General features: G+C 33.7%; 37 protein-coding genes, 1 long non-coding RNA gene, 2 other non-coding genes and 4 pseudogenes across 47 annotated transcripts; 32 read left to right on the plus strand and 12 right to left on the minus strand.

Annotated features, from left to right (window-relative positions):
* Window positions 1–1,594: 1,594 nt before the first annotated feature.
* Window positions 1,595–3,239, plus strand: LOC111215315 (glucan endo-1,3-beta-glucosidase-like). Its single transcript, XM_048777922.1, has one exon. It carries the CDS (start codon window positions 1,891–1,893, stop codon window positions 2,857–2,859), a length of 969 nt encoding a protein of 322 aa, XP_048633879.1. The 5' UTR covers window positions 1,595–1,890; the 3' UTR covers window positions 2,860–3,239.
* A 2,384-nt stretch (window positions 3,240–5,623) lies between these two features.
* Window positions 5,624–12,000, plus strand: LOC125608078 (annotated as a pseudogene).
* A 171-nt stretch (window positions 12,001–12,171) lies between these two features.
* On the plus strand, window positions 12,172–15,730 carry LOC106447865 (glucan endo-1,3-beta-glucosidase-like). The gene is made up of 2 exons (XM_013889820.3): window positions 12,172–14,344; window positions 14,425–15,730. The coding sequence occupies exons 1-2, from the start codon at window positions 14,254–14,256 to the stop codon at window positions 15,303–15,305; spliced, it is 972 nt and encodes a 323-aa protein (XP_013745274.3). The 5' UTR covers window positions 12,172–14,253; the 3' UTR covers window positions 15,306–15,730.
* A 5,067-nt stretch (window positions 15,731–20,797) lies between these two features.
* Window positions 20,798–24,334, plus strand: LOC106445210 (probable glucan endo-1,3-beta-glucosidase BG3). Its single transcript, XM_048777923.1, is given in 5 exon segments — window positions 20,798–21,270; window positions 21,347–21,534; window positions 23,234–23,324; window positions 23,411–23,942; window positions 23,944–24,334. Coding segments are annotated over 3 exon segments (993 nt in total). The 5' UTR covers window positions 20,798–21,270; window positions 21,347–21,534; the 3' UTR covers window positions 24,314–24,334.
* A 331-nt stretch (window positions 24,335–24,665) lies between these two features.
* On the minus strand, window positions 24,666–27,767 carry LOC106445211 (UDP-N-acetylglucosamine--dolichyl-phosphate N-acetylglucosaminephosphotransferase). Its single transcript, XM_013886728.3, has 11 exons — window positions 27,321–27,767; window positions 26,542–26,629; window positions 26,297–26,388; window positions 26,096–26,214; window positions 25,914–26,029; window positions 25,706–25,833; window positions 25,547–25,633; window positions 25,378–25,438; window positions 25,259–25,299; window positions 25,055–25,175; window positions 24,666–24,969 (listed from the first exon to the last, which is right to left on the minus strand). The coding sequence occupies exons 1-11, from the start codon at window positions 27,665–27,667 to the stop codon at window positions 24,910–24,912; spliced, it is 1,260 nt and encodes a 419-aa protein (XP_013742182.1). The 5' UTR covers window positions 27,668–27,767; the 3' UTR covers window positions 24,666–24,909.
* Window positions 27,768–42,545: 14,778 nt separating this feature from the next.
* LOC106449148 (regulatory protein NPR6-like) lies at window positions 42,546–45,007 on the minus strand. The gene is made up of 2 exons (XM_013890950.3): window positions 44,384–45,007; window positions 42,546–43,663 (listed from the first exon to the last, which is right to left on the minus strand). The coding sequence occupies exons 1-2, from the start codon at window positions 44,852–44,854 to the stop codon at window positions 42,773–42,775; spliced, it is 1,362 nt and encodes a 453-aa protein (XP_013746404.1). The 5' UTR covers window positions 44,855–45,007; the 3' UTR covers window positions 42,546–42,772.
* Window positions 45,008–54,662: 9,655 nt separating this feature from the next.
* LOC106445212 (uncharacterized protein At5g39865-like) lies at window positions 54,663–56,209 on the minus strand. The gene has a single exon (XM_013886729.3). The coding sequence runs from the start codon at window positions 55,996–55,998 to the stop codon at window positions 54,817–54,819; it is 1,182 nt and encodes a 393-aa protein (XP_013742183.1). The 5' UTR covers window positions 55,999–56,209; the 3' UTR covers window positions 54,663–54,816.
* An 894-nt stretch (window positions 56,210–57,103) lies between these two features.
* On the plus strand, window positions 57,104–63,557 carry LOC106445214 (condensin-1 complex subunit CAP-D2). The gene is made up of 16 exons (XM_048777925.1): window positions 57,104–57,400; window positions 58,052–58,374; window positions 58,443–58,603; window positions 58,698–59,886; window positions 60,006–60,197; window positions 60,306–60,959; window positions 61,059–61,235; window positions 61,363–61,430; window positions 61,522–61,744; window positions 61,830–61,929; window positions 62,023–62,138; window positions 62,210–62,267; window positions 62,354–62,505; window positions 62,598–62,802; window positions 62,906–63,124; window positions 63,224–63,557. The coding sequence occupies exons 1-16, from the start codon at window positions 57,265–57,267 to the stop codon at window positions 63,322–63,324; spliced, it is 4,074 nt and encodes a 1,357-aa protein (XP_048633882.1). The 5' UTR covers window positions 57,104–57,264; the 3' UTR covers window positions 63,325–63,557.
* A 181-nt stretch (window positions 63,558–63,738) lies between these two features.
* On the plus strand, window positions 63,739–66,746 carry LOC106445215 (cystathionine beta-lyase, chloroplastic). Its single transcript, XM_013886733.3, has 13 exons — window positions 63,739–63,998; window positions 64,075–64,246; window positions 64,332–64,447; window positions 64,518–64,588; window positions 64,900–64,991; window positions 65,075–65,162; window positions 65,235–65,346; window positions 65,433–65,529; window positions 65,614–65,695; window positions 65,792–65,909; window positions 65,984–66,091; window positions 66,166–66,268; window positions 66,379–66,746. The coding sequence occupies exons 1-13, from the start codon at window positions 63,936–63,938 to the stop codon at window positions 66,552–66,554; spliced, it is 1,398 nt and encodes a 465-aa protein (XP_013742187.1). The 5' UTR covers window positions 63,739–63,935; the 3' UTR covers window positions 66,555–66,746.
* A 295-nt stretch (window positions 66,747–67,041) lies between these two features.
* Window positions 67,042–68,717, minus strand: LOC106449149 (two-component response regulator ARR9-like). The gene is made up of 5 exons (XM_013890951.3): window positions 68,232–68,717; window positions 68,046–68,131; window positions 67,869–67,946; window positions 67,698–67,768; window positions 67,042–67,615 (listed from the first exon to the last, which is right to left on the minus strand). Exons 1-5 carry the CDS (start codon window positions 68,335–68,337, stop codon window positions 67,255–67,257), a joined length of 702 nt encoding a protein of 233 aa, XP_013746405.1. The 5' UTR covers window positions 68,338–68,717; the 3' UTR covers window positions 67,042–67,254.
* Window positions 68,718–71,112: 2,395 nt separating this feature from the next.
* LOC125608419 lies at window positions 71,113–71,574 on the plus strand. Its single transcript, XM_048778895.1, has one exon. It carries the CDS (start codon window positions 71,113–71,115, stop codon window positions 71,572–71,574), a length of 462 nt encoding a protein of 153 aa, XP_048634852.1.
* A 12,046-nt stretch (window positions 71,575–83,620) lies between these two features.
* On the minus strand, window positions 83,621–85,695 carry LOC125608079. The gene is made up of 2 exons (XR_007339155.1): window positions 84,464–85,695; window positions 83,621–84,194 (listed from the first exon to the last, which is right to left on the minus strand). It is a non-coding gene; the product is annotated as an uncharacterized LOC125608079 (long non-coding RNA).
* Window positions 85,696–89,076: 3,381 nt separating this feature from the next.
* LOC111214979 (protein STRICTOSIDINE SYNTHASE-LIKE 8) lies at window positions 89,077–90,945 on the plus strand. Its single transcript, XM_022717915.2, has 3 exons — window positions 89,077–89,469; window positions 89,732–89,986; window positions 90,229–90,945. The coding sequence occupies exons 1-3, from the start codon at window positions 89,183–89,185 to the stop codon at window positions 90,815–90,817; spliced, it is 1,131 nt and encodes a 376-aa protein (XP_022573636.1). The 5' UTR covers window positions 89,077–89,182; the 3' UTR covers window positions 90,818–90,945.
* Window positions 90,946–91,182: 237 nt separating this feature from the next.
* On the plus strand, window positions 91,183–95,456 carry LOC111202437 (glutathione S-transferase T3-like). Of its 3 annotated transcripts, XM_048777928.1 has the most exons (5): window positions 91,183–92,958; window positions 93,150–93,344; window positions 93,426–93,563; window positions 93,669–93,737; window positions 95,198–95,456. In XM_048777928.1, exons 2-4 carry the CDS (start codon window positions 93,150–93,152, stop codon window positions 93,726–93,728), a joined length of 393 nt encoding a protein of 130 aa, XP_048633885.1. In that variant the 5' UTR covers window positions 91,183–92,958; the 3' UTR covers window positions 93,729–93,737; window positions 95,198–95,456. The 3 variants fall into 3 exon arrangements, with proteins under 3 accessions (XP_048633885.1, XP_048633884.1, XP_048633883.1); XM_048777927.1 differs by lacking the exons at window positions 91,183–92,958; window positions 93,150–93,344; window positions 93,426–93,563; window positions 93,669–93,737 and adding an exon at window positions 93,756–95,004 and having other exon boundaries at window positions 95,203–95,456; XM_048777926.1 differs by lacking the exons at window positions 91,183–92,958; window positions 93,150–93,344; window positions 93,426–93,563; window positions 93,669–93,737 and adding an exon at window positions 93,763–95,004.
* A 639-nt stretch (window positions 95,457–96,095) lies between these two features.
* On the plus strand, window positions 96,096–98,085 carry LOC125608080 (putative nuclease HARBI1). The gene has a single exon (XM_048777929.1). The coding sequence runs from the start codon at window positions 96,227–96,229 to the stop codon at window positions 97,493–97,495; it is 1,269 nt and encodes a 422-aa protein (XP_048633886.1). The 5' UTR covers window positions 96,096–96,226; the 3' UTR covers window positions 97,496–98,085.
* Window positions 98,086–98,311: 226 nt separating this feature from the next.
* On the plus strand, window positions 98,312–101,747 carry LOC111214980 (protein STRICTOSIDINE SYNTHASE-LIKE 9-like). Its single transcript, XM_022717916.2, has 3 exons — window positions 98,312–98,733; window positions 100,439–100,693; window positions 100,998–101,747. The coding sequence occupies exons 1-3, from the start codon at window positions 98,450–98,452 to the stop codon at window positions 101,569–101,571; spliced, it is 1,113 nt and encodes a 370-aa protein (XP_022573637.1). The 5' UTR covers window positions 98,312–98,449; the 3' UTR covers window positions 101,572–101,747.
* Window positions 101,748–102,959: 1,212 nt separating this feature from the next.
* LOC111214981 lies at window positions 102,960–106,574 on the plus strand (annotated as a pseudogene).
* A 1,091-nt stretch (window positions 106,575–107,665) lies between these two features.
* On the plus strand, window positions 107,666–109,467 carry LOC111215317 (transcription factor ORG2-like). The gene is made up of 2 exons (XM_022718779.2): window positions 107,666–108,460; window positions 108,548–109,467. Exons 1-2 carry the CDS (start codon window positions 108,155–108,157, stop codon window positions 108,995–108,997), a joined length of 756 nt encoding a protein of 251 aa, XP_022574500.1. The 5' UTR covers window positions 107,666–108,154; the 3' UTR covers window positions 108,998–109,467.
* Window positions 109,468–111,367: 1,900 nt separating this feature from the next.
* LOC111214982 (protein STRICTOSIDINE SYNTHASE-LIKE 8-like) lies at window positions 111,368–113,213 on the plus strand. The gene is made up of 3 exons (XM_022717917.2): window positions 111,368–111,698; window positions 111,984–112,238; window positions 112,488–113,213. Exons 1-3 carry the CDS (start codon window positions 111,412–111,414, stop codon window positions 113,074–113,076), a joined length of 1,131 nt encoding a protein of 376 aa, XP_022573638.1. The 5' UTR covers window positions 111,368–111,411; the 3' UTR covers window positions 113,077–113,213.
* Window positions 113,214–126,906: 13,693 nt separating this feature from the next.
* Window positions 126,907–150,973, plus strand: LOC111215211 (annotated as a pseudogene).
* On the plus strand, window positions 129,084–132,471 carry LOC106443790. Its single transcript, XM_048777931.1, has 9 exons — window positions 129,084–129,723; window positions 130,216–130,489; window positions 130,657–130,771; window positions 130,853–130,977; window positions 131,104–131,185; window positions 131,278–131,389; window positions 131,467–131,630; window positions 131,713–131,833; window positions 131,898–132,471. The coding sequence occupies exons 1-9, from the start codon at window positions 129,535–129,537 to the stop codon at window positions 132,237–132,239; spliced, it is 1,524 nt and encodes a 507-aa protein (XP_048633888.1). The 5' UTR covers window positions 129,084–129,534; the 3' UTR covers window positions 132,240–132,471.
* LOC125608482 lies at window positions 145,248–145,354 on the minus strand. Its single transcript, XR_007339372.1, has one exon. It is a non-coding gene; the product is annotated as a small nucleolar RNA R71 (small nucleolar RNA).
* Window positions 150,974–151,960: 987 nt separating the features above from the next.
* On the plus strand, window positions 151,961–153,373 carry LOC111215318 (transcription factor ORG2-like). The gene is made up of 2 exons (XM_022718780.2): window positions 151,961–152,563; window positions 152,753–153,373. Exons 1-2 carry the CDS (start codon window positions 152,258–152,260, stop codon window positions 153,200–153,202), a joined length of 756 nt encoding a protein of 251 aa, XP_022574501.1. The 5' UTR covers window positions 151,961–152,257; the 3' UTR covers window positions 153,203–153,373.
* Window positions 153,374–161,159: 7,786 nt separating this feature from the next.
* On the plus strand, window positions 161,160–162,631 carry LOC111215319 (transcription factor ORG3-like). The gene is made up of 2 exons (XM_022718781.2): window positions 161,160–161,960; window positions 162,050–162,631. The coding sequence occupies exons 1-2, from the start codon at window positions 161,649–161,651 to the stop codon at window positions 162,482–162,484; spliced, it is 747 nt and encodes a 248-aa protein (XP_022574502.1). The 5' UTR covers window positions 161,160–161,648; the 3' UTR covers window positions 162,485–162,631.
* Window positions 162,632–162,933: 302 nt separating this feature from the next.
* On the plus strand, window positions 162,934–165,461 carry LOC111214984 (transcription factor ORG2-like). Its single transcript, XM_022717919.2, has 2 exons — window positions 162,934–164,521; window positions 164,910–165,461. Exons 1-2 carry the CDS (start codon window positions 164,204–164,206, stop codon window positions 165,360–165,362), a joined length of 771 nt encoding a protein of 256 aa, XP_022573640.1. The 5' UTR covers window positions 162,934–164,203; the 3' UTR covers window positions 165,363–165,461.
* Window positions 165,462–165,523: 62 nt separating this feature from the next.
* On the minus strand, window positions 165,524–170,442 carry LOC111214983 (phosphatidylinositol 4-phosphate 5-kinase 4-like). Its single transcript, XM_022717918.2, has 7 exons — window positions 167,800–170,442; window positions 167,371–167,538; window positions 167,138–167,303; window positions 166,740–167,050; window positions 166,338–166,468; window positions 165,919–165,991; window positions 165,524–165,823 (listed from the first exon to the last, which is right to left on the minus strand). Exons 1-7 carry the CDS (start codon window positions 169,008–169,010, stop codon window positions 165,535–165,537), a joined length of 2,349 nt encoding a protein of 782 aa, XP_022573639.1. The 5' UTR covers window positions 169,011–170,442; the 3' UTR covers window positions 165,524–165,534.
* Window positions 170,443–174,222: 3,780 nt separating this feature from the next.
* On the plus strand, window positions 174,223–176,313 carry LOC111214985 (probable aquaporin SIP2-1). 2 transcript variants are annotated; one of them, XM_048777932.1, is made up of 4 exons: window positions 174,251–174,786; window positions 175,636–175,896; window positions 175,980–176,140; window positions 176,191–176,313. In XM_048777932.1, the coding sequence occupies exons 1-4, from the start codon at window positions 174,499–174,501 to the stop codon at window positions 176,279–176,281; spliced, it is 801 nt and encodes a 266-aa protein (XP_048633889.1). In that variant the 5' UTR covers window positions 174,251–174,498; the 3' UTR covers window positions 176,282–176,313. The 2 variants fall into 2 exon arrangements, with proteins under 2 accessions (XP_022573641.1, XP_048633889.1); XM_022717920.2 differs by having other exon boundaries at window positions 174,223–174,786; window positions 175,980–176,264.
* Window positions 176,313–176,719, minus strand: LOC125608081 (magnesium-protoporphyrin IX monomethyl ester [oxidative] cyclase, chloroplastic-like). The gene is made up of 2 exons (XM_048777934.1): window positions 176,684–176,719; window positions 176,313–176,613 (listed from the first exon to the last, which is right to left on the minus strand). Exons 1-2 carry the CDS (start codon window positions 176,699–176,701, stop codon window positions 176,350–176,352), a joined length of 282 nt encoding a protein of 93 aa, XP_048633891.1. The 5' UTR covers window positions 176,702–176,719; the 3' UTR covers window positions 176,313–176,349.
* A 641-nt stretch (window positions 176,720–177,360) lies between these two features.
* Window positions 177,361–178,270, plus strand: LOC111214986 (50S ribosomal protein 5, chloroplastic). Its single transcript, XM_022717921.2, has 2 exons — window positions 177,361–177,568; window positions 177,798–178,270. Exons 1-2 carry the CDS (start codon window positions 177,493–177,495, stop codon window positions 178,133–178,135), a joined length of 414 nt encoding a protein of 137 aa, XP_022573642.1. The 5' UTR covers window positions 177,361–177,492; the 3' UTR covers window positions 178,136–178,270.
* Window positions 178,271–178,653: 383 nt separating this feature from the next.
* On the plus strand, window positions 178,654–182,219 carry LOC111215320 (heavy metal-associated isoprenylated plant protein 45-like). Of its 2 annotated transcripts, XM_022718782.2 has the most exons (3): window positions 178,654–179,838; window positions 179,935–180,010; window positions 180,100–182,219. In XM_022718782.2, exons 1-3 carry the CDS (start codon window positions 179,791–179,793, stop codon window positions 180,450–180,452), a joined length of 477 nt encoding a protein of 158 aa, XP_022574503.1. In that variant the 5' UTR covers window positions 178,654–179,790; the 3' UTR covers window positions 180,453–182,219. The 2 variants fall into 2 exon arrangements, with proteins under 2 accessions (XP_022574503.1, XP_048633890.1); XM_048777933.1 differs by lacking the exon at window positions 178,654–179,838 and having other exon boundaries at window positions 179,866–180,010.
* A 138-nt stretch (window positions 182,220–182,357) lies between these two features.
* Window positions 182,358–183,353, minus strand: LOC111214987 (calmodulin-binding protein 25-like). Its single transcript, XM_022717922.2, has one exon. It carries the CDS (start codon window positions 183,219–183,221, stop codon window positions 182,520–182,522), a length of 702 nt encoding a protein of 233 aa, XP_022573643.1. The 5' UTR covers window positions 183,222–183,353; the 3' UTR covers window positions 182,358–182,519.
* Window positions 183,354–193,878: 10,525 nt separating this feature from the next.
* Window positions 193,879–196,437, plus strand: LOC111215321 (annotated as a pseudogene).
* A 533-nt stretch (window positions 196,438–196,970) lies between these two features.
* On the plus strand, window positions 196,971–200,332 carry LOC111215322 (ABSCISIC ACID-INSENSITIVE 5-like protein 2). Its single transcript, XM_022718783.2, has 3 exons — window positions 196,971–198,009; window positions 198,094–198,165; window positions 198,557–200,332. The coding sequence occupies exons 1-3, from the start codon at window positions 197,353–197,355 to the stop codon at window positions 198,635–198,637; spliced, it is 810 nt and encodes a 269-aa protein (XP_022574504.1). The 5' UTR covers window positions 196,971–197,352; the 3' UTR covers window positions 198,638–200,332.
* LOC125608474 lies at window positions 200,273–200,467 on the plus strand. Its single transcript, XR_007339366.1, has one exon. It is a non-coding gene; the product is annotated as a U2 spliceosomal RNA (small nuclear RNA).
* A 1,912-nt stretch (window positions 200,468–202,379) lies between these two features.
* On the minus strand, window positions 202,380–204,222 carry LOC106449154. The gene is made up of 3 exons (XM_022718576.1): window positions 204,048–204,222; window positions 203,588–203,664; window positions 202,380–202,745 (listed from the first exon to the last, which is right to left on the minus strand). Exons 1-3 carry the CDS (start codon window positions 204,220–204,222, stop codon window positions 202,380–202,382), a joined length of 618 nt encoding a protein of 205 aa, XP_022574297.1.
* A 2,945-nt stretch (window positions 204,223–207,167) lies between these two features.
* On the plus strand, window positions 207,168–209,403 carry BNAC04G24850D. The gene is made up of 2 exons (XM_013886756.3): window positions 207,168–207,740; window positions 208,704–209,403. The coding sequence occupies exons 1-2, from the start codon at window positions 207,278–207,280 to the stop codon at window positions 209,225–209,227; spliced, it is 987 nt and encodes a 328-aa protein (XP_013742210.2). The 5' UTR covers window positions 207,168–207,277; the 3' UTR covers window positions 209,228–209,403.
* A 1,711-nt stretch (window positions 209,404–211,114) lies between these two features.
* On the plus strand, window positions 211,115–212,741 carry LOC111214990 (calmodulin-2). The gene is made up of 2 exons (XM_022717924.2): window positions 211,115–211,414; window positions 212,127–212,741. The coding sequence occupies exons 1-2, from the start codon at window positions 211,339–211,341 to the stop codon at window positions 212,498–212,500; spliced, it is 450 nt and encodes a 149-aa protein (XP_022573645.1). The 5' UTR covers window positions 211,115–211,338; the 3' UTR covers window positions 212,501–212,741.
* A 231-nt stretch (window positions 212,742–212,972) lies between these two features.
* Window positions 212,973–214,837, plus strand: LOC111214988 (putative transcription factor bHLH107). The gene is made up of 2 exons (XM_022717923.2): window positions 212,973–213,512; window positions 214,250–214,837. The coding sequence occupies exons 1-2, from the start codon at window positions 213,270–213,272 to the stop codon at window positions 214,703–214,705; spliced, it is 699 nt and encodes a 232-aa protein (XP_022573644.1). The 5' UTR covers window positions 212,973–213,269; the 3' UTR covers window positions 214,706–214,837.
* A 6,934-nt stretch (window positions 214,838–221,771) lies between these two features.
* On the plus strand, window positions 221,772–225,806 carry LOC106445216 (CDPK-related kinase 7). The gene is made up of 11 exons (XM_013886734.3): window positions 221,772–222,549; window positions 222,630–222,760; window positions 222,857–222,898; window positions 223,000–223,108; window positions 223,207–223,285; window positions 223,758–224,054; window positions 224,133–224,245; window positions 224,334–224,441; window positions 224,863–224,925; window positions 225,009–225,176; window positions 225,251–225,806. Exons 1-11 carry the CDS (start codon window positions 222,085–222,087, stop codon window positions 225,386–225,388), a joined length of 1,713 nt encoding a protein of 570 aa, XP_013742188.1. The 5' UTR covers window positions 221,772–222,084; the 3' UTR covers window positions 225,389–225,806.
* A 2,232-nt stretch (window positions 225,807–228,038) lies between these two features.
* On the minus strand, window positions 228,039–231,625 carry LOC106447866. The gene is made up of 2 exons (XM_013889821.1): window positions 230,304–231,625; window positions 228,039–230,223 (listed from the first exon to the last, which is right to left on the minus strand). Exons 1-2 carry the CDS (start codon window positions 231,623–231,625, stop codon window positions 228,039–228,041), a joined length of 3,507 nt encoding a protein of 1,168 aa, XP_013745275.1.
* A 3,561-nt stretch (window positions 231,626–235,186) lies between these two features.
* Window positions 235,187–235,952, plus strand: LOC111214991 (sigma factor binding protein 1, chloroplastic-like). The gene has a single exon (XM_022717925.2). The coding sequence runs from the start codon at window positions 235,303–235,305 to the stop codon at window positions 235,765–235,767; it is 465 nt and encodes a 154-aa protein (XP_022573646.1). The 5' UTR covers window positions 235,187–235,302; the 3' UTR covers window positions 235,768–235,952.
* A 2,540-nt stretch (window positions 235,953–238,492) lies between these two features.
* LOC111215323 (sigma factor binding protein 1, chloroplastic-like) lies at window positions 238,493–239,729 on the plus strand. Its single transcript, XM_022718784.2, has one exon. The coding sequence runs from the start codon at window positions 239,133–239,135 to the stop codon at window positions 239,616–239,618; it is 486 nt and encodes a 161-aa protein (XP_022574505.1). The 5' UTR covers window positions 238,493–239,132; the 3' UTR covers window positions 239,619–239,729.
* A 7,336-nt stretch (window positions 239,730–247,065) lies between these two features.
* Window positions 247,066–249,731, plus strand: LOC106445237 (fatty acyl-CoA reductase 6, chloroplastic-like). Of its 4 annotated transcripts, none has more exons than XM_048777935.1 (9): window positions 247,066–247,370; window positions 247,485–247,588; window positions 247,739–247,938; window positions 247,999–248,099; window positions 248,167–248,338; window positions 248,452–248,490; window positions 248,567–248,728; window positions 248,815–249,291; window positions 249,367–249,731. In XM_048777935.1, exons 1-9 carry the CDS (start codon window positions 247,106–247,108, stop codon window positions 249,524–249,526), a joined length of 1,680 nt encoding a protein of 559 aa, XP_048633892.1. In that variant the 5' UTR covers window positions 247,066–247,105; the 3' UTR covers window positions 249,527–249,731. The 4 variants fall into 4 exon arrangements, with proteins under 4 accessions (XP_048633892.1, XP_048633893.1, XP_048633894.1 ...); XM_048777936.1 differs by having other exon boundaries at window positions 247,066–247,346; XM_048777937.1 differs by having other exon boundaries at window positions 247,066–247,217.
* A 9,559-nt stretch (window positions 249,732–259,290) lies between these two features.
* Window positions 259,291–261,273, minus strand: LOC111214992 (protein encore). The gene is made up of 4 exons (XM_048777938.1): window positions 260,909–261,273; window positions 259,944–260,544; window positions 259,615–259,873; window positions 259,291–259,519 (listed from the first exon to the last, which is right to left on the minus strand). The coding sequence occupies exons 1-4, from the start codon at window positions 261,003–261,005 to the stop codon at window positions 259,469–259,471; spliced, it is 1,008 nt and encodes a 335-aa protein (XP_048633895.1). The 5' UTR covers window positions 261,006–261,273; the 3' UTR covers window positions 259,291–259,468.
* Between the last annotated feature and the right edge of the window lie 4,775 nt (window positions 261,274–266,048).

Genomic DNA, 266,048 nt, shown 5'->3' on the forward strand with positions numbered 1-266,048 from the left:
GTATGGATGAACACTTTAGTCTTCTCAATTTCTTATGGGTTTAATTAAATAAAGTATAACTTTTGTCAAACATCTTTTGCATCTAAAATAATACCAAGTATGTTCATTTAAAATACAAAAATCGATGAAATATTCATGCCAGTAATTCTGTAAGATAAGCCACAAAATCTATATGTAAATATATTGCTGATAAAAGAACTGACTATACTGTATTAATTACCCCACAGTTACGGATGATTTTTTATTTCTCATTTTAATTTTGAAGATGTAAGCTTTGATTCAAGTGTTATCTTCAATCTGAAATATTCAAAACAATATCAGAGAGTATTTGTTATAGAATAAGAGATAACTCAATGTAAATGAAGAATACTTATCAAGTTGTATAGTTTTTGTTGTTACAGCCAAATATATCGAAAAAATGATGAATATTTGAAAATGAAAAAGAAAGAGTCAAAAAACAAATAAAGAATCATTTAATAGATACAAAATTATCTAGGAGAAAAATACTTCAAAATATGGAACCAAAAACTTTTAAACTTGGGATAATATATCTGGAGGAAAAAAAGGAATACAATTGTTTGAAGTCGTATAACATTTAGAGATGGAGTGCTATGGTTTCCAATAATTTTTTTTGTTTTATTTTTGTAAAAATATGTCATGTGTCATAAATTGATAAGTAAGGTGACTTGTGTTTTAGTATATAAGAGATATATGTAAGAATATGCCATGTGTCATAAACCGCATGAAGGAAACATTTGCCCGTAAAATCTACGGTTTAATTAAAATACATGAAGCATGTTCACTTATAATGATAGATGTTAGCCTTCATCCAAAAAATGATTAGGTAAAAAATTGATGGTAACAGATTTATTTGGGCCACTAAAACTTTTTAACGTAAATGTAACCTCCTTTTAACAAATATGTTAAAAGCCGTTAAAAAAAAAAAAAAAAATACGTAAATGTAATTTGTGCCTTGTAAATATGAATACATTATCGGTGTTATGATAAATTAATCGCTATTTTAGGCAAAATTTTCCATTTTATCACCAGTTCCTAATATTTTTAACTATATGTTTGTGTAAAAATGTTATATAACATTAGTTGAATCTTTTTTTAGAATTTGGTTAAAAAATCAAGACATTTAGAAACTAACACTTATTGTGAGACAGAAAATCAATGGGATTTATTCGTTCTTGTGGATCTTTACTTCACCAAACTTTTTTTTTTTTTTGAAAAAGTATTTTACCAAACTTTCATAGGGAAATATTTTTATTATTTAGTATAAAGTATGGATTGTAAGACTTTGGTGTCTAATGTGTATGAAGGTACCAGTGATGGCTCCAAGAATAGTCTAACCTTAGTGGTCCTTTTTTTTTTATCAACTAACCTTAGTTGTCTAAAATCTATAATTAATAACGTAGAACAGTTAATATTAGCTCACACGAGATTGACGTATGATTAACGGCTCATAATACCATAATACCATGATCAAACCTATTACTAGAAAAACACAACCACTTAAATTTAAGTATTAAAAAAAAAACGAATCATGCCATCTCATAATCGTAGACTTTATATGTGATTGTATTTTTTAATGGTATTACATGCATTGTCTGACTTGAACCCCCTGACTCGGACTATAAATAGGCGCAAAATGGTACACGATTCAAACATAAAAAATAAACTCAAAGTATAATAGAAAAAAACATATTATAACGTCTTCTTTATTGTTTCATGAAAATGTCTGGGGTTAGGGCACCAACGTTGATGTTTCTTCGCAGCCTTATAATGGCTTCATACTTCGACACCACAGGTTTAGTCATCTTTTAAGCTTATGTAGCATCCATTAATTAATCATCTTCTATAACCCCGTTGATTATATTTTACTTAATGACAATTTTATTACTAGCTGGACAAATTGGAGTATGCTTTGGGCAGTTGGGAAATAACCTACCAAATCCATCGGACGTTGTGGCTATGTACAAGCAGTACGACATCCAGCGAATGCGGATGTACGCTCCCAAGACGGAAGCTCTCGAAGCTCTCCGTGGCTCCAACATCGAGTTCATCCTCGACGTTCCCAATGGCGAACTAGAAGGTATCGCAAATAGCCAAGCGAGTGCCAACACATGGGTCCGAGACAACGTCCAAAAGTACAACGATGTCAGATTCAAGTACATCTCGGTAGGAAACGAGGTGAAACCAGCGGACACTGCTGGGAAGGGGACGACTCTCATCCAGGCGATCCAGAACATTGATAAAGCGCTTTCCGAAGCAGGCCTCAGTATCCCGGTCTCCACGACAACATATATGGGAGCCTTCATGGACACGTATCCTCCGTCGCGCGGAAGATTCAGTGATGAGTATTTGAACTTTCTCAAACCGGTGATAGGTTTCTTGGTCAGCAAGCGATATCCTTTGCTCGTGAATATCTACACTTACTTCGGCTTCAAGAACGGCGACGTGTCTCTAGAATTCTCTCTGTTCAAACCGAGCAGTAATGAATTCAAGGACGACAACAACCAGCTCGATTACAAAAACCTCTTTGACGCCAATCTCGACTCAGTTTACGCGGCATTGGATAAACTGGGCGGGGGATCGTTGGAAGTCGTGGTGTCGGAGAGCGGTTGGCCCACGCAGGGAGGGCTCGGGGCAAGTTTGGAGAATGCGAAGGATTATATTAATAATTTGATACAACATGTGAAGAATGGATCTCCGAGAAGGCCAGGGAAGGCTATAGAGACTTACATATTCGCCATGTTCGATGAGAATCAGAAGCCGAATGATGAGACTGAGAGGTACTTTGGGCTGTTTCTTCCTACTACTAAACAGCTTAAATATAGTGTTAATTTCAACTAATCTCCCTGGAGAGACTTCTTGAAGAAGCAAGGGCTAGTAAAGCAGTGATGCCGTAACTGGTATTTGTCTATTTGAGTGTTAAAAATGTGTGAACTTGTTGTAATAATAAGGACTAATGAGCCTTAACCGTTGTTTTTACTTAATCTGTTTCAGTAATGTAATGAGAGTTGTTTACAATTCTTCAATATATATATGTTGTTCGTTCATCAACACTGCCTCTATTTCTGTCGTCCAAAACTGAAATCGACACCAAGAAGAAAATTCTTCGGCTATTAACTAGGATAACTACACAATGCTTATACTGTTCTAAGTAAGACAAGTCACATGTCCCTTCATGGTTGCAATCTTTAGTACCAAACTCAATCATGGTCTGAGTTTTAAACGATTTTTAAAATTTTGTTTTTCATCATCTTTTAATTTGCACTGATTTTCTTGACTGCTATATGGTAGCTACGAGCCTATGACTTGATATTAAGAACATAATCTATATTTCACACATGCATGTATAAGAATATTCATTAATATTTTCATAACAAAAAGGAATATTCATTAATACGATGAGGTTATTAATTATATATGTATAGGAGTGTTCCCTTAAACGCTTGGTTATCCAGTATCCACTACATTTTTATTTGCCAATTCATTATATTATTTACAGTATTGTACTTTTCTGAGTATCAAATGTTAAATCTATATTATTATATTTTTTTGGTATTGTTTGAAAACATAGATAACAGTATAAATGAGAATTATTTGGAAACATGGATAACGATATACAAAAGAAGTATAGTATCTTTTTACTAATTTCATTAATATAATTACAATAATTTTCTTTATATATTTAACTTAGTTTAACAATTTCACTAGTTATATTACCATAACAATACATCACATCATTAATTATATTACCATAATAATAATATTGCATGTTTTTATTTATTAGTTAATCAACATTAACTTTGTGCCAATTATAAAATCAAAAATGTAAAATAACTGGGTTTTGCATATTATTAAATGTTCGGTTTAGTTTGTTTTACTAATTTTTTAGAAAAAAATAGTTTCGATCGGTGAAAAGTTACGTAGCCAAAAACATATATCAAAGACATATTTTTGTGAATAAATAATAAATTAAATCAAAATATTAAAAATGTATTACATTTATTGTCACTTAATTTTTTACTCCAAATAATTATTTTACTAAATAAAAAGTTCTTTCTATTTCACTTAATTTAGCCAAACACATAAAAAGAGTATTTTTATTAGATTATAAAATCAATTATGTATGAATATTGGCTATCTATTTAGGTACAGATTGTTCTTTTCGGATATTATTATTTTTGTTTTGAAATTAGTCCTCGCTTGAATATTATAAATTTATGTATGGGTTTTGAGTTGGGTCCTTTTGAATTTGGATGAATTCGGTTATGATGTATAGGAACCTAAAAATATCTAAATAGCAAATGTATCTGAAACGAGTTCGGATATATATACCAAAAATAATCATATTACTCGATTCGGTTCAAGTTTTTTGAATACAATTAGTTATATTACGACGAATTTAAAATATATAGTACTAATTATGAAAAACAAATATCAATGTATAAAGAGATGTAAGAACCAATATATGTGTTGGTGCGCGGATCAATCTCTAGTTTAACCATTACAGAAATACACATAATTGATGATGGCTATAATGTTTCCTCTATAGAAAAACTTCAGAACTTTCGGAAATTATTGTCTAAGGAGACATAACTAAAGTGCCATTGGTGATTTCAAGAACTATTAGTAACAAAACCTATCTTACCATAATTGATGATGGCTAGTTTGTCTTACGACGTTTGGATAAATTCAATGGTCTGCAATAGATGTGTGATTGCCGGCTTTTACCATGATTCCAAAATGCAAGTCATCAGCGCATTTATTCTTAGGTTATATGCAGTGGGTGTGTAGGGAAAGATCTATTATTCAGAGAAAGTTAAATACTTTATGTCTACGGTATAACCTCTTTAAATTAGTATTTTATAAGTTAATATACACTAAAAATCTCTATAAAATAATATAATTTTATAATTTCAAATTAATTTTTGGTTCAATTAGTATATCGATAAATTAATATTTGTATAAATTAATAAATAGTTTTGGTGTAGTCACAACATTATTAATTTATAGAGGTTTCACTGTACTTGTTTTTTATGTTTAACATATTTTTTTTTGATCAAACATGTTTAACATAATTTATTACCACATTTTATCTAGAAGATTACGGATTCAAAATTCTTCTGATTAGCAATTTGATTCCCCTTATTGTGTTCTTAAAAAAAAAACTTATAAAATTTGAGATTGAGTATTTGACTTTGAGAAGATGGATGATGCGTTCCATTTAACAGTAAGATTTTTTTTTTTGTCAAGCTGGTTAGGCCCTATTGAAAGCTACATCCAGGACCGCTTCGTAGGGAGACATGGAGTGCGACGGTCCAGCTCAATGTATGTATGTATATGCCTTTTTCATATATGTACATATATATGTACAGCATATGTTATTTTGGTTCCATAACAGAATATTTTCTACCAAGAGAAAACTATACAAAAAGGAATAAATTTTTATTTATGAAAACGCAAAAATATATTAAAAACATCAAGGGAAATTAGGTCAGATGACGCTAAAAAAAACATAATTTATTGAGTAGCTAGTTGCCCTAATTTTTCACTGTTCTACTTGTCTTTTATATAATATTGCTGTATTGTCCCTGCTTGAAACTGGAGAAACCTGCTAGAAAAAAATGAAATTAATAATTATTGTTTTCCAAAAATATGTAGTGTCCCTTTTAGATTCATATCTATTTGAATAGTTTCACCTCTGATTGTCTCCACATCCCAATTTGCTCTGATCCTTGCCGACAAGATTTGTGCAGTGGTGATCACCTCCATCTTACAAACGGCACCATCATCACGATCGATTATTTCATCGCCACCACCGTATGTTCTTCTCTTCTATTTACTGTATCAACAACAAAATCCGTCTCTCTGATGCGGTTATATGTACTGTCTCCATTGATGTCGTCAGATAAACTTATATTTTGTCTCTGTGAATGACCTAAATTGATCGGAGAAGATGAACAGTTTTGTATATTTTGTTATATTCTATTCGCATATAGAACAGAAAATGTAAAATAATATGTATTATGTTTTTTCTATTCCTATTGTGTAATGCGATATATTATGCTAATGTTCTATTTTATTATGTTCCATTTCATTTGATGATTACTAAAGAGTGTTTTATTTTGTTTAGAAATATAGTTTTTGAACAAGTAAATATTATACTAGTTTAATATTACATAATATAATATAATTTTACATAATATATGTAATTTTTTAGACTTTGATATTTGGGATTAGGGTTTATATTTGGGTTTAGGATTTAGTGAAAATGGTTTAGGGTTTAATATTTAGAATGTGAGAGGATATGGTTGGGGTCATCATTAACTTCTTCCATAAAATCATAGACATTTCATTATTTCACCAATATGTATCATGCTATTTATTTTGTTCCATTCTATTTGGGTTTAGGATTTATATTTGGGTTTAGGGTTTAGTGAATATGGTTTAGGGTTTAGTATTAGAAGGTGAGAGGATATGGTTAGGGTCGGCATTAACTTCTTCTATGAAATCATAAATATTTTATTATTTCACCAATACATACTATGCTATTTATTTTTTTCTATTCTATTTGGGTTTATGGTTTATATTTGATTTTAGGGTTTAGTGAATATGGTTTAGTATTTAGAAGGTGAGAAGATATGGTTGGGATCAACAGTAACCTCTTCCTTGAAATCATAGACATTTCATTATTTTACCAATATATATCATGATATTTATTTTGTTTCATTATATTTGGGTTTAAGGTTTAAATTTGGGTTTAGAGTTTAGTGAATATGGTTTAGGGTTTAGTATTTAGAAGGTGAGGGGATACAGTTGGGTCACATTAACTTTTTCCATGAAATCATAGATATTTCATAATTTCACCAATATATACCATGCTATTTTTTTTTGTTCCATTCTATTCGGGTTTATGGTTTATATTTGAGTTTAGAGTTTAGTGAATATGGTTTAGGGTTATAGTATTTAGAAGATGAGGAGGTATAGTTGGGATCAACATCAACTTCTTCTACGAAATTATAGACATTTCATAGTTTTATCAATATATACCATGTTATTTATTTTGTTTCATTCTATTTGGGTTTAGAATTTATATTTGGGTTTAGAGTTATGTATTTGAGTTTAGGGTTTATTGATTAAGGTTTAGGGTTTAGTATTAAGGGGTTGGGGTGGGATTTGGATAATATTTAGTATATAGGGGTTAGAGTTAGGATAATGTTTAGTATTAGAGTATGTGAGTGAGGTTAGAAATCTATTTTATTTCGGTGATGTGGAATAGAACACCGAAACATATGTATGTGGTCATAAATATGTGACATGGTTCTTTATATTCACTCAGATGTGATTTAAATATTAGCCATACCTCAATTTGTTTACGTCATCTAACTTTTTATCTTTCACCGGTTACTTGCACCAACCAAGGGTATTACCGGATCAAATGGACCGTAAATGTTACTTACCCAATTACGTCAAAATCAATGTCATTCTCTTAATTTCACTTCAAATTTTAGCTATTTGGCTAATTGACCCAAACATCAAACTTAAAAGACTAAAAATATTTTGCCGTAGGGTCCAAAATAATTTGGCCAGTCATGGCTACTGCTACATATATAGAAAAGTTCACACTTTCAAACTTTTCAAAGCATGCATTTAGTTGACTTCACCCATTTACTCTTTATTATGGAATAAAACAAAATCGGCTTATCTTAACATCATCTTTTCATTGTTATTTCTTGAAGATGTCTCATCATCGATCGAGTTGCTTAGCCTCCATACCACTGTTACTGCTTATTCTCAGCTTCCTACCGGCTTCCTTCTTTGACACGGTAGGTCCAGTTCTCTTTCTTAACCTATTGATGATATCATCTTAAATAATCTATTTATTTTCATAATTTGATTAAATGTATTTTTTTGTTTATTGCCGATCTTATCCTGGAAATGAAGCTGCGCAAATCGGAGTGTGCTACGGGAAAATTGGAAACAACCTGCCACGTCCCGCAGATGTGGCTGCGATTTACCGGCAGCGTAAATGGCTCCAACTTCGAGCTTCTACTCGATCTTCCCAACTCGGATCTCCAGCGTATCGCCTCCAACCAATCGGAAGCCGACACATGGATCCGTAACAACGTCCGCAACTACACAAAGGGTGTCAGATTCCGCTACATATCGGTAGGGAACGAGGTGCAACCCTCGGACCCAAACGCGATGTTTCTCCTCCCCGCAATGCAAAACATCGAGAGAGCTGCATCAGACCTCGGGATCAAGGTCTCCACAGCAATAGACACGAGAAGCCTTAGTGCGTTTCCGCCCTCGAGCGGATCGTTCACACCTAATTTTGCGGATCTTTATTGCCACGGTGATAGAATTCTTGGTGAGCAAGAAATCTCCTCTGCTAGTGAATATCGACACTTACTTCATCTACGCTAACAACATGAGAGACGTCAGTTTGGAGTACGCTCTGTTAACTTCGTATAAGAATGTAGTCAATGACGGTCAAACATATATAGAAACCTCTTCGTCGCACTCCTGGATACTATCTACGCGGCATTGGAGGAATTAAGTGGCGGAGCAGTGAAGATCGTGGTGTCTGAGAGCACTTGACCAACATCGGAGGAACCGCTGCGAGTGTGGACAACGCAAGAGCTTATGTGAACAGTTTGATACAAATTGTGAAGACGGGATCTCCAAGGAGGCCAGAGAGAGCTATCGAGACTTATATATTGTTCGATTTTGATATCAAATTAGTGAATAATATATTGTTAAATCTGATTTGCTGTTAGTGTCACACAAAAGGCCCTTTTTGGCTCCGTTATATATGTGTAGTATTCGCTTCAACACTTGGGCTATCCATTCCCTTTATTTATTTATTTGCCAATACATTATATATTTTCTACAATATTGTAACTTTTTGTAAGTATCAAATGTTAAATTCATCCATTACAGAAACACAGATCATCAATGAAATCTAGAATGTTTCATATAAAAAATAATTTAGATTTTTCGGAATTTATCGGCTAATTAACTAACGAGCATTATGGTGAACATTGATGATGTCAGAAACTAGTAGTAACGCAAGGATACAACTCTATAGTCCACAAATTACCAGCTTGTGCAATGATTCGCCATTCGCATTTAATCATAGACCGTGTATTGGGTGTGTCTAGGGAAGGATACAGTGTTCGGAGAATTTTAGATAATAGATGTCAACATAATTTATTTCGACATGCAAGCTAGTGCCTAGATCGATAACGATGACAACAAGATAAATACTATATACATTATCAAACTAGCATATTATTAGTGACTACACATACATACTATATATAAGTTTATGCAATGATAAATATTCCAAGACACATGGTTTTGATTCACTCATTGGCTGCAAAACAAAAAAAAATGCTACAAAATATTTGATTATATTTGATTATACTGATATTTTCGAGATTTTTTCTCGCCTTGGTCTCGTTTAAGGATTCAAACTATCTTTGTAAATGAACTAAAACGATGATGCCATTAGATATCAAAACAAAATATATGTGTGATTTGTGAAGACAGAGATTAAACAGAGGAACCGTTTAATGATTCTTCATGTTGCAGAGAATTTATTTGTACCAACCAGCAAGAAAATGACTAAGTAAGAAACATAAATGAGTTGTCTTAGACCGCTACTCAAATGAAGGAAAATAAATGTTTCTAGTTACAAATAAAAAAAAAATTGTCACAAAGTTATAAATCAAGTTAAAAAATTAATTTGGTGTCATAAAACTGAAAAATATGTAAAACTTTAAAATGCTAAATTTGATATTACTTTTTTTATCGTTGTTGTTTTTTTATTTTATTTTTTTATTGTGGTAGTTTCATGTGTATGGCAGCTATGTATGTATACTTATTCTTCTCAATTTTTTATGAGTTTAATTAATTAGAGAATAATCTTGGTCAAACATCTTGTGCATTTAACATAATACCAAATATGTTCGTTTGAAATACTAAAATTGATGCAAAAGTCATGCAAGTAATGCTGTAAGATATGCCACAAGACATATATGCAAATATGTTGCTCATAAAAGAATTGACTATATTTTATTAATTACCTCATAGTTGCCGATGATTTTTTTTATTTCTCATTCTGATATTAAAAACGTAAGCTTTGAATATCTAAAAATTAAATTATTAGCAATCAAATCAACCAATTATTATGATTAAGTTATTTTATAGATATTCATATATGTACATGAATTTTCAAACTATTACAACTTATGTTTATTAATGCAACTCTTATTAAATATTTTGTTTCTTATTTTGTCTTCAAAAACCAATATATATATCAAACTATACAAGTTTTACAAAATAAATTTACAAATATAAGAGGATGAACTGAATTACCTGAAGTTAAGAAAATAATAAGATAATTTTAAATTAATTAAAAAAAACGTTTTTCAATTAAAAAAAGATGCAACTCAAAACACAAAATGAATATTTGAACTAATCCAAAATATTATACTTGAAATCACATCTATCTTATTAAAACTGAAGTACAAAATGAGATTGTTTGGAAACATGTATATGAGTTTAAAAAATAAGAGTGTTTGGTAACATGGATTGTAGTCTTTTAAAAAAAATATTACTTTTGTTTGGAAATGAAGATAGTAGTATTAAGCAAAAAAGCAATGGGCTTATGTTATTAAGAAAAATTGAAAGTCCATCATATTATAAGAAACTATCTATTTGGGTCAGTTTTAAAATGAGTCAAATCATTTAAACTTTTTTTTTAAACTAACCATAAAACAAAATTTAAACTTTATATACATATTTCAAATCAAAATAATAATTTAAAATTGATTTATATCATAAATTAATTGAAAAATATACATATATTCAAAAATAAATTTTTACTAAACTATTTTTCAATAACCATTACTTTTGTTTGAAAATAAGGATAGTATTATTAAGCAAAAAAGTAATGGGCTTATGTTATTAAGAAAAATTGAAAGTCCATCATATTATAAGAAACTATCTATTTGAGCCAGTTTTAAAATGAGTCAATCTAATTGCCTAAAACTTTTTTCTCTAAATTAACCATAAAACAAAATTTAAACTTTATATACATATTTCAAATCAAAATAATAATTCAAAATTGATTTATATCATAAATTGATTGAAAAATATACATATATTCAAAAATGAATTTTTACTAAACTATTTTTCAATAACCATTATAAAAAATGTTGTCAACATATATATAAGAAAAATACAATACAAAGTCCAATTTGAAATACCAACTCAAATTATGGTTTTTATATTTCATATTAAGTTTTAAAAATATAATATATGTAATTATTTATATGATGGTACATATAAAATACGATTAATTATATGATGACAATATACGATACATAATAATGACTAGGGATGGGCTTTCGGTTACCCATACGAGTTTGGTTCTGATCGATTTGCGTTTCGGATTTCCGGGGTCAAAGATTTCAATCCTATTAGGATGTTTCTAGATTTTGGTTTGAGTGTGATTCAGACCTTTGCGGGTTTGGTTCGAGTTTGGATCCATTTAAATTATTTTTAAAGTTTTAAATCATTATATATTTTAAATTTATCAAAATCTATAAATAAAATAATATATTTCCTATAAATTTAAATAACATATGTCAGAATACCTAAGCTTAACATATCAATTGGCTTGATTTAAAATTTTTGGATACAAAATCAATAATTATTTTAAGTATTTGTGGTGATTTGAGTATACCTTAACTATTTCAGATATTTACTTTTGACTATCTATATATATTTTCAAGTATTTAAACCAATTTAAAAGTATCATTCTTGATGTTTTATATACGTTAAATCTAAAAATAATTAATATATATAAGTATATAAATATATTTTTAGATAAATTCGGGTATCCGAATACTTCGGTTCAGATCAGATTTGGATCTCTAAATAACAAAACTTTGAATAATTTGAATATTTAATCAATTTATGTTCGGGTTTGGTACTATATTTTCGGATCGGTATCGGTTCTGTTCCTCGGATTCATTTTGCCAAACCCTAATAATTACATGAAAAACAAATATCAACATATTTTTCAAAATATACATCCGCGCAAGCGCGCAGATTAAATATTAACATATTTTTTAAAATATTTTGCTATCAATTTTGGTTCGGGTTTGGTATTACACTTTCAGATCAAGATCGGTTTCGTTCTTCAGATTTTGTTTTTTTTTCAAGCACTAATATTAACATAAAAAACAAGTAGCAAAATATTTTTGAAAAATACATCCGCGCGGGTGCGCGGGTCAAAATCTAGTATCTAATTAAGATGGGAACATAACCATACTTAATACAATTTTAATTTATTTTTCATTCATATAAATTATAAAATATTTTTTTATAAACAAGTGAAAATGAAAGGAAATATTTACCAATTATATAATTAATTATTTTATAACTATTTATATTCATGAATGAGTATGGGAGAATCACCTAGTATAAGACAATTCTGAATTAGCGCGTCGTCAAAAAGACTCTTTATTTTGAAATTTGTAAAACTCTATATTTAAAATCTTAAGATGTTCTTCTCCAAAACAAAATCTTCAAACTTAACTTTAAAATAATTTGTATTTTACAATATGGATAATATATTTGTCATAATTAATATAAATCCATAAAATAGCACATTAATAAAAAAAATTCCCTACTTCTCTACTTTTTTTTCTTACTAAGTTTTTCTGCATTTGATAATTTTTTCTGAATTGACCTGGAATTATTGTGTCCTAAACTCCTAATGCTCTTTCATATAGTTGAAAAAATTTGAAACTCAAGGGTTTAATAAAAACATTTAAGGAACTTGGCTTTAAGTGAATTAGTAGTTGATGCCTTATGTTTTATATGTTCTCTCGAGCTCGTCTTTCATAAAGATATATTTATTTCTGTTTAAAAGATTTTTTTAAAAATGTAGTAAAAATATAAATCAATCAAATGGAACTTAAAATACAAAGAACAAAACACAAGACTGATTGGTAAAATTTCAAATTAATGACTTTTTAATTATCTGATAAAAGTTCTGACAGTGATTAAATAATTATACCTAAGATGAATGGGTAAAATTAAGAACTTCATGACACTCTTGTTAATTATGTTTATCTACATTATTTTTTGACAACACATTAAGTTTCTGTTTTTTGTAACAAACGAATTGAGTTTCTATAGTACGTTAAAGTTGTGATAATTTTTTTTTTGTTACAACTAAGGGCCATTATTTTTCGATTTATTTAGGCGCTGTTGAACTCTGGACCGACACTAATTTATGAACACATTTTTTTAATTATAATTATATATTTAATCGATCCGAGAATTCTGGAATCAGATACGGTTACAAGTTCGCGAATGAATAGGAATACTTTTTCGGTGTACTGATAAATTTATCACCAGTTTTAGGCAACATTTTCCATTTTATCACCAGTCCCTAATATTTTTAACTGTATGTTTCTGTAAAGATGTTATATAACATTAGTTGAATCTTTTGAGAATTTGGATATGAACTCAAGACATTTAGAACCTAACACTTATTTTGTGAGACAGAAAATCAATGGTTTTATTCGTTCTTGTGGATCTTTACTTCACCAAAGTTTTTTTTTTTTGTGAAAAGGGACTTCACCAAATTTTCATAGGGAAATGCCGTAGTTTAGTTTTTATTATTTAGTATGTAAGACTTTAGTGTCTTCGTGCGTGTATGAAGGTGTCAGTGATGGCCAGCTCCAAGAATAGTCTAATCTTTAGTGGTCGAAAATCTATAATTAATAACGTAAAGGAACAGTTAATATTAGCTCACACGAGATTGACGTATGATTAACGACGGCTCATAATACCATAATACCATGATCCAACCTATTACTAGAAAAACACAACCACTTAATTTGAGTATTTTAAAAAAACCGATTCATGCCATCTCATTTGACTCTTCAATCTCTGGGTATATTGACCTAGCTATTGAAAGCTACTTGTGTGGAGAACTCATAATCGTAGACTTTATATGTGATTGTATTTGTTAATGGTTTACATGCATTGACTGACATGAACCCCCGGGCTCGCATTATAAATAGGCGCAAAATGGTACGATTCAAACATATCAAAAAACTCAAGTATAACAGAAAGCCTTTAGTCAAAAAAAAAAAAAACTCAAAGTATAACACAAAGAAAACCACATTATAACGTCTTCTTTATTATTTCATGAAAATGTCTGAGGTTAGGATGTTAGCATTATCACCAATGTTGATGTTACTTCTCAGCCTTCTAATGGCGTCCTTCTTCGACACCACAGGTTTAGTCATCTTTTAAGCTTATGTAGCATCCATTAACCTTTATTGATTATATTTTATTGAATGACAATTTTATTAATAGCTGGACAAATCGGAGTATGCTACGGGGAGTATGGAAATAACCTACCAAGTAATTCGGAAGCTGTGGCTATGTACAAGCAGTACAACATCCGGCCAATGCGGATGTACGGTCCCAACCCTAACGCTCTCGACGCTCTCCGTGGCTCCAGCATCGAGCTCATCCTCGACGTTCCCAATGGCGACTTACAACGTATCGCAGATAGCAAAACGGAGGCCAGCACATGGGTCCGAGACAACGTCCAGAAGTACAACGATGTCAGTTTCAAGTACATCTCGGTCGGAAACGAGGTGATGCCCAGGGGCCCAGGTGGGGCTGGGACGGTTCTCTTCCAGGCTATGCAAAACATTGATAAAGCGCTTTCCGAAGCAGGCCTTAGTATCCCGGTCTCCACGACTACATACATGGGAGCCTTCACGGACACGTATCCTCCGTCGCGCGGAAGATTCAGCGACGAGTATAGGAACTTTCTCCAACCGGTGATAGGTTTCTTGGTAAGCAAGCGATCTCCTCTGCTCGTGAATATCTACACTTACTTCGGCTACAAGAACGGCGACGTCTCTCTAGAGTTCGCTCTATTTAAACCGAGCAATAATGAATTCAATGACCCCAACAACCAGCACCATTACCAAAACCTCTTCGACGCCAATCTCGACTCAGTTTACGCGGCATTGGAGAAATTGGGCGGGGGATCGTTGGAAGTCGTGGTGTCGGAGAGCGGTTGGCCCACGCAGGGAGGGCCCGGGGCAAGCGTGGGGAATGCGGAGGCTTATATTAACAATTTGATACAACTATTGAATCACAAACAAACCTTAATAAGAAGTCCTTCTCTTATTAAACACTCAAAGCTCAAATCACAAGATCACTTCACACACAAATCGTGAGTAGTGAAAACACATATGCATCTCTATATATAAGACCAACTAGATCCTAATCCTACTCAAAACAATACTTTCAATATTTCCTAATTTCTTTTAGATAAACATAACTCAAATAGGAAACTTGTAACCTAAGATATCTTCAAGCTTATCCAACATTCTCCCCCTTAAGCTTGAATTCATCTTCACTTACATTTCGAACTCCGACAAGTCTTCTCATCTCCAAGAACTTAACTCGGCCAAGTGATTTTGTCAAGATATCTGCTCTTTGCTCATTTCCCGGAACATAATCTACTTGCTCATTCTCAACACACTCATGTATAAAGTGAAACCTTCGATGTATATGTTTGCTTCGCCCATGGAAAACCGGATTTTTCGTCAGTGCAATGGCTTATTTATTATCCACTCGTATTGTTACCTTCTTGCTTGACTTCCCGACCACTTCTCCTAACAAGTCTTGAAGCCATATCGCTTGTTTAGCTGCTTCGGTTGCAGCCATAAACTCTGCCTCGCATGATGACAACGCGACGATCTCTTGTTTCTGTGAACACCATGATATTGGACTTTGATCTAGGTAAAACACATGTCCTGTAGTGCTTTTTCCATCATCGTCATCTACGTTGTGAGAACTGTCACTGAAACCTAATAACTCATGCTTTCTTGTCCGAGTAAACACAAGTCCGAGTGCGGTAGTTCCCCGTAAGTATCGTAGAACCTGTTTTAGTGCAGCACCATGAGACTCCTTGGGCTCTTGCATGTATCTACTCAACACCCCAACCGCGAAAGACAAATCTGGCCGGGTATGAAGTAAGTACCGTAGACACCCTATGCTCCTTCTATACTCTGTTTCATTTACGCTTCTTTCTTCAGAGGATTTTGATAATTTTACATTCATATCCATTGGTATGTGCGTAGGATTGCACATGCTCATGCCGGTTTCTTCTAAAATTTTCAGAGCATACCTTTCTTGTTTTAGTATAATGCCTTCACCATATTGATGCACCTCAATTCCCAAATAATAGGTTAGCTTCCCAAGGTCGCTCATCTCAAACTTCATAGACATCTTGTGTTTGAACTCGATAATGGACCGTTGTGACGTACCTGTCACCAGTAGATCATCCACGTACACTGCTACAATAAGAACTTCATTCTTTTCTCTCTTTCTGTATAAAGAAGGCTCCTTCGAGCATCGTTGAAACTTTAGTTCCAAGAGAATTTTATTTAGTTTCGTGTTCCAAGTCCTGGGTGCTTGCTTTAAGCCATAGAGAGCCTTCTTTAGTTTGTAGACTTTGTTTTGTTTTCCTGCGACTTGAAAACCCTCTGGCTGTAATACATACACTTCCTCTTTAAGTTCTCCGTGTAAGAATGCTGTCTTCACATCTAAGTGGTGAATTTCCCATCCTTCACATGCTGCTAAGGCTATGATCAATCGAATAGTCTCAATGCGAGCTACAGGAGCGAACACTTCGTCGTAGTCGACACCATGTCGTTGAACATAGCCTTTTGCTACTAACCGAGCTTTATATTTGCTAATTGTTTCATCTGCGTTTCTTTTTATCTTAAAGACCCATTTTAAACCGATAGGTTTAACTCCTAAAGGAATATCTACAAGCTCCCAAGTGTCATTCTTCTCAATAGAAAAGATTTCTTCTCTACATGCATCAAGCCATACTTTCATTGTTTTGGCTTCTTCAAAATCCCATGGTTCGTCATTTACTATCATAAGGAGTCGTTCGCACTCTAGCTCTGCAACAAGGATGTAATCATCGAGATATGCTGGTTTACTAACGGCTCTGGATGATCTTCGTAGTTCAGGTTCTCCGTTTTGAGAGTCGTCGACGTTATCATCTCCTTCATCGCTTAGCTCATCTTCCTCGTTAGTTTGGTTAACGTTTTGATCAACGTTATTATCGTCAGAAGCTCTTACTCCTGCTCCTTCTTTTACTGGATTGTAACCAACCAGGAACGTGTCGCTTTCAAGAGTACTTGTAGTTGGTTTGTTCCAGTTCCATTCTCGGTTTTCTTCGAAAACGACATCACGGCTTACTACAACTCTCTTGCTGGCCGGATCGAACAGACGGTATGCTTTCGAACCAGGTTCAGTTCCCAGATGAACTAATCTTCTCGACCTATCATCAAGTTTTCTTCGCCCCACTGTATCGGTTCGAGCATGACAGACACAGCCAAACACACGAATATGAGAGAGATTTGGCTTCTTACTTCGTAAGGCTTCATATGGCGTCATTCCTTGCAGGGCTTTTGTTGTGATCCTATTTATCAGATAGGTAGCATGTCTCACTGCTTCTCCCCACATATTGTTTGGTACGTTCATATGTTTTAGAATGCTTCTAGTCATCTCAAAGAGTGTTCTGTTCCGTCTCTCTACAACCCCGTTCTGTTGAGGAGAATATGGTGCTGTCATATGTCGTTGGATTCCATTCTTGTTGCAATATTCTTGAAATTCTCGTGACATAAACTCACCACCACGGTCTGCTCTGAACATCCTTAGCTCTCTTTTTGTTTCTTGTTCTGCTACCGCCTTGAAGCTTTTGAATTTATCAAATGCTTCTCTTTTATCTGACAATAAGATTGTCCACATGTAACGAGTCTGATCGTCGATTAGAACAAAAACATATTTCTTTCCTGATGGCGTTGATGGCGTGATAGGTCCACATAGGTCTCCGTGGATGAGGTCAAGAGGATGTGATGCTCGGAAAGTAGTTGTTTTCGGAAAAGGTTGTCTTACTTGCTTTCCAAGTAAACATGCCGTACATGTCTCTTTCTCTACTTCGATGTTTGGGACTCCATCGACCAATTTGTTTCTGATCATTGTCTTCATCGTTTCTGTGTTGACATGGCCGAGCCGGGCATGCCACCTATTTGACTCGGTCATGACTATCTTCAAACATTCAGCTCCTCCATGGACCTCTAACTTCACTTTGTACAGTCTATTCTTAGTTCTAGTTGTTTTCACCATTAGTCCACCGAATCTGTCGTACAACATCAGAGTGTCACCTTTCATGTTTACTTCACAGCCAGCTTCAGTGGCCTGTCCTAGACTAACAATATTGCTTTTTAGTCCCGGTATGAAGTATACATCGTGCAGTACTCTCTTCTCGCCTCCTTTGAAGATGAATTGAATAGCTCCTTTTCCTTGTATATCGATTCTAGAATCGTCACCAAATCTTACCTTTCCTGTGATTGTCTCATCTAGATTCACAAAGAAGGAACGATTTCCACTCATATGGTTGCTAGCTCCATTGTCAAGGTACCACATGTTTCTCATATCAAGTTCAGTTTCGAAGATGCTTGGATTTACCTTCTTTTCATTAAGATAGACAACTTCATGCATCATTAGTTCGCCGGCTTCTTCTGTATTATTAGTCTTGTTTTCAGCGGTTTCTTGTAGTTTAAGCAACTTATCGGGACAGTCGCTTGCATAGTGGCCACGTTTATCACAACTAAAGCAAGTGATATGAGATAGATCTCTTTCTTGTCCCTGGTTCTGTCCGTTGCTCTGTTTGTAAGCGTCTCGTTGCGTATAAAAACTTCCACGACCTCGACCTCTTCCACGCCAGTTAGAGCGACCCCCACGTCCTCTTGCACCACGGCCACCGTAGCTGTTATAGCTACCTTGCTGTGATTCTGCATTCACATACATTAATTTTTCTTGGTCGTCTGCCTGACTTTCTTCTTCAGATACTCTTTCTTCGTATGCTTTTAAACGACCAACAATATCTTCGAAGCTTGTTTCGTTTAGATTAAGAACTTGTTCAAGGGAAGCAACAATGTGTATGTACTTTTTCCTTGGTAAGCTCTTTAAAAATTTCTTCACAAGCTTTGATTCTTCGATGGTTTCTCCTAAAGACGCAGTTTTTGAAGATATCTCGGATAACTTGCCCACGAAGGCATCGATTGTATCTTCATCCTTCATCTTAAGTCTGTCAAATTCTGCCATCAAGGTTTGGAGCCTTGCTTCTCGCACTCTATCTGCACCGACATGTCTTGCCTTAATTGCCTCCCACACAGCTTTTGTCGTGTCGTGATCTCCAATCTGAAGCGTTAAAGCTTCAGGGATGGATTGAAACAGCAAGGCAATGGCCATGTTATTTTTTTCTTCAGTTTTGTTTCCCGGGTCGATGGCTTCCCACACTTTGTTCACCTTGAGAGCAATCCTCATACGCATTGCCCAAACTGTATAATTTGTAGAGTTTAGCATAGGAAATCGTATAGAGGAAGGTCTAGTTTCTGCGCCATTCATCTCATGTTCGTCCTTGATATCACTCATGGTAATAGTTTTAATATGCGTTCGTCGTTGATCGGAGTCGAAAAATTTGTGAATATGTCTGGCTCTGATACCAAATATTGAATCACAAACAAACCTTAATAAGAAGTCCTTCTCTTATTAAACACTCAAAGCTCAAATCACAAGATCACTTCACACACAAATCGTGAGTAGTGAAAACACATATGCATCTCTATATATAAGACCAACTAGATCCTAATCCTACTCAAAACAATACTTTCAATATTTCCTAATTTCTTTTAGATAAACATAACTCAAATAGGAAACTTGTAACCTAAGATATCTTCAAGCTTATCCAACAACAACATGTGAAGCGTGGATCTCTGAGAAGGCCAGGGAAAGCTATAGAGACTTACATATTCGCCATGTTCGATGAGAATGAGAAGCCGAATGATGAGACTGAGAGGTACTTTGGGCTGTTTCTTCCTACTAGTAGACAGCTTAAATATGGTGTTAATTTCAACTAATCTCCTTGGAGAGACTTCTTGAAGAAGCAAGGGCTAGTATCTGGTATTTGTCTATTTGAGGGTTTTTTAAGTGTATTAAAAATGTGTGAATTTGTTGTAATAATAAGGACTAATGAGCCTTAACCATTGTTTTTACTTCAGATGTTTCAATAATATTAATGGAAGTTGTTTAAAGTTCTTCAATAATATATATATGAAGTTGTTCGTTCACAGCAAACAAACACTTTTAAATATTTAGCTGAAACATTTAGACATGACACAAGCCTAAGCAAAGCCATCATCAACACGGCGTCTATTTTTGTCGTCCAAAACTGAAATCGACACCAAGAAGAAAGTTCTCTGGCTATTAACAAGGATAACTACACAATGCCTATACTGTTCTAAGTAAGACATGTCACATGTCCCTTTATGGTTGCAATCTTTAGTACCAAACTCAATCTTAACTTGTGGTCTGAGTTTTAAACTATTTTAAATTTTTTTGTTTGTATTTCATCATCTTTTGTACTGATTTTCTAGACTGCTATGAGGTAGCTACGAGCCTACGACTTGATATTGAGAACATAATGTATATTTCACACATGTATAAGAATATTCATTAATATTTTCATAACAAAAAAAGAATCTATATATATATATATATATATCCCTTATATACTAAAGCACAAGTCACTCATCCAATTAAATTTTGACACTTAGATCTTTTTTTCTATTTTAAAAATTAAATTTTTTGTTTAAAATAATAAAAGCAAAAATACAAATAGAAAAGATGAATGGCGGCAACACACGATACATGTTGTTTATAACCTTATTACGTGCTAATTTGATGTTTACTTTAAAATATATGTAGTAAATCCAAATATTTGTTCCGTTAATCTTTCCAACGGTTATCCTTTCCCACAATTCCACGATCACCTCAATCTCTGATAACTGCCTTCATTCAATTATTTATATTTGATGCGATATCATTCTATGTCTGTATGTTGATCCACGTGCAAAAGGAAAAAACACACACATCTTCTCTCTTAAATAGACACAACGTTTCTTCTTCGAGATAAATGGTATTTGATGAATTATTTCATTCTTTTTGTTGTTGTTGCTGATATACTCTTTTGATCTCACTCCTTCCTCTACTTTTCCACTACTGCATTTGTATATAAAGCTTTGCTCGCAAGCAACATTTTTCTTAAAAGAATTTCAGGTATGTATCTCCTTTTATCCAGATTTGAAAACTTGAAATAGAGAGGAGAAATAAAATGTTTTTTTTGTATATCCAGTGTATATCTCTGCGTCCAACAAAAACATGAGGGAAGAAGACAAGACAAACTAGCCTTGAGAAAAATGAAGGATTGATGGACCATCATACAATCCAGCGAAAGAAAAACCGAAACAAAACAAAACAAATCAAAGGAGTTCTCTAGAACAAACGGGATGCAAGTAACCGTACATAATCTGGAAAGAAGTGGTATTTAGTTGTTCTTTGATCTATTTCTTATGCTTTTCTCTAAATTTTTTTATTTCATTGTTGTAGCCTTTACATGGTTATTTTTTCCATAAGTAAATAAATAATGATATGCAGCTTTCAAAAGATGGAAAGAAAAAAAAACACTTTACCGAAGAAAAAGAGTTTCAACACCTTTAATGTGATACAACTGGGCATCAACAAATATCTGTGTTATGGTTCAAGTGTTTTTTTAACTACAAAAGAGCTTTGAGTCTATTATAAACAAAATGAATATTATAAATATATGTTTGTTTTCATTTTTTTTGTTTTTCATTATATCAAATCTAAGAAGATTTATATTTTAAAGTAGACTTATTTACAAAAATATAAATAAAACTGAATAGATCAAATATAATATTTTAATCACATTTTTACATTTTCATATATATATATATATATATATTAACTTTCTATAAAATTTTCTTCCAGATATGTATATTCTCTTTCTGAAAAAATCATACTAATTCTTTGAAGGCTTCCTACACTCTGTTTGAATGCAGCCACTTCTACTTTTAGAAACCGGTGTGTGATATAATGTTTAATTTTGATTTTAAAAAAACAAAACTGAGACATCAACACTACAATTTTATAAGAAACATATCATTTAAATTTTAAGCAAAATTGATCTGTGCGTGAGGTATTCGCATTCAAACTAATTTTATATGTGTTGGTGTATATCTCAATTTTAAAACATAAAATGCTTGCAAACATATATCTATATATCCATTTTAAAACATACCAGAAATATTGTTTTACCGTTTTCAAATTTTTAGTTTGAATGCAACTATATCACATGCCATTCATATCAATATTTATATAGTATAAGATAATAATTTATAACAATAAAATAATTATAAATTTACAGCTTTTTTATCAAATAATTAATAATACAGTTATTTTAACCCATGCGTAGCATGGGAATAACACTAGTCTTATTATAAAGTAGACAATTTTCGTCGAAGAGCCAAAAAGAACAGATTCTGGTTACCATAACTGATTAGTTGATCTGAGCTTCTGGTTATATGTATACCTGACGAAAAGTAAGAAGTCAGTCTTCATTAACCCAGAAAAGATTAACACGGATGGGACTTGCTTTCTGTTCTTTAGCCTGGTTGTATTGTTAATATATCTCTTAGTGATCTATTTGTTGATGTATGCATTTTTCCAGCTTGCTACTTATCTTTTGTCTAATATACTAATAGGAACATGAGTTTGGTATTCTATTCTGGCCTCTGATATGAACTTCCAAGTTCTAAAAATGATTTGTGGGCATTAGTAAATCTCATCATTATCACCCGCTATTTAAACTTCTTCAATTATTTATTTCAAGTGCAATTATCCCCAGAACTTGATCTGCAAAACAAGCTGTTAATTTATTTTGTACATGATCTTACGCATTTGGAACGTGTGCAAGTTTTAGCATTTATATGCCTTAACGTGCAAAAGCAAGTTTTAGCAATTCACACTTCTGACTTTTCAAAGCATAGATTTAGGGAGACATTCATCAACGGTGGATTTAATGGATAATATTCCAAAACTAGTGAATGATATGACTCGATGACTTTGTTTCATTTCATTGACTTACAAGTCACCCATTTACTCTTGGAATAAAACAAATCGGTGTATTTTAACATCATCTTTTCATTGTTATTTCTTGAAGATGTCTCATCATCGATCGAGTTGCTTAGCCTCCATACCACTGTTACTGCTTATTCTCAGCTTCCTACTTGCTTCCTTCTTCGACACGGCAGGTCCAGTTCTTAACCTATTGATGATATCAGAATTTGATTTAAAAATGTTATTTTCATTACGGATGATCTTTAATTTGGAAATGAAGCGGGGCAAATCGGGGTGTGCTACGGGAGAATCGGAAACAACCTGCCACATCCGGCAGATGTGGTTGCGTTTTACGGGCAGCGTAACATCCGACATATGCGGCTTTACGATCCCGACCAAGAAGTTCTCACCGCTCTAAGAGGCTCAAACTTCGAGCTTCTACTCGATGTTCCCAACTCGGATCTCCAGCGTATCGCCACCGACTACCAGGAAGCCGACACATGGGTCCGCAACAACGTCCGCAAGTACACAAAGGGTGTCAGATTCCGCTACATATCGGTAGGGAACGAGGTGCAACCCTCGGACCCAAACGCGATGTTTCTCCTCCAAGCAATGCAAAACATCGAGGACGCTGTTTCAGACCTCGGGATTAAGGTCTCCACAGCCATAGACACGAGAAGCCTTAGGGGGGTTCCGCCCTCTATCGGATCGTTCACAGAGAATTTTCAGATCTTTATTGCCCCGGTGATAGATTTCTTGGTAAGCAAGAAATCTCCTCTGCTTGTGAATATTGACACTTACTTCATCTACGCTAAAAACATGAGACATCAGTTTGGAGTACGCTCTGTTAACTTCATATAAAAATGTAGTCACTGACGGGTCAAACATATACCGAAACCTCTTCGTCGCACTCCTGGACACTATCTACGCGGCATTGGAGGAATTAAGTGGCGAAGCAGTGAAGATCGTGGTGTCGGAGAGCGGTTGGCCAACAGCGGGAGGACCCGCTGCGAGTGTGTATAATGCAAGAACTTATGTGAACAATTTGATCCAAATTGTGAAGACTGGATCTCCAAAGAGGCCAGAGAGAGCTACCGAGACGTATTTATTGTTGGATTTTGATATTAAATTAGTGAATAATTGTTCTGTTATTTCAGGATCAAGGCTTGATAATAGGAGATGATTTTGTTTGTTTGGCTTTTAAGTTTGGTTCTGTTTTATTTCTTTGCGTTTTCAAACGTTGTTCAGAACCAACGAGAGATAAGTACGTAGGCCGACCACGCCACCTGACTACATGTAGAAGTAGAACTAGCAATTTTCGAGAATCGATCCTTGACATAAACCAACAAGCAACTTCTCATCCAATAGATACCACTAGACCATCACAATATGGTCATCCATCCTTTTTATTTGCCAATCCTTATATTTTTCGTAATTTATTATATCCAATGTCAAATTCATCCATTATAGAACACACATCGTTGATGATAAGTATCAAATGTCAAATTCACCCATTATAAAATACTACATATGAGTTTATGCAATGGTAGACGTTCCTCTTTAAATTAGATGCGAAAAATGCTACAAAATATTTGATTATATTTGATATTTTTGAGATTCACTCGCCTTGGTCTCGTTTAAGGATTGAAACTATCTTTGTAAATGAACTAAAACGATGATGCTATTGGATATAAAGAACAAAACGTCTGTGTGATTTGTGAAGGCAGAGAGATGATAAAACGGAGGAACCGTATAAAGATTCTTCATGTTGCAAAGATTTTATTTGTACCAACCAGCGAGAAAATGCCTAAGCAGGAAACAGAAGGCGCAAGCTAGTGCCTGCATCAGAAACACAAAAACCAAAGGTGTAATCTCTATCTTGCAAGTAACAACAAGCCAACATAAATGTGCATTCGAAGCTTACCTGGAAAACAAGAAGATGAATACAAAGAGACTTTTCTGATTTTCTACCAAAAATCCTCAGGTACACGTTGACAAGCGTCCCATCTTTTGTTCCCGTTAATAAACCCGTAGCAGGATCAAACCTGGTTCAAAAGAGAGAGAGAGAGTGTGTCATGTGTTGTCGGCTCTGCTTTTATGTAACAGCGGGAAAAAAAAAATGGCTTACTTGGGGAGACGATGCCGTGGACATTTCACAATGCCAGCAAGCTAAAGAGTTACACAATATCAAGTTTGATGCTTAATAACAAACTGAAAAGTAGAAGAAAAGTGTGAGAGGGATCAAACCTGTGGAAGAGACAACAGAAAGTTCAGCACTTGAGGAAGAAAAAAGATTAGGAGGGTTTCACTGCAAAGGAGAATTAAGTTAGTTAGTTGAAGGATTCAACACTTTAGTTAGATGCAAAACAGCAAATGATGAAACTGAGAAGAGGGGAAACAAGGTCTGTAAATACACCTGAAGTGACCCAAAATGCCAGCAACTGCCATAGTCATTCCCGCAAAGACTGTGTAAGTGTCTCCAACAAAAACTGCAGAAGGGTACCTAACAACATGAAAGAAAGGTTAGAGAAAGCATTAGTTTCAGCTAAAGAAAAGTCAAAGTACTAAGTATTACCAATTGTAAGCAAGCATTGCCAAGGATGTTGCCATCAACGGCTGAGTAAGATATATAGAGAAGGCATGAGCTTGACGTAACTCAGTATCCACAGATGCTCCGATTTGCATAACGTTGTGTATCAAAATCTACAAGTAACTGAGATGCATCATACATAAAGGAAAATGGTACTAAGGTGTTTCAACGCATTTTTTATTGCAGAACTTACAGCAGCTGCAATAACAACGGTTTGACCGATCTCAAGGCCATTCAGACCAGCGTGAATGTTTATAGAATTAGTGCAGAAGACAGCCAATAGCGCCATATATAACTTATATATCCTTCCTGCCATGAGAACAATACAAATAAGCAAAATCAATTTGAAAATAGTAGCAAAAAGAAGAATTGTACCTAGATCAAGTATCTCAAAGCCAAGATAAGAAACAAGAGGTTTTGGTATAACGATAGTTGTATGTCCAGCATAAGCCATTAGCAGTGGAAGAGTTGCAAAAGATGGTAAGAGAAGTTTCCTGCGTATCTGACAAGAATTAATATGCAGATAGAAGTTTCACATATGAACTTAAATCAAACAATTATAAGAAGTGCACCTACACTCTCCAAGGCACATCAAGGACGTCATCTACAAATCCAAGTAAAATCATGAAGCAAATAGATGCCAATGCTGCATTGTACTCCACAAGCCACTGCACAGCCAGATTGATGAAATGATAAGCCTAGAGCTACTAAAATGTTACATTTCACATAACAACAACATGGCTTACACATAAACAATGACCCATTGAGGCCAAAAGAAATGAATAATCAAGCTTGTAGATCAGAGTACATCACACACTTACCAAGGAATCTTCAGTGAAGTTAAAGAACTGAAATATTATCGCCACAATCAAGAAGACGATACCCACAACTATTCCCAATGACTCAGGCCTACAAAGAAACAAGACGAGCAAAAAGTGAGAAATGGTGAAACTCAGCACACCAAAGACTCTTCAATCTTAACACACAAGCGGAAGTAAGATGTCACAGAGATCAAATCAAGCCTAGACTTCAATATAAACATTCATTTCGAGAAAGACAGTGAACACTAATACAAATCTGAAACCAAAACAACTAAGGGAGACAAATCCAAACTCAAAAGAGGTAAAGACTTAGACTTTAGCATAAGTAAACTAATCCAACCACAAAAACAGAAGTAAGATGTCAAAGAGATCAAATCAAGCCTAGACTTCCACAGAAACATCCATTTCAAGTGAACACTAGTACTAAGCTGAAACCAAAACAAGCAAAGGAGACAAATCTAAAAACGTAAAGACTTACACTTTAACATAAATATACTAATCCGACCAAACAAGCAGAAGTCAGAGGTCAGTTCAGGTCACAGGGATCAAAATAAGCCTAGACTTCAACGGAAACATCCATTGAAACAAAAACAACTAAAAGAAACAAATCTAAAGAGGTAAAGACTTAAACTTTAACATAAATAAACTAATCCGACCACACGAAGCAGAAGTCAGATGTGACAAGAGACCAAATCAAGCCTAGACTTCGAGAGAACATCCATTTCAAACACTAAAGCTGAAACAAAAAACAACTAAAGGAGACAAAAGTAAAGACTTACACTTTAACATCACCTTGAGGAGTGCCACGTTTATTGATATCGAAACCAAACATGTTACGCCTCAGAACATATCTAGCAGCCACGGGGATCAGCTTGAGTGTAACGAAGAAACCCACCAAGCTAAGCCCCGCGTTGATGAGGATCGGACGCTTGAGCTCGCTATCGACATTGTAGTGGAAACAGAGTAGGTAGAGGTAGAGCGAGCAGAGGAGCGAAGAGATCACGAAGATCACTCTCAGTTTCGGCGGTGAGAGATGGAAATCTTCAGAGGAAGCAATGGTGGGCTTCTGCTCCGTCGGTGGTTTCTCGGATTTAGTGACTGGAGAAGTTCTCTGGCGAGCAGTCATGGCGGATCCGTTGGCTCTCCCCCGCCTCTCTCTGGATTTTGCTTTCTCGAGTTTTTGCTTAAGTTGAAAGTCTCTGTAGAATCAAATCACCGCACGCGTCACGAGCCGAAGGTGGACTTAGCAAATACGACACCGTATATTATATAGCATATAAAAAATACTGATTTTGAACCGGGCCGAATCCGTCCAACCAAACCAAACTAAACATTTTCGGTTAGATGATGTTTTGGAAAGTTCAAAATGTTAAGAGAATTCGGCCAAAAAAAACCTCAACTTTACACGAATTGCCAAAACAAACATGAACTTTGGGGCTGACCAAAAAAACACCAAACTTTCATTGACTTTAAGAATTAATTAACAATATTTTCGCTGACTTGCCAATTTAGCACGCCGTCAACAAATTTAACAGAAATATTTGACGTCGTTTATTGTTGACGTTAAGTGAAACGACGTCGTTTTCAAATGAGAAGAAACGACGTCGTTTTACACGATTGAAATTAAAAATATGTAAACCCCTGGATTCGAACCCAGGTTGGTTGGTCAAATGGGAAGGTATTTTACCACTGGGCTACTGGCATTTTTAATGTACTCACTAACATGTTTACTTTTATTTGGTACATATTAAATATAAAAAATTCTCTAAAAACTTAATAAGATCTTTAAAATTCCAAAAAAATTAAAACAATAAAGAAGATTTTTATAAAATTATTTTTTGAAATTAAAATTGAAAATAAATTTTATTTTTCTTTTTAAAAAATAAAAATTCTTCCAAAATTTTCTAAAAAATTAAAAAGAACTTTAAATTCCAAAAAATTGAAAAAAATAAAGAAAATTTTTATAACATAAATTTTGAAATTAAAATTGAAAATAAAATTTTATTTTTCTTTAAAAAAAATAAAAAATTATTTTTCTTTAAAAAAAATAAAAAAAATCTTCCAAAAATTTCATAAAATTAATTTTGAATTAAAATTAAATATTTGTTTTTCTTTAAAAAATCAAAAAAAAATCCAAAATTTTCATTTTTAAAAAAAAAAACCAAATTTTTAAAAATTATAATAAAATGCAAAAAATTAAAGTTAGAATTATCAACTTTTTATGTGTGTATAATTAATTTCAACTTTTAGCAAATGTATTAAAAAATTGAAAATTTTGGAAGATTTTTTATTTTTTTGAAAAGAAAAAATAAAATTTTATTTTCTATTTTAATTTCAAAATTAATTTTATAAAAAATTTCTTTATTTTTTCAATTTTTTGGAATTTTAAAGATCTTTTTAAGTTTTTAGAAAATTTTGGAAGAGTTTTTATTTTTTAAAAAGAAAAATAAAATTTTATTTTAATTTTAATTTCTAAATTAATTTTATAAAAATCTTCTTTATTTTTTAATTTTTTGGAATTTTAAAGATCTTATTAAGTTTTTAGAGAATTTTTTATATTCAATATGTACCAAATAAAAGTTAACATGTTAGTAAATACATTGAAAGTGCCAGTAGCCCAGTGGTAAAATATCTTTCCATTTGACCAACCAGCCTGGGTTCAAATCCAGGTGTTTACATATTTTTAATTTCAAATCGTGTAAAACGACGTCGTTTCATCTCATTTGAAAACGACGTCGTTTCACTTAACGTCAACAATAAACGACGTCAAATATTTTTGTTAAATTTGTTGACGGCGTGCTAAATTGGCAAGTCAGCGAAAACATTGTTAATTAATTCTAAAGTCAATGAAAGTTTGGTATTTTTTTGGCCAGCCCCAAAGTTCAGGTTTGTTTTGGCAATTCGTGTAAAGTTGAGGTTTTTTTTGGCCGAATTCCCATTTTAAAATACTTGATGTTTTGATATTTTTATATTAGTTTTAGTTTTTTAGAAAACTGTGTCACCAATGATGTTTTATAGTGGTTTTTATGATTGGTTGAATTAGTTTTACTTTATATTTTTAGTGTTACTTTTTTAAAAAAATAGTATGTCTTAATTCTTGTGCATTCACCTAAAACACCAAGTATTTTGAAACAGAGAGAGTATTGTTTTTGGTTTGGTAATCTGTTTTTTTTTTTGTTCTTTTATTTATTTTTAATAATAATATTCCCAATTTATACCAAAAACTCAGATCGGATTAACCAAATATCGAACCGAATTAACAAAACTAAATCATAATTAAAAATCGGTAAGATTTTTATTTTCTTAACGTCTAAACTTATTTTTTTGATATACCAAAATACAAATAGAGTTATAGAATCGTATACAAAGCAACGACATACAATTTATTACATAAGCATAAATATGCGACATATGATGAAGACAAATTATTTGTAGAAGTGAAGATTGACGTTGCTTTCTTTTTCAGTAAGCTTTACACGCTAACAGAATATGTGATCTGTTATTTTCCTTCTCGAGAATTCGTCTCACTCTGATACGATAGGTATGCCATTTTGGCATTTTATTCTTTTTCCATATCGAACAGTAAAAACCCATTGTATCCGGAACATGCTTTGTAACGTCAACACGGTACCAATTGGTCTGTATCCATGTTATTTGTATTAAAGTAGACTCTATAGAGCTCCGTTTTTGACTCCGATAGAATGACCATATAGTCTTTTGTTTACCCCATCCACTCATAGACACTGATACTCTCTGTTGCCCTGATGGCTTCCGCATCATCCAACACCCAAACGATCGTATTAACCATTAAGGTGAGAGATTAACATCAATACCTTTATATCCTTGATACACCATCTTTGAAAGTTTAGAATCGCCAAACAAACCCATTAACAAAGACGTCTGTTCATGCACACTCTATACACAAGCGGCCGTGATGGATTTTAACAACAATAGATTCAGGACGGAAGCAATCTTGTAGTCTCCAGGCCAAGGTGGCTTAAGGAATGACTGCATCTCTCCAGAATTGACCGGATGAGGAAGATAACCATCGTGCAACAAGTGCTAGGATAAGACACCGACGAAACCACGAAGACTTGCCGGAAGAAAACGCTCCGAAGTGGAGAAAAACAGATCTTCCATTCGACGAGAACGATCTGAAACTCTGACCCATGATTCCAAAATTGAACAAAGGGGACCCAAGCCTATGCCAATAACGATCGTACAAGGCAGTGATCGGGGAATTTGAAGAGACTAACATCGCTGAATGGGAGAATAAAATTGTCGATTGGAGATGAATCCAATCGTAAATAGAAGTATCATACAATTCATTAGATTATTGTGGAAGCAAAATGAAAAACATGAAGAAACCGACGGCCGGAACCGCCGGTGGTGCTCGCAAAAGTGAAAAGGTGTTTGTATACGATCGCCTTTTTATCGCTCAGAGAAGTTTTTTTATTTAGATTCCAAAAATTTAATCGGTAAGATTTTTAAAAAAACTCAAATAACCTTAATACGAGCTGAACCAAACTTTATTTCAGACAAGATATGAGTCTGTTGCAACGCAGCAACAGTTTTTTTTCTTTAATGTTTTAATTTAATAAAAATCACAAAATAATAATTCATTTTATTAAAGTTTTATGATTGTTTTTTGCATATGTTTTTGAGATTTATTTTATAACTAAAACTCATTTTCACACATAAGTTCAAGTTAATATTTATATTTTATAATCATGGTGCATAAATGAATTGTTTTTTTTTTTTTTAACGCTGATTAATCATTCAAATAAAAGGGTTTGGGGGGGACTCAAACGAGTGCACCATCGTACAAAAAGGGGTGAGAATCACCCCCGAGCATAAGAAGTAGAAAAAATCAAATACCAATAGGCATCGAAACATATAAAGTAGAGAGGAAGGCCCTAAGGGAACCAGTAGGTGTAGAGCCCGATGTTAGAAAGGACCTCATGATATAGCTTCTGCTGACAAAAGGGAGTGGAGCCACGCCGGGCCATTAGAGGCAACATACGATTGGTATCGTCTACCCGTCGTTACAGAAGTAGCTATTGCGCCTGCAACCGAGTTGCATTCCAAGTTCGCGTGGTGCACACTCCACCCCCTCAATGGCCTGCAAATTATACGTAATAGCAGAGACGAGGTGGTGGAAGTGATGAAAGTTTTGCGGATTAAGCAGGATGTCTCTCATCTCAGTGGACGAGGATTCGAAAGAGACATGATGCTTACGGAGGTCTCGCATACTCTCAACTGCCCAGAGTAACGAATAAAGATCCGCTTCCTCTTTGGAGCGAAGTGCAAAGTAAGCTCTTCTACTATGCATGATAGTGGAACCATTGTGATCTCTCAAAATCCATGCGGCTCCACTGGGGTGACCAGATTTATTCCATGAAGAGCCTACGTTGCATTTGATAGATCCCTGAGAAGGTTTACACCATTTGGAAGTAGCCCTCACCTCCTCTCACTCTAATACCACGCTTTGAGCTTGTTGCCATAACTCTGCCTCCTCATAGGCCTTAGCCACCATATTATGTGGGTTAACGTGAAGCTTATTGAAGACCAAAGAGTTCCTTGCCTTCCAAATTTGCCACAAAAGCCATGGGAACACCTGGCGTATACGATCATAGGCATTGTGGTTCTTGGAGACAGAGATAACATGGACCAGATTAAGAAAGACCGAGTTCCGTGAGAATCCTGCTTGTGGCATTGGTATGTTGGCCAACTCCCAAGCCTGATGAGCCATATTGCATGTGAACAACACGTGACATATTGTTTCGCTGGCCAGTCCACATCTCAGACAAGTGTTGTCAATCGGAATTCCTCTGGTCTGTAAGCGTTCCTTTACCGCTAATGCTCCGGAAAGGGCCCTCCATAAGAAATGCTTCAGTTTTGGTGGAGCCTTGACCTTCCATAGGTCACTCCAAAGCTTCTTTTCAATTGGTGAAAGGGTGTGGTTTCCTTGTGTGTTTAGTTCCAAGATTGCTTCAGTCAATCTATAACCACTTTGTGTAGAATAACCACCATGTTCAGTAAAACCCCAACGGTATGTATCTTCCTGAGCAATTTTTGGTTTCAAACAGAGTACTCGGGCTGCATCTTCATCGGTGAAAGTTTGAAGCACCAAGTTCCTGTTCCATCTATCTGATCCAGGAACAAGTAGATCAGACACCTTCAAAGTGAGATCAATAACACTGTCTGCTCTGTACATTGGTGGCCGAGGCACAGTGTCGATGATCCAGTTTTCGACCCAGACATTGGATTGTTCTCCATTCCCAATATGGCGAATAAGACCTTGTTTCAGAAGTTCTCTCCCCTGTAGAATGCTGCGCCAAGCAAAAGAGGGGCGTGTGCCAGTACCACATTCAAGAAAGGAGCTTCGATTGAAATACCTTCCTCGCAACACCCTGGCCACCAGCGATTCTGGTTGACTCCATATCCTCCAAGCCTGTTTACAAAGCAGCGCCTGGTTGAACCTCCCAATGTCGTGGAAACCCATACCTCCCATATTTTTCGGTTTGCACAGTTTTTGCCATGCAACCCACGGAATATTCCGCTTCTTATCACCACTGCTCCACCAATACTCTGCAATGGCGCTTGTGATTCTGGCACATAAGTCCTTGGGAAGCAAGAAAACGGACATAGCGTAGATGGGGAGGGCTAGAGCTACTGATTTGATTAAGACTTCTTTGGCTCCCATCGAAAGCGTTTTTGAGTACCACCCTTGCAATCTACCTTCAAGTTTTTCCTTTATGAAATTCAATAGATCACGTTTGGAGCCTTTGAAAACTTCGGGTAGACCCAAATAATTACCATCACCACCTTCCTTGTGAATCCCAAGCAAATTTTTGATCTCTTCCTTTCTTGTCTCAGGGATTTTAGAACCAAATATGATCGAAGACTTCGACGTATTAATCACCTGACCAGAAGCAAGACCGTAGTTCCGGAGACACTTCAAAATCTCTTCACTTTCCAGTAGATCTGCCCTACACATGAGTAAGCTGTCGTCTGCAAAAAGAAGGTGGTGCACTGGCGGAGATTTTTCAGTGAGCTTTATCCCATGAAGTCGACCCTGACTTTCAGCATGGTTGAGGATGCTAACCAACGCTTCAGCGCATAATATGAAGAGAAAGGGGGACAAAGGGTCCCCTTGTCTCAATCCACGCTCTGGTTTGATGAAACCGTGGGAACGACCATTGAGAAGTACTGCGAATGTCACCGAATTGATACACGACATTAGCCATCTCACCCAAATGCGATCGAAGCCCATCTTTTCGAGTAGTGTTTCGACAAAGTTCCACTCAACTCTATCGTATGCTTTCGACATATCTGTCTTAATGGCCATGTAGTTCTCTCCCACCTTCTGGTTTGTTCTAAGCCCATGCACCAGTTCATGAGCTATGATTATGTTGTCCGTGATCAACCTCCCAGCCACAAAAGCGCCTTGAGTTTCAGAGACCAAGTCAGGAAGAACTACTTTTAGTCGATTGTTATAAACTTTGTAACCTCAAATAGAATAAATATAGGGTGGAGGATATATTACATGAGGTCTCTGCGCAAATACAATGCCTGCAGCCAAGCATGAAAAGAGGAGAAGATTCCTATGTCTAGCAACCAATCCTATCTGGCATCTATTCTACTAAGTCTGGTTATTTCTCGGTTGGGTACCTTCTCACCAAAGATGAAAACCTTCATGTGGTCCATTATCCAACAGGCGCTTCCCTTACCAAGTGGCCAAGATGTTAGGAATCAGAAACTTCAATCCATATTTTTTTGAGATTCCCTTTCGCTCAGAAGGTTTGGCAGCTCATACCTCTTCACCAAGCAGTTCACGTAGCTGCAAACACTGACCTTAAAGAATCAATGTTTCTCTTTCGCAAGGCAGCATATTTTCCCTGTACGGGAATCACAACTAACGATCTCCGCAGGGTGTATTGGGCGCGAAAGGAATGCAAACAAATAGTTTCAAGCTCAATGAATAACGAAACATAAATGGACAGCTATACATTTTCCCATAAGCAATCAGCGACAAATAAGCTCCAATAATTCTCCAGATAACAGATCCATCACATACAAATAAGCTCCAAAAAATCACCGATTCACTCTCCTCAGAATCCAAACAAGGCTATTTGTTTCATGATCTTGCTAGCTCACCTTTAAACGCAGAAGCCGTAGCAGTTCGATAGGCGCTCTACATGGCAGCGTCTCTCGACTTTCCCACCCTTCCCTGATAACTAAACACTCAACAGAGCAATCAACATCAAGCATCAAATGAAGGGAATCAATGGAGCGTCAAGCATATACATGAAATCTCTTCGGTGTTTGTAAAAATCTCTTTGACGTTTGTAAAAAGGAAAAATTTCATAACAATGCCCACAGCTAAATTTTCTTAAGCTTTTTAATACCCAAACTTTTTCACCACCCAGTTTAATACTCCAAATAATTTTTTTGCTCATTTTAATACACAGACTTTGAAAATTGTGCACTATTTAATTCACAAACTTTGTTTGTTTTAATGAAAATATTAATAAATTACAAACAAAATTTTAAAAAAAAATCTCTAAAATTTACAAAAAAAAGCTAAGAAAATTCAATTTTTTTGGTGTTTGAGAAATAAAAGTTACTAAATTGTGTATGATATTAAATTTTGTATTAAAAGTTTTAAGTTTTAAATATTGAATTTAGTTTGTTTTCTGAAATAAAAAACAAATTTATTTTTTTTCCTTCAAAATTAGTTTTTTTTTAAAATTATTTTTTCCATAGTTTATTTACCTTCTTTCTTAAATATTAAAATAAATTAGAAATTTTTAATATTTTTTCTTACATTTTTGAGATTTTTAAATTTTGTTTGAAAATTATTAATATTTTTAATTAAAATAAACAAAGTTTGAATATTAAAAAGGGCACATTTTTAAGAGTTTGTGTACTAAAGTGAGAAAAATAATTAGTTGGGGTAGCGAAACAATTTAAATATTATGTTTTAAAATTTTAGTTGGGGTATTTTTATATAACTTTTCCTTATAAAAAGCTATTTCTCTAACTTCTCTCACTGTGAAAACAAAGATACTGACTTTCTGGCAAAAGGGATTATGAAATCCTCTAACTTTGTAATGGACCTGTTAGCCAACTAGCCTTTGGTTCTGGTCTTTAATGAATTACTAGACTTTGATATATTTTTTAAAAATATGTTTCTATTTGTTTTTCATGTCAATAATATAAGTGCTAGGCAAAATACCCGAATCTGTAGAACCCAACCGATCTTGATCCGAAAAAGTAGTACCAAACCCAAACTGAAATTGAGTAAATATCCGAATTATTCAAAATTTTGGTTTTTAGAGAACCAAAACCGAATCCGATCCGAACCAAAGTATTTCGGGTACCCGAATGTATACAAAATAGATTTATATACTTATATGAATTTATTATTTTTAGATTTAATATATATAAAACATCTAGAATATATATGATACTTTTAAGTTGGTTTAAATACTTGAAAATATATACAAATAATCAATAGTAAATATATAAAATAGTAAAAGTATACTTAAAACTCCTGTTCGGGATTGCGCTAGGCGCTGTACGTGCGGCCAGATGGAGCCTAGCGCCGAATCAATTATGCGGGGATTATACGGGGATCAATCGGGCCTAGTTTTAGGGTGTTTATATTAGTTATCGGATAGACATTATATATGGTATACGAGTACAAGAGATGTTGAGTTGGTTCAGTGGCTTAGACGCTTAGTTTGAGTTGTAGGTGAAGAGTTCAAACCCCTAGCTGTGGAAATTTTAGGTTTTTTCGGCAATAACCTTAATGAAGGGTATTCTGACATATGTTATTTAAATTTATATTTAATATATTATTTTGTTTATACTTTTTGATAAATTTAAAGTATATAAATATATAATGAATTTTAAAATTTTAAAAGTAATTTAAATGGGTTATCTGAACTCGAACCGAACCCGCAAAAATCCTAAATGAACCCAAACAGAAATTTAGAAATATTAGAATGAGGCTGAAATTTTTGACCCCGGAAACCTGAAATTCAAACAGACTTGAACGGAACCCGATTATGTACCAGATATATTATAGATAGTTTCTCATAATATAATGGACTTCCAAATTTTCTTAAAAGTATAAGCCCATTACTTTTTTTTTCTTAATATACTGCTATCCATGTTTCCAAATAAACATGTTTTTTAAAACTACAATCTATGTTTCCAAACAAACCTCATTTTTAAAACTGTAATCCATGTTTCTAAACAAACTTTTTTTTAAAACTACAATCTATCTCTCCAAACAATTTTTTTTAAAAAATTACTATACATGTTTCCAAACAAACATAATTTGTACTTGAGTTTTAATAAGATAGATATGCACACACAAAATGTGTAACTATTGTTTCACAAAAAGGTTAATGTCACAAAAGTTTTGAAAGATCGATTTTTTTTTTGCCAGCCCAAACTAGAGAATCCACTATGAACACAAAATTGTGAAAATTAAATAATTGAGATTTGATGAGTGAACTATATCTTAAATCTATTATATTATTCAGGTTAAAAATAATTTTATGCATTTTTTAATTAAATACATATTTTAATAAATGTATTTTAACATACGTATTTAATGTGGTTTTATAAATTTATAAAAAAGTATCTTTAAATACATATTTTAAATTTAAGATGGATTTTATATCTCTTTTTCTTTTCTTTTTACTGAAAATACAAATCTGAATATGAATAAAGTAACCAAGATCATCTGCAATGAAAAATATCTTAAGTATCATGTAAAGAAATTAAAAAATGTAGCAAAAAAATAATAATTAGAAATTAAAAATTAGAAAAATGAAAAATCAGGAGAGAAAGTAGAAAGAATATTTCGTGAGTTGAAAAAATTATTGAGAAACCCACTTAAAACATGTCACATTTTAATTGGTCAATATATATAATTATTAAAATAAATAGTTGAGAAAGTTTTTATGGATGCTCTAACACATCGCTTTTTTCCAACTGATTATATTGATCTAAGATAGAACTAGATTTTGACCCGCGCAACCGCACGGATGTTTGTTTTTACTTTTTTTATACATAAATTATTATTTTTAAACATTAGTGATATTTTTTTTAACATTAATCATATACTTAAATATTTATATAACTATTTCAAATATAATAATTTTATAATTTACATGTTATAATTAATCATTTGGTTAAAACCGTATGTATTTTCACTTCTTATTATATATTTATCTTATTGTATTTGCATTTACTTATTAAGCAAATTATTATATTCATGAGAAAACATATTTGAAAATTATTTTGTATTTAATTTATGCTAAATTCTGACCCGTGTTTCAAAGCTGTATCTCTTTTTACTAATATTTTTTATACTTATTCATTTTAGATAATATATTATTGTATATACAAAAGTCTAAGATATGTTAATTTTTAGACATGTATTATAAGGTTTGTTAATTTTAAGCCGTTCTATCATCATATTATATTTTTAAAATAAATAATTTATATTTATGAAAATAAAATTTATAAATTTATCAATTGAATATACTTTAATCATATTTATTTAAGTATAATAATTATATTTTAACATGATCATGACTATAAAGTGGGTAAAATAGAATATAATTTATTTATTTTTCATTTTATAAACGATAACTTAAAATATATTAAATTATTGTTAAAATACTTTTACATAGATTTATTAGAATTTTTAAATATAATATATAAATATATATTATATTTAAAATGAAAATATATTATGATTAAAGTAGTTACAAAGATTTTATATTATAAGCTTTAAAGAAATACATGTTCATTTTTATACATGTATTATATATTTTGCTTAATCCATCTTACCAACATATTAGATTTTATTTTTGAACATAAATATTTTATACTTATGAAAATAAAATTTATAAATTTAATACAATTTTATTATACTTAGCTCAATATAATAATTTTCTTTTAATATGACTGATTATGATTATATAATATATAAATATTACAGAATTTTTTATTTTTTATTTTATAAATGATTACTGAATTTATTAATGTATAATAATATTTCAAACTAATTTCAAAATTAATGAAAAATATTTAAATATAATTTCGAAAATGAAGATCTTGTAAATATCTTTTAAAACAGATTTGTTAGATTTTTAAAATAAATATATTTATATTTTAAATAAAAAGATATCAAAAGATATTATGATTAAAGTATTTTAAAGATTCTATGTATTATTATTCTTAATAAAATACATTTAATAAGATTTCAAAGTGATGGTCCAAATAAAAAAAAAATCACACATGAAAGAAGTCATGACTTCTGTTTTAATATATAAGATACAAGAGATAGAATATAATTTCTCCAGAAACTAGAGCTTAAAAGACAGCGCAACTATGGAGAATAGTTCAATTCCCTGATTCTCTGGTGGCCCGTGTACTACGGGGGAGATATTATAGGCTGAGTTCTCCACTGAGAGTAAACGCTCCTACTGGCCCATCTTATGTGTGGACGAGCATTTCTGCTGCGAGGAATCTGCTATTATTGGGCATTCGACAGAAGATACACTCTGGATATGAGGTTAAGGTTTGGGAGGATCCATGGATTCCAACGAATCCCGCGAGGCCAGCTGCCCCAATGGCACCAGTGATGCATCCTAATATGCGAGTAAGCGATCTTATTAATCAAGAATCGAAGGATTGGGATGTGGGCTTACTGGAGAACTATGTTCATCCTGATGACATACCACTCATTAGGAGTTTGGCCATAAGCTCAACTCATCGTCGTGACTCTTACTGCTGGAACTTCACAAGGAATGGTCAGTACACGGTCAAGTCTGGATATTGGGTGGCTCAGAATTTGTTGAATAAAACAGAGCAAAGGGAAGTTTTGGACCCAAGTATTACCAAGCTCCAAGCGTTTGCGTGGAAACTGAAGGCTCCTACGAAAATATGTCACCTTATATGGCAATTGTTAACTGGTCATGTGGCAGTAACAAGGAACCTGGTAAGACGCAATATGAGATGTGATAACTACTGCCCACGATGTGGAGAAGCAGAGGAGACTGTCACACATGCAATTTTTGAATGCCCGCCAGCTCTTCAAGTTTGGTCTTTAGCTTCGACTCCGACAAGCCCGAACATCTTTCCAGTATCAAGCATCTACACGAATATGGACTATCTCTTTTGGAGGAAAAATAGCATTCTTGAGCCTGATCGTGATAGAGACCCTTATCCCTGGATAATATGGTACATTTGGAAGGCTAGGAATGAGAAACTCTTCAGGGGCATAGATCGAGATCCTTTGGAGTTAGTCCGACATGCGGAGAGCGAATGTCAAGCCTGGTTTGATGCTAAGGAAGTGGTACAACCTGTAACACAAGCTAATACAGATGAGGAGCCCCAAGCCATAAGCTTGGGAAATATTTGCTTGCTAGATGGATCTTGGACATCTTCTGCTAACTTTAGTGGATGCGGATGGGTGTGGATGGATGGGTCTGGGAATGTGCAGCTTATGGGGACAAGGAATTTCACTCGGCGGGAATCAGCTTTGCACTCGGAAGTAGAGGCCCTGCGATGGGCGATGGAGAATATGCTGCAACATTCGAACTGCCAGAGCTTCGGGACAGATTGTAAGGAACTGATAGCAATGGTGAAGGAACCTCAGGCGTGGCCAAGCTTTGCGACGGAATTGGAGAGGATAGAGACGCTACAGATATGCTTTCCGGATTTTAAAATCGCTCACGTCCCACGGGCACGTAACCAGACGGCTGATTTTTTGGCTAAGACTGCTAGATCCTTCCATAGGGAGTTATGTTTTATTGGTTGTTCTATTCCGGTTTGGTTACCCAGACCACCTCAAGTTTGAGTAATAGAATAGCCTTTCGACGTCAAAAAAAAAAAAAAAAAAAAAAAAAAAAAAGACAGCGCAACTAAACCCACGACTGGGGCAACTAGAAATAAACAATTAGCCATGATATGAAAACTCAAAGAAAAGCATTTGAAACCCAAACACGGGTAACTAGAGAAAAACACCACACCAAACCCGAAAAAACTTACATATAAAAGTAATAAAGCTTATAAAGCTGCAAAATATTCGTAACTACTGGTAGCCTATTTTATCAAAAAAAAAAAAAAAACTACTGGTAGCCTATGGTCGAGACTTATCGCTGCTGCTCTCAGCCCCCAAAACAATAACATCAGCCTCTTGTTACAACGAGAGACTATCTCTCAGAGCGTATCTAGCTAGATAGAAGCTGCCAAGACACTCCAAATATCAACAAATTTGAACAAGAGCGAGACCTTATCAAACGAGAGTATCCAGCAGCTAAACAAACTGAAACTCTTGAAAGGGAAGCGACCAAAGTTAAGACTGTCCGAAATTTTGCAAGTTTTAAAGCTAAACACCAAGCTTCGGACTGAGCCACACCATTGCCTATGCAACGGAAGATAAGAACTTGCCATCACTTATTTCTTTAAACGCGTCTTGCAAGGTCTCTATCCTTCTTCAGTAGTGATACATGTGCAGCACTTCATCGTTCCCTTACCATCTTCCTCTTCAAATCAGATAACGCTAGGTTCCTTTCCACTGGTTACTCATCAATTAGAAACGCATAACCCAAAAATCTAGAAAACGTTGCCATTTCTTCAGATTAAACTCCAAGGAAAAAAATGGGTGGTAGGCGGATTTTGTAGGTCTTCATGTCCCCTATTGATTAGATAGTAAATAATCCATTTCGAATAAATTATGTGTCTTCTTTATATACAAACCAGTTTGAACAATGATGTTACTTCAGGTTCTAACCAAGATTGGTCTTTGGGTAAGGGACTCCCAAAAGAATCTCAATCATCATCTTATAGGATTTGGTCAGACTTCTTAGCTAAATCTTTTCAGGTACCATATCTTGTTAATCTATTACCAAAGCTGTTTTCATATGTATAACAACATTCAACTGTAAATAAATGATGGAAGAATGAAGCATAGAATCGAAATCCCAAACTCAACACACATTGTTATGCCTTGTTGGTGGGTTGAAACAAACTGATCTTCTTTTAGGCCAACTCCAGACACCAAAACACCAAATTTGGTGTTATTTCATCTCCAATGGACCACTAAAAATTATACCAATCCACCAAATTTGGCGTAGAGTGAATAGTATTACACCAAGTATTTAATATACATATTTTTATTATGTTTCATATAATAATATAGTTCAATTATTATTATTAATTAATTCAAAATTTTAATTAAACATAAATATACTGTATTATTTGAATTTTTAAATTATTTTACATAATAAAAATATATTTATTTTATATTCAAGTAAAAATCACTAAATAATTATTATCATTTACTTTATATTGAAAAAAATAAAATATCATAGAACTTTCATATTTTATTTCAATAATATAAAATTTTAGTTAGTATTTTATACAATATAAAATTTAATAATATTAGCTGATTAAGATTAGAATGAATATAAAATTTGAAATAAACACTCAAAACATAAAATAATATATTATTTTGTTATGTGCTTTTCATAATTAATAGTTTGTATTTTATAATATAATATTTTATATAAAACAAATACATAAAAGTATAATATTGTTAACCCAAAAAATATAAATGTAAATAAATTTATAAACAGAAAATTACAAAAAAATAACAAACATAATATCTAAGTGTGATAAAATAATTATTTATCAATTACAAATAACAAAAATATAAAAGTTATTAAAACCGAAACATCAAATAATATATAATATTACTTTTGGTGCTATGATTGGAGATGACAAAAAATTATGACACCAAAACACCAAATTTGATGTAATTTCAATATCAAATTTGGTATTATTGTTGGAGATGCCCTATGATCACAGACAAAAAAAGCATGATATTCGTTTTTGGATCCTCACTTCTGGTTATGTTTAAAACTCCTTCATCACAGGCATGAAACCCCCAAGAGAAAGAAATTATAATGTAAAAAAATAGAGAATTTGAATGATGTTGATCTAATAAACTTTGTTTTTATCATTGTTATGCTCACAACTAAACTTTGAGCAGATCGATATGGATGCAGCGAGCGAGGCCTTACCGCTAGTATTTGTTTGCATATCCACGTAGACAGAGATAAAACCTCATATACCAACAAATTAATTAGGTATTGAATATGTCGTATCATAATTAGAAGATGATCGGCTCTAAAACCTAGAAGTGGCGGTGGTGGTGGTAATGATACATCGTTGATGGGTCATGATGATGATGCAGGCTCATTCCTTCCATTTGATGTCCATGTCCATCTCCAAGATCCCGATTAGTAGCTCCAAGATTAAGATAAACCAATCTTGAATCCAAACTACTTCCGCTCGTGTGTTCTTCTTTCATGTTATTATCATTATTGTTCCCTTCTTCTCGTGAAATCACCAATGCTGCGGACTGGACCAGCTCAAGACAAAGCCTAAGCTTATTAGGTTCAGTGTGAGTCAATCCATGAATTGTCCCCTTAAACAAGAAATTTGACGTTAGGGTTCTAAGGATGTCAAGTGGAGTGATACCATCAACTGTCTGGACGTTTGGGTCGGCATGGTGGTCTAGTAAGACGGCCACCATGTCCGGAGAGACCATCTCGGCCGCGATGTGGAGTGCGGTTTTCCTGGTTGGACCCACTTGAAAGTTCACATCAGTTGCACCAATCTCAAGAAGTGCCTTCACAACCTCTCTACTACAATTCTCCACTGCGTAAACCAAAGCTAGTGACTCGTCTAGATTGAGTCCTTCTCCCATAACCATTAGCTTCACGAGCTCGACATCTGAGGAGTCCAGTGCTCGTCTCATCCTCCTGATCTTCTGGTCGTCTAGGTCTAGAGCCGAGGTTAGGTCATGTTGGTGAGGCATGGAAGATTTGAGACGAAGATCTTCAACCTTGGCTACGAGTTCTATTGGGAGGTGTTTGGCTAGAATCTCTGTTGGAAGACCTGATTTGGTGAGTAGGTAAGAGCAAGTGGTCGACAATTGATGCATGTCATGCTTTCTTGAAGCTATTAGCACTTTCATCACGTCTTCAATGGAGGCTTTCTCCACCATGCTTGTCAAATGTTTCTGTGATTAAAAAACAAAAGAAGAAAGTTAAGACAAAATGCTGAATTAATTTAAAGACACCATCCACCACTTATTTTTCATTTAATGTGCATGTTCATTGTCAAAAATAACTATTTCTCACAAAATGTTTTTATTATATTCAAACCCAAATGAAGAAAGGGGGATAAGACCATTATAGAAAAAATCTATTGATAATAAAACGACCATATCATTTCTCATTTTAGGGGTTACAAATAAGATCCAGGTTATTAGTAAACTTACTATTTATAAATATTTTTTTTTATAATTAAAGAGTTTGGATACTGGAAAAAGAAAACTACAAAACAAAATCTTAACTTAAATTTCTCGGTAATCTTCAAGCTTAGTTACGCATACATGAAATCGTGGCAATAATAACTCTTATGTATATTCACATACGCGTTTTATCAATACGGTTTCAAATCCCAACTCAACCGAACCTAACCATATCGGACAGTACATTGCCAAGATTAAAGAACAAGAATCATTAAGACATTAACCCAATGAGATGATGAGTCAGCAAATAAAGCAAACTATGGAAGACTCATGCACATGAAAATCAAAGTGAAGTTCAACTGCTAAGTCGTGAGACTTAATCTTCTCTTTTATTTTATTTTTTATGCAAATAATTAGATCACTACTTCACTTCTGCAACAAAGGTTTATCATGAGACTTTCTTAATTAATATTAATTAAATAGAACCTGAGTAAGCAACGCGAGCTGCTCGACGCCAAAGTAATGAGCGGCGGCTAAGATATCTAAAGAGAGATCTACAGCTGCAGTGCAGTGCGTATGCCAACATCCACTATCTCCACAGTTCGATCTTGGCTCGTGCTTATGCGGTACGAGTGAGACTTGACCACTGTATAAGAACTGAAGTAGAAGCAAGAAAACTTCGTAGCCGACCGAGTTGACCGGTATGACTCCTCCCATTACGGCGGCTCTGATTCCTGACCCGGTTAGGTTAGCCGATTCGACTCCGGTTTGTGAAGGGTCATATCCGCAAAAGAATTTGCGGAAGAAGAGGCTGCGTGCGGCGAGGATGCAACGGTGAGCATGGACTAAACGGCCCTCGACCCTGAAGGTGACGTCGGAGAAAGCTTGACCGTTGATTAAAAGGTTCAGAGAATCCAACGATAGAGTTTTCAGAGATTCTTCGACACTACTGCTCATCTCTTCGTGTTAATTCTTTTAGGTAATAAACTTAGGGTTTTCAGAGGAACTATATCAAAAGGGTCCTCTCCTTATAAGCTACAGTTGTTTTCATCTCAAGCCTTTATCTTTAGAAGATCAAGAAGAGAGTATAGTGTTTGAAAGATTGGTTTTGTGTATAGATAGATATAGAAAGAGACAGATATCTGAATGGGCGGACAGGGGGGTCTCGAATTAATTTGTAATGAATAAATGACGATAAAAATGATTAATGTTGACATGAGTGATCTTCTTTATTGGCTGGGAGCAATTGGAATTTTGGATGTGGAGTACTTTTTTTTTCTGTCACTCGAACCATATCAGCAATAATTACGTGCCAAATCCATTTGTTGTTGTTGGGGTGGTGGTGGGGGGGGGGGGGGGGGGGGGGGGGGGCAAGCGAATACGGAGAGCAGATGAATAATGTAAAAATGACAAAAATTAATACTTATATAACTTGCTAACTACCCGCCCTGATCAATCCATATTTTAGTCGCATTAATAGTCACGTATATAATTAGTTGCAAGAAAAATAGAACTAAGACAAGATCTTTGGCAACTGTATTTTTGGCTTGGTATACGATAATACGAATATATATCTGTGAAACTCAATCAATACCATGATGCAGAAACATACATGCATGTGGTTTTAAAAATGCCAAATAATCTAGTGTCCTTCAAAAATGGATATATCACAGCGATATCAAATATTTGAAAAGTCAACATTAACATTTTTAGTTAGAGAATGTAATACAGTATTAAAAGAATTTACATATGAAGATCTATTCCAGAGAAAATCATCATTTTTCCTTCAAAGTAAATTTCAGCCGTATATATATATATATATACCATATATACAGTTTTTCATTTCAAAGCGTTGACCGATTGATAACAAAAATATACATTAATTTGATAGATTCTGAATGTTGGCATGGCAGAGACAAACTTGCAAAAAAAAAAAAGGTTGGTTGGTTCCATTTAGTATATACGGTGATATGCAGTCAAGCGATTTAAATGGTAGATGAACTTAGCAAATTGATTTATATAACTTTCTTCGACACTAGTAGTGATAAAATTAATCAACAATGTTTGTATCGTAAATGCACCTGTGCCGCGTCACTTTATACGACACGTCTATGAAACTTGATTTAAAAAAATGCATTTACCATATTTATCGCAGAGAAAAAAACAGACCAACCACGATCATTATTGGAAGCCATCTGCATGCGTGTTAATATGGAACTGGTAAATTGGCAAGGACGGTGATGGATAAGAACATTGGCCTAATTCGTTAACGCAGAGACCACCAAAAGTCTCGAACTGTTCTCGGTTAAAATTTGATTTGATGGTTTGGCCTTTGACCGTTGGTCCATTTTTGACTATCTCTCTTCCATTGTTTCCCATTTTTTACCCCACATTAAATAAAAAAATCTCTTATCTTTCCACATGATCCATAATACATTAGGATGGAAAAACACCAATGATGATGTTCTATTCCGGAAGTACTTAAAATTTTAAATGATTAATTATGAAAAACAAATATAAAGTTAATGTCTGATGATGATAAACTACACTAGAACCTCTATAATTAAATTAAAAATGTTGGAACTTTAAAATTTTATTAATTTATAGATATATTAATTTACAAAAGATTTTTTATTTAGATTTCTTATTTTAAGATATATTTATTCTAAGATAAGAAAAATGTTTGATTTTAGTGTATAAACATTAATTGTTATTTTTTTGAAATTTGACATTTATATTAATTTTATTATACTATTTGGTGTATATAATATATATTGCATATAACTTAAATGTGGTTTTAGATATAATATTACTAAATCTCATCAAAAATATATTAAATATTAAGAAAATAAAAGATAATTTCATTGTTAATAAAAAAATATAATAATAAGTTCTTACTTTTGTAAAATATGTATACATATAAATTATTAATTTATAAATTTAATGGGACCACATATTTACATATAATTTTCTAAAAATTTATTATCTTATTATTTTATCGATTTGTGTCAAATTTTGAACCGGTCCAAGTTGGGACTGGCGAAAATTATTAATTTATAGAGATTATTAATTTATCGAGTATTAATTTATAGAGATTCTACAGTATTGTGGAAGTTTGTTATTTGATTAAAGATTCACTAATGTTTTTAAGATATGTGGTTTGAGTCACAGAAAAACAATTTATTAAGAATTATTCCCTCGGTTTGATTGTAGTTGATGTTTAAAGTTTTTGCACAACGATTAAAAAAATATAAATTTTTATACAATTTATTTTGGTTACATAAAAATAATATTAAATAAAATAATTCAACTAATAAAAATGCAGTATTTTGTAATTGGTCAAAATTTTCAAATCACATTAAATTTTATCTAAAATATTGAGAACTTCGCTTATTATGAAGCAAAACAAAAATAGTATTAATAACAAACGATTAAGATGGGTTTTCATAAAACAAATTATAATGGTGTAATAGAATCTTCATATGTAATTTTTTTTAAACAAATTCACATATATTAAAACGATGGAAGTGACAATGACAAATTATTTTTCGAAAAACCCACAAAATTCCGAAAAGCCCTATAGCCCTTACTATAAGAGCCGGACCGGGCTTTGAATTCTAGGCCCAAAATAAATTCGGGTCGGCCAAGACCGGACTCAAATATTTACGGGTTTAGCGGTTTTGGACCAGGTCGAGCCAGCCTGAATTGACACTCCTAGTTGTACAATCGTCTAGTAATAATTTTGCATAATTTGTAGCAAAATAATAAATCAGTAGTAACAAGATAGAGTGATTATGTCAACAAAAATTAATCTAAATATTATTACTGAAGTTTCTTAAAACATAACAATTTCATACTATTATATGTTTCTCATTGATTTCCTAAATCTACAATATTAATGGCATATACGAAAAACGAATTACTATGTAGATTTTTAGTTCAATTAAATTTTAGCCGATTATTTGCCACTTTGCTATTCTTTTTTCGTCTATGAATTTCATTGATGAAACACAGAGATACAATAAGTACAAGAGACAATGATAAATACCGCTTTGCTATTCTAGTTCACATAATTCTTTTTTCTTCTCTTTTCTGTTTGTAACAGTAATATTTTTCCATGACTTTTTTTGGACTGAATTTTCCATGACTTCCTTAACTCAGAAGTCATTTTTTGTCATCAATATAAACATTCATTGAAACTCTGCAAACCAAACATGTAATTCAAAATCCATATGAACAGCAAAAGACTATTGTTTTCTAGCACTGCATACAAGACTATCCGTCCTTAAATTCATTGTTTGTGGTATTTGAAAGAGCTCTGAAATGTGAAAACTTCTTTAGATTTTGATATCTTCTAAACAATCTGTAATTCTTGGTCATTCTTCTGACACCGAAACCATTTTCACCAATTGAAAATATTTTATCGCAAATGTGGCATGAAACTGGTGTAGATAGCCAATAGATGGTGTTTCAGAATAGATATTCATCGGGCTAATATAAAACCTGAAAAGATAAAGTAAAGATCTGTCTAGTTAGACTACTTTCGTTTGCAGCGTGTTTACTTCAGCTAATAAACGAAGTATGATTTAAATAATCAATGTATTCTATAAAAATAATGCAGATAAACAAAAAATAACTAGTACTAACAAATAATGTAAATCCGTGTCGAATTGAAGGTCATGAGAATCCGTGTCGTCCGGGTCGATCGGCTCCTTCTGTCGGACCACTATCCAAGAATTTCTTGAAATCATTATCCAAAAATTACAACATATCCTAGTTCAGAAAAAAAAAAAAGAATTACAACACATCTAATCTAACTCCAATTTATATAAACTTCAATTAAAATACTAGTTCAAGTTAGATGATGAAAACTATTAAGCCTGTTTCCATGTTACGACATGCTGATGTCTTATCACTTAACCTTCTTGATTTTTTCTCTTGTTGAAACCTAATTTTCTAGTCCTCGAATGAATTTTCTTCAAATGGTACATAGACATTGAGGTCAGCCAAGAAAACACGCGCGGGTGTCCATTTTTTCCTTTTGTTTTCTATATTTGGTTTTGATAGGAAGAAAGAAACTCTTCTCCTTTCCAAATATATCTAGCTTTTTATATTTGTAATATACATCGATTAAATTTGTGCAGAGAAGAAAATTGAAAATATTAGTGAAACAAGTCTGGCAACACATGAAGGCAGTCGTATGATAAGATAGATATCCGATTTGATGTTGTCTTGTCTTTTCACTTTCTTTCTCTAAACTAAATGATAATTTTCCTTCTTTTCTTAATTTTATTGTAATTTCTTGAAATCATCATCGCATCTTACGGTTTGTTCCACCCTTTAATGCATTTATGTTTCGTTGTCTTTTGTTAATTTCTTAACCGTTGAACTCACTTTCGATTGTAAGTGTTTAAACCCACGTAACTCTTAGGTTATGAATGGGAGGTGGAGAAAATAGCGGTTCTTCCATTCAAGTGTATCGTACACACATCAATTGCCGTTCATGCAAATTATTTGATTTTAATAAGTGGTTCAGTTTAATTAATAAAGTAATCAAAACAGTAGTTATGGTTCAAGCAATCCAAATTTTAAAAACACAAGGGTTTTGATGTGTATATGGTGTATCCTCCTACTTTTATTTTAGTATTCATTTTTTGTTATTCTTTTGTTTAATAAAAGTTTGAATATTGTAAGACTATTATGTTACATAACTATAAAGCTTAATAAACTAGTCTCTTAAAAAACAAAAATATTTTAAATCATCTAATTTTTTTTACAACAAAATATCACCTAATTTAAAACTGTAAAAAATAATACTTTTTATATTCAAGCATAATATACATAGAATACATGTAATATAACATATATTTGCTTATAAACTGTTTTTAAAACTCTCTTAATATACAAAAGATTATTTTTTTAATTTTTTTTGTATATAAAGATTGATGTTTTACTTTTAGTTAATGCTGTTTTCTAAGACATAATATATTAACAATATTATATGATAATAAATTATAAATAAATATTTTTAAGTTAAATTATGAAATATACTGAAAATATATTATTTTAAGTGAATATAATAATCATAAATATTTTAAACCGCTTGATCTGGTTAATCCGCTTGATCCACTTTTGTTCCACTAGATCTGCAACGTAAATTAACATAAGAAATGGTTGCACAAGAAAAGAAATTCGACAAACAGTTGCTTATAAATGATTTTTCATGTGCTGGCAAAAGAAATATACTCTGCATGCTTTTAATTAACTTAAATATATAAGTAGGTCCTTGCATACAAAGTATAGTTTAATTTTTTTTTTATGATAAAGATTTTTCTTTTAGTAGGTCCTCGCTTGTTGACAAAAAAAAAAAAAGTAGGTCCTCGCTTAATCAGATCCCAGGGTTCTGCTTTTTGATGCATTACTTTGAGGATTTTGTGCCTATCCAACTTCATCTCGAAGTGTACTGTCACTCGTAAGAAAATAGCTTACAGCTGTATGATCTTCAGATACTATATAAGTGAGGTGTCCTTTTAATCAGTCAATTTCAGATTACTTTTGTCAGTTTAGATCAATTTGTATGGAAATTTGAACTATTATTTGAAAAGTTATTTTATTGCTTTGAACTCTCAAGTAAAAATTAGAATGATTAAATTTGTCGCTATTTCTAATAAATATTTAAATTTGCTTATATATTATTTAAAATAATTAATGAATTATTTTTGAAAAACGTGAATGTATTGTTAAGTCTTATCTTTGATTGACATCTTCTAATTTACGTCTCTTGAAGCAGAATGTTAGAAAAAGGCTAACAAAAAAAAACGAACAAGGATCACGAGGACTCTCCTATTACATAAGTTGAGACAATGCCCCTTTAGATATCTCGAATTCCTACATGTAAAATTAATGTTTTATCAATCGATAATGACAATGTCAGTAGCCTAAGGTAGAATCTAAAGAATCAAATAGTACTGAATCTTTCGGATTACGGGCACGCAACAAAAGCCTCTCAGTCTTAAGTCATGACCCATGGATGTGGATTCTTTTTACAGTATCAGTAATTATATCCAATACACATGATAGACTACGTACTCTTTTTTTTTTTTTTTTTTTTTGTAACAAGACTATGTACTCATATTTACAAAAATATATAGGTGAAAAGAAAGAGACGAGAAAAGCTGGAGTTTCCACTTACACTCCTAAAAGTATTGTGGCAAAGACAGAAGAAGTGTTTGGTAAGGTTTGCAAATGGGTAAATAAAGAATAAAAACAAGAAGACAGGTGGTGAAACAGTAATTCTCAGCTACTCTTTATTTGGTGAAAGAAGTTTTACTTCAACAGTTGTAAGTTATAACATGGAACAAGATTTTATAGTGTGGTCATGTAATAATGATCTTGTTTCCAGTTATTACCCTGTCTGCAACCCAAGGCACCTAATCAATTGCATGCAAAAACAAAATGTGAGCATGCATTTTTAATATACTATATATCTATAGTATATGATAGTCTAGTCCTTTTTTTGTCACGAATATGATAGTCTAGTCTGTTCTCCAGGGCCGTCTCAAATTAATTTTAGGCCATGTTCAAAAAAAATTTTAAACGTACATTTTATCAAGTAATTTTAAAATTTAATAACTTTGTCTATTTTTTTTTAATTATAAATTCTAAATTTAGCATTATATCTAAAATTTTAAAGTTTTTTACCATAATTTATCTATATATTTTGAAAAATCCTTAAATTTTTTATTTTTATAATTCGGAGCCCTGTTCGACCGTCCCACTTGCGCTTGCTGCTAGACGGCCCTGCTGTTCTCTATATATAGTTGATTTTTAAAATTTCCATGGATCGCTGTTCAAAGTCTTACATCATTTATGAAGAGAAGATAACTCATAAAACGGTTATTTTAGACATTAATAACGTACCCTGTAGTCGTATTGACCGAGCAAAGCTTAGTTTGTCCAATGTCCATAAAATTGCAACACCATCCAACTGTTATTCAAATGGTTTAATTATTTAAAAGAAACTACTTCAGCAAAAAATACTGATTCGACTTTTGTGGTTAGACGTGGTTTATATCTAAAACAGTAAAACGATTGATTTTTCATTGCATGAGTAAGACTACCGATCAACCTTGTATATTTTAGATGAATACCCAAAAATTTGTTTTTAGTTCATTATAAAAAAAATACCTTAGAATAATACTAGAACACATTTTTTCTGAATATATTTTGATCTGAATATATCACTTTCTTCTTTAAATGCGTCTTGCAAGGTCTCCATGATCCTTCTTAATTCGGTGGTGATTTATGTGTACAACTTCATCGTTCCTTTACCATCTTCCACTTCAAATCAGATAAAGTTAGGTTCCTTTCCACTTCTTCTTTACTGGTTACCCATCAACTTAAACACACATTCCTCCCCAAACCCACAAAACGTTGTCATTTCTTCAGATCAAACGGGTATGTGTAAAGACACAAGTTAGATATGTTAATTTCATAGTATAATTTTAGTTGCATATACGTGTGGTAAAGGATCACTATGTGCATATATATGTTTGTTTCTCAGTGTATGTATTGGAATAAGATTTTGTCTAGATACAAATTGATTTGACAAGACAAGACACTGGTATGATTTTGCGTGTGTGAAGATGTGATGTGGACTTATGTTGACTTGACCCCCTCATTCTCTCCTCATTTTATAGTCAATCATTTTTTTTACATATCCAATACGTTTATTTAGAATCTGCTTAATTGCTATTTATTATTTGACCACTATTCTAAAAATCCCTTATGATTATACTTCTCTATCCAAAAACTTCATAGTTTTAGTTTCTTCCTCTAAAAACATTTTGGATTTCACATATGATTTTCTGTACAAGTACTTAGAAAATGGAAAGCTGAGGCTTCTGGCAACCTATACACCAAATCAAAGGACAAAAAGAAACACATACAGTGTATCAGTGTTATCTTCGCATCACTAAATTCTATTTGAGTCAAATAGTTGCAAACAAAGTGTGTTACCCCTTTCAGAGTCACATCTTCAGACACCATGGGAACGGTATCAAATAGAACCTTGTAATAGGCAGCTTCTACTTTTGATTATCAAGTTTGCATCATAAAGACTCGGCTCTTGAAGCAGAATATCAGACATCGTGTTGTTATAGAGACAATGCACTGGAATATCGCCAATAGTCTCTCCAGTGGAAAGCTTCAAGGCCCTTTTCCTTCTTTTCTATTGATTTTTAAGAGGCCCTGAGAAGGAAACATCATCAAGAAAAGAAATCAGATTCTATCAAATGCACCATGAGAAGAACATGTCGAGTTGGAATGGAGGCGGCAATCTCCAAGAAGGCTTGACAAACGACGACATCGTCGCTTGGTGGTTCTCTCTCGTGCCGTCGGAAGTTTAGCTGTCGGGTGAATTGAGTTTTGTTTGTGTTTGGATTCTTCTTTTGGGTCTTGGTTTCGGCGGAGCGGTCGGAAGCTGTAGGAACCATAGCATTAAGGTTTGAGGGCGCCTTTTTCTCGGTAGCTAGCGGTGCGCGGCTCTCGATCTCGACCGGTCTCGGTTTGCAAGGTTCGAGCTTGACTCTTAACGAATCAGGTTCTTAGACTTTGTCTGGCTATCATCTAGTTTGTCTCATTCCTCTTAGGTTTCTTTGTTTAGTTTCGTTTTCGCATTCTGCTACCTGTTTACTGTGTAACGTCTGTCTCAAATTCGAAAATTGGTATAATAATTTAATATTTTACCAAAAAAAAAGAAAAAAAGAACACACCACCATTACCATTACGTACACTTGTTATCCAACTCAGTAGTTAAATCATTATCAATTAAGCAATATTCCAAAAGATAAACAAACAATGGAACTGTTTTCTATAACTTACTTAGACCATCTCCAATGGTACTCTATAATTTTCTCTATATTTCACTCTAAAATAGAGTAACTCTATTATAGAGTTGGATTTGCTCCAATGGTTCACTCTATAATAGAGTTACTCTATAATAGAGTGAAATATAGAGTATTCTTATTTTTTCACTCTATATTTGGAGTAAAAAAATAAGATTACTCTATATTTCACTCTATTATAGAGTAACTCTATTATAGAGTGAACCATTGGAGCAAATTTAACTCTATAATAGAATTACTCTATTTTAGTGTAAATTATAGAGGAAAAAATAGAGTGCCCTTGGAGATGCTCTTACATCTACTGTTGCTGAAGTAGGCATATGGAAGTCCAACACATTTTAATCTCTTCACCTTTTTCAGAACAGTAGCTGGCTTTCTGCCTTCTCTAGCCTCTGGTGTTACCATCATGAGCGAGACCTGAGACCCTGAATATATATATATATATATATATATATCATTTAAACAGGAACCAAAAGCGGTTTGAGACCCTATACAGCCTTCTCTTCAGCTCTTTATTGGGTGAAATAGCTAAACCATCAAGCGGTTCACCAATACTTTCTTAAAAATGATGAGACTTTAGTGGAAAGTTATTCAACTCGTCTGGTAGCCCAACAAAAAGGATAGAAGAGCAAGTAACAAAAAGGATAGAAGAGCAACTCTCCTGTCATGATAAGACCAAAATTTACAGCAATCAAGCAAGACAGCAGACAATTATATTCTATACATTGTTCAGAGAGTAACAACACCCACTAAGACATGAAAGAGAAAATTCCTCTGTACAAAGATAAATTTACTTCAATTCAAATTCGTTACGTTATAACACGACCGATGAGTGGGGTTGTCCTGAATAAGAGGTAGACTAATTGGGAAACCAATAACATCTTAGTAATAATTAGCTTGCCTTGAAGCCATTTCTTATTGTAATATACAAATACTAAACCCAATACCAATAAGACTTGTTCACCTCTCACAATTCATACAATCACTCTAAACCCCCTTACACCCACACTTTACTTAGATACAACACTCAAGACAACGCACCAATCCATTCTCATTGCACTTCGAACACCGCTTGAACATTTCGTCTTCCTCCTCAAACACTTTAGTACTACCATCACAGTTGTTACAAGGCACAAACCTTGCATCACCACAGCTCCTGCATGTCCCCAAGCATTCACAAACAGAGAAGCCTTTCAACATCTCAGCTAACTCGCCGCTATCGTTTAGCTTCATAACCTCCTCGACTCCACCAATGTGGGTATCCCCGATAAACACCTGAGGCAAACAAACCGGTTTCTCCGCATCCCCGAGCGTGCTTTGAAGCTCTTTCCTGTATTTAGAATCCATTGAGATGTCACGCTCGTCTACAGTCACTTGAAACCCTTTTAATATCGTTCTAACGCAACAGCAGTCCTCGTAAGTCTTTCGAATCCCTCTGAGGGTTGTGAAGTAGAGTACAATCTTGTCTTCTGCTTTGGCCTGTGTAGTACTCAGTGCACTAGCGGGCAAAGCTTTCTTGTAAGAAGAGACAATGATAGGATCTAAACCAGACAAGAAAGATTCTTCAGACAAATGCTTCCAAAGAGGTTGCTTTGGTTTATAAGATAGTGGGACCCAACCATCTTCTACTTCTTGTTCGACTCTCACGACTTCGTAAGACTCGTCTAGTTTCAAAGCCGACACATTCGGATCCGGGTCGGGTTTAGGGAAAAGATCCGAATCTAAACTTGAGATAGGCTTACAAAGCTTAGGGCTTTCGAATGCGAACTCGTAAGACTCGTCTAATTTCAAAGCCGACACAATCCGATCCGGGTCGGGTTTAGGGTAAAGATCCGAATCTAGGCTGGAGATAGGCTTACCGAGTTTAGGGCTTTCGAACTCGAACTCCTCGTCGTCGTCTAAGCCGTCCATAAGCTCCCACGTGTTGATGACTGAGTCAGGAGAGAACGAGTCGAGTGAGACCGGGTCTGGACCGGAGATTGAGATACGATCGGAGGCGGTTTTGGGTTCGTGGAGGTCGATGAGGAGGAGAGAACCGTAGGAGGTGGAGGTGAGGGAGACGAGGTGGTGAGTGTCGCCTTTTCTTGCCGGAGGGTGGTGAACCAGCGGCGTCGGGAAAGAGAAAGCTCTGTGGATCGCCGGAGAAGGTGAACTCATTGTCGTAGAAGAAGCGGTTTTGGAAGGAGAAGAACCCATTTTTGAGTCGCTGAGGTTTGAAAGTTTGTTTCTTTACTCTTTCTGGGAAGAGAAGAGAAGAAGGAGAGAGGTGGAGAATAGCTGTCAATGGCAGTTGGAGATGGTAGAAGATATTTAATATGGCGGAAGAACGATATGGTGGTGATGTTGATTTTCCTACAACCAATTCTCGATTTGATTTTGACTCTGTAAGAAGAAGAAGTTGTCTATAAGTTGGGCGCAATATTTATAGTCTTATTAATTTAGATTAGAGGCGAGAAACAGAAAATATAAATTAAATTAAAATGTCATTATCTATGTAACCGCAATCTTTACCAAAAAAAAATATTGACATTTCATTTTCCAGAGATTTTACAGTATATATGCTCAAAAAGTATATAATAAAATATTTTAATTTAATGAAAATGTATTTTAAAAAAACAACTTTTCTTTTGATAAAGTATGAAACTAAATGATTGAATACCTCTCTATACAGGATATTTTTTTTTAAAAAAAAATATATATATAGTACTATATAAAATTAGTGATTATAATAAATTTCGAGATATGACTTGGACAGAGTATTAATGTAAATAATTTAATCAATGACTTTAGGGGAAAGTTTCTGTACCTGACCTGTTATGGATATCTTGCTTAATTTCTTAATCTTGCTTGATTAATTTTGTCATCTTTTTATGTGCACATTACTTTTTAGTTTATTGACATGATGTAGTGTTATGCTGTCTGGTACAATTAAATGACTTATTTGTAGATACAAATCCGCACGAGAAAGTTATATGGTGCTTTGCTGTTCTTTTATAGGGTCAAATGCTTTTGCTGGTACATACTTACATGTAATTTTATGATTTAATAATATGTTGTCTAGTTTAAACCGTTTTGGAAAAAAAAAACTAGGAAAAACTTCAATTCAAAATAATTGAGTTTACTTTCTTGTAAATAAAATAGATTAAACTATAAAATAAAATAAAAATAACTCATGCGCCAAAATAATTTGATTAATAATCATAATTGCTTCCCCATTTGGGCCAGTCAAGCCACGGAGATACGCATCGTCGTCATCAATGCTCGGATAATTTAATTTCGACACTTTATTAATAAAAAAAAAATTAATCACGGAAACTCATACCCGGACCCGACCCAATACTGTGGGTCCAAGTCTTCCCGCTCCGTCGCTATTTTCAATTTTGATTTCGAAATTACAACTCGCCAAAATCTCTCTCTCTCCCCTCCCACCAACAACGTCTCTCAGTTTCTCTCTCTAAGAAAATGGCTCCTCCCTTCGTCTTCCCCCAAATTCTACGAGCCCTAGAAGAAGATCCCGAAGACAATCACCGCTTGTTCGCTCAGAATCCCGTCGACGTCACCTCCCTTCGTCCTTCGGATCTCGAAGAATTCGTCAAAGGTAAAACTCTTCTTCACTCTATTAGATGCAACTGTCGAACTTACAGTAATAGGTTCACTCCAAAATGGTTTAGGCTTCATTTGCGTTGCATTGATTCTGAGATTCACGGAGCTAAGGTTATATGCTTAATACATATATGTTTCTTATCCAATTTGGGAACATAATAAGTGCTGTTCGTTTGGTTGACGCAGCTACCTGCGGCTGCGTCGGCATCAATTTTTTTAATAAACTCTTGCTCGTTTCATTGACGGCGGTACTGCGTCTAAACGCTGCGTCCTCGCGTCGATCGCCGAAAAAATCTGCGTCTGCGATTAAAACTGCATTGGCGTTGGCGTCTACAAAACGAACAATAACTATTTTCATTGACGCAGACGCCGACGCTCACGCCTACGCCGAAAACTGCGGCAACTAAACGAACATAACTATACTATATACATATTATATTAACCAGTGATTTTTAAAAAAATAGACTTACGCGGCTTCTACGCATCCGCCTAGTCAGCAAATCGGACCTAAACGAAACGATTTTTAGATCGATAATCTTCGTCTTAAACATTGATATTAACCATTAGAATTTTTATGGACCCGAGGCTAATGTTTCATCTGGCTATGTTGATATGTGAGCCTTTTTTTTTGATATGTGGAACGCAGGTGTATCATTTGATCTATCTGATAGAGAACTCTTCTGTATCGAAGACCAAGACGTTTTCGACCGTGTCTACTCTTTAGTTAGGGACTTCTATACCCTTCCTCCATCTTGCAAGTGTAACCTTGTGGAAAGCCTCCGTTCCAATCTAAGTGTCCTTCTTCCCAATGTGGATTCCATCTCACGGTCTGTACAGGACCAGGAGGATGAAGTTCCAATCATTGATAGGATCACATCTCATCGCAATGCCTTGAAGATGTACACTTTCTTTCTCTTCACTATTATCATGACTGAAGAGGCACATGTTAGCTCAGTGGACAGCACAAAGGTGAGTTCTTTTTTTTCAAGGTTACAGAGTAGATTGCATTTTGATATATTGTTGTTGTGGATGAACAGGTTGCGGCACGAGGGAGGAAGAAGCAGGCTGTTCAGTCATGGAGCTGGGAGCCTCAGAGGGGTAGGATGCTCAATTTGATTGCAAACTCTCTTGAGATCAACTTGTCCTTGCTCTTTGGATCATCAGAGCTTGATGAAAACTACCTGTCTTTCATTGTCAAGTAATTTTCTTTGAACTGATGAATCCTTTGTTTATCTTGCTTACTCCATGTTAAAGATACAGTTTTTTAGCTTTTTCATTTTGTTTCCTTGTAGAAACGCGTTCTCTCTTTTTGAGAATGCTGCGATCTTGAAAGATCCTGAGGCAAAAGATGCACTGTGTCGCATCATAGGGGCATCTGCTACAAAGTACCGTTACATTGTGCAGTCATGTGCATCAGTCATGCATTTGATACACAAGTATGATTTTGCTGTTGTACACGTTGCTGATGCAGTTGCTAGAGCTGAAAGTAAGTACTCAGATGGTACCTTGGCCGTGACAATCATTAGAGATATTGGGAGGACTGATCCAAAAGCCTATGTTAAAGATACAGCTGGGGCTGATAATGTGGGACGTTTCTTGGTTGAGCTTGCTGATCGTTTGCCAAAAGTAATGTCGACAAATGTTGGAGTCTTGGTCCCTCATTTTGGTGGTGAATCATACAAGATAAGGAACGCGCTAGTCGGTGTTCTTGGAAAGCTGGTTGCTAAAGCTTTTAATGATGCCGAGGGAGATGTGAGTTCCAAGTCCGTTCGTCTGCGAACTAAGCAAGCAATGTTGGAAATTTTGCTGGAACGGTGTAGAGATGTCTCTGCCTATACAAGGAGCAGAGTTCTACAGGTTTGGGCTGAACTGTGTGAAGAGCATTCTGTTTCGATTGGCCTATGGAACGAGGTTGCATCAATATCTGCTGGAAGACTGGAAGATAAGAGTGCAATTGTTAGAAAGTCCGCATTGAATTTACTGATCACGATGTTGCAACATAACCCTTTTGGTCCACAGCTTCGGATAGCGTCATTTGAAGCAACCCTGGAGCAGTATAAAAGAAAACTGAACGAACTTGAACCAAACCGAACTACTGAGGACTCATCAAAAGAGCCAACTTCAGATGGTGACTCATGTAATGGAGATGGTGAAATCGATGACTTGCAACCTGAAGTTACAAATAATACGCATCAAGATAGTCTACCTGATAGCTGTCAGCCAGAGAATGGGGAAGAGATCACTGAGAAGGATGTTTCTGTTCCAGATATTGGTAACATCGAGCAGACCAAGGCCTTGATTGCTTCCCTTGAGGCTGGACTGAGTTTCTCCAGGTGCATGTCAGCTAGTATGCCGATCCTTGTTCAGTTGATGGCTTCATCTTCTGCCAGTGATGTTGAGAATGCTATTCTATTGATGATGAGGTGTAAGCAGTTCCAAATTGATGGTGCGGAAGCTTGTCTCCGTAAAATTCTGCCTCTGGTATGGTCTCTTTTCATATATTGTAACTCACAAAAAGAGCCATTCTTCTGACATTTTATGAGTTAAACATCCCCTTCGTACATTGTCCTAGAATACCTTGTTTTATGTTGTCTCTGCAGGCCTTTTCACAGGATAAGTCCATCTATGAGGCAGTGGAGAATGCCTTCGTTTCAATCTACATAAAGAAAAATCCAGTTGAAACGGCGAGACAGCTGTTGAATCTTGCCATAGATTCGAATATAGGAGATCAAGCAGCATTAGAGTATATTGTTAATGCTTTAGTGTCCAAAGGTGAAATTTCTAGCAGCACGGTAGGTCCCTTCTTTGACTCTAGCGTATGTGTATGCTTTGTAATTATGCTCAATCAATACATGTAGTCAAGAGGCTAATAGTGCTTCTATCGTTTTTTGTCTCTGCAGACTTCGGCTCTGTGGGACTTCTTTTGCTTTAACATCAATGGGACAACTGCGGAGCAAAGTCGTGGGGCTCTGTCTATCCTTTGCATGGCTGCAAAGTCGTCATCTAGGATTCTTGGATCACACATACAGGATATTATTGATATTGGGTTTGGCCGCTGGGCAAAAGTGGAACCTCTACTTGCCAGAACTGCTTGCACTGCTATTCAGCGGCTTTCCGAGGAAGATAGGAAGAAGTTATTGCTCAGCAGTGGCAGCCGACTGTTTGGTATTCTTGAGAGCTTGATCACTGGGAACTGGCTTCCAGAAAACATATATTACACTACAGCTGATAAAGCCATAAGTGCCATATACATGATCCACCCTACTCCGGAAACCTTAGCTGCTACTATTATTAAAAAGTCCCTGAGCACTGTGTTTGACGTAGTTGGACAAGATCAACCACAGAATGATACTGACGATAGTATTGTCGATTTTCTGACCACAGTTCAAGTATCAAAACTCAGTAGATTCTTGTTCGTTGTCAGTCATATTGCCATGAATCAGTTGGTGTATATAGAATCCTGCACCCAGAAGATCCGGAGACAGAAGACTAAAAAGGATAAAGCAGCTGCTGAAAGTCAGAATACAGAAGAAAACCTTGGGGCCGCGCAAGAGGTACAGACAGATTCCGTGAAGTGCAGCTGGTGGTACAAATGTATTGGTTACTTTTTACGTAGTAGTGCTATCTCATGCGATGTTTTCTTTGTTTTACAGAACAATAGCATAAATGCTGAGCTAGGACTGGCTGCCTCTGATGACGCACTGCTTGACACACTCGCTGAAAGAGCAGAGAGAGAAATTGTTTCTGGTGGTTCTGGCGAGAAGAATCTGATTGGGGATTGTGCAACTTTCCTCTCAAAGCTTTGCAGAAATTTTTCTGTGCTGCAAAAGGTAGTTAGTTTTTAAGTTTTTTTTTCTTGTTTCGTTGTTTCTGATGAAGCTGTAAGCTTGTGTTTTAGATCCCTATTCTTTCGCTCCAAATTTATTTTCTTATATATTTGAATTTCCATTCTCACAGCATCCAGAACTACAAGCTTCCGCAATGCTTGCATTATGCAGATGTATGATAATTGATGCAAGTTTCTGGTAAGTTCAAATCTTTATTTCGTTTTCTCTTTATCCTTTACAAAAACTGAACTTATAGTTAAATTAATGTCTAAACCTCACTGTATGCCAGCGAATCAAATCTCCAGCTTCTCTTCACAGTTGTTGAAAACGCACCTTCTGAAGTTGTCCGGTCAAACTGCACCCTTTCCCTTGGAGACTTGGCAGTTCGTTTTCCAAATCTTTTGGAGCCTTGGACAGAAAACATGTATGCCAGGTTACGGGATACTTCTGTTTCGGTCAGGAAAAATGCTGTCCTGGTCCTTTCACATCTTATATTGAACGATATGATGAAGGTATGGCTCATTACCACTCTCCATCCTCCCTTAAAGCACCTATAATAACAGTTTGAGGTTTCATTTTGTGAATCCTGATTTTCAGGTGAAAGGGCATATTAATGAAATGGCTATTTGCATCGAAGATGATGTGGAGAGGATCTCTAGTCTCGCAAAATTGTTTTTCCATGAACTGTCTAAGAAAGGTCAGGCGTGCAATATCTACTTTACATGACATAACCAGTTCAACTTTTGAATCAAATTCAATACTTGACCTCTTTTCTGCTAATAAAATCCAGGATCCAATCCTATATACAATCTACTTCCTGACATACTTGGGCAGTTATCCAACCGGAATTTGAAGAGGGAGTCATTCTGTAATGTCATGCAATTCTTGATTGGCTCCATCAAAAAGGTATATAGCTTTTGGATATTGAAGTTAGAATGACTATCTAATCACACATCTGTATGCTCAACAATCTCCAGGACAAACAGATGGAGGCTCTGGTTGAGAAGCTTTGCAATAGGTTTAGCGGAGTCACAGGTATGCATGTATTGATGATATATTCTTACACCTGTTGTGGTTTGATAGAAAGTACATCCCTCACAAATCTACACCTACAATTTCAGAAACAAAACAGTGGGAATACATTTCGTATTCTCTTTCGTTGCTGACATTCACTGAGAAGGGAATCAAAAAGCTTATCGAGTCATTCAAGTCCTACGAGCACGCTTTAGCAGAGGATCTAGTGACAGAAAATTTTAGAAGCATAATCAACAAGGTAACGTTTCTCTGGTTTTCCTCACCCATGTCATCATCTTCATTATTCTCGTGCTATATGTGAGTTTGGGATCTGGTTGTGAATCTGAACAGGGGAAAAAGTTTGCAAAACCAGAACTTAAAGCGTGCATTGAAGAGTTTGAGGAGAAGCTCAACAAGTTCCATTTGGAAAAGAAAGAACAAGAAGAAACCGCAAGAAACGCTCAGCTTCATGTAGAGAAAACCAAGAACATGGAATCTCTTGTTGTCCCCAGCAAAGTGAAAGAAGAACCTGTAGAAGAATATGACGAAGGTGAAGGTTAGTGGACTCTCTTGGCTAAAGCAAAGTTCACTGTACAAGACGGATACTCTCTCTCTATCTCTATCTCTCTTTCTAAAGCACACTTCTATGTGTTTCCCAGGTGCTTCAGACAGTGAAATTGTGGATCCAACAATGGAAGAAGCAGGAGATAGTTTAAAAGCATCCGACTCTGAGGAAGAGCCAGCAATGGAAGAAGCTGGAGATAGTTCGAACGCATCCGACTCCGAGGAAGAGCCATCTGACTCGGAGGAAGAAGAACCAGATTATGAGAAAAGTGGTATCAATAGTCCTCATTCCTTAAACCAAAACACCAGTGGCGGTATGCAAAAACTTTCATATATATCTTAAACAATCTCCCACAACTTTAGTTACATGAATCCCTTAAAGAAACAGTTGAGTAAAATTCTTTGGTTTTCAGGGGATGAAAGCGAATCCGAAAGCAGCAACGTCAAGAGAGGAAACCGTAAAGAGACATCGAGCAAACTCAGGAGAAGCCTGAGGTCAGCAAGTAGAACGTAGAGAAACCGTGTCAGGGGCAGAGAGAGAGTGTGGTTAAGTTGCTCAACATCTCGAGAGCTATCTTATAACTAGGTCTGTTTTATTCACTGCTTTGGTTTTCATTTTGATAATGCCTAGACGTTGAAGGATCAATCACATCTATTTGTCTATGGTGATATGATGAATGTTTAGCTGTGACAACTTGTAGCCAATACGTCCTGAATTGATTTTGTAGTAAATTCTTTTTGTGTATTCTTGGTAATGGCAACAACTATGTTAAAGCTGTTTAGTGGTATGGCCTCTATGGAGAGCTTTAGAGTAGGTGCTTACCTACTTTCTCCACGTTTTATTTTATCAAGTGTATGCAAATTGCACTGACGCATTTAAAGTGGATTAAACATCTGGACCAGGTAATATTCGGTTCAGACTTTTAGTATCTAAGTAAACCGAAACAAAATCCAAATAGACCGAACCAGATACTTAAAAGCAATACCTTTCGGCTTCTCTCTTCTTGTCTTAACTCTTCCACTTCAGAAACAGAATTACCTCCGTCGCCGCCATTATCTCGCCGGCTGATAAAGAGTATCTCAGACAAGAGAGAAGCAAATAATCTCTCTTGTTCATCGAACAAAATGTCATCTTCTCTGTCACTTCATTCCTCCTTCATACCTTCATTCGCTGATCTTCCCGACCGTGTAAGCCCTTTCTATGTCTTCACCAATCTTAGTGATGATTTGTGCTCTCTGACTCTTGTGTTGTTTCTCTCTGAAGGGATTGGTCAGTAAAAACTCTCCGACGACTGTTTCCATTACCAAGTTTCCAACTTGGGAGAAGAAGAAGCAGATCTCGAATCGAAGCCTGTTCAAGCTAAGCTGCGTGATGGAGAAGAGTATCGATGGAAACACCCATTCTGTAGTTAACACCTCCCAAGATTGCTTAAATGGTTCGTAAAAGCTTCTCTCTTTTTCTTTAATTGATATGAGTTTGTAGCTTTTGTGTTGATGGTTTGCTCCATGTTCTTTTTGCAGCTATTGATGTCAGAGAAGAGGCTAGCGTCGCTACGTTGCTGATGAACTTGGATAATAAATTTGATCCCTTTGATGCAATGAGCACTCCTCTTTACCAGACAGCTACGTTTAAGCAGGTATTGAACTTTGATAAGGTTTTGTTGTTACTTCATGCTTAGTTTTTTTTTTGTTTGATTACTTGTGCAGCCTTCTGCTATAGAAAATGGTCCATATGATTACACAAGAAGTGGGAATCCTACTCGGGATGCACTTGAAAGGTACTCCCTCCGTTTCACTAAGATAGAAGTTTTAGAAAAAAAAATTTGTTTCAAAAAAATAGTCTTTTTATGTTTTCTATACAAAAATTGCAAATTTCAATAAAATTAATTGGATTTATTGAAAGACTATTAGTTAAAAAGCATTGAAATTTGATAATTTCAAAAAATGATGCATGATTAATGTGAAAACACCAAAACATCTATCTTTAAGAAACGGAGGGAGTAATTGTTACTTAGTTTCTTCTCCATTCATAAAAGTTTTCATCTTTTTCTTTATGCTTTTGTGTGTGTGTGTGTGTGTGTGTGTTTAGTCTCCTTGCGAAGCTTGACAAGGCGGATAGAGCATTTTGCTTTACTAGTGGAATGGCTGCTCTTGCTGCGGTTACGCACCTTCTCAAAGCTGGTAATTTTCCGATATTGACCACTCTCTTGAAGATTCCATTAGGTTGGTGTCTCATTGTTGTATATTTAACTTTGTTTCCATAGGCGACGAGATTGTTGCTGGAGATGATCTATATGGTGGCTCAGACAGATTACTATCCAACGTAGTTCCAAGATCTGGCGTTGTGGTTAAGTTAGTATTTACTACATATACGTGATCCGGAAGTTTAATAGTACTATAAACTAATGATTGATGATATTGTAGACGAGTAAACACAACTTGTTTAGAGGAGGTTGCTTCTGCTATTGGTCCCCCGACAAAACTTGTGTGGCTTGAGTCTCCAACCAACCCCAGACAACAAATCTCTGATATACGAGTAAACTCTCTTTAACCGAAACCACATTGAACAAATCTACTTTTATGTAATGTTTAAGTGAGATCTTGACTTTGCTTTGTTTGTAGAAAATAGCTGAGATGGCTCATGCTCAAGGTGCACTTTTGTTAGTTGACAACAGTATTATGTCACCGGTTCTCGCTCGGCCATTAGAACTTGGAGCTGGTGTGTTAAAAAGATTTATACTTTGTTTATTTGGTTAGAACTACTTCTTAGTACACTCGTATTTGAACTTGTCTGGTTTTCTAGATATCGTGATGCACTCGGCTACTAAGTTTATAGCCGGACACAGTGATTTGATGGGGGGTGTGCTTACTGTAAAAGGCGAAAAGTATGTTTCTTCTACTTCTTCTTTCCTGCTTTCAAGTGTTTTTGGATATTGTTTCTCTGTTACATTCTCATTTCTCATTTGTTAAAAAATTTTAAGATTGGCAAAGGAGTTGTATTTCCTCCAAAACTCTGAAGGTTCTGGATTAGCTCCTTTCGACTGTTGGCTTTGCCTACGAGGAATCAAGACAATGGCTTTACGCATAGAGAAGCAGCAGGTCTTGTCTTTTACCCTTATAATTATGTATAAACTATGGATTCACTACTCACATAAGATGGGAAAAATATACAGGAAAACGCACGGAAAATCGCAATGTACTTGTCTACTCATCCAAGAGTGAAGAAAGTGTACTATGCTGGTCTACCAGATCATCCTGGTCACCATCTTCACTTCTCTCAGGTACTAAAAACCATTTAACTAATGTACTGAATGAAAAGAGAAGAGTTAATCAAGTTTTCATCACAAAACTGCAGGCAAAGGGTGCAGGATCAGTTTTTAGCTTCATTACAGGATCTGTCGCCCTATCCAAGCATCTTGTAGAAACCACCAAGTACTTCAGCATTGCTGTCAGTTTTGGTGAGAGCCAGATACATTATTTTTCTTCTTCTTCTATTGTTTCTGCTGAAGAAGCTGTTGGTAATATTTGGGATAATATTGATTTAATCCACTTTCTTTCTCTTTGGCAGGGAGTGTTAAGTCACTTATAAGCATGCCATGCTTCATGTCACATGCAAGCATACCTGCTGAAGTTCGCGAGGCTAGAGGCTTGACGGAAGATCTTGTCCGTATATCTGCAGGCATTGAGGACGCTGATGATTTGATCTCTGATCTTGATATCGCCTTCAAGACCGGTCCCATCTAATACTCCACTCTGAGAAAGAAAAAAAAACTGTTTTTCTAGTCTCAGTTTTTTGTGTGTTTCATAGGTTCTTGAAAGAGGAATCTGTGTTAAGTAACCACAAAACATGATTTGGTGTTTGATAACACATCTGCTAAACCTGTATTCTAAGTTTGTAATAAGACTCCAAATCCAAATAAACTTGTTATGCAAGTACAGAGATCTTCCTTCAAATAAGTATCTTGATATGTGAAGAAAGAACAGAGAGGACCCAGAGAGCAACTTGTCCTTAAATTCTGTTTCAGGTTAGGTTACATGGAACAAACCATGACACATCTGCACCGGAATATACCAGATCACTAGGACAGCTACTTTTTTGTTGATACATGACATGTAACACTGAATTGAACTGAAAACTACAGTTTGCAAATAAAGTGACAGATCTACAGATCCTTTATTTACCATTTTCAGATAGGTAAGTTGAGTTTCTTTAAAGCAAACCTAGAAAGAGTGAAACAAAATTGGTAACTGGGTTATCACCAAAGATTTACTGATGTACATATAAACATTATCCCCATACATCATCATCATCATCATCATCATCATTTATTCATTATCATCCATCTATATTCCCTACTGGAACCATGTATTGTACTAGCAGCAGAAGCATTCCTACAAAACTCTAAAATTAGAAACTGAAGAAAGAAGCATCAAGGTGGTAGAATCAGACAGCGGTTGTGATACACTCGAATCTAGGACGTGATCTATCTGTTGAGAGCCCTTCTTCCATGGACTTCCTCTTGTTGTTGTTACCCAATGTTTGCTCCTCTTGTTGTGCTACTTGCAGATGTACTTGTTTCGGTTCTAGTTCAGACTGAAGAGTCAAGATTTTGCTCCCAACTTCTGCTGAATCTTTAATCTCTGGTTCAACTGCTGCGGCGGCTGCTGCTACATTTAGAGGCTTATCAATCTCTTCAAGCTTCTGGTTGTTCAACTTTGTTTTCATCATATGAGGTTTCAACTTGTTGAGATCAGCCATTCTTACTGGTTTCAAGAAAAACTCCTCAGCTCCTTCTTCTAAACACCTGTTAATGATTAAGAAACATAAGAGTCTTTCATTAGTATCCGCAAGGAGCACAAAGCTCATCAGACTTTAAAGTTCTTTACCTGCTGATCCTTGCAGGAACATTCTCTGAGGACATTATTACTACCGGTATGTTCTTAAAAGCTGATGATTCCTACAAAATTTGAAAACAAGTTTACTAAATTCCAGAATAAATCAAAAGATGTTATCAATACATAAACAAATCACAAGTTAAAGATATTACAAACAAGTACCTTAACTTTCTTGAGCAAATCATAACCAGTCATGCCTGGCATACAATAATCTGTAATGATAAGATTCACTTCAACCTCCTGTCCAAAGCCACAACCAAGCAGAATGAACAAAGTTCTATTAAGACAAAAGACTTGTTAACACTGGAAGTGATTTAAAAAGGAGCAAACTTTTCGAACCTGAGGAGATGTAGAAAGAGCATTTGGGTCGTTACTCTCAATACCAAGAAACTCTAAAGCCTTATAGCCTGAATCAACAGTTGTTACTGCAAACACCAACAAAAACATTAACAAAGGTGAGATCTTTCTTCAGTTCTTACAAGCTACAAAGACTTATTATTCATGTTCTTTGAAACACGTTTTCACCTTGACACGAAGACTTTTGAAGCAGTTTCTCTATGAGTTTCCTATCGAATGAACTATCATCAACGGCTAAAACATGAAAATGCGATTCCACTGCTGCCATGCCCATTACAGAAAACTTGAAGATCTAAGGTCAAAGCTACAAACCCAGATGTAAAGTCTCCGACTTTTTATTTTCTTTCGTCGGGATCGTTGCTATTTTTAAATCTCAATTAGCTTTGCAGTGTGGAGAAAGCAAGTTCTGATAGGAAAAAAAAAATGTTTTGTTTTTTTTTAAGAATACAGCGCAGAGGGGGAGAAAGAAACAAAGCTTACAAATGAAAAAATAATCAAAACAAATCTTTGTGGGGATTTTTAAGGATTAGATAAAGAGGGAGGAGAAGTTTGCTTTATATATACTAAACCACAAGGTCCACAACCGCTTTGCTTCTGCACCAGATTTAAAAAGATGAACAGACAAAAGGATTTGGTTTGTGAATGAAAACCATAACTTAAAAGAACTTTTGAGTATTTTGGATTTAAATGGTCATCAGTTTTTGAATAAAAACTTAATCGGTAGGTTTTATAAGAGGGACAAAATAATGGGTTTTAAAATGATTTTTGTGACTATTACTTATTACATAAAATGATAAATTAGTTTTGTTTACCTAAATGATTCACTATACTTTTTTATTATTTGATTATTAATGTTTTTTATTCATCAAAAATTCAAAATCATTTTTTTATATACTCCTTCCGTTTCAGAAAAATCTACATCCTAAAAAAAAATTGTTTTAAAAAGATACATTTTATTTTTTCAATCTATTATTTGATGAAAAATTGTAAATTTCAAAAAAAATAATGGTGTTTACTGGATTTCTATTGGTTAAAACTTATGGAAAATTGTTTTTTACAAAAAAACAATATATTTACAATTAAATTTTAATGTGTTTTCTTAATATGTGTGAAAATTTTAAAATATGTATTTTTTTGGTACGGATGGAATATGTATCTTGATAATTCATGGAGTATTATGCTAGTATTTTCTCCTAGTTTTCCTCAATGTATGTAACCTTTCCTGACCTTCAAGTCTTCCTATATAAAATTCATCAGAAGAAATAAATACAAAAAATGGGACCCGCCAAAATCTTCAGAGATTTAGGTGACGTTGTCAAAGATGCCCCCTTTTATTTAGAGTAACACTCTTTAATTTATCATCATTAAATTATTACTTGTGTTTTTTAGTTATTATAAGAAAAATACATATATTATATTATGATATATATATAAAAGATGATTTATAAAGCAAAACGTGAATAATGGTGGCGTTTACCGCATATTGAGTAGCTGGGGCTTTGTGATGGTGTTGGTGGCAATGACTAGACATTTTTTTTGGTGAGGATTCTCTTCCAAAGATTTGTTTTGGCCATGGTCATTCCATGCCCCATTATCATCATCATGATTGCATTTATCAACAGACTGTATCAGCTACGTATCGAACTCTTGGGGTCACACGTTAAAACTTAAAAGGCCCTCCAATGAAACGTAACCTCTCATTCGTCTAGTGGGTTCCAGTTTGTCACTCTGTTTTCATTTTCGACATTTCGTTTGTAAAATAACGAAAGTTAGAGAAATAAAATACACAACAAATAATAAATCCTGGATAAATCAGCGGCCTCACCCATGCCAACTTTTGTGATGTCCTGCTACAGGCTTCCCAAAGGGGTTACCAGAAAAATTACGAGTACTTTAGCTCATTTCTGGTGGAGCAGTGGGAATAATAAAAAAGGTATTCATTGGTTCTCCTGGGATAAAGTCTGCATCCATAAAGACAATGGGGGCTTGAGCTTTAGGGATTTGCATGATTTTAATACGGCTTTGTTGGCTAAGCAATTATGGCGACTGATAGATAAACCGGAATGTTTATTCTCGAAGGTTTTTAAAGGTCGTTATTTTCGGAATACTCATCCTTTGGATGATCACAGATCTTACTCCTCTTCTTATGGATGGAGAAGCATCTGCTCAGCTCGACCTCTGGTTAAAAAAGGGCTAATCAAAAGAGTAGGGACAGGGCAATCGATATCCGTATGGAATGACCCCTGGATCCCTGCTCCTCGCCCGAGGTCAGCAATACCAAAAACTCAATCTCAAATTTTAAATCGGTCGCTTATGGTGGGAGATTTGATAAATCCCATTGATTCTTCCTGGAATGAGGATCTACTGAATGTATATTTTCATCCAGATGATGTGAAGATCATTCGAGGTATAGCAGTTAGTAGAACGCAAAAGCCAGATTCATACGGCTGGATGTTTACGGACTCCGGTAAATACTCGGTTAAATCAGGGTTTAGGACAGAATCATTATACCCGGATCGAGGCACAAGAGTGTTAAATTATGGACCTAATGTTAAACCCCTTTTGGCGCATTCATGGAAACTCAAATGCCCACCGAAACTAAGACATTTTATTTGGCAAACTTTATCTGGAACACTGCCTGTTTCAAAAAAATCTGAAGGCTCGTGGTATAGAGTGTGATCTCCGGTGTGGTATTTGTGGGGCAGAAGAGGAATCCATCTATCACGTTATGTTTGAATGCCCACCAGCACTTCAAACATGGGCTTTATCTCGAATCCCTTCTCCTCCCGGAATTTTTCCATCTTCTTCTGTTTTTACTAGTTTGGATCATCTTTTTTGGAGACTTCCAAAAGATGTTGATTCGGAGTATTTTCCATGGATTATGTGGTATATATGGAAGAATAGGAATGACAAAATTCATAATAATAGGACTGCAAGTCCTCAAGAAATTCTGCGTAGAGCAGAAGTGGAAGGATCACTTTGGGCTGAGGCCCAAATATTAGTACAAGAGAATCACGGGTTTACTCCGCCAGATATGAGCTGGCAGACAATGGGGTCCTCTCGCGTTTGCTATATTGATGGGGTGTGGAGAGAACAAGATGCTTTTACAGGCCAGGGCTGGTATTGCCAGAAGATGAACTCGGAGGACGTAATGATGGACGCAATGAACCTTCGACGTAGCCTTTCACCTTTACATGCTGAATGTGAAGCACTGATTTGGGCGATGGAGTGCATGAAGACCCTGCGTTTCTCAGACGTAGTATTTGTGACGGATTGTTCTCAGCTGGTGAAGATGGTGTCCTCACCCGATGAATGGCCGGCGTTTGCTACACACGTGGAAGAATTCTGCCGCAGTAAGACTTTCTTTCCCAACTTCATGATCAGACATATCTCAAAGGCACAAAATACAATGGCAGACAAGCTTGCACATGGTGCGAGGAGTTCTCCTTCAGCTATGCTATATGTCGACTCTCTACCTCCGGTTTGGCTATCTGAACCGGCGGTCTTATAGGCTCTTGCCTTTTATGTTGTCAAAAAAAAAAAAATTATTTAATCTGTACAATTTGCTGGTAAATTAATAAATATATACATTTATTTAACGACCCTGATTGTTTTATTCTGTAAGTTATTTTAAAGACCCTGATCATTTTATATTGTTGATGTTATGCATTTTATTAACGTCATTTTATATTTAAAGATTCAAATAATCAGTTTCAAATGCATTTTAAAATTAATGAGTTTCATGAAAAGATTTGAATGCATATTAAAAAATGACCATACCCCCAAAGTCAAACTAGTGAGTTTCATGCAAGCTGCGACAAATGAAAATTTATGTTAATACAAAAATAGGCCAGTCCAAATCAGTCGTGAATTCAATTGTTCAACATGATGATTCCACACAAGTGGACCAAATAATAGACATGAAAGAGTAAGGCACTCAAGTAATTCAAAGAAGGTGTAAGTGAAGAATTGAGAAAAAAAAATCAAAAGGATGGAGGATTTGACCAAAAAGATATGGGTTGATCGAGCTGTCTATTAATCCACAATGTCGGGAAGACATGCTTTTAACCCACATCAGTTTAATAGATCTTCGTTTAATCACATATCCTCTCTTTCTCTATGAGGACCCCTCCTCTTCTTTTATCTAATCTACAAACACTTCATCATAACAGATTTTGACACTAAAACGTTATTTAGATCTGATCAACAATGCTATTAAGTTGAATCAATGATGTATTATCATTTACTGGCACAAAGAAGAACCAAAGTTATTAGCATTTTTTTTTTATAAACCCATGCATTATGGATACATTTACACGACCAGTGTTCTTTTTTTGTAAATAAATTATATATTTTCGCTTTAATTTTCTTCATAATTTCAAATATATCTGTCAAGGTAACTTTAAATATTAGTATATATGAAGGTTGAATATTATATACTACAATATCTATCGTTCAGTTATTTGTAAACAATTAATTTGACTCAAGTACTATATATGGGATAGGAATGGGCGTTATAGTTTTTAGTTAATTAGCTTAGTACGGATTTATCATATTCAAGTTTGAATACTTTTTAATTCAAGTTTGAATACGATGCTATGTATAAATAATTGAAAAAACCACCGCTATGGATAGAACCAGACTGGATAGAACTAACTTTTGTTGCTTACAATGCGTTATGAACGACTGTTTTGGATAAATAACTTTTGATGACAAATAAAAAGACAAATATTTTTCTTTGGAACACGGATGAAGACTAATATACTACGTGTGTATGATATTTAAAAATCATAAGAGAAAATAGACTAATAAAGATAAAATGCAAAATCATGCAAAAATAAATTGTGAAATAGAAATGATGTGAAGGGGGCACTCTTTGCCTTCTAAACTTGCACAAATGGCCCCGCTTTCTCTCTTTTCCTTGTCTTCAGGCTTTTCTCCATAATGCATGCTTCTTTTCTTCTCTTACTTTTCCCCATTCAATAGTAAAAACCAAAAAAAGTACTTATTTTAACGTAATTAATTTGATGAGAGACAAAACGATTTAAATGGATAGTTAAAACCGTTTATTTAGATGAGGATCTATATCATTAAACAAATTTCAGTATGGCTCTCTTAAACCAAACAGAACTTGCCGAGACTCTCACACTGATTCTTGAGGCTTGAGAGCATTTTATGTAATCTTGCTAGATGAAAAGCCATGGCACTTTAATCATCAATATACCAACTATAAACGTTAATCAGTTAGGATGTAGTCATGAATATTTTTGTGGTGAATATGAAGTAGAGCGCAGGGTCTGATCTAACTAGGAGGTGGGATTATCTACCCTTCACCATTACAAGCATCTTAACTCTGGTAGTGGCTGGGAGCCAAAGGTCCATGGGTCCGTCTTGACCTATAATATCTTGATTAGAGGACCAAAAAGAAGAGTTAGGGTATCAGAAATTCCTCTGTGAATTCGTTACCAGTAGAGCATCTAATAAAATTTTCTAAGTAAATATCTCAAGTACTGAATTAATGATTTCTAATTTCATGAATGCCGGTTTGATTCAGCTAGTTCACAAAGGCTCAATTTTCTTAAGTGGTGTATAGATATATAATGAAGAACGAGCTGATTATGTGCAACTTTTGGTTGTTTTCAGGACTCCAAACGGTAAGATCTCAAACCCTAATTTTTTACTCTCTTTTGGCAACGAACCCGAGATCTCTCAAAACTTGGTTTTTATAATGATAAAAAATGAATAAGTCTATGCTTGCTCATAAGTTCCAAATGACTTCTGTTAACTTGTTTGTTTCAATTTTAAATTCTGTTGGTTTAATTAGTGTTACTACAATAATTAAAAAGAACTTCTTAATAACTAAATTAAATTTGGTTGCAAAATTCTATTTGTATATATATCCCTCCAAAATAACACTTCGTTAAGGTTAACTTATACGGTTACAGTACACCAGAAACTCTTAAATTTATAAATAGAATGTTGCAACCAAATTTTATAAATAGAATATTGCAACCAAAGTTGATGTATATATGTTTTATATTGGACCTAATTTGGTTAAGAAGACGAGCAATTTTCATTGTTTTATTAACTCAAATCAACCCAACTCTTTTATCTATATAGTATGAACTAGACCAAATGGTGAGGATTGAGTGGTTGCACCATAGTTGACAAATGTAGATGTGCTTGCATTATAGCACCGTCGGTATGTTAGAGTATATGTCAAACCACACGATTACATTTGGTCAACATTACTACTAATGATAAACAACACATAACTAAGCTAAATGAGAGTTATGGGCTTAATACGGTGAACCAAACCTCAGCCATTATTTTAAACGATACGATACATAACTTCACATGGTTTGAGAATATCGATATATATATTCGGATTTTGTACTGTTTAATTAACAGCTATGAATTTTCATTACAAAAAAGATGTATTGAATTAATGAACAAAAGACACGAGTGGTTAGAGATTCTAAAAATAACAATCGAGTTCGGTCCTTATCGTTCACCTTTGAAATTCCATTATTGGTATCAATAAGCGAAAAAAAAAATTCCATTATTGATTTTGCATTTTTTATTTGGAAAAGGCTACGCTTCTAGCGATAACTTTTCCTGATAATACCAGGCGATAGGTTCCCTATATGATTATTCTTCCTCTTGTCATTCTTGTCGTCGGTGACCAAACCTGTGTATATGTCGTGTTACCAATGGTTAATACGCGTATTAACTGACCGAGTGTTTTTACGATCAACGTTGCATGTTTTAATGTTTCACAAAGCAACTAACGTTCCTAATTTCCGATCTGTATAAAATAATTGGAAGAAAATCTTGTTTAAGTTACTGTGTATGAGGACTGAAGCCAGAATCGTGTACAAAACTCATTTTAATTCGTTAACTTGAAAATGTAGCGATGGTTCTTTCACTTTCTGCTTCCGAGGTTGTGCCAACAATTTAGAGATTGTTTATTCGATATAGAAAATGATAGTGTAAGCTCAAAACTTAGAATGCCCTTACAATAGCTGCTGGGGCACATTCAAGAATATGGGAAGTGTCCCTCCGATGAGCACAGAGCCACATTATTATACACCAAATCCCTTTTGCCTTTTTTTTTCTTCTCTTTGTTGGCCAAATTGCCACATTGTCAGCAGCTCTTATAATATTTTATTTATCGCGTGCGTTTATATTTCATATTACGTACATTTAATATGTGAAGTTTGTATGGATGATTATTTTTTCAAAAAAAAAGAAAAGTTTGTATGGATGATTGTGTTCCTATAAGTTCGTTTAATTATAAAGCTAGTAAACTCATTTCAACCCCTTTGTGACATATCTCTCACCGTTTATAAACATCAATTGTGATATATCAAATGTAGTGTGTTCACAAAAATTACTATGTAGTAATTAAACGAAAATAGTAAAAATTTACTATAGTAAAAATTTACTATAGTAAAAATTGTAAATTGTATTTACTATAGTAAAATATTATATAAATGAAAATTTTATATAGGTGAACACACTATCAGTTGTAAATTTTATTTACTATAGTACTAAATTACTATGTAGTGTGTTCACAAAAATTACTCATTTTCATTTATATAAATGAAAATAACTTATTTACTATGTAGTGTGTTCACAAAAGAATTTACGTAAATACTATTGGACTTATTAGTTTTTTTTCTCTCCAAAATTCCACTTTACAAACTAAACCAACTACGTTGATTTTTTGTTGTTGTTTCTTTATTTCACAAAATAAGTTGTTTGCAACATCGTAAAACTTAAGAATGTATAAATTTTCACATTTTACCTAAAAAGTGAATTTGTCAATTTTTAACATCTTGGCAATAACATTAATGGCGCAATATAAAATAAAAATGTTAGTCTTTCTTAAATCATTTTGTTTTTAAGCGCACTGTATTCAGGAGTCCACGGGTATTCTCGAATCCTGAGTAAGATTCTTCAAGTGCATAATAAAAATACCATCAAAGCCCAAAACTACAGAAGAATATAAGTGAAGTACTCTAGCTACAAACTACAGAAAATTGTCTATAACTTCTCCACCAGGACACTTCTCATAAATGGGCTGGTTGTTACATTGTATATTCTACGTTGGGGGAAACTAGTCTACAAGTAATGAGTTTACCTAAAATTTATAGACAAGTAGCTTCATGTTCATCATTTCAATTTTGGGGGAGAGAACTAATTAGTAAAAAACAAAGATTAAATACACGAATTAAAGCATAATTACGAGGAAGGTTCTTTATTTTTTATGAACCTTTAAATATCTCATAAAGCGAAAATTTGATAATGTAGTTATATAGCACTCTCAATGGAGATTCTCTTTCAAAGTTTCTTAATATACATAGTATGAATACGTATATTAAAATTTTTTGGAAGAAAACTCTCCATTGAAGGTGCTTTTAAAACCAGTTCTGAAGAAAGATGACTTCATTCAAAACCAATAGAATATTATAATTTTTTTACTGATTTTCTTTAAACAAAATGTTAGTGCAGATGAAGCGACGAAAAACAAGTGCAGAAGGTAAATGACACACAAAGTTTGTTAACGGGGTTCGTTTCCTACATCTCCGGGACCTTGTCCAGATTTCATTGACTTAGAACAATAAGCAACCTACAATTGCTATATGGTATAACACACACACTAGTGATTACCACTCTTTTCTAAGTAGCAATCTACAAAGATTAAGAATCAAGCACGCATGCATAGATCACTATCCGACGCATCAGAACACACTGTCTTCTACAGCTGCAATCTTCACAGACCTCTTCAATGAAACCTCTTTTGCTAAACTCTCCCGGAGTCTAGGCTTCAATCTTCCACCTCCACGGAAGTACTTCACCAAATACGTCAGCACCCAGCGCACACCAGTGACACCAAAACGCTTGATCACCCAAGCACACATAAAGCTCACAAGAGCTATACATGATGGCTAACTCCACAACACAAAGCGCCAACTCAAACACCACCAAACTAAGTCCACATCGGACTCCATCAGATAATGCTTTAGAATGTTCTTCGACATTAAGCAATACCACACACCAAGGAAACCTCTCTCTCTCGCTTCTCTGAGGTCTAGATTTCTCATAAGGCATGTCCCTCCTTATATAGTAGACCAGATCTTGCTCTCCACATCTTCAACTTGCTCTCCAAGTCTTTCAAATACACATATGACAACTTCCATTTCCATTTAAGAAAATTTCCTTTTCTTGTAAAGGTAAACCTCTTCTCCAAGCAAAACCTTTTTGCTTAATGAAAAACGTCAATATGTCTTCAAGCATATATCATCTTTCCTTTTCCAAGCATAGCAAGCTGACGCACATCACAAAACTTGAACTCATATTCAGCTCCATCTTCATGACACCCACATGTACTATCTCCTGTAGTACTTCACGAACTGATACAGATCACCTCAGCAGACTGCATCTTCAAAAAATGTTTAAATTATTTGTTATTTTTAACAAACATTAGGTTATTAGATTCAATGACATTATGGAAATAGTATTTATTGATTATTAAATTTATTCATCATAATAATAACACAAAATATATTTTCTATTTTTATTCTAATTACATTTTATATATTAATATATTACTATATGTATATGAGTATATATTTTTAAAATAAAATAGGGATCCCACAAAATAAGACCCCATTTAAATGTATCAAATCTATGTTCTTAAATATGACTCTGAGTGCAGTATCCAAATCCCACTAACCACCACAATGACGATGCTCACCGTTGTGTTTCACAACAGTGATCATAACGATCATCGCAATTCTCGTCTCGAGTAGCCAATGCAGTTATGGCATCTTCACACTGCCTGAAATCCCCCGTTCGCTTGACGTTTTCCTGTCCGTGAATGTGGTTAACTTCACTGGAGACACTGGTTCGGAGAGTAGCTTTCGATCCAGCTGGGGAAGGTCTGTACGTCGGTGTCTCCGATGGTCGGATCCTGAAATAGCGAGGTGAATCGCTTGGATGGACAGACTTTGCGTACACTGCAGTTACAGGTATATCAACCATCTCGATCGAGATTTTAGCGTTGTTAACTTAGCTTCATGATTCAGTGAGCTTTTATCATGTCTTGTGGTGGTAGCCTTAGAGGTTTCTTGTATCATTATCTTGAACCTAAACATTAGGGACGGGCACATAGTAAATATCATGAATTTTGAAGATATTTGTATAATTAGCTCATTTTCATTCCTATTAGTAATTTATGATTTATTTAGTTCGGAGTCAATATGTATTTTTAACCAGATATTTGTAACCAGATATTTAATCGTTTCATAGCTTTGTGTGCAAGTCAACAGGTAACATTGGTGATATACTGTCGCAGATTAGGTTATTCATGTTTTTTCGGGTTATCAAGTTCGTTTAAAAATACTTCGAATTCGAATATGTTTAAAACCACTCTATATGTACTAGGCGTTAACCCGCGCTATACACGGGCCAATATAATTTTTTTAATATTAACTATATAGCTATTTTTTGGACGTTATATTCTAAACAATAACAAAATTCTGAATTGTATATTTGTGTTAATACATATTTCCTTAGAAAAAACAAGATGTTTGATATAATTTTCCATTTCTTATATTGTATATTTACTTGTTGTCTAATTTTTCTAATATTATAGGGCAATTCTCTCAAATAGATCATTTTAAGTTTTTGTCACAAAAATAACATTTAATAAAGAAATGACCAAAATAGCTCCTTTTTATTTTGAAAATTCTGATATTTATTTATTCTAATTTTCTTGCTTTTATATCAAATGATAATATTACGATAAATGTTTAACGTTATATTTATATTTCTTATATTTTATATTTGCTTATTATTTATTTAACAATACATTTTTCCATCTAACTACACATTTTTCAGATAGATGTTGAATTTAGTTTTAATTTTTTTTTATATTTTATATTTACTTACTCATTATCTTTTCTTATTTTATATATTTACTTATTCTAAATTTCTTGCATTTATATCAATGATAATATTACGATATATATTTAATATAATATTTTGTTTCTTATATATTATATTTACTTATTATTTATTTTTTCTTATATTTTATATTTACTTATTATAATATGTAACATTTCTATATGTTATATTGTATACTTACTTATTATTTATTTATTCCTATATTGTATACATAGTTACTTATAAAATATTTGTAAATAATAAAAATATAAAACAATACATTTTTAGATAGATGCTTAATGTAGTTTTTCCATTTCTTATATTATATATATTTATTTATTTTTTATTTTTTCTGATATTGTATATTTACGTATTCTATTTTTTTTTGCTTTTATATCAAATGGTAATGTTATTTATTGATGTTTAATGTAATATTTATTTTTCTCATATTGTATATTTACTTATTATTTATTTTACTGTACATTTTTCAGATGTTTAATATTGTTTTTATATTTCTTATATTGTATATTTACTTGTTATTTATTTATATTCTAATATTATGATAGATGTTTAATGTAATATGTTTATTTTTTATACTCTATATTTACTTATTATTTATTTTACTATACATTTTTGAGATAGATGTCTAGTTTGATTTTTCAGTTCTGATATTGTATATTTACTTATTGTGTATATTTTTTTTATTGTATATTTACTTATATTAATATTACGATAGATGCTTACTATAATATTTCAATTTCTTATATTGTATATTTACTTATTATTTATTTTACTATAAATTTTTCATAGAGATGTTTAATTTAGTTTTTTTTCAATTCTTAATTTTATTTTTTCAATTGTTTATTCTTTCTTATATTGTATATTTAATTATTATATTTTTCTTGCTTTTATGTCAAATGATAATATTATTGTAGATATTTAATGTAATATATATCTCTTATATTGTATGCTTGTTTTTAATATATTGTATATTTACTTATAAAAATATTTCAAAATTATAAAAATGTAAAACTATGCAATTTTTCAGATACATGTTTAATGTAGTTTTCCAATTTTTTATATTGTATATTTATTTTATATTGTATATTTACTTATCTAATTGCTTTGCTTCTATATTAAAGTTTAATATTTATGTTTCTTTTATTATATATTTACTTATTATTTATTTTATTACATATTTTTCAGATAGATGTTTAATGTATTTTTGTATTTATATTGTGTATTTATTTATTATTTATTTTTCTTATATTTTATATTTGATTATTCTAATATTATAATAGATATTTAATGTAATATTTTTTATTGTATATTTACTTATTATTTATTTAACTATAATATTATGATAGATGTTTAATGTAATATTTCTATTTCTTATATTATTTACTTGTTATTGTTTAATCTAATATTTATATTTCTTATATGTATATTTACTTTTGTTATGATAGATGTGTAATGTACTATTTCTATTTCTTATATTATATATTTACTTATTATTTATTTTTCTTTATATTGTATATTTACTTATTATTGTTTAGTGTAATATTTTTATTTTTATATTGTATATTTACTTATTATTTATTTTTCTTTATATGTATATTTATATTTATATTGGGGGAATTTTACTTATACACTTTTTATGATATCACTTTTCAACTTTACCATCAATCAAAAGGCATTTTCAAAAATACCACATTCATTAATGTGTAAAAGAAAATATTGCCCTTAACTTATCTTCAACTCATTTCTCTCTCTCTCGTGAATCTCCGTCTATCGTCTCTGTTCAGATCTGCTGTTTTCCGTTCAGATCCGCCGTCTCCGTTCAGATTCGCCGTCTCTGTCCTCCAGATCCACCGTCTCTGTCCTGAACCGACGTCTTCGTCCAGATTCGTCGTCTTCGTCCAGATCCACGAAGCAATCGAGATCGAGACTCAAAACTTCAAATGTTGAATCCTCAGCAAGAATCACAACCTGTAAGTATTTTTTCGGATTTTGTTGTTTTGATCTAAGAGAAAGAGTTATCTATTAATAGTCTGATCTAAGAGAAAGATTTCTAATACTGAACATTGAGTTTTTGAAAATTTATAACTCTTTATAAATCGAAGTTATTTAGTAATGTAATTGACATGTTCAGTTCCCGACACTCATAAAAGAAGCATGTGTTCAAGCTTATATGAGAGCCACAACTCTGCCATCACACATTTTCTTTGATCTACAATGTTAATCATCAAATTCATCATTGTCTCTTTTTTTTTTTCTAAAGTCTTATTGACCAACCATTGACATTTTTTAGTTTCTTCTTGTGTCTTAGATTGCAGAGTCTGTTTATTTTAGCAGCGATAAAAAGTATGATATAACGCAAGTGAAGGCTCCACCTCAGCTGCAGAAAATGATGTGTTAAGTAACTCAATCAACTAAAAGACAATTTAGAAAGGCTTATAAGACAGTTTATAAAGTTTGTTAAATAATTTATAAGGTTTATAAATTCTGCACAAGTTTGAAGTTAACTACGAGGTATTGTGATACTTCAACAGAGCTACCAGACAAGCCAAAACTGATCATCCAACGTTCAAATATGAATTATGTTGAAAATGATTTTTTGTATTTTAGGTAAGGAGGAATTTAGTGAAATTGAGAATTCACACCTTGCGGAAGTGTTGTAGAACTAGCTAGAAAGAATAACATTCAATTTTCAGGAGAACCTTATGCAAATAAGATTATTGATGAATGGGGGTAGATCTATGGTTCACTTTCTCATATCAACCAATGGGGTTAGATCTATGATTATTGATGAATGTAAATAATTTATAAAAGTTTATAAAAAACGTTATGAAAGCATACATTCAATTTATAAGGGTATTATATGAGTTCCATAGGTTTATAAATCAACTAAAAGAGTCTATAACAATTTAGAAAGCCTTATAAACAATTTATAATGGTTTGTATAATAATTTATAAGGGTTTATAAGGGTACGTAAATAATGTATATGGGTTTATAAAAATAATTTATTAAGTTTATACACCATTATAAATATTATAAAATGATTTATATGGGAATTTAAAATTTCTGAAGCGGTGGAGTCTTGATTGCTGTCCACATGTACCTCAGAATCTGCCATGTATCATCATCTCTTTACAAAGCCTTATAAGGATATGTAAAATTATTTGTAAGAGTTTATAAACTATTAATAAATGCATATAAAACAAGTTATAAAATCTATAAACCATTTATAAATGTTTGTAAGAAAGTTATGAAAGTTTATAAATAATTTATAAGGGGTATGTATACTATTAATAAGAGTTTATAAAAGCTGTATGAAAGATTATATTCAATTTATAAGAGGTATTATAAGAGTTGTATAGGTTTATAAATCAACTAAAAGAGTCTAAAACCATTTAGAAAGCCTTATAAAACAATTTATAATGGTTTGTATAATAATTTATAAGGGTATGTAAATAATGTATACGGGTTTATAAAAATAATTTATTAAGTTTATACACCATTATAAAATGATTTATAAGGGAATTTAAAATTTCTGAAGCGGTGGAGTCTTGATTGCTGTCCACATGTACCTCAGAATCTGCCACGTATCATCATCTCCTTACAAATCCTTATAAAGATATGTAAAATTATTTGTAAGAGTTTATAAACTATTAATAAATGCATATAAAACAAGTTATAAAATCTATAAACCATTTATAAATGTTTATAAGAAAGTTATGAAAGTTTATAAATAATTTATAAGGGGTATGTATACTATTAATAAGAGTTTATAAAAACTTTATGAAAGATTATATTCAATTTATAAGGGGTATTATAAGAGTTGTATAGGTTTATAAATCAACTAAAAGAGTCTATAACCATTTAGAAAGCCTTATAAAATAATTTATAATGGTTTGTATAATAATGTATACGGGTTTATAAAAATAATTTATAAAGTTTATACACCATTATAAAGGATTATAATAAAACAATTTATAAGGATATGTAAAATTTCTAAAGCGGTGGAACCGTGCTTGCTGTCCACATGTGCCTTAGAATCTGTCACGTATCATCATCTCTTTACAAAGCCTTATAAGGGTATGTAAAATTATTTGTAAGAGTATATAAACCATTAATAAAAACATATAAAACAAGTTATAAGATCTATAAATCATTTATAAATGTTTATAAGAAAGTTATGAAAGTTTATAAATAATTTATAAGAGGTATGTATACTATTAATAAGGGTTTATAAAAACTTTATGAAAGCCTTATAAAACAATTTATAATGGTGTGTATAATAATATATAAGGGTTTACAAGAGTATGTAAATATTTTATAAGGGTTTATAAAAATAATTATAAAGTTTATACACCATAATAAAGGATTATAAAATAATTTATAAAAGTATGTAAAATTTCTGAAGCGGTGGAGTCTTGCTTGCTGTCCTCATGTGCCTCACAATCTGCCACGTATCGTCATCTCTTTACAAAAGTATATAACTATTTATACAGGTTTATAAAACTATTTAAAAGGGTGTATTAAACTATTTACAAGAACATATAAGCTATTTATAAGTCTATTGTTAAAAGTACAACTCGACGATTTATAAGTTTTTATTAAGAAGTTTTTAAACAAGAGTTGATTGTATATGTCTATACAAAACACATAAATGTTTGAACTTGAGAAGTCTTGTGAGGAATGCTAGGCAGAATGAGTGTAAGAAACTCAAAGCGATTTATAAGCGTTTATAAATTTATTTACAATGGCTTATAAGGTAATTTTTCTAAAATCCCTCCAAAAGACAATCAACACAAAAAAGACATATCTGGTGAAAGAGCCACGTCCTTCAACAAGGGGTATATTGCTTTAACATAGTCTGAGAACATCAAGGCTTCTCCATATCTCACTCTTCTATAAAAGAAACAATTGAAACCAAACTCACTTACATGTCCAACTAATATCTTCAACTATGCAACTACTAAAAGAGAGATACAATTGTTTTAGTATAAGAGATGTCTAAATAAGATGAGAGAGAAGAATGTACTAAGAAGCCAACTCTGCAATTTTTATAAAGCGTTATAAATACGTAATTCTTTGATAGCACAAACCACATTCTTCTTCAGAGTCTCTCTTGCCTCTTCAAACAGCTCACCAACCTCGTAAATTTTCAAAATCTGAACAAAAGCCAGTCACATATTATTTCTACGCATCAGCATTCACTTCCAAAAATAAGATTCAAAAATAGTATGCTTTCGTAACTCAACAAACTCTTCATTCATCTCCACTGCTTCTGTAGATAATATTATACACAAAACAAGACATAAAAAATAAACTCACAAAGTATAAATAGAACGTTACACTACCAAAACACCAACGTTCCACCTCATATACTGCACATACTAAAACATTGCTAGTCAAACTACAAATAGTAGCATTGTATTACCTTAAAGAAGTGAGATACTTAGATATGCATATCACCACACATATTCTCCACAACATCCTTTAAATCCAAAAGCTGACAACACACATTTGTAATTCTCTGCAACATCACCAAATCAACCAAGAGAAGAAGTAATCATAGAATAATTATACTCTTAGGTTAGTACCTTCTCATGAATTAAATAATTATATAAATCTGAAAACTATGACAATAAATCAACCAAATCAATAATTGTACTCTTACGTTAAGCTTTGTGTCTTTTGATTGCTAACAGATCAACAGTAAGATTTGAAAAGACCCAATTTATAAGATCTTATAAATTTGAGATCTGAAAACTTCACTTGAAAAACTTCGTCTTCTTTCTTAGAAACATATCGATTTTGATAAATCAAGCTAAAATTACAGAAAGAGGCAAAAATCACCATATACTATCATCTTACCTTTGTTAGTGTTTCTTAGGCGTTGGGAGAGAGATCGTCTCGTTCGTCTTAGCTTGTCGAGTCTGTCAGCTTTGCCGGAGAACTTCTCGGCATGCGATTCGTGACGAACGTGACCGATTTAGCATCGGAGGATTACTACGACTACATAATGCCGGCGGAGGAACGGCGGGATGTCCACTCGCCGCCACGCTCTCCCAATCCGGTCGAGTTCGTCGGAGATCGTCGAGTTCGCCGGAGATCGCCAAGTTCGCCGGAGATCGCCGAATTTGCCGGAGCTCGCCGAGTTTGCCGGAGATCGCCGAGTTTGCCGGAGATCTCGTTGGAGCTCGTCTCAATTTGATCTCATTTTCATCTCGTGACAGACATTTGGAGAAGAATAGATCTAGGTTAAATTAATGAAATGAGGGGTATAATGGTACTTTAGTCATTAAAATTTTAATGGTAAATTTGAAAAGTGTAAAGTTGAAAAGTGGTATTAGGAAAGTGGTATTAGTGACAATTCCCCTTTTATTTTTTATAAATTAGTAATAACGCCACATGTGATCTTTCGGAAAAAATATTTTTCGATGATATGAATGCTCCATGGAGCCTCAAAAAGTCTCTTTTATTAGTATAGATAGATAGACAGATTCGGGTATTTTTTACATCTTCGGTCGGATACCAATTCTGATTTGGGTTTAGTTTATTTTCCCTATTATATAAAACTAGGATAAGACCCGCGCCTTGCGCGGGATTAAGTTATTATTTTTATTATATTTTGGAGAATGAAACAATAGTTTGGCTTCATTTGGATTACGGGTGTTCAATCCGAATATCGGGTTGGTTTCGGTTCGGTTCGGGTTTTTTCGGTATTTGGTTAGTAAAATATAACTACTATTCTAAATCCATATTTACTTTGACTTTAGTCTTTCACATACTTTTGAAAGATTTCAACTGGACGACTAAATTGATCAACCAATCTTATTGCTTTAAATCATTAGTGTTTATATATATATATATATATTATTTAGTTTGAATATTTATTAAATAAAAATTCATATGCGTTATATTTTATGATCATTTGTAACTTATTATAACAAAAAAATAATCTATTGATCACAAAATCAGAGTGGGAATATTCAAATTTATAATAATATATAGACGTTTTGAAAAATTCAAATATAACATATAAGAAAAAATATAAATGTTTTTATTATATATTTAATGTGATTTTTAATATCTTTCAATAATATAAAATTGAAAAAAAAGAACTAAGATACCAAAATTGTTATCAAATATTTATTATTCATAATAATTAATTTCATATATACGTTAATCATATTAGGTAATTTCGTAGCTTCTAATTAAGGAAAGTGCAAAAAAAATTTTGGTAGATTATTTATCAATTCGATAGTTAGTTTAATAAAAAATATAATGTAAGTCAAGATGGACCAACCTATTTTTCTAAGAATAGTATATTTTATATAGTCATTTATTAAATGAGAATTTATAATCATACAGTTCTATGATCATTCATATCATTTTATAACTGAATATTTAAATCATCGATAACAAAATTTTCAATGTGAAATCTTTAATAAGTTTATAATTTATAAATGTTTTTGAAAATTCATTGAAAGTTTTAATATTAAAATATTTATGTAATCTTATGGTGTATAGTATAATCTATATATATATATAAATATATATGTTTTATTATTAAATGATATTTTTTACTCATATGGTTTTAAAATAATGTGTATCTTCTTATAATATTAAATAAAAGTTCATATTAATACAATTTTATGATCATTTGTAACTTATTATGACAAAAAAAATAATCTATTGATCACAAAATTTTCAGAGTGGGGATCTTCAAATTTTTAATAATTTATAGACGTTTTGAAAAATTTAAAATATAACATATAAGAAAAATTATAAATGTTTTTATTATATATATAATGTGATTTTTAAATATATTTTAATAATATAAAATTAAAAAAAGAACTAAGATACAAAAATTGTTATCAAATATTTATTATTCATTATAATTAATTTTTACATATACGTTAATCATATTAGGTAATTTCGTAGCTTTTATTTAAGGAAAGTGCAAAACATTTTTTGGTACGTTATTTATCAATTCGATAGTTAGTTTAATAAAAAGTGTAATATAAGTTAAGATGGACCAACCTATTTTTCTAGGAATAGTATATTTTGTATAGTTATTTATTAAATATGAATTTATAATCATACGGTTCTATGATCGTTCATATCGTTTTATAAAAAAATATTTAAATCATCGATAACAAAATTTTCAATCTGAAATCTTTAATAAGTTTATAATTTATAAATGTTTTTGAAAATTCATTGAAAGTTTTAATATTAAAATATTTATGTAATCTTATGGTATATAGTGTTTAATATATATATATATATATATATATTTATTTTATTATTAAATGATATTTTTTACTCATATGGTTTTAAAATCATGTGTATCTTCTTATAATAAAAATGTTAAACCATTGATCATTAATTTTTAACATAATAATTTTAATAGTTTTAGTCATTTATTGTCGTTTTTAAAAATTCAAAATATAACATATACGAAAAAATCTAAATTTTATTTTTATAGCTAATTTGATTGTTTAATTTATTTTAATAATATAAAATTAAACAAAAAATGATGGAGGAGATATACATTGTTATCAAATCTTTATTATTAAACTCATTAATTGTCATATATATATTAGTCATTTATGGTAATTCCGTAGGTTTTATTTAAGGAAAGAAAATATCATATCATATCATTATATCATATAGTTTGACCAACTTATATATCTAACAACATATAAAAATCGAATGTGGACATACTTATTTTTCAATTAAATGTAATTGACTACCTAATTGAGTGCCACCTATGCATTGGGGCCTCTTTTAATTAATACAAAATTGAGGTTACATTTTTTCAAATGTTCCTCAATTAATATATAAGGGATTTCTATATTTCATTCTTTTGTTTTACAAATGTTTTACCATTTTGGTGAATATGGTTTAGGCAGATGTGCGTTCGTCCTTCTGCGCCAGAGTTGGAGCATGTGTGTGGAAGGCCATTAGGTTTGCGTTTCGATAAAAAAACCAGTGATCTTTACATAGCGGATGCCTATTTTGGCCTTCTTGTTGTGGACCTGCGGGTGGTTTAGCCAAACCCTTGGTTACAGAAGCTGAGGAGAAACCGTTTCTTTTCACTAATGGGACATTGATGAGCATGAAGACGTGATATACTTCACAGGTACAAGCACTAGAAACAAGGCAATTCTTGGCTGCTGTTTTGGACGTGGACAAGACAGGAAGGTTAATCAAGTAAAGAAGTGACGGTTTTACTTCAAGGCATTGCATTTGCCAACGGCGTGGCACTAAGTAAAGACCGGTAGCGGAAACAACCACTTGCAAGATCCTTAGGCTTTGGCTCCCTGGTCCAAACGCAGGAGCCCAAGCAGTGTTTGCTCCGCTTCCGGGTTTCCCAGACAACATCAGAAGAAACTCAAATGGAGAATTCTGGGTCGCTTAAGAAATGCCTTTTCGCGAAACTCTCACTCACTCAAGACTTGGTTCAGAGATTCGGTGCTGAGACTTCCAATCAGTGGAGGAAGACCTCATGCAACAGCTTTGAAGCTGAGTGAATCAGGAGAAGTTTTAGAGGTCTTTGAGGATAAAGAAGGAAAGAGATTGAGTTGAGAAAGATGGTAAAGCTTTGGATTGGTTCTGTTCTTATGCCTTTTTTTGGTGTTTATGATTTGAACTTTCTACATTGTCCAAACTTAATTGTATTTCCGTCGTTACAATTTTAATACATGTGAAACACGTTGTCTTACGATGCCTATGTGACATTGTTGTGCTGTGCAGGTTAACTCTGTTTTTATTAAAAGTTAGTGTCGGTAGTGTTTCCTATTTGGACAGTAACAAAAATGAGTCACTGGTCCCGTGTTCTGAGTAGTTTAGCATTATCGAGACTAGTGGCCTAGAAAAGATTGTAGGGTCAAAGATCAAGAAAGTTTTGTACAGAACAAGAAACAGTACAAAAGACACTTGGCACGTAAAGACAAAAGGTAGAACACTGATTGATACATATAAGCTTTTTTGGTTAGAGAGAATACTGATATGTATATGTGCAACGTGTGTAACGTGTGTTGTGTCCCAAACACTTGAAAAAATAATATCTGTTTTATCTATTTAACAGAGTAATCAAGTGCAGTATCATCATTCACATAACAACTTCTCCTAATTAAGAGACATAGAGATGCCGATTAGCCAGAGAGTTCTGAAGCAGGTTGCTGCCTTTCCGGTTGTCTTAGCCATCGTTTGCTATTTCTTCTGGCCATCAATCATCGCGCCGGACCACCTAAAGGGCTCGAAGGACATCCTCCAAGCGGCTAAGACCATTCCTCTCCCTGGTGATGGACCAGAGAGCTTAGAATTTGATTCACAAGGTGAAGGCCCTTACGTTGGCGTCACTGACGGTCGCATCCTCAAATGGCGCGGTGAAGAGCTAGGCTGGGTTGAGTTCGCCCACTCTTCTCCTCACAGGTTCAATGCCAACCTTCCTATGTTTTCATTGTTCTATGTTTAGTCGTTTAATAGATTTTGATCAATGTTCAAAAAATCATTTAGTAATTAAAGTTTTATAGGGGATTAGTGTATAGGTGGACGCTTATAGGCTGTCTAAACCGATTTTGAAAAAATCGTTTCGCTTTAAGACTAACTTATTTATGACCGATTTATTAGAACATTAATTTTCATTAACCTTGCTAATGAATCTGACCTCCTCCCCTTTTTTTGTTGAGTGAAGAGATAACTGTTCGAGGCATAAAGTAGTTCCAAGTTGTGGGAGACCATTGGGACTTAGCTTCCATAAGAAAACAGGAGATTTGTACTTCTGTGATGGTTACTTTGGGGTCATGAAGGTCGGACCAGAGGGAGGCTTGGCCGAGTTAGTTGTTGATGAAGCCGAAGGTCGCAAAGTCATGTTTGCGAACCAAATGGATATAGACCAAGAGGAAGACGTCTTCTACTTCAATGATAGCAGCGATAAATACCACTTCGAGTAATTAAAATACACCTTCGTTAATTTAAAGAGATTCACGGTCTTAATATTTTTTTATCGGGTTGGTAACATTCGCAAAACGTGAAAAATGAAAACATAAATAAAATGAATGATAAATAAGCTATAGAATAGATTAATAGAATGTGACATAGCTAATAAATCTAAAATGTTATCGTCAAAGAAAACATATATACATGTAACCAACTTGTGTATGTGTTTTGTTATGCTGTTTTGTTGGACAGGCAAGTGTTCTACGTGTATATGTCCGGGGAGAAGACGGGAAGAGTAATTAGATACGATATGAAGAAGAAAGAGGCCACAGTTGTAATGGACAAACTTCATTTACCTAATGGTTTAGCTCTAAGCAAGGACGGGTCGTTTGTACTCACCTGCGAAAGTGGTACAAATACTATCCACAGAATATGGGTCAAGGGTCCTAAAGCCGGGACCAACGAGGTTTTTGCAAAGATCCCGGGTCCTATGGACAATATCAGACGCACGCCTACGGGAGATTTTTGGGTCGCGTTGCACTCCAAGGACAGTTTGTTCACTCGTGTGTTTCTGAGTCACTCTTTGGTCGGAAAGTTTTTCATCAAGACGCTGAAGGTGGAGACTGTGGTTCATCTCATTAATGGAGGAAAACCTCATGGAATTGTTGTGAAACTCTCTGGAGAGACAGGAGAGATTCTTGAGACACTTGAGGACAGTGAAGGGAAGACGATGAAGTATGTTAGTGAAGCTTACGAGAGAGAAGATGGCAACTTATGGTTTGGGTCTGTGTATTGGCCGGCCGTTTGGGTGCTTGATAATTCTGTTTACGGTCTCAAATGAGTTAGCAAATGCAAACAAAAAGTAATAATTTGGTGGTATGATCTTCTTTTTTCTAACTTGTTAGAAGACATGCATCTTCCTTTGTACCTTCTTGTTGTTGTGTGAGTGGACTTTGATTTGTTGGTTTAGTTGAGTAGTTTAATGTAGTTTTGTGAGATTTTATAATTTTTGACATAAAACGAAAATTGTGTTGTGTTCGGCGTGACTATGTCTTCTAGAAATTTTGACAAAGTACTCGACGACAAGGGGAACATGATGCCCAAGAGTTGCTCGTCTTGATAAGAATCGCTAGTTCTCACGAGGCCCGAGTTGGTTTATTTGATTTGACTTTACATGATTTAATTTATATATTCGTTAAATAATATTCTAATTATTAATTTGTTTTTAAAAAATTTCATATAACGATTTACGATCATTTATGATGTACATCTTTTTTTTCTCAACCATTTATGATGTACATGAGTACATCTAGTTAGGGTTCTAGGTTGATTTTTTCTTTTTGCTAACATCCTAAGCACTACGTCTACTCTACTTGAACTGGCTTCTGATCTGAAGTTTGGTTTGATTATCCTGCTAAATGTGAATTAGTACTCAAGTTCAAAATGTAACTTATACTCTTGCCACTTTTTAAATTTAATGTACCAAAAGTTAACAAAAAAATTCTTTTAAATGTTAAAGCCTATCTTGAATTTTTTTTTAAACATTATTTAATCAGTGGCAGAAAACAATACATTCAAAATAATTAGTTATTAATCTTTTTCATAAGATGTGGACTTATTCAGCTCTTATCTATTTTTAAAAGATGTATGCTTAATTTATTTTCCACATATTTAAAATAGAATAAATTTTAATAACACATATACTATTTATGTAAGTATTAATTTTAAATAATTGCAAATTAATATATTTAATAAGTATAGTTAATATTTTTGAAGTTCGTAACTTATCATTATTAACTAATAAAAATGTATAAAATAAGACCTGTTCTGAAAAAAATATCTTTCTAATATAGAAGGATTAATATATATCAAAAATTAAACAAATTGTAATTAACAATGGAAATGGCCATTCGTCTAATTGTAAACTTGTAGTGGAGAAAGATTTATTCTTACTTTAATGTGATTCGTGTCGGTAAAAGATGTCCGAGGGTCCGGTGATGTGATCATGTGGAACAAGATGGAGCACCAGGCCTTTCCCTTTCCAAGCTTTAATTATTTTGCATGATTACTTCTCAAAATACTATAGTAGCTACGAAATTACAGTATTCCGACTAACCATACGTGTAGGTTGTCAAAAAGATATCATACTTTGTCTGCTCTTGGGTGTGTATCATATTGCATATGGAATTTGATATGCGCGAGAGGATTTGTATAAGTATATTATATAAGTTTTTTTTTCTATTTTGAATAATCATATCTTTCTGAATTTTCCTTAAGTTTATTTCTGTTTTTTTTTTTTGATAAAATGATAAATTTAAAATATTTGACCGACTACTATATTTTAAATAGATAGATATCAGAGCATCCATATAAAGAAAGTGAATTTCTTAACAAAAAAGTTATTTTAAAGAAAGAAAAAATATGAGAAAGAGGGTAAAAATGAAAAATCATTTTTCTTCTGAGAAACTCTTACTTATCTTAGAGAGATCACAATGCCCTTTACCATTCTTTGACGAGTTCATTTTTTGACATCAAAGTTAAATCAGATAATAAAATTGCCTAAAATGTTTATATAGTAATAGCGAGAAACTATTCTAGAAATACTTTTAGTGTTGATGTCCGTACTGCTTAGAGTTTAATCACGGTGTTAGACCATCCGCATCAGCGGTTTAAGAGGGGGTCATGGGCTCGGGATCTTAGGCCCGCGCAATTAAAAAAAAATGTAAAATGGGTATTTATCGCTGAACCGGGCCTTAGTTATGAACCCGTAAGACGCGAGGTCAAGCCACGCGTCACGCACGGATTGGCTGGTCGTTTCCGCGTTGACGTTGTGGAAAGACGGGATCTCGTGTGATTCCATTCATTTCTTTCCTCTCTCAAAAAAGCTAGGGTTTCATCCCTGCGGCGATCTTCGGTGCGACGGCGAATTCCGTAGCTTTTGGCCATCAAATCGACGACGGTCTCTGTTCTCGACGCTGTAAGGTGAATATATAGTTGATTAAATATGGATTAGAGTTGATTTGGGGGTTTTTTCGAATTGCGAATTGTGTGATTCAAAATCGATTTGGGGTTTTTTTTCTTAGGGTTCTTAATCGATAAGGGAGTTCGATTGAGAGTTCGTTTAATCATATTCCATCATTATTATGTGCTAATACTATCGATTTGTGGCACAGATGGATCCGGGTGAAGAGAAAAGAAATTCAAAGAGGCAAATCGATAACAACAACATGTTAGGGTTCGTGGCCGATTCAGAGTACGGGATTCCAAGAAAGTGTCCATGTGGTGGGAGAATTATTGATGAGGTTAGACGGAAGGACGAGTACGACACAAATCCGGGGAAGCGGTTCTTCACCTGCATACACCACGAGGTTATCTTTTTTCCGGTTTGATTATCGTTTATGGGTTTCATCAAGTACAAGTATCTGATATTTTTTAATGTTGTAACCAAGGCTGATGGGTTCCATTATCGTCAGCCTTGGGTGATAGGTGTGCAGGAGGAGATCGAGAGGTTGACTAAGCGGGTGGTGGAGGCTGAAGACGTCATGAGGGGGATGTGGAAAGTCACTAAACAGATTGAGACTCTGGAGGTTAGTGAACTTTCTTTGCTGTTTCATTCCTCTTACATGTTTGATTTTAGTTATGTACTTCTTTAAGCGTGACTAACACTATTTTTTTTATGTTTCCATGTCCAGGAACAGGTACAAATCCTCTCTGGACAGGTGGCTGACCTGGAGAAGGTTTGCTTCGAATGAAAAGCAAAGGTAAGAGTCGACATAACTGTAGAGGTTGTTTGCAATTGCTTGTTTGAAAAACTTGATTGCTTTATGTCTGTTCGAAATTGTTAATGTATATTTAAAAGTAGAACTAGAAGTAGAATTTTAAAAAACGAAGCTCATTTGTTTAACCGTGGAAAAAACCAACTTGAACACACAAATATATTAACACGTAACCAAACCTTAAACTACAACGATAACTAGATGTCTAAGTAGAACTTAAAAGTAGGTATCATTAATTATATTCTGGTTGTTGGTTGCTGTTATGAATGTTCGATAGTACTAAGCTGTAGTTAATTTTGGTGAGTGATTTGATGTGTAGTTACTGCTTGTAACAACTTCTAATGGCTTTTGTAATGAATGTTTGGTAGGTAGAGTTTGTTTAATTGTTCACACGTTAGTTTATAAACATAGCAAATCCGCCACTCCAAACACAGAAACATATAAACAACAAACCCAACCTAAACCACAATGGACCCTTTCTCCTTTAATCCTCCCGGGTTTGTTAACCTTTTAGCTTCGCAGAGGAGTCTACCAATAGACGTTGACTCTGCTGAGGCAGCTGCTATCTCTCCCGGGATAGTGAAACCAGTGGAAAGGAGAAAGTGGGTACGCAAAGAAGACCTCGTGCTCATCAGCGCTTGGTTGAACACGAGCAAAGATCCGATAGTCAGTAATGAGCAGAAGGCAGGAGCGTTTTGGAAGAGAATTGAAGAGTACTTCAACTCAAGCCCTCAGCTCATTGGCGCCGTTCCTAGAGAATGGAGTCAATGTAAGCAGAGGTGGGGAAGGGTAAATGAGCAGGTGTGCAAGTTTGTGGGATGCCACGAAGCGGCTTTGAAGGAGCAAGCCAGTGGCCAAAATGAGAATGATGTCATGAAGGCTGCCCATGACATCTTCTTAAATGACTATGGTGCCAAGTTCGTACTTGAGCATTGCTGGAGGGAGCTCAGGTTTGATCAGAAATGGCGATCTTTCTCCTGCTCCAAAGATGGTGGGAAGGAGAAACGGAAGGAAGCATGTCCGGAGGTGGTGGCTGACGATGCGGAGGTTAGGCCTCCGGGTGTTAAAGCGGCGAAACGCAAGAAGCACGGGAATGAACACGCTTATGATCAAGTTCAGAGTATGCTAGCTATGAAAAATAGCATTTCCAAACAGAAAATACTTGAGCGTCTCCTTGGCAAGAATGAAGACACACTTTCTGATGCAGAAGTGTGTCTTAAGAAAAAACTAATCTCGGAAATGATATGATTTGGTGAGTGCCTTGAATTTGCTTGAATATTAGAGGTCTAGATTCTGTTTAGGTTGATTGGCTTAGGTTGTGAATATGTTCTATATCTTTAATCTCTTTTCTTTACTTGATTGAATAATTGGGCTTGTTAACATGTTAAGCTTTATTGAATATCTTTTAGTGTACTTGCTTGAATCTGTTTGCTTTTCTTTTGCAGGACAGGGAGTGCAGGTGACGGTTTGGAGGTCACGGGTGTTGGAGCTCACGGGTGTTGGATGTTTGCTGGCTGTTTGTTTCACGGGTAGTTTGACTTTAGTCACGGGAAAGTGTACCATTTTGTTTCTGGGTACACATAATATGTAATATGTTCTGAACTTGTATCACGGATGCTCTTATCTCATTTTCTAAACTCTCTATATAATGTCGATGTATGAACTCTCTTTCTATGCACCTCTCTAAGAATAGCTTTCTATGCACCTGGCTTTCTATGCACCTCTCTATTTATGTATCTAAAAAGATAAACCTCTTCTCTTCTCCTCTATCACTCAGTCAAACGATGAAGCCATCTCCATCTCAGTAAAGACGCGCTCCATCTCCATCTCAGTAAAGACGCTCTCCATCTCAGTCAAACTGCCATACGGGCAACTCAAACACACAAACAAGGTAATGCCAAAAAATATATGATTATGAAAAATAAAAAGATTATGCAATATAAATGAAACAAATAATATAGGATTATGAAAAATAATTGATTAAGAAAAATTTAGAATTATGAAAATAAATGATTATGAAAAAATAGGATTAAGAAAAATTTATGATTATGAAAAAATAGGATTAAGAAAAATTTATGATTATGAAAAAAATAGGATTATGAAAAATAAATGATTATGAAAAAATAGGATTATGAAAAATAAATGATTATGAAAAAATAAATGATTAAGAAAAATAAATGATTAAGAAAAATTTAGGATTATGAAAAATATAGGATTATGAATAATAAATGATTAAGAAAAATTTATGATTATGAAAAAAATAGGATTAAGAAAAATTTATGATTATGAAAAAAATAGGATTATGAAAAATAAATGATTATGAAAAATAAATGATTATGAAAAATAAATGATTATGAAAAATACATGATTATGAAAAATAAAAATGATTAGGGAAAATATAAAAAAATTGATGGAGTTACAAACCCCCTACTTGCCTTTTGTAGGAAGGAAATCATAAATAAATTGCTTGACAAATGTCTTCCTCATCAAGTGATGAAGTTGATGAAGCTTTAGACGAAATAGTCGACCAAGTAGTTGACAATTTCATCGACGCAATAGTTGATGGTCAAGGCAACAAGCCGAGGAGACGAGCTTATATCGAAAGAGATCGGGAAGTAGGACACAATCAACTATGGAACGATTATTTCAAGGAAAATCCTACATACCCACCGGAAATGTTTAGGAGGCGTTTTCGAATGAACAAGCCATTGTTCCTTCGCATTGTCGAACGTATAAGTAATGAAGTTCCATACTTTCAGCAAAGACGAAATGCTCACGGAAGGAACGGGCTATCTGCACTTCAAAAGTGTACGGCAGCTATACGTATGCTGGCATATGGTCAATCGGGAGATACATATGACGAATATCTCCGACTTGGTGACAGTACATCACGTTTGTGTTTGGCAAATTTCACTGATGCAATAATACAATTGTTTGGAGAAGAGTATCTACGAAAACCTACAGCCGAGGATCTTCAACGCTTACTCGATGTTGGAGAGGTACGGGGGTTTCCGGGGATGATAGGCAGCATCGACTGCATGCATTGGGAGTGGAAAAACTGCCCAACGGCTTGGAAAGGTCAGTTCACACGTGGTTCAGGAAAACCGACAATTGTCTTAGAAGCCGTGGCATCACAAGATCTTTGGATATGGCACGCATTTTTCGGCTTACCAGGTACCCTCAACGATATCAATGTTCTTGATCGTTCACCTGTTTTTGATGACATCTTACATGGTCGAGCACCTAAAGTTAAGTTCAAGGTCAACAACCACACTTATCGTATGGCCTACTATCTTACTGACGGAATTTATCCAAACTGGTCAACATTTATCCAATCCATCCCACTTCCTCAAGGTCCTAAAGCCGAGAAATTTGCAGAAAAGCAAGAATCCGCCAGAAAAGATGTCGAACGGGCTTTTGGAGTATTGCAATCGAGGTTTGCAATTGTTAAAAACCCAGCTCTACAATGGGACAAGGAGAAGATAGGAAAGATCATGAGAACTTGTGTCATATTGCACAATATGATAGTAGAGAACGAACGACACGGATACGCTCAAATTGATACTTCTGAGTTCGAGTCAGGAGAATCAAGCAGAAGTTCGAGGGTGACTAGGAGAGAAAGTATTCATGTCGGTGATATGTTAGGCATGCGCAGAGAAGTTCGAGATCCAGAGAAGCATGCTCGTTTGAAAGCTGATTTAATGGAAAATATATGGCAGAAGTTCGGTGACGAAAATGAATAAATAAGTTATGTATGTTAGAAAAATTTCTCATTTATGTAATGTACTTTTAATGTATTGAATAAAATGTTTTCATAATTTTAATAATATGTTTTAATATTTCATTCATCTTTTCTGAATATTTTAAATTTTTTTTTAAAAAATTAATATTATTATTTTATTCCTATGAACTCCTTCTTCGGGTTCACTAATGCAGAAAACAGCATATCCGAGTTCATAACTGTTCATGGGCCCACGAAAAAATAATAAAAAATGTTGGTGAACCCCAAAGAGGGGTTCACCAATGCTCATGCTCTTAGTGCTCTATATATATAGGGTTTAAATTCCAGAAAAAAAATTATAAACACATATGTATATAGTTTGTCGAAGATTTTTGGGTATATTTTTCGTAGAACTGTATAATATGTGTCGAGATAATAACAGGTTGATTTGTATATTATAAAAGAATACCATTTAAATAACTATTCACAGTGTTGCATATATTTAAATTCAATTTGTTCATTCAAGATAATAGATAACCAGATAAGATCATATTCAAGAAAGATACACAAAACGCATTTCTCTTGCCATAGGATAAGACTTGTGTTTGACGTAACAAGAGAAATATACTCGTGGCTGTGCCTATGATTTGGACACTTTCCTTTCTTACCTCACGTTTCAAAATCAACAACCTTAATTAGTACAAAAGGGAACTTTTTCCTAAAAGTAAAAACGTTACATTGGATGATTCCACGTATGGATTTCATTCACGGCGTATTCATATTTTATAGCTGACACTTCGACAGAAATGGCAATACGTGTACATCGTTTCTGCATCCACACAACAAAGAAATATCTACACTCCTTTGTCCATTTTCGTCTGATTTATATAAATATTGTCACGTTGATCATGTAAGCTAATAACAGCTAGTGTTACACACGTCTCTTCAACCATCATATTCGTCTCTGGTGGAGAAAATGCCGATTAGTGAGAAACTTCCGACTTGGGCCGTTGTCCCGGCTGTTTTTGCCGTCTTTTCCGTAATTTCGTATCAGATCCTAATCGCGCCAGACAATTTGAACGGCACCAAAAATGTATTGTCGATGGCTAAGACCATACCACTTCCTGTCGATGGACCAGAGAGCATTGAGTGGGACCCGCAAGGAGGAGGTCCTTATGCTGCTGTTGTGGACGGCCGTATTCTCAAGTGGCGTGGAGATGGTCTCGGTTGGGTTGAGTTCGCATACACATCTCCTCACAGGTTTTTCTTAGTATTACAACGTTTATTAGAGCACATTAACACATGCATAGTGACTAAATAGTTTGAGGAAAACTAAACAATTTGTTTAATTATTTATTTTGTTTTCTTTAGAGGACTATGAGGATTTTACTGTATTGTGCCGGAGCCTTTTCATATTTTTCCTTCTATCCAATAAAATTAGAAAGAAATTTTTTTATATATTAATACTATTATTTGCGACATGATTTTTCGATTCTGAAATATTATATTAAAATTTAGAGTGGTTTAAATCAATGATATCTTTAGTAAATTTTTATATTAATAATGTTATATTTCTATGGTATATTAGATAACTGATTATAAATTAATTTAATAAAATTTTCAAAACTAAAATTATATATTTTTAAAAAGATAATTCGTATACATTATGCTGTTTGTCTATAAATACTATTTTTACTATCAAATTTAAAAATTAAAATGCAAATAATTTATAATTAAATATTAATCAAGAAAAAATATTGTATAAAGATATTTCTAAAATATTTATAATATGTGAGTGATTTAAAAAACAATTGACATAATAATAAACAAATATATGTTATTGAACAAAATTTGTTATATATAAATGATTTGATGTTTGATAACTTTTGAAAATATTAATAATAATTTACTAGAACTCGACTCATGTTCCCGAACGTAAAGTCATAAACCGCTGGTTACAGCGGCGGATGTAGAGCCTACAAGGGTGGGGCATCTTCCCCCTATGAGTTTTTTTTATAAAAGTTTTTCTTTACTAAATTATAATGAATTTTGAAGAAATTGAATAAATTTGCCTCCCATAAAACCTCAAACCTAGGGTTAAGTATGCCTCATTTGTAAGTTTGAAAATTTTGCCCCCTATTATAAAACTTTCTAGATCCGCCACTGGCTGGTTATATAAAAAATTCTATGTATATTTTTTATGTTTTGTAATTTATATATAGAATAGAATATATTATTTTATAATGTATATGTTTGATAATAAAAAAAATTATTTGTACATAATATTATATTAAAAATTTTTATAACTTGATGCAATTTGATATAATTGTACTATTCTTATATTAACCTGTTGTTTTCTTGTTAATTTATTTTAAGATGAAAAAACATACTAAATTTTTTAATTTTTTGCATTAGTTTTCTATGAATTATTATTTATTTTATGATAATTTGTTTCTTAAAATATTGAACTCTGGAATTTTTTATATTTGACTAAACTAAATAGGATAATACTACATTTAAAAATTGTTTTATATAATATATACTATATATTTCAGTTTGTGCTTTTATTTTCACCACAAAAAACAACAATCAATGTAATTAATTAATTTAGATTAATTTTTAATGCTGTGGCAGAATCTAGAATCTGTAATATAAATACAAAAAGAAGCACTTAATTAATTTTAAATGTAAAGGCTAAATGTGTAAATAATAGGAAGTATTTAATCTGCTATTTATGTTTTTAAACAATTCTCATTTATATTTTTATACATGTTTCCAAACAGTACTAAAAAGTATTCCAGTTTTAATAATTTAGATTATGTTAATTTTTGAATGAATTAAACATAAATCGATAAGTATTCGTAAGAAATCGCATGTGCGGAAAACAGTATATATATGTTTACAGTTTACACTATGGAAGTTTTTTATAATAATAACAATGATATATTATCCATGTTGTACGTAGAGGGAACTGTTCGCGGCATGAAGTGGTACCTACATGTGGAAGGCCACTAGGACTTAGTTTCGAGAAGAAAACAGGAGACTTGTACATATGTGATGGTTACCTCGGGGTCATGAAGGTCGGGCCAGAAGGAGGCTTGGCTGAGTTGGTAGTGGACCAGGCTGAAGGTCGAAAAGTAATGTTTGCGAACCAGATGGATATTGACGAAGAGGAAGATGTCTTCTACTTCAATGACAGTAGTGACAAGTATCATTTCAGGTATATTTTAGGCTTTACCAAACTTATATATGCCCTTAGGATCAACCAATTTTCAAAAAGTTTTTAATGTTTTAATGTTTAAGCTTTACTTAACATTTTAATGTGTTTTTTTCTCCAGTGAAACACAAATTTTAGCAGTTTAAATTTTTCTTTTTCAAGTTATAAATAACAAATAAATGGATAGAAGTTGTAGGGTGTTTCCGGTTACATTTTAACATATATTTTAATGTATAAATGCTAACGCAGAAAAATTAGCGTTTGAACAATCTAAATTTTAAATCTAACTGTGATTTTTGTTGGTCAGGGATGTATTTTACGTGATTGTCAACGGTGAGCGGCCAGGAAGAGTGATCAGATACAATAAGAAGACGAAAGAGGCCAAGGTTGTCATGGACAATCTCCGTTGTAACAACGGTTTGGCTCTAAACAAAGATAGATCTTTCTTAATCTCATGTGAGTCTGCCACTGGCCTTGTCCATCGATATTGGATCAAAGGTCCTAAAGCTGGGACTCGTGACATCTTCGCCAAGGTTCCTGGTTATCCTGACAACATCCGTTTGACACCCACTGGTGATTTTTGGATTGGTATACACTGTAAGAAAAACTTACTAGGAAGACTGGTCGTGAATAATCAGTGGTTAGGGAAGTTGGTTGAAAAGACTGTGAAGTTAGAGTTATTGATTGGGTTAGTGAACGGGTTTAAGCCGCATGGGGTGGCCGTGAAGATCTCCGGGGAGACGGGAGAGATAGTGGAGATACTTGAGGACAAAGAAGGGAAGACAATGCAGTATGTGAGTGAGGCTTATGAGAGAGATGATGGTAAGATATGGTTTGGGTCCGTTTTCACGCCTGCCGTATGGGTTCTTGATCGCAAGTGAGTGATTCCCATTTGTTGTATGTACGTAGTCATGTTTTGTAAGTTAAGTGTCTCTTGTTTGTTGCTTGTATTTAAAAATATAGACATGCTTGTAGAGTGGATGCATCCACTGTATCATGTACAGTTTCAATAACTAAATACTTCTGGAGGGAAAATGAGTACTTTATTCCCCAAGTATTTGAAATCGACAGTTTTAATATTCAAGTATTGCTCGCGCAGAATTATTTCCCAACTAATAGTTGGCTGCGCGAAATTGAGAACATAATAGTCAACCATTAACTAATGAACGGAAAAATAACGGTTTCGTTAATTTTTTAACAGTTAAATATTATAATCATAGTTTTGCACATTCAGTGATTAGTTAAGGAATAAATATGCGCATATCATATTTATGTATTTAATTTTTCGATTGAAAATACTTGAAAAAATAAAAGGAACAATCTTTTTTAGACACTTGTATAAACTACTATAGACAATTATATATTGTAAATTAGAAATACAGTGCAAATGTAGTTATCTTAAAAACTAAATTTTTTTTCAGGTTTTAACTAGGAATTATTTTATAAATCATCTAAAATGATTTTATAAACATGAAGTACATCAACGATACAATGTAACTATAGTTGTTTTGTATTGTTTTATATGTCATTGTAAAAACTCAACAATCGCTTTCAGAAAAGTTAATATCTAGTATAATGATTTTAATTTATATTGAAAATATTTTTAATTATGTTTTTCTTAAAGAAAATTAATGTTCGTGATTTTCAATCTTATAAAGAATATAAAAGGTGAGTTTTTAATTTCTCAAGTATTTTCAATCGGTAAATTAAATATTCAAGTATTATATGCGCATATTTATTCTCCTACTAATCTTTGAGTGCGCAAAATTATGATTCAAATATTTAACCACCGTCTCTCAGTTAATAGTTGACTATTTTGTGCAGTCAACTGTTAGTTGGGGAATAATTCTGCGCGAGCAATACTTGAGTATTAAAATTGCCAATTTCAAATACTTGGGGAATAATATGCCCGTGTTTTCAGCAATATTATTATTAATTGTGACTGGACATAGCTCTCGTGTGGTACGTAGTAAGGGTGGGCACTTTACCCGATACCCGAAGTCACATCCGAACCCGACCCGAAAAACCCGAACCGAAGTAGCAAAATACCCGAACGGGTTAAGTTAGGAGAGATTGAATATCCGAACCCGAACATGAGATATCCGAATCCGAATGGATATCTGAAGATAACCGAACATATATATACTTACCCTTATATTTCTAGTTTACATCTCTTATTTAAAAAAAATATATATATTGATGTTACACATTCTTTAAGATCATAAGTATATATAATTATGGAGAAAATTATTTGATATTCAATTAAAATGAATGTCAATTTTTTTGTTTCATGTATTAACAAAAGTTACATTCAAAGTTTAAAAACAATACCCAAATTAATATCTATTTTGTTTTTGAAATATTATCTCCAAACTTATTAATCATTCAATCTATAAAAATAAAAAAATCAGTTAAATGAAATTTACATTTTTAAATACAAGAAACTTAAAAAATGGAAAAAACTAATTTTTTTTCTTTTAAAATCTATATATCCTAACCTGATTCAAAATAACTGAAACCGACCCGAAGTACAGAAATACCCGAACGGATTCTCTATCCCTATACCGAAATACCCGAATATGTTTTCTATTCCTATACCGAAATACCCGAAAATCCGAAATATTCGTCCCGACCCCGAACATGTATCCGAATGCCCACCCCTAGTACATAACTCTGGCGTGTGCCCACTAACGTCCGGAGATCCAAATATTTCTCTTTATAGTATCAGTAAGTCGTATAACACTTCGGAAACACTTATTATATAGTTTCTTAAATTTTATTTAACAATAGAGATTTATTTGTTTATTTTATCCTATTATCCGGACATAAATATATTCTACAATTATTTCTCCACCTATAGTTAAGGGAAGTCCCAGCTTCAAGAGAAAACATAATCTTTAGAACTTGTCATTAATCAAGTGCCAGTATCAACGTCGTTTATGGCAAGCTTGTTGGAGCTTTCAATTCAGGGATAAAAGTGAAGATCTTCCAAGGATTTCTTCACATTGAGCAAGCCTCTCCCACCAACATCATATCTTCTGTTTTAATGTACTCTTTGTTGTTCATCTTATCGTCGACTATGGCTCCTGTTGTAACCACTTAGACTTTTGAGTTTTAATATATTTCGTTTTACAAAAAAAAAGAACTTGTCATTAATCAAACAATAATGTGTGCATTAGTCCCTCCAGTGTTCCCAAACTTTGGGTGGCCATCGACAGGAGAGTACGAGAATTACTACCGTCGACAGGAGAGCCCGAGAGAACCTCGACGACTTTACGTTTCTTGATTTTCCGGCACTAGAGACATATGGAATGGAACATCAGGAGATTCAGGAAATTTTGGGGGTCTCTGTTCCGTCCGAGGGGAATGGGGTTGTAACCAAGAAGCTTAATCACAATGCTAGTGAGCGTGACCGTCACAAGAAGATCAAGTCTTTGTTCTCATCTCTCCGTTCATGTCTTCCAGCTTCTGATCCGGTAAGTAGCTACTCCGCTATAACGTATATTAATCAGAGCCGTGCTCAGGCTTTTGAAAAAGGCATTTGCCTAGGACTCCCAAATTTTGTAGAAATTTTAGGATCCCAAATTACAAAAAAAAAAAACTTTTACATGGTAGTTAACATATTCTTTTAGTTAAATTTTTATTTTTATTTGAATTTAAATTAGACTTCTGTTTAAAGTAACTAGGTTTGTGATCATTTTTTTTATATTTTAAATAAAAGTATAAAGATTCTACTTCTAAAAAACTGTAAATATTTAATCACATTGGTCTTTTCTTTTATATGATATGAGTTAGATTTATTTTATATATTTATGAGAATTTGATAAAGAAAATATAATATTTTCAATATATAGTTTATTATAGTTAATTTAAATGCTAAGATTTACATTTTTGACAGCTACTAATATTTCAATCAAAAATTTATATCTTTGTATTTATATTACAAATTCATACTTTTTGTTCATGATTTAAAAATTTTATAAATAAAATTTTGGTAAAGAAAATTTAGAAAACGTTTATGTAATAATTCAAAACTTTTGAGTGTTATACATATATATATATATATATGTATATATATTATTAAAAATATGTCATGTAAAATATATTTTTAAACTAACCTCGGGCCTCCGAAAACGTTCGCACGGCACTGCTATTAATCAGTTTCACCTCAAAACCGATTAACAATAATGAGATAATTAGTCTGCTCATTACATTATTTTTATGTGATATTTATAAAACGCTTGTCCATGCATCTAATACCATTTAGAGGAAGAACATTAAATTAACTCTTTTTTTCTTTAATTACTTTCTTGCAGAAGAAGCTAAGTATTCCTCAGACGGTTTCTCGGAGCTTGAGTACATACCGGAGCTACAAGAAGAAGTAAAGAAGTTAATAAAAAAGAAGGAACTCTTGGTGCGTGTATCAGGTCAAAGAGCCATTGAACATTACGTTGAGCCGCAACCAAAGACCGACGTTGCACGTTACGTCTCAACCATTTCTGCAACCAAGCTAGGAGACAACGAAGTGATGGTCCAGATCTCATCGTCCAAGATTCATAATTTTTCGATATCTAATGTGTTGAGTGGGTTAGAAGAAGATGGGTTTTGTTCTTATGGATATTTCATCTTCAAGGTCTCAAGGAGAAAGACTCTTCTACACTTTGCATCTTCAAATGGGAAATAAAGAAAATCACAAACTGACGTGCGAAGAGCTAAGCCAGAGAATGTTGTACTTGTATGAGGAATGTGGAAACTCGTTTAGATGATAATTTGTTCTTGTTTCTTTTAGTTATGTCATCCGCTGAACATCTAACATTCATGTAGTCAACTTGTTTCGTTTATTTTTCTTGTCGAAGTCAATGATCGACATTTACATGCTACTGAATATACACTAATTACTATGAAATTCATGTTACCACTGAAAACTTTTAATTTTTATCTAGACTTTTTTCTTTGGGTTCCCAACCTTTTGTTGTCTTCTACTCTTTGTTTATGTATTTTTTTTTTATTATTTACATATTGTTAACAGTTAGTTGTGTATTGTGTATTAATAAAATCAACAAAGACAAAAGTGGTCCTTATAATAACTGTATCACTAATATGATATTATGTACAATATTATAAAAAGTTACCATTTTTTCTTTGAGAAAAATATAGAATTTTGTTATATACTAAATGCTTGGCTCTATCAGGTGCAGGTGATAATAGATGGTCCAGCCATTAGAGTACATGAAAAAAGAGAAGGCATGGTTATCCATTGATCTTGGAGTTTATATATAAAGAAGTGCACATTGGCCAGGTTAGGAGACATTAGAATACATGATAAAATAGAAGTCATGATTATCCATTGATCTTGGAGTTTATATATATATAGAGAAGTACACATTAGCCAGATTGCAAAACTACAAGAAAACAAATAATAAAAAAGTAACATTCTCATCTTTAACAGAAAAAGACGATCTAACAAATGTCTTGGCAAATGAATACTTAATGTGTTTTTTCTTAAACAAATTTATTGTATTTTTTTGTTGCAACATATACTAATTAATTTTGTATAGTTGTCTCCCTTCTTATTTTTCATTTTTTTTATTTTTATTGTTTTACAATTTAAAACTTTTATTTTCAGTTTTTGGCTTTGCTAAAAATATAAATTTACAGGATCATAATTGTAGCTTCCGGAGTAATCTAATGCAGGTCACAATAAGAATCTATGAAACCTCATTGATTCACATTTACAATTTTCTGTTCTTGAAAGAGTAACTAAACCAGAACATCCCTTATATATTAAAAGAGAAGCATTACAACATATTTTCTAACCACATGTCATCACCACAATCATTCTTAGAATTCTTAGAAAAATATGTTGGTCCATATAAATATATAATAAGCGTTTTATTAAACTAACCATAAATTAATCATAAATGTTCTTCATTGTTTTCTTAAATAAAATTCACGGAATTACCTAATGTGGCTAAAGTATACATGACAATTAATGATTTTGAATAATAAAGATTTGATAAAAATTAGTCTATTCTCTATCATTTTTTAAAAATTTTAACTTATTAAAATACTAAACAACCACATTAACTATATAATAAAAATTTTTGATTTTTCGTATATGTTATATTTTGAAATTTTAAAAACGAATAAAAATGACTAAAATTGTTAAAAATCTCACATTGAAATTTTTGTGATCCATGGTTTAAAATTTCTATTATAACAAGATACAAATGATTATGAAATTACATAAGTATGAAGTCTCATTTAATAAATATTATATATATATATGTATATTAATATTTTTTAAAATAAATTATATACCATATAAAATACATAATGTATTTTAATTTCGAAATTTGCTTTGATTTTTTTGGATAAACATTTTGAACAATTATTGACAACTTAATATTTAGATTTTAAACTTTGCATTGAATGTTTTTAAATTTATAAATTACTAAAACTATTAAACACCCAACAAATTTTTTTATTGTTATCAGTGATTTAAGATTTTTGTTATAAAGAAATACAAATGATCAAAAATAATATGAATATAAAATATTTTATATTAAAAATATACTATATATCTATGTTAATATCATTTAAACTTAATTTTATACTATATAAAATAGAAAAAAGTGTTTGTCTGGATTAATAAAATTTATTTAAGTATGTGTACCAATTTAATTATATACGTAATAATTCCTAAATTTTTACTTATTCAATATATATTTATTATTTCATAATATGTAAAAAATATATAATACTTAAAAATAATTTATATATAATATTCATTCCGCGCAAGGCGCGGATCTTAACCTAGTATTTTTTATTTTTTTTGTCAACAAACCAGTTTACCACAGTATTTATAAACAATGGCTTTGTATTAAATACCGAGACCGTATTTAATTAAGATAATTAAAGCTATTAAAAATTGAAATGCTTATGTATAGGCTTACGACATCAAGATGCTTATTATAAGATTTTTCAGAAATAGGGTTAAAACAACCAAATGTCTGGGATGATGAAGCCAAAATCATCTTCCACCTGATTACCACACGCCTCCAACAGTATCTTATGCTGACTCATACTTCAGTATGTAAATAATAATGTTACTATAGTTTTGATATGCCTCTTCAATTCCCGCTTATTATTTCCAAGGAAGGATTACTGGACCTAGTGCATGCGTGGAACATAAGCTCTCGAACGTGCCAAACTGTGTCCTACCGCTACCGAGACCTACATATTTATCATTATAGTAAATATAAGTATAACGCATAACAATATAGTCTGAACGAATCAAATTACAACTTTATTATATAGTTTGTCAATTAATATCTAACAACATAAATTTATTTTTTAAATCCTTTATCCGCTATATAATCGGGAGACAATTTTATTCCAGCCAAAAGCACAGCTTCGATAGAAAACATAAGCTATAAACTTGTCTCTTATTAAGCAAAGAAAATGTGTGCATTGGTCCCTCCATTGTTCCGAAACTTCGGTTGGTCGTTGACGGGAGAGTACGAGAGCTACTACGGTGGTGGAGATCACCTCACCAACGGCACAATTTTTGATTTTCCGGAGACTTTTGGAGTGGTTCATCAACAGAACAGATTATGGGTTTCTGTTTCGTCAGAAGGAATTGGAATAGACAAGAATCCGGTTGTAACCAAGAAGCTTAAACACAATGCAAGCGAGCGTGACCGTCGCAAGAAGATAAACTCTTTGTTCTCATCTCTGCGTTCATGTCTTCCAGCCTCTGATCAGTCGGTAAGTAGCTACTCTGATAAGTCATATATGTCTGTATTATTTAGAGGAAGAATATTAAACTAACACTTTTTCTTTACTTTCTTGCAGAAGAAGTTAAGTATTCCTCAAACAGTTTCGAGGAGCTTGAAGTACATACCAGAGCTGCAAGAGGAAGTGAAGAAGCTAATACAAAAGAAGGAAGAATTTTTGGTGCGAGTATCGGGTCAAAGAGACATTGAACATCACGTTAAGCAGCAACCAAAGGTGGTTGCGCGTTATGTCTCGACTGTGTCTGTGACTAGGCTTGGAGACAACAAAGTGATGGTCCAAATCTCATCGTCCAAGATTCATAGCTTTTCGATATCTAATGTGTTAAGTGGGTTAGAAGAAGATGGGTTTGTTCTTGTGGATGTTTCATCCCCAAGGTCTCATGATGAAAGGCTTTTCTACACTTTGCATCTTCAAATGGGATATATTGATTACAAGATGAATTGCACAGAATTAAGTCAGAGGATTTTGTATTTGTACGAGGAATGTGGGAACTCATTTAGAAGATAACTTGTTTTGTTTCTTTTCGTTATGTCGTTCCTTTCTCTTGAACATCGAACATTCTTGATCCCTGAGCATTGTAATTGAGTTGTTTCGGTTTACTATGCAAATAATATTACAGAATTAAAATTTTAATTCTTTTTATTTACTTCGACTCAACATTACTGGTAATATACTCTTGTTTGGAAATTTCGCTAGGTGTTGTACATAACTTGAATAGGCCTACTGAATGGTGAAAATATCAAAAATTATCAGAGATTTATTTTTGCCAGCACATGCGCGCATAATTCTCTTATTACTTTTTAATAAATATATATTAGTTTAAAAATTGAAATTTTAATTCAAATATTAAATTTATACTATTTTATGAATCTTTTAGTTTCTTAATTTTACTTTTACTGATTTAAAACATTATTTTGGATAAAACATTAATATATTAATTTAAAATATGTTGTTATCTAATTAAATAAACATATATCTAATTGTTAATATAAAGTGATGTTATCAGACAAAATGTAAGGCTATGAATATGATGCAGTGCAAAAGCACAAGAAACACAAGAGGAATAGTCTTCAGTTTTATCTGCACTTTTTGTTTATTCATCATTAATATGCAGAACAAAAAGAAAATAATATAATATTTTGTAAACTGTTTGTAAATAATTTTATATGTAAAAATAAAATTGTCCCGCAAACATAGCAAAAACATATATTTTTACTTGACATATTCATAAATTTAACATAATTTTCTGTATAAATATTTATTTAGCTACACTAAATAATCTTATGTAATATTTAAATAAATAGAAAAACATATATGGCTGGTTTGATTTTTCTTATTGATAATAATTAACATAAATAGAATAAATAACATTTATTTGCAAAAATTAAATTTCATCTTATAAGATTTTTATAGAAATCAGTTAAATGAATTCATGAATTTTATTAATTGATTATATATATATTTATAAATTTAAATAGTTATTTTATTATCATTCATATTTTAGACAATGAAATATCATATATCATTTCTTTTTTTTCCATCATACATACATGTATATATATATTATAAGACATTCATGTATTTTATCCTTTGTTTAACTGGTTTTTCATATTTCAGGTTATATATATCCCCAAAAATAATTGAAAAATAAAAGTACATTTTCAATTTGTTTCTTAAGTGAATTATAAATTTTTTTAATATGTTAAAAATAAGATATTTGGAGTTTAGACAAGGAAAACTTATACTCCCTCTGTTTTTATTTGTAGGTAGTTTAACATAAAAGCACGCAGATTAAGACTTCTTAACTTTTTAGAAATCAGCAAAGAAAACACGTTGCTTTATCTATAACACATTTATTTTGTCTGGAATAAATGTTGTTATGGTCACGTATCAATTTATTTTTATGATTTATTGTCTTCTTATGAGGTACATTAATTATTTCAAAACATCAAAACAAAACATACATAGAATAGAAATAAAAACAAAGATTAAAAAAACTTAGGACAATTAATCTTCAATATAGCCAATATAGTGTCTTCAATTTCTCTGTCGGGATGAAGCTCTCCAATATCATAATGCATCTTATTCAAGTCAAATGGCCGAGTGAACATCTGCAAGTTTGATTGTGTTTTGTTGATGTTTTGAACATTTTCTGTTTTGTTTTCTTTTTGATCTTTTTCATCTTCTTGTTCCATTATTTTCTGAAGAAAAAAATAGTTAAATGTTTTTTAATTATATTATTTTATTGCTTTGGATTCTGCAACATCTTATATTGTGAAACAAATCTATTTTGCTAAAACTACCTACAAATAAAAACAGAGGGAGTAACAAACATTAGAGAAATTATTGCAAATATGTTATGCACAAACAAAAATACTCTATATTAACCTTTTCAATTTAATTGTATGTTGGAATTGTATTTATTTTTATGTAGTGTTAAATTTTCATTAACTAGTTCGATCTACATTTGTTCAGTAAATTATTTGATCTGTATATGTTTACTTGATATGCATTGTATGTTTGATCCGCATATTTTTTTGATCTGCGTTCCCATTAATTGTCGGTAGTGTTTCCTATTGGTACAGTAACAAAAACGAGTCATTGGTCCCTTGTTCTGAGTGTTTATCTGAGAAAGAATAGTTTAGTATCATCGAGACTAGTGGCCTAGAAAACATCGTATGGGTCAATGATCAAGAAAGTTTTGTTCAGAAAAGAAAAAGTATAAAGACAAAAGGTAGAACACTGATTGAGACATATAAGCCTTTTTGGTTAAAGAGAACACTAATATGTACCTGTTCAACGTGTGTAACGTGTGTTGTGTCCGAAACACTTGAAAAAGAATATCTGTTTTATCTATTTAATAGAGTAATCAAGTGCGCTATCATCATTCACATAACAACTTCGCCTGAGAGACAAGACAGATGCCGATCAGCGAGAGAGTTCTGAAGCAGGTTGCAGCCTTTCCAGTTGTTTTAGCCATCGTTTGCTATTTCTTCTGGCCATCAATCATCGCGCCGGACCTCCTAAAGGGCACGAAGGACGTTCTCCAAGTGGCTAAGACCATTCCTCTCCCTGGTGATGGACCAGAGAGCTTAGAATTTGATTCACAAGGTGAAGGCCCTTACGTTGGCGTCACTGACGGTCGCATCCTCAAATGGCGCGGTGAAGAGCTAGGATGGGTTGAGTTTGCCTACTCTTCTCCTCACAGGTTCATTCCTAACAAAAAGTTGCCAACCTTCCTATGTTTTCGTTGTTCCATAATTAGTCGTCCAATATATTTTCATCAATGTTCAACAAATCATTAAGTAGTAATTAAACGTTTTATAGGGGATTAGGATATAGGTGCGCCTATACACTGTCTAAACCGATTTTGAAAGATAGTTCTAAAAATCTTTTTGCTTAAGACTAATTTATTTATGACCGATTTGTTAGAACATTGCTTTTCATTACCTTGCTAATGAATCTGACCCCCCTTTTGTTTTGGTGAGTGAAGAGATAACTGTTCGAGGCATAAAGTAGTTCCAAGTTGCGGGAGACCATTGGGACTTAGCTTCCATAAGGAAACAGGAGATTTGTACTTCTGTGATGGTTACTTTGGGGTCATGAAGGTCGGACCAGAGGGAGGCTTGGCCGAGTTAGTTGTTGATGAAGCCGAAGGTCACAAAGTCATGTTTGCGAACCAAATGGATATAGACCAAGAGGAAGACGTCTTCTACTTCAATGATAGCAGCGATAAATACCACTTCGAGTAATTAAAATACACCTTCGTTAATTTACAGAGATTCACGGTCTTAATATTTTTTTTATCTGGTTGGTAATATTAGCAAAACGTGGAAATGACAATAAAAATAAAATGAATAATAAATAAACTATAGTATAGATTAACAGAATGTGACGACATAGCTAATATATCTAAAATATGATCGTATATTATATAAAAAAAACATATATACATGTAACCAACTTGTGTATGTGTTATGTTTGTTTTGTTGGACAGGCAAGTGTTCTACGTGTATATGTCAGGGGAGAAGACAGGAAGAGTAATTAGATACGATATGAAGAAGAAAGAGGCCACAGTTATAATGGACAAACTTCATTTACCTAATGGTTTAGCTCTAAGCAAGGACGGATCTTTTGTACTCACCTGCGAAAGTGGTACAAATACTATCCACAGAATATGGGTCAAAGGTCCCAAAGCCGGGACCAACGAGGTTTTTGCAAAGATCCCGGGTCCTATGGACAATATCCGACGCACGCCGACAGGAGATTTTTGGGTCGCACTGCATTCCAAAGACAGTTTGTTCACTCGTGTGTTTCTAAGTCACTCTTTTATTGGAAAGTTTTTCATCAAAACGCTGAAGATGGAGACTGCGATTCATCTCGTTAATGGAGGGAAACCTCATGGAATCCTTGTGAAACTCTCTGGAGAGACAGGAGAGATTCTTGAGATACTTGAGGACAGTGAAGGGAAGACGATGAAGTATGTTAGTGAAGCATATGAGAGAGAAGATGGCAAGTTATGGATTGGGTCTGTGTATTGGCCGGCCGTTTGGGTTCTTGATAAATCTGTTTACGATCTCAAATGAGTTACCAGAAAGTAATAATTTGGTGGTATGATCTTCTTTTTAACTTGTGCGAAGACATGCATCTTCTTTTGTATTTTCTTGTTGTTGTGTGAGTGGACTTTGATTCTGAAGTAATTTGGTTAAGTTGAGTTGTTTAATGGAGTTTTGTGGGATTTTATAAATTTGTCAGGTGATTAAAAAGAAAATTGTGTTTGTCCGGCGTGACTATGTCTTCGAGAAACTTTGACAAGTATATAAACTCGACGACTAGGGGGACAAGATACCCAAGAATTGCTAGTCTTGATAACAATCGGTAGTCGGTTCCAACCTCAACAATTTCTATAGCTTTTTCTCATGCCTGAAATTTATAAGGGTCCTATTTCATCCAAGACGAACAATTATTTCAAAAAAACTATCTCAACTATCAAATTAAAGCTGAAATCAATTTTTACTGAAATAATTTTGGTCAACCATCTATAAATATATATTAGAAAAAATACTTTCTCATAATTTGAAAACATTTAAAAATTAGCACCAAAGATATACACAAAATCAAAATATACCCAAAAATCTGTGATAAACTATAAATATCCAACATCGCAAAATATATCCAAAAACCAAAACTAGATCGAATACATACATAATTTAATTTATTAATTATTTTTGGTGTCACAATATATTTTAAAATCTCAATTTTGTTTTGTTTTCTTGGGGTTTTTCGTATATTTTAAGTTTTGAGTATATTTTATTATTTAATATATTTAAATATTCTAGTTATTTGAATATATTTTAGTTTTAATAATTTATATATATCTCCGGATTTTAAGTATATTTTTGAGGTTTTGGGTATTTAAATTTTTTCTTTTGGTTTTGGTTATTATTTTAGGCTTTTGCGTATTTATATATTTTTGGTTGTATTTTATTTTATTATTTTTTCTTTTTATATTTATAGATATTTGACCGACACTATTTTGGTCAGGGTTGATTTTGGTTTTTGTATTTGATAGTTCATGTAGTTTATTTGAAACAAATATTAACTTGAGATGAAATAAGCACGGTGCCAAAAGTCAGGTAGAAAGTGGCACGACGAAAATTGATGAGGTTAGAATTGATTCTTTTCCCGCTCCCATGAGGCCCGAGTTGGTATAATTGATTTGACTTTACTTGATATAATTAATATATTGGTTAAACAATATTCTAATTATTAATTTGTTTAACGTTTTTTCATATAATGATTTACGATGATTTATGATGTATATCTTGTTAGGGTTCTAGGTTATATTTTCCTTTTTGCTTGCATCCTATAATTAAGAACTACACTACTTGAACTGGTTCCTGATCTGAAGTTTAGTTTGATTAACCTTCTAAATGTGAGTTAGTACTAGATTTTAAAATGTAACTTAAGCTCCTGCCACTTTTTAAATTTAATGCACCACCAAAAGTTAGCAAAAAAAAAAAGTTCTGCTAAATGCTAAAGCCTATCTCATATTTTGTTTCTTTCAAAATACATAATCAGTGAAAGAAAACAATACATTCAAAAGAATTAGTTATTAATTTTAGTGCTTGGTGCAACATAATCAGTGGTTGGTCTGACGGTCAAATATATCTGGTGATTTTTTGGGCAACTTTTCTGATGGTTTGTTGTGTCTCTAACTTTTTTTATGCATGTGCATACTTGAACTGATTTTGTCTGTTTTCCTTATGTGCTCTTCTGATTACATCTCAGAAGTGGTTGTAAAGTGTTAAAGGGTCAATTAAACGTTCAGCATATGAATGGTGATTGGTATCTAGTGTTTGTAGGCTTCTTGTTTGCGCATCCAACTACATACCAATTATCCTTCTTCACAAGCAAAGTTATATTTGTTGACTTGATCCGAGGCCTATATTGCATACTTATTTCGAAGGAATTGTTAATCTTTTTATTTAAAATATTGTTTCAGCATTTTTTCGGTAAGGAAGTCCTGAATACAAAAGCTAACATTTGTGATCTTTACTTTTTTGCTTAAAATATGCATCGTCTGAAAAGTGAATATTGTTAGCTGAGATATCAGTTGCGAAAAGATTATGGCGGCGACTTGAATTAATTATGTCCCGTTAAACATAATTGTCTCCGGATAAAAAATGATGGTCAAATCTTTATATATTGAAAAATGTTCTTATTTTTGGACTGATTTAGCTATTATCTTTTCAAAAAGATGTATGCTTAGTTGATTTTATAAATACTAAAAATAGATTAAATTTTAATACTAAATATCTTATTTTATGTAATTATTATTTTTAATTACTAGTGCTAATAAGTATAATTAATATTTTTTAAGTTTGTAACTTTTCATAATTAACTAATAAAAATATATAAAAGCATAAAACATAATTTTAAAAAGCAAATTTTAAAAAATATATTTCTAGTACAGAGGGATTAATATATACATATATATATCAAAAGCCAAACAAATTGTAATTAACAATGAAAATGGCCATTCGTCTAGTTGTAAAACTGTAGTGAGTGGAGAAAGATTTTTTTCTTACTTTAATGTGATTCGTGTCTGTAAAAGATGTCCGAGGATTCGGTGATGTGATCATGTGGAATGAGGGGGCACCCGCCCTTTTCCCTTTACCCTTTCCCAGCTTTAAATATTTTGCATGATCAGTTCTCAAAATAATATAGTAGCTATAAAATTACAGTATTCTGACTAATCATACGTGTAGGTTGTCAGAAAACAAAAGAGTCTAATCATACGTGTAGGTTGTCAAAAAGATATTTTACTTTGTCTTCTCTTGGGTTTGCATCATTTTGCATTGAAATTTTATATGAGAGAGGATTTGTGTAAGCATATTTTTTTTGTTAGCATATTATATAAGGGGAAATTAGGTGGTATAACCATGAAAAAAATCATAATTCATCAACTAGCCATTTTCCTTACCAAACCTATACACACTGTTATAAATCTATATTAATATTGTAATACTCTTTGTATCTACTGGTTTAGCCTGCTAACAAAAAAAAATAAAAAAAATTCTTAACTCACCAAAAGTAAATTGTAGACTACCCACAACTTCGAAAGGCGAAGAAGACGCCACCACTAGTTCTCAAAGAAGTTTTGTAGAAGAGAAGATTGGTTAGGAAGCTTTGTCAGAGACGAAATGGGGAGGCTTCTCAGATTCCAAAGCGACAGTCGTGAAGATGCTAGAATATGTACGTATTTGGTTTGAAGTAAATCTATGTCTCGTGTTGGAAAAGATGAACAGTTTTTTTTATTATGTTTTATTCTATTATATTCATATAGAATAGAAATGTAAAACAAAATATATTTTTTATGCGATAAATTCTATTTCATTTGACGGTTACTAAAATTGTTCTATTTTGCTTAGAAAAATATTTTGATATTTGGGTTTAGGGTTTACATTTGGATTAGGGTTTACATTTAGATTAGGATTTAGTGATTAGAATTTAGGGTTTAGTATTTATAAGGTGAGAAAGTATGGTTGAAATCAGTTTTAAATTCTTTAATGCAATCATACACATTTCATAATTTCACCATTGGTATTATGTTATTTATTATGTTCCATTCTATTTGGATTTAGAATTTATATTTGGCTTAATGGTTTATATTTAGGTTTAGGGTTTACATTTGGATTAGGGTTTAGTGATTAGAATTTAGGGTTTAGTATTTATAAGGTGAGTGAGTATGGTTGAAATCATCATTAACTTCTTAGTGCAATCATAGACATTTCATAATTTCATCATTTGTACTATGTTATTTGTTATGTTCCATTCTATTTGGGTTTAGAGTTTGTATTGGGGTTAATGGTTTATATTTAGGTTTATGGTTTATTGATTAGGATTTAGGGTCTAATGTTCTATTTTGTTTATAAATACATTTTGATATTTGGGTTTAGGGTTTACATTTGGATTAGGGTTTAGAGATTATAATTTAGGATTTAGTATTTATAAGGTGAAAAAGTATGGTTGAAATCATCTTAACATCTTTCATGCAATCATAGACATTTCATAATTTCACCATTTGTACTATGTTATTTATTTTGTTACATTCTATTTGGGTTTAGATTTTATATTTGGGTTCATGGCTTATTTTTAGGTTTAAGTTTTACTGATTAACATTTATGATTTAATTTAGGGGTTGAGTTGGAATTGAGATAATGTTTAATATCTAGATTTTATAGGTTTAGATGGAGTTGATGTCTTATGATATTTTGGTGTTATGGAATAGAATGTTTAAGTTTTGATATGCACCACAAAAAATGAAAAATGATGTCATCTACTCTCACTTACAACTGAAACCGACAACTTGCTGTGTTAAAGGGTATAAGCGGGTAGAAAGAAACCAAAAAGCTTAACAATGAATTATGTCAAAATCATTGCTAGTTCCTTAATTTGACACTCAAAAATGGCTATCTCATCAATAAGCCCTTATATAAGTATCTTTTTCTATTTTAAATAACTATATTCTAAATTTTCCTTAAGTTTACATATAAAGCTCGATTGTCAAGTGTTGTAAAAACTGTATAGAGAATTTCGGTTGTCTTATCCATCATTTGTTATTTCTTCTGGCCATCAATCACATGTGTTGGACCACCTAAAGGGCACGAAAGACGTTCTCCAAGTGACTAAGACAATTCCTCTCCGTGGCGATGGACCAGAGAGTTTAGAGTTTGATTTACAAGGTGAAGGCCCTTATCTAGGAGTCACATACGGTCACATCCTTAAATGGCGAGGCAAAGAGCTAGGCTGGGTTGAGTTCACGTACACTTCTCCTCACATGTTCAATCCTAACAAAAAAAAGTGCCAACCTTCCTATGTTATCATTATTCCATGTTTACTGGTCCAATGAATTTTTCATTAATGTTCAACAAATCACTATGTGTTAATTAAGCGTTTATAGTGGATTAGTGTCTAAATAAACACCTAAACCTTATCTAAACCGATTTTAAAAATAGTCTAAGAATCATTTTGTTTATGAACGATCATTTTAAAATTGATTTATTAGAACATTGATTTTCATTAACCTTCCTTCTGAATGTGACCCGTTTTCTTTTTGGTCAGTAAAGAGATCATTGTTCGAGGCATAAAGTAGTTCCAAGTTGTGGGAGACCATTGGGACTTAGCTTCCATAAGAAAACCTGAGATTACTACTTTTGTGATGGTTACTTTGGGGTCATAACTCATGAAGGTTGGACCAGAAGGAGGCTTGGCCGAGTTAGTTGTTGATGAAGCCGATGGTCCCAAGGTCATGTTTGCGTACCAAATGAATATATATCAAGCAGACGTCTTCTATCTCAGTGTTAGCAGCGATACAAATCACTTCGAGTAATTAAAACTACACCTTCATTTATTTACATTTACGGTCTTAATATTTTCTTTGGTTGGTAACATTAGCAAACGTGAAAAGCGGATAATAAATAAATAATAATTTGTAAAATATATTAGTAGAGCATTGGGGAACCATAATGTGATGTAGCTAATAGATCTAAACGTGATTTTGAACATATATACTTACTGGTTGAATCCAGAATATTTATTTATTGGGTGAAGTGTCGATTATAAAATGGAAACAGTCGAAAGGTGCATTCGAACTTGGGTTGTTATGGGTGCACTTGCAAAATACAACGTTTTCACCTATTCTAACAGAATTTATTTGTTATTTGACACGAAAATTACAATATAAATAATTTGTTTTGGTGCACATGCTCCATTGATCATTTGTAAAACACTACAAGAAAAATGGGTTTTATTAGCGGACGGAAAACGCTATCTAACGATACGATAGCGGTTTTAGAAACGCTGTATCATCGCCCGTCATAATAGGTCAAGTACATTAGATAGCAGTTTTTTGCATTGCTATTATATTGCGACAAACAATAGCGTTTTATTGCAAGCAATTAAATATTTTTTTATAACGTTTTTTTATTGTTATTATTTACCTTACTAAAAATAAAAAAAAATAATAAAAAATTTTAAAAGATATTTATAAATCGAAATTGGTTACAAAATTAAAGACCGGTACACCAAATAAACCAAACTTAACAATTTTTTTTTAACAAAATAAAAGCTAAACCTAACAGAAAAACCTAGTCTATGCCTCCATGAACGGGCCACAACGCCGTATACATCCCGTCGTCCTCCTCCTCCATTTGTCGTCGCCGTCCTCCTCCATTGCTGTGTCGACCAAGCTCTCGCGTCTCGGTCTTCTCTCCTTCTCCTCCACCACCACGACTAGCTTTCTCTGCCATCTCCATGGAACTACTTCAGATCCGGTGTGTCAACGAAGCCCTCCTCACGTCTCTGTCTTCTCTTCTTCTCCGCCTATCTTCTTCTTCTTCTTTCTGGGTTCCACCTCCACCACCACCTGTAGCTTCTTCTGCCATCTCCACACCACGGCTTCTTCAGATCTCGGGCTCCGTCGCAAGATGTTGTTGATTTCGTTGGCTTCCTTTCCCTACAAAAGAATCCAACACAAACACAATTAGAAAATGAGAAGCCAACACATGAACTTTATCAATCTTAAAACCAAAAAAAAAAAGAGGATTGAATAGAAACAGAGATGGTCGTAAGGAAGGAGAAGATAGAAGAGAGATTGATAATTTTTTAGAAAGAGAAGATGAAAGATCTACAAATCTGAAAAAGAAAAAGAACAGACCTGAACCGTCGGATTTAATCTCATCCAACGGATGAAGAGGTGATCCATGTGCTTAAAATTCTGACCAATAAGAACTCTTCATCATTCTTGCACACTAAAAAGGAACTTGTATTGTTTTTGGTTATTTATACATGTATTTTAATTTAAAAAATTTAAAACATATGAATATTTAAATGATTATGTTTCAAGTTTCTAAGTCTTAAATAATGCTTACGTGCTTGTAGTTATGACTAAATTTATATAATTAAAATTTCAAAATTGCATCTTAGTGTTTATGTTTATGAGTTTAGAGTTTGGAGTTTGGAGTTTATGATTTATATGTAAGATTTTATGTTATGAGTTTAAGAAACATTGGATTTAAAGAGTACACTTAATATTTGTGGTTAAAGTTTAAATTTAAATTTGAAGTTTATATATTAGTGGATGTATGGTTTATGCTGAAATTTTAGGGTATAGAGTTTGATAGGAGATTTAAGGTTTATGTGTTTGAAAGTTATATATTAAGATTAAGAAAAAATTGAGTTTAGGTTTAAGATTTGAAGTTATAATATGAAAATATTAGAGTTTTAAGTTTGTGTTTAGAGTTTAGGGTTCAAAAACTTGTTTAGGGTTTAGGGATTCAAAAAGCCAAATATAGCGTTTTATTATATTTTGCTATTAAAGATATGCTATCATAGCGTTTTTAAATAAACTACTTTATCATAGCGTTTCCAAATATACAAACGCTATCTAAAATTAAGCGGTATGTCAACCATAGCAGAAAAGCAAAAAACGCTATCCCGTACTGCTATCAAAACTCATTTTTCTTGTAGTGAAACCTTTAAGTCATTATGTAACTATCATGTGTATGTATGTGTTTTTTGGTGCAAATGTTAAGAATGTTACGTTTGTTTTGTTGGACAGGCACGTAATCTACGTATTCATGTCCGGGGAGAAGACGGCAAGGGTTATTAGATACGATATGAAGAAGAAAGAGGCCACAGTTGTGATGGACAAACTTTTTTTTTTGGTAATAGTAATGGACAAACTTCATTTACCCAATGGTTTAGATAGTTTGTACTCTCACATGTGAAAGTGTTACAAATACTATCCATAGAATATGGGTCAAGGTCAAGGATCCAAAAGCTGGGCCAACGAGGTTTTCACAAAGATCCCGGGTCCTATGGACAATATCCGGCGCACACCTATGGGAGATTTAAGGGTCGCATTGCATTCCAAAGACAGTTTGTTCACTCGTGTGTTTCGGAGTCACTCTCTGGTTTGAAAAGTTTTTCGAACAAGACGTTGAAGGTGGAGAGTGCGATTCATCTCATTAATGGAGGGAAACCTCATGGAATTGTTGTCAAACTCTCTGGAGAGACAGGACTGCTGGGGCGGATCTAGAACTATTTTCTACCGGGCGGACAATATCATTTATAAAATAATTTTTTTGAAATAAAGATATAACAGCTTACAAATTTGTCCTACGAGATTCTATATTTTTGTATTTTTTATCACAACTATGTTTGTTACTTTATCAAATAACTATTTTCAACAAAACAAAAACACAATCATTTAAAAACAGATTACTTATACAATTTCACAAGCTAGTCTTCACTATCTTCATCACAGAAGAACATTTTTCAATTGTAGTGGTGGCAACAAGTAAAGTCAAATCTAGTTAAAAGACAATAAACTAGACGATGTGAAAGATGTTATTTGTCTCTACCATCATACATGCAAGATTTCCAAGATCTTTCAGCTTAGAAAATCTTTCAGCTTCACAGATGTTATCAATATAGAAACCAAGTTGATGTTCAAGAGTCATCCGCTCAATAGGACTAAAATCTGCAGGATAAAAGCCAAACAATCTTATAATTTTCAATTGATCAAACTCATGATGAGTCTCATATTTCTCAATTTATATCATTGGTTTTTAGTCATTTTAATATTTAAATATTGCATTTAGGAGTTATTAGGAGTTGCATATGTACATATTGCATACATAGGGGCTGGAATGAAAATTATGAATTTTGGGGGTAAAAACGGGGGTCTAATCCTCTCAGATAGAAGTCGCGGGGTCCAAATCTAAAGAGACAAAACTTCAGGGACCATTTGTGAATAAACCACAAAGTTTAGCTTTCTGCAAACGATATCTCGTGAATAGAGATGGCATTTGGTACCACCCGCCCCGCATTGGCCCGCCCCACTGCGGTCTCTCTCTCCGGCGGTTCTTTGCGGGTAAGCCCGCCGTGACCCGCGGTACTTAAACCTCTGCCCAAACCCGCCCCGCTTACTACATAGGACATTGCGGGCTGGCCCGCGGGTATGCAAAACATGATGTTTCATTGGGGTGAGCTTGAGAAGATGTTGTTGTTGTTGTTGTTGCACGGTGCAACTTGCTTCGGACGAGGAGATGGAGAGTTCCAGTGGAAGCTCGAGGAAGGAGAGAAGCTCCAGTGGTGGTGGAAAGAAGATGGAGAGAAGCTCTGATGGTGGTCTTAGTCGAGGAGAAGAAGAATCGGTTGGTGGTGCTGCTCCTCTGGTGCTCGTTGGTGGAGTCGTGCTGTAGAGAACCCTGATCGCCATTTTCGTCTCTTGACTCTTTTTTTTCAGGTGTAAAGACAGCAAATGAGGAAGTGGTCGCGGGTTATGTCGACCCCGCAAGACCCGCTGAGCGTAGACCGCAAAAGCCCAAACCCGCATGACACTTACCCGCGAGACCCGCTTTTAAATGGGCTTCGATTACCTTTACCCAAATCCGCCCCGCATGGGTCTTGTACGGGCCAGGCCCGCGGGCTGCGGTCAAAATGCCATCACGAGTCGTGAAGCTGAAAGCGATGAAGATGGAGACCAAGGAAGCTCGATCCGGTGTTCTCGGTTCAAGCCACGACCTTCCAGCCCGAGCATGACAAATCGATCGATGTACCTGAGCCTCATTCCGTATGTCTCCAATCGAGCGATGGAGAGGTGATGGTGGCGAGCAGAGATGGCACACGACGGCTCCATTCAAGAAAGCCGTTAGTGAAAGAGACGAGACGCAACGAAGCTGTAGGTGAGGCGCAGACATGGCAGACACGAGAAGAAGCTCCAGCTGATTTGCGCTAAACGCGCGTTTGAAAACGCAGCCGCAGAAAAATAGCGTTTGCGTTTGACATTTGACCTAATTTTTAAGGGCCTATATATGTGTGTGTTAAGGCCGAAGACATTATCTACCTTTTATCTTATCTTCTAAACATTATTTTTTTTCCTTAGTTTGTTGCAGATTTTATAGACAGAAAGTTTTTCTTTGAGAGAAATCTCTTGAACTCTGTTGTTGTTTGTATATAATCATGTTTTATTTCTCTTTATTTTCTTCAATATCCGCAATTGGGTTCTAGGGTTCCTAAGGGGATCTCACGGTTGGTAGATTAGGATTGTTATCTTCGGGAATTTATCTTATGATTCTTCGTCTATAGTTGTTTTTATTGCTTGAACTTGACTAGCTACCTAGTTCATGAACTTAGGTTGTTTCATGTTCTAGAGGTGTTCGATGAAAGGTGTGAAAGAACTTAGATGAGCAAAGTAACCTAACCAACGAGAGTTGATGTTAGGGAGCTTTTTGAACATACGAGAACTTATTTATTAATGCATGTTTAGCATCCTAAGTTCAAGTAGAGTTAGTTCATTGGGTTGTTAAATATAGTAATCGGATCCACGAGAGTGGAAAAATTATAAAGTTGTGTTCTGAGTTCGAGACTTTGCTTAATTATTTCCCTCGCAATCCATCTTGATCTGCTTGCCTGAACCCCTGAGATTCTCCTGTTACCCAATGCTGCTTTTACATTGCATCTTCTGCATATTTACATTCCTGCTTAGCTTTAGGAAACAAACTTCTCTTTGTTTCGTCTTAGCTTAACTCTACTCTCGAAGAATCGTTGTGTAACCATTGGTCTCTATAGATTCGATCCTGAAGTGCTACATCGACATACCATTAATTTGTGTTATTGTGCACATCAGGTTAATTAGTATGTGGTAAAACACTTAAATCAACTCACGAAATGAATCCATGGGGATCAGAGAAGCAATGCAACTAAGTAATTCAGTGTTTACCACATCAGAACGTCATTAAACTCCAAAACTTTCATATCAAATATAGTGTAAAAGCATTCCCACATATGATTCTTCCCACTCAGTTTTTTATAATGAGTTATTTTTACAATGAGGTTGTTCAAAAAAAAAAAAGAGTTATTTTTACAATGAGTAAAGTTCTTCAATAAAGGTTTTTCACCATTATGTATACCAAGTTGTCTCAAATAATTTTGGAGTAATGTTTTGTTCGAAACTCGACACATACCAACGGATGTTATAGGTTCTTTAACGGTCAAACTTATCTTCACGATATCAGAGACAATATGATGTGTTATAGGTTTTAGATTTCAGAGACAATGTGGTATAAGTTCTTTAGATGTCAATGTTTTCTTTAACCAAATCATAGAACGACTTAGAAGTGATTGTGTTTTATTCAATAGTAACTTTTCTAATTTCTTTATTAAACCAAGTAGTAAACAATGAAAATTGTATAATATGGAATGAGTGGATCATTGATTGTTATATATCCAACTATAGAACAATGAAATATATTTCAAAACAATATAAGTGGGCTCTACAATTAATATACGGTTTAAACACTGTTGATTTTGGTAATGTGGCATTGAAATTTCAATTTAACCGAACCATAAATCAATCAAATAATTTCGAAATATTAATTTTATAACGAAAAACAAATCTTCATTAACCGGTGTTACATACTTTTAGAATTAGTGTGACTTAGGTAGGTATATATATTATTTTTTATCTATTAAAGAAAAAAATAAATATATAAAGCTTAATCAAATAACTATTATATACATTGATAGAGATGGCAATTTGAAGGATTGCCCGCGGGCCGGGCCCGTTAAGCTCTGCAGCGGAGCAGGATTGGGCATTAAGATTCAGGCCCATTTTCTTAGTGGGCCTAGCGGGATAGGGACTGTGCGGGATGGGCCTCGCGCGGGATGGTCCAAATGAGCCTGCGGGAAATTGAGGAACGGCATCATTCTCTCCAGTCGTCTCTTCACCTGATAAAAAAACGAGAAGGGTGAGATCTTTGCCGACAATGGTTCTTGTGGAAGATCCGGTGATGGCGTTTGAGCTCCGACGGTGGTTCTTGTGGTACCTACGTTTTCGATATCCGAGGCTCACCGAAAAAGCAAAAGAAGTTTGGATCACCGACAAAGCTCCGACAGTGGTTCTTGTGCTCCGGCGACGACGATTCAAGCTCCACTCTTGCTTCTCGTGTTGTCTTTGTCTTCGATCTGGAGCAAAGGAACTTCAATGAGAAAAAAATATATACTTCGGTAAGGTTTTTTTCTTCTTTTTTGCTTAAAACATCAGTTAATATATCGAACTTATTTTTGAAGTTTTCATTGTGATGAAACTATGGCTAATCTCTTGATTTATTTGTCTATCCAAGTGCCTGTGTACATGAGATGGCAAACAAGAGGAAGCTGCTGTCAGTTGAAGAAGCTTGTGTCGTAGCAAGGAGATCAATCTACCATGCGACATTCCGTGATGGAGCCAGTGGTGGTGTCGGCGTGTCTCTAGCGGTTATTTGTCTCATATGTGATACCAAACTTTCAAGATACTAAATATTTGGCTCATATAATAATACTCGTCTCTTGTCATAGGATCAGTGTACAACGTGGGTCCTAATGGATGGAAGAAACTGTCAGGCGATGATATTGATGAGACTTGAAAATAAGCTTGAGAACATGGAGATCGTTTTAATGTGTAAGCTTCGGTGATGTTTGTTTTGTTTCTGGTTATTGTTTTTATGTTTTTGTGTAAGCTTGTCTTGTTCTATCTGCTCCATTTCTCAGCTCTGCTCCATTCCTACGATTCTCAATGCTTAGGCTGAGCATCATTGTGTTTAACGGATTCATAGAAGGAGGACTTATGTTGTGTTCTCATCTCTATTGGTCTCTTCTTCTTGTAGGTAATATGCACAGGTGTTGATGAAGATCGGAGTCCCGCGGGCATGTACCACCAAGGCTTGTGCAAGTTGCGGGTCGGGATTGGGCAGCACTTCTAAAGACCGCATCCTGCGCGGACCTGTACCGCTAAGACCCGTATTGACCGTGTACTGCGGTGGGGCGGGACAAGGTGGATCGGTACAACCCAATTGCCAGCACTATACATCGAATAAATTTGCTTGACACACAATTCTGTATGACCTATATATGGAAATTTATATTGAATACTAAACAAACTTTGGCTCCAAGTTACTGCCCAAAAAATCACGGTAACTAAGAAAAGAAATAATTATTAGGTTGCGACAGTTAATGCTATTATACCTTCACCTTAACCTAACTAATTATCTTATATAAATTATTGGATGTACTCCAACGATATCATCATCATTCGATCGATATCATCATCATTCGATGTAATCATATGTCTATCGGCGACAACATTTTGATGTATAATAATTTACATAAGACTATACTACTATAGTTTGATTTGGTAACACAGTATAAATCGAATAGATGCTATTTCTAGAAACAGTGGTGTATAGATATGGTTTCAGTATATAAATCGATCAAACCATATAAACCGAATAAACTGATTAATTAAAATGTAATAGTATAATTTTATGTAAATTACATAATATAATTATACACATGTAGTTTATTTTATTTATTTGATCTTAATATTTAAGATGTTAATTTGAATAATTAAATTTGTTTTAAATTTAGTATATTACTAATCATTTTTCTTTTCTTCTTGTGAATCTATAATAACTATAAATTATTTAACAATTAGTTTTAATAGTTAAATATAATAGAAAAGAATTATATTTAAAATTTAGAGTAGTATTTAATAAAATTAATTTTTAATCATACAAAATTAAATTGAAAAAATATAATAAAGGATAAATATAGTTTAAGTTTTTTTGATATAAACCAAAAATCGATAATAAACAAACCGACCAAACCAAAATAAATATGATTTTAATATGGTATCAAAATTTTATAAACCAATATATCAAAAAACCAAACCATGCGAGACTAAAATTGAATAAACCAAAAACCGACAGTATATAAATTGAACCAAACCAAAACATATATGATTTTAATATGGTATCTAATTTTTATAAACCAAAATATCAAAAAACTGAGCTGAGAGCAGACCAAAGTCTAGATTGAACAACCCTACTTTGAATATATGATTTTTATACATGTCTCACTCCACGCAAAGCGTGGATCTTATCCTAGTCAACAATTATAAGTTAACCAATAATAAACCGAATACATTGGAAAGTTTGGAGCTTTGATAATACCGAACCGTTGGAAGTGTCGTGATCGGCTTGAAGAGGAGTTGGTGGTGAACGGAGAAGTGGCGTATCAACAAAGGGAGAGTGGGGATCTTAACTCAGCCATTGCGGCATCGTAGTTGGCAATGCCGAATGGTTTGTCTGTCAAGATCCGATCTCTTATTTGTATGTGAAGGAGGCGAGAAACCAAATTATAGTTGCTATGAAATTACAATATTACTAGGCGTTTTCTTTCACCATGTACAGAAATAAAAATTTTAAAATTTAAATTATATTTAGAACAAAAATTTGCTAATTTTTAAATTTTATTATTTGTTATAATATTTAATTTTAAATTTAAATTAATGTAAAATTAAGATTAAAAATAATTTTTATTTAAATTTACATTTAATAATATATATGTGCATATTTAAAATTATATTCTTGGAAAAGTTTTTTATCTATTTGTTTTGGTTAAAATATATCAAATCAAATTCTAAAAATCAAGAGAAAATTTTTTCAGGTATAAAATTATCAAAACGTAAACTAAATAATATGTATAAAAATTTTAGATATTAAAAGAAACTAAAGGTATAAGGATTAGAAATTACATTTTTTTTTAAAATTGCATAAAGTTTTGAAGAATTGTGTTTGTAATTAAAATTATATAACTTTAAAAATAAAATAAAATCATATTTTGAAAATTGTGAAATATTATTATATTTATATTTCTTCTTTGAACGGCACCAAAAATGTATTGTCGATGGCTAAGACCATACCACTTCCTGTCGATGGACCAGAGAGCATTGAGTGGGATCCGCAAGGGGGAGGTCCTTATGCTGCTGTTGTGGATGGCCGTATTCTCAAGTGGCGTGGAGATGGTCTCGGTTGGGTTGAGTTCGCATACACTGATAGGACTGTATTATATAAACTACGGAAAACTGAATGTCGTAAAGAATAAAATTTATAAAAGTATACCAAAGATTAAGAAAAATGATAATTCAACTGCAGAGGCGAGATATTATCTCTTTTCTTAACTCAAAATATGTCTCGTAGTGCGACGGTTTGATAACGTAATGAGTCCTAAGATACATCTACAAAAAATCTTCTGATTTGCGTCCCTCTATCAGAAGCCTAACGAAATTAGTTTTGTGTATACTCTCAGACTCAAAAGAAAATCAAATAAAAAGATAAAAGAAATATGGAGGATTGTATGTTTTCTCTGTGTCTTACACTACACAAGTGCTCTCTTATTTATAACATAAAGAGATTAGTACACGTTATGAAATTAATGGAGTCAGCAAACGTATGAATCAATTGTGATAAATGGAATTGATCTCCATGACTCACGTACGTTAACTTTGCAAAGTAACATTATGGTTTTTGACCAAGTCAACAAACTTTAATATACTTGCTTGGGTTTATAATTTTTATATTTAAATAAACATATAAAAATTATTATGAATAAGAATAAATAAGTTAATTGACATAATGTCTCATTAACAAATTTAAATTCAAATTCTAACCCAAATATCCAAAGTGAATCACTTGCTAAATATTTTATATTTATCCAAATTAAAAAGCTTTATAAATTTTGCATATCAATCACTTTGGACCTTCATTTCTCATTCAACACAACTCTGATTTTGACCAACAAATACACTAATGCATAGTGTTCACGGTGACGATTACATCGTGCCTAAATTCCAATCTTTCCGACAGACATCTCCATCAAAAAGCCCATCGAAAAATAGTCCGCACCACTTTGTGAAAAACGAGTTCCAACATACACATCTCCTCACAGGTTCTTACAACGTTTATTAGAGCGTACAACCACATGCATAGTGACCAAATAATTTAAGCAAACAAAACAATTTGTTTAATTATTTATTTTGTTTTCTTTAGATGACTATGAGGATTTTACTGTATTGTTTTGGAGCCTTTTCATATTTTTTCCTTCTGCCCAATAAAATTAGAAAGAAATTTTTTATATATTTATACTATTATTTTGCAAAGTGATTTTCGATTATTAAATTTTATATATAATGAAAACGAATCTAACACTACTAAAAGCAAAATAAGAAGAGCATACAGGCTATCCACGTCGGATTTTTTATTTGGCCAATCAGGTTCTTTTTTTTTTACACGTCAGACTCGGGTTTGCCTTTTGCCCGAAGTCGAGTAAGAGATTTCGTGGGCTTCTGATTTCTCTTTGGGCTTTAAGTTTGATTCGGGCTTCTTTGTGTTTTTTGTGTATCGCGAGGAGAATCATTTAGGTGAGCCGACATCTAAACGAGAAGCTTCTCCTCACCATTACCGCTTCGTGTTCTTCGATCAAAAAGAGAACCGTAGATTCCATCGATTCAATCCTAAGCTATCAATAGTTCCGTTTCGATCAATCAATACCCCTTCATTATGATTTCTTTTCACCTCCCTCTTTTCCTCCTCTTATATAATTGATCTTCCTTCTCCGTAGAATGCAAAACCCTAGAAAAACTCAGATCTCAAGATATGGCGATGAAACGAAATGGAAAGTCTCCTGCGTCTTCCGAGTCTGACGAATCAGTGATGTTCTTCAGAGATGTCTCTCTCGGTCCCCATGAAACCCGGTTGCGATTCCGACTCATCCATTTCTGGGAGGCTCAGAACCCGGTGAAGAAGACCCTTATTGGTCTGGAAATGCTTCTCATCGACGAGCAGGTACGTCAATTCTATAAATAGTTCCTAGACCTTGAGATCGATGTGTGTTAGGGTGCATTAGTTATGTTTGATTAGTTAATTAAATTTTTAACAGTGATTTTGCCGGTTCTTTAAACTTGGAAGGTGAATCTAGGGTTAATTAGTTATGATAAAAAAACTTTAAAATTTGGTTTTGACGTTTTCCTGGTATTTTTTTTGTTTAAATCTTGAGGTTTGTTTCACGTTTTTAGTTTTGTTATTCTTTCCCGACTATATTAATTGTTACTGGACCGTGCGATTCGTGTCTGCGTTCATTAGTAATGTTAGAATGAAGTTAATTTAACTTTGAGCTATGCTTTCACGTTTCTTTAAACGTTAATAAGAATTTGTAGTTTGATTTTGTCATTTGTTTATATGGTTGTTTAGTTAGTTATTAAGGTTTGGGATCGTATTTGTTTAAATCCGAGGTTTGATTCTGATTTTGTGTTTTTCTTATTATTTTTCCGACAATAGGGAACTGTCATTCAAGGATTCATCCCACCAGGTCGTATTAAGAAATACCTGCCTGAGATGAAGCGAGGTTCAGTTTACGAACTCATCAACTTCTACGGATCGAAGAACAAACCGATGTATCGGGTTGCTGATCATATCGCAACCGTGTCCTTCGCATGGAACTCTGAGTTGTCGGTTCTTCACGACATTCCAATCCCTTTTGATGAAGACCGTTTCAGGATGCATTCGTATGAGGATTTTGAGGCCAACTGTGATCTCAAAGGTGACCTCTACGGTAAGAATTCTAATTTTACTATATTTATATTTTGATGTTGTTTTGGCCTATCTTCCTGTTTGATAAAGAATTGTAGAATTTTGTTCAGTTATGTGATTAGTTCAAGTGTTTCTTTTTTTTTAAATGATTAGACATCTGAGTTATGTTCTTGATGATAAATGTTATAGATGTTCTTGGCCACATGAAGCTGGTTGATGGACAGGCTCTTACCGAGCGTCCCACCATTGATGAAGCGAAGCTCGCTACCACTCGGCACATTATGGTTCACGTGCAATCACATGAGTAAGTGTGTTCTTCTTTTTTTGATAAACCATATCTCTTTAGTTCATAAGGTTCTTAAGTCCCTAAGATATTATTTTCCAGAGGACCTGTTATGAAGCTTTACCTCTGGGACCAGGCAGCAACGGACTTCTGCAAGAAGTTTAAGTCCTATGAAAACACTCCCACAGTTCTTTTGGTCACAGCTGTTAACACTAAACGTCTCGGAGGTACTTATTTATCCCTTTGGTTTCGCGTTTGACTGATTAAACATTCTACAAACGTTTTGTTCTTTAAAATCGCCTTCTAACTTTTACACTCTTATCATCTTTAATCCTTCTTCCGTCATTTTACAGGTAACCTGGCACTGAGTTCTATGTCTCCCACACGGGTTTTCATGGACTATGATGTGCAACCAACAATTGATTACTTCGCGTGGTATGTAACACTGTCTATATAAGTTTATGTTGAGCACACATTTATTCAAATTGAAGTTATTGACTGAATTTATGATTTCTATTAATTGTTAGGCTCTCCTCGAACCCAGAGATTGCTAAGCAGGTTAGTGCAGAGGTGGTCACTAAGCGGGAGACGATGACCATATCTGACATCTTCTCCTACATGACTCTGGAATCTGCAAAGGTAAATACAAAGCTAAATGTTACATGCAATTTTTAAACGCTTCTATGTTTATATCAAATGCTTTTGAACTGTTGCAGGATGCCTTTTTTGAGTGCACTGCCACGATTGATGATGTGGTTCATGGATCTGCTTGGTACTATATTGCATGCACTGGGTGTCATAGTAAGGCTACCAAAGGCGCAAATTCATTGATTTGCACGAACCCAAGATGTGTGAAGGATACCACAGCTGGAGTTGCACAGTAAGTTCATTGGCATCGATAATCAATTACACTCTCTCTTATATAGTTTTTGGATTATTGACTTCTAAAACTTACATAACAGGTACCGTGCAAAGATTTCGGTCTATGACAGCAGTGAACAAGGTTTCTTTGTCCTGCTTGGTGATGCTGGTTTTCAGTTGACTGGGAGGCATGCATCTGAGTTGGTCAGCAGCTACTTTGAGGTATATATCTATCAGTTTATACTCTCAAATGATTGAAACTCACATTACTGTTTTTGAATGCAAGGCCAATAAAGACAAAGGTCCTGACCATGAAGTGCCTGTCCCGGAAGCTCTGATCAGCATAGTCGGACAGACCCATAAGTTCTGTGTAAAAGTTACAGACCACAACTTCTCTGGCAACACCCGAGCAATCACTGTGACCAAGATCCTCCCTCCGGAGACATCATCACCCACAAAAGGCTCCGTTGATAACGCTATTGCTGCAACATCCATGGAAGCAGTGCAGACTGGAAGTGAAGTGTGTGGGCCTTCAAAAAGCCGTGGAGATTCTGCAGATGAAGAGAGTAAGAGAACGTTTGACAGTGTTGATCCAGAGAAAGTCAAACGGGCAAGGTGTGAGAAATAATGATTCAGTTCGATAATTCTTAAGTCTTTGCATTGAACTTCAAGTACTATGTTGGTTTTTGCAAGTTTGCTTCAGTTTGGTACTATTTTGGTTTTTAACAACACTTTGCTTTGTTTCTTTTCATTTCAAACTTTGGATTTTAATCGATTAAACTATCCTTCCTATATAGTTTACTCAGATCAATTGTTTTCATGTTTAAATTCCTTTATATACACCAACTGATTTGGCCTCATCAATATCTTGCTAGACTTATTTATTTCCATAATCCATACACAATTTGAACTCCACGTAGCCATCACACACGCATATCACACAGCATGAAGATTTTAGAATATTTTACATTTATGAAATTTCTTAAAATCCCATATTCCTTATGATCCTATATTTATGTTAAAACCAAGCTAAATAGGAAAGTAATAAATTCTCCTTAAGAAAGTTTGCTTCGGACATTATAATCCCATATTACTTATGATCCTTAGGAAGGAAAAAAGACAGAAAATCAAACTCTCCCAATTATTCACTTGCGTTAGAAAGAAGGAGACTCGAGAAAGACAAAGACCTCATCTGTTTCTTCTACACTTCCAAGCAATATTCGTCTGGAACAAGTTGGTGGTGCGGATCTCTGTTTTACCGGTATGGATAGCCTCCCCAATAATCAGCCCATTGAAGTGTCAGGTAAATACCAAATCCCTGCATGATTCTCTTAAACAAAAGAAAATTAGAAGCATCCCGTAGCGTTTATAATTATTTTTTACCAATGAGTATGAATATCCAAACTATATTTAACCACAAGTTGGTTTGGATGGCAGTTCTACTCATTCGGCATAGAAAGTTGCAAAGCAACATTATAATTCAAATTTTTTATATAAGAACTATCCAGAACGTTTTATAAGACTAAATAAATAATACAATGTCATCCTTATAATTTTTTACGTTTTTTACTACGTTGGAATTATTCCTTATGAATAGAAGGGATGATTCTATAGTCAATGATATATAGTGGCTATGTAAATCACGTTTTGTAAAAAACCAGTATATTGTATGCTAAGTTGCTTCGTCTATACAGACAAGCTTTAATTATATATATACTTAAATATCACGAATGTTAATTTCAATTTTTCACGAAAATAGTATATATATTAGTTTCCCAGTCTTCACAGCGATATGTCTCGAGTTTTTTTTTTAGTTTGAGTTTTAAGGACTTGAAAGTTATATATATATATATATATATATATTTAACTTACATCAAAAGTAATATACAAATACTGTGTTTCAGTGCCGTGCGAAGGTTTTTGGAGGCCCGAGGCGAGTTAAATAAATTTTACATGATTTTTTTTTTTGAAAATATTTTTATTTAAATTCGAATTATATAAAGTTTTTTTTTTTGAAAAAACATATATATATATATATATATATAACACTAAAAAGTTTTGATATATTACCTTAACATTTTCTAAATTTTTATAAACTAAAAACCAAACTATAAATTTTTAGCGTTTTGGATTGAAATGTTGGTCGCTGTTAAAAATTTTAATATTAGCATTTAAATTAAATACAATAAACTATATATTCAAAATATTATAAATTTTTAATCAAATTCTATAAATATATAAAATAAATTTAACTCATAATATATACAAAGAAGACAAATATGGATCAAATATTTATAGTTAATTTGAAATAGAATCTTTATATTTTATATAAAATATTGTAAAATTGATCACAAATTAGTTATTTTAAACACAAGTCAAATTTAGAATCAAATAATAATAAAAATCTAACTAAAAAAATACATTAAATATCAAGTAATTTTTTTTTTTTGTAATTAGGGGCCCTAAATATTTTACAAAATTTGGGGGCCGTAGGCGAATGCCTTTTTAAATCCATGTGTGTAATAAATATAGTTAGAAATTCATGTACCTTATTACAATTTTTAAATCGAATGTTTTTTAGTGACATCTTCAATGCAACACATTCCCCAAAGAATCCACGAACTTCAAGAAGGGGTTTCAGTGCGTCCTATCATAGTATGTATAAGAAATGTTTGGGACATCAAAAAACACCAAATAGATAATACTCGAACTTCCATCGGCTTCCTGTGCTACGACCACCACGTAAGCCTTTTCTAAACTTCTATATATATATATATATATATATATGTTTTCCAATCCACCATATTTGATTTAAATAACTCACTGCTTACTTAATTGGATTGGCACACCAAAATTTGATCACACCCAGGGACAACTATTAGAAGGTCGGGTCACCGGAGACATTCAGCCAGATGATCCAAAAAACTTAACCGAAGGAGATACATATGAGTTCTCGAGATTTTCTGTCATACATAATTCCCGACAACGGAAACTCACCCAACTGCCTTACAATATTCAGATCAACCAAAAGACAATAGCATTGAATGTTACACTCGATTGTCCGATATTTCCAGTTCACAGTTTATCTCCTCAGAAATACAGAAATCTATTGCGGTTGGCCATTTTGCCCACACACTTACCAGGTAAATATGTCATCCCAGTATTAATTAAACAAATATGTATATTTATTCTAAAATAAATGTGCAGATGTCGTCGGACAGATAGTCATAATACAAAAAATAAAACCTCACCACCCGGAACTCAATATTGATGCCACGATTGGCCTACGGCTGAACAGGTTAGTTTAACACAATAGTTAACAACAGAATAATTATTATCTTCATACCACATCTCTATCTCAGGTCAACGATCGTCAAACTCATATTGTGCGACAAGCAAGCAGCAGATTTTAGCATCCTATAAAGTAAGAAAGATAGAAAATTTAAAGTTATGATCGTCACAAGCTTAATTCCTAAACTAATCCAAGGTAAATAATTCTATATAACACATCAAAAAATCATACATATATAATTTTTTTATTTAACAGCATAAGAATAATATCCAATATTTTGCAGGCAAACTTATACTCCGTTCAACACCAGCAACAATTTTCTACTTCAACAAATCAATTGATTACATAAAGCATTTCAAAAGGCGAATAAGGGATTACGCAAAAACATGCAGCACGGAGTGACCCTATTTCATGCATCATTCGGATTATTATTCTCTCTCTCACAAATTTGATACCTAGATTTATTTTCATATAAAATTGTTTTATGATTCCTTTCCTTTAAAACCCTACTTCTATATAATACTTAAAAAAGGCGATGTCTAGATGTGATTGAGCAAGAAGAAAGAATAATAGATGATGAAATTTCAAATAGATTTTAAAGACCTTTAATTTATGTAATATTACAAAACTCCAAATTCGTTTATTACAATAAAAATTTTACCAACATATATATTAAAATAATATTCTGAAACGATATTCAACTGTAAGTTTTCAACAATTACACGTTTAAAAAATATTATTAAGTATGCTTCGTTTTTTGAAAATTGGGTGTTTATATATTAAATAGGTTATTGGAATACTTTTTCTTTTGCTGAATTTATTCGAAATAAGACTCCGACCTTTTGAAATAAGAGAATTTATGTTATATACATAAATTCAGGACAAAACTCTAAAATTTATGTTAACGATTATCGAGGATCAGGTGCTAACAACCGTCACACTCCAAGATCATATTGCCCTGATTGCTAATTTATTATAATGTAGAGCACCTACAAAAATTGTACTAATAATCACTATTTTATATGCTATGTATCAAGATTTAACATGATGGAATCTTAATCTAAAAGGCTATGCGAAGATATCAAATATTATTTTAAGACTCCAACTTTATGAAACCCATGTCTAGAAAGGTCACTTTTTCGGGTTATGTAATTAAACGATTTCGCAATTAACTTTAGCTAACGTTATGTCATCCACTGAGCTACTGTTGTTTTAGTTTTATTTGGTGGAGATTGGAGTGGAGGACACAACAACCACCTCAACACTTATTGCGTCCATACAATCAACACCAAAATTTAATATGATATTTTGTTTCAACATTTTCACAAACAAATAACCCGGGCGTAGCCCGGGAACGGACCTAGTTTTATATTAGTAGTATTATATTTCAATGGTATATTAGATGATTGATTATAAATTAATTTAATAAAATTTTCAAAACTAAAAATACATGTTTAAAAAGATAATTCTTATATATTGTGTTGTTATCTAGAAATACTATTTTCTGTTACAAACAAAAATTAAAATTAAAATATCAAATAATTTATAATTAAATATTAATCAAGCAAAAACGTTTGTATAAAGATATTTCTAAAATATTTCTAATATGTGAGTGATTTAAAAAAATTAACACAATAATAAGCATATATATTTTAGTGAAAAAACTTGTTATATATAATGATTTGATGTTTGATAACTTTTTGAAAACATTAATAATACTTTATTATGTTAATTTTTGAATTATTTAAATATAAATTGATAAGTATTCGTAAAAGATCGCATGTGCGGGAAAACAGTATACATATGTTTACAGTTTACACTATGGAAGTTTCTTTAATAATAACAACTAGGTTAAGATCCGCGCATTGCGCAAGATGAACATTATATATATAAATTATTTTATGTATTAAATTTTTTTACATATTATAAAATAATAAATATATATTGAATAATTAAAAGTTTGTAACTATTAGATATATAATTAAATTGGTGTGAACATATAAATCAGTTTTATTAATCCAAAAAATATTTTTTTTTATAATTGATAGGACATGTAATTAAATTTAAATGATACTAACATACATAGTGTATTTTAGTATACTTTTAATATTAATGTCTATTAAATGATGATTTCTACTCATATATTTTTTGATCATTTGTATCTTTTATAGAAAATTTTTTAAATTACTGATAACAAAATTTTTATTGTGGGATTAATAGTTTTAGTAATTTATATTTTTAAAAATAAGTTGTCAATGTTCGTTCAAAACTGTTATCAAAACAATTGTTCAAAGTAAATTTTGAAACTAAAATATTTATGTATTTTATGTGGTCTATAATTTAATTTATCATATATATATATATTAATATAATTAATTAAATTAGAATTTTTAGTTATATAATTTTGTAATCATTTGTATTTTTTCATAACAAAAATTTTAAACTATGGATCACAAAATTTGAATGTGAGGCTTTTAACAGTTTTAGTCATTTATAGGTGTTTTTAAAAATTCAAAATATAACATATACAGAAAAATCTAAATTTTTATTATATGGTTATTGTGGTTATTTAATTTATTTAATAGTTTTAAATTAAACAAATATGATAGAAGATACACTAATTTTTTTTATCAAATCTTTATTATTCAAAATCATTAATTGTCATATATATTTTAGCCACATTAGGCAATTCTGTAAATTTTATTTAAGGAAATAATAAAGTACAATAATAATGAATTTATGTTAGTTTAATAAAAAACTTATTATATAATTAGATGGACCAACATAATTTTCTAATGATTTTAAGAATCATCGTAATGATGACACGTGACTACAAAAAGAAGTTGTAATGCTTCTCAAATAATATATAGGGGATGATGTATTTATCCATGTTGTAAGTAGACGGAACTGTTCACGGCATGAAGTAGTACCTACATGTGGAAGGCCACTAGGACTTAGTAGTCTTAGTTTCGAGAAGAAAACAGGAGACTTGTACATCTGTGATGGTTACCTCGGGGTCATGAAGGTTGGGCCAGAAGGAGGCTTGGCTGAGTTGGTAGTGGACCAGGCTGAAGGTCGCAAAGTAATGTTTGCGAACCCGATGGATATTGACGAAGAGGATGATGTCTTCTACTTCAATGACAGTAGTGACAAGTATCATTCAGGTATGTTTTAGGCTTTACCAAACTTATATATATGCACTTAGGATCAACCAATTTTCGAAATGTTTTACCTAACATATTGTTTTACCTAATGTTTAAGCTTTACTTAACGTTTTAATCTGTTTTTTTTTCTCCAATGAAACACAATCTTTAGTAGTTTTTATTTTTTCTTTTTCAATTTATAAATAAAAAATAAATTGATAGAAGTTGTAGGCTGTTTCCGGTTGCATTTTAACAAAGTTTAATGTATACCTAAATTCTCGAAAAATTAGCGTTTGAACAATCTAAATTTTAAATCTAACTGTAATTTTTGTTGGTCAGGGATGTATTTTACGTGATTGTCAACGGTGAGCGGCCAGGAAGAGTGATCAGATACAATAAGAAGACGAAAGAGGCCAAGGTTGTCATGGACAATCTTAGTCTCATGTGAGTCTGCCACTGGCCTTGTCCATCGATATTGGATTAAAGGTCCTAAAGCCGGGACTCATGATATCTTCGCCAAGGTTCCTGGTTATCCTGACAACATCCGTTTGACACCCACTGGTGATTTTTGGATTGGTATACACTGTAAGAAAAACTTACTAGGACGATTGGTTGTGAATAATCAGTGGTTAGGGAAGTTGGTCGAAAAGACGGTGAAGTTAGAGTTATTGATTGGGTTAGTGAACGGGTTTAAGCTGCATGGGGTCGCCGTGAAAATATCCGGGGAGACGGGGGAGATAGTTGAGATACTTGAGGACAAAGAAGGGAAAACGATGCAGTATGTGAGTGAGGCTTATGAGAGAGATGATGGTAAGTATTGGCGTGGATATGCTATATTAGAGATAATGATCGAGAGTTTGTGATAAGTATTAGAAATATAGATAAACACTCCTATTGTTAAGGAAGTGATCGTTGATGATAAGGCCAAAGAGCCGACTCTCTTATTGTATAAGTAGGTTGGCATTGCCGTTCTAATAACACAAGTACTTTCGATATCTAAATCTACATGGTATCAGAGCAGAGATCCTTAAAACTCTGACTCAAAATAAATTTCTCGTGTGTTCCGTGCGAAACATGTTATGGCAGATTTGCAAGTTGTGAAGAAGGATGAACGTGTCTCACCTTATACGTTGTACGGCTCCGATAATCCTGGCACCGCGATTACTTCCGTTCTGTTGAATGGAGAAAATTACAATGAATGGTCTTCAGAGATGTTGAACGCTCTCCAGGCCAAAAGAAAATTAGGTTTCATCACCGGAACCTTGGAGAAACCAGACGCAGGAAGCGTCGACTTGGAGAACTGGTTGACAGTTAACTCTATGATTGTGGGGTGGATCCGTACCTCTATAGAGTCAAAGGTGCGATCGACTGTTACTTACATCACCGACGCACATCAGCTTTGGGAAGATCTCAAGCAACGTTTCTCCGTTGGGAACACAGTGCGTGTTCATCAGTTAAAGGCAAAACTCGCCTCGTGTCGGCAAGAAGGACAGTCTGTGCTAGACTACTTTGGCAAATTGTCTGCACTTTGGGAGGAATTGCAGGTCTATCAACCAGTTCACGTGTGCTCCTGTGGAGCGGCTACAGCGATGGCCAAAGAAAGAGATCAGGAAAGGATTCATCAGTTCGTGATGGGGCTAGATGACTCACGTTTTGGTAGCATGTGCACAAACATAATTGGTCTTGATCCTCTTCCATCTCTTGGTGAGATTTACAACAAGATTATCCGAGAAGAACAGAGACTTGCAGCAACACGAGTTCGTGATCAGCAGCAAGAAGCGGTTGGTTTTGTGACTCGACAAAACAGCTCAACAACTTCAAATGATGCGTCAAGCAAACCAGAAAATACCATTCTGAGATCTCGGATGTTGTGTTCTCATTGCGGCAGAACAGGACACGAGAAACGGGATTGTTGGCAGTTAGTGGGGTACCCGGAATGGTACACTGAGCGCAATGCTGGACGAGGACAGAGTAGTGGATCCAGAGGCAGAGGAGGCCGAGGCTCTGGCGGTCGTGGTCGTGGACAAGTAAGCAACGCTCACGCAACCAGCTCCAACACCTCTTCATTTGCGGAATTCACACCTGATCAGCTTAGAGCACTCAGTCAGATCCTTCAGACAAAAGCGAATGCTGCAAGTGCTCCTGCTCCTGCGACTGATAAGCTCTGTGGTAAGAAACATTTTGGTGAAGTAATTCTCGACACAGGTGCGTCGCACCACATGACTGGAGATCAGTCACTTTTGACTGAAGACGAGATCATACCACCCTGTTCTGTAGCGTTTGCAGATAGCAACAGAACACTTGCTGTTCGGATGGGTTCTTTACGATTATCTGAGAAGCTTGTTTTACATCAAGTCTTATACGTACCTGACTTGAAATGCACTCTTATCTCAGTTGCAAAGCTTCTGAAGCAAACAAATTGCTTGGCATTGTTTACTGACTCTATTTGTGTAATACATGACCGTTTTTCGAGGACTTTGATTGGAACCGGTAAGGAGCGTGACGGTGTGTATTACTTGACGGAGGTTGTTTCAGCAAAGAGTCATCGAGCTTCTCTCAGTTCAGATCAAGTTCTGTGGCATCGGCGATTGGGACATCCTTCTTTTACTGTGCTTTCGGATTTGGTTTTTATTTCTTCTAAATCAGCTGGCTCTAGTCATTGTGACACTTGTTTTAGAGCCAAGCAAACTCGTGAGATTTTATATGACAGTATGAATAAAACAACAGATTGTTTTTCTCTCATTCATCTTGACGTCTGGGGTCCGTATAGAATCCCTTCATCATGCGGTGCTGTTTATTTTTTGACAATTGTGGACGATTTCTCACGAGCAGTCTGGACGTTCCTTCTTTTAGAAAAATCAGAAGTCCAAACCACTCTTAAAAGGTTCATACAATACGCAGATAAACAGTTTAATAAGCCAGTTCGTATGGTCTGCAGTGATAATGGGACTGAGTTCATGGTTGTTTCTTCTTACTTCAAAGATAACGGCATAGTTCATCAGACTTCTTGCGTTGGAACACCACAGCAAAATGGACGCGTCGAAAGAAAACATAGACACATCCTCAATGTTGCTCGGTCTCTTATGTTCCAAGCAAGTCTTCCCATTAAGTTCTGGGGAGAGGCGGTGCTAACAGCGGCTCATGTGATCAATCGAACACCCACTGCTATTCACCATGGGCGTTCTCCGTATGAAGTACTTCATGGTGTGAAACCAGACTATAACACCTTGCGAGTGTTTGGCTCTGCTTGTTACACGCATAGGATGGCTCGAGACAAAGATAAATTTGGTCAACGTAGTCGCCTCTGTGTGTTTGTGGGATATCAGTTTGGAAAGAAAGGTTGGAAGGTTTATGATATCGATCGTGATGAGTTCATTATTTCTCGAGACGTCATCTTTCGAGAGGACATTTTTCCTTACGCTGAGCCTAAGATGACTCCATCTCTACGACCAAATCCAGTTCCCACTGATGATGATTGGGTGCTGGTGCCGTCTGACGACAGGGGGAGTAACGGTGTTATCTCTCCAGTCACTCCGCCAGATGCAACTGTGTCTCCTACTGTCCCTGCAACAGAATCGACTGAGTCTGCACAAGTAACACCCTCTGAAACAGTGCAGTCTAATGATACAAGTGAACCTCCTACGACTACCATTCCACCATCAGTACCAGTTCAGTCAGAACAACCTCCTGCTACGACTACTTTACCAGCAGAACAAGTCGCACCAGAACCTCTTGGAAGAGGCTTGCGTGAAAAGACTAAGACTGTTGCTTTACAAGATTATCATCTCTACAAAGTCACCGTCGCACCAGATGGTAATACACACTTCACGCCTCTGCCGACTACAACTTCCTCTGACGGTTCAGGTACTTCTCTTTACCCCTTGTCGGATTACATTACTGATGATCAATTCTCTCCTGGACATCGTGCTTTCTTGGTCTCTATTACCAGTGAAACAGAGCCGAAAAATTTTAAAGAAGCAATGCAGTTGAAAGTTTGGAGAGACTCTGTGGGCAAAGAGATTGTTGCGTTGGAAGATAATCATACTTGGGATATTACTGACTTGCCACCTGGAAAAGAAGCCATCGGATGTCTTTGGGTGTTTAAAATCAAGTTTAATGCAGACGGGACGATCGAACGACATAAATCACGTCTTGTGGTCAATGGTAAGAGTCAAGTGGAAGGAGAAGATTACAAGGAAACTTTTGCTCCGGTAGTCAAAATGACTACGGTTCGATCCTTGTTGCGTTTGGTAGCAGCTAAACAGTGGGAGGTGTATCAAATGGACGTTAGTAACGCTTTTCTCCATGGTGATCTCGATGAGGAAGTTTACATGAAGTTACCACCAGGTTTTCGACACACTCATCCCAACAAAGTTTGTAAGCTTCGCAAGTCACTCTATGGATTGAAACAGGCTCCAAGATGTTGGTTCAAGAAGCTTTCAGATGCCTTACTTAAGTTCGGTTTTGTTCAGTCTCGGGAGGATCATTCCTTGTTCTCACTTTCCCGCAAAGGCATCGAGCTTCGAGTTCTTGTGTACGTTGATGACTTGGTGATTTGTGGAAACGATGCTCATATGCTTCAGCGTTTTAAGGAGTATTTATGCAGGTGCTTTGCGATGAAAGTCTTGGGAAAACTTAAATATTTCCTTGGCATTGAAATAAGCCGAGGGCCAGAGGGGATTTTTATTTTGCAAAGAAAGTACAGTCTTGATATCGTTACTGATACGGGCAACCTTGGCTCCAAACCTGCATTAACGCCTCTGGAGCAGAATCATAAGTTGGCTGAGTCAAAAGGACCACTACTGGCCGATCCAAAGAAGTATCGTAGGCTCATGGGACGGCTCATTTATCTTCTCAACACACGTCCTGATCTCTGTTATTCCATTAACATTCTCTCTCAGTTTATGAAAGCTCCACGGGAAGAACACTGGCAGGCAGCTCTTCGTGTAGTTCGTTACTTGAAAGGGACACCTGGTCAAGGGATTATCCTTAAAGCTGACTGATATCTTGCATATTTGCATTGTTTTATCCATTCATCCATTAGCATTTTCATCATATAGATTAGGATTTAGCCATGTCTAGGTTGCATTTTGCATTCATTGTCCTCATTAGGTGTTGGAGTGCCACATGGAGTTCTTGGGGACATTTGGATGCATTTGGAGCTTAAAGGACGTGAAACAGGTGATCATTGGACGAGCAGAGCATGGGAGCGAGGTTCCGCAGCGACGTCATGAGGTCGCTCCAAAGCACCTCTCAGAGCGACCTAGCTAGAGCGACCCCGTGAAGTCGCTCGCCATATTCATCCCGTAGGAAGCTAGAGCGACTTGCCCAGAGCGACGCACCGAGGTCGCTCGCATCTCACACCCTTCTCGGAGCGACCTCCCAAAGCGACACCCCGAGGTCGCTCGCGTCTCTATGGCGAGACGACACGAAGCGAAGCCTGGAGCGACCTCTCAGAGCGACCTACCAAGGTCGCTCCCGATCCAGAGCGACCCGTTGGAGCGACACACCAAAGTCGCTCGCGACCTCTCGCCCGGACACACCAAAAATCGGCCCTGGAGCGACTTCCCGGAGCGACACCTGCAAGTCGCTCCGCGTTATTTTGCTGCCGAAAATCATGATTTCTTAAGGACCTTTTTGCAATTTATTTTGGACGTTTTGCACTTGGAAAAACCTATGTTTTAAACATCTTTTGTAGCCACCAGTGGCAGATTATCTTTTATCTTTGATCTATTGAGAAAGACACAAGAACTCTCTTGAGAAGTTCATCTCTTGGGTTTTGATTTGTTATGTTCTTGTGTTCTTGTTGATTTCTTATCTATTTCTCTACATGGTTAATCTGAAATCCAATATGGGTTTAAGAGGAATCATGGAGATTAGTGAGTAATCACCTTTGGAATTCATGGGTTAGGGAGATTAAGGGTGATTAGGTTAGAGTTAGGATGTTTTAGTGTAGATCATTCATATTTCCTTGCTAGTAGAGTAATCATAATGCATCTTCTGAGTTGGCCACTCAGTTGTTGATCCTTAGGCATTTCTCACCCGAAAGGTGTTCGATGAAATGCCCGAGACAACTCTCCTAGGCTTTTAGTATACTTTGCCAAAGACATTTGTTGTTAAAGGTACTAAGATAGCTAATAGACTTGTTAGTAATGATTGCTTTCATATTATTCAACCAAAGACATTTGATGTTTGAGATATGTTAGCAAATGAGCATTCATCTAGACATAGAGCTTGCTTAGAATTGTGTCTAGGCTTAAGGTTGATAGTTTGATTGATCATTTGCCATCCTTAGTTCGATACTTGATCACCCAAGGTCTAATCCCTATACCCATGAGTTCTCTTTTCCTTTAGTCAAGAAAGTATCATTCTGTTATTGCTTTCTAGTTTTAGTCATAGTTTAAAACCCATCTAAATCATTGTTTGCACTTAGATTAAGTGAGTACTTGCATTCTCAGTGCTTTGATATCCCTCAGAACTGGTTCGACAATCATTTATACTACAACATTTGTCTTAGGAGCCTTGAAAACTCCTAACATCAAATTGGCGCCGTTGCCAAATTCTGAGTAGATTTGAACATTGAGATTTAGTCACTTGCTTGAGACTAAGTCATTTTTATTTTCTTTTGTTACTGATTCTCTTTCTTCACCTCCCTTTAATCTACAGGTGTATGAACTTGAGGAGCAGGGGTCCATCAAACCTAGTTCCAATAGCTGCAGACATCAGAGCTTTAGAGAGAGAGTGTGCTAGAAATAGAAGAGAAGAAGAGCAACAGGCTCACTTGCAGAGATTGAGTACTGATATGGGAGACATACCTCAAAACCAACAGCGAGCAGCTCGACCCATTGGCACTTACGACCGCCCCAACATTCATGGTCATAGATTGGGAATCCGAGCACCCGCTGTGGCAGCCAACAACTTTGAGATCAAATCAGGACTCCTCAACGTGATCGAGAACAACAAGTATCATGGCTTGGCTCTAGAGGATCCATTTGATCACTTGGACAGGTTCGACAGCTACTGTGGGTTGTCAAAAACCAATGGTGTGTCCGAAGATGCCTTAAAGCTCAAGCTATTCCCTTTCTCTTTGGGGGATAAGGCACGTCAGTGGGAGAAGTCTCTACCCAGTGACTCCATCACTACTTGGGATGACTGCAAGAAAGCATTCTTGGAGAAGTTCTTCTCTACTTCAAGAACTGCTAAGCTGAGAAACGAGATTTCCAGCTTTCAACAGAAGAACTTGGAAGGCTTCAGTGAAGCCTGGGAGAGATTCAAGGGCTACCAAGCTCAATGCCCACACCATGGCTTTTCTAAGGAGAGCTTGCTAAGCACATTCTACCGTGGTGCTCTTCCTAAGTACAGAGCCAGACTGGATACAGCTAGCAATGGGTTCTTCTTGGGGAGAACTGAGGAGGATGCAGAAGAACTGGTTGACAACATGGTAAAGAGTGATGCAGTCTACAGTGGAGACCACGACAGAAGCAGTAGAACTGAGGATAAGCAAACGAGGAAGGAGTTGAAAGCTCTACAGGATAAGATAGACATCCTCCTTGCTGATAAAGCTACCCAAGAGCAGCTGCACTTTGTCGGCAACCCAAGCCAAGAGACACCAGCTATTGTCCATGAAGTTGAGGGTTTGGAAGGTCAGGAAGAGCTGTGTTTCATCAACAACAATGGTAGCTGGTACAAGAAAGAACCCAACTTTCAGTACAACAACTACCAACAGAAGTCCTATTCCAACAACCAGCAGAGTGGCTATCCGCCAAGAAACAACCAGCAAGGCAGCTATCAGCCTCAGCAAAACCCCTCGTCTGGTTCCTCTGCTCCTCAAGAGAGCAGCACTGATACCTTACTGAAGCAAATCTTGGAGTCTCAGACTAGAAGTGAGAAGCAAGTTGGTTATGAGTTGAAGAACCTTCATTCCAAGATTGATGGGAGCTACAATGAGCTCAACAACAAATTCTCACACCTTGCTTCTACAGTCAGGAATTTAGAGAATCAATTTGCTTCCATGAACACTCACCAGAATCGCCAGCAAGGATCTCTACCTGGAAAGTCTGACCAAAATCCCAAGGAGGCCAAAGCTATCACCCTTAGGAGCGGTAAGCAGTTACCTCCTAGAACCCTCACCAAGGATGCTGAGAAATTAGGTGAGGGGGTTGCCATCAACATAGATGATGAAGTGGTGATTGTTGATGAGAAGATCAATGACGAGATCTTGGAGAAGATAGTGGAAGCCAAAGGTAAAGGAAAGGTTGGAGAGGAGAAGAAGACAGTAAAGGATGGTGAAGTTGTTACTCCAGCAAGTGAAAGTTCTTTTGTTCCTCCTCCCTATGAACCCAAACTTCCATTCCCTGGTAGATTCAAGAAGCAGCTGCTAGAGAAATACAAAGCTCTGTTTGAGAAGCAAATGAGTGAAGCTCAGGTTGCAATGCCCATCATCGATGCTTTCATGTTGATTCCTCAATACAACAATTTCCTGAAAGATGTTGTAGCTGCAAAGAAGAAGGAGATGGAAAGCATGATGAATCTTACCCATGAGTGCAATGCCATCATCCAGAGGCTTGATGTTCCAGAGAAATTAGAGGATCCAGGAAGCTTCACACTACCTTGTGCTCTTGGACCTATGGTATTTGAGAAAAGTCTCTGCGATTTGGGAGCTAGTGTCAGCTTGATGCCTTTGTCTGTTGCAAAGAAGCTTGGATTCACTCAGTACAAGAAGTGTAGACTCTCTCTGGTGTTAGCTGATCGTTCAGTGAAGTACCCTGTGGGCATCTTAGAGGACCTCCCTGTGAAGATTGGAAGGTATGAGATACCTACAGATTTTGTGGTGCTTGAGATGGGTGAGGAGGCTCAAGATCCATTGATTCTAGGAAGGCCATTCTTAGCTACAGCAGGAGCTATTGTTAATGTGAAGGAAGGCACGATTGATCTCCATTTGGGTAAAGAGAACATCCTCCACTTTGACATCAAGAGGAAAATGAGGAAACCAACTGTGTTCGGGCAAGCCTTCTACATTGAAGAGATGGACACCCCTGCTGATGAGCACCTTGAAGAGTTACCACCTGAGGACGACGAGGAGGGAGCATCTCCCTCTACTCATTCCCTATAGAAGGTAACCCACCACACTCCCTTGTATATACCATTTCATTTTTGCATATTAGTCTTCTTTTCGGTATCTCTCTCTCTACTTGACGACACAGAGACTGTGTCACTCAAGTTTGGGGGAGGTACCAAGTATTTGATCATGTTTGCTTTGATGTTGTTTCATTGAGTCATGCATGGCATACCTATTTGCATAGATAAAAAAAAAATCAATCATTTAGTTTGCATCATTTGCATTTTTAGGAGAGTCTAGAGCATATAGGTTGCATTCACTTGCATTGGGAGCAATGATTTGAATGCCTTGTAAAGAACACTACGTTGCACTTGACTAGCTTTTGCACCTCTCAAAAAGACTTGTATGTTTCGAGCCTTGAAAACTCTTCCTGAAACTTGTTGATTGCTGAAACTCAGTCTTTGAAGCCAACTACAACCTTATTAGAAATGAATGAACTTAATGCTTCTTGCTTAGGGTCCCTTGTGTACTGAGTCATGGCTATACACACTGGAGTTGTCACATCTTTTATGCCAATCTTTTTGACAAACTCTAGTGGTAGACCACTCCCAAAACCTTTCCTTCCTTTTAAGCTTTCATTGTTTGATGAGTGAGGCCTTCTTCGGAAAGTCTTACATGCGCATAATGTTGAGAGTATCGGGAACGACAATGCTTGATCTTCATTTTTGCTAGATTGGACACTCTTTTGTCTAGCTATAGGTGGGAGGGTGAGTGTTGTGATCATGATTTGGGAGAAATGAAAAATAAAAAGGATAGACTCTTTGTGCTTAAGTGAATCGATTTTCTGGGATAAGTAGAGAACCTCTAGCTCTAGTTTTGAAAAGTCTTGGCCCCCAACCTAAAAAAAAAAAAAAATATATATAAAAAAAAAGAAATCGAAAAAAAAAAAAAAAAAAAAAGAAAAGAAAAAGGGGGGCTAGCAAAGTTGTTAGGAGCTAAGAAATGTTTTGAGGTTGTGAAAAATCCCTTGTAGATTTCAAAGAGAAGGAGTTAAAGTTCTTAGGATCTTTTGGTGAGAGATGTGAGTAGGGTTTGACATTGGGAAATGATTGTGTGATTTGTATGTTTGGGAAAAGGGTAGAACAATGGAGATTGAGCATTGTATGCATGAGTTGGTCCCTTTCTTAGATATATTATGTGCAATGTCAAGGCTACTTGTTTTGAGAGTAAACCACCTTAAAGATCATATGTTTTGAACCTCTTGAATCACTTGAATAAAAGCCTTCCCTTACCAACCAAATGACTTGGACCAACTGACCATTTGCAAGAATTCACCTGATGTTTTGTGCTTAATGAATGTGAGAGTTGGTTGATTTGAATGTGTGGATGCTTGATGATGAGTGTAAGAACAAAAAGAGTTAAGATAGGCCTAGAGAAGCTAGAGTGTAATAAGAGAGTGTGCTAGTTGTGTTTCTTTTGGCTATGTGCTCCCACCTTCAACCTCTCTCCCTATGAGTTCTAGAAAGTTCACTTGTGGACAAGTAAAAGAACAAGTTTGGGGGAGTTGATATCTTGCATATTTGCATTGTTTTATCCATTCATCCATTAGCATTTTCATCATATAGATTAGGATTTAGCCATGTCTAGGTTGCATTTTGCATTCATTGTCCTCATTAGGTGTTGGAGTGCCACATGGAGTTCTTGGGGACATTTGGATGCATTTGGAGCTTAAAGGACGTGAAACAGGTGATCATTGGACGAGCAGAGCATGGGAGCGAGGTTCCGCAGCGACGTCATGAGGTCGCTCCAAAGCACCTCTCAGAGCGACCTAGCTAGAGCGACCCCGTGAAGTCGCTCGCCATATTCATCCCGTAGGAAGCTAGAGCGACTTGCCCAGAGCGACGCACCGAGGTCGCTCGCATCTCACACCCTTCTCGGAGCGACCTCCCAAAGCGACACCCCGAGGTCGCTCGCGTCTCTATGGCGAGACGACACGAAGCGAAGCCTGGAGCGACCTCTCAGAGCGACCTACCAAGGTCGCTCCCGATCCAGAGCGACCCGTTGGAGCGACACACCAAAGTCGCTCGCGACCTCTCGCCCGGACACACCAAAAATCGGCCCTGGAGCGACTTCCCGGAGCGACACCTGCAAGTCGCTCCGCGTTATTTTGCTGCCGAAAATCATGATTTCTTAAGGACCTTTTTGCAATTTATTTTGGACGTTTTGCACTTGGAAAAACCTATGTTTTAAACATCTTTTGTAGCCACCAGTGGCAGATTATCTTTTATCTTTGATCTATTGAGAAAGACACAAGAACCCTCTTGAGAAGTTCATCTCTTGGGTTTTGATTTGTTATGTTCTTGTGTTCTTGTTGATTTCTTATCTATTTCTCTACATGGTTAATCTGAAATCCAATATGGGTTTAAGAGGAATCATGGAGATTAGTGAGTAATCACCTTTGGAATTCATGGGTTAGGGAGATTAAGGGTGATTAAGTTAGAGTTAGGATGTTTTAGTGTAGATCATTCATATTTCCTTGCTAGTAGAGTAATCATAATGCATCTTCTGAGTTGGCCACTCAGTTGTTGATCCTTAGGCATTTCTCACCCGAAAGGTGTTCGATGAAATGCCCGAGACAACTCTCCTAGGCTTTTAGTATACTTTGCCAAAGACATTTGTTGTTAAAGGTACTAAGATAGCTAATAGACTTGTTAGTAATGATTGCTTCCATATTATTCAACCAAAGACATTTGATGTTTGAGATATGTTAGCAAATGAGCATTCATCTAGACATAGAGCTTGCTTAGAATTGTGTCTAGGCTTAAGGTTGATTGTTTGATTGATCATTTGCCATCCTTAGTTCGATACTTGATCACCCAAGGTCTAATCCCTATACCCATGAGTTCTCTTTTCCTTTAGTCAAGAAAGTATCATTCTGTTATTGCTTTCTAGTTTTAGTCATAGTTTAAAACCCATCTAAATCATTGTTTGCACTTAGATTAAGTGAGTACTTGCATTCTCAGTGCTTTGATATCCCTCAGAACTGGTTCGACAATCATTTATACTACAACATTTGTCTTAGGAGCCTTGAAAACTCCTAACATCACTGACCCTGACATACCTTTGACAATTTATTGTGATGCAGATTGGGGGGCTTGTCCCTTGTCTCGACGTTCTCTCAGTGCCTTTGTTGTCATGCTTGGTGGCTCTCCTATTTCCTGGAAAACAAAGAAGCAGAAGACGGTTTCCCATTCATCTGCAGAGGCGGAATATAGATCAATGGCTGCAGCACTCCGTGAGATCAAATGGGTCCAGCGTCTCCTTAAAGATCTTGGCGCAGAACAGACAGAACCAACACGTTTTTTTCTGTGATAGTAAGGCAGCCATACATATTGCGTCGAATCCTGTTTTCCATGAACGCACAAAGCACATAGAGTCCGATTGTCATTCAGTACGTGATGCGGTTAAGGATGGCACTATTGTTACTCAGCACATCCGAACAGAGTCTCAGATTGCTGACATTCTTACTAAGGCGCTAGGACGAGCTACATTTCAAAATTTAGTGTCCAAGTTGGGCATCGTGAATCCTCACTCTCCAACTTGAGGGGAAGTATTGGCGTGGATATGCTATATTAGAGATAATGATCGAGAGTTTGTGATAAGTATTAGAAATATAGATAAACACTCCTATTGTTAAGGAAGTGATCGTTGATGATAAGGCCAAAGAGCCGACTCTCTTATTGTATAAGTAGGTTGGCATTACCGTTCTAATAACACAAGTACTTTCGGTATCTAAATCTACAGTAAGATATGGTTTGGGTCCGTTTTCACGCCTGCCGTATGGGTTCTTGATCGCAAGTGAGTGATTCCGTTTGTTAAATGTATGGAGTCATGTTTTGTAAGTTAAGTGTCTTTTGTTTGTTGCTTGTATTTAAAAATAGACATGCTTGTATGGTAGATGCATCCACTGTACCATGTACAGTTGCAATAATTAAATACTTCTGCAGGTATAACTTTTATGCATGTTTCTTACTTTCCTATGCTCAAATATAGTTGCTCCTCTTCTTCCTTATCGTACCTCTCTTGTCTCTCCTTCCTCTTGTTTTACTTTGTTCCCATACGGCCTCACCCTCGCAGAGAATAAGATGGTAACACAAATGTACTACGTCGATATGAATACATACAGAAAAGTAATCACATTGCATAAAGAAAGTAAATTACATTCATGTATAGCATTAGTTTGAAGCTAAACCTGAGAAGACGAAACTTTTGATGAAGAACAGCTACATGAAAGAGAGAGAGATAAGACACCTGAGCTTGCAAAGGACATTCAAGTGTGCAGGCGACTGATTCAGAGGGGTTCAATAGATATACAATCGTGTTTAAATTAAACCCATTAAAGGGTTTTAATAGGCCCAATTAAGAGATAGAGAGACCGGAAACTGATTCATATTTTTACCATTTTGGAATATTTTTGACATGTTCCTTGAAATGTATTAATCCGATGTCTGAATCAGAGAAGCATAATTTGCTTACTTGTTTTAAAGGTAATGATTGAAGTTGACCCTAGGTCGATAATGCCTTTACATTATAGATCACCGACCGTTGTTGTTGTTTATTGAATTTAACATTTAATATATTTTTCAACAAATGTTTTCTTTTTTTTTGGTGGGTCAACAAATAAATAAAATGCTTATGTATATGCTTACAACTTGCTTATGTATATGCTTACAACATTAGAATTGTTTGTCCAAAACTTTTTCCACCTGATTTCCACGAGCCTCCAACACTTTCTTGAGGCTGAGTCATCTTTCAATATTCTTTAATGTAAATGAGTGTACTCTTAATGCATGCAATATTCTTATTAATGGTGACTGTACATAGTTCTCGCGTGGTACATAGACTCTGGCGTGTGCCCACTTACGTTCTGAGATCCAAATATTTCTCTTTATAGTATAGGTGAGTCGTATAACATTTCGGAAACACTTATTATATAGTTTCTTAAATTTTATTTAACTAGAGATTTATTTGTTTATTTTATCTTGTTATCCGGATATAAATATATTCTACAATTATATCTTTACCCATAGTTCAGGGAAGTCCCAGCTTCAAGAGAAAACATAATCTTAGAACTTGTCATTAATCAAACAAAAATGTGTGCATTAGTCCCTCCAGTGTTCCCAAACTTTGGGTGGCCTTCGACAGGAGAGTACGAGAGTAACTACCTGGTCGGAGAGAACCTCGACGACTTTACGTTCCTTGATTGTCCGGCACCAGAGACATATGGAGTGGAACATCATCAGGAGATTCAGGAAATGTTGGGGGTCTCTGTTCCGTCCGAGGGGAATGGGGTCGTGACCAAGAAGCTTAATCACAATGCTAGTGAGCGTGACCGTCGCAAGAAGATCAACTCTTTGTTCTCGTCTCTTCGTTCATGTCTTCCAGCTTCTGATCAATCGGTAAGTAGCTACTCCGCTATATCGTCTAATCAGTTTCACCTCAAAACCAAATAGCAATAATTAGATAATTGGGCTGTTCATTACATTATTTTGATGTGATATTTATAATACGCTAGCTTGTCTATGTATCTATACCATTTAGAGGAAGAATATTGAGTTAACTCTTTTTCTTCAATTTCTTTCTTGCAGAAGAAGCTAAGTATTCCTCAGACGGTTTCTCGGAGCTTGAAGTACATACCAGAGCTACAAGAGCAAGTGAAGAAGCTAATACAAAAGAAGGAAGAACTCTTGGTGCGAGTATCAGGTCAAAGAGACATTGAACATTACGTTGAGCCGCACCCAAAGGCCGTTGCACGTTACGTCTCGACCATTTCTGCGACTAAGCTTGGAGACAACGAAGTGATGGTCCAAATCTCATCGTCCAAGAATCATAACTTTTCGATATCTAATGTGTTGAGTGGGTTAGAAGAAGATGGGTTTGTTCTTGTTGATGTTTCATCTTCAAGGTCTCATGGAGAAAGGCTCTTCTACACTTTGCATCTTCAAATGGGAAATAAAGATGATTACAAACTGACATGCGAAGAGCTACGCCAGAGAATGTTATACTTGTATGAGGAATGTGGAAACTCGTTTAGATGATAATTTGTTCTTGTTTCTTTAGTTATGTCATCGATCCGTTTCTCAACATCTAACATTCATGTAGGCGAGTTATTTTGTTTATTTTTCTTGTTGAAGTCGATGATCGATTATTACATTTACATGCTATTGAATATTGACTGATTACTATGAAATTCATGCTATTGCCGAAAACTTTTATTTTTGTCTATACTTGAGTCTTTGGGTGCCCAACTTTTTGTCGTCTTCTACTCTTTGTTTATGCATTTTAATTTGTTTATATATTGTTAAGTGTTAACAGTTAATTGTGTCTTATATATAATTAGATAAAACAAAAAGACAAAAGGGGTCCTTATAACTTCTTGTATCACTAATACTATATAACTAGATGATAATCCGCGCTCATGCGGAATGAATTTTTTATACTTATATTCATTAAATGATTTTAACATTTTGCAATACTACAATCTTTATCAATTGTAAAATGACGAATACAAATGTTGGTCTCTTAAATGTATAATCGTTGTTGAAGAGTTAACATATTACAACTCATTTTAATATTTTTAAGACTTCATATGCACAAAAAGAAATTAAGTTTTGCGGCTGACACAAATCACCAAAATCAGATAGACCACATCGATTGTAAAATGACGAAAGGAGATTATGTTTTCTGCTCTCGGTTTGTTTAATATTGACTCTCTATAAGTGATTTCATTTTCCACCTCTATAAAATTCTATTTTGCTCTCATTTTTTTCCACTCATATGAGTTTTGTTTATTTTTATAACTTCTTCTGTGAATTTGGTGAATTACATAAGTGTTAATTTAAAAAGATAGACGTATGTAAAAATTTGTTTCACTCCAGATACATATATAAGAATCAAAATTTTAAAGAAAGTCACTGGCAAACTATATTCACAGGTTAGTGTTCAAATCTAATATATCAAGTTGTCATAGAATATAGTGAAGACTCGAAATATGAATGTCTATCTAGTATATATTCACTAGTTTGGTCAAAAAATATTCTAATTCTAGAACAACAAAAAATTACTTACTTGATTAACCTACACTTTTGAGGTTTAATTACTTAAGATTATACCGATACAAAATATATAATACTTTAAAATTCTAGTATATGTAAAATAAGTATAAACTAAGAAGTGTTTGATTTATTAAACGATAAACTAGAAAACTTATAATAAATAGTTCAAATATTTCATTCGTACAATTATAATAGCTAGATATGGTATTATGGAGAAAAAAATATTGGACAAAGGATCAAATCTATCATTCTTCGAACAAACTCAAAAGGAGGTGATTTGAATATTGTCATGATATTTCATTAAAAAACATTTAGGAATAAATATCAAGACTAAATTATTTAATATGAAAGAAATAATATATATATAAATAGTGCTTCCAGTATTAAAAATCACTTCGATTTGAAGAAGTGTATTTATAGGATTGTCAGGATCAAATAACATATTAGAAACTACCAATTAAAAAAATAATGTGTATACGTAAAAGTATATACCTTAGAGTAAGCACATAAATCAAAACTAATACCTTTTGTTTATTTACAATCATGTTTTTGATAAATAAATCAAAACAATCATTTTATTTTATTATGTTATATGCCTATATGGTATATGATTAAACTTTAGAGATATTGACATAGATATATATATAGTATATTTTAATATAAATATTTATTATTGACAATTTCTACTCAGTATGATTTATTAAAATTTGTATATTTGCTGTGACAAAAATTTAAACCATTAATCACAAAACTTTTAATGTGAGATTTTTCCATACAAATTTCAAAATTGAAATATTATGATTTCAATAATTTTCCATGGAAATTTTGAAATTAACATATTTATATATGTTATATAGTATATAATTTAATTTTAGTAATATATATATATATTATAAACATTTATTAATAAGACTTCATATTCTTACAATTTATGATAAATCGTATCTTGTTTGAACAAAAAATATTTTAAACCATTGATCACGAAATTTTCAATGTGATACTTTTACCATTTTTAGTAATTTATATTCGTTTAAAAAAATTGAAAATATAACATATAAGAAAAAATCTATATTTTTATTATATGGTTAATGTGATTGTTCAATTTCTTTTAATAATATAAAATTAAACAAAAAAATAGAAGATGCCAAAATTGTTATCAAATATTTTTTTTTGTGAACAATTGTTATCAAATATTTATTATTCATAATTATTAATTGTCATATTAATTATATTAGGTAATTATGTAGCTTTTATTTAAATAAAGAATTGAAAATATTCTTTTGTATAATATTAATCAATTTGATTATTAGTTTAATAAAAAGTATAATATATATTTATATGTACCAATTTATTTTTCTTGAAATGCTTCATAGGAGATGAACAACATTATATTAGTTGACAAAAAAGGACAACATTATATTAAAAAGTTATAAAATTTTGTTATATACTATATGCTTGGCCCAATCCGGTGCCGGTGATAATACTATTAGGAGATGATCCTGACATTTAAAGGGCACGTTAGGAAACAATAGAGTACATGATAAAAGAGAAGGCATGGTCATTGAACTTGGAGTTTATATATAAAAAAGTACACATTGGCCAGGTTAGGGAACATTATAATACATGATAAAAGAGAAGTCATGGTTATCCATTGATCTTTGCCATCTTGGAATTTATATATAGAGTACACATTAGCATATTGCAAATATAAGAAAACAAATGATAAAATTTTAAATCAGAAAAGTAACATTCTCATCTTTAACAGAAAAAGACGATCTCACAAAATGCTTTGGCAAAAGAATACTTAATTTGTTTTTCTTAAATATATTTTTTGAAAATTTTCTTTTGTTGCAAAACATATCTATATATCTATACTATTATTTACGAAATAATTTTTTTTACGTTTGAGCACTTACGTTAAAAGTTAGAGTTGTTATAAATATCGTTTATACCATTAATGAATAAAATATATATAAATTAGCTATAAAATAAAAACGATTAACAAATTTTGATTAGATAAGTGACTAAAATAAATAACAATAAGAATTATTAAAAATATAAAAATATCTTTAAAAAAAAATTATATATATATAATGTTGTTATCTCACAATTATCTTTTAATAACAATTAAAAAAAAAAATACATCTCTATAATATTAATCAAATAAAATTCTTAATTTTATATCATTTAAAAGAGAATATTGATTGATTTTATATTTATTTGTTAATAATGAATATAGTATACAAAAAAAATTTCAAAAAATTATAATACATAACAAATTTCAAATTAAAATGTATGTATTAATAAGTACCTATAAAATGTTATATAGATAACATGTTGTCTCCGCTTTTTTTTAAATTGCTTTTTTGAGTGTTTGACAATTTTAAAAGTTTTATTCTCCTTTATTTGGCTTTTTAAAATATAAATTAACAGGATTATATTTGTAGCTTCCAGAGTATTATATTTATCTAATGCTGGGATCACAATTAGAGTCGAGGATAAATTGCCAAAAATGATTCAAAACTTTATTTTGAATACAAAAGTGTACTTCAAATTAAATCGAATGCAAAAATAACCCGAAAGATTAGTGAAATTAAAAAAAAAAAAAATTCTTATGAAACAAAAAATATGTATTGAGTGTTACCATTATAACTCTTCTCGTTCAATAGATCTTTAAAATAATTTTAAAATTTATAAAAAATATTTTGATGGAGAAAAACTTGAAAACATGTAATAATAAAAATTGCTAAATGATGTAAATATAGTTTTACTAAAATTTAATTATGTTCAACATAGATGAGCGAATGTAGACTAAATCATGATAGTCATTGATTTAGGGTTTGGTAACATATGTAATATTATTGATATTTTAGGGTTAAATTTTGAAAGCTCTTTTTTTTTTTAATTTGACACTAGAGCTTGATCCGTGCACCCACGCGGATGTTAGTTTACTTTATAAATGAATATTTATTTTTATAAGTGATAATATATGTTTTGAAATTTACCCGTTTAATTTTGTTTTAATATGTCATTTCTAAACACAATAATTTTATAGTTTATATTGAGTAGCTTTATTTTATCATGTAAACCCTTAATTATATCATCTATTTATTTAGAATATGACCTGTAAATTCACACAAATGTATTTTTATTTTTTTATGGACCAAAATTTTATTATAATATATAATAAAATTGTTGTATAAACTGTTTTTATGGATCAAAATTATATGATTATGTATAACAAAATTGTTGTATACTATTTATTATGTATATGTGGAATTAGTAAAATAATTATCATATAATGTATGTAATTACGAAGTTTATATATGGACTTAATTATTTTCAAAAACACATATCCCCTATATATTATTTGAGAAGCATTGCAACATTTTTTTTCTAGCCACGTGTCATCACTAGAATGATTCTTAGAATTATTAGAAAAATAGGTTGGTCTATCTAAATATTTAATAAGTTTTTTATTAAACCACAATAAATATATTATTAATGTGCTTCAATATTTCCTTAAATAAGATTACGAAATTGTTTAATGTGACTAAAGTATATATGACAATTAATGATTTTGAATAATAAATATTTGATAAAATAAGTGTGTATTATAATTATATTTTTTTAATTTTAAGCTATTAAAATAAATTAAAAAATCATAGTAACCAAATAATAAAAATTAAAAAAATTATTTATATATTATATTTTGAATTTTAAAAAACGAGTATAAATTACTAAAAATGTTAAAAGTTTCACATTCAAATTTTGTGATCTATCATTTAAAACTTTTGTTATGACATGATATAAATAATTAAAAAATAATATAAGTTGAAAGTCTCATTTAATAAGTATCAAAAATAATAGATATATAAATATATGTATCATTTTAAATTAAACTATATGCCATATAAAAATACATAAATATCTTAATTTTGAAATTTACTTTGAACATTTTTTGGTAAAAAATTTGAAAAAATATTACCAACTTAATTTTTAAAATATTATAAATTTCTTAAACCATTAATCCCACAGTGAAAATTTTGTTATTACTAATTTAGACTTTTTGCTATAACAGATACAAATGATAAAAAAAATATGAGCAAAAAGCATCATCTAATAAATATTAATATTAAAATATACCATATATATGTTACTATCATTTAAATTTAATTATATATCATATCAAATAGAAATATATTTTTTTGATTTATAAAATTTATTTATATGTTCGCACCAATTTAATTATATAAGTAGTAGATAATGACTTTTTAAGTATTCAATATATATTTATTATTTCATAATATGTTATAAACAGATCTGAGTTAGACTTTGGGAAGTCTTTTAAAGTGTTTTATGCTAAAAGACTTCGCACGAAGTCTTCAGGAAGTCTTTCGAAGTCTTCTGCCTAAAGTGGTAATTCTTTTGGATATGTATTATGTGTGTTTTATATATTAGATTCTAAAAAATTATAGATTCAACCTAATGTGACTTTTTTGTTTATTATCTAAGCTTAAGATTTATTTTTGAAGTTTTCTCTATTTTGAAGTCTTTTGAATGATTTTAAATATGCAGATTTTTCAGATCTGAGTCAGAATTTGGAAGACTTCTCAAAAAACTTTTGGATGACTCTCGGAAAACTCTCGGAAGACTTTTTGGGATGTCTTTTAATGTATTTTATGCCTGAATACTTCCCACGAAGTCTTCAGAAAATCTTCTGAAGTCTTCTGCCGAAAATGGTACAAAAGGATGATATCAAGTGGAGACAAAGCTTATCTATGTTGAAGAATGATATCTAGCTCAATGTGTAATAGTTTTGTTTATGGTATATTTTATGATTTGTATGTGTACTATTTTAGTTGTGAATTCTTTTGTAAACTTGAAGAGATGTTAATCAAAAGAATTTGGTATGTTTTGCCAAAGTACTTGACTTTATTGAAATTATTGATACAACATACCAATATTTTTTTTTAACCATTCTACCCACTAATAACACAAAAACTTAGTTACATTTAATAAAACTAAGAGAGAAAACTTCTCAAGAATACTTAGTCAAATTTACAAAAAATCAAAATCAAACTTTAAGTGAAAGATGAAATTTTAAATCTCGTGGAAGTTTAAAATTATATCTTATGATCTAAAAGACACATTAAACTACATTGAAGTTACTTAACACTATTGAAAGTTAAAAAAAAACATACCTTTAAGTTACTTAACACTCTTGAAAAATCTAACGTAGAAGAATTCTCCAAAAGTCTTCTCGAATTAACTAGAAACATTAGTAAACATTAATATTTGAAATATCATAATTATCACCAAATAAGTTATGAATTTCATCCAGAAACTCCAATAGTGACTAATATACATTAATTAATAAGAAAATATTCAAAATTCATTTTAAATATACAGAAAATAAAAGAATATTTAATATTGACGTAAAAGTCTTCCTGAAGAAGACTTCTTAGAAAATCTTCCATTTAGGTCGTTTTTGCAATTGCAAATTTACAAAGAAATACTTCTAGAGAAGTCTACTCTACAGCAGACATCTTGAGAAGTCTTCCTTTGTAAATATTGACTTACTTTTGAATTTGAATAATCCTCGAAAATACAAGAGAAGACTTCTTTGGCAAACAAGTTAGTTTTGCAATTGACCAAAGTTCTACAGATATTGGATTTTTTTAGAGAAGTTTTATGACGTTCAGATGAAGTCTTCTCACTCTCCCAAGAAGTCTGCGTATGTTACTTTTGAAATTGACTTTATTTAACTTTTTCAGAGAATTCTTCTCTCGTAGCCAAAGGTTTGACCAAAAACCCGAAATAAAATTCGAGAAAACTTCTTAAGAAGTCTTCTCATTAATATTAAAGTTTTTACTATTAATTTTCAATTGCAAAACTAACCTACACAGACTTCTTGCGATAGTGAGAAGACTTTATTTAATAGTAAAGAAGACTTCCCGAGAAGTCTTCTCCAAGAAGATTTCTCAGGAAGTCTTCTATAAAAAGTCAAATTTCTGACAAACTTTGGTCAATTGCAAAACTAACTTATTTATCCGAGACGACTCTTATCTTATTTATTTTTTCTTAACAAGGAAAACTTAGAAAACTTCTAGAGAAGTCTTCTCCAAAAGCACACAAAATGTCAATTGCAAAACTAACATATGCATTGACTAGAAGACTTCTTTAGATGTCTTTTCGTTGGAGAAGACTTCTAGAAGAGTCTTCTTCGCAAAATAGATCTGAACAAAAAATATCATTTTTAGATCTGGTGAAATTCATGTATAGCTTTTACAAGCACACATAACTTCTTAATGGAAGTTACTCACTCGTTCTTGACCATGAATCATGAACTTGAGTAACTTTAATAAGATTATAGTTTTTGAAAAGAAAAAAAATTGGATGAAATAAGAGATAAAGTGAAAGGGAAATGGTTTATGTGCGTAAAACATAAGGATACGAAGATGTGTATGTTGATTTTAGGTGCATTTAGAACATGCAATTGGTTGTTCATGGTGGTTGGTGTTTTGATGACAATAACAATATTGTAAATAAATGAGAAAGATAAGGATGAATGAGTAAAACTCTGATTCTGAAAAAAAAAATGATATTTTCGTGAATAACTCAAATTTTTATGATGAATATAACAAATGAAAGTTTCAAAAGAAATATTGATTAATTTTCTGTTTAATTTAAAATTTTAAGTCATATTTGAAATTTAATAAAAATAAGGTTATATTTAAAAAAACCCCTAGAATCTATGAAACCTCACTGATTTCACATTTACAATTTCCCGCAATTTCCCGTTCTTGAAAGAATAACTAAGCCAGAAACATAATTTAATTACGACAGATATCAAGTTGACCACAGTATTTATAAAGAATGGCTTTGTATTAAATATCGAGGCCGCATTTAATTAAGATAAAGCTATTAAAAATTGAAATGCTTATGTATAGGCTTACATCATCAAGATGCTGTTGTATAGGCTTACCACGACCAAATGTCTGGGAGGAGAAAGGGAAAATCATCTTCCACCTGATTTCCACAAGCCTCCAACAATTTCTTAATGCTGACTCATATTTCAGTATGTAAAAATCATCTTATTATAGTTTTAGTATTCGTCTTCAAATCCTACAGAATATCTCCAATGGTGACTGGACCTAGTGCATGCGTGGAACATACACTCTTGAACGTGCCAACCTGTGCCCTACAGAGACCTACGTATTTTTCTTTGTAGTAAATATAAGTATAGCACATACTTATATAAATAGTCCCAACTAATCAAATTGAAACTTCATTATATAGTTTGTTATATTTAACAACATAGATTTATTTCTTAAATCCTATACCCGCTATATAATCGGGAGACACTAATATTCCATCTTCAATAGAAAACATAAGCTATAAACTTGCCTCTAATTAAGCAAACAAAATGTGTGCATTAGTCCCTCCATTTTTCCCAAACTTTGGGTGGCCGTCGACGGGTGAGTACGAGAGTTACTACCTGTCCGGAGAGAACCTCGACAACTGCACGTTTTTTGATTTTCCGGTACCAGAGACTTATGGACTGGTTCATCAACAGAACAGCTTAGGGGTTTCTATTTCGTCGGCAGGAATTGGAATAGACAAGAGTCCGGTCGTAAACAAGAAGCTTAAACACAATGCAAGCGAGCGTGACCGTCGCAAGAAGATCAACTCATTGTTCTCATCTCTTCGTTCATGTCTTCCAGCCTCAGATCAATCGGTAAATAGATACTTCGATAAAATATATGTGTCTCTATATTATTTAGAGGAAAAATATAAAACTAACTATTTTTCTTTACTTTCTTGCAGAAGAAGTTAAGTATTCCCCAAACGGTTTCTAGGAGCTTGAAGTACATACTGGAGCTGCAGGAAGAAGTGAAGATGCTGATACAAAAGAAGGAAGAACTCTTGGTGCGAGTATCCGGTCAAAGAGCCATTGAACAGCAACCAAAGGTGGTTGCGCATTATGTCTCGACCGTGTCTGCGACTAGGCTTGGAGACCATGAAATGATGGTCCAAATCTCATCGTCCAAGATTAATAACTTTTCGATATCTAATGTGTTAAGTGGGTTAGAAGAAGATGGGTTTGTTCTTGTGGATGTTTCATTGTCAAGGTCTCAAGGAGAAAGGGTTTTCTACACTTTGCATCTCCAAGTGGACAATATTGATAATGACAAGCTGAATTGCACTGAGTTGAGTCAGAGGATGTTGTACTTGTATGAGGAATGTGGGAACTCATACTAGAGGATAACTTTTTCTTGTTTCTTTTAGTTATGTCGTCCCTTTCTCTTGAACATCTAACATTCTTGACCAAAGCATTGTAATTGAGTTGTTTCGGTTGACTACATTTCGATCCAACATCACTGGTTAGAAATACTAATATTTAGTTTAGCTGACAAGACTTGTAAACTAGTAGTAATTCAATAAACCCAATTAATTTTCTTAAAATTTAAAATGTACTATTACTAAATAATAATTATATTTGTAAACAGATTTTTTCTAATTTTGTATGAAAAAAGTTGCTACATATTAATAAAATGTTATTAAGAGTATCTCAGATAGTAAATGCTTAAATAGATAGTTGTGTTTAGACTTGGGTATTTCGGGTATTGATTTGGTTCAGTTCAGACATTTCGGATATCGCATAGTTCGGATAAGGGCTGAAGGATCCAATTAATAACTGATTTGTTTCTGGTTCGGGTTTGGTTCTCATAGTTTTGGGTTAGGTTCGTTTTGGATAATAAAACTAGTAAGGGAAAATACCAGAAAACAAAATTTGCTCTGCTTGGTTCCTATTTGGTTATTTTGGATAATTCAGATATATCAGGTATTTTGGATAGATTATCAAATAAAAATGTTGGATAATTAAAATTATTTTGGATATTTTGGATTAAAATTTGGATAGTTTCGGATAATTTCGGATAATACTTTGTAAGAGTTTTTTTCGAATACTTTTAGTCAACTTTTAAATTATATATATAATATATAATATTTATGTTATATGTATATGTATATATAATTATTTTTATATATTTCGGCTATCCCTTCGGTTTTCGGTTTGGTTCTGTTATGTTGACTTTAGAAATATAGAAACCGTTCGGATCTGAGAGTTTTCATCCAGTTCTAGTTTTGGGTATTTTGGTTCGGTTTTTTTTTTTATCTAGTCCTAGTTGTGTTATGAGGAATGACAAAAAGAGTATTTTACAATAAGAGTACGAATATTACGGGATGATAGCTGTAGTTTTCAGAATATTATATTAGTTTGGAAATGTGGATCACTATAAGAATCTATGAAACCTCATTGATTCACATTTACAAATTTGGAATAATTTTGACAGGTTCTTGGAAGAACAATTAAGTTTAGTTTATACATATGCCATCAAGTTGACCTAACTGATAAATATTATAATGGCTTTGTTGTATTAAATAACGAAATCTGGATTTGTTTATGATTAAAAAAAATCGAAATGCTTACGAATAGGCTTACAACATCGAAAATGCTTGTGTATAGGCTTACAACATCGAAAACGATTGGGACGAGGACACGCCCAGAGCATCTTTCCACCTGATTTCCACGAGCCTCCAGCAATTTCTCTAAGCTGAGTCATCTTTCAGTATGCAAATAATAATCTTATTATAGTTTTGATACATGTAATGCTCGTGTTTGGGTTATTGTACAATATTATCGATTGGTGACTGGTCCTACTTCGATGTGGAACAAGGCTCTGGCTCGTGTCAACATGCGCCATCTATGGAGACCTAGATAATTCTTTTGTTAGTATGAGAAGTCGTTGTCTTAACGAATACAACAAACTCCTATTATTCAGTTTCTTAATTAATAATTAAAACATATATTTTATTTCTTTAACCATTTGCCCGTATACAAATACGGGACTCAATAATCTTCCAATCGAAACAGCTTCAAGAGATAGAAATTCTACAAATATCATTAATTAACCAAAAATGTGTGCATTAGTCCCTCCACTGTTCCCCGACTTTGGGTGGCCGTCGACGGCAGGTTACGAGAGGAGCTACTACCTCGGCGGAGAAAACCTCAACAACGACATGTTTCTTGATTTTCCGGTACTGGAAACTTATGGAGTATTGGCTCATCATCAGAACAGCTTAGGAGTTTCTGTTTCGTCGGAGGGAAATGGAATAGACAACAACCCGGTTGTTAAAAAGAAGCTTAATCACAATGCTAGTGAGCGTGACCGTCGCAAGAAGATCAACTCTTTGTTTGCATCTCTCCGCTCATGTCTTCCAACCTCAGATCAATCGGTAAATAACTTTTTTGATATGTCCATTATGTTTTATGTATTGGAATTTCTAAGAGAATATGTTAGGAATCTTACAGTGAGATTAGGACCTAAAGTGATATACAAAGGATATCAAATATACTAACAGCTTACTGTTATTTAATTGACTTAAATCAGATTTTTAAAGTTGTATAAATGCTTGTCTAAAGAGTCGTAAATTTATTCACATAATCAGTATAAACCATAAAACGGTAATGGCCTCAATCAAGTTTTAAATTCTTTGGCTTTCTTCTTGTTTGATTTGGGCTTGTTCACAACATTTAACATATCAATTAATTTTAAGTTGGATCTGCATCTAAACCATTTAAAAGAAGAATGCTAAGATCCCTTTTCCCTTTACTTTCTTGCAGAAAAAGCTAAGCATTTCAGCTACCGTTTCACGAAGCTTGAAGTACATACCAGAGTTGCAAGAGCAAGTGAAGAAGTTATTACAAAAGAAGGAAGAACTCTTGGTTCGAGTATCAGGTCAAAGAGACATTGAACTTTACGTTAAGCCACAACCAAAGACAGTCGCAAGTTATGTCTCCACTGTTTCCGCGACTAGGCTTGGAGACAACGAAGTGATGGTCCAAATCTCATCATCCAAGATTAATAACTTCTCGATATCTAATGTGTTAACTGGGTTAGAAGAAGATGATTTTGTTCTTGTGGATGTTTCATCTTCAAGGTCTCAAGGGGAAAGGCTTTTCTACACTTTGCATCTTCAAGTAGAAAATATGGATGATCATTACAAAATGAATTGCGAAGAGTTAAGTGAAAGGATGTTGTACTTGTACGAGGAATGTGAAAATTCATTTAGGTGATTAATTCATATAACTGTTGTACATAGTTTATTATAAAATCAGCATAACTTATAAATTTATATTTAAAAAATGTAGTGGCTGCAAGGCAGCGAGTATATATATACCTAAGCCTTTATTTCTTGACCCACAAGTAACCTTGAGAAGGCTAGAAACATAGGAGATGAAACTTGTTTCAATCGTCCTCAGTGAAGACCTTGAAGATGAAATCACGGAAACGTCTAGAGTACAGCCTCGGATCAACGGCTGAGATTGAAGTAGGATCGTACTGGATGCTCTTGTAAGCGTGTTCAAGTTTCTTGCTGATATCGTAATCTTGAAGAATGTCTATGATTCCAAAGATCATGACAACCTCGTAATACTCTCCTGTTGGTTCCCCAACTAGCTGGAACTCACTGTCGCTTCTTCTCATTGTCCTCTCTGCTCGAGCCGGCATGTTTCCTCCAAGTCTGATACTAGCCCACCTACAACAACCAACCCATTTCTTAGACTTGAGAATGGAGAAAAGTTATTGTTTCTAATTAAATATGAGTTCAACTTTTGTTGTGCGTTTACTAACCTTGTGGGATCAGATAGAAGCTGATCCACGTCTGCTCTGGAGAGACGAGGGGCTGTTTCATCTTCAAATTCACCTGAAGTTGAGAAACAAAAATGGGACAAATCTTTTAGATCGCACAAACAAATTAGGTTAAAATAGCACATAAAAAGGAAAAAAATATCTATTATACCATTAATTAAAAGGTTTTAAGCTATTCTAAACCCTTATACTAACCCCACCCCATAACTACTAAATCTTAAATTTTAGTCACTAAATTAAAACCCTCAAAAGTATTTTTAACATTTAATTAGTGCTATTTTGGAAGAAAAAAAAATCCATTGTGTGCTATTTATTGACAAAGAGACAATTTTTCATGAAATATTTGGTTGTTGCATTCTGCTGAAGAGAAATGATACTGAGTTTTATAGGAATATACGAACCAATAGGCGTGCGAGCTCCAGAAGGAATCAGCTCTCCAGCCACTGATGCTTCTCTGAAATGAATCCCAACCAGAAGACTGTAGTCCATGATCCTTTCCTGTTCTAGAAACTCACAATCTTTGTCCACTTGCCTGAAAACAATAACAACAATGGTCATATAAGAAAACTCAACGTAAAGAAATGGGTTAGTAACAGTGTTCTATATTCGGTCTATGCGGATGCCTACTCCCATGTGGATTTAAATAAATCGGACGCATAATAGCATTTATATGAATAGTATACGGCATGTGGGGATGTTTAGGCGGATTTAAATTTTTATATTTAAAAGTTAAAAACATTAACATAGTTATATATTTGATAGTTATTTATTATATTCATAATACAAACTTGTGTTCTTCTAACCTGGTGAATTCTTGGAACCAAGCTTTCTGTAGTCTGAATATGAAATTCAGATCAAGATCTTTCAAGATTGTGTTTGAGTTGATTTGAGATTCAGGTTTATCGGTTGTACGACCAAGAGAAGATCCTTTTAGATCAAAGCGTCTGTGGATAGAGTACTCGGAACAGAACAGGTTTCCCATAATAACAAACCGCACCTTCTTTTGGATTGTTCCAGTCAATTTCACACAGTGTAGACCATAGAATTTAATCACCAAAGTGTTCTCAAATGCTCGAACATGGTTGTAGTAAGCTGCAAGCATTCTCAGAAACACCTACATCATCATAATTCAAGAAATCAGTTAGTAGTTGTAGCAGTCACCCATTCTTCATCTGGTAACTTCAAGAAGAAGCAAACTCACTTTAGTTTCAGACTTCTTCATTGTCTTTATCATATAACGATCATCGTTTGTTAAGTAGAAAAACATTCCACTTTTACCAGGTGACGATAGCTCCCTAAGGGCATCATTACCACATAATGATAACATGTAGTCAGCTGGATCTACCTTGAATAGCTTCCTCAAGCTCCTGAAGATAGATGAATTAGCATAACATAGTGTAAGAAAATGTAGAGCCTAGTGTTGTGGTCTCTCACCTAAAAACTAATGGACAATAGTCTTTCCATTTGAATTCAGTAGATTGGTGAGGAGGCGTGTATTTGGTTCCTTCTGGTGGAAACCTTGTCCACACCTTCTCCTTTGGATCAAAAGCTGAATGCTTAAGATCAAGAGACACAACAGGAGCTTGTTTTCCAACAGCATGTCTGCTTAATCAAAACACCATTAAAAACATCAAGAAGGATTAAATTGTCATAACTGGTGACAAGAGCCGAGCCGGTTCTGAGCATAGGCAAATGAAACATTGGTTTATGGCCTCTAAAATTTAAGATTTTTTTTCTTTTTGCATAAACATAGACTTTCAGATTTGTATTAAAAAAAATAGAATACAACTCTTACTAAATTGTTTATAACCCTCAAAATCTCAAGACCGGTCCTACTGGTGAGAAGGTGAGTAAGATACTTACCTGATTCCAAGCTGTAGATTAAGCATAAGATCGTAGTTTCGATGACCTTTCGATATTGTCTCGCCTTGCTTCTTCCCTGCCCTTGGCAGTCTCATAGGCACAGGGCTAGGTTTCAAGCTTTGAATGAAGCCTTCAGCCTCAAGTCTCATTATTTCAGCATCTAAATCTCTTCTTGTGTTGGAGTCAATATCAGCAGCGCCTTCACCGCTTTCACTTCCCCACATATTCATCTTCTCAAACGCTCTATCTAAACCAACACTCACCCTCCCATCAACTGAGATCCTCCTCGGCTTCTCTACACGCTTGGAAGAGTTCCAAACAGAGAGCTTCTTTTGTGAAGGCAACACAGGAACTCTCTCTCCACTGCAGATAGTGTACTCACTTAGATTGTTGAACACATCTTTAGGATCCCACTCAAGGCTCCCTTCGTTCTCGGGTGGATGATAAGTGCCGTTCATTTCTTCCGGGTCCTTAGACCAATGACCAACGTAGAAACTCCCATCATCCCATTTGAAAGTACCGTTTCCACTAGGGAAACCATCGTCCCAAAACCCATCGTATCTACTACCATCCGACCAAACAAAAGTACCTTTGCCACAAATGGAACCGTTCTTCCATTCACCAATGTAAAAACTCTCATCTCTCCAACGATACTTCCCTTGAGCTTCTTGCAAACCTCTCCTCCATTCACCATCATACACATCTCCGTTTGCAAAACTCTTGATCCCATGTCCATGTTTTAGGTTCATCACCCATTGGCCTCTATAAGCATCTCCACTAGGACCTGTGTAAGTCCCAGTCCCATCCATGTACCCGCTTTTGAATTCACCTTCATATGTAGCACCAGAAGGCCAACCAAACTTCCCTTTCCCCATAGTCTTGCCATTGTACCATTCACCAATGTACGTGCAACCATCTGTCCATAGATACTTACCGTGCCCGTGTGGGAAACTATCATACCATTGACCTGTGTAATAGTCTCCATTAGGAAGTACCTTCTCTGCATGGTACATTTCACCTGTGCTGCTCTCATCATCATTCTCATTGGTTGTTGAAGTTTCATCATCTGTTTGTGGAGCTACAGATACTGTCCCAAAAATGTTGTTTGCTCGCTTCTTGGCTTGTTGGGTCTTTTTCATTGTCACCTCCCAAGCTTTTAGAACACAGCCTTGTTCCTTGCTCATTTTCTTTTTCTTTTTTTCTAGAGACATGTATATATCCTAGAACAAAACCTAAGAAAACATATTTGTTCTTGTCTAAACAACAAATCCTATAGATGTACACGTACAAAAGAGAAGACAAACTGTAGACCTAACCATTCAATAAAAAGCAGCACGAATATTCAATTTAACTTAAAGTATGTGACTTCTTGTCTCCATTGTCATTGAATCATATAGAAACAGGTTTTTTTTTGTTCTTATTTGAGTTGCAACATTTTGGGAATGAATACTGCTCTGAACGATCAACCAAACCTAACTAATGGCCAAAAGAGTTAAGGGATCAAAACATCTCTCTCTCCGACATTTCATCTTTTCTTGTCAAAGAGGTAACCGTTCATCTCCTCAAACCACTGAAAGCCTTCAAATTTAGAGAAACAATTCAAGACCCATTTATTTCTATTCTTAGCATTTCCGAGTTTTTCTCTCACAAACATATATACATACATTTTCTTATAAATTAAATTGAAGAAATAACTGATCAATTTAGCCTAAACTGATTATGTGTATTTTGAACCCCACTTTACTCTAGCTGAAAATATGAATTTGATCATTTCAACTTTGTTAGTCCAGATCCATACCAGTAATCTAGGTTACATAAAGTGGGATTATAATTAAAAGTAAAAACTCTGTATATTTTGTCTATATCCTATATTAAAAGTTTTTTTTTTAAGATTCAATATAAAATTTGTTAACCATAATAAGAACTTTGAGAATTTGCTGACTTTACTATCAAAATTAAAAATCTTGTAGATATTTTTCTTTATTGTTATACTGTGGATAAAATTATATACTTTCTAACAAGAACGTCTTTTAAAAATCACCTTAAATTTGTTGTCATACACAAAATTAATTTTTTATATATTTTCTGCCATATTCACCTTAAAAGTTCAACTAATTCACAAAAATCTCATTATTTATTACTTTGTTTTTGAAATAAGTTAATTTTTGAAAATGTTATTGTCTTCAATATTACCAACCACCATTCACAAACAAAACCAAAATTTAATGCACCAGAAATCAATGTATACATCTTTTTATCTCATTTCTTATACATAAAATCATTTATCTTGAACATTTTTTCTCATTCCATCCTAAGAACTCAAAAAAAAAATATTTCAAAAAAAAAATTCATTAAAACTACTCAAATTTGACATTCTTGAAAAGCTGGAATGAAAATTTTTCTAAAAGGTATCTCGAATAATAATCAGTTTCTTTCTCTCACTTCGAATGGAATGAATTGTACTTTATATATTTTGATATAGAACTAATACTGTAAAAAAAATGTTGTATAAATTTTTGCTGTAGAAGTTTGGTTGTAGATTTTAGAAGAACTAGATTTTTTAACCGCGCTACGCGCGGATAAGATATTATATGTATTTCACAATTCTAAAAAATAATGTATAATATTGTATTATATTATTTAAAGAATATAAAATAAGACTACATAACATAAATATATTTTTTATTTTTTCTTTGTGAAAATCATTATGTTGTTTGATTGTTGTACTTAATTCACATATTTGCATAGATATTTGTGATAGATGAATAACTATATTTTTATTATCAGTAAATAATATATATTTATTATATAATATAAGAAAAATGAAATTATTTACTTTTTAACAAACTTGTCTCATGTTGGGGACTCGGTTATAGACATATCATATTCGAATGAAACATTTTTACACTTATCAATCTTCTTAACAATTAAGAAACAAATCTGAATATCAAAACAATATCTCATACGATCTCTTTGTGGAATAACTGCTCTGAAGAAATTGAATTTATGCATCAAAAAAGACTGGAAATGGATGTGCATATGTGTTATCTAAGTCAGCTTTAAAAAAAACTATTTATAGTTCATATATCATTTATGTCCATCCTATTTTTTTGTCCATCATTTCTTAAACATCTTGAAATAAGTAATGCTAATTAATTATAAACTTTTTGCTCACAAAATAAAAATCAAATTTGTTTAATTATCGCTTAATTTGTCTAACTGATATATGTATTTTTCAATTCTAAAAAAATAATGTATAATATTGTATTACATTATTTAAAGAATATAAAATATGACTACATAACATAAATATACTTTTTAAATTTTCTTTATGAAAATCATTATGTTGTTTGATTGTTGTACTTGATTCACATATTTGCATAGATATTTGTGATAGAAGAATAACTATATTTTTATTATCAGTAAATAATATATATTGATTATATAATATAAGAAAAATAAAATTATTTACTTTTTAAACAAACTTGTTTCATGTTGGGGACTCGGTTATAGACATATCATATTCGAAGGAGACATTTTTACAGTTATCAATCTTCTTAACATTGAAAAAACAAATTTACATATCAAAATAATATCTCATATGATCTACTTGTGGAATAACTACTCTGAAGAAATTGAATTTAGGCATCAAAAAGGACTGGAAATGGATATGCATATATGTTATCTAAGTCTGCTTCACAAAGTACTATTCATAGTTCATATATCATTAATGTCCATCCTATTTTTTTGTCCGCCATTTCTTAAACATCTTGAAATAACTGATGCTAATTAATAATAAACTTTTGCTGGAAAAAAAATCAAATTTGTCTTATTATCACTTAAATATTTTATTAATATGGTCTAAAAAGCTTTTTAGTGATATCATAGTTTAATTTATTAGTTTTTTTGTTACTTTTTAGAGGTTTTTGTATTTAAGATTTTTTTTTCATATTAAACTTCTATTTCTTTCACAGAATTGATATAAATATATATATATATATATATATATATTTATATATATCATAAAAATTACCATCAAATCAGTTTTACTTATTTATTATTTTGTTTGAACGAAAATACACTTTTTAAATAATTTAATTTAAAATAAAATTATATATTAATTTGCTGTATTTTAACAATTTCATTGATTTAATTAATTTGCTTTGGTGGATAACTTAAAAAGTTTTCATATGAATCTAGGAAAGCAAGCTTATGTTGTTATATTATATTTATTTTGTGTATATAGAATCTATATATAATGTTAGTTTAATAAAGAAAGAACATTATTTTTTTTGTAACTTCAAAAAGATACATTATTATAATTTTAAATGAATCAAAATTGAATAAAATGGTAATTAAATATTTGTAAATCTAATTGTTTAGTTGGATTCTCATGAAAAAAAATATCGATTGGTTAAACAAATGTTTTAAAAAAATTTGTGGTATTTTTTTGTCTATAAATTATAAAATTTATTGAATTAATATATTTAATTATTGCATCCTTAAATAATATTTTATTAAGACATTAGAAAAATATGTTTTGAGTTGTTTTGTCAAATTGTACAAAAATCTATGCTTTTTCATATTTGTAACTTCAAAAAGATACATTATGACAATTTGAAATTAATCAAAATTGAATAAAATGGAAATTAAATATTTGTAAATCTAATTATTTTTTTTATCTTGTTTAGTTGGATTCTCATGAAAAAAATCGATAGGTTAAACAAATGTTTCAAAATTTGTTGTGTTATTGTTTTGTCTATAAATTACAAAATTTATTGAATTAATATATTTAATTATTACACCCTTAAATAATATTTTATTAAGACATTAGAGAAATATATTTTAATTGTTTCCTATGCTTTTTCATATTTGTCACGAAAATTTATATGTTAAACTTACTTTTACAAAATTCTTAACTTTGTCACGAAAACAAAAATCTATGCTTTTTCATATTTGTCAACGTTCTCACACTTTCTAAGAATATATTAGCTTAGTCACTTACTTATTTTTTTTTTTACAAAACAAAGTATCGGAGTCTTGAAAGTTGAATTTATATTATTGTAAATGTACATAAGAGTTTGTGATTATATACTTAGTGGTTCTTGTATATGTGTCCAAGAATGTTTCAATGGCTTAGTGGTAACTGTCCTATATATATATCATACTAACCCGGGTTCGATTCTCACCTTCGCATTGTTTTTTTTATTTTTTACGAAAAGTAAATGAGATGACATGGCAATTTCGGGTTTTCTGATTGGTTGATTTTTCTATCCTATGTGGACACCCTCTCCATGGCTTATATCCCCTTTTAGTATAGTATAGATTAATTATTCACTTGTAAATTTTCTAAAGTTAAGAAATAAGTTCTTTAGATATCTTTAAAACTGTGTTTCAAAAAAAAAAGATATTTTAAATTCAATTTAAGGAAATTAAATTTTGGTCACCAATCCAATGTTTTAAATTTCACCGTGTGATCATTTTCGGCGTTTCGTTGCCGTCTTCCAAAACGCTAACGCTTTTTCCTTGATAATTTTCCAGTTACATAATTCCTGGGCTAATCTATATATAGAGATGGCATTTGGTACCACCCGCCCCGCATTGGCCCGCCCCACTGCGGTCTCTCTCTCCGGCGGTTCTTTGCGGGTAAGCCCGCCGTGACCCGCGGTACTTAAACCTCTGCCCAAACCCGCCCCGCTTACTACATAGGACATTGCGGGCTGGCCCGCGGGTATGCAAAACATGATGTTTCATTGGGGTGAGCTTGAGAAGATGTTGTTGTTGTTGTTGTTGCACGGTGCAACTTGCTTCGGACGAGGAGATGGAGAGTTCCAGTGGAAGCTCGAGGAAGGAGAGAAGCTCCAGTGGTGGTGGAAAGAAGATGGAGAGAAGCTCTGATGGTGGTCTTAGTCGAGGAGAAGAAGAATCGGTTGGTGGTGCTGCTCCTCTGGTGCTCGTTGGTGGAGTCGTGCTGTAGAGAACCCTGATCGCCATTTTCGTCTCTTGACTCTTTTTTTTCAGGTGTAAAGACAGCAAATGAGGAAGTGGTCGCGGGTTATGTCGACCCCGCAAGACCCGCTGAGCGTAGACCGCAAAAGCCCAAACCCGCATGACACTTACCCGCGAGACCCGCTTTTAAATGGGCTTCGATTACCTTTACCCAAATCCGCCCCGCATGGGTCTTGTACGGGCCAGGCCCGCGGGCTGCGGTCAAAATGCCATCTCTATCTATATATTAGGCTTATATGCTAAAAGTCCATGAGCCCAAATTGAATTCGAATATTAAAAAATCTATCAACGCTGTAAAAATATTTTCCTCACCAGCTACCATGTTTGGACCCAGTAAATGTTTTTCTACCGTCTCCCTCCCTAGCCTCTCCTTCATGTAGCCAACAAGCTCTATCATCGTTTCCGAAGTATGAAAATCTTTTTCTTTAATCTCATGACAACAAAGCCAAAGATCAGACAGAACAAAACAAAACCTTTATTGTCGGAAGCTGACTCACCACCATATTATTATTATTAACCAATAACACAAACGTCTCTAGCGTCAATTATGTGCTAAATTCACAAACCGCTAATAACCAATCATAATCTCGATCTCTTCTCTTTCATCCAACATCTCCAACCATAGACAAGGCTTCCTGCTTTACGATCATTCTGTGAATCTTTTCTTGTTTCTCATCGTTGGAATCGAAAATGGGTCGAATCGGTATAGTGGTTTCTGATCTTGTGCTGTCCTTTATGTGGACATGGGCAGGAGTTCTTGTCAACATCTTAGTTCACGGAGTACTCGGATTCAGCCGGAAAGATACCACCGGCGAGATCGTCCGGTATCTCTTCTCCGTCATCTCCATGTTCGTCTTCGCATTCCTTCAGAAACTCAGCAAAGGTGGACTTTACAACCCTTTAACCGCTTTGGCTGCTGGTGTCACCGGTGGCTTCAGCAATTTCATCTTCACCGTCTTGGTTCGAATCCCCGTTGAGGTAATGATGATGAATAACAATTATACATTAACTCATGATGATCATGTTTTTTTCTTTTGGTTCTAAAGACTTCATTTTGAGATCTTTTGTTCTGTTTTTGTTATTACAAGTAGAAAAGATGAATCTTTGTTGTTTTTTGTTATTGCATGTAGAATAGATGAATCTTTTGTTCTGTTTTTTTGTTATTACAAGTACAAGTTCTGTTTTTTTTTATTACAAGTAGAAAAGATGAATCTTTTGTTCTGTTTTTGTTATTACAAGTACAAGTTTTGTTTTTTTTAATTACAAGTAGAAAAGATGAATCTTTTGTTCTGTTTTTGTTATTACAAGTACAAGTTCTGTTTTTTTTATTACAAGTAGAAAAGATGAATCTTTTGTTCTGTTTTTGTTATTACAAGTAGAAAAGATTAATCTTTTATATTGTTTTTGTGATCTTTTGTTCTGTTTTTGTTATTACAAGTAGAAAAGATTAATCTTTTATTCTGTTTTTGTGATCTTTTGTTCTGTTTTTTCTTATTACAAATAGAAAATATGAATATTTTGTTCTGTTTTTGTGGTCTTTTGTTCTGTTTTTGTTATTACAAGTAGAAAATGATGAATATTTTGTTCTGTTTTTTGTGATCTTGTGTTCTGTTTTTCTTATTACAAGTAGAAAACATGAATCCTGTGTTCTGTTTTTTGTGATCTTGTCTTCTGTTTTTTCTTATTACAAGTGGAAAATTGTGTTCTGTTTTTGTGATCTTTTGTTTTGTTTACAAGTAGAGAAGATGAATGTGATCTTTTTGTTCTGTTTTTGTTATTACAAGTAGAAAATGATTAATATTTTGTTCTGCCTCTTTTTGTTTTCAGGTGATAGGATCAATCCTTGGGGTGAAACATATCATTCATGTTTTCCCTGAGATTGGGAAAGGACCAAAACTAAACGTAGCAATCCATCACGGCGCTTTAACCGAGGGGATACTAACATTTTTTATTGTCATGCTCTCGCTGGGACTAGCAAGGAAGATCCCTGGAAGTTTCTTCATGAAGACTTGGATTGGTAGTATTGCTAAGTTAACTCTCCATGTTCTTGGAGCTGATCTAACCGGTGGATGCATGAATCCAGCAGCGGTATCAACCCCAAAGGAGTCTTTGTGATTGTGATGTGTTTGTCTTTAGCTCTTTGTTTATTTGATTGTGTGAGATTTTTGCAGGTTATGGGATGGGCCTATGCACGAGGTGAACATATAACACAAGAGCATCTACTTGTGTATTGGCTAGGACCTATCAAGGCTACGTTGCTGGCTGTTTGGTTCTTCAATGTTGTGTTTAAGCCTCTCACCGAAGAAGAAGAGAAACCTAAGGCTAAAACTGATTGAGTAATAGAGGTTTAGCTTTCATATGCAATCATCCTCTTCTTATTAGATTTCATAATGTGTTTTTGTATGTAGCAAACTCAACTGTAACAATCAGTTCAATAAAATCTGAATTTTGGCTAATACAATGTGCAATGTGATTGATAGAGAGCAGTAAAAGTATTTTGGTTCATAAAATTCCAAGAAATCAAGAACCAGCCTCAAAAACTTAATAGACAAGATTAGGCTCAAACTCAGCAAAGTCAACAGATCCAGACTCAACAGGAGGCATGAGATAGGCAGCCAAGATCTCAGATACTAAACCAGCAATGAGAGGAATCCTCTTGAGGTTCTTGACAAAGGAAGGATCGTCTGTTTGTCCTACAGCCATCAGCTTCTCATTGATCACAACCATTCTATCTAGCTTCCTCTTGAACTCAGGGTTCTCAACATCCAACACTGCCGGGAATATTCTAGCCGTGGTTCGGTTTGTCTGAATCAAAACTCCCAACATTTTCAGACACAAAGCTTACTATTAGTCTCCTGGTTTCAAGTTATTTTACCTCAATGATGACGTGCATGTCAAACTCCTTTGTGTTTAAACCAATATACCTTCATAGAAATCAGTTCTTTGACAATCGTTGAGGTACATTGTCACATAAACCTACAAAACCAATCATCTTACCGGTTAGGCCACACCATTTGGAAGTAGAGAGTTAAAGTGTTTACTCACTGAGAGGTAGAAGAAACGAGACCAGAGCTTGGCTTGCCAGTCATTGAGGAACTGAGGCTAAGCTTTAGAATTCGGTTATTTTGATCAAAGAAATCTAATTCTAACCAAAAAAAAATTGGTTCAGTTTGGTTTCTTTTTAATTCGGTTTCAAATTTTTTTTACAGAAATTAACTGAAATATTCTATTTTAGTTAAGTTTCTTGTTAAAATTTGAAAATTTTGATCATGTTATTTTTTTCGGTTAGTTTGGTTTGGATTTTGTTTGATTCAGAATTTTGATCTAAATTTATAGTTTTGGTTAAAAATATAGAAAACCAAACTAACCGATTATTACATACCGGACCGAAAAATCAATTTTTTCAATTGCCGAACTGAACCGAAACTTTATAACCCAACTGAACCGAAAAGTGCCTTGCTGAAATAATTGACTTTTTTTCTAAAACACATCAAAGCTAAACCGGACTCTAACAATTAAATAGCAAAAATAGAATCTAAACCAAAGTGCAAACCGGATTGAACCGGATCAAATCCAATCCGTTCGTTAATAAGACGGACGGAGAGAGAAGGTGAAACAAAAGCCTTATCCAGAAACCAAACTTCAAATGACTGTCTGAAGGCGAAATTCTTCAATTCGAAGAAGATGTCTCTTCTCTGTTTCAATCCTCTCGCTCCTCTCTCTTCTCAAAGGCTTCAGCTTTCGTCTTCCGCTTCACCAGGTACGCAGCTTCACTTGTTTCTCTAGTCATCTCACGTATTGCTTTCGCTTCAAATCTCCATTACAGACCCAAGAAACTAAAAAGCTTCTTCCTTTGTTTAAAAGCTGAAGAGATGGCATTAGATTTTCATTGAGGCATTTCATCGAACACTTTAAGATTAGAATGCTTCTTTGGTTATTTACTTGTGAAAGTTCTGATCTTTTTGGTTTCTTCCTTGTATTGGTTTCAGTTTTCATCCTTAAACCCAATAGAGTCTCACTCAATGGGTACAATTTGAGCATTAGCAATGGAAGAGCAGTGATTGTGAAGGCAGCTGCTTCTGGCGTGGACGGAGCTGAGGCTGAGAGCAATGAGGAACCACCTAAGACTGTTGTTGCTGCTGTTCCTGTGGATAAACTACCGTTGGAATCAAAAGAAGCTAAAGAGAAGATGTTGCTGGAACAGAGGATGAAGATGAAGCTGGCCAAGAAGATTAGGCTAAGGAGGAAACGTCTGGTTCGTAAGCGGAAGTTGAGGAAGAAAGGTCGATGGCCACCTTCCAAGATGAAGAAGCTCAAGAATGTCTAGACATGATGATGATATGACTCTTTGTCTTTGCTGTCTTTTTTTTTTTTTAAGTCAACTTTTCTTGAAATGTTGTTTGTAAACTTTCTGGAACCATTTTTAATGCCTTTTGAAATGCAGCCATTGCTTTTGGATTGATCTCTTTCATTATGAATGGCCCTTCTATAGAACTCAAGTTAAGCAAAAGATGAGCTGCATATGAAGCTGATGCCAAATATGTGAAAATGTGTAAAGGGATGACAGCATGGACAAAGTTAGCAGAAACCAAAATGAGGCAAAGCAAAACAAGTCTAGCAGAAAACATTTTCAGGATATCTTCCACAGGGGCTCCATGAGAGAGGACTGATTTGCTCATCATTTTGACACCGGTTCACAGTGACTTAGACCGGGTCTTAACTGGACACAATCTTTACCAAGCTACGTCATCCAAGGATGGATTATGTTGGAGCCGGAACGGACCGGACTAAGTTAAGCCACTGCAATGTTCCTAATATCTTGTGTTTTCTTCTAGTAACAAAACTATTTTGGTTCAAGAAATGGTTTGTGTTTATGTGTGTTTCTTCTCGTTAATATAGGTAACACAACTCTATAAGGTTTTGTGATATTTCTCGGTAATTTACATACAATAATTCTTCAAAGGTTCATCTTTTTATGTGTATCATATAAATCATATATATTAGCTACGTACTTAAGACCAATTTAAAGGGTAATTCCAGCACATACATGTACGTTTTTAATGGCTTTTCACACTTGTACGTCTATAACGTACATTGATTAGCTGATATATGACTGTAATTGTGTGTATATTTACAAGATTTTGTAAGCAGGAAATCTTGACGTTTTGAATATGATCGACAGACACTTCGGTTCGGGATACAAAAAATAAACACTATATTTCGTTTAAAAAAAAAATTCGAAATTCTTCAGCCTACGAAAATATGTGTTTCACAAAGAATGTCAACATAACTAATATAAGTCACATGCTTCCAAATCATTATTAGTTTTAAATTAATATCTTATTTTTTATATACAATATGTTTAAGTTTCATCATGCAGTAAATTTAACAATATATTTAAAGATGCAACAGGAATAAAGCTTAACGAAGACTTTAGAAAAAACACACACACAATTAGAGATTTCTTCCATCCTAATCGAAGTTAATTTAAAAGGATATTAGCAATTCAAAGAAGCAACAGCTAAGCTATATATTTGATTGGTAAAACATTCATAAGTTTTCGAAATATAGGACAAGTTTATAAAAATCTAAAAATAATTGAATTGAAATAATATTTTTATAGCCATATTTATGTTTATTAAACAGGAAAAAAACCTAGAGCCGAAGCAGAAATGGTAAATCATTACTCTAGTGATAAGACAATAATTAAAGTGAAATAAAATAAGAAGGCAAAGAAATACCCTGGCAACACCGAAACACAAGCTAATGTAAGACTTAAGACATAAGCATTTTGCATCTCACAAGACGCAAACGCGGTTACTTGGAACATAGACCAAGTGTTCCAAAACACACGCAGACATTTACGCCTATATATATAAGCTCGCACATTATATTACTACACAACCAAAAGATCATATTGAAAGCAAAGAAAGATTTTACGACAAAAAGTATAAGGCTCACAGAAATATTTAAGACAAGGCAATGCTTGATTGGATACATGGACACTCTCGGTTTCCCCTCGCTCTATCTGTACGTTGATTTATACCTCTTTGCTCGATGTTCTTCAACACGCCGTTTATTATTTCTTTCGATCTCTCTAATGTATATTTTCTTCTGTTGTTCAAGGTTGTGGAGCTTTTGGTAGATATGGATTGCCAAGGATGTGAAACTAAAGTTCGAAGAGCCATTTCCAAACTCAGTGGTAAGGAAAAAAAATACTAATCCAAACATGGATTTGATTCATATCATAATTTTGGTTTTACTTAATGCAAATATAATGAATATGTGTAGGAGTGAATACGGTAGAGATAGACGTGGATCGACAAAAGGTGACGGTCACAGGGTACATTGATAGGGAAGAGGTACTTAGAATCGTGAAACGAACGGGACGAGCCGCAGAGTTCTGGCCATTCCCGTATAACGGATATTACGGCGGCTATTACACATATCCTTCTCAATATTTGGAACAATCGAATCAGAAAATAAATAATCATGGAGAAAACACTATTTCATACGGTGGGAACTACAATTTCTACGAAGATTCTTCTATCAACGGGTATTATCCTCGTTCACCCCAAAAAGTTGATGAAAATGATATTCATCTCTTTAGCGATGACAATGTACATGCTTGTTTAGTCATGTAATTTTTCTCTCTTTTTTCTTTTCTTTGGTCGTTCTTTTTTTCATTTATTTATTTTTTTAATTCTAGAAAACAAATATTTTATAAATTTTTGTTCCCCTAAAATCTGTTTGATATATTCATTTTATTCAGTGTTAAGGAAAAATATTCGTTTTATTCTTATACATTTATTATAGCAAATCACAAGGTCTTTAACCATTTATAACGCAAAACTAAATATCATTAGGAATATTTGATTGGGCCTAATGTTAAGTACTAATATAAGCCTCATCATGACTTTAGGCCCGATTTTTAATGAGTGTAGTACTACTGTATAGGAATATGTTATACAAGCGCATATCCATCTAAGCTGTTAATGTGTCACTCTTGCTCTCCAATTACAGCGGCGCGTTTGAGGTCGACCATTCTTTTCCTGAATAGCCTAGCGCGTTTCTCCTCAGTCTCGCCTTATAGAACGTAGATAGCGGAATGTCATTCATCGACATGGTTTTAGTTTGTTCCCATCAGCCTTATTTTTGAGCATATGAATTGTTGTGCCCAAACTTGTCGACTTGTATGGTCTTGTCGCATTATTTTCTTATAAGCACTGTAATTTTTTTCAGAAATCATTTGAGGAAACGATATGTGATTCATCACAAAAGCAAAGTCACTCAAGATGAAGGTGGTATAACCCAAGGAAGGTCCAAAGATATGCTTTCACTCTAGCACTTGCAGTATAAAGTTTCTTTACACCATATATCCGATTCCAAGTAAACCTAACACATAAAAAATATTCATTTATGTCGTCCTCATTCGTATATTTAGAAGTCCAAAGACAGACCCACATGAGATGATAGATAAGTGTCTGAATCTGATTAAGTCAAAGTAGATGATGTTTCTCTCATAAACCCCTTCTCAGGTGCACCCAACCACCACCTATACTTGTCACCGTTGCGTTAGTCTTCGTTTCTGACTATATATTATATAAAATCCCTGAGTCAATCCATGGTCCCTTCTTATACTTATTGCCGAGTTAGTAGTAGTCTCTTCCACCGTCCACATGTTCCTAAAATAAGACTCGGATACGAAATTCATTGTGCATAGATCCAACAAAACGATAAGTTCATCCAAACGTAGTGTTCACATTGCTACATCGTTTCAGTATTTGAAGTCTGTTTAAAGTTTACGTTATGTGTTTAATGGGTAAGTTTAATCACAACAAGACATCGGTGTCGTGTAATATAGGAATCAAGTGTTCAAACGAAAGTGACATTTTACTGTCAAAACTAAGAACACGACTGATGATGGATGGATATGATCAATGCTTCCTCTTTTGTAGCATTGACGTTGACTCAGCTTTTAAACTGAGCCTGACCCCAAGGTGGTATTGAAAAAATAAACTTTTAACAACTGCAGATTGCTTGCGACTTTTATCATCCGCTGTAGATAAATTAATAAATAGTCTATTTTTTTATTTTTTTTAATATTTCACAACTTAACCTTTTTGGATTAAATATTCTATTTTCTTTGATTCTTTTGTCTGATCACCAAACCCATTACGAGTGTTTTTAACCTTTTGTTACGATGTAATCTTTTGACTTGGGTTCTAGCACTATCGTTTACTTTGACATGGTCTCACGGGTGTAGTTCGTGGAAGATAACATTCTTTTTTGTATAAACTGTTTAGTTGCACTAAGCTTTTCTTTTGCATCAGTTTCTGGTATTAAAAATTAAAGAAAACTATATGGATTTGTATCAGACTATCAGTAATGAATACATAACTGTGGTGGTGGTAATTTTATCAAAAAAAAAACTGTGGTGGTGGTAACGTATATGATTGTCTTATGTGTGATATTGACAACATGTCCATGGGACCGTCAAGAAAGATATTCTTTAGCTTCTGTATTATTTTGTTAATTGCAACAAAAAAAATTAAAAATTGCCATTAACCATTGATTCATTAATCCCCCAACAGTATGAACAAGAGACTCCATAGCCACAAAGCTCAGGATGATAACAAGATGTTCATAACCAAACACAGAGAGATACAGGGGACTACATCTACAAACACTAACTTATAAATCCGATTCGATCACATAACTTTCCACGACTCAAGCGTCGGGAAGTAACTATCCAGCTCCACGGCGGAGCCACCGCCACCACTAACACCGGCCTTCACCGTACTTGACTGAAAAAACGAACTCGCCGGTGCTGAAACAGAGCTAAAATCGTTGACCATGTTCTCCTGGTGATGGTTCGACAAAAACGACGACGTATCAAGCGTGGGAACAGCCGAGGACGACGGTGGTGGTAGCCTGCTAGCGAGCCTATGCGGCTCCGGTTTCACGATCGGAGGGAAAATGCCGTGGGAGGAAGAGCCGATGAACTTCGCGCCGGTGACTTGCTGAACCATCTGCCGGAAGTTAGCCGCGTCCGCCGTAATAAACGTTGTCTGAGACTTCTTCGTCGAGACTCGAGATCGGCGTTTCGCTGGTTTATCTCCGGCGACGCCAGGACCACGCTTCCGCTTCCCACCACCAGCGCCGGAGATGTCCGGATCTGAGGCGAAGGAGACGTTAGAGAGGGTTTGCGGAGGAGAAAGATCGGAGACGGCGGCGGAGTCGAAGTAAGCCGACGGAGAAAAAGGATCGGTGGGTGTGGATGTGGAGATGGATCTGTGAAGAGCTTTGGCGAGTATGTCACTGTCGTGATCAGGAAGTAACCAGGAGTCGATGTTGAAGCTTTGTCGGAACGACCAAGGCTCAACGCTCGCTAATCCATCAGACGACGCCATGTTTTTACGGAGTATTTTTTTTTAACCACAGTGAAATTCGAGTTCTAAGACGGTGAAAAACGAATATAGAATTTTGGAGCTCTCTTGTTTTTTTTTGTAGGAGTGGGGGATGAAGTTAGAGAGTGAAAGAATGAAGGCGGAGGAGAGATAATAAATAGGACGGCGGAGAGGGGGAGGGTGGAGAGAGAAAACGCGTAGAGAGGAGAGAGAGATAAAGTAAGACACGCGTCAGCAGTGTTGTACGGATGTCTGACTCAGCTCTGTTTGGTCTACGGTCTTAATTGATTAAACCCATGAGTCCATGACCCAACTTATCCCGTATTAATTAACGATAATGACGTCCCCAATCTTCATACTTGAGGTCGGATGTCCAGAGTTATTTTTAGCGTTATTAATTGCATCATTCTTATTCATTTTTATTAAGTTATAAAATTTGTAATCTTATACAATAAAGTAGACTCTGCTCTCTCCTCCTTCCTCCACATCCTCAAATAGAGTGGGGCTTTCTTTGACACGTGGCCTCTCCTTTGAAATTTTCTATTTCGTTGACAAGATTTTAATTGTTGGCTCATTAAAACACATTGAACCAATCACAACTAAACACTCCCACTAAGGGCCCACCTATGTTCTCTGAGTCTTCGTCTTCTCCGTTGCTCAATTTTGCTGCGCCCATGAGTGTTCCTTTGCGAACGTTACTGGTTTTAATTGAATCAGACTTAAAGTGATTACATTAACTTCCTCAGATCATTTAACCCACTACCTCGACTTCAAAGACTCCCCTCTCCATCAGATTTGATAATCCCTAAATCCTGATACTATAAATAAGTCGTGAAGCCCTCTCCAAATCGCACTGCTTCATCATATTCATTTGACTGTTTCGTTACAAACTTTGATTGCGACAATGGTTACCTCTCCGATAATCTTTTCCGATTCTGATGTCGGCCGTGTTCTTCAGCAGTGGTTACAAGGCGTCTCCGTTATTGAGAGGCACGCAACGTCAAGAACGGGGAAAGCTTACGGGGTTGACATGCTACTCCTTGATGAAAAGGTATGTTCCCTCAGTTTCCTTTGCAGATCTCTTTGTATTCTTAGATGCTCACCCTACTTAACTTGGCACCGTTGTTCATGTCTCTGCCTCTTCACTAGGCACTTCTCCAAGGTTCATAACTGTCCATCAAGAAGTTTTGATGTCACCAGAAGCAACAACCTATTTGATTCACTAACGTCACTATCCCAAATTTGTTGGAGGTCAGTACCTTCTCCCCTCCATCTCTGTTAGCAACATGTGGCTGTGAAAATAGCCTCATACTAAAAATGCTATACATGTAAAATAGACACATATCCAGGCCTTCTTAGCTAGGTAGGTGGGGAGAAAATGATCTTCAAGCTCAAAACCAATGAAATTTGCAAGTTTATCGATGTTGACTTAACCAGTTTGGGTGAGGGCGGAATGCTCCAAAAGTTTTACAAAATATGGTGGCGTGAAGAAACTCGAGTCTCTAACGGTGTCGGAACTAAACGCATACGTCGTCAATTCTCCTCCGCATGTACAATCCCTTCATGCTACCTTCTCTCTCTATATGTCACAAAACTATTGCATTACTGAAGGGCCTAGCTTCATCTCATAACAGACAGTTGAGTTTCCCTGCAAGTGCAAAGTTGATGGCATAGAAACCACTAACAGATCATGTTTCTGGCTACATGTGTGTCTTACATGTGCTCTGATGGTGAGAAGCTATTTGCAACTCACACTAATACCACCTGTGGTGCAGGACCAGTGATCCACTCGCCTCCGCTGGATGAAACAACAACAGCTGCACAAGCTACTGTAGGCGGGAGCTCAGTAACAGAACCACCTGTTGCAATGATGGAGTAGGCACTTAATAAACCACACGAGGCTAGCTGCTTTAGTAACTTATATGAAGAGTTTCGTGCCTTTTATGAATCACATGTTGATTTTTATTTTCTTTTCTTTGTACCGACATTTGATATTGATGCTACATATATGTACACTTTAATATTAGTAATTTTTTTTTGTAAACTAATATTAGTCACTCAACCCACAACAATTCCTTGAAATACCACTTCAAACCGTACAAATAATATTCATATACTTCAACTTTCACGACGGCTCAAGTAGCCACTTCCCACTAATTATATATCATTATCCACAGAACATGATAAAACCAAACATGAAATCAGCGGCACACACACAATCTCACAAATAAGCAGCTAATGGCTTTGTAAGTAACAACCAGTTTTGATGTACTCTTGCACAAAAAAAAAAAAAATTTTGATGTGCTCACAAATATTTTTCCTGACACTTTTTCTTTTGAAAATAATTCTCTAAGAAATTAGGGTCCAAATTTTGTTAAATATAGCTATAATTTTGGAGAAAAAAATCTAAGCCAGGGTCCATAATTTACATAAGACGGGCCTGCTGTCATCATATTGTTTTCCTCAATAACTCTTATTGAGATGTTGTTAGAAGAATATATACTAATATATTTCATATATAACAAATGTGCAAATGTCATTAAAACGAGAGCAAATTTTCAAAATCAACATTATCCATAGGATGAGCTCCAATAGCAACTAAAATATTCATCTTACTGGGAAAAAAATCTTAAGGCACTTCTGAACAAAACATCTCTCAAGCATATGTCTGATACGCCCAACCAAGTTATAGACATGTTACATATTTTACTTTACTTTACCATAAAACGAAACGGAGCCACAGGTTCATCGTAGTTGCATTTTCATTAATGAGCTGCATGAGTTATATATTTGAACAGCTTCGTCAGTGTACGTTTTTAAAAAAACAAAGTATTTTTAAAAATTTAAGAAATCCAATATTCAAAAATTTCCTTAACCAAATATATCATACCTTCTAATCTGACCAAAAAAGTGTTTAAAACAATATTGTGGAACCACAATCAAACATGAAATTTAACACACAATTAAAAAAATATATTAAAATACTACACATATAAATACATGCAAATGCAAAAAAAAAAAGAACGCATTTCCATTAAAAATATAATTGAAATGAATATTGAAAAAATAGTGTAATGTCAGAAAAAGTAGTTGATAACAAATAAAAATCCAAATTATAAACAAATGTCAAATGTTAACAAAACAAATATATATGATATAATTAGAAAACAAATTATATTTATTATATTCATGAGTTTAAAGTAATTTTTCAAATGTTTTACAAAATTAATATATACTTTAGTATGAAATAATTTTTAATGTAAATTCACCCGCCCGTAGGGCGGGCCAACCCCTAGTGCAATATATTTTGTTGCTTTTACTCCCTCTATTTTTTAATACATGACATTTTAGAGAAAAAAATTGTTCCAAAATAAATGACGTTTTTAATTTTTTAATTTATTAATCTTTTTGTTATATCACCATAAATATTATATCTTCTATTTTGTTATTAATTGATTTGTAATTAGATGAATAATTAATGATGTTTTTGTTAAGAAAATGTAAAAAAATGTAAGAAAATGTAAGAAAATAAATATTTTTAATCTGTGTGTATAGCTCTAATTATAGTTTTTAGCTCTAATTATAGTGCGACATTGTACACTTATCTAACTTTTTTTGTGTCTGTCTAAATCTTATACCAACCTACAAACAATGAAACAAACATACATATCTAAGATTGCAAGGAAGAACTTTAAAATAATATTTGATAATAAATCCAACCATCCATGGTTTGACCCATTCAACAACTATACTACGTACGTTATTGAGTCACTCTCCTTTAACGTTCTACACTAGATACCAAGAGTTTGACCTATTCAATGTTTCTTGATATTTCCTTTATTTTAAATTGCAAATTTTCCTATTGTCAATGGGTAAATAAAATCTAAGTTAAAGTTGAGTAATTTCATATAGTGGTTTTAACAATGACAACACCAAATTTTTCCTGATAAAAATTGACAGCATAAAATATACACAAACACTGGTTATATTTTATTGACGATCACTATGATATTTAAACCCTAAACATGTAGTTTTTCTCAATTGATCCTGAACAATCTATAAATTAATTAAAGCAATTTTTACATATGTTGAGTCAAAGTCATAAGGTTATGGACTTTTACTTCCACCAAAAACTGCCAATTTATACTCTTTTTATATGTTTTATATTGTATAATAAAGGTGAATATTTCCAAATCAACACTGATATACAGCAAAGTCGGATAATTATCTATTTAAAATATTAACTAGAATATATATATAGTTATTAAAATGTTGATATGAATTCTCCAAATACTGACAAATCCCCCCCCCCCCAACTTCAAATTTCGACATATTTCTTCTACCCCGTAATAAAAACATATTTCAACAGAAGAAAGAAAGTCTTTTACTGTATATAGTAGCTGAATTATGCTTTATAAATGAGACATTGATTTGGGATCAAGTAGATTCTGAATAAATATTTAAAAGGATTGGGCTTTATAGTTAGCATGATCCCCAATGTGAATGCTATTTGATACCATGTGAAACTTTATCTGAGAACATATTAAATCATGAATTGCTTTTTAATTTTCTTACACATGCATGGACTATACTGGACATCTATTTCTTTAAAATTTATAATCCTATCACATACATGCAAATTAAATTAATTAGTAGTATGTAACTGAAACTAACAAGTGTGTCAAAAGCGATACTTCTTTTTCAAAAGCACACTTGTTATAAGTGTAGTTTGTATTATTATATGTTCTAAAATTATAAATGAAACTGTAACGTGGGAGTCGTGACTGACTATGAGACTTTTGCATGAATCATGCATGGGGTATCTGAAATGATTATTCGCCTCGCCATCTTTTTTCTTTATGCAAAACGCGTCTCACGTCTCCCTATGTCTCATCCTGCTCGTTATCTTTACAGTGTTCACCTCCGACCCATTCTTATTTTTCTCCTTTTTCTTTTCAATAAGAAAAGAAAAACTAATTCATTTGCACATGTCTTTGTTTTTTATATTCTATAACCTATCAAATAGTCTTTTCTTTTCCTTTTGCTGAATAATTATCTTTATAGTTATAATATTGCATGTATATATCTGTATATGTGTATCTAACTAAAATAGATCAGATTAACTTTTGTTAACCTCTTATTATATATCCGTCAAGTTCACTAAAGTAGAAGCCTCCATTGAAAAAGAAAAACATTTTAATGTTTTAGTGATTGATTAGATTAGATTTTAAATTTTGTAACATTTTAATGGTACAAAAAGCTTCCGTATTATTTGTGCAACTTCTCTTCTTGTTGATTTCACTTGCTAATTATTTAGCACAAATGTTTAAATCATACTATATAATAAGTCGTGATTTTCAGTATTCCCTTACAACTTGTCGCGTGCCTCTTTCATCGCAAGTTCCTAGTATTGTCAATCGCAGAATCTTGGTCTTGTGATGTCAAATAAAAATAATATTCTACTCTACTTCATCTGTTTCCAATCAGATATATTTCGTCTGGAAATGTACCTAATTATGTTATTCTAAACTCAAAATCTTGATTATCACAAGTATGAAATTTGAGAACACATATGATACTAATAAAGCTAAAGTCTCATTTTTCTATATAGTTTTCATTCTCATTACTACGTGAATATTTCATATCTCAATCTCAGTTGAACTGAATGCAATAGATATCTTTGTTTAATGCAATTACACATGGTACCAGTACCACCAGTATCACTTGTAATCGTTATCAATAAAACTCTTATACTACCGTTTTATATTTACTAGAGATTTTTTCCGCGCTTCGCGCGGATTGTGTCTTATAAATTTATTTTATTTATAATATTATTTGTCGGTTTGTTTCTTTTACATTAATTTTTTGTTTTTCCAATGTTAGTTTTTCTTAATTTCAATTTATATGTTTATAGTTTTTCTTTTTTTCTGGTTGTAGATGGAGAATTATATTTTTTATTGATAGTTTTTGAATGTGACATAAACTTTTTGAAATTTGAAAATAATGTTATATATAGTACAATTAACACATTAAAGAAGAGAAACATATTTAAGCACATTTTATACAGGTTTTATATAAATAATTTTAAACATTATATATGTATATATTATAAGTTTGAAACATGTAAATGCTTTCTAAAGTTAAATACTTGTTCTGAGTTTACATAACTTATCGAAAGTTTTATCTTTTTTAAATTTAAATCACAGAAAAAAAATCAAAAAGTCAGTATAGATGGGTTTTCTTGGGCTTTTAAATCAATACTGAAAATTTACATGAATCATATAACAACAGTTTTATAAACAACTCGATAAAATTTGACCGAGCCAAAGATTTTCACACAATATGTTCTTTCTTCTTCAAATTGCGAAGAGCCTATAGGCACAAGAAAAAAATCATAATTTTTGTTTTCACTTATATAACATTTTTTTTCCTTTACACACGGAATTTATTACACTGCTATAAGCAATTGAGAACTCTATTCATATAAGATTCACATCTATGCATTTTGACAAAGAAGAATTTTAGCCATCTTTAGTTTCGGAATGAATCAACTTCAGTCATATACACTATATTTTCTCTATGATTCAAATCTTACAATTTTAATATATGTGCAGATTTCCATGTGAAAAAACACGCACGCCATCTATCGTTCAACCTATTACTTTTTCCAAAGTAAACACTATAATCCTCGTTTGGTTAGCTCCACAAACTAATCTCTTTGGATCAGTGTAACCTTTCAGAAAATGATAATCTTAACATCTTACAAAAAAAAACAACAAATATTAACTTATTGATATGAATATATATTATTTTAAATCATTATAGTGGACGAAGAAAGCACCATAATTTGTACAACAAATTTTCTTAGATTCACTTCATCATATTCACCATTTTACCATTTTAATTACATAATTTTATATGAGCTTCTTCACCTTTCCCGGTTATTTTCTCTTTATTTATAACTACAATATAAAGTTATAAACTATATATATATTATAAATTAATAATTTATTTACTCTTAAAGTAACGATTAAAAATAGAACATAATTCAATATAGATATATGATTCTATTAATAAATTAGCAGTTACAAATTTGAAATTTTTAGAAATATCAAAAATTTTATATTAGTTAATTATCTTCTAAATGACATTTATTTTTAATTCTTTTTGGATGAGAATATTTTGGCTGAGGTGGATAGCCTCAAAAGCCTTGAATTTAGTCCCTTTTATATAGTAGGATAAGTCATGAAAGAGGTAACAACAATTGGTATTGAAAGCATTAATCCATTAATTTTTTTGTGCGCCGCTGTTTTTTATCATTACTTCTTGATCTTTTAACTCCCTTAAATATTTTCAGTATTTGTTATTGCATCTTCTTTTTCTTTTCTTTTTTGTAAAGAATTATTGCCTCTTCTTCTTATGAATTTATTTGGTAAGCATATTAGTTCACTGCGCTGGCAAAAATTAACATTTAATCGAAGGGTAATATATTGCGTGGTCAGTATGAATCTAATTGCGTGAAGAAAACTATCTTGGTTTATCAATATATATCCAAATTGTATGGATCAAAAAATTTAATATATAAAGCCAGACAATTCATTTTGTGTTTTTGATCTAAAGAGAAGAAGTGGACCATAAGAAGAAGAAAAAAACAGATGGACCAATCTTTTACATAGCTCTCCTTGTTGTGCCTTTGATTTTAGTGGTCAATTATTGAAGTCATCAAATTTGGATGACGTAGGCATTGTTCTATCGATTTTATTCGTTTAGGTACAATCATTAAGGGTTTCGCATCATAAGCACAAAAATAAAATAAGTAATCAATTAACATCACATAAACTTATAAAGTTTTAAGATATCTTTTATATGATATTTTACCATAAACATACAAATTAAGAAATAGTTTATTTATATTAAAAACACTTGATGACAACAAAAATAACCAAAAGTAATTAATCATTGCTATTCTGAACAAATAAGACAAAAAAACACACATTAACTTTTAATATTTTAATCATTTATTTTAATACTTTTACATAAAAAAATTCAAAACATCATACAAATTGACCAAATTTTTTTAATAAAATTTTATATAAAAAACGGGAGTAATTTTTACCCAGTTTTATCCGTTTAGAAATATATCACTTTTTAACACATAAAAACGAAGAGTTTAAAAAGAAACACATAAAACATACTACTATATTTTAAAATGAACTGTTTGTTCATATATTAACAGTTAAAATGATTTTCGTTTATTTAAGAAATTGATACTTATAAAAGTTATAAATAATAACGAGTCAGCACACAATATTAGTTGTACAACACTTGCATAGTCCCGATCATTGACAATTAACCATTCTGAGAAGCTGAGAAACACATCAATATCAGCAACTAAGACCTATAACTTTTTTCATTTAGTCAGCTTGGTGTCAATTAAATAATACTATTAGTAGTAATATTAGTTTACTACGATCTTAGATATTCGAATTCGTTGCGACGACTCACCTGCGTTCAAGAGGTCTCTTTCACCAATGAAACTGCTTAATTATAGGTCAATGAATTTTGAAACTCATTTTACTCTCTGTTCGAAACTTTTATATATTTTTTGTTCTTGGTTAAAGGAAGTTTATATCATCCCAATTAAGATTTACTTACATTGGTAAATTGTAATATGAGTTAAGTGGGTCTCAAGTAGAAAGCAAAACCCACCAAAAAAATCAGATTATGGATAATTTTCCTACGAAATGCTATCTGTTACATTTTGTACCATTATGCTCATAATTTTAAATACACCAAAATAAAATAAAAGTGGAAAGTCTTACTGATTTATAGTCATTAGAAAAATACAGCACTGTCTTTTATTATGGGAGGAACAAAAGTCAAGAGACGCCAGCGATGGCGTCAGCTTTTAGAAACGATGTAATCATGATGGTATCATGACGAGAGGCGTTTAAATTATACTAATGTTTATATTAGTTATTATTTGTATAGTTTAATGTTAAAATAATTCAAAACTGATCGATAAAAAAGCAAAGTTTGAAACAAAAAGAGAGAGGGACACGTGAGAATGTTGACTCGAAGGAGCGGTCATGTCAGATGCATTGCGCCCAAAGTTTCTTCATGGCTCCCGAGAACTGCCCACTCTTGTTGCCCAAGCTGCTTGCGCCTTAAAACAATTAAGATTCCTTTTCTTTTCCTAAAAAAGTCTGCCATATTGTCTCTTTTTATAGAAAAGCAATTAAATCTGATATGTAGTAGGACCAGTTGAGTTTAACATCTTTCACATGAATGGGCTAATTAAATCTGGGCCCAATTGGTAGAACTAGGCTCTTCGCTGAAACTGAATTGCTTCTGGGATTTGTCTTAACAAGTTGGATTGACTGTGGGGAAAGAACTATTTTTTGCTTTTGGTAAAATCCTATTAGGATGTACCCTGTTCAAAACCGCAGTCCCCTAGACGTTGTTTGGAGCTTGACCACAGACGAATATGACCAAATCGGTGAAGTAAGATATTGATCTGTGTTGACCAGTGTAATTTCTCCACCCGCGTTGATCCGTGTAATTCCTGCATTGATCCGCATAAATTTTTTTTAACCGCATAAAGTTGAAATGCGGTTTATTATTTTTATTCATTATCGATAGATTTGTGTAATTATACATTACCAAATAATTACAATTAGCTATCAAATCGAAAACCATTATTCAAACCCAAAACAAACACATACATACTAGATTTGAGGAATTTTCCGTATCAAATAAATTCTTATCTAAATGTTCGACAAATCAAAAAGAGACTGTTTAAGATTATCTATAAAAAATTATATAATTATGTCTAAGAACTTATGTCATCATGTTTAAAATTAGCTAAACATATTATAAATATATTAAAATATATTTAAAATTAGACCCCGAGTACTTTCTGATTTTTGGTAAATCTCTAGGGGCCGTCTTACTGTCGACTAGCGCCTAGCACAGTTTCGAATATGGGATGTACTATTAAATCTAAGTTGGGATTATCAGCGAAGAACTATGATGGAACCATTTATGAATGCCTACGTGTCAGCAAACCGGTAGACGACTAAGATGAGGTTGGAGTTGCTGACTTGCTGCATTAAATGTTGTTTATTGCAAGAATTAAGTTTCATTATCTTGGTTTTAGAGACAATATCCATGTTTGTTTACAACAGCAACAACAATTTGTTGTACGAGCTATTAATCACAATGACTTAGAATTTTAGTCATACTAGTTCTTTTAGAATTTTGATTCAACATTTAAATGATAAATAAAAAAAACAACAAATTACGTGTGATCGGTATACGAATAACCAAGCGATTAATCACAATGACTAACACTAGCAGAAACACCATTAAAAACGAACGAACAATAGTGATATTTAATTATAGTCTGCCTACTTTTAAACGTACATGATCTAAATAACCTTCATATCCAAGTTACATCCAAGTCTTCAGCTAGAAGACATCTCTTTGTGAGTTGTCTCATCGATTTCATCTCATTTGTGAGCTTAGCTCCAATCAAGCATTTTTCCAAGAGAGAAGACAATAGTTTTCTGTGTGCATCCTTGCATCTAGCCCTTTGAGACTGAGTATTATTGTTTGCTTCAGATTTGGAATGAATTCCACTCGGTCCATGCTACGTTATTCTTGTTTTCATTTTTTCGTAAATGGGTGATACGAAACGGACTTATGAAGATGGACCAACAATTGGGCCTCGTTTACTTTATTTATTTAATTATTGTTTATGCCTTTTACACAACTATATGTACTCGAAAACATATCAGAGAAAGGTATCGAATTACGATCATAATCAAAACTGGGTTAAACCCTAATTTCTTCCTCTCTCGATTCTCTTCTCCCCTTGCTCTTCCTCTATCTTCTCCCATTTCTGTTCTACACAGGTAAGCTCAACCCCTGAGCTTATCAATGGGCCTTTTAACTTAAAGCTCAATAATAACATTGGCCTATAGTTTAAATGGTTAGGGGTAAAATGGTAAATTAGGAGACAATACCTCATTCATATGGCGTAGATGAGGAAGAGAATCAGTTTCTTTCGTTTAGGAGAAACCAAAGAGGAGAAAAAAGGAGAAACCAAAGAGGAAAATTTCGAAACCCTAAAATCTCCATATTGATACTCGTCTCCTCCATAATGATTTACACCATTACTAAGAAGAGAGAGCTCGAACCCTCTAACGATGAGGAACAAATTGAAACCAATGATCAGGTTAATCAAGCAAACGGCGATCCAGGTGAGGACGAGCCGATTCAGGATCTATTGGAACCGTTCTCGAAGGAACAGCTTCTAGATCTCCTCAAACAAGCGGCGAATAACCACCCCGACGTCGCGAATCGAATCCGCGAAGTAGCAGACGAAGACCCATCTCACCGCAAGATCTTCGTCCACGGACTCGGGTGGGACACCACAACTGAAACCCTAATCGAAGCTTTCAATCAACACGGAGAGATCGAAGTCCAAAGGCTACGGCTTTATTCTGTTTAAGTCGAGATCAGGCGCTCGCAACGCGCTTAAGCAGCCTCAGAAGAAGATTGGGAGCCGTATGACGTCGTGTCAGTTTGCTTGTAAAGGACCCGTGGTTGAGGGTTTGAGTGTGGAGCATACTCAGAGGAAGATTTATGTTAGTAATGTTGGAGCGGAGCTTGATCCGGAGAGGCTGCTGGCGTTTTTCTCGAGGTTTGGTGAGGTTGAGGAAGGTCCGTTGGGTCACGATAAGTTTACTGGGAGGCATAAAGGGTTTTGTCTTTTTGTGTATAAGAGTGGTGAGAGTGCCAAGATGGCTTTGTAGGAGCCGCATAAGACGTTTGAGGGGCATGTTTTGCATTGTCAGAAGGCTGTAGATGGTCCCAAACAGGGGAAGCAGCAGCAGTTTGACACTCCCAGTCACAACAATCCTCGTTACGGTGCACCTGGTGGTTTTGTGGCTGGTAACCAAGCTGGGATGGGTGCTCCAGCGCAAGGGGTGGACCCAGCTATTGGACAGGCTTTGACTGCTTTGTTAGTGTCGCAGGGAGCTGGTTTGGGGTTTAATCCGGCACTTGGTCAGGCTTGGTTGGGATCATTTGGTACTCACAGTATGTCACCTGGTGCAATACCTAACTATCAGACTCCACCACTTGGCCAGGGCGGTAAAGGCAGAGGGCAACATGGTTTTGGACAATACTCTCCTTACATGAGCCACTAGATGTATCATGTGCCCCCTCAGGTATAGCAATGAATGTCGTCTCCTTAGTATATACTTTACATGGAACCGACACAGGAACTTTCTGTGTCTTAATCTACACGTTTTGCTTCCTGCCAGGTGTGTGTTTGCATCAGTTACATGATAAGAGACGTTACTTTTGCAATTTTCTTTGTAACGGCTTTGTTACTTTTAACTGTTTTTCTGAAGGGTTTTCTGTTTTCGGCTGATTGAGATTTGTGAAAAGGTTTTTCTTATTTTCCTTCAACTGATTGTGCAGATATCCGAAAACAGTGTTTTAATATTGGCTTGGTGATTCTTCTGAAGTTTATTAAGGAGCTGATGCAATTGAAGTCTTTATGAAAAGTTTACTCTTTGGTTGCTCATAAGGCCAAACTCATAAAAGTTTTTATTTTCACCAACTATCTTTTATGCCATTCCTAAAAACTTTGTAGTATTTTCAGATTTAATATCTATATTTTTCAATTTTCTGAAACATCTCTATAGAACTTTCATTTGTAAAACTTAATATCACAACTATTCTCTTGTCTTATCAAATTCTAGTTTTTCCGAATTTTATAAATAAGTTCTTTTCGACCTCTCTGCTTTACGGTTTCATGGTTTTGCGTTCTAAGGGATAACACGGGTATGCTCAGGTGGTTCGGAGCCAAGCCCCTCTTTCCTATCCAGTCTGGAGCCAACTGCTGCTCTTGTATTGGCAATGCCTCAGGTTGTCTCCGAGAGGTCTGGCTCGGAGTGATTCCAAGGTCCTCATGCAAGCTGTTAAAGATCCCACCAACCACATGGGCAAGACGTACATAAGAGATATTCCGGAGCCATGGAGAACTTTGGAGTCTCAGTTTAAATCTGTAGAAGACAAGAAGTTAAAGAATCTTACTGCTGATCTTGTTGTCAAAACAGCCATATATCTTTGCGCTATTAAATTTTTGTATCCCATCTTGGCCAGTGATTGAAACTTGAAAGGGAAAGAAACTATGTTCGTTCTCCGTTGAATCCTATATACTTCAAAATCTGTCTCCAGTGGCAGTTTCACAACACTTTTGAGCTGTGTTTTCTGCAGACTACATGTGAATGTTTGCAGTTACATCTTTACATATCTAGAATGTGCTTTCCAAGTTTTAGTTTACTGAAAGATGAATCCAACTTTGATAACTATTTAGATGCCTAAATAGGAAAACTAAAAGCTGAATTGATTGAAGTCTAACTAGCACATGTAGACTATGTAGCGTAGTGTATATTTCGAGGGAATAAACTCGAAATCTTCATCAAATTAACCTAACCACTAATCACAATTATTATTAAAATAAACTAATCTTTGAAAGTAAACAGTATCGAAGTGACACTTCCTCAATCAAAAGGTTTCCTCTCACTTCCTCTCCTGCGCGAAACAAAAGAAAAAAAGAGAGAGAGAGAGAGAGAGAGAGAGAGAGAGAGAGAGAGAGAGAGAGAGAGAGAGAGAGAGAGAGAGAGAGAGAGAGAGAGAGAGAGAGAGAGAGAGAGAGAGAGAGAGAGAGAGAGAGAGAGTCACACACACACACACAGAGAGTTTAGGTCTGCTTTGTAAAATCTCTCTATCTCTCTATCTGCACTTAATCATTTCTCTTTTCTCTTTTCTCCCACTCACCACTTAAAGAAATAAAAACCCAAATCTTTCTTCCATAGATCTGATCCTCTTTAAGCTCAAATTCGTTCAACCCTTGTCCAAAGATCCTACCTTTTCCACTAATCTCTTCCTCCTCGCAAGATTCTGCATCTGCATTCGCTAGCCACCCGATGCTGCATGCAGTTCCCAAGACCCTTTTAAATTGCATGCTCCACAACTCGACCTCAGTAAAAAAGGGTTACTTTCCCCTCCTCGATTTGAAATTTGAGATTAAAAGTTTCAATCTTTTAGGTTGTTAATGGATTCTCAGAGGGAACCCAAATCTCATTCCTTGAATACGCAAGGCTCCTCTCTTTACAGCTTAACTCTCGACGAGGTCCAAACCCATTTAGGTGGCTCCGGTAAAGCCCTCGGAAGCATGAACCTTGATGAGCTTCTCAAGAGCGTCTGTTCCGTGGATTCGAACGGTGACACTACTCAGGAGGGTGGTGGTGGTCTCTCTCGTCAGGGGAGTTTGACTCTGCCTCGGGATCTCAGCAAGAAGACTGTCGAGGAAGTCTGGAAAGACATTCAGCAAAACACTAACGGAGGTAGTAATAATGCTCATAAGGAGCCTACGCTTGGTGAAATGACGCTTGAGGATTTGTTATTGAAAGCAGGAGTTGTGACTGAGACGGTTACTGGTTTAGGACAGAACATACCTCAGGCTGGTCCGTGGGTTCAGTACCATCAGCTGCCGTCGATGCTGCAGGGGCAGTCTTTTATGCCGTATCCGGTGGCTGACATGCAAGCGATGGTGTCTCAGACGTCTCTGATGGGGGGTTTGTCTGATACGCAGACTCCGGGGAGGAAGAGGGTGGCTTCAGGGGAGGTTGTGGAGAAGACTGTTGAGAGGAAGCAGAAGAGGATGATCAAGAATAGAGAGTCTGCTGCTCGTTCTCGTGCTAGGAAACAGGTGAGAAAACAACTTTATGTAATTGCAAATGCGTTGCCTTTCTCTTTTTTGGTGTGTAACGTTTGGGTGTTTGATGAAGAGCAGGCTTACACTCAGGAGCTAGAGATCAAAGTTTCACGGTTAGAAGAAGAAAACGAAAGACTAAGGAGGCAAAAGGTAATGTTTTGCTGCTTTGGATTGGCTCTTTTGGTTGTACAAATGCATTGATAGGACTAAGTCATTAGTAGTGAGAACTGTCATGTATTAAGTTTTGGATTTGAATTAGAGGGAATGATAGATGATAGAAGATATAGTAAAGTATGGAACTGCGCACAAGCATAGTAGACAATAGACTATATGAATAAACCATGAGTTATAGAAAGTGTGTATAGGCTTAAGCTTTGTTGTTTCTTTGCTCCCTAACTATATAGGCCTCTGAAAGGTTAAGTCTTTATTGTTTCTTTGCTTCTTGTTAGTCATCATTGGACACAAGAGAACACATGGCGGACATATCTTCTTTCATAGCAAAACCTTATATTGATTAGGTGTTGTTTTCTTTACTTTGCAGGAGGTAGAGAAGATACTACCAAGTGCACCACCGCCAGATCCCAAGCGGCAACTCAGACGAACAAGCTCAGCTCCTTTCTGATCTCAAAACTATGTTTTTGTTTTTGTGCCGGTTTGCTTATAAAAAAAGAGAGAGGAAAACAGCTTTTGTTTGTTTGTTTGTACATTCGGTAGACTTTTTTTGTCTTAGAGCAATTCTGTTAAACTTTTTTTAAAAACATTTAAGAGTTATTTTTAGTAGCAACAACAATCTTTTTTCTTGAGTGTGTTGATTATCAAATTAAGATGTTGAGCAGAAGAAGATTACAACAATAGACACAGTCTGTAACATGGATCACACAGGAAGGAAAACTGTTTGAAGATGGATCATACAGCTAACTTTCATCATAAGAACTTGTTTACTATATATGTTCAGCAATAGCCAAGCTTGATGTTAAACTAGGCTACTCTTTGACAAATGCTTTCATAACAAAACCCAATGCCATAAGGAACCTGTATTACATACCTGTATGACAAAATCATGGGATTTAATATACTGAGGTTGTGTTGTTATTGAGTTCAATTACTTGAACTGTTTAAGGCTAGGTCTTTGTTTATCAGCTTGTAGTAGGAACCAAACACATTGATTGTCTCTTAAATAAAACTTTATTTTCTTTAGATGTTTCATTGGATGTGCTCAAACAGTGTGTGTCTAGGAAGTAGCTACAATGAAGATTCTTGCTAATAATGCTCACTGCTAATCTCATTATTTCTTAGAACCCTTGTCCCAGACAGAACATGAACCAGCTACTAATTCATGGTTAAGTCAGAGTAGATTATATCTAAGCCATGATTCATTGTATTAAAGAGTAGTAAGGTCCTTGAGTTTCTAAGTGTTTCAGATTCTTATGTAAGTTTTTCCTTCTGCACACTTCTGCTTATCGATTCTTGTGTCTTAAAGATCTTATGATTAAATTCATCTTTCTAGTATCTATTTTTAACTGTGTCTTTTGCATTCTCCAGGAGAATGGCATGTACAACAAACATGAGCTCGGTTGGTGGGGGCAGATTAGATCCACCATCCGGTTCTTCAAATGATAAAAGCTATAGACGTCCGAGACTAATCAAAGCCATACAAGATCTCAGAACTAAGCTTCTGGTGAAATTCAGGAGATAAAGAAAGATCTCCCAAGAAGCTGCTCTTTCTCTTGGTGGGATTCTACTCTGCAACTGCTTTCTCTACGTTTATAGGACAAACAGGAGACTGGGATGTTCTATCTGCTGTGTTGGCTGTCATTGTAGTTTGTAATAGCATTGATTCTCTGAAACATTGTTTCCCATTGCTCTGTTTTTTTAATAATCTGTTGAGAAGTTAACAAAGATATGATTTTTATGAACTCTATGTGCGCACAAATCACTTAGCTTAAAGTATCTACATAGTTCTGAAAATCAATGCCAAAAGAGCAAACAAAGGCAGAAACAAGACGGAACATTTGTGTTCTTCTTCAAAACTGTTCCAAACCCAGACGACGATGCTTTTGAAATCTCTGACAAGAACCAGAAAGAAAAACCCAAGACGAGTATATTGAACGAACCGAAGAAGAAGACAGTGTTGACTCGACGTCGTTTTTGAGTGTCTAATAGATAGTGTTTTTTTTAAGTCCCACATCGGTAAGCCAAAGCAAGAGGGATGTAAGCTTCGTACTATATAAAGAAGCCGAGTCAAACTTAACAATTCATACCTTTCTCGGCTTTTTGGCTAAGATCAAGTGTAGTATCTGTTTTTATCAGTTTAATATCTGATATGTAGGCCATCGGTCCACACGATATTAACTCTATTTTTTAGGGAGAAAACCCACTAAGATAGCTTGCTATCTGGACTTTCAAGAGTCGTCCATGCGTTGCACTGCTGCATGGACCTGGCTCAACCCATCATTATTTAAGTCCAATTTTTTAAATTTAAACCAATCCAATTGACATAGGGCTGTATGGCACGGGTAATGTTTTATTAGACTTTTAGCCCAAATGTGACAAAAAAAAAGACTTTTAGCCCACGTAACTGTTTCTTTTATCAGTTTGGTCCGAATTATATCTAATTTTGCTAACTAATTTTTTTTTTTTTTTTGATAACTCTGGTATCTGGGTAGTCACATTCCCAACTATCCCCCCGAAAGGGGTCCAGCGCCCCAACGGAAGAGATGTTAAATCCGTTGTGACCAAGACTCGAACCCGGATGGCGGGCACTACAGCTGTACCTCCTTTACCACCAAGCTACGAGCGCTTGGTTTGCTAACTAAATTGTGGGTTTGAGAAGTGAATTATCTCGACAGGTGTTGATTATAGATCAGTATCATCTGTTAGAACCAGTTTACAATCAAACCAAGGATGCATTTATGTGATATGACCAAAATATATATGTATTTTCTCTTTTAACAAAAGAAAACGTAGAAAACCACAAAAAAGGGGGAAAAAATTATGTCTAATAGCTAGACGTCAAAAATATGTCTAATGGTATATATTGTAATAGTAAAAGCATTTTTATTTCAGTTTTTGGCATGTGCCAATGGACCAACCTTTAGTAAGAAAAAACCGTAATGTATGTTTTGGCTTTCTTCCTGGTTTAGAAGCTCATTTTGTGGTTGTCTCATTCAACTTATTCTTCCTCTTGTTCACTTTGATTCCTTACTTCATCATGATCATTATTCTTAAACTGTCTCTTTTTTTCTACTATGTTTATAAAGCATCCACCAAAGCGAGTAAATTCAAGTTCTTCCCTACAAAAATCATATTTGGAGTCAAGTTGAGAGACAAAGTGAAAAAAAATATATATTTGTTTTAAGACTCAAAAATAAAAGAGAAAACTTGCCCTTGATTCCTTGGTCCTTACTCTTGAACTTTCCCTTTCTCTACAATGTATTATTAAGCATCAACCAAAGTTAGCAAATCTAACTAAAATTTGCATTGTTTATGGGGGGAAATCAGACATGTCTTTTTCTTCTAAAACTTGCCTTTGGTCTTGGGTAAATTTTCGGTAAGCTCTATACTTCTCATCATCTTGGGTCGACCTTGGTTAGACGCCGAGTGATTTTCCCAAATACCTGGGTTGACAACCAATAACAGTTTTTGATAAAGAGGGTTTGTGATACAAGCAAGAGAGAGGAGGCAAGCAAGCAAAGGATGCTTAATTCCATTTCATTCATTAATATTTATTGCATACTGTGCAGAAAATACTACCAGGTTCAACTTTGAACTTCTCCTCCTCCTGAACTTTCTTGACCATTATTGCATATGTGATGGGAAAAAAACAAAACATAGTTCATATGCACAAAACATGAGAGAGCGACAGAGAGACATAGGACAACAACCTTGCAGGAAGCCTTCACAGCCTCAAATTTTAACAGTGTACTCAGGAGAATCTTTAAATATATAAAAATGTTGTATTCATTCAATTTATACAATGCTGTGAGGAAGTTGTTGATATCTTAACACGTACAAACCTTAAAGTGATGATTTAGATAGAGGGATAAGTTTTACTAGCAAGGTTAACTTGATGACAGAAAACCTGTCAGGTTTAAATTCGAATTTTGCTCAGTCAAATCTCTATTGACGGCAGTTAACTGAACAATAAAGTATCAACAGAAAGGGGTCTACAATACTAACTAATCAAGTTGCTTTTATATTATTGAACTTGTATGCTTTTCCTACTCGTCACTCTTAAATAGAAAATGAAGGAACCGATAGGATACAAAACCACAAAACCCCAAAACCACAAAGGCAATATGAGATTTAGCTCTTTGGTTAACTTTTTTTTTTTATCAGAAAGGGGTTTTCATTCATAAAAACTACTAGGCTCTAAAGAGAGCATTGTCTGCCATCAGCCTTGCTAGAGCTGATTTGGCTAAGGAGTCTGCCATTACATTACAAGTAGGAGAAACATGAGAGAAAGATAAGTGATTGAAGAGAGAGGCAAGGTTCCTGAGGTCAACCAGGAGACCCACAATCTCATTCAGATCAGACCCTGAAAGGAGGGTGGAGATGAGGACTAGGGAGTCCGAGAATAAATTGAGGGTGGTTAGTCCCAAAGCTGCTGCTGCTCGAAGAGCGTTCCTTACTGCCAAAGCCTCAGAAACTAGAGCTGAACCCACATAAGATCTTGATGCTGAATCTTTGCATAATATAGCGTTGTTAGGTGCCTTGATCTTGAGCGTTCCCTAATCTTTGCATAATATAGCGTTGTTAGTTAGCTCTTTGGTTAACTAGTTATCTATATTTTCACAGAAATTAAAAACAGTTGTATTTGTGGCTAGTTATCAAACCATTTACAATTTTAACTAGAACTGTAGATTTACTTTACTCACTGTAAAATCTAGGGATGGGTATTCTGGTATCCATTCGGATTCGGTTCGGGTCTATACATGTTTCGTTCGGGTTTTTGGGGTCCAAAATTTCATCCCCATTCGGATATTTCTAAATTTCGGAAAGGTTCGGTTCGGTTCGGATTCTGATAACCCATTTAAATGATTTTTAAAATTTTAAAATTCATTATATACTTTAAATTTTCAAATTCTTTTTTTTTTTTTTTTTTGACAACAAGACATTCACAGACTCAACTTGACTCTGTAAACCAAACCGGCAACTCTGCATCCATGTGAACGACGAAAGACGGTTGTTTTCTAGAACTGCGTGCTAAGCTATCCGCCCTTTTATTCTCCGTCCGAGGTACATGAACGATCTCTGAGTTGTAAAAACTCCTTTGTAGGACTATTATATCTTTCAGATAACTTTCAAATGCTGGTCATTCTTCTGGTTCCGAAACCATCTTCACCAATTTAAATTTTCAAATTCATTATATACTTTAAATTTCTCAAAATCTATAGATAAATATTTATTTTTTTTAAAACTCAATTAAGAAAAAAATGCAGATAGTAAAACTTACCTTTGATTCTTTTGTGCTTAAACTTTCTATTTATCTACAATGTTTTATTAAGCATCAACGAAACTGAGTAAATCTAAATAAAATTTGGAAAATTGTTTAATAGGGGACATGGCATACTCTGCAAACAATACCAACAGGTTCAACATTGAAATCATCCAGCTCATCCTCCTGAATTTTCTTGCCCATTCTTGCATCTGTGGTGGAAAGAAAAAACAAAACATAGTTCAGATACACTAAACACATCATAACTGAGAGAGAGAGGAAAACAACCTTTCAGGAAACTTTTCCATCCCCAAAATCTAATAGGGAGCTCAGGAGTATCTTTCAATATATGAAGAATGTTATATCCTCTCATATTTATAGTATGCATCCGCAGAGTCAAGCGGCTAATGTTTTGGGGATCGGATATGAACACCACTGAAGCCGGGGGTAGATTCCACAGTTTCCAACCAAACAGTTCCACCGCAATGAATGATGCTACACCTCCTTCAGAATAAGAAGATTCAATGAATGGGTCGTGTTTCAGAACTATTCCAGTGGAAGAGTAGGCTTGCAGGACTTCATCAGTTTAGGTTGCCAAGGGAAGTGATGGTGAGAGGACCACTGTAGCATGTCTTCTTTAACTTTGATTCTATAGTCTTACGGACAAGACGAGGATCATAACCTTCGGGAACCGGACAGCTGGTGATGTCCCACCATACCGATATTTTAGATGCTAGGAGCTCAACAGGTGCCGCCTCGTACTTTTCCATCCTTGTTAACATTAAAAATGTCAAAACCAGAATAAATTCAAAAGAATCAGAAATGTTTTACAATCAAAACATCAAGAGAGATGTTGAAATCACTGACCTAGTCTGAAACGCCGAAAAGAGTACTTTTCTAAAGAAAGAACAATAGGGTTTCTTTTAAAGGAACATGCACCTTGCAGAGAAAGCAAAAAGTTCCTTGCAGTGAAAGCAAAGGGTTTCTTCTCAAGTATATATAAACTCAAGATGGGACTGTCTAATGGGCTTTGTGGTATGTCCTATGCGCAGCTCGAGAAGATCTACCGCAGCAACTTTTCTACAGAGAACAAAGATTTTAGGGTTTCTTCTCAAATACTATATATCAACTCAAGATGGGCTTTGCACTATGACAGCAACTCAAGGTCTCTTGTCCAAAGTGTCAAGTACATAAAGCTTACTGGTTTTCATAACTTGTATTCAGAAAAGCCAAAACTCTAAACTTCTCACCATTGGATCAGACCAAGGACATCTAAGCTTGTACTTATTCGTTCACTGTCTTACAGGATTTGCTCCTTCAATTGACTGATACGTCACTATCGGTTAACTTACATGTTTGTCTGGTTGACATTGAAGAACCCTTGGTTGCAGTTAGCACTGTAGTATTTTTTTTTTTGAGAATAGCACTGTAGTCTTTTTCATTCAAAACAAGGATGTTCTATGATATATGACCAAAATCTTTATGTATTTGTATCCATCACCAAAATCTTTGTGTGTTTTCTGTTTAAATAATATATACAGTTAAGCTTCATTGGTGATAGTTGAAAATTTGAATAATAAAAATATTATTTTTTATTTTTTTTTTCACTGAAATTAAAGAGAAATATTTTATCGTAAATTTCTTTATACAAAAAGGAAAAAGAAGAGGAATGGAGTGGAGTGGAGTGGGGAAAACATTATATTAACTATCTCTATAATATTAATTGAGAAGTCAGTTTTCTATGTGTCGTTCTCACATTAACGCTCACGATGGTTGATTATACTGATACCTTTAATGAATTAAAATATTAAATATTATTTTTTATTTAGATTCCTTTTAAAAAAATTTCCAAAAATATAATAAAAAGGATATTTTTAATAAAGTTAAAAAATGAATTGAAACACGAAAATATATGTATATATAATATGATTTCATATAAAAAAAAGTTCACAAAATAGTAATATCACATTTAAAAAATATTTTTAAATAACATGAAATATACTTTTGAAGTAATCAATATTTTCTTTATATCTGTATTTTCTTAAATGAAAAATATAAATTTGTATATAATGTGATTTTCATTGAAAATAATTTACACATATAATCTTGATATTAGAAAAAGAAATAAAATTTGTTTTAAAACATAGTTTTAAACAATACAAAAAAATTCAAAGTAATAGAAATATTTTTATATATCTATCTATTTTCTTAGATGATTACATAAAATAATTAAGTAACATAAACTCATATTGTTTAATTGACTAAAATAGTTTATAATTAGTATTATTGAAGTTTTTTTTTATTTATTTTTCATATATTTAGTTGACTATAATATCTTCCAATTACAGCAAAAAAATATCGATAAATTATATTTTACTTATATAATATTATTTTCAAGTACAATCACAATTTTGTTTACTCCTTATTTTTAAGAGATATTAAAAACTAAAAATAAAAATTGTTTGATCAAATAGTTACAAAATAGTTTAATGAGGTAGATATATTATATTTTATCATTATTAAAGTTATTTGTTTTCTTAATATTAAATTTTATTTTAAATTTTATTTTTTTATATTTGTGGAACTTAATATAAACATAATCAAAATACCAAAGCAAATCTGAAATGTCATTTTTAAAATTATTTAAAATAAATTTCAGTTTCCATTCAATAAATCAAAGGCATAAAGTTATTTAGAATTTATAAAATATTTTAATTATTGTAAATATTAATATATGTTCATGAGCTTCTAAAAATGTATCACCTACTTATGTATGTAACTTTCTATTGAGGATCGCTTTATTTTATAATATTTTTTAAAAAAAATCAACATATAACTTGATAAATATTATGAAAATACATGCACATTTAAACGATAAATAAAATTGATTTTATTTGACTTAATTATAAAAAAATATTTCAACTTTATTTTTAATTTGAAAGAATATATGTAACTCAATATGGTCACAATATGAGTGACTCAACTAATCCAATTTATATCTAAAATCATAGATTTAACTACGATAAAAATATATAATTTTATAAAAATAGTAATGAAAAAAATAAATATATATATATATATATATATATATATGCATGAAAATAAAATATTAACCAACTGTTACAATTTAGTTCTTTTCTAAATTTTATATATATGTATGAGACTTGAGAATATTATCGTTATATTAATTTATGTAATTTGGAATCACACACTTGAAATTATTTTTTATTTTATTCTAAGCATATATTTATTAAGTTATACACAATCTTCATAAAATATATTCACATATCTAAGATAACAGCTACCTAAATGCAAATAAAAAATTATTAAATTTTTTAATATATTTAGAATAAGAAATATTATAGTTGAATTCAGAGATGCAATCCAAATTACTCAAATGATAACTAAATTAACTGTAAAAATAAAAAAAAACTGATTAGATATATATAACATATATAAAATCATATATATTATTAAAGTAATATAATATTATAAATATAAATGATGCATATAAATTATAAATTAATTTAAAATTAAAGTAAATATCAATCAATTATTATTATAGAATCACCTAGTATATTATAATTGTAAAAAACACTGGTAATTCAGTATTTGCCATGTGCCAGTGGACCAAGCTTAAAGCATAAAAACGTAAAATAAAAGAGATAAGAAAGAAATAATAAAGAAAATAAAAACCTAAATAACAAAAGGGTATAGTGTTCTAATTACCGTTGGAGTGAATAAAAATACATTATCGATGGGAGTTTAAGGTTTTAGATAGAGAGAACACAAAGAAGTCAGAAAGAAACAAAAGACAAAGGAGTAATGAAGAAGAGTAAACAAGAGAGCTTGTTTTCTCCTTCATCTTCATGGCGGGAGGCTCATAATCCTTCTCGGAGAACTTCAAACTCCTCGGCCGTATCCTCCGGCTGCCTCCCTGGATTCTTCAACCTTTTCCTCTCCACCTTCAACTTCTCCTCCAACCGCCGCAAATCCATCACCCAGGGCTCTAAAAAACAAGAACAAAGAACGGTCATCTACGCTTCTCCTCCAGATGATACATCAGACCGAGATGGCGGAGGAGTCGTCGAGCCGCCGCTTCCACGCAAGGAAGGAGTGGAGGGAGATGCGGCGAGGGTGAGTCTTGTCGGAGCGTTAGAGAAATGCGATAGGGACTTAGAGGAGCTGCAAAGAACCATCAACGTCATCAAAACCAGTTACCTTCTTCACAAGAAACTTGAGGTTTCACCGCCGATGGCGCGTGATAGTTTCAAGTTCTGTAGCACCGGTGAGTTTCTCGGTTCTCATGTTAATAAATGCATCTTATCATGTTATACATTCACTAAATATTAATCGCAAAATTAAACTGATAAACTATACTTAACCTAAGTTAACATAGCAGAATGAGAATGCCAAATAGTGGTGGGGAAGTGATGAGTATGTCCAATAGTGGAAGACAGTCTCATCATTTTTTTTTTTTCGTTAATATGAATATATAGAGATAAACAAATGTAATTGCTCTAACAGTTTCATGCATGCATGGAATGTGTTACTTGATTGAGTCACATTTGTCATTGTCACTTCAAAGTTGTTGGCAATTGTCATTGAGAATAATGCTCAAATTGATATTAAGTCAAAATATTAGGGAATAATTAGTAGTGACGTTTAGTCTTAGTCTAATGATCTAACATGATTTATGTCTAATTAAAGTGCAAAAGAGAGTGGAGAAAGAGGCATGTTAGACAAATAATGAAGGAAGAAACAGCTTTTAGGGGGCTTTATTGCTTTATTCATGAAGCCCACTTTTACTTTCTCCATCATTTGGGCCCCCACTCATTATTTGATTTATTCCTGATTCTGACCCACAAACTGTTGAATGGTACCAAATCAAGTATACCACTTTTTAAGCAAAATGATTCTGCAGAGCACATAATTTATGTAAACTTTTTCTTTGTGGAATTATACATAAGAAAACAACCAAGAAAACGTTTTTTATTTTTTTTCTGTAGCTTCAAAAATATTTTCTGCTATTTAAAAGGGAAATTTTAAGAATGTATGTATTTTTCTAATTTAAAAAACATGGATGAAATCAACTTTGTAATTAGTAGATGCTTGGTCTTATTGTGATAGGTATATACAATAAGGATTTTGTTTACCTAATATTTATTTTTGACAACGACAATGATAAAATAGATAATATACTAAACAAATTTTGTCGTATAAATTATTGTATTTGCTTACCCAATGACAGGAGATGTCGTCGTGGGGACGCAAACGGATAAGAACATGAAGGCGACAGTACACGAAACAGACACGGACACAACAATGTTGTCGAAGGTGATGAAGAACGATCATGAGTACAAAGACAACAGAACTTACAAAGTCAACCACATTAATCTAATCTCTAGACCGGAACATTACGCCATTCATGACGTCATTTCCAGGACAGCAACGATAGAGACACGTGACACCACGCCAATCATGGTGCGGAAGGTAAGAAGGGGCTTGATGGAGAGCGTGAACCAGGTTTGTGATGACGTGGCATCTGGTCAACGAAGAGAGGTCGTTAAGATCGGTTTGGCCATTCATGACCACATTTGTCGGGATTTAATCGCGGAGACCGTTCACGAGCTCTCCTCCTTCTCTAACTACTACGACAACGAGTGTCATAAGTATACTGATTGTTACGGCGAAGGAAGTGGACGCCGACACATCCGACGTGGGAGTACCAACTCACTTCCGCTCGACGCGTGTCGAAGAAGATTAGTGTTTTGATGTGATCGATCTACTCTTAGGTTCTTTGAATGTCATAGTCGCGAGAGTTTTCACCTACAACGCGTTTTGTAGCTCTTATTTTATAAGTTTGTTCAATTAATAATCTAATAAGACATACAGTATATTTCAAGAGGGTGCAAATGGTTGGGTTTAATAGTGTGTATATTTTTAATTTATCTTGTGAGGTTTCACTATTTGCACGAGCATATGTTCATGCAAACAATTTCACTGGTCCCCTTAGAAAAGAATGTAAACTTCCAAAATTTGAAACCAGAGGTCAGTGGCTGAGCCAGCATAGCACCAGGGTGGTCATATGACCTATGTGAACCATGACAAAAAAAAATTCCTTGTATCTTGTAATTTTGATGAATTGGATTAGTGACCCATATTAAATACATTATTATCAAATTGACCTCTTGTGAAATAATTTTCGGTCTCTACCACTGTCAGAGGTTCATCTTATAACATCTCTAATGTATTTTACTATTTTCACCTCTAAAATAGAAGAATTTTATAATGGAAGTGAGATATGTTCCAATGTATTCTTTAAAATAATAATTTTTAAATTTAGCATAAAAAAATAGATGAATGCTATTTCTTTCTCGATAAATAGAGAAAAATAAATAAATATCTCTATTATTATAGAAGAAGAAATAAAGATGGATCGGAATAATTTCAGCATTAAATGCTATTATAGCATGTAGAATTAATGCTGAAATGTTTTTACCAACTGATATGTACGTAAATGACTATTCTTCAATCTATAACTCATATTTTGCATGTACGTAAATGACTATTATATATAAAAAATTATATATAAAAAAATTATAAATACGATTCAAATAATACTATTATATGTAAAATCATATAGCATAAGTTTTTATATTCTCACTCTATCGTTTATGAGTTGATTATTTTTTAATTAAAGTATAAAACTGATGCCTTCATATTTTATAACCAACCCGAACTACACCGAACCAAACTAGACCATAATAATGTAAACCGAACTGAACCGAACCGAATTAAACCCAAACTGAACCCAAACCAAAGCTACTTTGGTTTTAATTGGTTTGAGTTTTATAAAACCCAAATTACCCAAACCAAATCGAACCCAAACCGAACCCGAAACTAAACCGAAATGCCCACCCCTATTTCTATGATCTATAGCTCAGATTTGCTTTGGTATAGGTAAACATTCTTTGTATACGTAAATTAATGTTTTCGAAAAAGATAGGTCCATGAAGCGTTCGACTAGACGTCAAATCGATTATGTGTTTTCTAAAATATGATTTATTCAATTCAAATCATTTTAAATTATTCCAAGTCAGTTTGTATTGATTCAAATTGATCTTAATTAGTTTAAACCGGCTAAATCAAGTAATATAAAATTGGATTATAACTAATTTAGTTATATCATTTTACCATCAATTTATTTATAACCAAATAGTGATAACTTCTGCACTTTGGTTTTTATTCACAAGTTTGTTTAATTAGTTTTTATAATTATAACACATAAATTTATATTAAAACATAATAAATATTAGTATATATATAATAAACAAACATATAATTTGTAGAAACCTCGTCTAAGTCTGAATAATTTTTAGTTACTATCTAGTGTTTAAAAAAAAAAAGAAAAAATTTACATGATTATGTTTCTTGCAATTCATCAAATAATCCTAGTAGGAAATTGATTTGATGTATTCTAACTATTCTAAGGAGTTGTAAACATTTGGGAAAAAGAATCATAATTCAAATAAATTTGAATGGTGATAGTGAACTAATCATAAATGGACATTATACTGAAGTCAACAGTCAACGTTCCGCGTACAGACCGCGTGAGATGAACGTGTAAAAGATTGTCCACTCTGGCGGTTTGTAAGATTGTTAATGGCATTGACGTAAATTAAAGTAACAAATGTGGGTGTAATAGAGATTTCAAGTATTCGTCGGGTTAATAAAAAGGATCCGAGTCCCGGGTCGGAGTAAAAGTCGTTAAGCATCCGATAAAGACGGTTTGTCTCTTGTTTTCTCTTCTTCTTCCTCTGTATTCTCCTCCATCTGAGAGAAAACAATTGAAAAGAAGGAAAACAAAAGAAACAATCTCAACAATGGCGGATCAGCTCACCGACGATCAGATCTCTGAGTTCAAGGAAGCCTTCAGCTTATTCGACAAGGATGGTGACGGTACGCTTTCTTCTTCAGCCTCATTTGTGGAATGCTTAGGATTTTGCTACTGTGTAGACATGTGATTACTTGGCTTCGATTGATTTGATTCTTTGGTTATTGCTCTGTATCGTACGGATCTGCGTTTCGTGATCTCTAGACTTAGTCTCTCTTTCGATTGCCCAGAAACGCTGTTGATGTGAAAAAATAAAAGAGACAAAACTTTGAATTTGGATCTACCTATGTTGCTGCTTTGAGTTTGTTGTCTGTTTTGTCTGAAAAAAAAAACATAAAGAGAGAAACTTGTTTGTTGTCTGCTTTTGAGTTTTGTCTGAAAATGATAAAAGAGAGAAACTTGTTGCCTGCTTTGAGTTTTTTCTGAAAAAAAACATAAAGAGAGAAACTTGTTGCCTGCTTTGAGTTTTGTCTTATAATGATAAAAGAGAGAAACTTGTTGTCTGCTTTGAGTTTTGTCTGTTTTGTCTGAAAAAAAAAACATAAAGAGAGAAACTTGTTGCCTGCTTTGAATTTTGTCTTAAAATGATAAAAGAGAGAAACTTGTTGTCTGCTTTGAGTTTTGTGTGAAAATGATAAAAGAAAGAAACTTGTTTGCTGTCTGCTTTGAGTTTTGTCTGAAAAGGATAAAGAGAGAACCTTGTTGTCTGTTTTGAGTTTTGTAATTGTTAATTTTGTGGAGTACTGAATAATGAACAATCGTTTTCATTGCTTACAGGTTGTATTACCACCAAGGAGCTGGGAACTGTGATGCGTTCTCTAGGACAGAACCCAACCGAAGCAGAGCTTCAAGACATGATCAATGAAGTTGACGCTGATGGAAACGGAACCATTGATTTCCCTGAGTTTTTGAACCTCATGGCTCGTAAGATGAAGGATACTGACTCCGAGGAAGAGCTCAAGGAGGCATTCCGGGTGTTTGACAAGGACCAGAACGGTTTCATCTCAGCTGCTGAGCTCCGTCATGTGATGACAAACTTAGGTGAGAAGCTCACAGATGAAGAGGTTGATGAGATGATCAAGGAAGCTGATGTTGATGGTGATGGCCAGATTAACTATGAGGAGTTTGTCAAGGTCATGATGGCTAAGTGATTAAGGTTTTGGTTTACTAATACTCTTTTATGTGATTCTTATATTTACTATTATGGTTCTAATGTTTTTTATTCATGGGACTTGGTTCTGTTTTATGGCTGTCTAAGACGCCAATGTTATCTCTTTTATGTTCTGTTTTGTGTCTGAAAATTTCAAGTCTTGCTCTTTGTAAGTTGTAACTTGGTCTAGTTTTGTGGTTTGTTAATAATGGTCTCTAGTAATAGAATCTGTCTCGAGCTCATGTAGGTGGTGGCTATGTCTTTGTCCATAAAAAAATTTGCAATTAATTTGAATTAAAGACTTTCTAGAACACGAGGCTGATGTGCAAACAATAACTTGTTAATAAATCGTTCGAACCTAGCGTGATCACAAACGTTGCAGTTGAATAGTTTGGCTTAATTTTTATTTTTGTAACGCATATTAATGTTAACAGGTAATTTTGTCAAAAACAATATTGGAAATGTTCGAGTCATTTCAAACCATAGAAGATCGAGTTAAAATATGTTTTCTTTTCTTTTTCTACTTCAATCGTTTATCAAACAAAACGCATCGAGTTAAAATAACGTTTGTAGGAGAACCAATAGAACTTTTATTATAAATAAACTTATTATTGTCGATGACACTATACCATTATTGTACAGTCTCTCTCCAATCTCGTTTATGTATAGTATAAATATACACGATCTTCCTTTTAGTACAGAACCCACCTAAAGCTCCAAACCCAAAAAAAAAAAAAAAGAAAGCTGCAGAGAAGCAAACAACAACAAAAATGCAGCCAGAGATTTCAGATCAAATATTATATTCTTTCCTCATCGGAGGATCCTGTGCCTCGTCGACCACCACCACCACCACAAGGTCGTCTTTCTACCCGTTTGCCATGGAAGACACAAGTTCTCAAGACAAAGCTCTTGCTACTACTCTCAGGAAACATAGAGAAGGTGAGCGAATGAGAAGAGAAAGAATCAACTCTAGTCTTAACAAGCTCCGGAACTTACTCTCTTGTAACCCCAAGGTACAAATACTACTTCATATTAGTTTTCACTAACTGAAAGTTTTATAGAGGCTAATATATAATCTACTCATTCAAGTGGAAACCGTAAAGCATTTTTAACAGTAGAAACATGATGATTTAAAACTTAGTTTAGCAAAAACTGATTTAAATTTAATTCTACACTTCTATCTTTTCTACTTATGCTATATAGTCTGTATACTTAGCTTAATATAGGGACTTAAAACGAGAATTAGAGTTTTGGATGTTATCTAATCAGAGTTCTTAAACATGATGTTATTGTGTATATATTTAGTTAGTTAAGTGCTTAACGAATCTTGTTTGGCTAATTCATCACTACGCACTGTGACACTGTCTACTGTCTTAGGATTTGATTTAATGAACGTTGAAAATTTGGAAGTATATAATTTATACAAAATGAAATAATTTTTAAAGTTAGCATCAGTCAAATGTAATGTTTTCGAATATTAAAAAAGCTGCAAGTACTGGGAATATCTAGTAATTTGAGGACACATTTTATAAAAAGCTTTCAAATTATTTTTATTCTCTGAAGCTGTTGAATCATTTTGTCGGAAAAGTTCTTAAGCTTTTTTTGTTAAAAAAAAAAATTCCTTTGAAACAAATTGAACAGCTTTGACAAAAAAAGACAAATTGAACATGCAAGACAAGATTTCTCGAACAAAGAGTTTCTAAAGATCCAAGACTTTTCTCTTTCTTACGTTTCATATTTTTCTTCACAGACCGACAAAGCCACACTACTAGCAAAAGTGGTCCAACGAGTCAACGAACTAAAACAACAAACCCTAGAAATCTCCAACGAAAACGTACCGTCTGAGACAGACGAAATCAGTGTACTCAACTTCGAAAACTGTTCCAACGACGACGGTCGGATAATCTTCAAGGTATCGTTCTGCTGCGAGGACAGGCCAGATCTCATGCAAGATCTCGTGGAGACACTCAAGTCTCTTCAGATGGAAACTCTCTATGCATATATGACGACAATTGGTGGTCGGACGAGAAATGATCTCGTTGTGGTCGGCAACAAAGAGCAGCACAGTGTCGAGTCGGTGAAGTTACTACAGAACGCATTTGAATCGTTGCTCGAACGGTCAAACCAGTCGGTGATGATGGGACATGGTGGTGGGCGAGAAAGGTCCAAAAGACGTCGTCCTCTCGATCACATCAAACGGGTGTGATTTGATGAGACTTGAGCACTATATTATATAGTTTTCTTATGATTAATATAAACTTTTAACTTTGGTTAGATAACTTTTGGAATGGATCGACGTGGAATGATATTCTATTAATTCAAAAAGGAAAATTCACCATTTGATAAAGTGAATCAACAGGCGTCCCTAAGATGTTGGGGGCCGAAAACAATTTAGTGAAACTTTTCTAAACAGATATTTTTTTACAAATTTGAGGAGCTTTTCCATGTAATTTTTTTTTTTAGAATTGGAGGTTTTACGACGACATCCCTGAGTGAATAAAATACTTATTTCATCAATTCCACAAATTTACAAAGAAAATGATTACATAACAAGTTTAAACCACGAAGGATTATAATGAATTCTATTTCATTTTAAATTATATTATATTTCTATCTTTTCATTTATTTTAAAAGTTTCACCAATCCCTTATTATTTTACCAGTTATAGCCTATATAGTTTTACTTTTTGGTTTGTGTTAATTTTTGTGTGTGTTTGTGTTATTATGATTGCAAACATATGTAGACATAGGGAGAAGTGTGTCCTTACACTTAGTTGACGACGAGGTTTTAATTAGATTGTGGGAATATTTGTTGAGACTGAAGGAAATCTAAAGAAGAGATGTGATTGGGTGAAGACTGTGAAGTACATGCAGAGAAACAAGACTTCAAAAACATTTTATATATATACACGTTATATAAAAACCCTAGTAGCATAAAATGGCGTATGTAAAGTGAACGTACGACGTAAGGCAGGGAAAAGAAGGTGCTTGTAGAATCTTAATGAAAGAATATATATGGAGAAGTGTTTGAGTTTCAAAGCTAGCTCATGTCATCTTGTCCCCCAAAGATCTCTTCCTTTTGTGTCGTATCTTTCTGATTTTTTTTGTACCTTCACTCTTTTTTTTTGTTTTTTTTTTGTTGATTAAAATTTAAACTAGATTTTTTGGGAGCACATGGTAAAAGCTGGTTGAATACACAACTAAGGAGGTACAAACTACAAAGAAACTAGGGAATCTTTTTTTTTTTTTTTGTCAAATGTCATAGACTCATTGTACATATTTTCACATTTCCCAAAATGTGAAATGTTGACGTTCATACTCTTATGACTTATCACTCCTGTTAATCTCTCCAGAAACTCAGAAATTAAACCGAGTCTATCTACAAATAATTAAAAGAAAACTAAAAACAAAATTTGATCTATTGGATTGGAGGAAAAAATCATTAAAATGTCATTTAGTTTATAATGTTGAACACTAGCGTCAATAGCAATCTCATGAGAATCACAACAGAAGACAGTTCAAAATAATTTACATGTGGATATGTCTCCATGATATGTAGACATTAGTTTTACATAAACTAAGGACTCTCTTCATGTGAACATACCAGTAGGGTTTGGGCTTATAGTGCTTTTTAAATAAATGGGTTTAGCCCAATTTGATCTGAAGATAAAGAATGATCAAATACAATATATGGCCATACGTTTATATTACATGCCACTTACACTCGCTACTCAAAGCCTCGAGTTAGACTTAGATTTATAATGGTCTCATAAGAAAATCGAGATCACCATATCCCATGCTTTACGTACTTTATCTTAATAATTGAGTTGAAATTTGAGAGTATTATAGTAGTACGTATAACGTACTCTTGAAGTAAATGTGGGTTAGCCCACTTTGTTTTGGTCCTTTTGGAGATAAAATATGTCAAAATACAGTACACGAGAGCATTAGATGTATCATGTATAACTATATATAGTTAGAGTACTCTACAGCGAGGAATGGTCTCATAAGAAAACTCAAATCACTATATCCTATGTTTTACATATTCAGTCTTAGTACGACAGAAATCTCCTGAAAATAAAACTAAATACCAGAGTTCTTTAGATAGAATAGAATCAATTAACAACAAAGTACAAAAATATCGTCTGTGTATAGTCAGTTCAGGAGTATAACTACATTATGATATAATAAATAATTAGATTATAATCTGCGCTTAAAAGCGTGAATATTTTTTTAACAAAATATAATTTAAAATATTAATATATTTTAACATTTTTTGATAAATAATATTTTAAAAAAATCAAAGTAATTTTTAACATTTTTATTTTAATGTATTTAAAAACTATATAATTATATTATTTTATATTTATATTAAATAGGAAAATTATCTAAAATTATTACTTATTTTTAAAATTATTTCAACTCATTTCATTACGAAGTTTTTAATAAAATATATGTAATTTGTTTGATTAAATTTGTTATATATACTTACTTTATAAATTTTTAATTTTAAAACTTATTTGATGTTAATTTACTGACCGTAACATTTTATTTGTATAAAACTATTTGATGTCAACTTAAACCAAGCATAATCTCGCACAAATAATTATATGTTTTTAACAATAAAGACATTTTAAGAATACAAATCTAATATTTATTAAGTTTAAGGGAATGTAATTTTTTTTATTTATGAAAATACAAACTAAATAATCTATTGATATAATTAATTTCATATTAAATGATTTTTTTTGTAGTATCTAAACCCCACAAAATAGCTATACTTATTTTCAACCTTCTATAAATGATTTTTGAGTGGTTTTAAATCAAATAACTAGATTTTGATCCGCGCTTCCAAGCGCTGGGTTTTTTAGATTATATTATAATATAAATTATTATAATGAAAAATTTAATTTTTAACAGTTTCAATGTTTTTACGATTAAAAATCAAAATGGTAAATATAGTAATAGTAGTGATTAGAATTTAGGAGTGAGATTTGAATAAATAAAGGAAATGAATAAATTATTGTTAGAAAAATATATGGTAACATATTGTTAGTCTAAATTTAAGATAAGACCAAAAATAATGAAATAATTGAAATGGTCCAAACAACTTTTATAGGTAGATTTTTTAAAACTCTTTCTTTTTTAATAGTATTGATTAAAAAAAAGATAAACAAAAAAATATTTAAAAAGTAAGAGACCTAGGTTCTGATTGGTAACGATTTTCGTTTTAGGCTTTCGCTTTAGGATTATGGCTGTAGAGATTTTATAAAATAAACTTTTGTTGTAAAAATCACGTTTAGCTGGCTTTAGAGAATACAACATAAAAGAAGAGAGATGAACTTAAAGTGACTTTAGCTACTTTAAAGGTACAATTGTTGTGAAAAGTCTAATCGTTAAAATTTAGACTTTTAAGGCTTTGTAGTTTTCTAAAGCCATGAAAGCCCTAATGCCAATCAGACTCTTAATGTTTTATATTGTTTTGACACAAGATTAGTTATTGTGTTGTCTAGAAACATATTTAGTAGTATGATATTATTTTCCACAATTAGAAAATTGGATTTAACTATATAATAGAAATATGTATTTAATTTAAAAACTTACAAAAAGTTGGGTCCATAAGAATGATTATGTTTTAACATGAGAGATATAACATATGTTTTTTGGGATAAATGTAAGCTCAAATGTAGCTATGTAGACTACCAGATTAGGCTTATTGACGAATCTACAGGCTTATTATAAAGAAGTGGAGGAGATGAAGGTGTCAAGGAATAAGAATTGTTTGCTTTTATCGTCATTACGTGCATGTGTATGTGTATATACATAAACCTTGATTTTTTTTTTGAACACCTTTTTTTTAACACCATACATAAACCTTGATTAGTATATATTTTAACATATAAAACATGTAAATGCAAATAAAATAAATAAAATTTATAAATAAAAGTGGTATCAAGAAAAGTGTATAAATAAAATTTCCCCATTTAGAAAACGCAAATAAACGTAACTAGTATAATATTCTAACAAGTACAAAGAACGCTAGTTAGCACTCATGAATATGTTCTGGAAGTGGTAAGAAGGTTACAATCATTTTGTCTTAGTCTTTTCAATTCATATGCTAAGTATCATTCATATTAATTATTATTAATGATGATGACTAGATTGGAATATGTAGTTTTTTTTTTGTCTTGTCGTCAAGGAATATATATGTGTATAGTCTATAAAAGAAAAAGGAAAGAATCTGTGACAATGTTATTCCATTATACTATTATATTATAGTAATCGTATAAGTTATAACAAAATAGCTGACAGAAAAAGGGAGAAAGAATCTGTAGATCTAATCATATAGTATAGTATTTATTCATCTGATTATGCTCTGTAATGGTATGCGTCTTCAGAGCGAGTTTTCTTCACGATCAAGAAATTTTAATCCGTTGCTTTTATATTATATACATGGGGAATTGCAAAACCAACATCACAAATTTAAAGTTTGTTACAATAGATATAAGATTGAAATATTAGCTTTTTTTTTTCATTTTAGCAATCTTGTAAGTGGTGATTGTTGGTTACTGAGACTAATATAGAGTTTAGTTTTCGACCAAAAAACAAATATAGAGTTTAGTAAAAAACTGTTACAACGCAAATGCCTAAATACGTACTCCTGTTATACCCTGGCGAGGAAATTTTTTAATGATCAATAATGAAAAGGGAATATGAATATCTCCAACGTGCATGTGCTTTCTAGCCATCTTCTCCTCGTATTCTTCAGTATCTTTTATTATTCGCCATACCAAATAAGGTTATTCTTACTATTATTTATGTTCATTTAATTTAATCCAATGATTACTACGTTTGTTTAGTTAAATACTCGTAAAGCTGGTCGCTATAGTTAACTACCACCGTCTCATCTTGTAATATGCATTCAAGGATTTGTCGAAAGAAACATTCAAGGACACATATTTAGAAAAAGAATATTTGAACATATATAGAAACAATCAATCTTCTACAAGCAATTCATAGACGCTGCATTAGGGACAATGTGTAGAATGTATAATGGAAGAAATCATTTGTGCACCCTATATTATTAGCGGTAATACAAAAACGAAGTATATACGCACGCCATATTAATAATGATCAACACAATCCAATATATATCCAATATATAAAAAAATTAAAAATCCAATGAGTGTGTTCATTATTCAAAATTTAAAACGGTACAATACAAACGAAAAGATGGTATATAGATTATCCAAAGCATAAATTGCAAAATAAAAATTTAAAGCTATTTCCAAATGTATGATTAACCAAATAAGGATTTGAGAAAACACAAATGATAAAAAGAGATGATGGGCCAGTTAAAATTAAGTAAAAGAACGAGGGGCCAAAACACATATACATCCAAAATACCCTTAAATTTGTCAAAGTTGGAATTCAACAAACAAGCAAAAGTCTCTCAATACTTGTGTTTTACACGATCACACAGCTTGCCATGTTCACATAACATATAAAATAATAACAAAGTCCACACCAACTTCATATTTTACTATATTAGTTCATCATGTTCAATTGTTCATGATATGGGGGGAAGGATTTAAGAATAATAAAGCAATGAATGAAACATTGAGTTTTGTGTTGAATGAGGACAGGCTGGTTTGGTTAAGGTAGGATCCACAAACTAGCAAACCCCACTCTCAATGTTATCATTGTTATTTCAATGTATGTAATGAGGAATATGACTTTTTTACTTAGCAACTAAAACTCCACAGTGATTCCGTTTTTAATGAATAAAATGTTTCGGAGAAAGAAAAACAAAAAAAACAAATCTTTCTTTTGTTAGATTCTCTTTCTTTGATGCTCTTTTTCTCGTTGCTCTAGTTTTGTCAAGTAGGTCTAGACATTCATATACTCGTTCAAGTTCATATTGAAAATTTTGGTTTTTGGTTTCAGTTTTGTAGGTCATTTTCTACATATGTTAGGATCGGTTCAGTAATTATTATTTTGGGTTTGAGCATATTTTATATATACAGTATGTCTAAGAGCAGTTTTGTATTTGAGTTCATTTAAGGTTCAATAATATTTTAAATTCAAATATTTTTAGATATCATATCAAAATAAACATAAAATTAAATATTTAAATATTTCTTTAGATTTCAATTATTGATTTTGAATATTTCTATAAAGTTGTTTTAGATTTTCGCATGTTTCAGGTTATCAATTCGTAAATAATACTTCAGATTTATTTCATATCACCGTACAAAAAATACTCATGTATTTTCACAGCTTCAGGGGTGATTGGAATGAGCTGTAAATTTATGTTTTTGGCTGTAGAATTTAAGCTGTGGATTTATTTGATGTACATTATTTTGTTGTAGCTTTGTAATGCACTATCTTTTGCTCTATAACTAAAGTTCTCTACAACCATATTTTAATTTTGTAAAGATTTTTTTACCATAATATTTTTAAGGAAAAGAAAACTCGATTGATTTTTTTTTGTACCACAAACTTCATTAATTAGAATTTAAATCTCCAAAGGGTACAAAGCAGAGTTTTCAGAAAACAGAGCATGTTTAGCCAACACATCTAATTCAATGTTTCTGGTACGAGAAATCCAAATAAAGGAACATAATTCGAAAGAAGCCGCGCAATGGAAGATATCCACAACTATCCCATACAATTCCGGAGGCGCCGATTGCGATTTTAAAGCTGCTATCAGTTGAGCAGAGTCAGACTCAAAGATTACCTGCTGGATTCCCAGCTCCTTACACTTCATCATCAGGCCCTCAGCACTAAGCGGAGATCTGACTGATCTCGAGAAGATTTCAAACTGAACTAGAAAACTCGATTGATTGACATATATGATTGTAGACTAAATTTTGGCTGTCTAGAGCAATCACCCTCTTAAATATCATATATATATATATATACAGATTTAAGCTTTTTTTTGATAAAGGATTTAGGCATTATTTTTGTAGAGAAATTGCATCCAATAACTCAACAAAAAACCAAAATTAACAAACTAACCAAAATCACACTCTTTTTCTTCTTTTCTCTTCCTATATCTCTCTAGCCTCTCTCTAAAAAACTAATTTTGATTTTTGTTTTGGTTATTTCACAAATAACCCCATTTTTGTATGGGATGTCGGGTTTCAGATTTTTTTTACCCTTAGGTTATTCGGTCTATTGCTAAGCATCTTCTTTTACTTTTGTACCTCCTCTCAACTTTTATTCTTACCGCCTTTTGCTTTTTTTCTTTTCCTCGTCTCTACTCTCCTTCCTTCTCATTGGAGTGAATTTAACTTCCTTCCTTTCCCCTTCTCCTTCTTCTCTTCTCTTCCACTCTTCCTGCTCTCTGTTTTTCAGTTATCTTCTCCTCTCCCCTTGATCTCGCATTCTCTCTCGATTCCGTAAAGTCCAACTCCTTTTCCTTCTCTGATCTCTGCGATTACGTCTCTCCACTCTTTTCCCGGAAAAAAAAATCGCATCTTTTCCCGGAAAGTTCTCACCTTTCCGTTATTTCAGTCTCTGGGTTTTCTTCACACGACAGACATTACCTTGTTTGTAATTGTCCGAAAAGCATCAAACTTTGATGGGTCTCTGTCATGGAAAACCTAACGAACACCAATCGAAACAGAGCCTCTCAATCACCAACGAGGAGAAGGAAGAAACTAAGACTCCTTTCAATCTGTTTAGTCCATTACCAAGCCTCTTCAAAACCTCCTCACCTGCGGTATCCTCCTCTAGCGTGAGCTCCACGCCACTACGCATCTTCAAGCGTCCTTTCCCACCTCCTTCACCCGCCAAGCACATACGCGCCTTCCTCGCGCGTCGTCACGGCTCCTCCGCTAAGCCTGACCGAGCTTCGATCCCTGAAGGTGGTGAGTGTGAGGCTGGCCTTGATAAGGCTTTTGGATTCTCGAAGCAGTTTGGTGCGTACTATGAGATTGATGGTGAGGTGGGTCGTGGTCATTTTGGGTTTACTTGCTCTGCTAAAGGGAAGAAAGGTAGCTCGAAAGGTCATGATGTTGCTGTCAAAGTTATTCCCAAATCAAAGGTTGGCTCATGGATATAACATTCTTCTTTGAGCTTTTGAGTGTTCTATTTATATTGTTTTGTTATTTTTTTTTTTTGTAGATGACTACGGCAATTGCAATTGAGGATGTTAGAAGAGAAGTGAAGATACTGAAGGCTTTGACTGGTCACAAGAACCTAGTCCAGTTCTATGATGCCTTTGAAGATGATGAGAATGTTTACATTGTCATGGAGTAAGCAAAAACTTTGCTTCGTAGACAGAACCATCTTGCAATTGAATGTTTGAGATAAAAGTAACTAAATGTATTTTTTTTTTCTCTTGTCGTCAGGTTATTGAAAGGAGGTGAACTCTTAGACAAAATACTTCAAAGGTAACTGCCACATCATACATGATTCTGTCTTGCCTATAGTTTATAATGTGTATCGTGCTCTGACTGTTTGAGTTTTTTTTAATCGTTTGGGCTCTGATCAGGGGAGGCAAATACTCAGAAGATGATGCTAAAAAAGTAATGGTTCAGATTCTTAGTGTAGTAGCATACTGTCATCTTCAAGGTGTGGTTCACCGTGACCTCAAACCTGAGGTAATAGAACCTAATCTTCGCTGAGTTGCTTAAGTTATGCAGATTGTTCTCTTATCCTTACTGTTTCTTTTTCTATGTTTGGTTTTCTTTGCTTGCAGAATTTTCTCTTTTGTACAAAGGACGAGACTTCTCCTCTGAAAGCCATTGATTTTGGTCTCTCCGACTATGTCAGACCTGGTAAGAGGTTTCAAATGTGTATCCTTTTGAAGCTTAACACTAGGCCTGAACCGAACATACCGATATAAACTGAAAACTTCGGTTCGGTTTGATTCATCAAGTTTAAAAAATTCAGTTTTCGGTTCGGTAACTGGTTTTGTTCGATTTTCTAAATATTTTTTTAACAAAGTGTACCAATCTTTAACCAAATTTCCAAACCGAATTAACCAAACTAACCAAAATCCAAACCAAACTTAACCAAAAATTTCCAAAAATTTAACCAATTTAGCCAAATTTGAAACTTCGGTAGAAATTTACCTAAAACCGAACCGAGCCAAACTTTTCTGGTTCAATTCAGCGAGATTTCAGCCGAACTGAACTAACTGAATTCCAAACTAACCGATCCAAAAACAAAACTCTGAATTAACTGAACCCGCATGCCTACTTATCACAATGGTAGAAGTAAAAATTAACATTTTTGTTCTTTCTGCAGATGAGAGGTTGAATGACATTGTAGGAAGTGCTTACTACGTGGCCCCTGAAGTGTTACACCGTACATATGGAACTGAAGCAGATATGTGGAGCATTGGAGTGATTGCTTATATACTTCTCTGTGGTAGCAGACCCTTTTGGGCCCGTTCTGAATCTGGAATCTTCAGAGCTGTTCTTAAAACAGAACCCAATTTCGAAGAAGCTCCCTGGCCATCTCTTTCACCTGAGGCATTAGATTTCGTGAAACTTTTGCTGAACAAAGATTACCGTAAGAGACTAACTGCTTCACAGGCTTTGTGTAAGTCTTAAAAACCATCTTGATGCTTCTATAATCATATTAGTCTCACTTTATAACATAGAATTGGTTTATATCCAGGCCATCCGTGGCTGGCCGGTTCACATGAACTAAAGATAACATCTGATATGATCATTTACAAGCTGGTAAAAGTATACATTATGTCATCTTCTTTAAGGAAAACGGCTTTATGGGTGAGTCAGATTGTTCAGTAGTTACTTTCAACCTCATGCCTAATATATGAAAAATCCATAACTGATTCTTTCTTTTTCATGTTAACAGGCTCTTGCCAAAACATTAACTGTACCGCAGCTGAGTTATCTGCGTGAGCAATTTAATCTGTTGGGACCAAGCAAAAACGGATATATCTCAATGCAGAACTACAAAACAGTGAGTTTCTGTTTTTTTTTTCCAACTAGGCCTGCGGGCTCCGTTTCTTCAGTTAGTTCGGTCGAAATCTTAAAGTGAACCGAAAAAAATTCGTTACGGTTTGCTGTTAGTTCGGTTTCAAAATTTTCTAAAGTAGTGTTTGGTTTTTGGTTTGAAATTGAATAAAATCCAAAAAAAAACGGTTAAGTTTGGTTATTTCAGTTTGGATTTTGGTTAGTTCGGTCAGAATTTTGGTTAAGATTGGTATTGTTTGGTAATTTTTTGTTTTTTAAAGATAACCGAACTAACCCGTTACTGAACAAAACTGAACTTCTCGGTTTGGTTAGGCAGGTTCGGTTCGGTTAATAACCGCAGGCGGCCGACTTCCAACTTCTCTTTGGTATCTTTCTGTTTTCTTACGGAGTCATTACAAAATTTGCAGGCGATCATGAAGAGTTCGACAGAGGCTACAAAGGATTCAAGAATCTTGGATTTTGTAGACATGGTAAGGCTATAAGGGATTAAGTTAATTATTCACTATGTTTTGTTGGGTTAAGATGGTAATAGTTTGCATTTTTGCATTTGTAGATTAGTTGTCTTCAGTACAAGAAACTAGACTTTGAAGAGTTTTGCGCTTCGGCTTTAAGTGTTCATCAGCTAGAAGCAATGGGAACTTGGGAGCAACACGCACGTCGTGCTTATGAGCTGTTTGAGAAGGATGGAAACAGAGTTATCATGATCGAGGAGCTTGCATCGGTATACACATTCTTACCCCTTTTTCTTAAATTATATCTGTCTTCTGTGATTCTTGATGTGTGTTTTGTTGATAGGAGCTCGGTCTTGGACCATCAGTACCAGTTCATGTTGTGCTTCAGGATTGGATAAGACATTCTGATGGCAAGCTAAGTTTCTTGGGTTTTGTCAGACTCTTACACGGTGTGTCCTCTCGGAGATTGCAGAAAGCGTAGAGAAGCTTTCTTACCTTCACTCACGCATCTACTTCTCCTTAGCCTGCCTCTAGGAGATGAACCTCACACCAAGTCTAAATATTAGACCTGATAGGTAACTCGAGAGGAACTTAACCGCTGCAGAGCTACCACATTTGTCAGATGAAGTTGCAGTCTAGGAGATTATATGGGTTCTTTTTGCTCTGTTTCATGGTAGTCTTTTTTTTTTCTCTTTGTTTTGGTGAAAGATAAGAGTCTTTATTGTTCAAGAATGGTGCTAACGAGATTAAAAGGGGTTGTACAGAAGAAGAAACATACCCACTTCCCCATTGAAGTGGTCTCTTTCTTCTTTCTTGTTCCTTTGTAATAAGAACACATACCTCAGTTCTTACCTTGACAAAAGTATCAATTTATATTTGATGCTCATCAATGAGCAAGATATCTTGGTTTATCAACAATCCCTAACCGATTATTTCGTGACATCTCTTCGTTGTAAGAGACAGCATATGCTTTCGGACAAGTACTTGTATTGGGGAAACATAGTAGATTGTCCTGGGAAAAACTGCGAGACTTGGGCACGCTTAAGTCAAGTCATCAAGAATCTATCCTAAGGTGTGCGGCCATGTTGTTTTATAGGACCTTTGTAATGCCTTCTAAAACGTGCATCAATCCATTACATAACAAGAAAGGTATACTTGAACGATCTCATAACAAAACTAAGCTTAGTGACAAAATGTTGTTTTTGTTGTTGATGTGAATTATAAAACCAAAAGAGAATGGTTACAAACTTATAATAACTAGGATAGCCGCATACTTCTCACGCCAAAATTTAAAATTTAAAATAAAAATCTATGAGAAGCAATGTTCTGGAATAACAAGAAAAGTTAGCTGATAATTAGCTAAAAACTAAACCACAAAGAAATCAGGTTAAGAGAGGAAAAGGATTTGATCAAAAAAAAAAAAAGAGAGGAAAAGGTATTTATTTTATGAAATGGATTTTGTAATCATCAATTTTTTTTTTTTAACTTTGTCCGGAACCTTCTGGTCGGATGACAATGAGATTTTCTTATAATTGACTAGTATGGTCAACTTTTTTTTTTTTTTGGTTATTTTGGGATATTGTTACAGATCCCTTATATATTAAAAGAGAAGCATTGTAATAAATGCATTCACATTATAATAGACACGTGGCAGCCTCACAATGATTTGATAATACACATTATAGTCATAAATGTGTTCACACTAAGTACTTTGTGATTTTTTTAATATAAAACTCACATACATAGTTCCAATAAAACTCTGGATTTTTCGGTTCGAATAAAAATAGATAACGAATCAAAAGCCAAACTATATATATATTATTTTTATTGTTTACAGATAAAATTGAGCAAAATATTCATAAATTTTGATCCGATTTGTTATCCGTTTTGATTTGAACAAAAAAATCTTGATATTTGAAACTTTACGAAACAAATCAAATACTAAAATACAATATCCAAAAAAGAAGCAAATCACTAATACCAATATTTTTAGGAACATATATCTAATTCGATATGTTATATGCATATATATACATATATGAAAAGAATTATATATATATATATATATGTTATATATATTAACTTTATATCAGTTTTACAATATAAATTTATTATATTAGGTACTAGAATTAAAAGGTTATATAATGTTTTATTTTTGTAATAAAATGTTATTATTAAATTATTTTAAAATTTTTATTTTATTTACGAATCAAATCGGATATTCTTTAAAATTCTAAAACATTTCGGATATCGGAGTCACCGAATATCTAGGTGGCTAAAGATCGAATCGACAAGAATGCTTCCAAATATCCAGATACTTGATATGTGTCCACCCCTATTTACGAATATAATTTTATTTTCTTTTGATGAAAAAATGACTAATGTCAAGGTCTTTTTTATTTTAAATAAATTTTAATTTTATCTTTCATGTATTATTCTGAACAAAAATATCATTTAATATTAATTAAGAATATCTTTATATATTTTTCAACTATTTTTATATACTTTTTACATAAACATACATGTGCACCTTGATGTGAGCATCTTATAACTAAGTATTCACCACAGCTGAAGTATCTAATTTTTTTGAAAGTTGAAATATTTTTTCTTAATGTTTCTTTCACTACCGACCAAATTGTTGTGAAATGATTTGTCTTAATAATTTTCTTTTCTTTTTCTTAAACTATTATCTGTTTAAAAACTATAATATAAAACTATTAGTTCGACATGACGACTATCTAAACTTCATAATATGAAAATAAACATATAATATTTATTTTAGGTTTTTATCCGAAAAAACCAAAAAATCAAATGTTTTAACCGAATAAACTAAAATGAATATTAATTTAAAATAATAGTTATATTTTAGAAGATTAAAAACAAAAAAAAACGTAAAACCTAACCAATATCAAGATTAAACAGATTTATTGTCTTTTTTATTAAAAATAACGAAACTAATAATCACATCCCGCGCAAGGCGCGGGTTATTACCTAGTATTGTTTTTTTTTTTTTTTTTGTGTAAATGTTAAGATTTATACCATGCTTTTCAGTTTTTTAAGTTGTGGAAAACCACTTATTACAAGAAAAGAGATAACCAGGAAAAAGAGAGAATTCAACGAAAGGGGTAACATCATGGAGGCCGGAAGGTGAGGGAGAAGAAGATGGACAGAAGCGACGGATCTTGCGGACTTGAGGGAGCAATGGAAAGCAAACGATCCCGGATGAGTCTGTCAACTCGCGCAATGACTCCTGCTTCCGTGGAGGCAACGTGCTTGAAGATGCGGGAGTTTCTCTCTCGCCATGTGCAGTAGACAACAGTCTGCATCAACAATTTAATCACCACCTGTAGTCTTGGAGAGACAGCAACCTGGTTCAGAGAAAGGAGCTCCGCCACATCGATCATTGATGATGGAGCAGCTTGCCAATAACTTCCTGAAAAGTGAGCCCAAATAGCAGAGACAAAAGGGCACAAGAAGAATAAATGCTGGTGAGACTCCTGTCCCGAAGAACAGAGGACGCAAGCCGTAGACACTACCATGCCCCAAGAAGCCAGTCTGTCTCTGGTAGGAAGTCTAGAGAGAATAGCCATCCACACAACAAAGGAGCATCTAGGAATCTCTTCCTTAAACCATACCAACTCGAACCAAGGGACCTCTGGTGCAACCTCTCTGATACGGTGCCACGTTGCTTTAGAGGAAAACTTAGGAACATAATGATCTGTCCCATTACGCCATAAGAACTTGTCTGGTCCTTGAGTAGCATGCGGAGGAGACATGGTAGAGAGAACAATCTGCAGAGTCTCTGCCTCTTCAGACCTCGCCGGCGGGAGAGACCAAGCACCATTGAAAGTGGCTGCGAAAACCGTAGACTCCAGATGTAACCTCAGGTCCCGAGGCCCCCTGCTCCCCAAAGCCAAGATCAGAGGTCCTAGATCTGTCCAGAAATCATACCAGAAGCTTGCAACTCTTCCATCCCCGACACTGCATCTCAGAAATTCAGTTACGGTTTCTCTCATCTTGATCATACTCCTCACTGTTGGAGAAACTCTCTGTGAATCAGATATAGACCAATAACAGTGGTTATGAAAGACGTTGGCTTTAAGCCAAGCAACCCACAATGATCCAGCATCAGAGAAAAAATTCCAAACCCTTTTCAGGTCGAAAACTTTTTGAAATTCCTCCAGCCTTCTCAGCCCAAGTCCTCCCTCCTTCTTTGGTTTACAAATACTAGCCCAACTTACTCTAGCTCCAGCAGCAGAAGTCGTGCTATTATTCCACAAGAATGCTGAGCATAGGGAATCCACTTTCTCATAGAATCTCTTAGGCAAAGCAAATACGGAGCTCCAGAAGTTTACCATCCCATACACAACAGAGGCAACCAGTTGGATTTTCCCTGCATAAGACAGACTCTTAGCAGTCCAAGAATGCATTTTAGAGGTGATTCGTTCCAGAAACGGCTGCAAGGTGGCATAGCTGATCCTACTCGGATTCAAAGGGAGACCTAAGTACCTAGTAGGAAAGGTCCCAATCTTAAAACCCGAGATATCACTGATCACAGAAGCTTCAATATGAGAATAACCACCGAAGAATATTTCAGATTTTTCTGCGTTCATGTCGAGGCCTGTCCATTCTTTGAAGACAGAAATAACCTTTTTAATACCTGAAATTGAGTGTCTTGACCCATCTGAGAATACCAAGAGATCATCAGCGAACAACAAATGTGTAATCCTTGGATCGTGACACTTGGGGTGCAGGCGGATATCTCCATCATCGACAGCTTTTTCTAGTAGTCTGGACAGGGCCTCCATGGCAAGGATGAAGAGGTATGGAGAGATTGAGTCACCCTGTCGCAAACCTTTCTTTCCGGGGAAGAAACCAGCAAGCTCCCCGTTTATAGCCACAGAGAATCGAGGCGAAGTTATACACTCAGCTATCCAGGTAACAAAGATCGGAGGAAAATTCTGGGCCACAAGGAGTTTTAAGACAAAGTCCCAAGAGAGAGTGTCGAAGGCCTTTCTGATGTCCACCTTCAGCATACAGCTTCGCAGGCAGTTGGGTGATCTGTAAGTTCTGATCAGTTCCGAGGCGAGTAAAACATTTTCACCCAAACTCCTGCCTTTGAGAAAAGCCGCTTGATTCTTGGAAATGCTGGCCTGCAGGATCGGTTTCAGCCTGTTTGCCAAGATCTTTGTGATCACCTTATAAACGATGTTGCAACAGCTGATTGGCCTATAATCTTGGAGCCTACAAGCCTCAGCAGATTTTGGGATCAGCACAATGGTGGTTGTATTGAGATCCTTGAGCAAACGACCATTCCTGAAAAATTCCCCAATCGCAGCAATTATATCTGACACTCCACTGGATAGCCATCTGGACCAGGACTCTTGTTTAGGGGCATTGAAAAGATAGTTCCTTTAATCTCCACAGCAAGGACTTCTCTCTTCAAGTAGGCATGCTGAAGGTCTGAGCAGCTAAACATAAGTAGATCCCTAAGAGGACCAACGTCAATAGGAGAGGTAGGTAGTTCAGTCTCACCAAGAATTCCTTGAAAGTAAGAGGCAGCATGGGACTTTATCTCAGAAATTTCACCAAGAAAATTGCCTTGTCCATCTGTTAAATAATGAATATGATTCCTTGAGTTCCTTTGAGTGACTGAGTTGTGATAGAAGTTTGTATTCCTGTCTCCCACATCAGCCCATCTAACCCTTGATCTTTGTCTGTAGAATTTCTGCTCAGCATTCAAGAGAAGATTTAGTTTTCCTCTTTTCCTATGTTCTTCAGCTGCCAGCACTTGGTCTGGCCGAGTTAGGAGAGCCAGTTGTAGGCTTCCAACCTTTCCTGATTGCTCCTTCACCCTCTCAGAGATCCCACTGAAGTGTCGTTTGTTAAGGTTCCTCATGTCTTTCTTCAGCATCTTCATTGTTCTGACCAGCCTAAACTGAGCTGTACCTGAGATAGACCCTGGGTTCCAAGCAGCAGAGACAACTGAGGAGTAGTCTGGATGATCGATGATATGATGGAAGAACTTGAAGGGCTTTTTTGATTGGCGCCTGAGAGAGGGAATTTTGATGATGCAAGGAGAATGATCCGATTGCCCAGGCTCCAAGAATTCCGCATAAGAATCTGGAAATCGTGTAGCCCAATTCTGATTAATAAGGGCATGATCGATCCTCGTCGATATAGGGTTTGCGTCACTGTTATTCCACCAAGTGAAAGGAGCTCCCTTAGCTTGAGCCTCAAACAGTTCTGCGTCCTGGATGGCAAGGTTCATGTCTTCCATACCAGCATCATCAATAACTCTAGATGGATAACCTGAATGGTGAGAGAGCCTCAAAATCTGGTTAAAGTCTCCTACTACCGACCATGGAGCATCTGCCATTGCTTGAATCCCATGTATTAGCGATAATTCTTCCCACAACTCCTGTCTTTCCCCCACTTCGTTGAAGCCATAAACAAACGTGACGGTAAAGTTCATGTTTTGCGCCAAAATATGAATTCCACAAGTAACCGCTTGAGCAGATGACTTGTATATAAAAACTGAGACCGAGGGATCCCATATTACTACTATCCGACCGGAACTGTTGTGCTCGTAGTTCCCAAAAAACTTCCACCCTGCCGGAATAGCACTTCGGATTCTAACTTCATTACTACTTTGAATATGCGTTTCAAGAAACGCTCCAAAAAGAGGTCTATGAATATTAATCCAGTCTTTGACCATGATGTGGCGTCTATCACTGTTTAGTCCTCTGACATTCCACACAAAAAATATCGACATACTAATTATTGGGAGGATTTGGCCCTGCGGCCGCTCTGTCTGCGGTTAACCAGATAGAAAGGATCGTCGGTATCCCGACCATAGTTGTCATACCAAGCCCCCCCGGCCTCTGCTGGGAGACTTGTCTGCTCATCAGATGAAGGATTGTCTCTTACTACAGCATCACTCCCACCTGCGGCCCCTATAGCACCTTCAGAATCAGAATGTAATTCCCTTCGATCTGGAGCTAGGTCCTGAGGATCCTCAGAGTTACCCACTATGACACTCTTTGGATGACCAGCCTCAGATAACTGTTTCGAGTCACTAGCAGTAGGGATCAAAGTCTCCTGAGCCACAACTGAGATCTCCCCTTCTTCTACCTCAGTTACGACGTAAGCAGTTTGAGGAGGAGTCCCTTTGTTTGAGGTTCTAGCACGGCTCGGGCGAGATCTGTTTCTGGCTTTAGTTTCTGTACCAACTGGGCTTGATGATCTCTTCCTTGCGGATGCAGACCCCGGGCTGACAGTACGACATTTGTTCTGAAGGTGACCGAACTTCTTGCACAACTCACACTTCATAGGGAGCCACGGGTAAGTGACAGAGATTTCCGTTTCCTTACCATTGGAGTACCCTGAAATTATCTTGTGCGGCAGCGGTTTTGTAAGATCGACTTTTACATAAAGCTTAGCCACCTTGAAGTTTAGTTTTCTCTCTGTTTCAGGAGCTAGAGACACTGGTTTTCCCACCGCTGTAGCAAGTCTACCGAGGCTTTCCTTGTTAAACAGCAGGTAGGGAACTTCTCTCAGTTCCACTGGGATCACCGCTGATGTTAGTGGAGCTTCCTCGGGATTGAACTCAGGGGACCAAGGCGCTACGAACATCGGGAACCCAGCCACCTTCCAGCAGGTACGTCCCAGCAGCATCTCTCTTGTTTTAACACATGAGACACGAAGCAGGTATTCACCATCACCAACGTTATGAACAAAAATTCTTGGACCAGCTTTATGAACCTAGTATTGTTGTAAAACCTTGTCCATCCATTCATTGATGGTACGATGTTGATTTTTAGAAAATCAACTTTGTTATACCAGGTCCTGCAACTTTTTAGAAATTATCTAGGTCGTATGTGGACATTACTAATGTTGTATTATTATGTCACCTTCGATGTAATCTATCTTTTACACCTTGAAGGAAACTAGGGAAAGAAAAATACTCTAGCATCATTTTTTTCCACAAGGAACACAAAAGTCGTTTGGACCGTCTACTTGGACGTCAACGCTCGTGCTCACTTTCAGAGTTCACCGCGTATGACTTTTGTTTATTAATTTTTCTTTAAATGGTGACCAAAAAATTAAACTTTAAAACTATTCTTTTTCCATAATTCTAAAAATCAGTCCGGACGCCTGCCTCCGCTTAAGCAGAAAATCGGTTTAAGCCGAATTATTTTTGACTAAAATCCGATTAATACGATTTAAATATTTTGCATAGGTTTAAATCGTTTTAAATCAATTTAAATCGATTTACATTAGTTTAAATATGTAAAATTAAATAACAATGCTAGTAAATTATTTTAAATCAATTTAAATCATTTTCAATTTAACCCAAACCCGTCCCCTTAAATCGATTGTCAATTTTTTTTGGTATATCTAGTTATGATAATTCATTAAAAAAATTATAACTAAACCCAAAAACTAAATTATCTTATATATATATATATATATATATAATAAACCAATAATTTGTTAAAACCTAGGTCTTGTCTAGATCATGAATAGTCTGCATAATCGTTAATCCTCGACAGAACGTCTAATTACCGCTTAGCAATTTTTTGAACATTGTCTTTCTTACAATTCTTACCCAAAAGAGATAACACCAACAGCTAATTTTCATGATTATTTATTACAAATTATGAAAATTATATTTTCAACTTAACCGTTAATTTTACTTTTCTTATGAGTATCTAGTTTAACAATTTTACTTTCACTATGGTGAAGATTTCATGTAAGTTTTTCTTCATTATTCCAGCGTAATTGTTTAGTAAATTGTTTTCTCGCAATTTGAACATTTAATCTCTTAATATAAAAACATTAATAAACTTTCAATCAAACTGCGTGTAGACTAGGCTGTAGTTAAAAATACTATGCATCTCAAACCTTTTAAGGTCTATAACAATCGAATTTCTCAATTGTACGAAAAAATCTTTCAATCTATATTAGAGCATCTGGAAATATCTAAATACTTATAAAATCTACGATAATATGTATTAGAAACTAACTATATACGTATATACAGAAGAAAAAAACAATATAGATGAAATGTATTATTACGAAATTTATATTCGTGTAAACATGATACTCTTTTGTAGCCTTGGGCATATTGGTATGTGTTCAGGTTTGGGTCGGGCACTTCAGTATAGGAGTTTAGAATCCGTTTGAGTATTTTTTATGTATCGTATCGTATCGTATCGAGTTCTCATAATTTTAGTTCGAGTTTGGTTATTTTGGAGCGGGTTCAGATATTTAGATTTTCGAAAAAAAAAGATTCAAATTATTCATTTCTCAAGTTTCTTGTACTTAAAAAATTTACCATTTTCTTGTACTTAAAAGTTTACCATTAAATTAACTGATTTTTAATTTTTAATAGGTTAGAAGATTAATAAGTTTGATAACAAAATTTTGAAAATATAAAGACAATAATTTGGTTGTTATTTTGAAAATTCGGATGCAACTTTTGTTAATGCATGAAACAAGAAGCCTGACATGTATTTTAAATGAATAGCAAATCACTTTTGTCCGTAATTGTATTTATATTATCTGATCTTAAGCCATGTGCATCATCAATATAAATATTTTGAATAAAATGTAAATTGAGAATATAAGATTAAATATACATATGTTTGGTTATCTTTAGATATCAAATTCAAATTTGGATATCCAATCTTTCCTAACTCGATAACTGGTTCCAGTATTTTCTATATTTTTGTTCAATTTTTGGTTTGAATTTTTTAGATCGGTTTGTATTCGGTTTTTGAATCCGTGTAAAATTTCCGAGCCTACTTTTTGGGAAAAACTTAATGGTGTCCCCTATTCTCGAATCTATTCGACTATTCAAGAACACACGAATCTGTACCAACATTAAAATGTTTCTGCAATCATGTATACGTTGCTTTTTCTTCCAACAATGATGTAATTTTCCATCTTAAATTCATAATCACTGGTTGCGTGACGTGATCTCGTATGATATACGGTGATGTCATAAAAGAGACGTCATATTTTATATGAAAGCGGTATTCAGTATTCACGTATCACGTGAAGGAGATCCATGACCATGAGCCGCCTGGCCATGCTCACCACTGATTCCTTCTATTTCTCATCATGCGTGGGATACACGCTTCACTATCCACATGTAGATATGTGGAATGATTCCACCTATCCGAAGGCACGTGAGGTACACGAACCTATCTCTTGTTTCGTTTCTCCTTCGGTCTTTCCCATTAGTTTCCACTCTCCTTCCAAAAAGCATAAAGAAAATGTTATATATATACTTACGATGATGCTAGAGATTAATTAAAATTTATAAATAACTGTACAAGTATAAACAGAAGATATAAGCTCATCTGGATTCTCTCACCGGCAAACAACATGAAGTCATCATCATCATCGTCATGGACGTTTCTCACGACCACAAGCTTAGACCAGAGAAACCCATCTCCGGTCGTTACATCAAAGCAAATGAAGAAGACGGCTTCAAGGAACAAACCCATCAAAGTGCGTTACATATCAAACCCCATGAGGGTCAAAACATGTGCGTCCAAGTTTAGAGAACTCGTACAAGAACTCACCGGCCAAGACGCCGTCGATCTTGAGCTTGAGCCCGAGTTTTCCCCTTCCGCGGTATCCGACCACAGCCCTTCTCCGCCGCCGCCGGAGACTTTTGCGCCACATATTCCTCATCAGGAGCCGTTCGATGATCTGGTAGCTGGCTACTATGAGCCGTTGGATGGGGAAGAGATGTTCTTGTCGCAGATGTCGAGAGGTTTTTCTGGATATTTCTCGAATGAGTTTTACAATGTGAATGACTATCTTGGAAGAATCGATTCTTTGTGAAAATATTCTGGAGTATTTAGGGGTTTCAAGTACATATCTATACAATTATGAATTGCCATACATATATTTAAATTGATGCATGTATATTAATTACTTATACCAAGGTTTGTGAAGAGAATTATAAGGGAAATTAAGTCACTTGTAAAAGGTTTGAATGAACCTCTTGATTTATTGTTTTTGTTAGATAATTTTGATATTTGTTTTTCGAAAAAAAATTATTTAAGGGAAATTGGCACACATATACATAACAAACAACAAAATTAATTTTATATACATAACAACTCTTAAGCTATGATATTTGTGTAATAATTGCCATATTACCCTTTACCACATTTACTTGAACATTTTTTTTTCTTCTTCTTACAAATATGTTTCTCCCTTTTGTTTTTAATTGATTTCAACTTCTGCTACAACACTTATTAAACTTTGTATTTTACATATTAAAAAATATATTTTTTTCTTCACATAAAATGTTTTAAAACTTTCAAAACAAATTTATATTTTACAAATTGTATAAGATATTTCATTAACGCAGTTTTAATTCTATACTATCATAAACAGGTAGTATAGATTTATCTCTCTCTCTCTCTCTCCGTCTCTCTCTGACTCTCTCTCTCTCTCTCCCTCTCCCCTCTCTCTCTCTCCTTCCCTCCCTCCCTCCCTCCACTACACTACACTTTGTGTGAACATTGTTTATCTATTCCATATACACATCATAAATAGAATAGTCTTTCTTATCCGATGTGTTGTGTTCATGCTCATGCGCTGTAAAGGAAAAAAATGTCCACTTATGTAATCAATTGACACAATTAGCAAGAGATGGCTATATTCTTAATTCTTTTTCTATTATGATTATCTCACAAATTCACCCTTTATTTAAATGCCTGAAAGTTATAAATGAACAAAATGTCACAAGCCAGAAGAAAATGATACTACATTTTGCAAATATATCAAACTCAAATTTTAATTAAAGCGATAATTTTAAAATTTTGGATATCCATGATATCAAGAAAATATGTTAATTATAAACTAGTGTTTTGAATTCTATTAACTCAATAATTTATGTGTCACGTGAAAATCTACCTATAAAGAAACTTAGAGATTTGACCAAAAAAAAAGAAACTTAGAGATAACGTGTACTACAAAATTTATATTTGTGTAAAAACAGAAGTATTTTTAGAGAAATATTGTAATAAATGCGTTCACACTATAATAGATAGTGACAACTTCAAAATTTTAAAATTTTGTATATCCATGATATCAAGAAAATATGTTAATTATAAACTAGTGTTTTGAATTCTATTAACTCAATAATTTATGTGTCACGTGAAAATCTACCTATAAAGAAACTTAGAGATTTGACCCAAAAAAAAAGAAACTTAGAGATATACGTGTACTACAAAATTTATATTTGTGTAAAAATAGAATTATTTTTAGAGAAATATTGTAATAAATGCGTTCACACTATAATAGATAGTGACAACTTCACATGATTTGTGAAACACGCTGACATGTCACGTGCGGAGAGCTTCCAATCCATAGTCTACATAAATATGTTCACATTATATACTTTACGTTTTGTTTTCAAATACAAAACTCACATGTAAGATTCTAATAAAACTCACATGTAAGATTCCAATAAAACTCACACTATCCAGATTTTTTGATTTGAATCAAAAAGGATAATGAATCGAAAGTCCATTTATACATATGTTATTTTTACTATTTAGGGATAGGCTGGACAAAATATTTGTCAATTATTTATTCGATTCGTTATCTATTTTATTTGAACTGAAAAATCTAGATATCCGTAATACTACGAAGTAAATCAAATAGTAAAACACAATATCTGTAAACTAAGCAAATAAAAAATACTAATATTTTTAGGAATATCCGATTCGATCCATTATATGCATATATATACATATATTTAAAGAATTAATTATATAAGTTATATATATATATATATTATAGTTTATATAACTTTTACAATTTTTTATTATTAAATTTATTACATTAGTTATTAGAATTTTAAAAGTTAAATAATAATTTATTTTTCTAATGAAATATTATTATTTTATATTATTTTTAGATTTTTTATTTATTTTTCAAAATTTTATTTTAATTACGGATCAAATAGGATATCCGTGAAAATTCTAACATTTTCCGGATATCCGAGACACCGAATATCCTGGTGACTACGTATCGAATCGGCATGAATACCTCCAAATACTTGGATATTTGATCAGTGTCTACCCCTATTTACAGATACAATTTGATTTTTCTATATGAAAGAAAATTCACTAATGTCTAGGCTTATTTTTTTTAATTAATTTTATTTTAAGAATTTTATCTTTCATATGTTATTTTAAATAAAAATGTCATTTAATATTGATTAACAATATCTTTATATATTTACCTACCACTTTTATATACTTTACATACACATACATGTAGACAATGACGTGAACACCTATATAATTAAATATTCACCACAACTAAAGTATTTTATTCTCGTGGAAGTTGAAATACATATTTTTAATATTTTTTTCACTATCGACCAAATTGTAGTGAAATAATTTGTCTTAATCATTTTATTTTATTTTTTCGTTTCTATAGCTATTATATATTTAGAAGCTATAATATAAAACCATTGGTTCGACATCAGAACTATCTAAAATTCATTTAACATGAAACCAAACAAATAATATTTTTTTTTGTTATCACCGGAAAAACAATAAACATCAAAGATTTGAACCGAACAAACCAAAATAAATATTAATTTAGAATTATAGCTATATTTTAGGAAATTAAAAACAAAAACATAAAACTAATCTAAAACCGAATCGATATTCAAATTAAACAAATTTAATGTTTCTTTATTAAAAAATAATAAAAATAATAATCACATTCCGCATAAGGTGTGCGGATTATTACCTAGTTGGACTACTAAAAGATCAAACGAATCTGTGCGAACATTAAAAAGTTTCTCCAAACACGTATGCTGTGTTTTTTTCCAACAATGATCGAATTTTCCATTTTAACGACTGGTTGCCTGTCGTCATCTCATATGATAGGCGGTGATGTCATAAAAGACGTCATATGTTATGTGAAACCGGTATTCACGTGGAGGAGCTTCAACGAGATAGCTCCATGACCATCCAAGTGCAGATTTTTCGAATGATTCCACCCGAAGGCACGTGAGGTACACGAACCTCTCTTGTTTCGTTTCTCCTTTTGGTCTTTCCCATTAATTTCCACTCTCCTTCCAAAGAGCTAAAATAAAATGTTATATATGATGATGATGATGATGCTAGAGGTTAATTTAAAGGTATAAGATACAAACACATCTGGATTAAAACAACATGAAGTCATCATCATCATGGACGTTTCTCACGACCACAAGCTTAGACCAGAGAAACCCATCTCGAGTTTCGAAAAAAACACCGAAGCAAATGAAGAAGACGGCTTCAAGGAACAAACCCATCAAAGTGCGTTACATATCGAACCCCATGAGAGTTAAAACTTGTGCCTCCAAGTTTAGAGAGCTCGTACAAGAGCTCACCGGCCAAGACGCCGTCGATCTTGAGCTTGAGCCCGAGTTTTCCCCTTCTGCGGTATCCGACGACAGCTCTTCTCCGCCGCCGCCGGAAAATCTTGCGCCACGTGATCTTCATCAGGAGCCGTTCGATGATTGGGTGACTGGCAACTATGAGCCGTTGGATGGGGAAGAGATGTTTGTGTCGCAGTTGTCGGGAGGTTTTTCTGGATATTTCTCGAATGAGTTTTACACTGGGGATGTGGATGGCTTGGGAAAAATCGATCTATGTGAAGATATTCTGAGTATTTAGGGGGTTCAAGTAGATATCTATACAATTATCAAATGTCATTATGGTACATATGTTTAAACTGATATTCTCTGTATACTAATAATGTAGTATTACAACATGTTTTCGTAGCCACGTGATTATTTTTAAAATTGTTAGAAAAATAAATTAGTCCATATAAATATATACTATACTTTTTATTAAAGTAAAATTAGTTAGTAGTGTACGAAAAAAATATTTTTTCTTTCCTTACATAAAAGATATAGAATTAACTAATATGATTAACATATGTATAACAATTAATGATTATGAATAATACATATTTGATAAAAAAATTATATCCTCTCTTTTTGTTTAATTTTAAATTATTAAAAGAAATTAAACAATTACTTTAAGCATATAATAAAAAAAATAGATTTTTTCTTATATGTTATATTTAAAAATTTTAAAAACGACTATAAATGATAAAAGTCTCACATTGAAAATTTTGTGATCAATAGTTTAATTTTACAAAGAATCATATATCGTAAGGGTGGGCGTTCGGATATCCGTTCGAATTCCTATCAGGTATTTAGTATTTTCGGATATTTCAGTATAAAGGTATAGAAACCGTTCGGGTATTTCTACACTTCGGATCAGTTTCTGGTATTTTATGTTTGGGTTCCGATATTTTAGGTCGGGTTCAGATATTTAAATTTTGAAGAAAAAATAAATAAATTATTCATTGTTTAAGTTTTTTGTATTTAAAATATACTCTTAACTTAACTGATTTTATAACTTTTAAAAGATTAAACTGTTAATAGGTTTAGAGATAAAACTTTTAAAATATAAAGAAACTAATTTAGTTGTTGTTTTGAAATTTTAGATTCAACTTTTGTTAATGCAAGAAACAAGAGATTGATATGTAAAGTGAGTAGCAAATGATTTTGTCCATAATTATATGTATATTATCTAATTTTGAGCAATGTGCATCATTAATATAAATATTTTGAATAAAATGATAGAAGTAAACTAGAAATATAGGGTTAAGTATAATTATGTTTGGTTATCTTCGGATATTCATTCTCGTCCGGATATTATCCGTTGGGGTTCAGATATTACCCGTTTGGACTCACAAATCTCACATTAATTTTTTTGTGATTAACGGTTTAAATTTTTGTTACAAAAACGTATAAATATTAAAAAAATATATATGAATAGGAAGTGTCAATAATAAATATTTATATTAAAATATACTACGCATTTATGTCAATATCATTAAAGTTGAATTTATACCATATAAAGTACATAAAATGATTGTCTTTATTTACTTACCAAAAACGTAATTGTAAATTATCAAAAGCTATTGGTTTTAATTTATGTGCTTACTCTAATGTATATACTTTTATGCATACAAATTATTTTTTAAATAGGTGGTTTCTATTATCTTATTTGATCATGACAATTCTAGAAACACTCTTCTTCAAATCAAAGTGATTTTTATATATATATAATTTCATTCAGATAAAATAATTTAGTCTTGATTTTTATTCCTTAAAAGCTTTGAATGAAATATCATGACAAGATGATTCCAATCAACTCATTTTGAGTTTGTTCGAAGAATGAGAGATTTGATCATTCGTCTAATATTTGTTTCTCCCTAATACCATATCTAGCTTTATAATTGTAAGAATGATAGATTTAAAACTATTAGTTATATGTTTTTTGGTTTATCATTTAATAAATCAAACAATTCTTAGTTTATACATAGTTTACATATACTAGAATGGTAAAATATTATATATATTTTATCTGTATATTCTTAAGTAACTAAACCTCAAAAGTGTAGGCTAATATAATAAGTAATTTTTTTATTGCTATAGAATTAGATGATTTTTATACCGAACTGGTGAATATATACTAGACATACATTTATATTTCGAGTATGCACTTATATTCTCTAACAACTTGATATATTAGATTTGAACATTGACCTGTGAATAGAGTTTTCCGGTGATTTTCTTCAAAATTTTGATTCTTAGATAAGTATCTGGAGTGAAACTAATTTTTACAGATGTCCATCTTTTTAAAGTGACACTTATGCAATTCACTGAATTCATAGAAATTTTTTAAAAAAGAAACTAATTAAATTCATATCAATGAAACATTGAGAATAACAAAAACACAATTTTGTAGAGGTAGAAAATAAAATCACTTATGAATAGTCAATAGTAAACAAATCGAGAGCAAAAAACCTAATTTCATTTCTTTATTATATAATCGATGTTGCTTATTTGGTTTTAGTGATTTGTGTGAGGCACAAAACTTATAATTTTTGTGCATATGAAGTCTTAAAATTAATTAAAATGAGTTGTAATACATTAACTCTTCAACACCGATGATATATTTAAGAGACCAATATTTGTATTCGTTATTTCACAATCGATAAAGATTGTAGTGTTGCAAAATGTTAAAACCATTTAATGAACAAACATTATCATAAAAAGTCATCCGCACATGCGCGGATTATCATCTAGTGTGTATATAAATTACTAGGTGTTTTGTCCGCATATTTCAACAGAATTATCTTATAGTTATTTATTAATATATACATTATTAGTTTAAAAGTATTATTATCTTTAACTTTTAAATAATAGTATAAATTTATTAAATTTGATAATTAGTTATGACCAAAATAATAGTTTTAATCCTAAGTGCATCTTACGAATATAACAAAAACATTGTGATTAGTACGTATTATTATTTGGTTTTGTACGACCTTTTTGTATGTATAATCTCTACAAAATTATGAAGTTTAAGAATTTATTTTTTGTTGATAAATAATTAATAAAAATTATAAATGTGGATATAATTGTCGTTTATCTATTTTATTAAAATCTAATCTCGTCACTTTGATCTTTGGAAATTATTCAGTGAACAAAAATTAAAAAGAAGCTATTGAAAAATTTACCCTCCAACAATCAATTACTGTATTAACTTGTTGTTTTTTTGACAACACTGTGTTAACTTGGTTTAATATAGAAAAAAAACAGTAGTTCGATATTTGTTTTTTTTTTTAATGAAATTTGGCCGCCTAGATTATTACAAAAGGGTTGTGCACTCGTTATAGTTTTATATGATTTAAACATGATGACGTCGACACAAAATATTATACTAAATTTATGATTCTCCAGATCCAGATTTGGCAAGAACAATGAGACTAGAAGAATAATTGCCCATCTCTATAGCAAAGTCTCTTTGATGGCATTTGCGAAAATCGAAAAGATCTGAAGTCTGAACCAATACTTTTTGGGATTCATTTCCACAAAGAATTCTGACACACGAGAATCACGCTTGAATGATCTGAATTTCAATATACCAAAAATCTTCCCAACTAACTATCATGAAAGATGAAGGACTGTGACTGAGGAGCTAACACAATTAGAACACATTTTATAATACAGTATAGTATAAAAATATTAGGTACATATGATTTTAAGTGATCCGAGTTCTAGACTATTACTAAATTGACCTTGAATAATTGTTTGGTTCACGCTTGTTTAACATCCGATCAATCCATCCTATACTAGCATTTTTAATCATCTGAAAACTTTAAACCAGTCTGTTACTTGTTTGTTACAATACTTTAATTTTGAAACTCTCTTATTGTTTTAACCTAATATTGATTCTATAAAAATAAAATGTAACCGTTGGTCTCTGTAGATTCGATCCTAAATGTTATATCGACATATCATTCGATTGTACTAATGTGCATATTATGTTAATTGGTCCACATTATATAATGTGGGGTTTCATCAGTTGTTGTCAAGTTGAAAATCGAAGTGCGGATTCCCCACAATTGGGGTTATCTTCAAGTACCACTAGTCCAACCCATTTGATTAAAAAAAAATTAAACTCTACAACAGTGGGACCAAAAGCAAAAATGGCCAGAAGTAGCAAAGAGATTTGATGGCGTACCAAGATCTGAAACATTTTTTTTTTCATTTCCGTTGCTAAAAGTAAAATATGCTAATTTATTGATGAACAGGTTATTCTGGCGGGCTTGAGAATCACGCATGGACAATATAGAATTTCAATTTACCAAATCTTCCCAACTAACTATCACAAAACTATTCTTTAAATGGATTCGCGATCGAATCAAAATATAAAATAGTTGGGTAGGCCGTTTGTTTATCGTCAGAGTTTTGAGCCGTTAAGTAAGCGAAAATAGGCCTGGGCACGGATCAGATATCCGAGTTTTTGAAGGTATTTGTGATTTGTTTTGTACGTCACGGATATCTAAATTTTAGATTTGCTTTGCTTCGGACAAATACGGATATTCGAAAAATGGATATCCAGAAAATAAATAGATATTTACGGATATTTATGAATATGTCATATGTTTTAATTAATACAAATAATCTTATAATTTTGATACAAATTTGTTTTGTAAAATATTTTTTTGCATGATATATATGATAAAAATTAAAAGAAGTAGTGAATCTACATATTTTGTAATTTTTTGAACTTAGTTAACAATTATAATAACACAAAACTTAAGAAAAAAATTATAATTGTCATAAAAGTGTTCTCTTCCTTTTATGTAATACTTTTATATAAGTAATAGTGAATAGACTTTATCAAATCATATGTTAGAATAATAATTATATAATTTTATATATTAAAATTTTAAATATAATCAAGATATACATGTATTTATATATTGACGGATCGGATCGGATATCCGCTTCTCAAAATTTTAATATTTGTGATATGCTTCGATTTTAACGGATATTGATTTTTAGTATTTGCTTTGCTTCGAAAGTTTACAGATATCCGGAAATTTTGGATCGAATCAAAACGAATAACAAATCAAATCAAATTTAACGGATAAAATGTCCAGCCCTAAACGAAAAGGCAAGAATCATTGAGTGTGAGATAAGTCAAAAACAGCGTCAAACCCTTCCAGAGATGGAACGAAATATGTTGGTTCATTATATATATATTATAGTTTTCATTAAAGTAATCATAAAAATAATTAATAATGTATAATTTATATTTTTCTTCTTTTGTTAAATAAAAGCTACATAATTACCTTAAATGATTATAGCATATATATGACAATTAATGATTTTAGTAATAAAGATTTACTAAAAATGTGTATTCTCTATCATTTATGTTTGAGATATTTTTTTTCAAACATTTATGTTTATAATTATATTATTAATATAAAATAAACAATCATATCAACCATATAATAAAAATTTATATTTTTATATGTCATAATTTGATTTTTTAAATGACTATAAATAACTAAAACTATTAAAGGTCCAACATTAAAAAATTGTAATCAAGGATTCAAAAACTTTATTATAAAAATATAAATGTTTGTAAAACCATAGGAGTAAAAATTCTCATTTAATAGATATTCAAAATAACATATATTAAAGTATATACCATATAAAACTACACAAATATTTTAATTTCAAAATTTTCATTTAACAATTCTTGAGAACTTATAATTTTAATTTTGAAATTCGCAGTAAATATTCAAGACATTTAAACAATTATAACTATTAAAAGTTTCACATTAAAAAATTGTTATCATGAGTTTACAATGATACATATAAATATATAATCATAAAACCATATGATAAATAAGTCCCATTTAATAGATATCCATATTAAAATATATTATATATCTATAAATATCATTTAAATTTATTTGTATCCATACAAAATACATCAAAGTGATTGTATAAATTTATTTACCATAAAATTATTATAAATAAATAAAAGTGATTGCTTTGACGTGTTTGCACCAATTTAATTATATATATAATAGTTAATTATTTTTTAATTTTTAATATGTACTAATTATTTTTTTAGTATTGTAATAAGTAAATACGTAAAATAAATTATAGTACGTAAAAATATTTTTTATATACAATGTTCATTCCGCGCACTTAACCTAGTAGTATAGTAGTAATAAAGAATAAATTAGGTATATAATTCTAAGTATCAAAAAAACTTCCAATATGGAAAAAGTTGTATAATGTAAAACAGTGAGATGTGCGTGCTATATATATATACTAGATTTTGACCCGCGCAGGCGCGCGGATGTATATTTTGAAAAATATGTTGATATTTGTTTTTCATGTAATTATTAGGATTTGGAAAAATGAATCCGAGGAACATAACCGATACCGATCCAAAGATATAGTACCGAACCCAACTATAAATTGATTAAATATTCTAATTATTCAAAATTTTGTTATTTAGAGAACCGAATCTGATCCGAACCGAAGTATTTGGGTATCCGAATTTATCTAAAAATAGATTTATATACTTATATATATTAATTATTTTTAGATTTAACGTATATAAAACATCAAAAATGATACTTTTAAATTGGTTTAAATACTTGAAAATATATATAGATAGTCAAAAGTAAATATCTGAAATAGTTAAAGTATACTCAAATCACCAAAAATACTTAAAATAATTATTGATTTCGTATCCAAAATTTTAAATCAAGCCAATTGATATGTTAAGCTTAAGTATTATGACATATGTTATTCAAATTTATACGTAATATATTATTTTATTTATACATTTTGAGAAATTTAAAATATATAATGATTTAAGACTTTAAAAATAATTTAAATTAGTTATCCAAACCCAAACCAAACCCGCAAAGATCCAAATCGAACTCAAACCAAAATTTAGAAACATTCTAATAAGGCTGAAATCTTTGACCCCGAAAACCCAAAATACAAACCGATCAGAACTAAACCCGTATGGGTATCCAAAAGCCCATCCCTAGTCATTATTATATATCGTATTTTATCATCATATAATTAATCGTATTTTATATGTACCATCATATAAGTAATCATATAATTAATAGTATTTTATACATACCATCATATAAATAATTACATATATTATATTTTTAAAACTTAATATGAAATATGAAAACCATAATTTGAGTTGGTATTTCAAATTGGGCTTTGTATTATATTTTTCTTATATATATTGACAATATTTTTTTATAATGGTTATTGAAAAATAGTTTAGTAAAAATCCATTTTTGAATATATGTATATTTTTGAATCAATTTTTGATATAAATCAAATTTGAATTATTATTTTGATTTGAAATATGTATATAAAGTTTAAATTTTGTTTTATGGTTAGTTTAGAAAATTTTTTTTTAGGAAATTAGATTGACCCATTTTGGTATATTTTAAAAGTGGCCTAGATAACTTTCAATTTTTAAAAAAAACATAAGCCCATTACTTTTTTTCTTAATACTACTATCTTTGTTTTCAAACAAAAATATATTTTTTTAAAAGACTGCAATCCATGTTTCCAAACACTCCAAATTTTTAAAAGTCTTATTCAAGTCTCCAAACACTCCAATTTTGTACTTGAGTTTTAATAAGATAGATATATAAATGATTCCCACGCAAAGCCCCTTCCAAATCAAAAGAGTCAACTTTTTTTTTTTGTATTTGTTGGTTACTAAAAATGGCTACGACAAACCTCATAGCCACAAGCAACGCCGTCAGATTCTTCTCCTCCTTCTCCGGCAAACCAAACTACTTCTTGTCTCGTCGTTTGTCACAGACGACTCATAGAGGTAGAGTCCAAACTTCTTGTTGTTATCGTGAGATGCCGTTGAAAGCTGTGAAACCGGTTGTTATGCCTGAGACCAGTGATGGGATCGGAATCGTCCGTTTCTTGAGAGGGAAGAGCTATTTTGTTACAGGTGCAACAGGGTTTCTTGGCAAAGGTCACAAAGGGTTCTAAACCTAAAACAGAGACTTTTCTTCTTGTCCAAGTGAACTGATTATTTTTTTTACTTGGAACATTATTTGATGCCCAAAAAAAAAATTATTTGATGCAGTGTTGATTGAGAAACTGTTAAGGGCAAGTCCTGAGATTGGGAAGATTTTTATTCTGTTGAAATCCAAAGATGAAGAATCAGCCAACAAAAGACTCTATGATGAGGTTTCTTGGTTAAACATTTACATTCTCAGCTCTCTAGTTTCCTTTCTTCTTTCGTTTTTTATATATTTTGTATCGCTTGTGTTTCAAAAAAATATTATATATATATAAAACAATATTTATATATATATTATTATTTTTGTATCGCTTTAGATCATCAGCTCGGATCTGTTCAAGCTTCTGAAGCAAATGCATGGGAGCTCATATGAAGCTTTCATGAAGAGCAAGTTGATTCCAGTAATTGGAGACATTGGAGAGGAGAATCTGGGGATAGATTCCGAAACAGCAGACAAGATTAGTGGCGAGATTGATGTCATAATAAATAGTGCTGGACGTACAACTTTTGACGACAGGTGTTTCTTCTTGCTCAACTAGATTTTTTAATGCTTACACTAACAACCAAACTGAAACAGATACGACGCTGCCCTAAGTGTCAATGCTCTTGGCCCTGATAGGCTCTTAAGCTTCGCTAAGGAATGCAAGAAACTGAAACTTTTCCTCCACGTTTCAACTGGTATTGAGTTAGAATATGTTTGGTTAAAAAGAAGTTTAGGAAACTGATGTCATGTTTTGTTATCTAGCTTTTGTGACTGGTAAGAGAGAGGGAACAGTACTAGAGACTCCTCTCTGCATTGGGAAAAACATAACTTCTGAGTTAAAAATCGAAAACGAGGTGAAACTAGCTTCAGAAGCTGCAAGAAAGTTCCATGGCAGTGAAAAATCCAAGAAACTGAAAGAACTTGGTTACGAAAGGTGAAAATCAAAAGAGATAATTACTTTATGTATCTACTTAAAAGCTGGTCCTGAAATTTTGGAAACTATAAATATTTTAATTTACTTTATGTATGTACTTAATTTCATGGTAGTGAAAGATTAAAGAAGCTGAAAGAACTTGGTTATGAAAGGTGACAATCAAAGATAAATAACTTTATGTATCTATAAATCTGAAAGTTTATGTTTGATCTTATGTTGAGAGAACAGAGCTCAAAGCTATGGATGGGAAAAGGCTTACACATTCACAAAAGCCATGGGTGAGTCTATAATTTACAGCAAGCGAGGAGACATGCCTGTAGTAATCATAAGACCTAGTTGTATAGAAAGCTCATACAAGGAGCCTTTCCCTGGCTGGCTCCAAGGAATAAGGTTAATGATTTTCTGACTTAGTAAATTAGCTTTTTGTTTAAATTGACATATTTATTTGGATTTTGTATCAAACAAAATAAAAATAGGATGACTGCTCCATTAATATTGGGAAATGGAAAAGACCAGATTCCTGACTTGTTGGGAGATTATCAATCTTCTTGTGATGTTATACCTGTTGATATGGTTGCTAATGCAATAATATCAGTCATGGCGAAACATAGTTGTGGTAATGTACCAGAGGTCAAAGTTTACAATATTACTTCAACATCTCATGCGCATCCCCTGCGAATGGGCGAGATTATGGACTTCTCTTATCAACATCTGTGTGACTCTCCACTGACTGAGACCACAACAAAAGTCTTGGAGCGTATGAAATTCCACAGTTCCTTAGAGGAGTTCACCTCCTCTGTTTCCAAAGCAATAAGGAAACAAGAAAGAGCGATGAAGAATGGAGAAGAAGAAGCAGAGTCACATACCACATTGAGCATGAAGGGGAAGAGGAAGCTAAAGTATTTTGTGTCCTTAGCAAAAACATATCAGCCTTACATGTTCTTTCAAGCTCGGTAAATAATATTTCACGGGCCTGGTTGATTTATAAGCTTCATATTACTGACGTATAGTAAGTATATATATACCAGGTTTGACGAGACCAATACAAGGAGTCTAATACATGAGTTGTCAATGGAAGAGAGACAGATGTTTGACTTTGATGGCAGTTGCATTGATTGGGAGCATTACTTTATCAACATTCATCTTCCAGGTCTCAAAAGGGAACTCTTTCGTCAAAGATCCAGTTAAAGAAAGTGATTTAAGAGACAAATTGATGCATCGCATCCTTATCCAGTTATGTGTTGGTGTTTTGATGTGTTCTCCATTTTAAATTGGTTATATATTTTCCTTTTGTTCTAGAAAGTGTTGTTTCCTTTTTATTTCACGTTTATTTATAGCCTTAGAAAATGTTATAAACTGTACAAGAAACCACGAGTCTTTGTTTTACATTCAATATTGTTTTTTTGAAAAAACTTAACTTGAAAAAGAGAACTCAAATCTTTCATATATACAATAATGCAATAAAAGTGTTGAAAAAGAAAATAGAATGATGTGGGTTAAAGGTTAAACTAAGTTGAATTCTTTCAATATGTTGAATAAAAATAAATGAAACCACCAACACGGTGTTGGCAACACCACATGACATGTTCCCTTTAGTTAATGTAGTTTTGAGTATTTTTAATTCCTTCTAGTTATATAAAACCATTTTTATAACAAGTTACTTTATTTTATATTCTTTATAATTCAAATTCATCATTTTATATTATATAAAATAGAATTTTTTTTTATTTGCTTACATAATAAAAATAAAATAATAGATTAAAATATTGTATTTTTTAGAAATATTGTATGTTATAAAAATAAATGCATATTGAATTATGACGTGGAAAAAAGAAAGGATGATTTGGATTAAAAAGCAAGAAAACATTAGATGTTGAAAACAAAAATTATTTTATATAGTCTATAAAGCTTGTCTACGGCTAGGTATGGGCATTCGGGATCCCAATCGGGTTTCGGTTTTGTCCAATTAGGTCTCAGTTTTTTGGTTTTATCAAAACCAGCCTCATTCGAGACCGGTTCGGGTTCTGTCAAGTTTGGGTCGGGGTTAGTAAATCTTCAAAGAACCGGTACAAAAGTATCTGATTTGTATTTACTTTGTAACCAAAACATAAGTAAAATGATTTTTCGGTTTTAAAGTACCTGATTTGTACCTATTTTATAATCAAAACATAAGTAAAACCGATTCAAAAAATAAAATAAAATGAACATCCAACCTGATCATTCAAAATTAAACAAAAGGTAAACATTGTTATTGATAGAAAGAAAACCAAATAAATGAAATCTTAAAACAAAAATCAAGTTCTCATGAAATTAAAAACATTATTCAATGAAAACAAAACCAAAATCTAAAAACTTCAAACTTCAATCGCCACCTTCAACCATCTTCCTTTATGTAATTTATGATTATTTTAGATGTTCAATAATATCTTAGTGTATTTTGGATACATATCAGGAATTGAGATCATGTTTGGTACAAGTTATGTTTGAGATTTTAAATATTTCTGGTTCTATTGGATGTCCATTTAGGTTTGGGTTCGGATAATACCTGTAACCCGATATACCATAAAACAAGATCCATTCAGAATTTATGTCGGATTCGGGTCGGTTTAGATTCATTTTGATTGGATCAGGTTTGGTTTGGTTTTTTGGGTTTGGTTTATTTGTCCAGCCCTATCTGCGGCTGTTCCTTGTGGCTTGTCGAAGTCATCTTCAGAGCAATATAGTGAGGTGTGTTTGCTTCCCAAATAAAGTTCGACTGGTTGATATGAATTTATCTCTCCTTCCTCTTTTGCTAGTTCCTCTTTCTTGGGTAATCTATTTGGTTTGATCTAGACTAGCTTTATGTATGTTCTTAAAACTCTGTTGGTAATATCTTATGTATTGTCTCCGGAGATTCTGTAAGTCTGCCGGCCAATGATTCCGGAGGAAAGTTGTTTCATGTCGGCTTAGCTTAAGAGTCATCATGACCCATTAGCTTTGTATCCCAGCATGTGTACTACTTTGGTCAGAAATCAATGAATCCTTTGGTTAAAAAAGTCTATAAGAGCTTGGTGTTGCACAATACTATCTCACCCTTTGTCCTCTTTGATTCCTAACCATCTCCAACATATCCGAATTATTGTGAGAGTTTTCTCGAAGATCTCTTAATCCAATTCGTTACATAGCTTCTAGTACTCCATCACAAACTTCTTTACTTGTGTTTCATTAAGTGTGTCACCTATCTTTATGAATTTACAAGTTGATCAATCAACATTTGACTCTATAAATTCCATTTGAACCAGAAAGTGAAGTTACATTTCAAGTTCCTGAGAACAAATTATATTTCCTTAATACAATAATTAGGCATACGGTTATCAACCAAACCGGACTGAAATATTCAGTTTACGGTTCTGTTTGGTTAGGAGGTTCGGTTCGATTCCGCAAGTCAAAAAAAATTATTTTTAGTTCGGTTCGGTAATTAGTTAGTTTGGTTTTAGTTTCTTCTTACCAAACTATACCAATTTTAACCAAAATACCAAACAAATCTAACTGAACTACCCAAAATCTGAATCACAATAGCAGAATTTAACCAATTTTTATTTTAAACAAATTTAAGCCAAAATTTAACCTAATTTATAAACTTCACTTAAGTCTGGTAGGTATTTTTGAAACAGGACTAACTGACAACCAAACCGAATTAAATTTTTTTGGTTCAAATCAGCGAGATTTAGGCCGACCTGAACTAAGTGACCCAAAAACTGAATTAATCGAACCTGCATGCCTAACAATTATCATGATTAATTTCAGGGAATAAAACCCCCAACACTATCATAATATTCCATCAAATTCCACTTCTCTATTTTATCCCCTATTGTATCTCAATTCTATCATCTATAAGAATTTCGTGACAAGTAATTAATAAAGGTCTATTTGAAGTTTAAAAAAAAAAAGAAAATCCAACTTAATAAGATTTGGGCATAGGCCTTGGTAGTTCAACGAACATATTTTATGATGACTATATACAAATAAATTTACTAATTTGGTAATTCGATTAGTTTTTTATACTAGTTAATGAATAAAATCATAACTCGAATACTTAATTAACAAATATATTCGTAATTAATTTTGTCATACTAAAATCATTTTTATAACAAGTTAATTTATTATATATTTTTATATTTTATAAATAAAAACTTGTTTATTTGATTTAGATGCAGAATAAAAAAAAACTAAATAAAATAGTAGGTTAGGACGCTGAATTTTATTTAAAAATTTTTGTATAGTATAAAATCTAAATGTGTAGTGAATTATGATGTGAAAGAAAATGAATGATTTGGAGTATTAAAAATAAAAATTAGGTGTTGAAAATAAAAATCATGGTACATAGTTAAAAGCTTTGTATTCCACAGTACTAAGAGGGGTACATCTCAACCTTTGTCTTATTCGATTCCTAACCGTCTCCAATAATTCAGAGTTTTCTCGACGATCTCTTAATCCAATTCATTACATAGCTTCTAGTAGTCCATTACAAATTTTATTACTTGTGTTTCATAAAGTGTGTCATCTATCTTTATGAATTTTCAAGTTGATCAATCAACATTTGACTCTAGGATGTTCACCTAAAATCCAATAAAACAAAAAGTGAAGTTACATTTCAAGTTCCTGACCACAAGTTATATTTCCTTAATACAATAATTAGGCATGCGGTTACTAACCACACCAAACCGAATGTTCGATATTCGGTTCAGGTCCCTTAAGAAATTCAGTTTGATTCAGCAAGTTAAAAAAAATTCGGTAGTCTATTAGCTCTTCTAAGACCTAGTTAGCTTCTTTCTCTCATTGATTTTTTTTCAATTCTCACAAACAAATTTGAACGTTCGTATTAGGACCGCATGTTGCCATTCTGACTTGCCATTCAGACCCTGAATAAGTTGTAACGTTGCAGGATGCTGTGACAACCTGTCCCGTGGACCCTAGATTTCACAGTGCTGCAGCGCACCGACCCTAACCCCTCACCGTGGGAGGAACTGCCTCCACATCCACCGGTAAGTTATTGATGCGCTTGGCGTTACTCGAACCCAAGACCTCGCCTTTTAACAATTCTCCACAAGACAAGCTGTCACCAATTGACCTACAGATCAATTGGTGATAGCTTGTCTTGTGTGAATGTTGTTAAAGGGTGAGGTCATGGGTTCGAGACTCATCAACAACCTAATTATGGAGTTAGAGAGAACTCATAATGGAAGGGTTGAGATCGGTGCGCTGCAACGCTGTGAGCCTGGGTCCCACGGAGTGGGTAGTTCCTACGGGGCGAGTTGTCACATACACTTTGACAGATTGCTATATGTGGGACCTCCTAATGAAGCTGATGGTGAAGCAATACTCAAGATTCATCTGCGGACAATCCCATGCAGTTCTGCTATTTGTCTAAAAGAGCTTGCTTCTGTTACTAAAGGGTACACAGGAGCTGACATATCATTGACATGTAGAGGAGCAGCTATTGCTGCACTCGAGGTTAACTTCTTCTTTTCTTTTCACCAGTTTAATATTTTTCTCAGTGGAAAGTCTCGTATTAATCTCGGTGTCCCAGGTACGTTGTTTAATCAATCAAGAGAGTCTTGAAGCAGAAGAAATAAGCATGCCGCATTTGAAATCTACGATTAGCCAAGTGGAACCAACATATATTCAATCTTACAAAGCACTGTCTGATAAACTCCAAAAGCTTGTCCACATAGATCCCCAAAGAGACAACGAGGTTGAACAACCAGGAAGCAAAAGCCAAAGACCATATAGGGATAATGATAAGTAGTTAACGATAAGGACGTATATTATGTTTGTAATTATCTAGGAAGTCCTTTCCCTTCTCTAGCTAGGATGTTCTCTTGTATATATACGCTCATCGTTTGTCAATAATAAACACACTTCATATTCATTACATGGTATCAGAGAAAAATCGATCTAATATTTTCTAAATTCTCAAATTTCTTTTCGTGATTAACAAAATCAATCATGACTACTACTACTTCTGATGTTTCTACAACTACTGGAGCAGTTACATCTTCTACTACCGGTTCTACTGTGTCTACTTCTACGGGTCTCATGACGTCTTCTACTCCTGACACGCCTTACGCACTTCATCACTCCGACAATCCAGGTTCTTTAATCACACCGGTGATCCTCAAAGGCGACAACTACTCTGAATGGGCAACCGAGTTTTGGAATTCTCTTCAAGCCAAACAAAAGATTGGTTTCATTAATGGTACTATTCCAAAACCATTGACAAATCCTGATCTTACTCGGTGGACTTCAGCTAATTCTATGATCTTTGGTTGGATACAAACTTCAATCGATCCTACTGTGCGTTCTACGGTCAGTCATGTACCTGATGCTTTTCTACTTTGGGAATCACTTAAGTTACGTTTCTCTGTGACTAATGGGGTTCGTAAGAATCTTCTAAAAGACGATATCACAAATTGCAAACAAAACGGAGATTCAGTCTTGCAATATTATGGTCGTCTATCTAAATTATGGGAGGAGTTACAAAACTTCCAAGTTACTCAGCCATGTACATGTGCTGCCTCTTCTGCTATCTCAAAAGAAAAAGAAGAAGCTAAAGTTCATAAATTTCTGTTTGGACTTGATGCTTCTCGGTTCAGCTCAATCCGCTCTCAAATCATTGATGAAGATCCTCTCCCTGATCTTAACTCTGTCTACTCTCGCGTCATACGAGCTGAGCAAACCATTCTCACTACTCGTTCATCTGAGTTAAAACAAGATATTCTCGGTTTCTCTGTCAAAACAGAGTCTTCTTCTCCAAATACAAATTCTACTGGTGCAACTTCAAACCGGAACCGTGATCCAAACCGGTTCTGTTCTCACTGCAATCGCAAAGGTCACGAATCGACGGAATGCTTCCTCCTTCATGGCTATCCGGACTGGTATAATGAGCAACAACAACGCTCCACACAGTCATCCAGTCAGCGAGGTCGTGGCGGACGTTCTAACAGCACAGCACGAGGTCGTGGTCGCTCTAACTCTTCTCGTCCTACAACGAACACTTTCTCGGGCAACACTATTGCTTCTTCTGATCAAATAGCCTCACTCATTGCACTTCTACAAAGTCAGCAATCTCAGCTATCTACTGATACTATGACTGGTAAAACTAAACTTGAAGATGTTATTATAGATACAGGCGCTTCTCATCACATGACCGGTGGTATACGGTTGTTGCATGACATTCGGGATATACTTCCTTCTTCAGTCAAGTTCCCGAATGGTCGCGCTTCTCGTGCTACTCAATCGGGGACACTACGTCTTAGTTCCGATTATTCATTATTTGATGTTCTATATGTGCCTGATTTCGATTGCACCCTCATCTCAGTTTCTAAACTCCTCAGACAAACGGGTTGTATTGCTATCTTTACTGATACTCTTTGTGTTTTACAGGACCGTTTTACGAGGACCCTGATTGGAGCAGGTGAGGAACGAGAGAGTGTGTATTACTTTACGGGTGTTACAGTAGCTCGTGTTCATCGAACTGGTGCAGAGAAATCGTCTTCTTCAGTCCTTTGGCATCGACGACTTGGACACCCTTCCTACAAAGTGTTATCTACTTTATCGGCTTTAGATAGTTTTCAGTTTGATTTTGAACACACCAGTCCGTGTGATATTTGTTTTCGTGCTAAGCAAACTCGTGACAGTTTTAAAGAAAGTTTTAATAAAGCTTCTGAACCTTTTGCACTTATTCACTGCGACGTATGGGGTCCTTATCGCACACCCACTTCTTGTGGTGCTGTGTACTTCTTAACAATTGTTGACGACTGCTCAAGAGCAGTTTGGATTCACTTAATGCTTGAGAAATCGCAAGTCTCTAGTCTGATACAAAACTTCTGTGCTATGAGTGTTCGTCAGTTTGGAAAATCAGTAAAGGTAGTTCGAACTGACAATGGTACTGAGTTCATGGCTCTTAAGGCTTATTTTCGTTCACAAGGTATTCAGCTTCAGACTTCATGCGTCGATACGCCTCAGCAGAATGGTCGTGTCGAGAGAAAACATCGCCATATCTTAAATATCGCACGAGCATGCCTCTTCCAGGCTCGACTTCCTGTTAGTTTTTGGGGTCAGAGTGTTCTTACTGCAGCACATTTAATCAATAGGACTCCAACACGGTTACTGCAGGGTCGGTCACCTTATGAGATTCTTTATGGCAAGCCTCCAAACTATGATTCTCTACGCGTCTTTGGTTGTTTGTGCTATGCACGAAACCGTTCTCGAACAAAGGACAAATTCAGTTCTCGCAGCCGTCGTTGTATATTTGTCGGATATCCCTATGGGAAGAAGGCTTGGAACGTATATGATTTGGAAACAAATGAATTCTTTACAAGTCGGGACGTTACGTTTGTTGAAACAGAGTTTCCTGGTTTTGATGATCAAGAACATGTTTCTCCTCCGCCATCAGCTCAAGTAGATGTTGTTTTTGATGATTGGCTGCTTCCGTCTCCATCGCCTGTCACTTCCATAATACCTACGACTAGTACAGCTACATAACCTACATCACCTAATCCCGAACCTTCTCTACCAACAGAATCAGTTCAACAGGAAAATATGAACCTTGTTTCTCTACCTGTTGTTTCTCCTAACCCTACTCCTACTCCTACTTCTACCTCTACCCTATCTCCTAACCCTACTCCTAATCCTACTTCGACTTCTACCTTGTCTCCTACGGCACCGACCTCACTCACTGCTAAGGAACAGTCTTCTCTTCCTCCTCTTGAGGTTCACTCTCCAGGACTCCCCGAAATACTTGGTCGAGGTCAACGTCAACGCCAACCTTCTGTGCTCCTTAAAAACTACGTTACCAATGCTGTCTACGCTCTTAATACACACTCTTCTCTTCCTGCACCTGTCTCCAGTAATGGTCTTAGTTCAACGCGTCCAGGTAACACTCCTTACCCTATCTCAGACTATCTTTCTGATGAAACTTTCTCGGCTAGCCATAAGGCTTTTGTTGCAGCTGTTACTCTGTCTGTTGAACCGCGATCCTATAAAGAAGCAGTACAAGATGAAGTCTGGCGCAATTCAATGACTGATGAGCATTCTGTTCACATTCAAAACGGCACGTGGGATGTTACAACTCTTCCTCCTGACAAGAAATGCATAAACTGCATGTGGATTTACAAGATCAAATATCATGCCAACGGAACCGTCTCGCGTCATAAATCTCGGCTAGTTGCGTGCGGTAACAGACAGAGAGAAGGTCTTGATTATAAGGAAACTTTTGCTCCAGTGGCTAAGCCTTATACAGTTCGTATTCTTCTTCAAGTCGCTGCTGCCAAGAAGTGGGAAGTTCATCAAATGGACGTACATAATGCTTTTCTTCATGGTGATCTCGAGGAAGAAGTTTATATGCGTCTACCTCAGGGATTCCAAGGAACGGATCCTACCAAAGTTGGTCGTTTACGCAAATCCATATATGGACTAAAGCAGGCTCCGCGCTGCTGGTTCTCTAAGCTCAGCAACGCCTTACTCTCCTACGGCTTCGTGCAGAGTCATTCAGATTACTCTCACTTCTCTTTCATCCGCGGAAAGATTAATTTGCACATTCTCGTCTATGTCGACGATTTTGTTATCGCCTGCAATGATATATCTACTCTCCATAAATTCAAGAATTATCTTGGACAATGCTTCCACATGAAGGATCTTGGGAAGTTGAAGTATTTCTTGGGAATCGAAGTCGCTCGGAGCAGTGCAGGGATCTTTCTCTCTCAACGCAAATATGCGCTTGACATCGTTACGGAAACTGGTCTTCTTGGCTGTAAGCCCTCTTCTACTCCAATGGAACTCAATCACAAACTTACAAAACCCGTTGGTTCCCCTGTTTCTGATGTCAAAGCTTATAGACGCCTAGTTGGTAGACTAATCTATCTCACCTTTACTAGACCGGAGTTGTGCTACTCTGTTCATATACTGTCCCAGTTTATGCACAAACCAATGCAAGATCACTGGGATGCTGCTTTGCGTGTTGTTCGTTACCTTAAGGGTTCTCTCTCGCAGGGTGTACTTCTACGTGCTGATTCTGACTTGAGAATCACTGCATATTGTGACGCTGATTGGGGTTCTTGTGCTCTGTCTCGAAGATCTCTCAGTGCATATGTGGTACTCTTGGGTAATTCTCCGGTCACTTGGAAAACAAAGAAACAGAAAGTCGTGTCAGCCTCCTCTGCTGAAGCAGAATTTCGTTCGATGGCGTATGCATTACGCGAACTCAAATGGGTCAAACCAGTTCTGGAATCTTTTGGAGTTCAACACAAGGAACCGATGCGCTTGTTCTGTGACAGTAAATCTGCCATTTATATTGCCGCAAATCCTGTTTTTCATGAACGTACAAAACACATGGAACGAGATTGTCATCAGGTGCGTGATGCTGTCAAATCTAAGCTGATTACTACTGACCACATTACTACTAAGGAGCAGCCAGCAGATGTTCTTACGAAAGCTCTCCCTACTCCTACATTCCTTTACTTACTGTCCAAGTTAGGCGTTCAAGACATTTCCCGCCAACTTGAGAGGGGGGGGGGGGGTATAGGGATAATGATAAGTAGTTAACGATAAGGACGTATATTATGTTTGTAATTATCTAGGAAGTCCTTTCCCTTCTCTAGCTAGGATGTTCTCTTGTATATATACGCTCATCGTTTGTCAATAATAAACACACTTCATATTCATTACAGACCATCATTTCCTCTATGATAAGCAATCTCTATCTTTCTCTTTTGGCCTCTTATCTACGGTTAAAACTAGTATTCATGTGACAGTCCTTACAAACATTGATCTTATTGTTTTCCAGGATGCCATTAAAATCGATTGTGATGTTACTTCGCCGCCAAATTGTAGCTGTAACATAGACCGATACTTATCTCGTGCAATGACATGTAATATTTGATTCCACACCGAAGCAGTTTTAATAACCGATATGACCCATAAAATTAATAGTTCATTAATAAGTTTAGGAGAAAATAAAAGGATTATCTTCTTCCTTCCGACATTACATTTCAAAAATTTTCCATTACAACAATAATAGGTTCTTATAATAAAAAAGCAGGTAAACAGAGATAAAGATCGACCGAGGGCTTAAAGCCTAACAGTAAATGCCTAGCGGTTCTGCATGTACTCAAAGCTCAAGGGTTGCTGACAGAACTGTGCCTGGAAAAAACAAGTCACAACAGCTTTCTTCAGACCATGATGTCAAAAGAGAGTTAAGGAAAGCAGAGAAAAAAAAAATCAAAGTGTTTATTTACCTGAAGAGAAGCATTTCTGAGCTGCTCATACGAATGAGCATACATCATAGGCACTTGCATATACATTGCATCCCCTGGATGTACAACAGTAGTGCCATAAGGACTCATGATAGCGTTCCCAGGTAGTCCAAAGTTGAGAGAAGCATGACTATTTGGGATATGGTTGTATCCGGTAAATCCCATTTGGTAGTACGGTGGCTGCATCATGTTGAAGGGTGGTGGATGAGAATTCTGATTAACCGGAAGGCTCCTTATGTACCTGCATTCATCAATTATCAACCAATCACGCATCAACCTGAGAACGGCTTTAACAAATGCTTTACCAATACCTTTTGTAATTGCGGTCATAGTCGGGATCAAACCGATCTTTCTCACTGTCTCTAAGAATCGCAACACGAGAGGTTGGACCAGTTTCCCTGAGGGTTAAGTTCTTAGTAGGTGCTGGACTGTCATCTTTGCCAAGACTTGGACTCCTCTCATAAACCTGAGTGTCAGATTCATCACCACTGAAGCCAGTGAGACCGTTGAATATGCGCGCTCGCGCCCTGTCATAGTCTTCTTTCCTCTCTTCCACACTCCTAAGAGGACCACGTTTCTTCTCAGCTTCACCACCCTCGAATCCAGATCCTTTGGAAGGTCGAGTCTTGATGGAGACTTTCATGTGCTCAAACTTACCACTCTCTGATTGCTTTGCCGCGGGGATATCAGACAACTTAACAGTAGGAAACTTGCTCACCGCTGTTTTAGTCACGAGGATTATGTTCTCGCTCCCATCAACGCCGCCGTCTTGAACAGATGTAGCTAGTCCGTAGTGGTTAGCAACACGGTGAGCGGCAAGGCGGAGATAGGAAGTAGGAAAACGCTGGAACTCGAACTGCTGCTGCTCTTGGCTCTGTAAGAACCGTTGAACGTCAAGCTCCATCCGCAAAACTGACATAACAAGAAAAACAAAAAGGCTTTTAGACACACATAAGCAGTTCAAGATCTAAAACTCAGTATATTAACACTCTTGTTGCAAAACCAAAAGTAAAGACAAATCAAAATCACCCAAATTGACATAACTATCCAAATCCAAGGATCTAAGCTAAGCTGAGCAAAAACCAACTTCATGAATCATACTCATACAATAAAGTTTACTACTTTGATAAGACCAACCATGTTATTACAGAACAGGGGACATGGGCATCTCCATAAACTCAAAATCACCCAAATTGACCTAAGCTGAGCAATAAAAATCAAAACTTTCTTAAGCTCAGATTAGGGTTTGTGAGATGAATCAGAGAAGGAAGCTTACTCGTCAGTCGATGGCGAGGGTTCTGCAAAGCCTCGACGAGAAAAGGATCCACCGTAACCACAGCGGCGGTTTCCGGCGTTGTGAGAGCTGAGTCCATGAGGGGATGGATGTTTCTGGAGAGTTCTGGAATCGTCGTTGACCTCAGCTTCGGTTTCTTACCTTTCTCTTGCAGCAAAAAGAGAAGAAGAAAGAAGGTCAAGAGGAAGAGGAGAATCGAAACCGAAGCATTGACGGCGGCGAGAGAGAGAGAAGAGAGGAGAGGATGGAAGAGAGAGAAGACCTTTAAGATGCGAAACCTTATCTCTCTCTCTCTCGGGAAGGCAAAGTAAACGAGAGGGAAAGGAAACTTTATATTTTTTCTTCTTTTCTTATTATTTTCTTCCTTTCTCATTTACAATAAAATATCTACCCATTATACATTATTTTTCCAAAAATTTATACACATATATACTTTTGTCTATAACAAAAACAAAAAAAATCATTGAAATATTAGTCGGTTTTACTAAGGGTGGGTACTTCGGTTATTTTCTCAATTCGGTTCGGATTCGGTTCGGTTTAGTTAATTCGGTTTTAGTATTTTTTCAACCGAAATAAACCATAGTTAGTTTAGTTTGGTTCGGTTAGGTTTGTGTTTGGTTCAGTTTATATTCGGTTCGGTTTGTATTTGGTTTGGTTTGTTTTTTTGGATCAGTTTAATTAGGTTCTTCTTAGTTTAATTTTTCAAGATAAATTATGTTTTAAAATATAAATTATGTAAACATAAACTATGTGAAATCAATTTTATATATAATTGAAACAAAAACTTTTAATAAATACACAAAATATATATATAAGAATTAAAACAAATGAAAGCTAACTAAAACTAAAAAAAAAACGAAAACATCATTAGTAATGTATCTTATATCATTAATAAATTTAAAGCCAGCAAAATGAATAATCTTCTATGTGATGGTGTGGAGAAGAACTTTTGTTTTTAATAAAATTTGCTTCAGATTTTAGGCTTAGATTTAACATCACGTTTACATATATAAGAATATAAAAATACAAACTTTTTTATTTTTTTAAGTCAAATATTTTGATGATTACATCTTAGTTTTGAAGAATATATGTTAATGAATGAAAAATAGATATACTAAAAGCTTTCTGTTGGAAAGTGCGGTGTTCCCCGAAGATAAAGCATTTCTTATGGCAATTTTTTTCAGGATGTATATCGGTAATGAAAAATCTAAAGGCAAAAGGGATACAAAGAGATATATGTTGTACTCGATGCGGAGATCCGGAAGAATCAATAAACCATGTATCTTTTGAAAATCCCCCCAACACGTCAAGTGTGGGCATTATCTAAGATTATTCACCTCCCAATATTTTTCTCATCAGCTCATTATTTGCTAATATGGATCATCTTTTTTGGAGAGTTCAGCCAAAGATGGATGACTAAGTTTTTAGCAATCTGGATATTGATCCGAGGGAAACACTTAATTTAGCTGAATTGGAATCATCACTTTGGGCATAAGCACAGGTGAGAAATGACCCAACGAAAGGGCTTTTGGTACAAACCATTCGTCCCCTAGCATCACCAGGTCGATGGTGCTTCCTAGATGGCTCATGGAAAGATAAGGACTTATTTTCAGGGCAAGGCTGGTATAGTATTTTGCCGGGGTTTGATGGTCTATTAGGGGCAAGGAATGTAAAGGCATGTCTTTCACCCCTTCATTCGGAAGTGGAAGCATTGATTTGGACAATGGAATGTATGAAGAATTTAAGACAGTTTTAGGTAATGTTTGCAACGGATTGTTTCCAATTGGTGAAGATGGTTTCGGAACCAGAAGAATGATTAGCATTTGAAAGCTATCGGGAAGATATCAAGCTTTTAAAAGAAAGTTTCCTCAACTCAGACATCGTTGATGTACCTCGGACGGCGAACCTTCGGGAAGATAGCTTAGCACGCAGTGCTAGGAAACAACTGTCGTTTGTCGTTCACATGGATGCGGAGTTACCGATCTGGTTTACAGAGTTAACATGAGTTTGTAAATGCTTTGTTATAAAAAAAAGAATGAAAAATGAAAAATATATGGTTTGGTATTAGAATTTTATTATATTGGTATTACTAATTTTTTAATTTAAATAATTACAAAATATATCGGTTTCTCGGTGCGGTTTGGTTTTAAACCAATGTGAGAGAGATGACGAAAGAGAGAGACCTAGGTTTGGGGCCTGATGAACAAAGATGACTATAACAACGATACGCTTTTTCCCAAAAAAAAAAAGATACGCTTTTTCATTTGCAATGGGTGATTCTTTTTACAAGAGTAACAAAAATAATTTTAAAATATGTAGGTAAAATGTTAGAGTTTTGAGTGATATATTTTACAGATTAAATTATCTTCTAATTCATTTAAAACCTTTTAAACAAAATGAGTTATAAGAATCTATTAAATTTGAATAACACAAGATTTTAAATGGTATATTCAAATATTTAATTGAATAACAATAGATTTTAATTTTTTTATTGAAAATATAAAAACCAATAACACTAGATTTTAAAATCTTCTAATAAGGAGATTTCAAATACAATAACAATTAACACTAGATTTTAATAAAGAATTTAAAATTAATTATTGAATAACACTAGATTAGAGAACCTATCAAATTAATTTAAAATATATCATTGAATAACACCATTAGAGGCTTCACCTAAGTTTCCAATTAATTAAATTCAATGGCATGTTGTTTTTTTAACACTAGGTAAATTATTATATAATCTCAAATTAATTAAATTCAATGGCATGCTGTTAAGTTATATATATGTAGGTGATCTCTTTGATTAGATTGCTCTTATTATAATAATTCAAGCAAAGAGAAAAGCAATAATGTGGTCTAGATCAAAAAGTGAAGCAGCCAAGAGAGTTGCTCCTATTTTGAAGAAGGAGACAGCAAACACAAGTGAGATGGAATGGCTTCGTTACACAGAGACAATACATAAAATAACAATATTGATTACTGGATTTGAGCTTAACAACGAACAGGCCGAGGAGCTGAAGAAAAACATGTCAAGAGAAACCTATAAGCAACTTAGCCGCGATTCAGTCTGCCAACTCAAGGCATTGAACGTGAGAACAGATGAGTCGTGCACCGTGACGCTTATTGAAAAATCAGTAAACAAGTTGATCTTGAAATGGACCCTTGAGGTTGGGAAGACAATTGACTTTGATTTCACTAATAGCTTCTGGAAGGATGATGATCACAGCGGATGTGATAGAGTCTTCTATGCAACGAGATAGTCTAGTAACTATAAGCATCAACTATACCTTCATTAATAGGCTTCAATACTAGCGGTGAAAAGATTGTATTATATGCTTTTATTTTATTTTATTTAAGATAAACATATGCTAATTTTATATATGCTTATATTTAATTTCATAGATGAATAAACAATATATAGTATGTTTTATAAGGATTTTGGATTATTTTTCAGGATTAATTTAGAAGAGATCATTGGATATTGAATTGGTGGTAGTTTTCCTGGACAAAAGCACATTTGATACAATAAATAACACAAAATTCTGTGATGGTTGAGGCTAAATCAGCAATCCAAACAAAATTCTCGAAACCGTTCAAATTTTTTAAAAATCAAGTATTTTGACATGAACAGTTTTTATCCAATCTCTTCAGGGATTTTAGCAAAAAGCTTAACTTCCAATGTTAAAAAAAAAAAAAAAAAAACTTAACTTCCTGACGCTTGAGAATAAAGGTTGAGACTGCATATCAGTCTGCTGCCAAATCTGCTCCTCATCAAAACCAACCAACCATAGCTTGTCACAAAAAGATTTAAGAGTATTACAAATTGATTAAAATTGCATTTATGTTTGTAATGACCTCATGGTATTTTTAACATAAATGCATTTTAAACAAATTTCGGCCACATTGTATCTTCTGTTTTTATTTTGTAAGAGTTTTAACTGTTAAAAAAGGGAATGAACAAATGAACGAATATCTTAATAGTTTGTTCTAAATCTGAACCATACCATGAGGCCGTCTTCATAAGCTCTGTCTTCATGTAAACGAATCGTAGTTAATCTGCTTCTTATTATTTTGTCAAGGTGTTTCTCATTTCGATGAGGATGGTTCAACTATGTGCAGGGCCGGGCCTGACATATGTAGGCCCAGAAGCAACTAAAATTTATTTGGCCCTACAACAACTTTTTCTAAAAAAATTGTTGCGAATTCGTTGTATATGCGTTTCGAACTCGGCCCCCTAGGTTATTGGCAACCAAATTTTGCCATCTGAACTGTCAGAAATTTGATGTAATTGGCCCCTAAATTGATTTTAACACTATCGGCCCTCAAGCTAATGCTTGATGAGCCTGTGCTCAGGCCCGGCCCTGACTATGTGCAGAGTCGGTCCTACAACTTATGTGGTTTAGAAGCAAAAAAAAAATATGGGAACCAAATAACATGCTGAAAATAACTTGTAAATCTGGCCGAAATTTTGTCTATATTATCTGCGGCCACAAGCACATGTTTGTATTGCTTCCACTCAAGGCTCGGCACTGACTACGTGTCGACAACCATTCCTGTCACGCCAAATGCTGTGAACTTTTTGGCACATCCTTATCAGCTATAACCACAAATGTAACTAGAGCAAGAATACTTATTTCTTTTGTTAATTCAGACCAAATAATACTTTATAACTAGACCAAGAACACATGCATTTGATCTTACAACTCCATTGTGTATCGTACATATCACGGTATTTGATACTAATTACTAAAGAAGATGCTTATTCTCTGCTTACAGTGTACGTTGTTTTAATTACTTACAATCTGGCACCCTAGTACCCACTTAGCTTGGAAGTAGTGCAAAATGATTAACTTAAGAGACATAATAACCAAAATTAGAAGCTTAGACCAAGTGAAGGCAAGCGAGGATGCAGCTCATCGTAGTGTTATTACACTTCATCCGAATCCAAATCATGGGGTGATAGAGAAGATTTTGTGTTGAACGCTAAGGATTTTGCAATAAATATGAATCGTCTGTGCAATTAAAAACAAAATTCTCATTTACTACCATTTATCAGCCAAACACAACGAAATAATAATCATTCAATGGATTTCATTCACCTAAAGGTTTTTTATAAATA

Source organism: Brassica napus, chromosome A4 (genome assembly GCF_020379485.1).
Source record: "Brassica napus cultivar Da-Ae chromosome A4, Da-Ae, whole genome shotgun sequence".
NCBI classification, from domain to species: domain Eukaryota; kingdom Viridiplantae; phylum Streptophyta; class Magnoliopsida; order Brassicales; family Brassicaceae; genus Brassica; species Brassica napus.

Coding starts and splice junctions, on each gene's coding strand:
- LOC106445211 (XM_013886728.3), bottom strand. CDS start 27,667: ATGACTGCTCGCCAGAGAACTTCTCCAGTCACTAAATCCGAGAAACCA. Junction 25,300..25,377: donor TTCTGTTGTCTCTTCCACAG/GTTTGATCCCTC, acceptor GTAACTCTTTAG/CTTGCTGGCATTGTGAAATG. Junction 25,176..25,258: donor CCACGGCATCGTCTCCCCAA/GTAAGCCATTTT, acceptor CTTTTGAACCAG/GTTTGATCCTGCTACGGGTT.
- LOC106445215 (XM_013886733.3), top strand. CDS start 63,936: ATGTCATCTTCTCTGTCACTTCATTCCTCCTTCATACCTTCATTCGCT. Junction 64,589..64,899: donor ACTCGGGATGCACTTGAAAG/GTACTCCCTCCG, acceptor GTGTGTGTTTAG/TCTCCTTGCGAAGCTTGACA. Junction 64,992..65,074: donor TACGCACCTTCTCAAAGCTG/GTAATTTTCCGA, acceptor TTGTTTCCATAG/GCGACGAGATTGTTGCTGGA.
- LOC111215318 (XM_022718780.2), top strand. CDS start 152,258: ATGTGTGCATTAGTCCCTCCAGTGTTCCCAAACTTTGGGTGGCCTTCG. Junction 152,564..152,752: donor TTCCAGCTTCTGATCAATCG/GTAAGTAGCTAC, acceptor TCTTTCTTGCAG/AAGAAGCTAAGTATTCCTCA.
- LOC106445212 (XM_013886729.3), bottom strand. CDS start 55,998: ATGGGTTCTTCTCCTTCCAAAACCGCTTCTTCTACGACAATGAGTTCA.
- LOC106449149 (XM_013890951.3), bottom strand. CDS start 68,337: ATGGGCATGGCAGCAGTGGAATCGCATTTTCATGTTTTAGCCGTTGAT. Junction 68,132..68,231: donor TCAAAAGTCTTCGTGTCAAG/GTGAAAACGTGT, acceptor TGGTGTTTGCAG/TAACAACTGTTGATTCAGGC. Junction 67,616..67,697: donor GTTCCTGCAAGGATCAGCAG/GTAAAGAACTTT, acceptor AATCATTAACAG/GTGTTTAGAAGAAGGAGCTG.
- LOC106447865 (XM_013889820.3), top strand. CDS start 14,254: ATGAAAATGTCTGAGGTTAGGATGTTAGCATTATCACCAATGTTGATG. Junction 14,345..14,424: donor GTCCTTCTTCGACACCACAG/GTTTAGTCATCT, acceptor TTTTATTAATAG/CTGGACAAATCGGAGTATGC.
- LOC111214982 (XM_022717917.2), top strand. CDS start 111,412: ATGCCGATCAGCGAGAGAGTTCTGAAGCAGGTTGCAGCCTTTCCAGTT. Junction 111,699..111,983: donor GCCTACTCTTCTCCTCACAG/GTTCATTCCTAA, acceptor TGGTGAGTGAAG/AGATAACTGTTCGAGGCATA. Junction 112,239..112,487: donor AGCGATAAATACCACTTCGA/GTAATTAAAATA, acceptor TTTGTTGGACAG/GCAAGTGTTCTACGTGTATA.
- LOC111214983 (XM_022717918.2), bottom strand. CDS start 169,010: ATGTCTCTAGAAAAAAAGAAAAAGAAAATGAGCAAGGAACAAGGCTGT. Junction 166,469..166,739: donor TGGTTCCAAGAATTCACCAG/GTTAGAAGAACA, acceptor TATTGTTTTCAG/GCAAGTGGACAAAGATTGTG. Junction 165,824..165,918: donor CTTCTATCTGATCCCACAAG/GTTAGTAAACGC, acceptor TGGTTGTTGTAG/GTGGGCTAGTATCAGACTTG.
- LOC111215320 (XM_048777933.1), top strand. CDS start 179,866: ATGTTCTTCAACACGCCGTTTATTATTTCTTTCGATCTCTCTAATGTA. Junction 180,011..180,099: donor AGCCATTTCCAAACTCAGTG/GTAAGGAAAAAA, acceptor GAATATGTGTAG/GAGTGAATACGGTAGAGATA.
- BNAC04G24850D (XM_013886756.3), top strand. CDS start 207,278: ATGAAGAAGAGTAAACAAGAGAGCTTGTTTTCTCCTTCATCTTCATGG. Junction 207,741..208,703: donor TTTCAAGTTCTGTAGCACCG/GTGAGTTTCTCG, acceptor ACCCAATGACAG/GAGATGTCGTCGTGGGGACG.
- LOC111214986 (XM_022717921.2), top strand. CDS start 177,493: ATGTCTCTTCTCTGTTTCAATCCTCTCGCTCCTCTCTCTTCTCAAAGG. Junction 177,569..177,797: donor TTCGTCTTCCGCTTCACCAG/GTACGCAGCTTC, acceptor TATTGGTTTCAG/TTTTCATCCTTAAACCCAAT.
- LOC106445216 (XM_013886734.3), top strand. CDS start 222,085: ATGGGTCTCTGTCATGGAAAACCTAACGAACACCAATCGAAACAGAGC. Junction 222,899..222,999: donor TTAGACAAAATACTTCAAAG/GTAACTGCCACA, acceptor GGCTCTGATCAG/GGGAGGCAAATACTCAGAAG. Junction 223,109..223,206: donor ACCGTGACCTCAAACCTGAG/GTAATAGAACCT, acceptor CTTTGCTTGCAG/AATTTTCTCTTTTGTACAAA.
- LOC106443790 (XM_048777931.1), top strand. CDS start 129,535: ATGGCGATGAAACGAAATGGAAAGTCTCCTGCGTCTTCCGAGTCTGAC. Junction 129,724..130,215: donor TGCTTCTCATCGACGAGCAG/GTACGTCAATTC, acceptor TTCCGACAATAG/GGAACTGTCATTCAAGGATT. Junction 131,186..131,277: donor ACAATTGATTACTTCGCGTG/GTATGTAACACT, acceptor ATTAATTGTTAG/GCTCTCCTCGAACCCAGAGA.
- LOC111214987 (XM_022717922.2), bottom strand. CDS start 183,221: ATGGCGTCGTCTGATGGATTAGCGAGCGTTGAGCCTTGGTCGTTCCGA.
- LOC106449148 (XM_013890950.3), bottom strand. CDS start 44,854: ATGAGCAGTAGTGTCGAAGAATCTCTGAAAACTCTATCGTTGGATTCT. Junction 43,664..44,383: donor AGCTCGCGTTGCTTACTCAG/GTTCTATTTAAT, acceptor TTTTAATCACAG/AAACATTTGACAAGCATGGT.
- LOC111214980 (XM_022717916.2), top strand. CDS start 98,450: ATGCCGATTAGTGAGAAACTTCCGACTTGGGCCGTTGTCCCGGCTGTT. Junction 98,734..100,438: donor GCATACACATCTCCTCACAG/GTTTTTCTTAGT, acceptor TGTTGTACGTAG/AGGGAACTGTTCGCGGCATG. Junction 100,694..100,997: donor AGTGACAAGTATCATTTCAG/GTATATTTTAGG, acceptor TTTGTTGGTCAG/GGATGTATTTTACGTGATTG.
- LOC111214985 (XM_048777932.1), top strand. CDS start 174,499: ATGGGTCGAATCGGTATAGTGGTTTCTGATCTTGTGCTGTCCTTTATG. Junction 175,897..175,979: donor GATGCATGAATCCAGCAGCG/GTATCAACCCCA, acceptor AGATTTTTGCAG/GTTATGGGATGGGCCTATGC. Junction 176,141..176,190: donor AAACCTAAGGCTAAAACTGA/TTGAGTAATAGA, acceptor TCTTCTTATTAG/ATTTCATAATGTGTTTTTGT.
- LOC111214990 (XM_022717924.2), top strand. CDS start 211,339: ATGGCGGATCAGCTCACCGACGATCAGATCTCTGAGTTCAAGGAAGCC. Junction 211,415..212,126: donor ATTCGACAAGGATGGTGACG/GTACGCTTTCTT, acceptor CATTGCTTACAG/GTTGTATTACCACCAAGGAG.
- LOC125608080 (XM_048777929.1), top strand. CDS start 96,227: ATGTCTTCCTCATCAAGTGATGAAGTTGATGAAGCTTTAGACGAAATA.
- LOC111215317 (XM_022718779.2), top strand. CDS start 108,155: ATGTGTGCATTGGTCCCTCCATTGTTCCGAAACTTCGGTTGGTCGTTG. Junction 108,461..108,547: donor TTCCAGCCTCTGATCAGTCG/GTAAGTAGCTAC, acceptor ACTTTCTTGCAG/AAGAAGTTAAGTATTCCTCA.
- LOC111214991 (XM_022717925.2), top strand. CDS start 235,303: ATGAAGTCATCATCATCATCGTCATGGACGTTTCTCACGACCACAAGC.
- LOC111215315 (XM_048777922.1), top strand. CDS start 1,891: ATGACAATTTTATTACTAGCTGGACAAATTGGAGTATGCTTTGGGCAG.
- LOC111215322 (XM_022718783.2), top strand. CDS start 197,353: ATGGATTCTCAGAGGGAACCCAAATCTCATTCCTTGAATACGCAAGGC. Junction 198,010..198,093: donor GTTCTCGTGCTAGGAAACAG/GTGAGAAAACAA, acceptor GATGAAGAGCAG/GCTTACACTCAGGAGCTAGA. Junction 198,166..198,556: donor AAAGACTAAGGAGGCAAAAG/GTAATGTTTTGC, acceptor TTTACTTTGCAG/GAGGTAGAGAAGATACTACC.
- LOC111214988 (XM_022717923.2), top strand. CDS start 213,270: ATGCAGCCAGAGATTTCAGATCAAATATTATATTCTTTCCTCATCGGA. Junction 213,513..214,249: donor TACTCTCTTGTAACCCCAAG/GTACAAATACTA, acceptor TTTTCTTCACAG/ACCGACAAAGCCACACTACT.
- LOC106445214 (XM_048777925.1), top strand. CDS start 57,265: ATGGCTCCTCCCTTCGTCTTCCCCCAAATTCTACGAGCCCTAGAAGAA. Junction 57,401..58,051: donor TCTCGAAGAATTCGTCAAAG/GTAAAACTCTTC, acceptor TGTGGAACGCAG/GTGTATCATTTGATCTATCT. Junction 61,431..61,521: donor ATAATTGATGCAAGTTTCTG/GTAAGTTCAAAT, acceptor ACTGTATGCCAG/CGAATCAAATCTCCAGCTTC.
- LOC106445237 (XM_048777935.1), top strand. CDS start 247,106: ATGGCTACGACAAACCTCATAGCCACAAGCAACGCCGTCAGATTCTTC. Junction 247,589..247,738: donor ACAAAAGACTCTATGATGAG/GTTTCTTGGTTA, acceptor GTATCGCTTTAG/ATCATCAGCTCGGATCTGTT. Junction 248,100..248,166: donor TTTCCTCCACGTTTCAACTG/GTATTGAGTTAG, acceptor TTTGTTATCTAG/CTTTTGTGACTGGTAAGAGA.
- LOC111215323 (XM_022718784.2), top strand. CDS start 239,133: ATGAAGTCATCATCATCATGGACGTTTCTCACGACCACAAGCTTAGAC.
- LOC111202437 (XM_048777927.1), top strand. CDS start 94,221: ATGGACCCTTTCTCCTTTAATCCTCCCGGGTTTGTTAACCTTTTAGCT.
- LOC106447866 (XM_013889821.1), bottom strand. CDS start 231,625: ATGGTCAAAGACTGGATTAATATTCATAGACCTCTTTTTGGAGCGTTT. Junction 230,224..230,303: donor AAAGGAACTATCTTTTCAAT/GCCCCTAAACAA, acceptor GGAATTTTTCAG/GAATGGTCGTTTGCTCAAGG.
- LOC111214984 (XM_022717919.2), top strand. CDS start 164,204: ATGTGTGCATTAGTCCCTCCACTGTTCCCCGACTTTGGGTGGCCGTCG. Junction 164,522..164,909: donor TTCCAACCTCAGATCAATCG/GTAAATAACTTT, acceptor ACTTTCTTGCAG/AAAAAGCTAAGCATTTCAGC.
- LOC125608419 (XM_048778895.1), top strand. CDS start 71,113: ATGGGGTCCTCTCGCGTTTGCTATATTGATGGGGTGTGGAGAGAACAA.
- LOC111214992 (XM_048777938.1), bottom strand. CDS start 261,005: ATGGACTCAGCTCTCACAACGCCGGAAACCGCCGCTGTGGTTACGGTG. Junction 259,874..259,943: donor TATGACCGCAATTACAAAAG/GTATTGGTAAAG, acceptor TGATGAATGCAG/GTACATAAGGAGCCTTCCGG. Junction 259,520..259,614: donor TCAGAAATGCTTCTCTTCAG/GTAAATAAACAC, acceptor TGTTTTTTCCAG/GCACAGTTCTGTCAGCAACC.
- LOC111215319 (XM_022718781.2), top strand. CDS start 161,649: ATGTGTGCATTAGTCCCTCCATTTTTCCCAAACTTTGGGTGGCCGTCG. Junction 161,961..162,049: donor TTCCAGCCTCAGATCAATCG/GTAAATAGATAC, acceptor ACTTTCTTGCAG/AAGAAGTTAAGTATTCCCCA.
- LOC111214979 (XM_022717915.2), top strand. CDS start 89,183: ATGCCGATTAGCCAGAGAGTTCTGAAGCAGGTTGCTGCCTTTCCGGTT. Junction 89,470..89,731: donor GCCCACTCTTCTCCTCACAG/GTTCAATGCCAA, acceptor TGTTGAGTGAAG/AGATAACTGTTCGAGGCATA. Junction 89,987..90,228: donor AGCGATAAATACCACTTCGA/GTAATTAAAATA, acceptor TTTGTTGGACAG/GCAAGTGTTCTACGTGTATA.
- LOC106449154 (XM_022718576.1), bottom strand. CDS start 204,222: ATGGAAAAGTACGAGGCGGCACCTGTTGAGCTCCTAGCATCTAAAATA. Junction 203,665..204,047: donor TCTCACCATCACTTCCCTTG/GCAACCTAAACT, acceptor TTTCCACCACAG/ATGCAAGAATGGGCAAGAAA. Junction 202,746..203,587: donor CTGTTGGTATTGTTTGCAGA/GTATGCCATGTC, acceptor TGCAAAGATTAG/GGAACGCTCAAGATCAAGGC.